Source organism: Corvus hawaiiensis, chromosome 14 (genome assembly GCF_020740725.1).
Source record: "Corvus hawaiiensis isolate bCorHaw1 chromosome 14, bCorHaw1.pri.cur, whole genome shotgun sequence".
In the NCBI taxonomy this organism is placed as follows: domain Eukaryota; kingdom Metazoa; phylum Chordata; class Aves; order Passeriformes; family Corvidae; genus Corvus; species Corvus hawaiiensis.
In genome coordinates this window covers 17,316,914-17,605,271 of record NC_063226.1, presented here as the reverse complement: position 1 = coordinate 17,605,271, position 288,358 = coordinate 17,316,914, and the positions used below count along the sequence as shown (strand labels likewise).

Genomic DNA, 288,358 nt, shown 5'->3' with positions numbered 1-288,358 from the left:
GAAAACACTGCACTGAAGTTTGTAAAGGACTCTAATTTACTGTACCCAGTGCAAATGGGGTAGAAAATTGACTGGGAAACAAAGTCAGGTTTGGTAACTCAGACCCGGGATAACTTACTTTTACATATTTGTTAAACACCAGCACAACCTGGAAAGCCTGATGGTCCACAGTTAAGGCCATGAAATTTAAACAAATTTACACCATACGGAAGTAGGCCTAGCTTTCACACAAGTCCATCATCATGGTCAGCACATCCACAACAATCCTGCTGAAGTTCACTGAGCAGCTTCTGAATCAGCCCTGGGACATTGTGCTCAATCTACTCCCTACTCCAAAACTGCTCCTTCCTCCCTCTATCCAGTTTATACCTTTAAATGTGTATGCCAGTTCCCATTATCTTAAGCAGAGGAATGCAACTGGCATTGATGCCTAACTTCTGTCCAATATGTTCAAAAAACTCCAAGACAAATTATTCTTAATCTCTTCAAAACCTAAGACAGGAACTACAAACTAAAGTAACTTGCAGGAGGTAAACTGAGGCAAAATTTCCCCATTTTTGAAGGTTTTCAAAATGTCTTTTTAAATAAATCAGAAGCAATTCAAAATGTAGATGATTATTGGTATAAGGACTACTTACAGAAAAACAAAATAATGTAGTTGCAAGCACGTCTGGTTTCTCATCCATCCTATTCTGTTGGAAATTTACTACATATCTGCAATACTGGTGGAGAATAGGGCCACTTCTTGTTTAAAAACACATCTTGCAGAAATTTACCAGTTCTGGCGAAATTTACCAGTTCCATTCACACTAATATTTCTACAGCAGAAAGCATACAAACAAATTAAATTTAATCAACACTCTCTACAGAATAATCCATTAATCCCCACAGTCTCCATTTACATGAGCTCAGTACAGTTATTTGTTCATATAAAACTTCAATTACAGAAATAAGACAATGAAATTATTTGGCCTAAGTTACATCTTTTAGCACTTCAGTCTATAAACCATCTATTTAACTACTTTTATTCACGATTTTCCAGCCTCTGCTTCCCACTTTGTTACTTTAACAAAAGTCTCTTAATGATGTAGATTTTTATGTGTTCCTGAGAATCTCGATACATTATCTTACAAACAAAATAACATCCAATTTAAATAGCCCAAGCACACGTTCTACAGAAATTAATTCCTGGAGTAATGTACAGTAAATATGTCAAGAAGGAAAAACATAATCCTCTGCCACTATGTATTAGATCAGAGGAAGCTACTGGATTAAGAATTTTAAGATTCCATGGCTACAAAACAGGAGGGATGCCTCTCTTATAAAGGTCTTTCAGTTACAATACATATAACATGCACAAAAAAAAAACCAAAACAAAAAAGCTAAATTATAATGAATTATATTTATTTCTTTCAAATTACTACTTAATTACTCCAAATCAAAATTCTATGGAAAAAGGATTAAAAGCAAGACTAAAGATCAGACCATACCGAATCCCTTTAGCAGGAATGGTAGCCAGGCATAAGAGTAGTTATAGCTTCAAAGGTAGAGGAAGCATGAGTCAAGTACTGAAGTTTAAAAAAAACCCTGACACGTTAATTTGCAACAGCAATGGCCTTGGAAAGTGTTTTGAAATCATCAACAAGTACTTTGCTAACACACACAGAAACTGCATATTACAAAAATGAACATTCATCACAGAGCTCTTTTCTGTTTTCACAGCTATATAATAAGTGTGTTTAAAATATCCAAGTTTGTTTTTGAAGTACTAAGGCTCAGTATTCAAGGAAAAAAATACAGATAAACCATGTATACCAGTCAGCAACAATTCACACTCATCTGCATGCATGCAGCACCTTCTCTACTTCTTCTGGACATTCCACTACTTCTTAAAACATCATCCCAGCATACTTAGGAATAAAGAATTCCTCCATGCAGGTCTCACTTATAGAATTCAAACCCCAAAGCATTTCTATAAAGTAATACTTTAATAGCAATGAACTATAATGTTTAATCTGGTATATGTTTCCTTAAAAGAGCTCTAGCAAAGCTAGTTTGTTTCAGGATTTTTGTTGGTATTGTCATTTTTTAAGTCATTCAAAGGCAGGCCCCAGCAGTTAAACACATAGACTGATACCCCTTCTCTTTGTAGTATAATATCAGGGAACTACCATAAAAATAAGCCTTAGAGATCATGTACTAACCTTAACTACTCAGGGAGCCTCTGGAAGGATGGAAAGAAAATGTCAGTGCACTTAACTCTGAAACCAGTAAAACTACCTTATATACCCTGGGAAAAGACATCAGCTGGGAAATGAAATGTTATCAGGTAAAGCAAATGATGCAATCAAGGATGTCCAGTGGTTCCAATTGCTCAGCCCTGTGCTTGCCTGCCACAGTCTGTGACAGAACAAACTCCACTCTTCCTGTAGTTCTGTGTCTATCTTGGTCATTCACAACACACCAGCTGGAGGAATTTGGCGTGTCGTCCCTGGGTTTGGTGGAGGACTGTGGGAATGTTCTTCCCTGTGCTGGGGAGTGCTGCCTAACACTTGCATCCCTGCCTAACTTCCTTCAACAAAGGAGCACAAAACCCATGAAAGGATATAAGTTTAATTGATAGAGTCTGGTAACCTTTCCCAGGAGAAGTGTCCACAGTAAACCTTCTAACTTCCAACCAGAGGAACCAGTCCATCGTATCAGACATACTAACTTCAGTATAGAACCTTGCTTGGTAGGAGGCAATGTGTCTACTTTTTAAAATGCACATAGTCATGCCAAGCATCTGAAAAGCAAACTCCATTTAGTGTTTCAAATTACATATTTTAAATAGGAGGAGGTGTTCATAAAACACCCCCACAGTTTTGCATTTGTACTACTGAGAAACAAAATCATTTTGCCTCACGAGACATTATGCGTTGAATATTTTATTACACAGCTGTATTAATAGTGATTTTGTAATTAAGCAAATCAAAGTTCAAGCTGTGGGAAACTGTTTTCCACACATTTTGCAGTGTACTATAAACAATGAGGACAAAGAAAAGCAAGGAAGACTTTATTTTAACTGAACATTTCACAAAGATGACAAAGGACAATTTTTCACCTCCTGTATGTGTTTCTCCAGGTTGTCATAGTCCAAACACAGAAATCTTTCATGCTCCAAAGTCTTGAACCCTGTCCACTAGTTTTCATCTTCATACAAAGTTTATCATGTCAAAGATTAAGTTACTGTCATGCTTCTATTTTCTTTTAAGGAAAAATATATCATGCACATCTCAGCGACTACCATGAGCTCTGTATTCAAAATGTGCATTGAAAAGGACAGAGACCAGGTATGTAAAATGTCAGCTCAAAATGGAATTTATGAGTACGGGGATGAGAGGAGATATAACAGGAAGTTTTACAACCCCAGCTGTAATGGTTATTGCCTTGGAGAGCTGTAACAAACCCAAGGCTAACAGGTGACATCCCAGATCTGTTTGATGGGGCTGCTCGCTTCTGGGGAGATGAAGTGACCCGGGAAAAAAAAGCTGGAAGACCTGTTAAAAAAAAATAACTGAACAAACACACTTTAAAAGGGGTCTTCACTCTGTCATTTTCATTTAGCTTGCCTGCAGCTGCTGATTCTGAAGCCTGCTTATTTCATGGAAAACTGTCCGTCAGTGACAGCTTCCAGAACAGCTGAGATTCACAGGTGTAAATACCTGTGATGTAAGATGAGCCTTATGGATCTTTAGGTTGTTTGATTAAAAATTTGCCAGGAAAAGTTCTGTCTCCTTGTTCCAGGAATCAAGTTGCTGATCATGCTAAACTGATTAGATTAGTGGTCAGATTGCACACTCTAATTAAGCACAAGCTGACAGTAAGAAAAAGCCATTTCTATTTAGATATCAGAGAGAAGTTCCTGACTAGTAAAACTTAGTCTGGGAACTGTTTTCACAGAGCTTATTATTGACTATTCCAGTCAATACTACAAAATTCTTCTTACCAGTTGCTTTAGCCACCTGATCTCCTCACAGAATCACAGACTACATCACTGTAATTTTCCACTAAGCTGCATGCTTTAAGCATACCAACTAAAACCTGCAAATATACAGGTGCAGAGATTTAATTTGTTCTGATTACTGCCTACATTTTTTTTCCTGAAAAACTAATCCTATGCCATTAAGCCTTAATCCATATTTCTGACAAGTTTTATTTCCTATATGCCTGCCCTTCCCAAGCCCTGGATGCCAGGTTTGATACAGCTCCTTCTGTCATGCATCACCTTTGCAAAATTACTAATTAAGTTTTTGCTCTCATTACTCCCCCTGATGACTCATATATTCCACAAAACCACAGGCAGGACATAAAGAGGAAAATGATAGCCAGCTTAAAATAAAAGAACACTCTTAAAAAATGCTTATTTATTCCTATACTTTACCAAAGAAATGCTATATAAGACTGTCTGGCTTAGATATTCAGTTGTAGTATCAGCCAGAAGTTAAGTGTTCCATGGGATAAAGACCATGCCTTCATTCATTAATGAAGTGCAGACCTTTAGTTCATTCAACCATTAAGAGAGTCAATGAAGTAATTTACTAATCAATTAGACATCAGTGAGCTCTAATGCTGGTCTGTACTCAACTACAGTACAGATGTACCTCAGACTTAGTTGTTAAACAATTACCTGAAAATTCCTCCTTCTCTGAGTGGGCATTAGGGCAAATGACTGACAAAGTATTAATTACGGCTTCTAAGCCATTATTTTATCCTTCACAAAAAAAAAATCACCATAAATCTAACCTATCAGGAGAGCAGAAGGAATGAAGTGTAGAAAGAATAGACAGGACACAAAGACAATAACACAGCTAAGCAAATGTAGAATAAAAAGCACTGTTATTCCACATATTTTTTTCAATTTATTGTTATACAGATTCACCTCAATCTGATATCAAATCACACACTATCTGGGATATGTTATTAACTGCTTTCTAAGAGCTTTTTCTGCTCCCTCTAATTTGAAGGGGGCTTTTAGTTTCACACAAACCCTTCAAAGTAGTCAAGAGTAAAATCCTTTGTCTCTGAGAAACGATTGGCATGTACAACTAGTTCAAAATGAGGCAAATAAGACACAAAAGAACAATTGTATATTGCCATTGAACGCTGTGCACTTAGCATTATAACCACTCAGATTTAGTATTAAAATTACATACCTGAAAATCCAGACCAATGTGATCAGTCATGTAAGCAGGAAGTGAAATATCATCACTGTTTACTAAGAAATTACCCCATCTTCCCTCATTTTAACACCTACAGCCCAATCTGAAGAGTATCTTCTACCACTGTTGAAGTCAACAGCGCATGCACAGTGTTTATGTCTGACTCCAAAACAGGGAGTGTGCAGAACAGACCATCTTCTTGACATGCTTTTATGATTTCAATTTCTCTAGATTACATAATTCATTTTTCTTTTCTGCTGCATTTCTCCTCTCCATTTTAAACGATTATTAATTTTCCTGTGGAGAGAGGGAAATTGAGAAGAGAAAAAAAAAAACCAAAACAAACAGCTAAACAAACCAAGACAGAAAAACATAATTCTGAGAAATTTTATCTGCACTTGTTAGAAAATAGAGGTATATCTGTATGGATGTTCCCCTTTACCTATCATCCAGAGGCCAAGAATCCAAAGCACCTCTGCAAGAACAGGTAATAAATGTGTTGTCTGGAACAGCACAGCTGGGACTGGGGCCCTGGATCCTCTCTAAGATGCAGTAGAGAACCTCCAGACTGACACATTTACATCCTGTTTGCTGTTATTGCTCCAAGTTTTACTTACAGGTTTCAGAGGTCAGGGAGGCAGCAGTGGCTGGCAACAGCAGAATTCTTTCGTATGTGACCAAAGTAAAAGATGAAAACAGGCAAGACATCTTCCATTGCATTTTGGGTCCTGCATGGTTCTGACAATTACAGAACAATTTAATTTAGAATCCCCAATATCCTCAAGAAAGACATAAAAATGCTTCTACAGTTTCCATCGGGAGATAATTGTGTTAAAGACAAGAAACAAAACAAATTTTTAGATCTTGCAAGAAAATGTCACATGTGAAGGAAGAATATTATGTTCTAAATCAGCTTATATCTTTATAGAAGGGAATTTATTAAGAAAACCAGACAATGCTGCTACTAGTGACTAAATCTTACCTCTCCTGGCTAAGTAATACATTTTAGGTAGAACAGATTCTAGTTACAGCCAAGCTTGATAGAGAGGTCTCACATATATTATATCAGTGGTGTCTTTATTTCACATTATCAGCCTAGAATGAAAGGAATTCTCAACATAAAGTAGAAGCTGGGACATGGTAAAGATGGCATGTTTTCCTGCACTCCTCTCAGAACCCTGTTGGGCAAGTCACATATTTTTAAGCATAGATTTGAAAAGAGTGTATATATGTTTAATTTTTCAGGTATTTCTCTCTCCAATATATGACCATCAGTGGCAGGGCCTAAATAGGAAAGACAGCCAAAATCATTGCAAAGTGTGTATGTCACACCTCTGAGGGACTGACAGGACCCTTGCTGGAATGAATGGAACATATGGCAAAGTCCTAAAAACATGTCAATTTGTTTAAATGTTATGAATTACACCTTGACAAAAGTGGTTCCTAATTCCTCCACGGCATCTGTCAACAGACCACACACATTTCAGCAGTCTCTTGACATTAAAATTCAACATTTCAAAACAGAACTGAATTCAAAATAGAACTGAATTGTTCTGTGGCCTATCTAACCCACGGAGCAACTCAAAACAGCTGTAAAAAATCACCGTGAAACATTCTGCAGTGAGGAAAGGAGCAGCTTTCCACTCTGTATTAGGTAAGGATTTGGAAGATTTTACACTTATTGGGGACTCTGTGGCTCCTGCAAGAGAAATGATACATGAACAGAGTTATTTTGCATAAGTACAGCTTTTTGTGCATGATGTCTGATGCATCCTGACACTGAGTATGATTTGCTGCCTGTGACTGCTGGGCATTGCACAGACACCTGACAGTCTAGACTTCCAAGCACCAGGAAAAGCCACCAAGAGCTATAAAAATGCAGCATAAATGACATCTTGCATGCTTTTTCTATGGGACACAGTATTTAGTAGTAAAATACGTGCAATCTCATTTTACAGCAGACTGTCTGGATGTATTAACCATCGCTGCTGGATCCAGCCGAGCTTGGAGGACCCTCTCCCCTCATGGCTGGGGACAGCAGTGTTTCCACCCACTGGCCAGGATGCTTCCAACCCTTCCAGTAGCTCACCATAAAGGCATGTTATTGGAGCAGTTTAAAAATGCTTTTATTGCTGAGTGACTTGTTCCTCAGAGACAGAGAGGATTTTAGCCAGTGTAGCATCTTTTACAAAATGTACTACACTGATTCCCTCTACAGCCTGCCCTTGACCAGTAGCTGCAGTTTGCTGGAAACTCTTCCTAGAATCCGTTAAAGGGGTAGCATTTGTCCTTGTTAAATTAACGTGAAATCAAATCAAGCCAAATTCCAACCAGCTCTGTCTGCCAAGAAATTTCAGAGGACTGGCATCTCCAGAAGAATCCAAACGGGCTGCAATGATGGCACAGCTCTGAGTGGAACCCGAGTGAATCCCAAGTAAGTTTTATAGCAATGAGGATGTGTGGATGAGAAAGTCAGAACTGAAGAGTAAATACAGAATGTCACTCTTCAGGTCACAGGCAGCAGTCCTGTGGAATTACACAAACTCAAATTGCATATTTTCCATAGGGAATCCTCACAGATGTCAGGAAATTGATTGCACAAAGATCAGTGGAGAAATGCAGCTCCTCCTAATTACCAGCCTTAAGATAAAAATTTACTTATCTGAAGCCTCACTTGTCCCTCCTTCGCTGCATCTATTCCTTTTGCTGTATTATTTATTCTTTATAATTGCATTTTTTTGTTTTATTTTGGTTTTCCATTGACTCCCTGAATTCTCAGCCCAACTGATTCACCTCATTAAAAATATCAACATATAAACAGCTAACATGGAGCCAGGTACACCATTACTGTAATTTCACTATTCTCTCATTGTCAGTGTGGGACATGATCATTCCCAGTGAGGTTATTCTTGATGTGATTGCATACTAAATAAAGGTGTAATGGTTTAATTTTATAGGATTTTCTCTCCATGTCTTTCCTATGTTTTTAATGATAAAGGAAAGTTTAAGTTATTCCTGATTAACTAAATATGCAAAACACATGTTCTTTCTAACGGTTCTGCATTTGACACTCCTAAAATATTACAAGTATTAAAATACAAATTTAGATTTTTATGGCTATGGGTTTCAGACCTGGCTACTACAATTATTTCTTTAATGTCACCCCAAGGTACCATACCGAAAGTAGTTTATAGCATTTAATTTCTCCAGTAGGTATCACATCAGCCATATAACTTATGAAAACAACACTCATAGAAACGTGATGAAGCAGAGCTTCTTCCAACTCCAGGAGCTTCCTCTGTCCCTGCAGAATGATAGATAGTGATTGCCTGCAACAAGCAGAAAGCAGGATTAACTCTTCAGCTTGCCCAACGTAAGCCACAACAACCAGCAGAAAACCACGCTGGCTACTGAGCACGTCCATTACATTTTACAGTTGGAACTGGTGATGGATGTTGGTGTCTTGAAAAATAACAGGGCCAGAAAACTGGATTCCCAGAGCTCCACCAGAGGTAGTTTATTGCCTGACTCTGACATAAAGAAAAGGAATTACAGACTAAACAAAACATATTTTAAAACCAGGTGTAGAATATATGCCTTTAATCCAGCCCCACATTAGCCTGGAATAGGGTCAGGATGTTCATTAGATTTCTTCCAGCTTCCCAGGGGGCAATAAAGGATACATTAATTGGGTTCCATCAAAGACACTTCTTGTGGATTCAGTAATATTCTCACTGTTTTTTCATTCTGCTCACAATCTCACACTGATTTTGTCATGGGCAGCTCAAAGGTAAAATAAAACAAAACTCCATGAAATGTATGGGTCTGACTGCTGCAAATACGCTGTTCTGCTTATTCTTCAGAATTCATTGTCACAATTTATCATAACATTTAATCTGATCCACAGGTTTTTTTTCTATTTAACTGCTGAGTTACTGGGAATTTGGTAAAATTGATATTTTGTATGAATTTTACTTTACAAGTATCAGATTTGCATAGTAACACATGCATTGAAAATACCTCAGAACATCACCCACTACGCTGATGGAAAACAAAAAATCTGTTGCTTCCATATGCAGTGCTCTTATGCAGCTGTATCATTTTGCATTCTGGCAGGGACAAGAAAATTCTCATGCATGATCTTGATTTTGACAGTGGGCAGCTTAAACTTTGGAATAAAAGTCTGAAATTCTGCATTTTAGAATGCCAGCATCACAAATTTACCCTTTCAAATTCTCCAACCCCAAAGTCCATTTGAAGGTGGGCAGCTGATTATGTGGATTTTTTTCTTACTTTCTTCCTAAAGAATAAAATATTCCTTTCAAAATTACTTGTGGCTGAATACTTATATTTAAAAATAAAACACTTATAGCAAATTATTAATTTTATTTCACAGGAAAGTGGCTGTTCTGTTGAGAGGTTTTGAGTCATCATATAAAGTTGTGTTCTTTCGTTAGTTTTCTTTAGTAATGCAACTGTCCATGTCCACTACAACTAATTAGAACTTATAACATTCCTTTAGCTGAGGTGTTTAAGATGATTCCTTCAAATTTTTTATTCTGTGTTTATATGGTCCCACATTCTATTTTATTTACTTTAAATTGCAAGTTTCCTTATTTCTTCTCTCAATCTCTGATGCTTCAGCTAAAAACAGAATACTTTTTAAGTATCTAAAAATCCTAACAGTAATTAAAGATTCTTCATCCTCCTAAATTACTCTGCCCGTGTATAGCTACTTAGCCTTACATTTTTAGGAGCAGCTCCAGTTTATGTTCTGTGTCTGTATGCACCTATACCATGTGGGCTACAGAGCAGGCAGTTATGTTTCTGTACTTCTCTGAAATGAACTACATCTCATAATAAACGCAAAGGCCTTGGATGGAACCCATGCCCTGATGTTCAGAGGATTCAAAGAGGTAAATCTTGCTGATTCACACAAACACTGCAGTGCCTTATTTATGCCATTTTATGATTAAGGCCTTGAACTAGCAAAGTTCTTAAGGACATGCCTAATTTTTAATTCAATGGAAGCATTCATCTGTTTGAAATGCTTAAATGCCTTGTTGAATTATGACCCAAACAAAGTGAAAAAGCAATGAAAAAAAAAAGCAGCAGTTAAATTTCCTTGTGCAGTAAATATTCCGAAGCCCGTTTCAAGAAGCTGCAACCACCACCGGCTGCAGGAGCACTCAGATTTGTTCATGCTGATAGCAAAGCTGGGCACACAAATGAGATTCCTCCTCCCCAAGGACATACATCTCTTGTCTCTCAAAGGGCACCCCTGTCTATTGTGAGACCCCCATGCCTCCTTCACCTGCTCCCCTCTGAAACTCCTGGGAGAACAGCGCCGAAGGATCCAAGATGACATCCTGGCCCCCTTACCACACTTCAGAGAAGAGAATCATAACACAGGAAAATGTTGCTGTAATGCTCTAATTAGGACATCTGGCCAGGTAAAGAAAAGTTCCCAGGTGGCTTTCTTAAACAAATAGCCACATACAAAACTATTGTCTAGACTCCCTGGATATTGTACCCTTCTCCCACAAAAAATCTCAATGAACTCCAACTTTATCTGTGATCCTCATTCTTTTCTTTGCTTTTCTACAGCCATTTGAAGATCTTCCATTTATCAAAATATTTTACTAGTGTTTAATATAAATACAGGTGGTCTTACCTCTTTAATCTTGATTTTGGCTTTCATTTTGAGTTACCTACTTTATTCTGATGTGTCACTTTAGATTAATTTGTTATTCTAAGTACTTGCCAAATAAATAATGAGCTTTCAAATGAGTCCATATGTAATAAGGTAAGGATTTAATTATTCCTAATGCTTTTAACATTTTACTACAGTATCAGGGTCATGGCTGAAAATATGATAGACACTTTTAGGATTGCCAAGAGCTCAGTGTCTCACTTGTGAACCATTATTACTGCTGAGACATTGGCATCTAATGGTTTGTAATAATGACAAAGAAGGGGCAATTCTTTGCTGCAATCCCTGGAACCAGACATTCTTTATTTCAGTACCAAGCTTAAATCATTCTGAAGTTCCTTCCTACTGCTCAAAACTACTACTTTGGAGAGGAGAAAGAGAATCGAGTGTAAGATTATATAAAGAGAGGTTTTTTTCCTTTCTTTTTTTATCAATAAATGTCTTTGAGTTAATTTTTTTCCCTGTCTGATTGTCCTTGAAACCAATAATTGCATGACAGCCACAGAGGCTGCGTTTGGGGCTCCACTGAGCTGAAGATTCCATGTAAATTAAAGGTGGTCTCCTGTACAATCTGCAGATTGACAGACCATGAGGGAAAGAGCAACAGATGTACAAGAGGATGAGGTGCCACCTGCTAGAGGTATGTAGGAAAGGGACCCATGCATCCTGTTCTCCAGCCCCTAAAGCTGCCTTTGCCACACTGTGAATACCAACATCTGGGCCAAGGCAGTTTCATGTATATCCTTACTCACTTTTCAGCCTGTCTCCTGTGATTGTGTCAGATCCTAAAATATACAATTGCTCACAAATTCCTTTGAGAATTCTTTCAATGGCACAGTTAAAAGGTAGAATATCATTTTCTTGAGCAAAAAATATGCAGTTCCAAGGATTTGATTTTTTCCCTCAGTTTTTCTATAGCCATTTTGCTGACAGAAATGAACTGGAGGTTTTGAGAGTACAAGATGGAAGAAAAATCTGTCACTTGCAGACATTTCAGAATTTACATCTATAATTACACAGTCAGCTCTCCTCCTTATTCTATCTACACCATTAGGAGTGCAGAGTTGGAAGCAGCCACTTGGAGACCAGTCCTTTTTTGATCCATGAAAGTAAACAACAATCTAGCAGGATCAATATCTACATGTCCTTGCATGATGCCAGGCAAAAAGTATTTTCAACACCTTGGAAGAAACTGAGAAATGAATGTCCAAAACACACAGGTGCCACAAGAGAGCAGGAAGCTTGAGGGAATCACCAGCATTCCAGGTCCTATCAGCAGGAAGGAATTTACTAATGATTTTGAGACCACACTGCCAAGATTACCCACTGTCAAGTGCCCATCTGCTTCTAGAAATTTGGAATCTGGAAAGTCAAAACACATGTCCTGCTGAGTGGCACAGCTCCAGTCCTAATGTGTGAGTGAATTCCTGCACCTGCAGCCACCCTGGGCCTACAGGAGGTGACAAATCTCTCACAGAAGCCTGTGTAGAAATGCTGGAGGTGAACATCAACATGTGGCCCAGGCAGCAGTGAGGCACAGCCCTGCTCCAGGGCATGTGCTCTATTCCCAGCTGGAATACAGGCATAAAGAGTATTTGCCACTACTCCAGTATCAGTGCTTACTCATGAAACATGGTGATAATGATTCTAGTAGGTAAAAGAATTCTCCTCAAATATTTCTGAGGGGCTGTGCTTGTCAGGTCTTTTATGAACTGTTTTTAACCATGCCAAATAAACCAACAAAAAGCCATATCAAAGTACAGGATTTTCACTATTTATCTGGGTTCTGTGGAATTGTGTTGCAAAACACACTGTTGACAAAACCTAGTGAGGGGGGTTGACCCTGGCTGGATGCCAGGTGCCCACCAAAGCCTCTCTCTCACTCCCCTCCTCAGCTGGGCAGGGAGGAGGAAATATAATGAAAGGAACACTGAGAAAAGGGCAGGGAGAGATCACTTATCAATTACAGTCACAGGCAAAACAGATTCAGTTTGGGGAAATTAGTATAATTGATTAGCAGTCAAATGAGGGTAGGGTAATGAGAAATAAAACCAAATCCTAAAAGACCTTACAGCCACCCCTCCCTTCTCCAGGGGCTTAAATTAATTCCCAGTTTCTCCACCTGCCTTCCCCCGTGAGGTGCAGGGGAACAGGAAATGGGGCTTGCAATCTGTTCAGTACAGGTTGTCTGTGCTGCTGCTTCCTCCTCAGGGGGAGGGCTCCTCACACTATTCCCTAGATGTTTTTCACTTCTTCTCTCTTTTCCAAGAGTTATGTTTGCTTAGATGGATTGTGTTCAGTGGTTTGAGTGGTGACAAAACAGAATTATACTTGCAAATTTCCCCTCACCGGTAGCTGCCTACATGCAGCCCTAGCCAGGATACAGCCCTTGGCAATAACAGCCTGACAGCAAGGGAATGATATTTCCATTTGCAGTAAAAGAGGTAATGGGAAAAATCCATGTTCAGGGCAGTCATTTGAGGTCAAAGACCATGAAATGATTTGGGGGCCAAAATCGATTTCTGTGTAGGAAAAAACATGCCATTTCTCACATAATTTCAGAAGATCGTGCTGGATATTTTACAGAAAACCCTGAGAAGGTGGCGTGTAAGTGAATCTCAATGCATTCATTAATCAGAAAACAACATCTTCAAGTTAGTTTGTTAAGCATAATTATGCTTCATTCAGTCATTTCTTTCTATTAGCCATTTTACGCTGCTCTAGTAATTACAGCCAAGTGCATTTCCATGTGGGTTGCAATGGCAGTTGTTTTTTGCAGAAGGTTTGTCACATCATAAGTGGACTTTAGAGAAATGGGCATGATGCAATTGTTACTGACTGCACTGGAAAAGTTGAAAGGAATAAACTAATTACTTCAATATTCAAAGATGTGTCCAAGCAAGAAATAGTTACACTGTGACATGGGTGAGCAAATAAAATATAAAATGTAGGAGAAGCCTTGGGAAATACAAAAAGGAGATTTTGATTACTCAGAACTAGACTGGAATACATTAAAGAAGATCTAATGTGGGTTTGGTATGAGACTGCTTTGGAGCTCCATAGGTTATGTGTGAGTGCCTAGCATTAAGACCAGAGTATTACTGTCGTGTCTGGGAAGCAGTACAGCAAAAAGGAACTATATAAAGGCAGTGAAAAAGCTAAAGAGCAGTTATTTCTATCTCAATAGGGGTCAATCTCTCAGGCTCTTGCCTAATTTTAGTCAGTCCTTACTCATGCAAATCTCCCACTTACTTCAAGAAATTCCACCTGAACTGGAGCAAAACCAGTAACAAGTTCTGGTCAAAGATTTTTTTATCCTATCTGGCAAAATGTGTGGTACATTGCTGTGTGGGAAGAAACCATAGAAGTGAAGGATTTAAAAATCCACAGTGCACAAACACCTTTCAATCAAATCAGCTATTCTCTCAGAGATAGTGTCTAAAATGGTGGGGTAATACAGAAAAAAAAGAAGCAAGAACTTCCTTTCCCCACTAAACTCTCAAGCAGGTATTACCAGTTGAAACATAAAAGGTCTAGAAGGCTCACACTTTATTATCATTAGCAATGCATCTATAATGTAAAAATGATCATTCTAAATGGAATTCTCAGAAAAAAACCCATGAATGTCGTGTCATCAGAGACACTTAGATGTAAGAGTCACATTAAGGAACACAATAGAATGAACTAAAAAAACCCCAACCAACCAAAAACAAAAACAAAAAACCAAAACCAAACAAAAACAAACAAAAAACCCCAAAACAAAACAAAACAAGAAAAAGAAATCATGCTTCATAGTCTTATTTTCACGTGATAAAACCAGCCCATAAGCCACCAGGAGTGAAGATCTCAGTGACAGCCCTCCTGGCTGTGGGACAGCAGCTTCCCTCAGACTCAGCACCTGAAAAACCAACAGCTCAACAGCACTGGAGAGGAGGGTGAGAAATTGGGAGGAAAGCCCAGGAAGAAGAGAGGGGTGGGAGTGAGGTGTTTTAAGATTTTTTTTATTATTATTTCTTATTATCATATGCTGATTAGGATGGTAATAAATTAAATTAATATCCCTCAGTCAACTCCATGGTTTTTCTGTGATGATAATTGAGGAGTGTTCTCCCTTGTCCTTGGCTCAACCCATGAGCCTCTCGTGCCATTTTTCTCCTCCTGTCCAGTTGAGGAAGGGGAGTGACACAGTGGCTCTGATGGGCACCTGACATCCTGCCAAGGTCAGCCCATCACACTGATTCAGGGATCCGTGACAGCACAAATCTAACCCTCAACACATAGGAAAAATAATTTTCTCCCTGTTTCAAGATTAAATTACTTTTGTTGTGATTGCTCCCTATTTTAATTTAAGGCAGAATTTACAATGGTATTTCTGCTGTTTTCATTGCTAGAAGGCAAAAGTTTGGATAGTTTTTCTGTCATAAGATAATCTATTTCTTTTTCATTTTAGAAAAATTAAATCACATGAGGTGTATGTCAAAGTTAGAAGGTGTTAGTCAAAGAGATATATTCTGACTTCAGGAAGCCAGAATGTTTTTCATCAGTCTGATGGCAAACAAACTGGTTAATAGTTGCAGCCAAATTTTATAGAAGTTGGGATGTTACTTTTAATTAACATACTTGATTTATTTGCCCAGATAAATATCCTGCATGATGTAATGCACTAGTTATTTATTTCTCAGAGTCTGGGAATCAAAACAAGTCTTAGAGGTCACTTACACTTGGAGGTTTTGTTCTGTCATTATACACTCATAAAAGTTAATAGTCCTTGCTGCTTGCCTGAGTTCAACATTAAATTCTAAGATGAGTTAAGAGAATGTGTTAATTACTGTTCATTACTGTAGGAGTTCATGTGAAGCTACTTGGAAATTACAGTCAACAGAGATGATGGAGAATATGCTGTGTTGGGTTTTTTTTTGTGAGGGGTGGCATTAAGAGAGAAGATCAGAGGGACAATAAAATCTGAGCTGTCAAAAGTGAAACTTTTTGGCAGTATCTGTCGTGTTTGATGAAAATTTAATGCAAAAAGATTTCTTAGTCTCAAATGGGGACTGATTTCTCTTATTTTGCCAGGACGATAAAGTCACTTCTTGAGGTAAGGTGACTCACTGCAGTATGAGAGTTTTTTGGTTGAATATCTCTGCTTGATTTGTGCTAGGTGTGGAATCTCTGCCAATTTTCCTCTGTGCTGAAAGCACATGCACGCAGCAGCAGGTTTAGGGCCATTTTGTCAAGTGTTACTTTCTCTCCGAAGTTTTCATTAAAATACTTCGTGAGGATCTGTGTTCCTACAAACAAAGATAAATCTTTAAGAGATTGCAAGGATTTAAGGGCTGGTTTTAAACCTGAGCAGGAGATGGATTTCCTACCTCCATTTTTTTCTAAAAACCCCAATATTAATATTCCATTTTACCACAATTCTAGTCACCATTTCTCTATCTTTTTCTCTGTGTATGAAAAAGATCTGACTTGGAGGTCTGGAAGTGTTTGTAACTAGATCTTTAGATATATCTCTGTGTGGTGAGAGAAAATATGGAACTGGGGCCTGAATGTTTTAAACAAAACATATTCCTGCAGATTATTCCCTCATTTTACATCAAATAGTTGCTGGCTGCCTTATGGAGTAATTTTTTGTACATGAAGAATTCTGTTGGTTTTCAGCTTCACAGGTCAACTGAAAATGATCTCTCAAAATGAGGATCAAATCTGATGGAGGCACCTAGGCTCCTTATTCAGGTCTTTTTTAGCATGGTTTTAGATTATTTATGCATAGTTTGTACCACAGAAAGGGAGGCAGGACCGCAGAATGTGTATGTCAACTCCATCTAACAGACTGTGGACAAAAATTGCCTGTTCTACCCTCACCCCAAGCAGCATCTCTGAAACTATCCCTGTGTTCCCCAGCCTTGAACTACTGAACAACCTTGAACAACCTCAACTACTGAACCAATGTTGTACTTTTTCTCTTTAATCCAGATTTTCTCTTTAATAGAGATCTTTCCACTAGCCCAGTTCGAAGTGTGAAAATAGGTCTGAATAAGCAGTGGTTCTGGTTTAATTTTCAAAGTAATTTGCCAGCAGGTTCATAGGTTAAAGGAGGCAGATTTTTTGGGCTGATTTGAGTTCTAGTAAAGAAACCTTAATTATCCCATCTGAAGGACATCAAGTTCTCTACATTCAATACTTTTTCAGTTTTTGTAATGTCTGTACCCAAGGTAACCAGGGATATTTTATTTGTACATAATACTGCTCTTCCTGAGCATAGGAACAGTGGTGAATGCTCCAGAGGAAGATATAATAGTTGAAGAAAGCAAAATTAAAATATCAGCCTGTTTGAATACATGATCACTGGGAGTGGTTATAGGAAACCCCAAACTCTTGAAATCTACAGCCTGTTGAAATCCTGATATCAACAGGGCTGGGAGTGAAACTTTCATTGGCTTTATGGCCTTTGAGACAGGCCTGCCAATATAGGAGCCTGATCTCAGCTGCACCTACTGGCTTCTAGAAATCAGACAGAGTAAGTCAGACTATATCAAGTTATTGTAATATCTGTTCTTGTTACTTTTCTTGAGTCATTTCAAATTAAATGAGATCATATAAAACCAGTTAGATAATACACATTGAAAGATACTTTAGTGGAGATGACAGTGTTTAGCAGGAGAAAGACTCTCCAGAAATACGTAATTTCCTTTTTTTTTTCTCCCCAAATTAATTTTCCCACATGAAAGTCCTCATAGACTACCTGGGGAATTAAAAGATCTGAAATAATGTTATCTTTTAACTAAGAATAAAAAGAAAACAAAGAAGAAGCATAATTATGAGCTAACCATTAGAAAGTTCTAAGTGCTAATATGCAGCAGAGGTCAGAATACTCGATTTATAATCGACATCAAGAGAATAGAAGGCTGCTAAGAAGGGCTCTTCTTCAGAGAAGTGAGAGAATGCTGCACAGATAATAGCATTTCCTTCATGCTGATGACTTTGTCAGTGAATACAATAAGCTGATTCATTAGACAGACCTATTCAATATAAATCCACTTAATATTAATACCTAAAAGGTTTAAAACATTTTAGTGATCATGTCACACAGAGCTATTGTTAAAAGAGAGAACTGTTTGCCCTGTCTCACATTCAGATAGAGCTCAGGAACATGAAAACTATGGACAGACGGCCTTTAACTCTTATGAAAGAGTATGATGGGACAATAGATGTGTCTGAGTATTCCTCATTGTCAAAAACCCTTCTGTACCACTCCAAGTGATCAGAGAGGCTGTCAAAAAAACCCTGCTCTGAAGGTTTGATGGCAGGGTAGAGTCAGCTGTCTCAACGTTGGCTTGTAATAGACTTCTGGGACAGCAAATCATCAGAGAGCCCTCTCTGTTTCTTGTATGTGATGTCAGGAGTTTGATGACAAAATTGGAGGGGAAATTCACAAGGCTGCTCTGCCATTGTATAGCATCCTTTAGAGATCCCCAGTCATGGCCTGTGCAGCTTGTGCATTGATGGGGAGCAGGAGCAGGGAGATAAAACCCTCTGCAGACAGAGTAACCTCCCCATGTTCAGTTGGTACAAGCCCTCGCAACTTTAGGAGTAAACGGTGTTAACCTTCTTACCAAACAGGGGACAAAGAGATACCACTTGCTAGAGTATATAGAGGTGATAAAGATGTAAAAATATGAAAGTATTTCAATACATTGTGTTGCAGTGTAATGGAGCAATTACCGTAGATAACCTTGCTGAATTAAGTTCTCTGTTAGTGCTAAAAGGCAAAGTCTGTTAGATCTTTAACAGAAAATAGGATTATTTTGAATTTGTGGTGGGTTGACCTTGGCTGGACACCAGGTACCCACCAAAGCTGTTCTTTTCCTCCCCTCTTTGACTGGACAAGGGAAAGAAAATACAATGAAAAGCTCATGGGTTGAGGTAAAGAGAGGGAGTGATCACTCAGTGGTCACTGTTGTGGGAAAAGTAGATTTGACTTGAGTAAATTAATTGAATTTTTTACCAATCAAATCAGAGGACAGTAACGAGAAATAAATTCAAATATTACAAACACCTTCCTCACACCCCTGCCTTCTTCCCAGCCTTGCGTTTACTTCTGATTTCTCTACCTCTTCCCCCCAGGGTGTGCAGGGGAAGAGGAAATGGGTCCTGTGGTTGGTCCACCACACATTTTTACATTGTTTCTTTTCTTTGCTAATGGTCAGGTTTCTGATTATCTACACACAAGATCTTCAGTGGTGAAAGGTGCAAGAGACTGTACAGTAATTATCTGTGAAATTGCTGGCTGTGAAATTTTTGTCTCTGAAATGCTGAAATTTTGTAGGCAACAGCAGAACACTTTCAATGAAATAGTACTAGGACAGGTAAAAATTGTATGCAAAGACTCCATTTGTATAATAACTTGATTGCTACCAAAATCCCTAATGAATGAGTAAATTGAGTTAGTCAAATGTCCAGGGTTCTATTGTTAAAGAACTACATGTACACAAAAAATTATGGATGATGGATTGTTTGTTAAAAAATAAAGTGGGTTTGGGAAATGGAGAAGAAATATAAATATTCTGAGCAGAAACCAGCCATGGCTGCAGTAGAAGAACATCTTTGTATCCAGCAGGTTTCATTCCTTGAAGTCTGGGTACTTTAGGGTTCAAAAGCCTGATTCACAGATGAACAAAATATTTATTAAATGCTTTTTTGACAGTGGAAAAGACAGCAATATTCCCCAAGTACCGAAGGATGGAAGTGAGAAAATATCTGACAGCATGCTTAGAAAACTTAGTGTGTCTCAACTTAGGTGTCAAAGAGAGGGTTCCCCTCAGTGGTACCCAGTGACAGGACAAGACACAGGAATCCACTTAAACATAAGAGAAAAACTATGTCTACCAGTAGATGTGCCCAAAGATAAGAGAACAAGTTTTGGCATGGCAAAACAGAAGTATGACCTTTGAACCTGGAACAGTGCCTTGACATTTTCATAGAATCACAGAATGAATGAGGCTTTTAGACATCTTAAGAATGACCTTTCGTCACATTAAAGTGTTCGAGCAAGAAATATTTGCAAGTTATAAAAGTCAAATAGTGCCGTTGGGAAGAGGAAGGAGAAAGGACAGGGTGTGGCTCTGGCAAGGGAAAAGAAACGTTTTTTTCTAGCCTGGCAAGATGACACACTTGTTTGATGAATGTCAAATTAATATTATTAAATATGTGACAAAAAAGCAACTAACATGCAATTGTAACTAGTCCTGGTTCAGTAAATGATCCCTTTAAAGGGTTTATGTTTTGGGAAGTTTGGACCCTGGTGGTCGCAGGGTCCAAACTGAAGTCAGTATTTTCCTCTGTTTAACATATATTTGTTTAATTGATTTGCAAGGATTCACTGTACAGAACTGGCATTCTTTCTTTTTGCATTGTAATTAACATTCTTGAAAGGCTAATTCCTTTTTTAAATATGTCATGACACGTTGAATCAATGCAAAATTTCATAAAAATGGCGTGCATTTAGCAAAATGTGGAGAAAAGAACTCAGAAAGTCACAGTCACTCTTACTGTACTTGTGCAGATTGAAGGAGGCTGCTAGACTTGATAGCCTGGCAAAGTCCCTTCAGGAGAAGACTTGTTGATCTTGTGAATTCTGTTAGCATTTAAATATATATATATATATTCATGTGAATAATATTTTAAAATATTTCTATAGGGGAAACACCTACATTTTACAAAATGACCAACTTTTTTTTTTTTTTTTTTTTAAATTTGTATGGATATTTTTAACTTAGATTTATAGCTTTTCTTTGGGAAAGCTTCTGAAGAAATATCTATAGTATTCTCTATGTTAAAATTAGAGAGTTTTTAAGAATCATACATTGATTCCTCAATAATACATTAGCAGTACCTTGCTGGTATAGCACACTATTAACATCTTCAGGATCACTGACATAAAGTGCAAGCTATAAGGAATAAAATCTCATTTTTTCCCCAAAGACTTCAGGATAAGTGCTGCAATGCAGTGGTCTCCTTGATTTTGTGGTATAAATTATGCTTAACTACTGTAATTTTTTCCTCAGTTTGAAACTGAGCAACTCTCAAATCCACTTAAGAATGTATTATATGGGGAAGAGACATGTAAAGCCGTGGCACTGAGATTCATACACTGCTTATCACCTTCTATTTTCTTCTCTTTCATGTATAGATATATTAAGGTCATTAGTTAATTGGAGGGCACAGAATTATTAAGTCATTAGCAGAAACATCAAAAACTCATGAATGTTGAAACCCTTTTGTGTCTCCAAACAGCATATTTTTTTTCCCCCTCTCAATTGAAAAAGAGGTGTCAGACTGTTTGTAGAAATAAATAACTAAATAGGTAGTAAGATGATTAGGATGCATACAGATTCCCTGCTAGAAGAAAACTTGTGCATACTTGCAAAATTGGTCTAAATCCTTGAGCAATAGCTAAATGCCAAAGAGAGGTGCAAGGCAGAAAATCATAGATTGTTCCATTAAAAAAATTATAACACAGGCCAAGAACACTCAAATCAAATCCTTTACTGCCAGCACCAGGTACTTCACAAATTCTTTAGGCTATATGGGAGACATGAGTGATGGGTCTGGGATAGTGTAATACCTGATGATTCTGAAGACTTCTCTGTTTTCTTCCCAGAGGAGATTTTACATCTCTCAACTCACAATTGCAAGGAACCCTCCAGAACTAGGAATTCACCACCACCTCTTTGATCCTTCTCATAAAATGTTTTTTTATTATCCGCAGAAAGGTTTCTACGGCTCACTGTCATGAGAAAGAAATGTAATGAGACCTGGCTCAAGGCTTGGCACTGTCTAGAAAGTAGCACAGGTCAGATGCTGACTCCCAGTTTTGCAGTGCACCAGAAGTAGATTACATACTTCATTTTTAAGGCTGCTCAAAAACCTGCTCTATTCTACCTCCCGAAGCTTCCAGCTGCACTGTTGTTCTGGCAGCAGAACCAACTGTCCTTCCCTGCTATTTTGTTTTTCTTTGGAGTATTTAGTTTTGTCTTCCATGCTTAGGGGCTCTCCATCAGACTCCAGAGGTCACCCAAAGCAGATTGTACACAACCAAGTATATACATGCTGTGCTGGACAAGTTCTTTGTTCAGTCAGTCATGCGCTACAGTTGCTGTAATGGAGTTAAATGTAAGGGACCCGATGACAAAAGGTGCTCCCCTGATGCTGAGCTCAGTTCTCATTGATGTTCCTTCCTGCAGTGATACCCTTCTCAGTTTAAGCATCTGAGCCTTAGAATTTCCTGCGATAAACTGATCATCTCCAAGTGGGTTTTAATACTTTCAACGGATAGATTTCATGAAGATTCTTTTCAGTCTAACTGAAAATATTTCAGATTTTATAAAACTGTAATTACACAGCATTTTTATTCTTTTTTTTTTTTTTTTTGCCTTAGGGCTACTATTTTTCTGCAGAAATTTTAAAAACCAGTTAGTTCAGGGCAGAATTCTTTAACTTCTCTTGACTTACAACTTGTGTTTGGGTCAGCAAATGCCAAGCATATACTTGGCTAAATCCAAAACAACTTGAGGCATGAAAAAGTTTAGCTAAATATATTCAGACAGTCTTTAGAAATGCTGTTTCAAACCAAGTTACTTGTTATCTGTGCAATATTGCAGAAATACTCTGTTATTACTGCTACCAAATTGGTTTTAACATCTTTCAATTGACTCAATGCATACACTCAAGCAGAAGGCCTGCCTTCTTTTCACCAAATGAAGTGCTAACTATTTTAATAGAATTTTTGAATCCACATTAAAAGCAGAAACTGGATGCAATTGCAGCATTAAAACATTGTAGACCCCGGTCAGGTTTTCCAAGAAAGACAATAATAATCTTCAGGGCAGGGAGGGACAAATGAGAAAGCTAATTTGATCCAAATGTGGTAGATTAAGGGCAAAGTAATTTTAAACATTCATCCCAAAGACACTTTTATTGGAGTATTCAAATGCTTAAGAGGCTTTTTTTATTATTATTTTATAATAAAAAGTGTTTGGACATTTTTTCTGCAGCTGCACTACTGTGAATCTTCATGGCTAGGAAAAATTATGAAGTTGCCCTTAGAACCTCATTTACTATCAGTATGTATAGATGTATAAAAAAGGTATTTGTTTATGCATTGAAAACTAGATTTCTCTGTAGTATTTCTGTGCTGCTCTGTTTTATGTTTTTATTAAATATAGTTAGTAGCACAGTAATAAGAATCACTATAAAACTGTAGAATTGATTCTGAAATCTGGTAGTATATAATGAAGTTTTCAGCTTCAGCTTTGAGACTGTATATATTACTTATTATTAATAAAGAATATGAAAATGTCTCAGTAAAGAGAGAAGATATGATTAGGGAAATGGCACTGGATATTGATTATCCCTCTAGTGCCTGTTATTGATGTATTTAGATGCCTTAACTTTTAGAAAGATATCTCTTGCAATTTCCCTGTGGATAAGTTTCTACTGCGAAGAAACTTTACCCCCAAAAGGTTGTTCCACAAAAGTGCTCCATAAATAACCGGATTTCTAAATTCTCTGAACAACCAGCTGAACATAATATGCATGAACCTGCTGGTTTCCTTCTGACCACTTAAAACGCTGTTGGAGAACATAAATTTCCCAGTGAGTCTCAAGAGTTGCCTGTGTGGAGCCAACAGAATGATAAGAAATCGCATCATCTCAAAAATGGATTGGCTTCTTCTAACTGCGGGTGAAAAGGTCAGTCTTACAGGAAACATTTTCAGACACCCATTTGTTCAATGAAGGTCACCTTCTGAGTTCTAGCTTAGCTGAACATAAAGCTGTGACTGTAAACTTAGCCCTGCTCAGAGTACCTCCAGGAGCAAGTGTTTTTCTGTGATTTTATATGTGTGTGTTATATTCAACTTCTCTTTTTCTTTTTTTTTAATTTTGTTTAATTATATTGGTTCCTGTGCAGTTTGGTAATTGTACATCTGTTTCCTGGTCAGATTTCTAACAAATGGCACATCTTTCTTCTGAAGACCCTTTTTGCAACACTAATTCAACAATTACTCTAATCAAGACTGCACCTATACAGGCTCTTTTGCATCTTCCCAGGTGCAGAAACAAGGTTCAGCCAACTAGTGAAGGATGAAATTGAATTACCTATTTCTGCCTTCATTTTTGTTTCTCAGAATTAATTTCTGGCAATGGCTAAAGCGTGAAGGAGTCAGTCTGTCCATCCTGGGTGCTCAAAAGACATTTGCTGATATATTGGCTGACAGGATTTTTTATTAAATTGGAGGCATGATGAGTCTAAATCCTTATGGCTTGAGTTAGGGAACCAGATTCTTTGACTCGGCTTTGTGACAGACTTGTGTACATTAATATCAGATTTAAAACCCCAAACATACAAACAGCTCAAACATAGTAATTGCATTCAATACATGAGCGATACCATTAATTCACATTACATTTGTTTGTCCTTAGGGGTTTGTGAGCTTGAATATCTTGTTTTAAATGCAATGGTTAATAGAGTTTATTTATTTTTGTTAAAGCATGAAAGAAGTTTACTTTTTCCCCATACTACCACATTTTAAATGGTCAAAAGAAATGCTTGTGTAGAAATGTAACTAGCTCAGAGGATTTATAAACCTGGAGCCAATACTGCTTTTAATGCATATTAACCAGAAATCTTCTTATACTCTCTGCACATCCTAGTAAAAGCTGACTGGTTTTTATTACCCCTCAGCAAAAATTTAAACAATAGCACAGAGTTTCACAAAATTCAACACCTTTGCAAGGATTAAATTTGCTATTTAAAATTTAAAGTAAATAGTCTAAAGCCCCTGATATATTGAAACATTTAAAAATAAATAATTCCATTTTTATAAAGTTTCAGTAGAAAGCTGCTCAGAGTAAAAATATATTTTTAATAGATTTGTCAGAAGACATGAATCTAAACCAAGTTCCTGTCCAAGGAATAGAAAGAGCAAGTTAATAATAAATCTGATTAGTTAGACTAAGTGATCAGGTAGAATAGAATTGGTTTAATTCCCAGGGGTGTTCAGGTGAAGGGGGAGACATTTAAGGTTACCTCTGTCAAAATAGAGAAGGCAGCTGTATAAATTCAGGGGATGACTACATTGTATTTTATGTAACAATATTTTTTTTCCCCAAATGAGTTGTCAGAAATTGGTTAATCTAAGTATTTTCAGAGTCATTGGAGATTCAATGTTAAAAGCAATTGTCTCTGCTACTCTGCCTGGGGTGTAGTAAAATACATTTATCAACATGAGCCTTAGTGGGACAACTAAGTTCCTTTCCTTTCATTTATGTCAGCAGTACTAGGAATATTAGTATTTGTCATTTTTCTCCTCATCAGTAAAACTCTGTTCAAACAACTTTTAGCAGGACACTTTTTGAAAACAATCTTTTAGTCTGTATCATCAGTCACAGTCATCATCAGTAATCTCATAATGTTCCAGCACACTAAAATATCAAAAGTCTTTCTTCTCCATGCTACTGCTAATTTACACTGCTTTGACAGATGGTATGATTTGGGCTGAGAAATAAATGGAAGAAAAGAAAATAGTTTCTTTTCTGTGTTGGTAGTTACAAAACCCAAAGGGTAAAACATAGGTAAAATCAGGGAAAGTTAAGGAGCAGATAAGAAGGGACAAAATGTCAAAAAGAAAGAAGTCTGCTTGGATAAAATATTCTCTGTAGACACCAAAAGAAACATAAAGGCAAATCAGATAAATTGCTCCCTCATTTGGAATACCTGTCTTGGATGGATGTAAATAAAGGTAAAATGCCCAATTCATGTCTCCCCACTGTGATGTATTCTCATGGCAGGAAATACTTGAAGATACAATAACAGATGAAGGTTCTTTTCTTTGTTTTGAGTTTTGAGGCTTATATTGCTGCCTGTTGGTGGGTTTTTTCAGTGTTTGTTTGATTTAGTTTGTTGGTTCTATTTTTTAATTATTAACATATGAATTACTGTCAGCACTGACTTTCAAGGTTGTTTTTATATAATTTAAAAATTCATTTCATTCACCATTCAAGTGATTTTTATATTTAACTAGTACTTAACTGAAATATAAATTTGTTATATTCTTTCTCACAGGCTAGTCAGAGCTTCAAATGTGTTTTTTGCAAAAAATTATTTTACTATACATTGAGTTTAAGCTGAATGAACTATTCCCTAAATATTAAAATTTATGAAATTGAGTTTATTCCTTCTTTACTAGATTTCTTTTCCCAATTCCTTCTTATTTGACTTCTCATTCATATCTTCCATTCTTGGAAGTCTGATCCAAACCCCATGAAATCTATTGGAGTATTAGTTGTGAGAAATATATGCAAGAAACTGTTTTTCTACTCTGTTCCAGCTGTGTATTTCTCATGCTTATTTCCTCTTCTGAGTATTTAATAGGATTTCTGTCTATTTGCTATGCTACTTTTCCTGGCATTTCTTATTTTCTTTCCTGGCTTCTGTTCAGACTCCAAACCCCCAGCCATTCAACATCTTCTCCCCAAATAATTGCAAGGGTCCAGAACCCTGCATGCTAAATTACATTTCACTCAGGCTGTCTTTCTGGAAGCAGGAGAGGAGGAAGAAAAAAAAGCTTTAGTGTCTCTCCTGAAATTCAATTTGAAAAATAAAACATGTGCTGCCAATAGCTGTTCTGCACCCTCAGAACTGTGTGCATAGTCAGGCAGCTATTTGATATGAACATCAGAGTCATTCTCCCCTGCATATATTATCATTCCACTGTTCCTAAAAATATGCTTACATTTTTCATTATTTCTTCTGGTGCTGTGAAAGGGGCTGGTTCAGGAACATTAATCAACTTCTCAGATACATGAAGTCATTATTTTTAGTCCTATGATGCTTTTCTCATTCCTCTTCCCCAATAATAATCTTACTCTAGCTACCCCTGATCAGTGAGTGAAACCCAAATCTGCTACTGTTTGTTCTGGCTCCATTCCCTGTTGCCCAAGGTAGCTCGTATCAGCACATGCTTTGGGCAGTGCTGGTGTTTATATTGTTCTGGGGGATTTCTTGACTTCCAAAGAAAAAACTGCTCTCCATAAAGCTTGGGGTCAATTCACTTTCATGGTTAAACATCACCTATTGGTCATAAATGACTGTTCTCTTTTTCTTGATCTTAGACATATAGGGAGGAATGGAGGTAAGAGCTGTAAAGAAATAAATAGTAACAGAGAGAAAGCAAAGAAAAATTTCATCGTCTTTTGTTATTGGAGAACTTAGAACCTATTGTTATTAGGTTTAGTCATATTTCTGACAGACTAGGGGGAAAAATGGCATCAGTACTTCTTCAAAGGTTCTCTTGCATGAAATCCTTTGTGCCTTGATGCCAGAATATAAGACTGGCATCCTTTTTATTGTAAACACCTGGTGCTTCCAGCTTAGGTTTGGGGAGTGGTAAAGAGGAATGTGTACTTGTATGCCTTCCCTTCATCTTCTCCACTTTGATTTTCAGGTTGAAAAGTGCAAAACTGGGCAGTTTGCTTTCAGTAGGATGGCTTCAAGTGATGAATTCTGTCTGCAGGCAAACATGTCCTGGATGCTGCACAAAATGCTGCTGCAGCTCTTCTGTTCAATGGTTCCTGGTCTCCAAGGACTGGATAAATTAAGGAGAGTCTTACTAGGAATGCCCATCCAGTTATAGAATTTATTTGGTCCCATACTATAAAAGAATTTCTTCTATTGAGGACTGCATTCAGTGCAGGTGGACCGGGGTGCAGATGCAGGTGAGCTCTGGGTGGGGGAACTGCTGACCCTTTGGACAACAAAGGGTACCTGTGGCTCAGCCAGGTGAGAGACATGGCAGGAACTGAGAACCTCAGATTTTCTTGTGCTTGGACTGTGAGGGGATAAAAGAGTAGGCTTTGTGCTCTTTGGTGTCCTTCTCAGAGGCACCAGCTCGGGCTGTTTCTGCCTTACTGCAGCAGGAATAAGATGCTTCATGGAAAAAGACATCTGAGACTCAGCTACGGGAAACCTGATGTCAAACCAGTAAGGAAACCTGGGTTGAGTGTGGGGGAGTCCAGTGGGGACCTATTGGGTCACTGGAGCTGCCGTGGTGATGGGACTTTGGTGCCAGCAGTGACAGTCTGGGGTGGTGCAAGGGTGGCTGCCAGAGTGGCTCCTGGTTGTTCAGGCTGGGAAGTTTCCTTAACCCTTCCTTAACAATATTGTCATACTGTGTAAGCCCATTTAACTGATTTGCCTTTTCCAGCAAAAGAAAAGTCTTTATTAGTTGCCTATTTTTGTGCCATACATGTATTACAAATGCAGCTGTTAGAATTCAGTGCTCAATAGGGTTTTTTGTTCATCTGCATTTGTTGTGGTTTGCTCTTTCTGTGTGAGTTCACATCTTGCATTTCATTCTCTTCTGCAAATTGGTAGAACATGCTGGCTTTAAAGGAGGAGAAGGGGAAAACTCTTTGCAAAACACTGAGCTCAAAATAACACCAATTAAACCAAAGTAATTGCTGGTTGCTCTTAATGAAAAAAATCACATTTTTATTAGAACTACTTACCTGTAGTTAACAGAACAACCAATTTTCAGTAAATATCCTTTAATGGGGAACACTCTTAGTGCCATCAGTAGCATGTAATTGCTGAACAGGATTTCTGTAACAGATTGTTATCTCCTAAAGTTGGTTGGTTGGTTTTTTTTTCTGATACATTTTCAAGTCTGTAAAATGACACTTGGCTACATCAGCCTGAAAGGGAAAATAAAATGTGATACAATTTAATGGAAGCACATATCTTCCAAGAAAGATGAAGGCCTTTAGCCCCTACATTGATGTGGTTATGCCAAAATCCTTGAATTAAAGGCTCAGAAGATTTTTGTCCAAAGATGCCCAAGAGGCCAATAGCAGCCTGAGGAAGGAAGTCTGGAGGCAAAGCCTTAACTTCTAATCTACCTTTTCGTTTGAGTTCTGTTGAGGTACCAACAGCTGAATTCATATCCACAAATTATAACTGGGAACATCATCAGCTTATTCTGCAGAATGTTTGCTTATAAATGTCTGCGATGCTTACTGGGTGCTAGGCCGTATTTTTGACATATTCTTTGTAAAAAGTAAACAAACACTTGCATCCTCAGTAAGATCATTCCACCAGGGGAAGAATGATGTGACATTTTGCTGTGCTTTATTGAGCATATGAAAAATGACTGTGATTTTGTCCTTTGCATAGGTTCACAGGAGAGGAAAGGCATAGCTCTGAGCCTCTTAAGTCTCTCAGTAACGCAGTGCTGCTAGATCAAAGGTTAATTCTTAGCCCTGCAACCTTTTTGCTACCATTACACAATGAAAGTATCTGAAGAGACCTGGCTGAAATGCCTAGATGGGTTTTTCCCTCTTATCATACATCTCCTTATACATTTAATTAAAATACTCTATCACTGTTCTGACATAAATGCTAGCTTGTGAGATAGCCTTTGCTTTGCAATACACAACATTTCATTTGTCAGTTGGTAATAACTAAAGGTATTCTCTGCAAATTTCATAGCAAAAAATACAATGAACTGCATAGCACCTCTATCTTCAGATTACCCTTTCAATCAACTGCTTTTGAGAGGCAAAGTCATAAGGACAGGTTGTCTGTTTCAAATCCCTAATTCTGATACAGGTTTCATATCTTTGACTTAAGTTCAGGGGAAGAGGGCAGGAGGGGTGGGAAACACAAAATGGGCAAAAACTATGTAGCAGTCCTCCAACAGATAAATAGGGAACAAATTCTTGGATATCAATGTTGGATATCAGCTGATCTAGCTTATGATAGTTAATAACAGTGAGAAGGAAAGGTACCTTCTTGCTGCCAAGACTTAGAGCTTGATTCTGACCCTGATTCTTTCCTTTGGCATAAGTAAAATCCCAGGATATCACAGGCTGAGCACAAGCATTTTTTGTAATATGGAATCTGTTTACCAAGGGAATCCTTAGTAGACTTTTGAGACCTGAACATTTTTAATGTTTACAGAAGGGGCTATCAGATTTGAAACTAAAGACTGGATTGCTTAGATTTCATTATGCCTGCCTAAATATTCTGGAATCAATAAAAAATATGGCATCTCAAGCTATGCTAAACTCTGTCAATATTTGATATAAATAAATTTAGGAAAAAACCCCAAAAAACAAACACCAGAAACAAACAAAAGAAATCTAAACATAACTGGAATAGAGTGTTTATTCAGCAGTATCTTGTGTATTACTTTTAAATGTTGAACCAGGGCCCAAAAATATAAAACTGTTTTTACTCTGTGTAGTACTGGTAATTAATGGAAACTGTGATGCACCTGTTACTAACCTGTCCTAAAAAGGTAGTGCAGCTGTTCCTCCTAATATGAACCTTTTGGGAAGGTTCATGGTAGAAATGATTGGCAAGACTTAAGATTATCCACTCATAAAATTATGTCACTGAAGAGACAATACCATGGAATAAACTTTCAGGGGAAAAAACAGATGCTGAAAATATATTGCATTTTATGCTGTGGCCAAGAAGATTTTTTAAAAAAATTCAAGTTCCTGTCTTAAATTCTAGACCTTCAGTGAATTTTTTTATTTGCACAGATGAAGTTCTTCAGTTTAGCTGATGTCAGGTTGCTTCTACCAAATGCCAAACTTGAAACACTTAAATAGATTTTATAGATTTTTAACAAGCCCTGCAGGCCTCCCATCTCAGTCAATAAGGATGGGATCTATGGTGATATATAGTGAGTTACAGAGCCTAGGCTAGGAGAATTACATTTTAAAATCAGATCTTCCCAGAAGATTTCTACAATTGATTATTTAAAACTTTGTTATCTTCCTATATATAAAAAAAGCTATCCTACTGGCTGCACTCAGGAGTTATTACCTTCAAAAGTACTCTTTTAAAGGCAGAATTTTTTTAAATTTTTTTGAAAGATCAACTGTTTTTCCCTTTTCAAAACCTTTCTGAAACATTCTGCATTAAAGACATTGGAAAATTTCTTCCAGTAGAATTCAGAGTGCCATTTAATGCTTTTTTGTGTTTCTGTAATCTGCATGGTAAAAGTGATAGAGTGAGAAAATGAGAGCCCTCAGGTGTGCACTGACCCATCTGTAAATGGAAACAGAACCAAGAGTGGGATGAGCACCAGGGCTCATCTCCTTGCAACAGCTGCAGAGGCCCCAAGCTGCTGTTGTACCTCTCTGTACGGCAAGCCCAGGTCTGGTAAGACAATTTCAATTTCTTAGTGGTTTTGTACTTCACTTGTAGAGCCCAGAGCAACCCCTCTCCACTCAGCTGTTGCAGTTTTTGTACTGTGTGTATCTATGGAATTGATCTCCCTTTCGACTGGCAAAACCTCTCTTGTTTGGTTATAGAATCATAGAATATCCTGAGTTGGAAGGGACCCACAAGGACCATCAAAGTCCAACTCCTGGCCCTGCACTGGACAACCCTCAGAATCCCACCCTGTGCCTGAGAGCATTGTCCAAAGGCTCCTTGAACTCTTGTCCTGTTCCAGTTCCCAACCACCCTCTGGGTACAAAACCTCTTCCCAATACCAAAGCTAAACCTCCCCCGATACAGCTTTGTGCTGTTTTTTTTAGTTCATACAAACTTCCTACTGAGAAGAAAAACATTCTGAAGCCCATTCCTAAAAATCAGATTTTTAAAGTATTCTTTTAAGAATATTCATTCTTACCAACACTGTTCTTCATGCAGAAGGGATTTTCTTCTCAGGTCTCTTTCCTGACCTGATACTGGGAAGATCTGAAGATTCAAATCTCTTTTCCAAGAAATATTGAAACTCCAAATGTGTTCTTAGCCTGAAGTGCTGAGAGAAAAGGGATAGTTTTGGTCATGCCAAAGTGCTCACTGAAGTCAGCAGAAATTTTTCTGCATTTTCAGATTCAAAGTTTTTTGTGCCTAACTGAATCCAAGAATAAATGCCATACTAGTATTTTCAGAAAATTTGAGTGACGGAGGTTGACCATGTGCCTGTATTAATCATGTTGTACGCTGGGCCTGTGTGAAAATAGTGCAAATGTAATATAATCTATAGTGTAGTATGAAGACAAAGTAAAAACTTGACCTAGGCAATGATCAAAACCAGTCTTTTCCTCTAACTAATTGTTTCCTCGTTATAATACTGAGTTCCCTCATTTCACAGTTTAGCTATAGGACATCTGGCAGTGACCTGCACAGTGAGGCTTTACTGTGAACCCAACACACCTTTCTGGGACATACTGTCTTTGATGTGGTGACTCTAATTCCACAGATGATTGAAAACATGGAATAATTAATATTTGGTCTTTGCTGGTAATGATAAAGCATGTACTGCTACAAATGATAGATATACAAGAATGTGAATAGATGATTTCTCACTATTCTTGCCAAACCCTTTATTAGGAGTCTTGAGGTTGAGGATATCTATAACTCAGCCAAAAAAGATGACTGCAATCCAGTTTTTGAGGATCTGGTCATCCCTGCAATAGCTTGATTAAGGGAATCATGATTTTATATGAAGGTGTTTGCAAGGGCAGTGAAATACTGAGAAAGAATGTTCAGGAGTCTGCTGTGCTTGGAACTATTGTTTACTTTGTCCTCCCTTCTGAGAGGGCTGGTAAAATAAATATGTGGGTTTGTTAATCCATTGCAGTAGTTCTTGTGCAGAGAGTACATCTCTCATCAGTGCTACCAAACTCATTTTCAAACCTTTGCACTATTGCTAAGTACATAATAGGTACTGCCCTTGCCCACAGCTTTCTACTGCCACTTTGGGATACCTGGAATATAAAGTCACTGAATGAAAACTGATACTTAATATTTAAGATCCTTTAAAGAAAGGAACTACATGAATATTAAACATCATTATTAAGCAATAACAACTGAGTTGCAGGCCATTAACCCCGTCAGTCATTAATCCCAAAGAAGTCTTCTAAGCTGAACTTCTTGTTAATGTTTTAAGCGCAGTACAAGGCAAAGAATGAACCTCACAGGTATATTGACTCCTTAGTGGGTGGTGCTGCTGCTGTTGTAGTGCTTGCTGTAATTAAAGTGAATATTATCTGGTCCGTTCTCACTGCGGCACTAGTGATAGCCAGTAAAGGAGGGAAAGAAATGCTTCCTAAGTGTTAAATCATAATATGAGAAATATCTGCAGTCTCCATGCTCTAAGGAAAGCTACATTAAATGAGTCTCTCTCCCCAAAGACGGGGACTTGGGCAAAGCACTGAAGAGGTTCTTTATCTGCATAGCAGTTCCCTGTTAGGAATGCTCTCCTGCCTCGCAATCCTCTCTTCCTGCAAGCACAAGGAATATACTCCCTACCCTGGTCTAAAGGCACAGGAGGAAAGTGTCCTTAGTAAGATGCTCTGGACCACAACCTTTCCAGCAGCAGGACTTCCCAGCCGAAGTGTCACATGTCCAGACATCTGGACAGAAACCTATACCTCTGGGTCTCAGTCATGACTAGAAAGTGACAAATGAGTTACAGCAGGCAAGCTCTCATTTCTTAATGAGATTGCAGGCACAGTTTTAATTGCTAAGGAAAAGGCTTATGTAGCAGAAAGAGAGGAAAGAGGAGGCAGCAGCACAATTACCTGCCAAGGATCTTCCTTGAACATCTCGGGCTCAGAGCACTATGTCTCCTCTGCGATTGTTTTCAGTGCTAGCTGCAATTGAACTTGTGCGTGCTGCAGTCTCACTGTGTAAGCACATTCCTGACTGTGCATTTCTTTAAACCATTCCTCCTTTGTTTGGGATATTCTTTCATTTCCCTCTCCCCACTAAACTCTCAGTTTCAGTTGTAATATGTTTATATCATCTCTAGTTCTTTGGGAAGAAATGCTCTCAAAAGGGATCTTAAAACAATTAGTGCAATCTTTAGAATTTTTTTTGTGTGTCAATATTTAAAAATGAGGCAGGTAAAACTCTTCCCATTTCTCATTTCCATGAAAAGAAGATCAATTTGTGCCATTCTTTGTGCTACACAGAGAGGAAGATTCTTTGTATTTCCTCAACCTTTCATTAAAGGGTCTGACAGGACCCGCTTTGGAGTCTCACACTGACAGGAGGGTGGACCTTTTCCCTGACAATTTGCTTGACCCAAGTATAGTTCTGCTGAGAAAAGGAGTGGGTTATTCAATGACAGTACCCTTATTTTCACATTTTTAAATTTCAGTGCTGACAGAGGGCCAGGGAGGTTTAGTGAGAAGCTGACAACGGCAGGTCAGTCACTGGCCAGGGGTCACTGATGCTCTCACAAGTCACTGGATGTGCTGCACACGTTTGGGGTCGCTCCCCATAAAGGACAGAAACTGGGAGCTATCCAAAAGGCACAACCATCCACAAACAATTAATCTGCACCTATTCACCTATCTGACTCCTATGATAAAATGTTTGTCTTTCATCAAAGAAGCCGAGGCTTATGTAGCAATTGGTACCATAATTACAAAGTTTTCAGTAAAGTAGTTTTAACTTCAGAAAAAAAATTGGTGAAATGTTTTGAAAAATTTCAATTATTATCTTTAGCGTAATTTTAAACGTAGTTATATAATGTTATTTTTCCTTTAAACCAACTTGTGACTAGTAATTTGGTTATAGAATGTTCTATTTTGTGAAAACTGAAGGCATAATTGTATCAGCTGTCATGTATTTTTATTTCCTTGATCACCAAAGTATCTTTATAGATTTTAAGTGAATAACTTGTGTTAGAAATCAAAGAATAGCCTCATTAATCCCAGTAAATGTTACTAATTTTTAATTTTAACTGACAAGTGAAGCATTAATTGTTTAAAGTCTATCCAAACTTCAATGGCATGATTATAGAATATGATGATGTATTATCAGCTTGTTGGCTATAATAATTGGTGCATTTTCTGATGATATTATTGATTTTTCAAGATTGTTCTCAGAAGCCTCATTGAAAATCTTTCAAGGCCAATGGTGTCAACAGTGATGGGTTACAATGAGTTTCAATTTAATGTATTCCTTTACTTAACTTTCTTGGTACTTTACATTTGAACAGATAGGACAGATCTTCTGGCAACATTTATGTGACTATAAGATATATTAAATAATACGTAATGTTTCAAACCTCCTTGGATCAGTTTCCATGGACACCAAAGGTATCCGCTGGAAATTAAAATATGGGGAATCTCAACCTATGGGATGGTAATATATGATACAAAGTTTTGAAAGCTTGTTTCAAGAGGCAGGAGTTCATATGCTTGGTAATGAAAGCAATATTAATTCTATATGCATGATCTTCTGAAACAATTAGGAAGCAAATTATCCACTTTTTAAAATTAATACAATATTTTTTGAGATTTGTGCGAAAAAGATTTAATTCATCCTGTTACTACTGATGAGCTAACAATCAGGCTTAATGCAGAGACTTCTGTACGAAAATGGAGGGAATGAGATCCAGTTTTCACTGGTAGCTTGGACAATATGGAAGAGAGGCACCATCCTGCACAAACTCCAGCTGAGATGTTCCCAGTGGCAGCTCCCTATGAGGGAGCACAGGCTGCCCAAGGGGTGTAGCTGTATAAACTCCCTCCTTTGGTCCTTCCTCCACTCTTTTCCCTTTATTCCTATTAAAAAGCAATGATTTCTGTTATGGCAGACAATTCTGCTCCAGTCATACACTGTTATCTAGCCAAATACTGTCCCAAATTACCTCATGCTGAAGTGATGCCCTGGAAATCCAGGCATGGACAAATTTGTCCTGAAATGAAGGCATCTTAAGGAGGAAAAAAAAAAAAAAAAAAAACCATCACTAAAAAACCCCATTGCCTGAAACACATGAAATTATGTTATTAACTAGTGACAGAAATGCACTTTAGGCTCTGGGTTTTTTGTTTAGAATTAATATATTATGCTTCGACTGCTGTGCAGACAATTGCCTTAAAGTGGGACATATCTCCCCGTGTGAGGAATGAGGCAACTCTTGGATCTTAATTAAAATAATTAAGAACAATTTACTGAAAGAACAATCAGCAAAGAAAAAATTCCAAGTACAAAAGAATTATAAAGCAAAAAAAACCCCGGGTCTGCAGTGATTAGAGACCTTGTTGGCCAAACCAGCTCAAAAGTCCCAAGGCAGAGACCTTACAACGCTGGGGTGACTTCAGCTAGCCCAAAGTCAGAATGGTTAAATTGCCTTTTGAAAAAGATAGAGGCCTGTGCTCACAGCGTTAGGCTCCTCCAGCAGCTCATCTGAGGCGAAAATGGCACCTCTGAGTCGGTGTCCAGCAATTTTATAAAGTCTGGGTCCCACCCATGACCGCCCACTGACCAGCCCCCATGGTCCTGGATGATTGGTGGTGTCTTGAGGTGAGGTAATCTCAGTCTGCCAATGGCTCCTTGTTATTTAGGGGAAAAATGTCATGGGCTCCAAAGGCAGGAGAAGTCCTCATTAAAATTCCAGGTTGCCACAGTGCTGAGTTGCAGGCCAACAGCCAGGTTCTAAAAATAGCTCCCTGTCAGTTTGAAGGTCTCCTTTTTGGCAAAGCTCAAAGCTCCCTCAAAACTTACAAAGGTTAAGAACACTTGGTAAAAGGTCTAAACCTGGGCTATAAGTATTTCAGAGAACTCTTAAAAACAGGGTAATTAACTTGGACACGTACAGGAATTAAGACATTGGGGGTTTTTACGCTTTTTAGGGACTAAAGAGGGGAACAAACTTGTGGAACTTTATTAACAAGGGATTTTTAATGAGGAATTATGTAAAACACTCTTTAATCAACTAATCAGGGGAATAACTTGGGAACTTAATAACTCTCAGCTGGGTTGATGGGTAATTTGAATAAGCAATAATTAAACAATTAACAATTAAAAGTTGAAACACTTAATATGCAAAGGCCAACACTCCATTTCATATATGACACCCAGGAGCAGATTTCTATTTTGTTAGTCAGCTGCTGAAGATTGAAATGCCCAATCTAATCTCTGAGATTAAGTCTGTGTTTGTATTACTTTAAATCGCATTCAGCTATCAGAAATGATGTGTCACCAGCAGTGGACATGATTAGAACAATATCTAAACACTTCCAAATTGTTTTGATTAACAAAAAGATGTGAGGAAAGTACCAAAAGAACAAGAAAAAGAGAAGAAATGACCATAAAATGTTTTTTTCTGCAATGGATGAAGAGTTTACTTGGGGAGAGGGGGAAATCTATCTTGTATTTTTTATAAAGATTAATAGACATAACAACTATGATGTCTAATGTCTGGTCCACAGTGGAAATACTGTGTAATCACCAGAATGTGATCCTGTGGTCAGGATCTCAAATAAGGGCAAACTGATAGTGATAATTATAGTCATTTATTTCATTCTTCAAGAGATTGCTGCAAGAAGGAAAAAAATGTTAATTAAATATAAAAACAGATGGCAAAGAGACCTTTGCAAAGGTCAACACTGGAAAAATCTTAGCTCTGAATTATCTAAGTGGATTAGACACATGTAATTTATCTGAGAGAATTAAAAAATAAAAATAAAACACACTTGATATTCAGAAGAAGATAATGAACAACATTGCTAAAAGGAAGCAAACCATACTAATAGCAGGAGATGAAAGATCACTCAGTTTGGCTTCTTATTACTGGCTCATTAAATTCTAGGCTGATTCAGAAAGTACATATGTGTGTAGAACCTGCTTTATGGCTATATAATTTTGATAGAATCTATATTTGATTAACTCGGAGAGAAAAGACACTTGGCCCTTTCACCTGTGAGTTGCCTTTTAGATTCCAAAAGCCCAAACTCAGTTATAGAGGTCTGGGTCAAAGCATCTCACCTCCTTCCAGTCTCCTTCAGCAAGATTACAGATTTTTTTGTCTTCTGCTGTCTACACAGATCATCATTCCTCTCAAGATATCTTTTTGAAAGATATGTCCTTCCTCCTGAATGAAATTATAAAATAACCCCAACCAAACAAATAAGGAATCTAAGTGGGTTATTTCAATGTCTTCCATCTCTAATTTTTTAATTATTGTAGTTAACTGCTACAAAAATACTTCCTGTTTAATGCCATTAATATTGCTATCACCATTTTATTTAGCTGCACAGCAGTAAATAGAAACATTTTAAGACTTAAAAAAAAATTCTTCTGAGTGATACACAGAAGGAAAAGAAATCTTGATTTGTCAGTGTATGCTGAGATATTAAGAAATTCACTGAGCCTTCATGTTACATTTGTACAGTATTTTCAAGCTTTTTTTCCAGTGTTATGAAGTCTGGAAATTCGTGCCTCTTCAATTTGATTTCATTTTAAAGAAATGTGTTATCTCATAATTTTTCTGCAAATGCCACTAAAGGCCATGAGGAAAAAGAAGATAAATATTGCAAAAGTTCCTGTAAGGATGTTGGTATTTGCCACACTAGCTTTGTATTTTTTATGGACCCAAAATGCATTAGTAGGAGCTCCAGCAGGCTGGTGCAAGTGCAGCTGGCTGCTGTTTTGTACTCTTAAGGCTCTCTTTTTCCTTTTGGATGGACTATTAAAACAGTTAAGTAACAATTATATGCAGGTACGTTTCATTGCAATCAGAAGAACAAGGAGAATCCTCGTTTCATAATCATGAGGGGCTCCTTTGAGTTGTTTTATGTCTTCATGAAGAAAGGTGCTTTGTTCTCCCCAAAACCTCTCTTGTCTGTGAAGCAATCCCTGAATTTTAAAGAAATGGCAGGTGGTGAAAGTGTTGGCCAGATATTGAAAAGAAACAAATATTCCAGATATTCTGATGTTAGAGATGTCTCATCAATTACAGGGCTGGGCAGCACCAGGAGAATCTCTTATGCTTTTTATGGATTCCATGGACTTTCTGTATAAAATATAATTCCAATTAGCAATTAATACTGGAAAAGGAGTTCTCATTTATCTTATTCAAAAGTACCCCAGAAAGAATTGATTTTGTATTTTTCACATGTTGCTAGTAGTCTGGCAGCACCATCTGACCTTAATTATGCCACTAAGAGTGTGGTTTTGAAAGTCAGATAATATCAAACATCAACATCTTTTATCTTTTATCTCAGCAGCGGCACTGGAAAAACAACTGTCTTGGTATCTAACTTCTGTGACTGAACTTGGTCAACCCTCATCAACAGCTGATGTAACTTGATTTGTTGTAAAAGTAATGGGTTTTTTGTATGTATGAAAAAATTAAATTATGATATGTGGAAATAAGAGGAAAGAACAAAACATTTTTGCTGATATATATTTGTGAGTAACATGTATTTGAGGTGAAGGATATATTGGTTTCTTTGTCACATCTAAATTATTAGAGGAAAAGGCAGTGGAAAAATGGAAGAAATCTGGGGAAGATTGGTTTGGTTTTGCTTTAAGACAAGCAATTATAGAGCTTGGATCTTTTTGTTTTTTTCAGAAAAATAAGAAAAGAGAAAGAGAGAAAGAAAAGGAAATCTGCATCTTATTTCATTTATTCAGTAAAAATAAGTCAAATCCTGCTGTGACCTCATATATATGGGCAGTCCCACAGAGCTTTACTGAGATCTTTGGACTCTTCTATACAGAATAATTTGTAGAATCAGTGTCTTAGATTTCTGCTTTTCTCTTGATGCTGAATAGAAGGGTTCAAGATGGACTTGAAGATTTACATGACAAAATACTATTTTTTGCATTCCTTTATTGTAATGCATAATATAACTACCTAGTGTCCACCTAGTATGTTATCTGGTTTTCAACAGAGATCTGTGTTTCTAAAATATGCCTGAAAAGCATTATGGCTTGCCTCTATTTAGCAAATGTGTGGGCAGCAAAGCAAGGATTATGCAAATATCAAAAAGAGAATTTGTTGCAGTCCAGGAAAACATTTATTAAATTCAACAGGAGCCTTGTCAGACTTATTCAGAACAACTGTTCTTATGCTGAAAAAGGAATGGTTGCACAGGAAAATATTTAAGAAGGCTTACATTTATAATGGAATAGTTTTCTGTCAAGAAATGTTGCTCTGTTGAAGGATGTTGCAGGAACGTTTGTTTCAGCATGATGCAGAAATAAAGTGTATTATCTGTGTTTCAAGTGTATTGAGCCCGAAATACCCAATAGTATTCAAGCCATGAGGTTGGGAAATTGTTGTAGCGTGGTAAAAAAGTAATATTCAAAGGGCCTCATTCTTTCCAATTTGATTAAAAAAGGTACACTTCTCTCTTGCTGCTTAAAGTAATTGCTCCCTTTCTCCTATTCTGCTTCATTTAGGAAGAGCAGCAACTTTCTTTGGCCTCATCAAAGTGACTTAAGGTGCAGCCTCCAGCTGTAAGCTCCTGAGAGTCCCTCCTGGTAGTCCCTAGCACTGATCCTTCCTCCACTTGCACACGAGATGATCTGAGTCATTTGGTTTCCTGACTTTGCTCTCATGTCCTAAGGGCAGGTAATTTCTTGGTTATTGCTCTAAAGCTGCATTTTCCTCTTCTCCTTGCAAACACTCTGGCAGTAACTTCCAAAGAACTTTGCTGTATTCTGATTTCAGGCTGTACTTTGAGGCCCTGCAGACCAACATCCCTTCTCTGCATATGGACACTTAGTCTAAATTACAGACTTTGAGCCACTTTCTGCTTTCTTACTTTCACCTATAGCACAACTTCTTTTCCTTTCTTCCTGCCTTTCTATTCCTGCCTCTCTCTTTCTTCTTCCCTTCTTCCCTCCTTTCCCTTTCTCTGTATATTCTGTGACTTGATTTTGAGTTAAGTCTTGGTTATCTTAAAAGCCTCTGAGTTTAGGAGCACTGTGTTTGGTGGGGCCAGAAATTTACCTCCAGGATGCAGAACTAACCCAAAGCCCTTCTTCTCCATTTTGTTTTTCTTTAATTGTACCTAGATGTCACTTTCTGACAGTCAAATCCCATATGGATATGAGATTATTTTGAAAGATGACTTAAATAAACTCCAACCCAATAGTTTCTGGCAAAAATGACTCAGGGGTGAGAGGGAAGGACCATGTTATTACGTGACTTCAAAAGTTCCTGCATGTTAACATTCATAGTTGCAGCAGGTAAATAGTTCCCCACTGAAATTATATTTTCTTACAAAACTTGGGCAGTGAACATGAAAGATTGGTTTCCGTAAATAAAATTCTGCACTGGATGAGTGCCATTCCTCAAGGACACAGCTCAGGTGGGTGTTTGCAAACTGATTTGATTTACATGGAAATCAGTACATGGTTGTTAGAGCTGGTGGTCTTTGGCTTTTTATAAACAGTACCAGGAATCAAATGCCTGCATTGTACCTATTCCTAGTCATAAATAGTTTTTAGAAATATTACTAAAACAGCAGAAAGCATAGAAAAAACCTCAAAATTGTACAGACATGAAAGTAAACGTGTTCAGATGTGATTTTATTCTGAAGAACTAAAAATGAAAACAATGGAAAGGAGATGGAATGAAATATTTTTTTATATTCTTGGTATTTAGTTATTTGACATCTCATTTTCTTTGTGAATTTGCTGTTTCCTTTTATTTTAGCTTTTTTTGTTGTTCTTTGTTTGTATTGTTTTATTTTGTTTGGGTTTTTTGTTGTTGTTTTTGTTGGTTTGTTTTTGTTTGGTTGGTTTTTTTGTAGTGTGACAGCAACAGGTATTCTCTTTGGTGATAACTTTAAAATTGCAGTAATTTGGAAAACTGAATGTTGGTAATAGATACCTAAAATCAACTTAAAGTAATATAGAAAACATATATATGAGCAATAGTTTTGGGAAACCCCAGATAACACATTATTATATTGCAAACAGCATGGGAATTTAGCTTCTCAGTAGATGTAAAAAACCCCTTGATTTGAGTCCTGATGAAAATAAACATTAGAATACTCTTCCAATCTAAAATTACCTTCCACAATCAAATCTCAGGCAGGACAGTACAAACAGTGTTTTAAATAGATTAGACAGAGAGATCTATATAAAATGCAGAAAAGGTATGAATGAAAAAAATGTTTCAACACAAGAAATGAGTGATGGAGCACGATGTTTGCAGTGCTCAGCCAACAACTGTGGGGCTGCTTATACAAAAATCTGTCATATGTAGATCCATTTATGGACCGTTCTCGGTCCCCTGCCTGAGGTAATACTGCATCTCTCTTGAAATGAGTACTTGTCCTTTAAAGTGACCATGGTATTTGGGTGCCTGGGCACAGGGGGAGTGAGATTTTCCCTTTGTAGTCCTCTCTAAACTGCAGTTTTTGGGATGAGCTTTGGGCTGTACATAGGAACGGTGCCTCTATGCATTTTTTTAAAGCTCTTCTTTAGCAAGTAAATTTACAGAAATGTCAAATAATGTCTGCTCAATGGGGACATTAGTTAATGCTCCATTTATCTCTTTGTGAGGTCTCAGATGTCTCCACTGAGGTGTTGAAATGAGACAGGAAAGTGGTAGTTACTACCAGTCCTTTTCTGAAGGACATGCAATAGCTGTCAGAATACATTCTCACTGAGCAGCTGGAATTTTTATTTTTCCTTGTCTGTCCATGTACTTTCCAAAGGGTTTTGGATTTATGTGTCTTGGCACGCTTCCTTGGACACAGACAGTGATGTTGAATCATAATGTTAATGTGGAAACGGAACTTGCACTTACGAAAGATCCTGGATAAATATCAGCATAAGGAATAAGCATCACAAAGGTGTATGAGGTAAAACATCCCTAAAATGGGCTGCTCAAGTAGTCAAAAGGGAAAGTCTGACAAATATCACTTCTTGGAGTGAAGGACATAGACACAATTTAGCCAGCTGTCATAAGTACTTCTAAAATTTACTGGGGAAAACTGCAATTACCTGAGAGAATGTCTTTACCCCTGTTTTCCTGGGGCACCCATATTGTCATCAATTAGAATTAAACTCATACGCCAAAATATTGCTAGCACGAGCTGTAGAAAAATGGTGACAGTGGCAGATTTTCTGTTGCAATTCTGGAACATTTCCCATTTTCTAATCAAAGAAGCTTACTGACCCAAAACTATGTTAAAAACAACAAGTTTCCTATATGGCGTTCCCACAGTGTGACAGCTAAGTTAATGTTTGAACAAAATCATCCCTAGTGTAAAAGCTTGGTTTATGTTTTCCTCACTAGACAAAAGAAAGAAATAGGACTCAAATCTGAAGGAGGAGACTATAACTTCTCTTAGAATGAATGCAGAACTCTTGGTGCATGCACTGATGCTATCACATTGTCATGTTGACACTATTCCTTTAATCTCATTTATATGGGATATTATGGGTAGTCTGTGTCATTGCTTTCGATTGCAATCCCTTTATGGCAGGGACTCTCTTACTCAGTAGCGTGTCTAAATAAAATATAATAAACCATATATAGCTTGGCTTTGGGGTATTATCACCATTAGCATGGATTAGTGGCACAGCTAGGTTGTGTGGTGAGTGAATTGCTTCCTAAGCCTTATCATATGCAAGATTAATCATTAACATGCATTCTTTAATCTGCTTTACCAACTCTAAATACCTCTCTTTCTCCTTGTACTGTTTTTTCTCACTGTTGTCTTAATTCTCTTGATTTTTCGTACTCTATAAACCCCAAGATTTTGAGTGGATCTTACTCCATTCTGCTGCTTAGTTTTACCTTTGAAACCTTACTGGGGCTTGGGTGACAGAGGACCCAGCTGGGCCTAAGAAGCTTGTTTGCAGCTCAGTGAAGGTCACTGCTTAATGGCTCAGTCTGCTGAAGTGAGAGCAAGAATTTTGCCATTTGTTGTGATAAGTTTATATCCTTCCTAATGAAATGTGCTCTAAAGGAACAGGGAGCTCTTTCCATAGAAATGCATATAGGGATCCTGAAATAACAAATGATAACAAATGTTGAATTACGGTGTAGTTGCAGTGTACATAACTCATCTTTGCTGATCAATTTTCATTCCCTCCATGAAATTAGAAACATGAATTCATCTGAAGGACTGAAGGAGCTTCAATATCTAACATCACATTGATATACTCTGCACCACATGGTGAGAGATTTCAACACTGTTTCTCTAGTGAACAACAAGTAAAATATTCCTTTAATGTACATGATTTTATAGTGCTTCCATGCCAACAGTAGCCTCCTTCCCGCCCACTCCCGTTGGCATCTGGATTAAAAATATTTCACTTGTGTCATTTTCAGTGGTTTGTATTTGTAGATCATCAGCTAAATCTGAAGATAAAAGCATCCTCATGTAATCTGTTACAACTACTCCTGGTACTGGTGTGTGAGAATATTTTCTGTAGTGACCAAGGACTAAAAGCGACATTAAAGAAGCTGCCAGTAGCTATTTTTGTACACATGCATTTGTGTACACTTGCAAAGTTTTCATAGGTCTTAGAATACTTCTGGGGCATAAGAAATAATATTCCAGTCCAGTTTTATGCCTAAAGAATCCAAAGCACAATCATGTTCCAGATCATTCTGCAGCTTAGTGACGGAAATGGGAATAGTTACCATGAAAGCAGATTGTTTGCTGTAAATGTGCTACCACAGACTTGGCTGTTGCAATAAGAAACTTCTTAAAACAAATCATGGGATAAGATCTTTGTAGGTTGAAGCCCTGTTATCCAAAAATGACTCATAAATCTGTGCTACAAGTCATGATACAAGTGTTTAAAATCACGGATTCATGTACTGATAGTAATGTAGTGACAAAAAGAGCAGAGTGGAATTTCACAGCAGCTCTTGGTACACTGCTGTAAGCTGCCCTTAGTGATTGTAACTACACAGGAATATGCATCTGAGTCTTACAGGTTTAAACCTGCATTTTTATCTGTCTCAAAATTGAAATGCCCTTTTAGGTGTACAGATTTCCCTTTAGGAACTCTGGACATGAAAGTTTATTAACTCTCTCAGTGGAATTAGATTCTTAAATCCCATCATATCTGCCTTTTGGCTTTTCATCTAATGGGCTTTCCAAATATCAAAATAGGTGCCCATGTATCTTGTACCACCTAAACTGAAAACATCAGTCTACCAACATCTAGTCAGCTCCCACCTAGAGTACCTAGAGTTCATGACATGTAAATTTGTTTTTCAGCCTTCTGAAATTCTGACCTGGATATCTCATCATGTAAAATACCAACTTGGATTCTCTTGCTAGTCTTGTCAGAATCAATAACCTAGATCTTTCATACTTATGCTGTGCAAGGATTTGAAATGAGGATATATGCCCTTAGTGAGAGTTATGGACAAGCTGGTGCAAAATGCAGGGGAAGAGAAACTATTATACTGCTTAAAACTTTGGGTATTTACAAACTTATTGGAAGATGTGTACTGCAGTTCCCCCTCAAATGACTGTTTTGGTAAAACTTGTATAAAGGTCAAAATTCAAGAAATCAAACTGTACCATAAATCTAAAAATTTTTAGTCAATAAAATAGAAATGATTGTGTGGTACTTAGAAAGTTAAAATAAATGTATTTACCAGAACTGATCGATCTAATCTTCTCAGAGACAGTCCAGGATAAGTCTGATTTGTTGCCTTGGAAGGGTGACATTTCTCTCTTTATAGAGAAGTCTTGATCCTACAGGGTCAATAGGACTTTGGCTCCTTTCTGTTTCTGCACTTAGTGCAGCCTAGCAGATCCTATTCAAATAGGATATTAAAAATGTTTGGAAAGAGGACATCTAAATCCAATTATCTTGTGGAATGATTACATTTCCCACACACTTGCTGTGTCTTCTGTTTTGTATCTTTCTTTATTTTATACTGGGCCACAAATAAACCAAGATAATGATGGTATCATACTTGAATTAAATAGAAAACCTATATATGTTTGGGCATAATTAATACATTTAGTTGAATAAATCAAAGCTGCATTTGCCAAACGGATGATAGCTTTTGTTTTAGGGAGGATTTCTGGTCTAATTCTATAAGGACCTTGTATTCACCAATAAAATATAACACTACAAACAGAAATTATCTGGCAAGCAGTGGACTACTCTTGCAACTACGTTATCTGCATGTAATACTGAAGAAATTGTTTCACTAAACAGTTCTTTTTAGTGCTTCAAAAAATCAAACCTACAGATGAACACATCTTGTAATGTTCTGAAGAAATTTCACAAAAATTCAAGTGTTCTAATTTTGAATGACATTTTTGGGGACCAGTGCAGCAATGGGAATATTTCTTGTTTAGGTCCACAGTTATTTTCTGGTTTTCAAATGTAATTCATACCACAAATTAAAGGAAATTAATGATGTGTTGCACTATTTTTAATGGTTTGTTTTTGGTGGATGTTAATTATATTATTTAATACACAACTGAGAAGGGCAATGAGGACTTGATCCAAAACTACTCAGTACAGTATGGTATTTGTAATTCAGCATGATGTCTTCATTATTAGCATTGATCCCTTGGATTTGATACCTAATTCATGATCATTCTTGTTTTCCATTCTTTTGATGATCAGCACTGGAAACTGCTCCGTGGAACTGGTGTCATTTTGGAAGACATATGGTATATCTGCATCACCTCTTTATTAGAGTTCTGACCTATCAGTTGTTCTCCAAGGCAGTATAAATAATCAACATTTTTTTCAGTTTGTAAAAAGACCTCTCCATATGCTCCTCTGTAGCTGTCTGTTGAATTTCAGCAGCACTGCAGTGCTTTGAGCTGGCAATCCAAACATCTTCATTTAGAAACAAAACACCATACGGTATAATCAACTCCCCATAGTAATTTTCTCCACTGCAGTATCATTAAAGAAGTATTGTAGCATAAAGAGTAAACTGAAATATTCTTGGCCAATGAGAAGGCCAACAGCCTTCTGCAGTTGAAGATATTTTTACTTATTTTGCTACTGTAATGTCTGAATTCTTCACAGTCTTAATATATTCTCCTAACACATTCCTGTCTCCCTTTGAGCAGGATCTGATTTACAGAAATTCATATCTGAGGAATCAAGCACTGCAGGCTCTCAGCACTGCCCCAAAGGGCTCTCTAACTCTCTAGAGAAGCTAGAAACTGAACCTGAAAACTGAAACTTCCAGCCAAGTGCAGATAGCCAGAGGATTGCAATCCCTGCTATGGAGTGAATTGCTACAACCTGGCACCATTCTTCTTCTACAAAACTTCTGTTGTGCTAAGGTTTAGACAGGAGCCAATGATTTGGATGATGCACAAGTAGGTAGAAGATATGGCAGATATTTTTCATTTTGGCTTAGAGCTTGAATAAATATAATTTGGTAATTAATGTCATTTTAATGCTTTAAATACCTCCTCTGTGCTTGGGACTTCTTGCCTTTCAAGAATTATCTGAAGGGTGGGAGCAGCTGAAACATTTGGGTTTTTTGTGTCTTTTTACTATTAAATATGTTCAGTAATTTGATGGTTAGGGAGTCCTTAAAGCTCATGCTCATAATATGGATCTTCTTTCAATTTGTCTTTTGTTAAATGTTACTGACTCCCCCCAAAAGAGGGTGAGGAGGGGCCCTCTTTAAAAATTGGTTGATGCAGGCCAGCACAACCAATGCTGAAAGTATTTGTCACCAGAGCCTTGTTTAAATAGCTGAGTCAAAAGGTTCTTTGGTTTTTGAGCAATACAGTAAACCTCAGTAGTCATGAGGGGTTCTCCTTCATAACACTGTAAGCCAACTTCGGAAAAATGCACCAAACTCACATAGAGTATTAACATGCCTTTTTAATGTGTCTCCCACTGCTGTGAAACAACACTAGCATTAGAAGCAAAGAAAACAGGATGGTGTTTCTACTTTGGGAAGCCCAGCTGAGATTTTGCTGAACAGAGGTGACAGAAAGTTTTTGCAAGAAAGGCATGTGTTGAAATAGTCTGAAAGCTAAATTATTAGGTCAGTTCTACCAGCCTTCCCAATGTAATTGCCATTTATATTGCCTGCCAGAAACTGTATAGACAAAGAGAAAATGATCAAAGTCATTCTTGCTGGTGCCAGACTGCTGTTACTGTCATTAATTGTTTCTCAACATTACACATGTCACTGGCGTAGCTAGGGTCAAATTAATAGAAAGAAGCACAATATCAGGATGGAAATCCCTTTTTATTTATTGATCATTTAGTTTTGACATCTGTAGAAGGATGAAAACTGTTTAAAAGAAAAAAAAACCTGCTTAAATGATAGCCTCTGAATGACTGCTGCAAGACAAACTGAAAATAGCTTTGATGCAATAATTTGCTTATTACTCAAGTACTGCAGCACTTGATAGTTTAAAAACACTTGGATATACAGCTCTTAACTCTACAGGAGAGAAGGAAACACCTCATGCTCTTTATAAATGAACCAGTAAAACAAAGAGGTGTAATCCTCAAAATGCTGAAGCTCCAGACTTCTGAAAGTCAAACTCCACACCACTGAAGTCTGCATACAACCAAAAATTCAAGCCTATTATATAAACAGGCACTGGGGAAGATATGAAAAGTAAGTGGGGTAGACATTGATTTTGAGTTTTTTGCTCTTGGTTTTGCATGACAAGTTGTCAGAGATTGTTCTGAATAGTTCAGTCACTGAATTTGTGTTTGAAGTTTGAATGGTGTCTGTAAATGATGGGAATCACTGATTCCTGTTGGGGTCTCTCCCCTGCCGTGTAGCCCTGGGAGAGGGGCCCTGAGGGCACAGACACGGGGTTTCCCTGCCCCTGCTCAGCCTCGTTCCCATTGGTTGGTTTGTGTTCCCTGCGCGGGCAGAAGGACCCTTGGTCCCGTGACTGGAACAGTTCCTCGGCAGAGCTCCGGCCATGCGGCTGGAGAAATAAACATCTCTGAAACAGCTATCAAGAATCTGTCTGTCCGTATATATATTTCCTTTCCACGGGACTCCTGGTTTGATATATGCGTGTTGCAGGATCCCCACTGCAACAAATGGTGGAGATTTGTGAGCAGAACGATCCCCGATCCCTAAGCGACTGATTTGTGTGAGTAAACCCTGGAAACTTTGGATTCCTCTTCTTGGTTTTGCTTTGCTATTCCATATCTAAACTATGGAGGAACCGTGGGAAGACTCTTGGCTCTCAGAGCCGCATATGGACATTTATCTTAAACTTAAAATGATTCTTGAACAACGATTTGTAAATTTTAGCTTGATTCAAGCTCAAAAAGAACTGAAACACTTCCTGGCATGGTTGTTTAAGAACTTTTTCTATGTTTCTTGGGATTTAATTCTTACCAAGGGCTTTTGGAAAACCGTTTGGACACAGTTAATACTGGAGTCAAAATATATGCCGATGGAAGAATATTTTCGTGAATATTATTTAGTTACCGAGACTGTTGAGCAATGTCAGCTGTGTCCTGGTGAAGGGAAGCGTGGCGCAGGGACCGTGCGGCCCAGGCCACGTGCACCGAGCGCTCTGAGAGCAGCAGCGAGGCAGTTCCCGCGCGCGGGCGGAGCCACGCGAGCCGCAGTGTCGGTGGCGGAGCGAGGCGCGGTGGGAGCGGCGGGACCCGGCAGGACCCGCACGGCCGCGTGCAGCGCGTGGTGGAGCGAGCCCCGGGAACGCCCGGCCGAGAGGGGCGGCACGCGGGCAGCGGCTGGCGGCGGTGGCGGTGGAACGGAGCCGCGCCCGGCCGAGACGCGCGCTGGAGCCGGGCGCGGGGGGGTCATCGCCCGGGGACCCGGCCGAGACGTGGGTGCAGCGCCCGGCAGCGGCAGCGAAGCTGCGACCAGAGGAGGCGACGCACGGAGAACTGAGCGGCGGGGCCCGGCCCGGCCCGCGCGGCCCCGAACGCGACCCCGGGAAGAGCGCGCAGGCACCAGCAGCCCCGACAATTCCAACACGGGAGCGACCGAAAGAGACAGCAAAGACGCAGCGAGACAGAAAACAGCAGCCACTCGGAAAAAGGAAAAGATCATAGCAACTAAGACCTTAGGGATAGTAAAATGGTATAATGTTAAGCAAAATTATGGTTTTATAACAAGGTGTGACAACCAGCAAGACATATTCGTGCATAGAACTGCTATTAAAAAGAATAACCCTGAAAAATGGATCCCAAGCTTGGGAGATGGAGAGGTGGTGGAATTTAATATTGTACTAGGGAGAAAAGGGTTACAAGCATCGCAGGTCACTGGGCCTGATGGTGTTCCTGTAAAAGGCAGTATATATGCAAAAAATCGTAGTCATGTTAGACAGTATCTCCATTGTAAGCCCCCCCTACAGTTTCCCTTTCCTAATCCCACCTTTCCCTTTTACCCTATGTCCTATTACCCCCAGTGTATTCCCAATCCGTTTTTTCATCCATGGTTTCCCTCACAAAACCATGCTTTTGCCAATTGTTTCCCCAAAAATCCCTTTCCAATGCCGAGTGGGGGATGAAAAGGGGGAGGGAAGAAGTTAAACCCTCTCCTGCCTCAGTTTCCCCACAAAGCATGCTCAGAGAATTCTGTCTCCCTTCTGTCAGCCCTAAGATGTTCCAGAGAATCTGTTTGGACATTTAAAGACTCAGGAGGGTGGCTTGTTTTGTTTTGAAACTGTTCTTGTTATGTTTATCCAGTTGTTTTCATTCTCCTTTTATTAAAATAAAACGGGTGAGGTGTTGGGGTCTCTCCCCTGCCGTGTAGCCCTGGGAGAGGGGCCCTGAGGGCACAGACACGGGGTTTCCCTGCCCCTGCTCAGCCTCGTTCCCATTGGTTGGTTTGTGTTCCCTGCGCGGGCAGAAGGACCCTTGGTCCCGTGACTGGAACAGTTCCTCGGCAGAGCTCCGGCCATGCGGCTGGAGAAATAAACATCTCTGAAACAGCTATCAAGAATCTGTCTGTCCGTATATATATTTCCTTTCCACGGGACTCCTGGTTTGATATATGCGTGTTGCAGGATCCCCACTGCAACAGATTCCCAGTTCAGTATTTAGCCCCAGAGCATGAACATGTAGTAAAGCACTCTGAAAGCATTGACTGGCTAGGAAAATATAAATCAAATAGATCCTGTATGTGATATGCACAATCCAGTGGATCTTTTGAAATGACAGAACAATGTGCTTTCAGTTAAAAAAAAAGGGAAGTTTCTTTTGCAGCCCAGAAACTGATGGAAAAAAAAAAGATACAGTGATGTAGTAGGGAAAATGTATTTTGCATCATGTATTTTCAAGCCTACAATGAGATTGCAGTTGTGAGATTTCACAGGCTTCTCATAGTTAATTTTAATGAGGAGAAGAGATGGATGATGTTGAACCACAGTTACTTTTGTGTGCATACAGACAGAAGATTTTTGTTTCTTGGTCTAGTCTCTGAGAACACACTGGCACCAGGCAAGAGTCAAAGACCAAAAACTTCAAGTTACCCTTTGGAATTTCAGCTACACCAAAAAGCTGGAGGTGTGTTACATTTATATTTATCTAAATCTCACCCAAATATTATCTGGATTTTGTAGTAATGGCTACCCATTCTAAAACCAATGGAAGGGCTTTGAAGCTCATTCATTCAGAAGAATTCTTGTAGCACATCATGGGACAAGGGAAGACAGGAAAACAAGTGGGGATAATTTTTCTGCCCTTCCTGGCAGTTTGGTGAATATATTCCACTTATCTAACTTGCAAAACATGTTGCTGTCCTTAAATGGTATTTTTTTTTTTCGTAACAAGAGCATAAAGCTTGTGCTCACTTTATTGATCTGTCTAAGGTTTCAGATATGGACATATAATGAGTTCATTATATCGAACTGATTCCAAGTAAGTATCACTAATGTGCTTCTGAGAATATTTTCCACGTGGTGTTTTCTTCTGACAAGATTCATTCCTTTTCATTTCATAGCAGGGGCTGAACAATAGATCCATAGTGGCATTGATATTTGTGAAAAATTAATTTCTCATTTACAAGCTTCAAATATGGCAAAGCACATCTGTGTAATTTGCCAACAAGGAAGCTGATACAACCATGTTGCTTGCCTGGAAAATCAGGGAAAAGAGAAATATGTATGTTTTAAATATCAACTGGTATCCACTTAGAAATAACTCCTTATTTGATTCATATAAAAAATTGTAGCACAAATTGAAGTAATCATGAATACATTTCAGAAAAAATGCCTGTTTATAGGAAAAGCTTTTTAATTATGTAAATGTTTCTTTGCAGTTATTCATAAAGATGTGCTCAGGATGTTAGCACTGAAACCAGATTGGCAAAGCTATACTTCCATTCCAGTCTTACTGAAATGAGAAACAGATCAAAGATTTTTATAGTGAATTATACCTTTTTAATATAATTATTCATCTACCTTTAATAAAGATATGAAAAGTCCATGAGTCTGTTTTTAATAATAGGAAAATCTCCCAGTAGATGGAGGGAGACTTGAAATTAGATCTAAAATTTATTTACAAAGAAATACTGTGCAAGGTACTAACCACAGGTCTCATTTATGGAAATCTGGAAAACTGACCTCAGTGAAAATATCTGGGCAAATATTCAAAAGTACAGAAAATCTATCCAATTAAAGATGCATGTCCTAATCCCACAAGCCTTCAGGCAGATATATTTGCTTATTCAAATAGACTCTATTATAAATTCCAGTAAATTAAAATACCTGTTAACCTATTTGTTCATTTGCCTCATTGCTTTCTCGTGTTCCAGCTCTAGATTATACATAATTGGCTATATTTGCAAAGGTTTATTGTCTCCCAGAACTGGAAAGTAGTGAAATGAAGTCATAAGGTGTTTTGCTTTGGTTTTGTTTGATTCTTTTGTTTACAGTGAGAAAAATAAGAAAGCCAGGTTATAATGAAGAGTCAATCCATGCACTGCAGGAGCAGGGTACTTGCCAACCCAATAGTTTTTAAAAGAAAAGAAGCGATATTTTTCTTCAGGCTAAGGAGAGGGGAGTTTTAACATAATACTTAGAACCAAATTGTCTTTTCAAAATAGGGAGGAAATATATTTCCTGTGTACCATTGATGACAAAACTCCTATTGCAAATTCTAAAACACTGGATGATGAAAGACTTGCAGAATCAGTATGCAGCATTGCTGAGGAGTAAAAAAAATGCATACTATCTTGAATACCTGTTCCCAGAAAACGTTTGATTTATTTACCTTCAAAAACCTCTCTCCCATGAAAGTTCCTAAATCAGTGGTGTGGCAGAGAAAAGAAAAAAAAAAAGAAAATAAACAAAACTGAATGAACAACCATTGCCAAGGAAGGACTTCAGATACCTCCTGATTTCATTCAGCGCTTGGAGACACTGAAACATATTTCCCATTTTTCCAGACTCAGGCAATGGTACTTGAACATGCTGTGTTTTGAAAGATAGTGTGATTAAGTGTTAGTCGTAAAAGTTTCCTTATTTATTGTTTAATCAGTACCTGAGTGGTTAAACAATAGGTGATTAACAGTTATGAATAACAGTGTAATGGGTATTCACAGAGTTATAATTTTAAAATAAAAACTTGCAGGGTAATTAGAAGTAGGTGGAATGGCCAATAACGGCCAATATGGTCTCTGTTTTTCCTTAACTCCATCCCCAAACCCTTTCTGAATATGGCCTTCCAAATGGTGTAAATAACAGAATGTAAATAATTCCTATACCATATAATGGGTAAATGTTCTTTCTCAATTGTATTTTTAACATGAATTAATGATAATTCATCCATGTATGGTAGTTTCAAATGAAAATATTTCCTGGCCCATTTTGTGCTTGCTAGGCGTTTTCTACAAATGGATTTTATATAAAATGGTTTCATTTCAACCAGATTAAATGCTGATATTCCCTTATGTGGATCAATACATGTAACTGTTAGAATAATTGAACTTTCTGGCACAAATTCTGCCCGTTACTCATTTTATTACCATTTTTCTGTGAATATATTCTAGATCTGCTTAAAATTCCTTTGGTGACCATGGCTGTGCACTTTAACAGTGCTGCAGGCTTTTGACAATAGGTGTAGTATGGTGGTATAAAACAAGAACTGGCTGAGGGTGGGGAAAGCTAAATGGGTCCTTCCTCTAACTGATGCTCTGACTTGCAGTTGTGCTTGGCAGTGCACTTCTTTCCCAGATGATCCCATTCTTTCCCTCATGAGCTAAATCTGCATCCCAGAATTGTGGAACCTCTCTAAATTTTGAGCTCCCAGTGGTGGGAGTTTGAGTGAGAAGGAGTTCGTGGAAGGATTTAGGATTTCCTCACCTCTCAAAAAAGTAAAGGCAAAATTGGCCTCTTGTTCATCTCTAGTTTTCTACCTGTAATTCAGCTGAAGTTGGAATAGTTCCCTTACTGCCTCTGTCTTTACCAGTACAATTGTGCATATGTGTTTATTTATTATTTTGCCATTGCCCATCTTCTTGCAACATTATCTTTCTTCCTCTCCTTCTGCTTGAAATTTATGTTTATCTCATTTTAAAAGTACATGCAGGGCTGTCCACAATTATCTGCTGTCCTCCTTTGCTGATGAAATTAGGCATTTTCAGACCTGGAAATAGAAACATAAAACTGAATTGGAAAAACAGTTCAGGTACACAGCTGTGCAGTATTTCTGACAGAATCTTTGCACAAGATAATGCTGTTCTAATGAAAGGGGTTAGAGCTGTGATTCTTGAATATCAAAAGTTCTCTGAAACACCTTTTAAAAATTTAATATTCCCACTGACTGAAAAATGCAACGTGTATTTGAGAGAGAGTGTGTGTTCTGAGCAGAACAATGTACACAACAACAAACAAATTTCAGGCAACTTCATGTAATTGATTATAATTGTTCAGTTATTTGATAACAACTGATATACTTACACATGATTGGATAAAAAATGTACAGAATTCAACATTGCCTTTTTAGCGAAGACTTCTTCTGTCCATCTGATACAGTAGTCTGCCATCAAAAGTGAAATTACAAATATTGCCTTAAATGCAGAAACTTAGGGATTGACTGACTGTTCTATTTCTTTCTGATTAAACAGAAACTTGATGTGTCTGTCATTTTACAAGCACATCCCTACGGGGACGTGTAGCTGCCATGCAGCACAAAATGCACTTGTGTCCTTACCTGAAAATTGGCAAGATCTCAGCAGTGCACATCCCAGTGAAGCTGAAGTTGCATTAAAGCTCAGTAAACCTCAGGAGGCAAAGCTCCTACCTTTGAGCAAGTTTGAGTCCATCACTATGTGTTTGGGTCCCTAAACCACTGACACCTTCCTCTGGGGTTTTTGATGTTTTTAATTTTTTGTGTGCCACAAATGGTTTGGGAAATTCCCACTAAGCAGCTGATGTTGTTGTGGGCCAGCTCCCACATTACTTTTAAAAACAAGAGGTGTCTGCCAAAATTTTCTAGTATTATCTAAATAGAAAAGACTGACTTTTTGTAATAAATAAGTGCACACTCCAACAGGTAGTATCTGTATTGAAACAGACAAAAGAAGTCCCTGGATGCACATTTACGTAAAGAACATTTCCTAAATTCCTATGTGTCAAAAATATTTCAGATTTGCATTTTCAATATAAATGTGATTTGAGAGAAACCATTTGCCTCATTAAGGCCTCCTTCATCAAGGAATGTAAATCAACGTGTCTTTACATGCAACAGTGTAAGAATGACACCAATGAGCTGTTCCAAATCACAAAATCAACCGCTTGCATTTCATGTTCTTTTGGAGAAAGGCATGATTTAAACAGAGTTTCATCTCCTGCATTATAATTATGACCAAATGGGAGAAAAGTTCCCATTCTCAAACTTTGGAAACAAATCCTGGTCTCAAATTCCACTGTGCATGTTGCTAAGGACAAAGTCCAACTCCTACTGAAATCAGCAGGAATCAGCTCAGACAGCCAGTGCGGTTGAGGGGGTTGTCTTTCCATATAATTCAGGGGGAGTTAAATTAATGACAACAGATGTGGCTGAACAGCATTACATTATTGTCTTACAGCCATATGATTCTAGAAGTTCACTGAATCACTCTATTAAATTACATACATGTTATGATTATGTCTTTATTATTTCTATAAAGGAACCAATCTAGGCTGCAATTAGGGCGTTTAAAAGGCTGTTATTTTTTGGCCTCTTTAATAAGCAATTTTTTCTTTCAGAAATAATGACCATATATTTTATACTAAGAAAACATGAAATACTCTTTATATAAAGAACTGATCTTTCTCAGGCACATAGGCACAATTTCCAGTTATGCAAATGAATGAGCAACTTCAAAACAAAAGTGAGTCACATTAGTCTAAAAAGGGATGTTGTGTATGTATAATGCACAGAGACACAAAGTATCTTGGAAAAGTGACTTTGATCTTTAAATGATGTAAGTAACTGATCTACTTTGTTTTTTATAGAGGAAACATGAGTGCTTAGCCATGTACTAATATGAAAATTACAGTTTATTTTCAAATATATGTACCTTTTGTGTGTGCATGTGTACACACATATTATGCACATGGTGTGAATCTGTATCTGTCATATACATGTCTGTATAACTTTTTTCTAACTGAAGCAATTACACTATGAAGAAAACTTGTTGTGAGTTGAAATGAACTACCAAGTGATATCCTGGCAAAATTCAACTGACTGATCAGCCTAGCAGCTAGGCAAAAATTATTACAGTGGAACAGTTTAGAGAATATAATTTGTTCAGCTCTGTATCTCATGATACAGAGTGCAGGGAAGGGCTGTGCTTGCGCTGGACATCTGTATGATGCCTAGCCAAAATAAAAATAAAAATAAAAGGTATCTAAAGTGCAAGAACTGGACAGGAGGGAAAATACCTGAAGAAACTGCTCTTCCTTTAGCTGTCTAACAAGCTTGTTATCTTGGATTAACCAGTCCCTGAAGTCTCCAGAGATTGTCTTAAATAAATAGATGCAATTTCTAGTCATTAATTACCTGCCTATTCTCAAACCAAGCTGAGCAGTGTTCTAATGCACTTTATAGGTTTCTGACTTTAATTGAAAACAAACGTGGGTAAACAATGAAACTGCATGTTTATCAAGTACCTATTTCCTGACAATCAAGAGATAGGTAATTGCAGCAGTACAAGGGCTATTTATCAAGATGCTTCATTGTTGAGTGTTTACGTACATCTCCTCCCAGTCCTTGTTCCCATAAAACACAAGCAGTGCTGGCAACAGTGGAAAAAATGTCCCTCCTGAGGCCAACAAGGTAGGGCAGCAGTGGTAAAAATGTTCCTCAAGAGGCCTGCAAGACAGTCTGTTCCACAAGGCCTTATTGAAAAAGATGTGATTGGAAAAATGCTCCAGACTGGTCTCAGGGAAGTGGTTTCAGAGGCTGGAAAAGGAAAACAGTAGTGGGAGTAAATTAGCATTTTTTATATGTTAATAAATGCGAATAAAATACCTTCTAATGAGCAAAAATCTGTGTAAAGCTCCCCGAAGGATGTATGGCCGTATTTTAGGACACAAACTCAGGTGCAAACCACAGAACTCAGAAGGCCCCTACAGCAGATGTTTCAGGAGAATATTTCATGTCAAAAGGGAAAGCTGGCCAAGATGCACTGGGTAGGGCTTTTACTGGTAGACAGCTATAGTTTAGGGGAAAGTGCTCTATTTTAAAGCTTGGATATTTTAATACAGAAGTTTGAGCTCTTTCCAAAATCTTTCCCTGCATCACTGCAGAGGCATTTGCTGAAAGTAGACAAATACATGATAAAGTAACAGGAAAACAAGCTGGATGACAAGCAATGCACTTTGATGAGTGAGTGTGTCAGAAGAAATCACTGTGCATAAAGCTATGGCAGGACTGTGTTAGGTCTTCACTAAGATCCTGTTTCTTTAAGAATTAGACTCTGTGATAATCAGAAGGTTGAAGCATTTTGGTGTCTCTCACACAGAAGCTATGCTAGGATAAATGTACCTGATGTTGGTGTGCTTATCTGTGTGCATGAAGCTGAAAATAATTATGTTGGTTTGAAATGTCCTTTCAGTGGCTTAATGACATTCAGAAATGATTGTTGATCTGACATTGCTTTAAAAAGTAAAAGAAAAATAAGTATTGTTGGCCCAGTAAATATAATTCTTTCAAGAAACATTCCCACTCTAGACTAGACATCACTGCATCATGCTTTTGTCCCCTTCCACCCCCCTCTCCCCATCCCATGCACTTAAAAATGTCACAATTCTGTTTCCTGAAGTTTTCCAATTAATTCCCTTACATTCTGGATGTGGAACATCTGTTCGTTTTATTTCTTCTCCCATCTCAAGAAATACATTTGGTTTACAACCAGAGAATTAATTCAGCTCTTACCTCTGCAAGCATCACTCACACAATCCTTTGATGTCAAAGCAGTGGCTCACATATTTGACGGCAAAGCTAGAAGATGGATTGACTTTTTAAAATTTCTTATCCAATCCTATCTTTTTTTTTCTTTTTATTTATTTATTTTTCATGTAATTATAAAGACCGGGTGTTCAACTGACATAAACCTATCACATCCCATTCTTCTTCCATGCTTCCTCATTGTTTTATAGCTAATGAAGATTTAGCCCTGCTGCTGTGGAAGAACAAAAGCTAATGTGATTCTGTTTGTTAACTTGCTTGAGCATGCAGCAGCAGTACTGATGATATTAGCAGAAATGAGCACACCTTGGGAATAGCAGTTTTTACTTAATTACTGCTATACAACCAGCTGGGAAAACTCAGTTTGTTTTTATTAAACTTCTAAAAGTTCTGTGCATGTAAGGAATGCTTAGGGGTCTGATAACACACAGTGCAAACAGTAGATCATATAGTGCAGGGGAGTAAATACACAAACAGCAAAGCACACAAAAAGGGTGAAAAGCAGTCTGCCAGAACAAGTGTTATGACACCAAGGCTATGGGGAACCCCATATTTTGTACCCAGCTAAGAAGAATGGGGGACTTCACAAAAAAAACATAGTGAGATAATCCTCTAGAATAAGTAACAGCCAGTTACCAGCTGGCCATTTTCTCTGCCTGAGAGTTGTTTTTGTTGGGATTTCTACAATTTCTGCAAACTGGCTTAGAAAATATTCTTCCTTACCACATATTTTTTGTGAATCCTTGTGCGCTGGGCAGATCAACTCTACATGGTGCTTGTTGAGTTCTTCCAGACATCTCTGGAATACTGTGGGCAGTGTCAATTTTTCAAGACATCTAAACATCCAGAAGCTTGCCAAAAGTAGTCTCCTCATCTAGCAGTAGGGCTTGCAAAGCAGGGGATGCACATCTGGGTGCCTGTGTGATCTACAGGTCCCACAGAAATAGAAGTCACTTGTAAAGAGAAGAAATCCTTTTCTTGTTGCTGTGTCCAACTCAGGTGATCTTTAATGTGCTCTTTAGACAAGGGAGTGATACCTTTCCATGGACAAATGGATGAATAGATTCTCTTTTAGGAGGAGCTGAGTTGCAGTGGCTGAAATGTGCATTATTTACTATTTGATGCCTCCCAAGCCTAACATGACAGAGATAACAGAGAAAAAAAATCTGTATTTCCAAATATCTACATTAATTTCTAAAGCTTCACACAACATACATTTTCTATAAATATCTATTACAATTGCTACCATCATTACTATCTTTATACTTTTTAACTTGTAGGAAAATAAATTTCTCAGAATGAAGCAAAGTCAGTATTGGTGACAGACCTATTTTTCTAATTTTAAAAACTCCATTGTCTTTCTTCTGCCATCTTTGTCAAAGCATTTATTTTTATTTTATTTTCATTTAAGTCCCTGTCTTAAAAAAGCTGAATTAGTAACTTGCTACAGCTATTAAGAAAAACAAGGCTATTATCCCCCCACTTAACATTCTCCACAAAATTTTTTGAAATATTTTCATGACCAGGGTTGATGAAATTCAAACACCATCTTTCTTGTGGTCTTTCATGTGGAGAACTGTGGTCTCTCTTTGATGATAAAGAAGTTAAACGAGCTGAATTTAAAGCAGGCTCAGCTCTGGCTATGACTTAGTGTAATTGTTTTCAAACACCTTGATTTAAGATAACTTGCCTGAGAGCAATGCAATATAAATGGCATTACTTTACTTTTTAATAGTAAGTTCGCTTTATCTTATGACTATCTGAAAAAGCTAGATATGGTTTTATATGATCACTGAAATATAAGTGCTTAGGTGAAAGACCATAAACATGAACAAATGTCTGGTGTCAGGAGCAGAGCTGTACTGAGACTGGGCAGTTTCCATTGTTCTGCCAGAGCTCTCATTCTCTGTGGCTTTTACTCTGTGCAAAGACTGTAATGTTGTTTATTTCTTAATTTTGCAGAATGTAGCCAGGATTTTTAAACGATTTCAAGAAACAAGAACTAAATTGATCATAATTTCTGGGGCAGAAGGTAAATACTGTGTAACAGAACTTATGGATTAGTGCAAAACCAGGGAAAATCACATATTCTAATGTTGCTAGTTCCCAAGTTTTGTTATAGCCTGGTAGCAGTTGCTTGTTAATACAAGAGTTTCTTTCATGATATTGGGAAGCTGAGAAATTCTTAGGTACCAGTTCTTCATTTTTCTTGGTGTAGGTGAGTTTAAGTGCAGAATCTCTTTTATTTGAAACCTTATGAAAGAAGAAATTGCAGGATTGGCACTAATGTTTGCCTTCTTTGTGCTCTTATGGCACAAACTCTGTGGTACTTTAAGAGATGAGCATTCAGAGGTTTTCAGAAGTCTCTCTCTCTTGTTAACAGTTTCACTGTTGGCATGTTTAAATTCATTTTAGGAATGCTATGACTTTGGCAAATCAGACATTTCAAGTGATGTTTTAGAGCACCATTGGAAAGAATTTTCATTAAACGAAAACCTAAACAATCAGCAACAGAGCTTCTGCCTTACTTTTACATTCTGAAGTTTGTGAACAATTATGGTATCTGAAAAGTTAAGTTTGTCTTCAATCCAAGACTGGTTTTGGGGTTTGCCAATCTGAATAGTGAGTAACACATCCCACATTCATTATTGCCACCAGAAAAATGTTGTCTTGCAGTATTTTACAACAGAAAATAAAGTCAGGGACAGTTTACAGTGCCAAGATTATTAGTTGACTATATGGAAAAAAAAGCTACCGCTATGTCAAAATTATTAATAGAGTTACACACACCTCCATGTATCTGGTTCAGGTGAAACAGTGGCAGGATGAATAATTGAGGTTTTGTCTACCATAAAAGTTCAATATGCTTAAAGTGCTGACTCTCCATTTTCCTGCAAACATCACATTTCCTCTTAGGTGATGCAATTTGTCATTAAATAAAAAAAGAGAAACACAAAGATTTTAGAATGATGCCATATATTTTTGTTATTCTAGGTCTGGTGCATACACAGAATTGAAAAAATTAGCATTTTTGTTTTGAGTAGAATGCCAACACTTTGTAAACAAATAAAGGCTAACAAAAAAATTTTAATATTTTGAACCACCCTTTGGATCTTTTTTTTGCTAGTGACAGTATGAAACAGTAGCAATCTTGGCTGTTCTTAGTGACTGAGGTTTATTTATGACATATACTTGGGTGCTGTTTATTTCCATCTGTACGCACTTTGTCCTTCTTCAGCACTGTATACATCTTAAAATTTGCAACCCTGTTTCCTCAAGGTGTAAATCAGAATAGGAGACTGTTTCTTGTGACTTTAACTAACCTGAAAGTTCACACACTGAATTACTTCTTGAGCTGGTATTCATAGAGTTTTTAAAAATACATTCTAAAGGGAACATTCTTTAATTTGTTGCAGAGTAACAAATGTGTCTATTTACTTATCACAATATGCCTTACTGACTCTGAAAGTCTTCTAAAGATTTACAAAACTTTATTTTTGTTGTTGCTGCAACCCTAATAATTATTTTCATAGATTCTTGAGAGGTTACAAGAACAAGATCTATTTAAGAGTCTCGGTCACTGTGCTCTTTTAAACTGTTTACTAAGTTAAACTTGGGATTGGTTATTTTTTTCATCTTATTTCCTTTACTCCTTTTTATTTCTAATTTTTTTTTTTTTAAACAACCATTTCTACTACATGCTAGCATTGCTGTCATAGATGGTTAAGCCTTCAAAGTGTGATTTTGCTCCTGGAAGAGCTTTCTGACACGTGCAGGTTGGAATGCTGAGCTGTTTTTGAGGCTGAGAATGTTCTGAAAAGCAATCACAAGAAAAGTATTTGCCAAATGGTGTGTTGGAACTACAAATCTTAAAGCACCTTGTGCCTGTGAGAACTTGCCAAAACCTTCCTGATTAATTTGCTGGAGCATTTTGTTCCTGCTATCTCAGCAAATATTTACCTTGCAGAAGTCCCTGGTGTTCTGGCACAGCTGTTGGGGATCTCTATGAAGTTTGAATGTGTTTCCCCTTTTGCTTCTGCAAATGCTGCCGAGTAAACAGGTACTTAGATAGTGTAAGACCACGTATTTTTGAAAGTTTTTCTTTGTTTCTCCAAGTTTTGTAAGGCTTGTTTAGGTCTTGCATAAACAAGTTTCAGGCTCAGTTTTGCAACAGCAGAGGAGCTGAATTCCTGATTCAGCATGGATCCATACCTGCTGAGTGGTGGTATCCTGGAAATTGCTGATAAAATAGCTATTTTCAACAGTCGTACCTAGTAATATGTTATCAGTTATTGGTTTGCCTTTTCTTCTGAGAAAGCTTGCTTATCTCTTGTTCTCACCTTCCAGAACAATAGCCTGTGTGGGGAAATCGAATTGCCTAACAGCTCTTCCATGGAATAAACTAGTTACCATTGTAATTGATTTCTTGAATTGTCTTAAACAGTTAGGTGTACTCAGGTACACATTGTGTGCAGGGCTTGGCACAGCTGTGTGATCAGCATTCTCACCATGGTGAGCTGGATTCAATTCCTTGGCATTGTATTTCCATTGGATTCTGTGCCCTCACTGCCCTGAGGGCTCAATTTCATAGTGATGCTCTTTTGAAACACTTGTCATGATGCAAAAACCACTGGTTATTGTGCCATGGGAATCACTGAGTGAGTAGCATGGCAGCATCTTTCTTCCCAAGGAACATTGGGAACTTGATTGTTATGAACCAGGAATGACATAACAGCCAGGCAAGTTCCCTCTAGGATTTCATTTTAAATTTTGGAAAACAAATTAAAAATCCATATTGTGATATAAAGGAAGTATCACAAATTGTCCTTAAAAACACCTGAGCAAAGGAAAAAAAACAACTTTTTTTTTTCTTACACGCCTTCAAAAATATTTTTAATAAGAGGGGAATAATTTTTAAAATCAGCATTTCTTACATTGGCCAGGCAACCTCAGAAGACCTTAACAATGCAATGCATTTCTTTTATTACAAAACCTGGACTCTTATTAAACTTGTAGTTTGAAAGGGAAAAAGAACTTCAGGATGCAATTCCACATGTACCTCTTACATAAATATCTGCCTTTGATTCCTCAAAACCACATTATATTTGAGGGTATTTTACTAAAGTGCAGAAGTAATAAATATTATATGTACAACTGAATAAATTAGTTTTCATTGATATTATTGCTTACTTTTGTTCTCCTTTCCTTGATAGTGAGAGGGGGTTTTTACATTGTTTTATCATTTTTATGTTGAGTAGCCTTTCTGGTGAGTTTAAGGGCAGCTGTCTGTTTGGTCTATGTGGCACAGTTTCAGGATGTATAAAGTAATAGGCGTAAGCATTGCCAGAATGTAAGTAAAACTAAACTCTGTGGATGTCATTTTCTCACTCATTGAAATCAAATTTTTTAGAACTGCATTTGTGTCTGTGTTTGTGTGAGCATAGATTCAAATTCACATGGCCTAATTACAACCCAGTTACAAGAGTGGAATTCTGAGGGATTAAGCTCCTTGGGACAGTAGCTTACATGTGAGATGTGGAGCACTCTGACCACATTAGGGATAAAACCAAACTCTGAAATGAGACCACAGACAGAAACATCTCAGTCCTTTGACATTTTTACTAGGTTGTTCAGTAGTATGCATCCCTAAAGTAATACAATTATCTTCTGAGTTTCTTCTTGCTAAGACATGGTTTTGTCCTAATTACAGGCTGAGATCTGGACCCTCAGCTGTGATTGAGACACAACTGTGAGATTAATTTTATATTATGACTTTGAATCTTTTTTCAATGTGGTCAACACACAAAAAGAAGAAAAAAGAAATCTTATTGCTGCCAACCAGCAAAATATCACAATGTGAGTACAGTTTCAATACTCAGGGGTCTTTCAAATTATGGTTAATAAGTATTGTGGAAAGACTCTTAGCAACCCTTTTTCTGAGTTTAGTTACTGTTCCATTTTCAAACAGACTGGAAAGAGTTCTGGTACTGTTGATTTTTTCATGATTTTCCAAATTCACACAAAATGGAAGAACTCAGTTTTGATAATCCCTACAGTTTTGCAGAGGTAAGACTTTTCTTGCCTGTATGCTGGATGCACAAGTGATCCATGATGTAAATTCATGCTTTTTCTCCATCCACACAGAAATGAAACACCAAGTGCTGTGTGTTAAGCACTCGAGAGAAAAGCCTGCTTGGACATTTCCCCAATAAAATGATAATTACCTTCAAACTGTAACAGCTCAGACAGGGTATCCTTTAGGCTTAAAATGGCTCATTTGGTAAGTTTTTTTTAAATTTTATGTCCTAAGGAATTTGAAGGGTTGACTGCTTTACAAAGTGCCGGAATGCAACTAATACCACAATTTGTTCAACTCATAGCAAGCCTGTGCTTGAATATGGCAGCAAGTCAAAGGGATAGAAAATTCTTGTAATGTTTATTATTTGTATTACAGGAGTGTCTAGAGGCTCTGATTTGGAATGGCATCCTTTATGCTGGCGGCTGTGCATATCTGCATGAAGTTAATCTTTGCTTGAAAGAGCATACAGTATGAGGTAACAAAATAAATAGAAACAAGGGTAAATAGCGATTTAAAGGATTAGGAACTGGGAAACAATAAGTACAGGTATCTGTACAGGATCTCTATACAGTTACTCTTATTTTTTTAAATCATATTTGTACCAAAGTAACATGCTGTGGGAAAAAAAATGTTTCTGAACCAACATGCATTTAAGAAATAATTTAACTCTTCATTCTGCTACAGTCCCATTGTTGTACTATCGAAGACAGAGAATTTGAATAGTAATGGGAAGAAAATATAGATAAATATCCCACAAGAAGTAAAAATGACTTTCAGAATGTCATATTCTTCAGAGTTGGCTTGTAAAGAATTATAGAAACTTTGATAAAATTGCTATGAGTAATAAGTTTATTTGACTTTAAATCAGTCTTCAGTGGATGAATTGAAAAGTATGGTGCATGATGGGATTAGCAAGACTGGATTTGAAAATGAAGTTCCGTTCAGTGTGAGAGAGAAGCTATAGGCAAAGAAAGAAATGAAAAATAGCAATGATTGGAAAACCCGTAATATAACATTAATTTAAAGTGTGGTGAGTGGAAATGAGATGTACTCAATATGAATTTTCTGAGTTTATGCAGTTCCCTTTTTACAAAAGGAGAGTTCTGTACCTCCAGTAATAATGATTTCTACAGATTGAAAGATACCAGAGCTCTTCTCAAAATGAAATATATATTGAGATCAGACAAAAGGGAAGGGATGCAGCAATTGACTCATAAGACTAAAGGAAAAAGTAATTGGTCATTTACAGAGAAGGGATAATATAATATATGATGAAAATATGCTAAAATCAATGGGATTTTTTAATTCGAAAGAATGTATATTTATAATTGCTTTCAATGGGGAAGTGAGTTTATTCATAGGTATGAATCTATCTGTTTGTCTGTCTATCCATCCATCTATCCATACAGGAAAGTTAAATTCAAGCATATCACCCCAGCTGATAAAAATAAGCATTGGGAATACCTGTCAAGCAGACAAATGTTTCTGCTGAAGAGGCCAGAAATATTTCCCCACAACATTCTTTACTGGTTGTAACTCTCTACTGGGAGGAGTAATGAGGTAATAAAATGTAGTACAAACCAGATAATCACAGCACTCTCTTAATAGAAATTTTACTCTCATTTCAGGGTTCAAGGAGTTCTAAAGAGAGATATAGCTTTGGAAACCCATGAAGAATGTTAGAAAAGAATTAAATAACTTTCTGTAGTGTAGGATTAAACACCGGATTCCTGACATAGTTATGTTGTGATAGATGTGGGAAATTTCTGCCACTGAGTTTATAATTTAGACCTTTGTGGAATAACCTAAGTGGTTTGTTCTGTATCTGAGGGAGAGACAGAGGCTCTAAATGATTAAAGTTTACCCTTCCTTAATAGCCAGAATAGATGTCTGGTTGCATTTATGGGCAAGTGCCTGAGTTTGAAAAACCAGATCTCTTCAAAAGGCAATTACATTCCTAAATCAACTAGTTGATATTACTGGAATGAAGGTCTGAATCAAAGTGTAAGTGTGTGATTTTTTAAAATCAGGTGTGGTGATTTGCAGTTCATATTTTGTTAACAGACCAGCACCAGGATTTTATCTTTACCTGTTACCCAAAGTCAGAATTAAGGTTATCCTTTATCTACTACTTAATTTAGGTAATGTGAGGTAAGAGTCATCGTGAAATTATAATCATGCCTTGAAGGTGTTTGGGATTCTCCTCCATTTAATAGTGAGGCAATACTCCTAGGTATTTATATGTATTTGTATATCTTTTCCCAATAGTTTTGATCAAGGGCTGCTACGGATATTTCACAAAACAAACAGCAGTACTGAAGAGGATATTTCATGGAGACTCCCTTCCTTCCCTCTTCTCTCCCTGAGTAGATAAGCAGCCATGTGGTTGCACTGAATGTCAGTGGGAGTTCTGTAATGTATTCCCTCTCAGTGTCCTTCGAAGAGTATTACCAGTTCCCAGGCTACTCCAAAATCACTACAATTTACAAACTCATTGCTGCATCTTTGGATGTTCAGTGTAGTTTTGAGCAGTAAAAATCCAATGAGTTCACCTAAAATCCTCTGTTGTCATCACAATGCAATGGGAAATGTGACCTGCTGGGAAGGATTGCCTACCTGTGCTCCTACTACACTGTAAAGATGGATCATTGCTGAAGCACTTTCTTACTTGAGGGATCAGGAAACACCTGTTAAATTCTGCTGCCTGGGGTTTGAGGGTTTGTGTATTGATGGAAATTAATACACAGTAAGGTCATACAAATTTGCACAAAGCTTTACTGTGTACTTTCTTTCTAAACTCCCGAACCTTTGGATGCTAACTTGGTCCTAACTCATGAGATTCAGAGATTCATTTCCTCCACCAATGCCCCATGTGACCACTTGGATCTCTCTTTGCTGAAGACAGCTGTTACACTCCTCTGTATTTTTGGCAAGCATATGTCCCAGATGATGGTATAGATGAGTTAATAACTTTAGCAAGGTGATTGCCCTTCAGACCAATCTAGTGCTTACTCTGATCCAAGTATGAGTTTCTATTTGTGAGTGCCCTCTGTGAGCTGAAACACCCTCTGGTCACTTCCCAAAACTTTTCTGCTATTGTGACAGAGAGTGACATTCACATCTTCCCATGACTTGGCTCTTTAGTGTGGAGATGGGTCACTTTTCTTCCTCTGGCTAGATTATGTTAATGAACTTTCTAAACATGGCCCTCTCTGTGACCATCTGCATCCTGGAGGCACTTGGAGTGGCTGCAGTGGCCTATTAACGAGAGGATGCAGAAAATCACATTGGAGTGCTTTGGCTGAAGCTGAAAACTCATGCCACTTTCCTGTTTTATTTATGCTCCTTCATTGCAGGGTGAGGATTAGTTTGCATTTGCCACTTCCTTCAGCTGCACATGAAAATAGCAAACAGTTTTTATCGCAGGCACAAGGCAACAACTTGGTGTGTGACTGATCCACAGCTTCAGAGAAGTCGCAGCTCTTTTTATGGAGTATCATCATTATCCTTCTGCCACAAATATATGCCAGCCAGAACCATCATGTTCTGATCTGTGCTTCTTAAATTTCAAAACAGAAAACAGTGGGTTTGTTAGGGGTATTTTTTTGGTAGTGATTCGTTCCTTATGGGAATACAGCAAATGGAAGAGAGGAGATTTCTGTCGTTGTCTCTTGTACTACCACGCTGTAATACACAGAAGAACAGAGCACAAACAGGTTTTTGAACTTCCTTTGCCCCTGGAAATTGGGCAATAAGTGCCTGGTCCTCTCACTTTATAAAAGGGCAAGGCATCATATTCAGTGATGGTCCTCTGAGTAACAAGAAGGGAAATGACTCATCAGAAGTGGACACAGAAATGCACTATGCCAGAGCCCAGGGAAATGAAAACACAGTGATATACTTTAGATACACATACAGTGCATAACAGACCATTATCTAAACCATATAATAAGGGTGATGAAATTTTGACCTTCAGCTCCCACTCTAGTCTTCTACATCTCCAGCTAAATGAATAGCAACTTCATTTGAAAACCATTGGATTAGCAATTCAGATTAAACTTTGTACTGAATGAAAATACTGGCATTTAGACACATCTAATAATGGGCAGCAGTACTACCTTAAGTTCTACAAATAAATTGCAGACATATATAATTAATATCATTTATATCTATAACATTTCCCTTTTAGAAGGATATTGCTTTGATTTACTGACTCTGTAACACTGTTCTGGACATCGGAAATAGGAATGACCCCTCAGGTCACCTAAGTCCTCCATTCTGCTGGGGCAGGTTTTATAGCAGGATCTGTTCACACATCACTGAACTGCAGCCACTTCTGCTGTCACTGGGGAATTAATCTGCCATAAACCCACCCATCATATCACTGTCCTAACAAAGGGCAAATTAAAGCATGGGAAAATCAGTATGTCCTTGGAAATTACCTCTAACCTTAACAGTTTGATAGGTAGATAACCTGCTGAGAGAAGCCACTTTATAATTGCTTTCATACACTCTACATGAGCTGAGAATCCAGGTAAGAGAATTTAGGGGGTTACAGGACAACCAGAGGTCATTTTTACTAGAAGACAAAAAAAAGGAAAGTGCCTTTTACAACATGAGTGTATTTTGGCTTGCTCCTTTTTAGACTAATACATTCACTTTTTAGTCCAAAAAGGAATTGCCAAGCCTGATACAAGCTGTTTAATAGCAAGTTATTAATTTCTGAATTATCTCCGTGCATTCATAACAGACAACAGCAAAATTAAGTTGATCATAATTATTTCAAAATACTATAGGAAATTATGAGATATTCTATAAATATTCATTACTACCAGTACCTCATAGCTAGTAGGAGGATTTTTCATTGAGATGGAATAAAAACGGACTGAACAGTCAAGCCCAGAGCATGGTGATCAGTGGTGCAAACTCTTTACGACTGCCACGTTCTTGTAAACCTTTTTCTATTTCACAGGTTGTATGTTGGATTATTATTTTTTTAACTATAAAATCATAATATTAAAAGACTGTGTATGCTGTAGCATAGTATAGAGCTGTCATGTGAATGTTTTTAATTTGTACAACATGTTTTTGGTCTTCCTGTGATCATTCACCATTTTTCTGGGATTTCTAGACATCTGCAGTCCCATCAGAACTAGCTACTGCTTTCAGTACACCCTTGATAATTCAGGAATCCTGGGCAAATGACCAAAGTCTTCCAATTCCATCTGGCACCATTTCTGGAGAGAAAAGTGGAGCATGTTAGAAGCCCAAATACATTGTAACCCTAATATTCCTAAATGAAGTGGAGCAAAAGTTAAAGAAAGAATGATTTTTAGGATTATTAGTCATTGTTCCTTAAAAATCTAGGCTTCCACATTTTTTAAAACTTGCCTAGTGGAGATAACAGATGAAAACAGAACACAGGTTACTGTCTATCTCATTTGCACTTGCACTTTATTAATACAATGGGAATCCCAATGGGAAATTAAGAGTGCATTTCATTAAAACATTATCACTTCAGAATTCTGAGATAAAGTATTCTCTAATATTCAGTGATATAAAATATAATTTTCTGATATATTTTCTTTGTTTTAGACCCAAGAGCACATCTTTTCCAATTTTGATGTTTACTGATAAATGTCAAGGACTGAAAATTATTCATGATGAAAGAAGGCTTTCTTGGGGAAATTGTGTAGAAGACGTGAAAGAAATAAGAAGGATATTACTAAATGTAGGAGGCTTTTTAAGTCCTGTTCAAGCAGTGTGTAGTGACATCTCAGCATTCCTCAGTATGGATCCAAGTCACAGCAGTGCTGTTCTTGCTGTGCTGCTGGGAATGGCAGTGAAGGTGCATCATTGGAGTTGCAATTAACCTTCATCCTCAATCAAAATAGAAAGAATGTTTCATGTCTGCTGCACGTGTGGAGAACAAAACAACAAAAACAAGGGGAAGACATTCTCATTTAATGTGAAAAAAGGCAGCTGAATAGGCACATTTGGGCAGGCTCTGGGCTACTTTGCTGATAATGCTTTATAAATTAGGAATGGAAATGAGTGGTTAAACCGGGCAACCACTGTTCTGACAGGAAAGATGAGATGGGAGATCAGGGTCTGGAGTCTCCTGAACTATCTTCAGGATAACATTTCAGTGCATGTTCCTGAAGCAGAACTTAAAATCAGTTCTTGAAGACAGAGGAGTGGAAGAGAGGATGTGAGCTTTCATCTCTTAGAGGTAGCTGTACAAAAGAGAGGGAAGCCAGTGGTAGCATTTCATTTCTATGAATGATAAGGTCTCTATTCCCCACTTGTCACCAAGTTTGCTGCAGGACCTGAGAGCCAGAAGGTGTAATCTGTCCTAAAGGCATGGTAACCGTGATGCATCTGGTCTGTGGTACTTTGGAGAGGAAAGTCACAATTATGGCTTTTACAGGCCTCCCTCTCACAGCACTTGCAGCGAGCAGTTCTTTGCCTGCTGCAGCTCTCTGGTGTGTCAGTGCTTTGTGCCTCTTCATGTTCTATTGCAATCACATTTCAAGATCTTATGTTGGTTCTTTAAAAAAAAGTGTTTTTAAAGATCACATCCCCTCTAGGATAAACCTCTAGCATTGTACTTCTCTCTGCTTCTGACAGCACATTCTTTTTGCTCTGAGAAGTGCAAGCTGACACAGTTGATCTAAACGCAATGTAATCCTTTGATTTCATTAAACTTGAGTGATATTAGAGGAAAGTGCCCACACGATTCCTCATGGGATTGCAGTCAAGAGGGGAAATTGCAAGGAACAATTGTGTGCAGCTCAGGCCTTTGACTGATCATGGCAGGCCACTGTGGAGTGTGCTGTTTGCCTTGACCTCACAGCATTCCTGCTCTTCCATCAGGGCTGAAAACTTGCCAGTTCCCAGGTACACCATAATTCTAAATTTAGCAAGTTGGCTCTGAACCTAAATGGGAGGTGGGAGCAGTTGTGCATGAACTGGGAGGCTTCATGATGGGGGAGCTTGTGGCAGGCTAATAGAGTCATGATGGAACAACTGCACTAAAACACAGGCTATACAGCAACAAAAAGGCATTATTTCATCTCTAAGAAATGTCATCCGCCAAAAAAAAGCACCAAAAGTGTGCTTTGATCTCTTCCCTGGGAAGCAGCTTTGGTGATTCCAGTATATACCTCTATCCCTCTTTATCTGTAATGAATCAATAATGCAGCAGGAATCCATTGGCCATTCTGCTGCTCTGAAAGCCATCTCTCAGGTGAGATACTTAAAGAATTGATGTCCCTTTTGTGAAAGAGGGAGAGCTGAATGTATATTTCTAGGCCATCACTGTCTTCCAAATTTTCATGCACTTCTCTTCTTGTTTAAACTTCACAGGGTATTAGTTGAGATTTTATGCTAAACTCTTCTGATTTTGTTACAGATATGGCAAAACAGCGGAGTGCTGCTTTCTGGAGGCAAGTGCATTTCATTAGTGATAGAGTGACCCAAATAGATCCAGTGGCTGTCAGACAGGAGATTAACAAGTTTCTTGTGTAGTGATTAAGAAACTGCCTGCTCTTTAATCTAAGGTTTACAATCTTTTTCTCTAAGGAGTTTAAAAATAATATATTCCTCAAAAACATGGGTTCATCAATAACAGGCTTAAAGAACTTGAAAAAATGTGAGATCTTTGAGCAGTCACCAAAACTTTTTTAAAATTACATGAATTATTTTACAAATTAAGTATATAGGAAAATCTCCTTCCACTTTTGCTGTTTAGGCAGTGCTGAAAATCAATTGCTCTTAATTTCTAATTTGCACTTAAAAGCACTTATACTTGAAAGTAATTTTAAGTGTGATCCAATCCTGGTGGTGAAACATAGATTTAGAAGAAACATAAAGATTTTAGTTATGGGCTAGCTGTGTTGAAATTAGTTAGAATAGGAAGGAATTTGGGCCCAGCTAGAGTTAAGAGAGCTGGACCTGAAATGGGTTTTAAGATGTTAGTAACTGATTACCAAATAACTGATGATCTGTCATTTGTATGTTTGCTTAGCTGTGCTTAGAACGAGGAATAGAAATATTGATGAGTTGGTGTAGGGAACAAGGACAATTACCAATTTCCTCCCTTGGTAGGAACCCATCCAAAAGTCATGCAAGAGGAAACTTAGAGGTCACCAAAGTAATTAGGATTGTTAAAGTTCAGAGAGGCAAAAAGGTCAAAGTGAGGAAGATGAGTTACTTCATCTTTTTAAGACCACTGACCCAATTCAAGACCACCAACTCCATTCAGGACACACACTACGCATGCTTAATGACATTTAAGCTTATTTCCATACGAAGCGGAGAATGGGAGGTGTTAATGTTATGAATATGCATTTGTATTTTGGATATTCATAATTTTTGTAAATAAAAAGCTTTGTGTTTGCTTGGATCGGGGCCCTGCGTCTTAGGGAGCTATCCCACGCGGTGCCTGGCGCCAAATATAACATTCACTTTCTAACTTTAAACTGTTAGAGAGTTTTTGTCCATCTCAGTTGCATATCAATATTAGATCGATATTCAGATTTTGGTAAATCGGCAGGGTGTTATAAATATGTTGTCTCTGCATACAGCCAGCCTGTTGTTCAAGTATACAAGTGTTAGATGCTTGTGTGGGCGTTACTGCTGAAGAATCCAAGTACAGCTGTCCATGAATTATCTGCTCCAGACAGAGCACAGGTCACGGATTTATCACACACTGGAAAGCCAAGGTGAACAAAGCTAAACAAGGCATCTGCAACACATCAAGGAATGTCCCAGAGCCCAGTGTCAGGCTTTAAGTAGTAGTTAGTCTTACTTTAAATAACAGTGTGCTTTTTTTGTTGCAAGGTGCAATTAAATTGTCTAAAGACTTCCAGGATTCTTCAAAGAGCCCCCACTCATTTTTAATTCAAAACATATTTGAGTAGTAGCTCAAAAAGTATCATAACTGTTTCTTAAGGAAGATAAGCATTTATGGAATATCTTCCTTTACTTCAAGAAATTAATAGTACATTGAATATGTTTGCCTTCTGCTGACTTAAAGTGATGTTGTTTATTCAGAATTTGATAATTTCAACACATCTCATTCAAACAGGAACATGATTTAAAAAACACGTAGGAGGCAACATATACGCAGAGACATGGATGGTGACAAAGAATCCCTGATAGAACAACTACTAAATACTGAACTTAAGGAAGATCAAGGAATTTTGTTAATAAACTGCTGAGGAGCATTCCAGAATCAGAAACCCTACAGAGAAATATTGCTTCCCCCCTAACACACTGGAATCTGATACTGTATGACACAAAAAGTAGCCTCTAAGGCATGCTGCATTCTAAATATATTCTTGACACCAATGCACAACTACTTCAATCTGTAAATTTAGTTACTTTTTTTCTTTTCTGTGCTAGAGGACATGATTGTGCTTGAATGGGAATTGAAGTCACTTCTGATGCTTCAATTCATGTATGCAGTTGATATCTTTTTTGCTACCACAATCTAGTAATAGATTTTATCTTTTATTGGTTATTGTTTGTAGTAGTTTCATATTTGCATTCTGTATTTTCACTTGAAACAATCAAAAGCAATAAGAGAAATCTTGCATCTGAATTTAATTTCCTTTTCTCGCCTATTAATATTCATGCTTCATGCCATGCATGAGCATTAAAGAGAAAATCCTCTTGGCTATGTGCAGTGAGACTTAAAGAAAGATCAAGGAAGATTCACTTCATGGGATTCTGCTTGGGTCATACAGAAGGGCAAAGCTAAGGATCCAGCAGCAAGGCTTTTTGGCAGGAAGTCTGTTCCAAATTGTGTCAAGTGCTATTCCAATAAAAAAATGCTTCCATACTGCTGTTGCTAATTAATAAAAAAAAAAAAAAAAAAAAAAAAAAAGGTTGGTTACTTGCAATCTTGCTGATCGAGGGGAAAACCAGACAGGACTGCAAGGTGCAAAAGAGCTATTTAGTGAGTTCTGTGCTTGGGAAAATAATGTTGGCACTTAGGTAATGCAGGAGGCAGTGCCTCAGCAAAGGCAGGAGGAAGGAGGAGAGAGCAGGCCAGGAGAGGATGGCAGGAATGGCCACAGGAACGAGCCAGTTTGCTGCAGCTCAGGGCTGCAGTCACTGTGCTGGCTGAAGCATCTGCATTGCACAGATGTGTAGGCAGAAAACCAGTTTTATATAACCATTTTTTAATTTATGTTCTGTCTTCCCCAGTAATCATCTGTTGTCTGATTAAAAAGTTAATTATTCGGTTTTATATTTGAATAAAAACTGTTGGTGTTTTCTTTTTAATGCAAAAGCTTCCTGTCCTCTGGGGAGTTCCTCTGCCTAGACTTAGAGGAGAAGGTCTGGGCAGATCCACTGCAAAGCTCTGCCTGCTTCAAAGCCTTATCAAAGAGATTTTACAGCTCTTTTACTGAGCGAGACAGTAGCAGTGAACTCTCTCGGGTGCATTATCATGGAGGTTTCTTCTTTATTTCTGGTCTAAATATGTTAATGATGCAGATGACAGTTATCTGTCAGAATACCTGTATTAGGAACACAGGTATTAAGTTTCTTAAGGTCTCTGATATTATATTTGAATAGCAGAATACTCAACAAAATCTTTGTGGAGAAAGTGAAAATTTCTCTGCTCTACCCTTCCTGAATATGTTTCCATTCTGCTCTTATTGAACATGATGCCTGCTACTATTACTTCATTTAAACTCTGTTCAGCAAATTCTATTAGTTTCACCAGCTCTGACAAAGCCAAGGTGAGGTGCAAGCATTTTTCTGACATCCTATTTCAAGCAATTTCCTCTTCATCATCTTTTTCGTCTCATTCACAAGGTTTCCTTTTCTGAAATGCACACACTGGTGAGGCAGTCCTTGCATAATACTTAGAACAGCCAACAATTACACATGAGCTGCCTAATCTTAGGGTCTGTTTCTTTTGAAAGAAGTGTGCTCGTTTTATACAGAGTTTTCTGACTGGGAAATGAAGTGACAAGTGATTTTTGGCACCTATTACCTGCTGCCTCCAGTGTGCCCCTAGCCTTCCTGCTTTCGGTGCTCTGTGGGTTTGTGTGTGTGCCTGCCCTGGTCTCTGTGTTAGGCAAGGCAGAAATTAGTGCAGTCCCCAAAAGTACAAAAGGAGGAGGTTCATATAGGGAGATCTGAATAGCTTGAAAAATCAGGACAATCATTTACTCAGATTTTTAGAGTAATAGCAGATAATTCTCAGCTAACACACATAAAAATACACAAAAAAGAGCTATAATTCACATCCTGGTCTTCTAGTTGATTTAGTTAAATCAGTCTTTTCCTTGCAGCTTTTCTGAAAGTAAAAAATGAGAGATCGGGGATTTCTTGTTACGTATTGCCCCCTACAGATAAACTGGATGATGACAACAACCCGCGTGTAGAAGGGGAGAACATGTGACTGCAGACCAGCACACGTTCAATTTTTACAGATTTAAAATTAACTTCCGAAAAATCATGTTGTCTATGTTAACGGGGTTTTAGCTTAATTTTTTATTTTTAAATTGAGCCCTGGTCATACAAAAAAGCAAAACTTGGAAACCAAGAAAAGCAAGCAAACTAACACATCAGACTGTACTGATTTTCGGTCTAGCAATGACAAGACATCTTGAATGCTGATAGATTTCTTAAAGCCTTTTCCTCCATTCCAAATAGAAAATATTAAATCAGCTCTTCAACTTCTCATGAAATCTATGCAAGCCAATATCCATCAACATTTTATTCTAACATAAAGGAGAGTTAAAAATAAATAAATAAAACTTGTTGACAGGGAAAATTATCATGCACGAAAATTTATCATTGAAACAACTTTTAAACCTGATGTTCTACATTTCTATTGTATGAATATAAAAGAGTAAATTAAACACAAGAATGTGGGCACTCACAGATGCTCATATATGCAGAAACCCACTTTTTATAAACCTGGATAAACCTGATGAAGACCCAAAGAATCTATTTTGTTTCCTATGAGCTAAAAGTTTGATGAAATAACATCAAAGATTTGCTTGCTTCTTTCTGTCTTGTTTTTTTTTTTTGGTTTTTTTTTTTTTTTTTTTTTTTTTTTTTTTAATGAATAGATTATACCATCATTTTATGGGACTTTCAGTGAGTGGGCTGTGAGTGCTTACACCAGCATCACTTTCAAAGAGGTGACATTGAATCACAGAAACTGTCCTGTAAGTGACAATAGTTGAGCGGGATAATCAGCCTCCCTTAAGACTCCCTTGGCAGTTTGGAGGGTAAGGATCCAGAAATCCTTGTGAAATGCCTACAGATAGTGTCTCTGCTGTAGTGTAAGAGCTATTCAGATAGGAAAAACACAGAGTTTCAAGCCCCAGATGAGGCTGGGAGGAGGAGAAGAGTTAATAACTGGTTTTGAAAATCCCAGCCTTGAAGCAATCTGCAATCATAAGAACTCTATTTGTCTAAATTAAAGACCTACTTAGGCAGTCTCCTGTTCATGGAAATTGCTATATGCACATGATTTTCTCTCTGGAAAGTGTTGAAAGGAGCCTGACATAGAGATTGCTGAAATGAAATAAGGAATTTTAGGGTTAATGAAAAAAAATTGGGAAAATATAACAAGTAAAGTAATTCTTCTACTTTATGCTCCTGACAACCTCTTAACTAATTACCAATTACCAATAAATACAAATCTGGTTTCTGGTTATTACAAGACAATTTGTAAGACACATACCTCCTCATTTGAAATTCATGGGAGGAATTTCATATCACATTAGAAATTATCTTTAATGTATTCATCATATACCATCATAAAATACATAATCACGGGAAAGATTACTGAGTGCTTTACTTGGTCTGTACTCTTTTAAAGAGGTAAAAGGATTATGCTTAATTCCATTGAGATCTTTTTCTCTCTGAAAGGATGCATTTGAAACTTCTATTAACATGAATAATGTTCTTTCTCATTATAGAGGGAAGATAAAGGGCATGGGTGGATATCTTGCAAGTGAGGAGGCAAGAAACATTGGTCCTTCTTCCCTTTAATGGAGGCATCAGTGCTCTGAGGCCCTTCCTCTTGGATTATCTGCAGTGACTCCAAAACAGCATCACTCTGGGCCTATTTACCTTTTTCTATAATTTCCAGGAGATTCCAGAGGCTGCAGATATCCTAAACAATCAGGTAGCATTCTGTATGCTACACATGAAACACAGAATATTATGCTGCAAAAGATCATTTTTTTCAGTCTTCTGATTTTTGGTGCCTGTGAAAAGAATTAGGCTCTCAGTGAATAAGACAGCTTGATTTTCTTTAGACTGAGTATTCTGTATGGCACATGTCAATAGTTCTACTAAGTGATCCAGAAAGGAAAATTCTATCTGGTATAATTAAAGTAAAATTTTGTTATAGAAGTGATCACCCTTTTTATTTCTGGGTTGAAAACGCTTGTGAGGATGAGTGAGGGAGGATATAACTCTGCTTGAGGGACAAATCTGCACCTACTCCATGATGGGGTTGGGGTAGGAAATAGTTGCACAAACTGTGAGACATGTAAAAAAGACTGCAGATCAAATCTGGTTTAGACCTTCTTTGCATCAATTTGTGTAGCTATTTATTTTGTATTGGAGAAGTGTAGTGACAGAGGAAATTTGGCTTCTATTCTCCTTATTTCTTCTGCAGGAACTCCACCCTTCCCACCCTTTTTTCTCATGCTATGTCTGTCTTATCCATGTAAGTGGTAAAAAGGTCCAAAAGTTTCTTTTCCAAATTCTCACAGAAACAAACACAGAGGGCAAGAGAGCCTCTAGGTGGTACTGTGCTATAAAAAATAATTAGGGACAGCAAGAAAAAAGCATGCTCAGTTCTTACTCACAGTTCAAGATTTCACTTAGATTGTAAAGATTATATTTACAGAAGAGAGTCCTTTTCCTATTAAGTGAAATTCACTCCAGCAAGCTGACATTCAAAAAAAATTCTGTGTTTTAGCGGTGTCAAACTTCATTGCTTTGCTATTCCCACGTATCTAACTGAGCTCTGCAGGATCCTATTTTATAGCCATTTTCATGGAGTTTAATGTTTAACACTACTAGATCATAATTTCATTGAAGATTGATTCTTTCCTAGGTATAGCAGAAACCCCTCTGCCAAATTTGATAAATGGCTTTCACGTTAGCTAGGATATAGCCAAACATCTTACAGGAGAAGCAGAACACTAGATTTCTTGTAGGGGTCTTTCCAGAACATATATATCAGAGCCAAAATGTGGTGCAAACCTTAGTATAGAACAAGGTAAATGTTTGAGGTGACATGCAATCTGCAGTCAACACCAAAGGAAAGAACAAATCGTTCTATAAGAACTGAGCTCTCTTTCAGGAAATAATTAGAAACTAAAATAGATAAAACTGAAACTGTTGTTTTTTGGGTTTTTTTTAAGAGGAAAAGAGGCCAAGGTTATGATACAAGAAACAGTATCCCTTAGCTGCCTGATGGGTGTGCACAGCTCAAATTTCACCCCAGGATAAGGATATTTTTGCTTCTCTCCTACAAGTGAAGAGAGTCACCCCATTCATGACACATGGCAAGAATCTGCTGCTCCTGACACATCTTTGTCTTTTTGTTCAGCTCCTTCCATTTGTTTTATTCCTTTCTCTTCCTCTGCACTGTGAGATCTCTTCTCCTCCCCTCCTTTGCACCCCTTCAACATGTTCTACCTCTCTTCTCCCTGATGCCACTCTGTCTTTTGTGCCAGAGGCTGCAATGGTAGCACTGAACACTGATTATGGATTGTATCTTCTATGTTCTTGTCAGAATTCCTGTCAGAAGCAGTGGATTAAGATAATGTCAGGGTGGATTAAGGTAATGGGAGATACAATACAGGTAGAGAGGTACCACAGAAATATTTTCTCATTTGGTCATGTCTGCTGTAGGATTAAATTTGAAACACCTACCAGCCTTATATTCTCCTACCCAGAAAGCCATTAACTCTTCTCATGCAAACAAAGTAAAATTAGGAGATGAGGAGCATGATCAGTGGGAATTCCAGCCTGTTCACACAGTCCCCAGGAGACAGATTGTAGTAAAGCCTTCTTTTGCCTTGTGAGCTGTGGTTTTACCAATAAAATCAAACAGAAGTAAAAAATGCTTTTCCATTCTGCATCCTTTTTGGCAGTATGATTATTTCTTATATAAAACTTTGCAGTCCTATGTTCTGTATCCCTCTGCATAGAATATTAGTTCTGTTAAATCATCTGATAAGACCTATTATTGTAATTATAGTTATTAATATAGGCACCTTAGACTAGATTGATTAGCATGTGATTCCAGATACAGAGTCTGTTTCACAGCAGTAATGTATTATGTGACCTATTTTTTTAATCACAGTTTTAGTGATCCCATCTATCGGGTAAAAAGTGGATTTGAAAGTTGTGAAATGGAATGCAAAAAAACCCACTATTTAGGTTATATAATTTGTTCTGGCAAGGCCAAAGAATCTGTGTACAAATGTCATTTCAAAGGAAGTAATTAGCTTAATCCAATCATCCTATTTCATTACTTAGTAACTTATCCTCAGAACAACAGGTCACTGCATTAACTAAATGGCAAAGGAACGATTTATGAAGAGCACTTTTACTGTGCCTTGGTGAATTGCTGATGAGTTTTTGTCCAAGTTTTTGGCCTCTACTTTATAAACACTGTAGATCAAAATTCACAAAGACAAGAGATATCCCTCACCTGGGGAGTGTATAGTCTATAACAGAGATTGTGTAAAGGAAAGTGGCATGTTTTCTCTTAAATGCTTTATTTTTGCAATTTTTATTCCTGTATGCCTGTAATTGAAGTAGATGTACACGTTTTGTCTGATGGATATTGGTTGCTGTAAAGTGACAGTTACTCAGTCAAGCATTATTAAGAGAATGCTTTTTAACTTGTACAAAGAACAGATAGAAAGACTGGCTGGCCCATCAGAAAGCAGTTATCAGAAAAAAGTTATCACCATTTCAAAAATAAATTTTACTTATGTGACCTTCTGACCTAATTTCTCAATTGGTTAAAAGTTTTCACAAGTGCTGGTAAACTGGCAGTGTCCAATTAGGGCACCTTCAGGCCACGAAGATGATTAAAGGGTTGGAGCAGCTCTGCTACAAGGAAAGACTGAGTGAATTTGAATTGGTCAGCTTGGAGAAGGCCTTTCAGTACCTAAAGGGAGCCTACAAGAAAGATGGAGAGAGACTTGTTACATGAGTATGTAGTGACAATACCTTCCACAGTGACAGGACAAGGGGGAATGGCCTCAAACTAACAGAGAGGAGTTTTAGACCAGATATTAGGAAGAAATTCTTCCCTGTGAGGGTAGTGAGGTCCTGGCATATGTTGCCCAGAGTAGCTGTGGCTGCCCCATTCTGGAAATGTTCCAGTTCTGGTTGGATGGGGACTTGAAGTGGTTCAGGATTATTTTTCCCCAAAACAGCATGGAAACATTCAGCAGCTTTGGAAACAGAAGATTATTTTAGGTTCCTCAAATTCATTACAGGCTTTATTTTTAAATACTTTTATTTTACAAAGCTAATCTCTAGTTTTCTTGAATTCTTACCTTTAATGAGAGCCAGCAACCAGTGATTAATCCAAAATTACCCAGAAATTACTCTTTTCATAAAAAGAAAGATGTAAGCCATTTAAAACAGACCCATATAATCAACACATAGTTTTGGCTTAAAAAAATCTGTTTACAAACCCACATAAATACAAATCAACCAGTTTCCATTTATTTCATTAAGTCCAAATTTGAAAGAAAATACTCAGGTAATATAACAGAAAAAAGAAGAGGGAAAAAGAAAAGAAAAAAACCGTTACCATGTTTTTTTTTTCATTTGTGAAAAATGTTGCACTTTTCTTCTAAATGTTTCAATTACAACATGACAGTAAACCTGTACCCAAATTGTCGTGCTTTTTAGCTTGTTCGTTCTTCTATTTGATATTCAGGATTGGGAGCAAGTTCGCAGCCCTGCAGTCCGTGTTTGCTGCGCTGCTGTTCTGATGCCATGAAGATTTTTGCCCTTTCTTTTATACCCCTGTTATACGTTTTTAAAGCTTCTGTATTCCCAGTGCTTTTTGCCTACATTCTTGGACTTGTTTGTCAAGCTAAGAGACTAAACATTTTAGAAGCTTCGTAGCTAGGGATCAGTGTGCCCCAGACCCCAAGGTCCTCTCCAGAACACATTCTGTAAACCAAGACAGAACCATCCAGGGGAAGGTTCCTTGGGGAGGGGGGCTCACTCGAGCCTCTCACTGGGGAATCTTTGATAGATCTGCTAATTAGTAAAGCCTATAATGTTATACCCAATGTTGAGGGGGACAGAGACGGACACAGAGGTACACTCTGGGGTGCATCTCGATGCATATGACCTGGACGTGTACACCTAAGGATCCTTAAAAATAAATACCAAGGTAAAATCCCTTTTCCCCTTCTAACCGTGTATGCCTCTTGATTTTAAGACCAGGAAAAGGCATCAGTTCCACCCCAGGAGCAGCTGCGGGCTGGCTCAGCACTGAGCTGGCTGTCCCAGGAGAGGGCAGAGCAGGAACACAGAAAAACACAGCGTGAGCCCATCACAGCCCGTTCCTGTACAGCGCTGCCGCCTTTGGGTAAGACTCTTTTGTAAAGAATAGAACCGTTCAGTTATTTTCGAGTTTTGGAGTCGATTCTAAGTGACTGGCGTGCAGAGAGCTTCCCTGTCTTTTAGCACTGAACTCCTGGAAAAGTTTGAGTTGCTAGTGATTTTCCGTGTTGGGTTGCTGCTAGTAAAACACTGGTTTGCTGTAGTTCCAAAGTGACTCGTTTGTGAGTTGTTGGGGAGGATGAAAGTTTGGTAAGAAAGTTTCACAGGTATGTAGGCTTGGCAGAAAGGTCTGTGAATGTAGAAACTGGGGATGAGATAGAAATGGAAGCAAGTTTTGATATAGAGTAAAAGATGTTTTGCTGAAACAGTGATCGCTGAGTAACTGAGAAGGCAAAGCTTGGAGATGAGTCGGAAGGAGATTTTTAGGAGTAGGACAAAGGTATGTGACTACAAACAAAGACATGTTTTTCACCAAGTAAATAAGTCTCAAGAAGAGCATAAGTAAATAGAAAACATGTCTTTACCAAAAAGAGATATTATGGCAGGCAAACAAGAAATGTCGAAGTAGGAAGAAAAAGAGAGATCTGAGACTTTTCCAGGGTAAGCTTAAATTGTAACTTACTTACTCTTGTGATTGGATAATAATGACTATAATATGGTGATGGTAGTAGTTATGATAGGCTATAGGCAAATGTAAAGGTATTGTGTATGGAGCTTACTGGTTGTTATGTATTAAGATACTCTGCAAAGAAAAGTACATAATGCTTTGTAACTTGAACAGAAAGGGGCTTCAGGTCTGCCTACAGCTGGAGCTGGCAGCTGTGGGGCTGGCTCTGGATACCCACTCCCTGAGCTGCTGTAACTTCACCTGTGCAATAAACAGCTTTCAAGAGAGCTGCCTGAAGTCCAGACATCCTTCGTGAAACTTTCTCCTATAAGTGAGTAACTCATGTTTTGGGGGCTTTTGCTAGGTTTCAGTATTTTTGTGAAATAGTGAATTCAATGAGCAAAAAAATAAAGGAATTGCTGAAACTGAAAGCCTGTGGTTTAAAGGTTTGCTCTTCCTCTTATGTCTAAAACTGTATCACATCACTGCTTCCTGTGCTGTTCTACATACACATATATATATATATATATATATATATATATATATATAATCTGGACAGCTCTATAGGCTTGTCTGGGAATAATGAAGCCTCTCACTTGCAAGATTTTCTGTTTTCCAGGGTGAAACACTATGTCTTCCCCACAGAGCAGTGGTGTTTAAGTTGGTCAGCATGGGCATAGATATAATGAAGGAAATTGGGACCGTGTATCCAAACCAATGCTCATTGTGCTTTGTGGGTGGCAGAAAATGATAAAGAGAAGATAAATCAGCAGATTTTGCAGAGCAAAAACAGAGTGTACAGAATTTCTTGTATATCTGAGACCCCCTTACCTGTATATAGCACTTGGTGCAAACACACACAGACCTAGAAAGGCACTTTGGCACTCATTCAGTCAAGATACTTTAGGTTAAATTTCTCTCTCTTAATTTTTTACAAGGAATAAAACCCTATGAACCCAATGCATTTATTCTATATTTACACCTGGTAGCAAAAGTAGATTCCTGTAGCCTTTGAAATTATGCTTTATAAAGCAGCCAAGCGTCAGAGATGTACAACTGAGGAGGTGGATGGGGTTAGTGCTACAATCTACCCCAAACCACGGACTTTGTTCATGTTCATTTGTCAAGGTCAATGTGCTGAGCTGGGAAAAGGTCCTTTAAAAGAAATACAGCCTTTACTGATGAAACCCACATAATCAATAATGGTTCTTGGCTTATTTGTTTTGATTACTCTCTCCCTTGACGATTATCTACTTTAAGCTTCACCAAGTCTGAGTTTCTGTGTTTAAATCTCAGACATATGTGCCCTACCCAGTGAAATACATCCCAGAATGTCCTGAGAGAGCACTGGAGGAGGAGTTCAAGTGAGAGAATGCATGAGATCATGGTAGAACTTGAGTGTTTCTGTGCTACTTCATTGAACCATTCTGACATTTTTGTCTATTTCCTGTATGAACTAATGCATTAATGTATGAATTTTGTCTCATTCCTGTATTTATTCACACTTCAGCACAAATTTTTAACTCCACTGTGCCTTTCCTAACATGCTTCTTATAAAATCTATCTGCTAGAACTGCTCTCTAATAACCTAAAGAATTTATGTATTAATTAATCAGTGTACAGTGAATAGCCCATTACTTGTTTGGCTGGTCTGAGCCCAGAGTGCTCAGTCACTTGCAGGATAAAACATTACTGATAAATGTCACCTTGTTATGTATCTTGGTCTAATTTACAGGTATTTGCAGGCCATTTTTCTTACCAAGAGAGCTATTTTTCTTCTGGATACCAAACAAATAGGTTTTAAAAGCAACATCACTAAACTCTTGGGATGTTTTTAAATGAAACCTGCAGGTGATAAATAACATTAAAATATGATCTCAGAAATTAAATGATCAGAAATAACAGTTGAGAATTTTGTCTTCAGGAAAAAAAAAGTTAACTGCTAAAAATCTTTAAAATGCATGATTTCAAATAGAAATTATTTAAAGATATAAAAATATTTTGGTTTTAGATGTTTTAAAAGCAAGACCCATGTTTTTTGATTTGAACTTATCTTTTATGTTGAACTGAGAAACAAGTATTGATAAGAGAAAATTGTTCATGTTATAATGAAAGATTTCAGCATTACAATATATGGCTCTTTCTAGTGTAACCTCTATATTAGGTTTCAGGGGTAGTTGTTTTTTTCATCTTTGAAAGTTTTGGAGCTTAAAATTCCATTGTAATTTTACATGTACTTTTACTGAAAAATAATCTCAAAAAGTTTGATCTCATAATAACACAGTTTTTTGTTAAGATACATTTAAGTTCTTTTTTCCAAGAAAAGCGCTGTAGAATATAACTATAACATTATAGATAATGATTATGATAATTTAAAAGAACCTTTAACATTATAAAGATGGGAATAATTATAGGATAAATTAAAAATAAATAGAAATATTTTGTAAATTGAAGTTCAAGGATTTTTAGAAAAACCTATTCCATTCATTTCATTATAATTTGCACTTTTTTCCACTAGGTTTTTCTTCAAGTTATGAATATGAAAATAATTTCAAACATATATCAACTCATCCCACAGAAGTATCAAAGTAACACTTTGATAAGTGTTGCTTCATAGCCACAGTAAGTCTTGCTTCATAGCCACAAAAATTGCCAGGGCCAAGGTTAACCCTTAAAATTGATCTTCTATAGCACAGCCCCACCATAAAGGCATCCATTAAGTAGTAAAAAGCACAATCAATAACCACGTAACAAGAAAGGTCCTTCTTACTTGTCAGTATTTCTAAGTTTTATGTGCCATTCAGTGAAGAAAGTCAATTTGGGATGTGCCTGTCCCTGATGCCTGAAGAGGCCTCCTAAAAACAGAGACTAGACAGGAGTAAGGGAATAAATGTTGGTATTTATTTGAAAGGCCCTCAAAGGTACCCCCTGGGGAGCCAGAGGCCACTGCCCAGATGGACCCCAAGATGGACAACAGGTCATGAGTCCTTCACCCTTTTATAGGTTTGGTTTATTTGCATATCAGGGTTAATTCTCCAATTAAAACTTCAGTTTAATGATGTAATTCCCCCTCATCTTACCCCCACCTTTAGACGCTTTTTGGTTTATACTTTTCTGGCCTAGGATGGTCTGGGTGTCCTTGAAGAGCAGGCCCAGAGAGGCTTTGTTATGTCTACTTAGCACAAGAGAGCAGAAATTAACATTCTACAAGAAACTTTCAGAGTTACAGACTAAGCAGTACAGAATTTGAAAAATATAAAAGTTAAAACCTAAGGCATCACCCCTATATTACATTTATTGCCCAGATTTCACAGCACAAGGTTGGATCCTGCTTTCCATAAGGTAGGATTGCAGAGTGCCTCCACACAAGGGCCTGAAAGATGTGGTATCTTTTCAATACACACATGGGCATCTTGTGTACTGTGTCTTGCTCAGCTGATGCAGCTGGGCAGCATCTTCTTCACGGGATTGTACTTTATGTTGTCAACCCATTCTAGATTTGTATAGCTTTAGGCAGAAATTTTCAATTCTTGTTAACATTAATGGGAAAGAGGTTGGGTATATCTATGAAATATATAAATATTTATTTTAAAATACACAAGAATAGTGGAAGGTATAGGAGAAAGGTTCATGAGGGATGTCTGGACTTCAGGCAGCTCTCTTGAAAGCTGTTTATTGCACAGGTGAAGTTACAGCAGCTCAGGGAGTGGGTATCCAGAGCCAGCCCTACAGCTGCCAGCTCCAGCTGTGGGCATACCTGAAGCCCCTTTCTGTTCAAGTTACAAAGCATTATGTACTTTTCTTTGCAGAGTATCTTAATACATAGCAACCAATAAGCTCCATACACAATACCTTTACATTCGCCTATAGCCTATCATAACTACTACCATCACCATATTACAGTCATTATTATCCAATCACAAGAGTAAGTTACAATTTAAGCTTACACTGGAAAAGTCTCAGATCTCTCTTTTTCTTCCTACCTCGACATTTCTTGTTTGCCTGCCATAATATCTCTTTTTGGTAAAGACATGTTTTCTATTTACTTATGCTCTTCTTGAGACTTATTTACTTGGTGAAAAACATGTCTTTGTTTGTAGTCACATACCTTTGTCCTACTCCTAAAAATCTCCTTCCAACTCATCTCCAAGCTTTGCCTTCTCAGTTACTCAGCGATCAATGTTTCAGCAAAACATCTTTTACTCTATATCAAAACTTGCTTCCATTTCTATCTCATCCCCAGTTTCTACATTCACAGACCTTTCTGCCAAGCCTACATACCTGTGACACTTTCTTACCAAACTTTCATCCTCCCCAACAGGAAGGCAGAAGGGTAGTTTCCAGTCAAAATTTAAAAATTACCTAATAATCCCTATGCAGTAATAGGTTAGTCAGATTACACACACAAAAAAACAACAAAAAAAATTGCACTCGCTCTATTTCAGGTTGAAATTTTACCTGTTTCCCAGGAGGACTAGCCAATTTCTGACTTGCAATCAATTTTTAAGAGTTCACTAGGAAGAAATAGAGTTTATAATGAGCTTATGAAGTCACTTAAGGATAGATTCCATAAAAAATGGGGATGGGAAGTTAGATGACAAACTGTTGAGGCCGAGCTCTAATCAATATGCACACAGTGAGCTTGAGGACATGACTTACATGGCTGAGTACCTGGAGACTGCAATATCATGGATGGTGATGTGCTGATCTCTGACCACTGTCTTCAGTAAACTTGGAACAAAGTCATGACAAATCCTCAGGGCTGATGCTCCCAAGGAGCCCATGCAAGAATCAATGCAGCTTCATGGGCAGAGTTCAATTTGCTGTAGCTGTGCTGCTGCTGCTCTATAAAAGCATCCACTGCATGGCCTTCAGCAGCTGCAAAGATCACCTTCCCTCTTCAAATTCCTCTTGACCTATAGATACATGGTATGAGGCAAAAATAATTATGGTCAGACTCTTCCCTTTCATTTGTGCATCTAATTGCTTCTCAGGATGCATGACTTCTCTGAAACTGCAGCCCTGGCTGCAAAACTAAGAATGAGTGACTGGTGACACAAATGAAACAGTAATTCTTATACAAGCAGTATTCTGGACAAAAAGTGAGTATTTGTATAGGCCAGTTTCAAGACAGTCTGTCAGCACTCTGGTTTTTGTGCATCTGCCAAAAAGTCTTTTCATGAAGTGCACATTTAAACCCTGTGCTGAGCTGGCATATCAACAACAAAATGTTTTTCTGAAATTGCAAACCAAGGGGGTCAAACTTTCCTTAGAACACAAGCAAAATTCCATCTACCTGCCTTGTACAAGCCAGTAGAGCTGCCTGGTTTAGGGGTTCTGGCTTCCAGTTATGTGAGACTGGATGTTGCGCTGTAGAAGTTGCACTGCCATTGGGACAAACAAACGGCCCAAACTCTGAGTACTTTGCACACCTCAGAGCACTGGACAGTGAGCTGACTGTGGCCATATCATCTCTGATGGACAGATGAGTCGGTATGGGGCTGCAGCAGCTGTAATTAGCAGGATTATCTGTAATTACTAGGACTATCTGGTGTCAGCAGCAATTACCAGTCACATCTTCAAGGATCTCCCCCTGGCTCCATTACTGTTCCCCTGGCTTCCTTTCAGATCTACTACATTAATTTCTTAGTCTGTCTCCTTTTATCTTTGGAGAAGTAAAACTTTGTCTTGCCTAGAGATCTGAGTTGCCTTGAGATGAATATGACCTGACAACTATTACTTGAATGTTGTAAAACCTAAATGAACAATGCCCAAGATGAGTGAGTATTATTAGCTGATAAGAAGTGTGTGTGCAAATGCTAATAATTGGGGTTGGTATTTTAAAATCATAACTGGGGATGAAATACTGGATTCAGGAGCATAATTTACTGCTGAGTGAAACATCTTCTGGATTCCATTCTAATTAGCTGGATTAGACAACTGCAATTTACCTGGCAAGGATGAAATACTGTTAATGACTCCTATGAAAACCTTCAGTACAATCAGCACTCATGAAAGTCAAACAAGTGGTCAATCACTTGTTGGATTTATTTTTATGGTTTTTTGTGTGGTATTTTTAGTTTGTTTTTGGTTTTTTGGTTTTTGTTTGTTTTTGGTTTTTTTTTTGTGAGAAGAGGTGTGGGAAGGACTGCAAGTTGTAACTGTATTTTTAGAATCTTTTTACACCTATTCAGTCTCAACTATTGACCCCTGCCCTGATACTTACATTCCTGTGTGCCTTGCAGACTGAACCACAGGGGCATACAAATGCACAGATATTTAAGAGGCCATTGCTCAAAATAAGTATAAATGGGTGATACAGTCCCTGCAATAGATGAACGAGACCCAGGAGCATTATTGCTAAGATCGTGCAATGAAACTAAAATCAGAATATCTGCTTAAATTCCCTGTTTATTCATGTTGGACATTTATGCAGTAAAATGCAGACACATTTCCACAGGTATAAGTAGCAGAAATAAGAAAGCACTCTGGTAGTCACTGCGTCATACAGCTAAAGCAACTATCTAAAAATAAGGTAAGTCATAAAACTCTAAAACTGTGTAAGGGCAATGAACTGTGAACTGTGCAAAGCCACTGGTACTGTCTTTATGGTAGGAAAACAACCATAACTATCAGCCTAAAATAAATTTGTATAAGACAAGGAAAGTTTCTGACTGATTTCCTGCTGCTTATCTGCACACTTTCTCTGGCTCTGTCAAATACACCTTTAGGTTTGTGCATGTTTGGATGTTTCTGTGCTTTCTTTTCCAGAATCTTCACTCCCAATTTATGCTCCTTGTTCAGTTTTTCTTCTTCCTAAAACCCTCATCTAGCTTTATTTATTTTTTTACTCTAAAGGTGTAAGTTTGATCTTTATCCCTTAAAGACTTGGATATCAAAGGAACTTCTATTCAGTTTGATATATATGAAAAAGACCAAGATGCCTTCCAGGCAAGTGGTCATATCAGAAAGCTATCAGAGCCCAGCTCTTGGTGGTGGGCAGGATATCTGAAAGAAAATCTTCCTCCATGGATTTCACTCAGCTTCTGTAAACCAAGCCAGTGCAAGTACAAAAAGAGAACAAGCTACATGCTCAAATATGTCATTTCTGCAAGTTTCCATTGCAGAATGCAAATAACTGCATCCTTTAATATGCTGGTCGATAAACTTGCGATTTATTGAATAATCATAACTTCTTTTCTAGATTTCCTAGATGTCTTAGTTTTTATTGCAATTTATTTTAGACACTGAACTTTGCATAAGATTGGTGGAAAATTCAGAAAGTTATTAGGTCCCTAACATCAAGCTACAGACACTTTTTCTTACCATATATATCATGTTGGGATCAACAAAAAAAGGGAAAAAATCCAAATATGATTAAAATTTTTTAGCATGGTAAAGGATTGGCATTTTCTCATGTATAATTTTATTGCTTAATGCCTAATAGAGTTTTTTAGTGACCATTCCAAGATAAAGGATTGACAAATCTGCAGTTTGTGTGATGAACTTGCTTTGGATGGGGAGCATTCTGCTTATCTCACAGTCACTGAATTTCTACAGGTCTCAGTGTGATCAGAACTGGATCCCAATTAATACTGCCATTTTATCAGAGGGATGGCGTAGGAAGGACCAGCTGAGTCCTGTTGACTGTGCTTTGTTAAAATGGACAGAGATTTTTGCTGAATGAATTTCACACTCTATACTGCACATCACTAATTAATGGCTCAGCATGTGCTAAGACTGAGTGTAACCTCTCTGCACTGGGTGCTCAGAAGACAAGATTTATTTTCAAGTACCTGAAGTAGCATTCAAACCACAGACCAAGAGAACAACAATTTCATCAGTACTCCACAAATAGGGTTTTTCCTGACAGCAGATTTAAACTATTAGGCATGTTCCATATAACCCTTTCCTGACCTATGGCCTCGTGTTCCAGTACAGAGCCCATGCACTTTGCTAAGGGATGACTGCCTTCCCTGTAAAAACCTGAACTCATATTCTTCAAAGATTCCCGTTTTTCCAGCCACTCCTTGTGCTACATGAAACATGTTCTGATTGTTTTTACTGTAGTAAATTCAGCAGTAACTGCAGCCTATTTAAAATCATTTTAGCTAAACATGTATTACTGCTTCTACAAGCAGAGCCTGAAATTTTCAGAAGTGCTCTCCTCTCTTTTCAGTGCCAGGGGGAACGGAAGGTAAAATATAGTGCTTTAAAAGTAAGCCTCTTCCATCTGGTTAGCTACCCTTAGACTTACTTCAGTCTGCCAGGAATATCCTAAAATTGTTTCTATTTTTCATCTGTAGTTAAAACACTAACAGGCATAATGAGAACAGGAGCTTTTATAAAATTACTGACTGCCAGGATGATGAATTTATCCTCTTCTGTTAAAATGAGGCTGTGTTTTAGGTTTGATATCATCCTATTCTGTTTGGCTATTACTCTGATTTTAAAGTAGATATATGAACTTTTTCTTAATACTCAAGAACACTACTCCTGCTGCTATATTTCTCAGGTTCTCACAGAATTTTCATTATAATACTTTATTTTCAAGAGTCTGTGACTTCACAGCAAAAAAATCCTCCAGGCAAAAAAAAAAAAATAGATCACAGAGTCTCAGCTTGGGAGTAAGTCAAGGATAGCTTATTTAAGTTGATTAAAAAACCCTAGTATGAATTTTCATGAATTTTTTCATGATATATACACATTAAAAAGTATGTCTTCCAGAATTATTCTTTGTGACTAGATCAACTCTAGTCTTTAAGCAAGCATGAAAGATTTGATTTGTGTTTAAAAGTACAATCAAGAGGTATTAAATCTGTTTATGTTAAACCTGGAATCTTCTGAACTCATGATCTTTTAATGCTGAGGGGTCTGGGGATTTGTGATTCTTAGAGTTTTTTTGGTTTGATTCAGTTTTTGTTTATTTATTTATTTATTTAAGGTCTATTTAAATGTGTCTGTGTGATTATATACTTCACCATCTTGTTTCATAAACTGTAAGTCTATTTATATTTTATCAAATAAGAGCACATCAAATCCATGATCTCACAGCTAAAATCCCCATTAAAACCAGGATACCTAAGCAGGTTGCTGAACATCACTCCAGAATCCCACTCAGATGCTGGGATCCTCCACCCTCCATCCCATTAGCAGTAGTTCCAGGGAGAGGCCCTACATCTCCTGTCCCCTCCTCCTCTTCCCAGGAATGGTGATGACAGGACATGTTAGGTACTCTGGTACTCATGGAGGAGGGATGATATTTTGCTTCAGAAAAAAAGGAGATTTCCGTGGTTACAGGTTACCCCAGTGACAGCCAGACAGGAACAGCTTTGATGCCTTTTCCTGCACGGGTTTGGTTCATGATCTCTCCTTGAAAACATAATTTTTTCCATGGTTTTCTTCCCATCTCTGTACTAGTATGTGCTATGGGGTGGTCTCTGGCTAAATATTTAATAAGTGCTGTTTTTGATTGGAGCTCTGAGGATGCAGTGGTCTGTAGCCATGCCAGCGCTGGAAAGATGCTGTGTGATCTTGTTGATCTGCAGCAGTTCACTGTCAGAGGACAGGATATAATTTGCTTGGGTTTCTCAGCCCTAGGGCCTTAAAGGGTCAGTGAAGATGAATGGAGTTGTCTTGCTAAACTGTCTGTTCCTTTTTCTTTCACTTAAGGGGTGAAACCGTGTTTTCTAATGGAATACAATTGTTCTTTCCTTGAACTGTGAATATTCTTTATGCTTACTTTTGTGTAGGACATGTTTGGTTTTACTGAGGTCCATGTGGGTAGTGTGGAATTTTGCTGGGTTAAATGCATTAGCACTCATATCATTCTTAGGTTAATTTGTTGGGCTTTTTAAAGGGTTGTGTCTGTTTACATGTGTGCCCTCATTTTAAAACCACACAGACAGCAATTGCACATGCAGGCTGTGCAGGTTTCTATCAATGGCTCTGTGAAGGTCAGTGATGCATAACCTAAGGAATAATCATTCAATGTAATGCCTTTATAATGAAGCTTCACCACTGTTCATCATCCTTACAGCCAATCTGTTTATAGGTATTGAAGGTTGAAGTGGAGATTTTCAGGATTAATTTAGGCAGTGAAAATAACTGCATTCATTTGGATTGCTAAACAATATTCCAGTTCCGAAAACTGACAATAGATTAAATTAAGAAATTCCTTGTTATGGGTCAAATTCTACTTTTCTGTGCAGATCTGCATTTAACAATCCGGTGATAAGTCAGCTAAAAACCATTTTATTTAATGTGCTTTTTGGAGTTACAGTGTAGATGAAAATATCCATGTAAACACTGCAGTTCAGTGCTTCATAAAATTGTTCTGCTGATACACATCAAAGGACACAAGGCTGTCCCCTATCTCTATAGCACCAGGCATGTTGGAGGTATTTCATTCTGTCACTATCCATCTTCACACTTTGGGGAAATTGGTTAATAAACAGAATATGTTCAAATATAATTCTTTCTTCCAGTCCACAGTGATATTTTGTTTTAAAGTTGTATCTGTAAGAATCAAACAGTTCAATGGTTGCAATTCATGTAACAATTTAATTCCACTAATATGAAAAGAAGCTCACCCTATTTGTAGTCTTAAATTATTGCATAGGAAAAAGTGTGACAAAAGCAGAGCTCCTTACCTCCTTCTTACTGCAAATTTCAAAGTACAGAAGCCTCAACAGTATTGGATGAAAATCTGGCTCTTGAATATCCTCAGCTTTTAATAAGACTGAGCACTTCTTACTATGGGCACAACAACCTTGTAATAATGACTTGCACTATGAATAATACTGGGCAAGTGAAAGGGACAAATGAAAGTGGAACTCCAGGATCACCAGTAGTGCCACATCTACAAAATCACATGGATGCAGCCCCCCAGCACCTCAGCATCTTCCTGTTGAACTGTGCATCATGATTAATATTCCACAACTGTTTCATCTAAACCGACTGAGAAAGAGCTTGATTAACTCTGCCCCATTTATCCATCGTGTTCTCTGAAGTTCTGGGTTTTTCTAGCTTCATACAGGCAGCATGACCAACATATAAAAATTTGGATATAATTTTATGTCTTCAATTAAAATTTTAGGAATGTCCTTTTATTTAATACAGAATAAATATTAATTTTAGCAAGGAGATTTTTACTTTATAAAATATCATATGCAGACTATGTAATCCCTGTTTTGCATATTTAAGTGTTAAGAAAAGTTTAGATTGAAAATATGTAGAAGCCTGGTTGAAGCTGGATAATACAGTCAAAGAGAATGGAAATGGCCCAAGATTCAATCAAATTCAGGTATTTTTCACTGGAAATATTTTCTTCCTATTGATAAGGGACAGAGAGTTAACTGGGAGCATTTTCAAATCATTGCACAATTCATGTTAGGAGAGAGTGATAAGCAAAGTGATATAATAAATAAGGATATCTTTTGTTGGCCAAGACAAGATTTGCAGGGACTGGTGTAGGACTCAGGGACTCAAATCATTAGCAGAGTAAATTAAATAAGAAGTAATGGGGATATGCTTCATGCAGTTGCAGCAGCAAGTTCAATTCAATTTAAAGTTTAAAATCAAAGTTTCAGTTTTCAATGGCTAGATCTAATGGAAATGTAGGCTTCCTGAGTGACAGTCTTCCTTTGCTAGTGAAGGGCATTGTGATATAAGAATATTAGCCTTTAATATTTTTTCTCATTATTGTTATTTTAAAGCTTACAAGATAACTAGTTGGTACCATGCTTGGGGTTATTTTCCCTATATATAACTTTTATCCAGATTGACAATATCTGAAGGAAATTAATTTCTGATGGTGTTGACATTGCTAGAGACTAGAAGGCAGATGAGAGGAAGGAGGGCGTTTGAAATGTAACTGAGAACATAATTGTAGAGGACAGACCTAGAAGGTGCTAATCTAAAGGGATCATTATCACTATTGTTTTCTTACTGTGCTTTATTTTTTATGCTTTGTTGTCTAAAGGATTTAGGATGCCTCAGTTCCAAAGAACTTATATTTGCCTCAGTTTTTAAAATCTTGAAGTTTACCCATGGAAATTTTTGACATGTGTTTGTTTAAGCATAATAGTAGATTTTGAATTTTCCATGAAATTGGAAAAATCAGTTTGAAAGAACTGAATAATTAAATATTATTTCCAATTTATTGGTTTTGAATATTTGTATTTGAACATTGTATTCAAGCATTCAGTTTTTAATATTGTATCCAAACATTGCATGATGAAAGGCTTTGCCCTGAAATATCATTTTACACAATTAATATAAGACAATATAGTTTTCTATTTGACAGTAATCTTACTGAAATAAAACCTGTGAACATTTAGATTTAATTTCTGCATGTCTGCTAAAACAGTCTTAAAGGAATATCTGATGGGCACCTGTGCAAGATCAGGTGCTAGCAATTATTGGCTGGGTTTTGTGAGCAAAGTAATTCACCTGGGTTTGTGTGGGAGAGGCCTCCAATTAAGTTCCTTAAAAGAGACCATTCCTTGCTATAATTTAAAGGTACAGCAGGTTCAGCAGGTTCCCTTCCCTCCTCCCCTCCTTTCCCTCGTCTTCATACCTGTGTATAGTGCATTTTGTCTCTGTTGGATGTAGTTCCCTTGGAATGAGTCAGTATTTCAAACACTAAACCTGTCTCCTGGAAAGAGGATATGTAGAAGAGATAAACTGTCTCAGGCCTATTTTATTGCAGGTTAAAGATAGAAATATGTGTGTATCCTCGGTCTTCAGTCTTCAAAGTACTCCCTCCTGGTGAGTAAAATATAAATGACTTGGAAGATATTATTTGATGTGTTTTGACACTGCCTGTTTAAGGCATCCTATGATGACTGATAAGTTAGGTAACACAAGACAACACTTTTAAAGTAAATTTCTAGCCTTAACATTTTAAAGCTGTATTACACTGCTGATGTTTTAGGCTCTTTAGCACAGTGCACAGGAGCTATTTCTTCCCTTAGGTTTAATGTGTGTACAAGAGGAAATACGCTAAAAAGATAAAAAAGTAACCTCTTGTGGATACCTGACTTACAGAGACTTAAATGCATGACACAAAAAAGTCCAAAATGGTGATTTTATTAGAGTTTAGGAATTTTTTTTTTCTCACTTTAAAGTGTCTGCTCTGAGATGAGTTAGCTGTGAAAAAGGCTGAGATATAATCAGTCCTGTACGTGGCTTATCTGCATAAAAAAGTGTCCTTAATGTTGCAATTTAGCATTATTTAAACTTCTCCTTATTGTCCTAATTTTGGTTCAGACTCTACAATTATCATCCAAATCCACTTTAGACAAAAAAGGACCAAAACACCGAAAAATACAGATTTTTAGATAAGGCAAGCTCATCACGCTTTATGACAATATTCAGCATTCATGTGTTCATTATGACCCTCAAAGATATTTTTACGTGATGGAATTTCATTTATCAAGTTCTGAAATGTCTTTTTTGTAGATAAGGGGCCAATTTTGCTGCTTCTTCTGTTGCCAGGTTTTGATTGCACCTACATCTTCCAGGGCTTTGCACCCAACTGGGTCTTTGGTTTCAACAAAGTAAACACTTCCAAAATCAAGTGGAAGGCAAAAGAATTATGCAAAAATATTTGTGTGATCTTTTGTGGAACTACTACTTACAAAGTATGTCTTGGACATTCTTTTAATTAGGAGAAAATAGAAAAGGAAATAGCTTAGGTTTTAAGTACATATTTATGCCATGTAACTGATAAACATTTCAAAACAAGACAGGGTCTCTAGGGAAACAAATGAGGATCTTTGAGGGGTAGGAATTTGTACCTTGGTGCACAGAGTTGGAGAATGCTATGAAGCAGACTAAATTACTGAAGCATATAAGAGGTAAATATTTTCTGATGGGAAACAATTGCTTGAAGTCTAAGAAGCAGATGGTACCACAAAAGAGTTATTTTTCCTAATATTTTTAAAATCAAATTAATCGTAATTGCTGCCATATAAAGAACGGTTCTTATTATAAGGTGTTCCTAATATTTCTTGATTATTAATCACACAGTATCATTGCTAGGTAGCCCAAAGAGTGTATTCTCCTTGAGAGTCTGCATTGAAATTTTCAAAGCATTTACATTATTTAGCTGCTGGAGGCCTATCTGGCTTCCCACTGAGGTAGATTCTCTGTCAGGGGATATTTTTCTGATTTATTCTTTTATTGGTGCTGGTGACTTAAGTGAGCCTTTGTGTCTGAAACTGGTATATTATGTGTTCAGAGAATTTTCATGTCAAAGGAAAAGCAAGTACCAAAGAAAAGATAATAGCTTCTATTTTTCTCTACAAGGTCCTTTACTACTGATTGGATGTTGGCATATTTTTGCACTCTGTGATCTAGTTTTGTGGTTGTCTATTCTTCCATGACTAGACAACTTTTCATCTATGAAGTCAATGTTAAGAAACATCATTAATAAGAAAAAGCAGCAGGATTTTTTTTTTTATTATTTCCTTTGGTAAGATGCTAGAACAAGTACTGAAAAAAGTCTTGTTCTCTTCCACAGAGAAGTGGAAGAACAGTTTCTCACTGCCTTGCAACTGAACATGAGCTAAGGTGGAACTGGTTAGGAGAAACTACATGAAATATTTGTAAGGAATATATTCCTTTAGCTGTGTAATAAAGGGAGATGTGAGAGTAGAAAAGGCCCTAAATACAGCAGTATATTAGATAATCAAACTTTGGGAAGCTAATCATTGTATTGGGAAGGGAAAGAAGCACCAGAGACAAACAAGTCGTTGCAAAACTTAAGTTGTCTTAACCTGAGTTGCTTTTGTTTACACTAAGATATAATTTCATGTTTATGTTGATGAAATTTCAATATCTAAGTCAAATCTTATTTCTGTCAAATGCAGATTGCATAATTGACTCAGAAAAGAGCCAGAAGGCAAGTATTATGTCAACGTAAAATCTTAATGGTAGGAAATTGATAATTTGGAATTGAATAAAAATGTTTTTTTGTTTCTATTCATTTTATTGTCTTGCAAATGATCACTACAAATGCCACTGGCTAAAATTGTAAATTAATTGTGCTCTGGAACATTTAATGTTCTAATTCTTCTAACTTTGTAAGTAAAAGTACGCTTATGACTCGTGGGGAACTAAAAGCCTCATTTCCATTCTTAAATGAAATTAACTGAATCTATTTGAATTGTAAACTATTTACTGTGCTTATTTTGAAATGGCCACATTTTAGCATATTAAAATGGTAATAACTCACATTAACCAAAAATAATTACGTTAACATTTGACAAATGTTAAAGGCTTGCCAATGGTTCATCTTGTAAGAATGTTTCTGACAGTATTTCAAAATATTGCTTAGCCAAATCATGGCAGTCAGTTTTTGATTTCACATGTTGAAATTTATTGTCAATATATTAAATTCTGAAATGTTTGCACATATAAGGAGAACAGAGCAGCTGCTCAGATAGTGTAGTCTGTCGCTTGCTTGAGGTGTGTGGAACAATGGTGGTTTATGGCAGCTTTGGAGGTGACAGTATTTTATCTAAATGCATTAGAACCTGACTCCCATGACCTTCTCTTACAATCAGCCTGAAGGACAAATGGATTTGTCTGGTTTATATGCTTGCAGAAAATTATCTAGTTAAAACATAAATATTAGGGAAGGATTTTTGTGGTAACGAGACTCCCATTTAGGTTGCAGCATGAGCTTCAGGTCAAGTTGAATTCTTCTACCTCTTAGAGGGATATTAACATCTCTGGAGCTTAAGTTATTTTTCCTTTCTGTCTTTTATTCTCCAGCCGAGGTCCCTCCTCCTGCAGTGCGTGGCAGTGGTATAAATGCACAGGTTTCTAAAGGGAAGGGGGGATGTGCTATCTTGTTTATGAAAGCAGGTATCTCAAAGATGAGATTTGTAGAGAAAGCTTGAATAAAGATTTTCATCCTTTTTTCTTTTTTTCCACCTTACAACAGATTTTATGGGGAGAGCTGTAAATTCTTGTGGTGATTAAGTCCTCTAGGATACTATTTTATAGTCTGCTCTTGAACAGTGTCAGCAGAGTTCTTCCTTTTTCTTAGAAGTAATGAGTGCAGAGAATGGCTTCAGAAATTATGAATCATCTCAGTGTCATAAAAAGTCTCAGACTAGTTTGATGGAAGACAATTACCTGATTGCCTGTCTTCTGGTGACCAAAGTCTGAAAAGTTTCTAAAGATCATACTTTCTAGATGGAAGTCAATAGAACTGAATGTAGTACTTTGATATATATATATATATATTTTTTTTTTTTTTTTTTTTTTTCTGTCTTAATAGAGGAAATGCTGCCTCAAATATCAGCTGCAAAAAGCTGAGTTAAGAATATTGGTCTAAAAATAATTTGAAACAAATAATTCTTTTCAAATGTCAAGGCATTTTATAGTGATTCTTATGCTCAATCCCACATTTTGCTCATGGTAGCATTTCATGTAGGAAAGAACTTGTCAAGCTTTGCTCATTCAAAGTAGTGCATTACCAGTGATTCCTCTACAGCTTCTGATGTTGGTTACAATGCACAAGGCTCATCAGGGAGGGCTAATGCAGCTTGCCTTGGCCAGGGTATTCTGAAATCTGAACTGGGGGAGTTGATTAATCATAATGGATCATTTTCTAGGGATGCTAGCAATGTGCACAGTCTCAAATACTGCCTCTGTGTTAATAAAACCAGTCATTTTGTGAAGACCCTGTGTTGAAAAGAGGTATAGAGATTTAAGTGAAAAATTGCTGGTTTCCTAGCAAATAGTTCTAGCTCTTAGCAGTTATTTATGGGAGGGAGGCCTCCTTTGTGCCCCTTTCCTCCAGCAGAAACTGGAGAATAACTTTAACATGAATTTTTTTGTGATGATTTATAATAGGACAATGTTAAGTGCTGTCATAAAATCTGCCTTCAGGCAGACTGTAAATACTCTTACTTTCTGTAGATTTTTGTGAATCCTAATAATGGTGATCTCAGCCATAAAACTACTACTTCTCCTCTAGTTTTTTTTTCAATGCCATTCCCTCTAATTTTTGTAATACACATTGGGTAAAGTGTAATTAAGCACAGACATTTTGAAGATGTTCTCTTTCTGCTACTTCTTACATCAAGTCTCTGATGCCTGGAATTTCACATAGGACCTGCAGACCCCAGTATTTACCACTTGGCCTTTCCAGATGCAAATTGGGATTGTGCTGGTGCTTTTAATCATTTGCTCAGTTCTTCTCATCTCCTACCAGAACTTGAATCTCTATTACCAAAGGTCATATAGAAGATAACTAAGTAGACAAAGCTGCAAGCACTTCTGAGAAGTACTTGTTCTGTTCTATTCTCTCAGATCATTCAGCATTAGGCAGGATCAAAAGAGATGGAAAAAAATATTTGAACTCATGAGCATACAAAAATCATTAGAGTTGAGCTTGAATTTCAAATTTAGTTGATATATTCTTACATTATTTTTTTCGTTCTGATAAAATGGCCACTTTTCCACATAGAATAAAGTAGTGGAAGGTAATGCATTTAATTTACCTTCGTAAGGCCTTCCTTTCAGGCCTTTCACTGAATACATCTTTTTTGAAAGGAATAAATTCTTCAGACTTGCACTCTTTATGGATGTTTTTCTTAGGCACATCTCTGTTAGTTCTGCCTTGTATTTCACTGAGTTCCAGAAGGAGAATTTGGTCTACAAGGAAATATGTAATTGTCCATATCAGCTGAGCAGCACAATTGCATTAAGTGGCTTTGGAAGCCTTTCCTTAGATGAGTGATGAAGTGTCAGGTGCTGGACAATAGTTCTCCCAGAGGTTTCAAATGGCATGCAATCAAGTATTTAATAATGCTTGGAACCGAGCACACAAAGACACACAAACCAGTAGGAGAATTGTTTAAAAATTATGCCAGTCACAGAATTATCTTTGTTGTACAGATGTTCAAGGCAGCTCCAGTGCGTACATTTTAATCATTTTTCTTCATTTAGCAAGCTGCAGATACTACAGGTGTAAACTAAGACAATGAAGTGTTCTGTGTCCTTGGAGGAGATACAAATTTATAAGGTCATAGGCAGAAGATGAATTCAAGGGGAGAACAGCTGCAGTGGGCCAAGAACAGGTAGCATGGGAGAGCTCCCTATAAGAATCTAATATATCCAATAAGTGCAGTGGTTTTGTGCTGGCTGACACAATGGTGAGAAAGTTGAGGATACCCGAAGACTTGAAAGCAAGCTTGTAATACATAAAACCTAATTAGTTCTAGTTTTGGGTGATAATCTGGCAAGATGATTTCAGTGCATATGTTTGCTTGAATACACTGTTCTCTTAAGGGTCAAATTATCTTTATGCAGTGTGGAATTACACAAAAAAATCAAAGGATAGAACTTTTGCTGCAGTTGCTTTGCTGGCATCACATTTTGATGTATTGTTCATCATAACACCATGCCTGATAAATGGTTTCATAGAAACCAAATAGGCTTTTTCTGTAGAGTGTCATGACTAATTTGTCTCTGACTAATTTGGCAGAACACATTATAAAATATTGATGTGAATAGCCTAGCTCCTTCCTCACAAATAGAGCAAGGTTTTACAGTGAATTATTTTGAATTAAAAAATGTTATTTTACCTATGAATTTTAAAGGTCAAAATATGTGTCAGGAAAGGTTGTGCTGATTGACAAAATGGAAGGCAGGGAAGTAAGAATGGAGATATATCCATCAAAGGAGGAGGAAGTGGGTAAGAAAAAGGACTGTGGTGGGTTGCCCATGCCCACCAAACCACACTGTCACTCCTCTTCCTCAGCTGAACAGGAGAGAGAAAATATGCTGAAAGGTATTTGCTTTGTCCTTGTATTGTGTTTATGTGGCAAGGTTTTGTACTGGACGGGCTGCAGTGTAGACATGAGCACAGCCTGGGGGAGGAACTCATTGGGAGCAGCCCTGAGGAGAAGGAGCTGGGGGTGCTGCTGGATGAGAGGCTGGACATGAGCCATCTGTGTGTGCTGGCAGCGCAGTGAACCAGCCTTTGCTGGGCTGCATCCAAGTCAGGGGACAGCAGGTCATGAGAGGGGATTCTTCCCTCTCCTCTCCTCTGCTCTGGTGAGGCCCCACCTGCAGTGCTGCCTCCAGCCCAGGAACCCCAAGCATAAGAAGGACATGAACCTGTTGTGGCCTCTGTTTCTGTTTTCCATTTGTGTTTCAGTGTAAACTAAGGCAGGAAAGGAAGCAGAAGAGATGTCTTTTTTTTTTTTTTTTTTCTTCAGTCAGAAGCTCTACCAGAAGAAGTAATGAAGTGTGAGCTCTTCATCTCAGCATGGTCTCAGATTCCTCCTTACTTTGAGCTGCATTTTTCCTTTATCTATAGCCCGGTGTCTTTCTTTTCCACCACTCCCATTCAGCTCTATTGTGTGCTTTAAACACCCACAATGTGTGCTCGTTCGCCTTTCCTCAGATGTAGCATCGGGTGAACAACAGAAAGCTCTACTCTACACCACAGGTACCAAAGCAATCAGGTAACACACACAAGTTTCCAGTTTTCCTGTAAGCAGTCTGGGTCATAATTTGAAAATTCCCTATTACTTCTCCTAACTTCCATGTGCTATTACAGATGTGGGTGATGACTGGGTGGATAACATGGAGAGTGCTTTCGGAAACCATACACCAAAACACTACTGCTCTAGATACCCTTCAGGTTTGGGATGATATCTGAAAATGCAAAATCTGCAGGAGGAAATCAGAACAATTACATTCTGTACTGTGCATCTCCAAAGGCCATACAATTCCTTTCTTTTCTTTTTTTCATTCCTTTAGCAGCTGGGGAAGGCTCATATAAATACAGGCTGCACTGTAACATTGGTATTTGCTTACCAAATGTGAAGCCTATTTTGAGTCCTGAGCACCATGAACCCAAATTTTCCAATCACCTTTCCAGCACTTTTAAAGTGAATAAAAATCGAGCAGCAGAGTTTGTGTCTTGTTGCAAAGCTGCAAGGGACTAAACAAGGAGTCAAACTGCAACCAGTTTGGGACCAATCTCTGAACTCCAAGTAATTCCATTTTATGACAAATAATCCATGTGGTTAATTTTCAATTATGTAGTTTATTTGCTTTTTATGTAATGCAATCATAAACATGCGGTGTATTTTTCAAATCTGAATAAATTATTTCAAATGAGACACTAAAATCCATGATTAATTACATTATAATGTTCAAATCAGATTCTGCTTTGTGGCTGGTCAAAAATACAGTTTCATTACAAGATTACAAACCTTTTAAAATTAAGTAGCAACAGGCATCCATAGATGCACAAGCTAACACTAATGCAGTTAAGGATGTATGATTACTAAGCTATATCTTCAGAGGATTATACCTAGACCACAAAACTCTATCTTGCTTTATATTCCATAGAACTGAATCTTAGCCACAAGATGAACTTAGTTGGTTTGGTTTTGGATTTTTGTAAAATAACAAATAGATTTTCCAGGATTTTATCCTTTAGTCTGAAGAGTTGAATCTGCAAACATTTGGCTCATGCTTTTTTTGTTGAACTTTCTTAATTTTTAGTGATTAATGAGGAGATCTAAAATGAGCAGCTAGGACATAATGAAATCCTGTGCTGGATTCTTAACTTTGCATCTGTCTATTATTGTTTCAGATTAAGACTTTAGTATCATTCTCTTTTAGGAATATTGAAAAAAGTCTTCCTGTTGTCAATAGGAAATCAATGACATTCATGCAGAGATGTCTCCTAATTTTCCTTTTGTCTTTCCATTCATATTTTAATATTAAGGTGATTAAATAATACTAGGCCAATTCTTGGGTTTTTTTTTTTTTTCTTCTCCATTAAATCATATGATACCTGAACTGAATAAAAAGCTTGTATTCTCTACAGGCAATGACTTTGAAATAACACTTACCATGAATCTCCCAAGATGGTGCAATGGAATCTGGATTTGTTGCTCACAGTTGGTACTATTCTAACTCATTTTTAAATCATTGAAAATGTGAGCGTGGCTATTACTATACTCCTTTATAAATGTTTAAGTTGTATATATCAAGAAATGTGGTGATGTAGAAAGCAACCAAAGAATGATTGAAAATAAGCAAAATGTCAGCAATAAAGGGTTAGAGTATTAAAAAAAGTAATAATCTTTCCTAGATGAAGTGGAGTTGGGTGACTGGGAAATGCGATTAGTTGAATGAAGACATAATTTGACTAAAGCAAGAGAGAAAAGACTCCTAGATTGAATTAAAAAGCTTTTCTTTTCTCTCAATAATCTTTTTAAGTTTTCAAGTGGTCTTGTGTGGTCTGCTGCATTCAGTTATCTCTGGCTTTGCTCACCCACAGTCTGTCATAGGTTATAAATGAGGTGCTGCTGGGTTATGGGAGGGTGATGCTGGGTTGTTCCCTCAATGAGATCCAGGGTCAGCAGAGCAAGATCACTGCTATGGGAAAACCACAGACGGTCAAAGGCTCTGCAGAGTTTGTCAGCATCCTGTGCTCTTCTCCTAAACACCCTGAGTCGTACAGGGGAGCCCAGTGGTACGCCTGCCTTTCTTGCCCATTTGCAGGTAGGTTGAGGTTGTTTAGGGGATTTCCTGTGCTCTGCTTATGTTACTGACTACTTTGTACTGCCCAGGATTGACAGAGGAAAAGCTACAAAACTCAATCTCATTCAAGTAAAATCATGCCTGCTCTTGAACGATTTAGGAAGGCAGTGCAAGGATCATTGGCTAACCTTCTTCCCATTTCCCTCTAATAAAAGTGCCTGAGCAGTGATCTCTGCACAGACACTATTGCTGTTGTGTCACTTGGACTGTGACAAGAATTTTATCACATACCAACACTTTATTTTGCCTATTAGTGATCAGATCCTCACAAAAATAATACTGACTCGATGAAGGGGATTAAACCAAAACAAAACAAACATTTAAGCAGTGTTTCTGTGCTGCACTAACCTTCAGCTTCCCCAAATGAAACAAAACGTCATCTGGTATGTCTGTGTTCCCTCCATGCTGCCAGTGGACTACTTTACTTTAACCCAAAGAGGAGATACATAACTCTGACTGCTTTAGAACCTGTTTGTTTCACCTCAGCCACAAGGAAGTCTTAGTCCTTTTATTGGTACTTAAATTTTCCTGACAATAAACACTGGGAGATTACTTTGTTCTATGGCACAAATGTTCTTTCTTCTCCACAAAGTTTCTTAAAGCAACAGCTTAGCTTAAAATTTTCACTGGTTTGCTAAATTTTATTTATTTCCTGTGAGATGAAGTCAGGAAAACAGAATTTTTGGAGCGACCTAAAGAACTACTCCCTTAGAAGTGCAGTTCTGACCAAGGTAGAATGTTTCTTTTAGATCTAATCATTGATTATTTCTCTCTACCCAACTGGAAAAAACAACCTGAAAGTTGAAAGACATGACATATTCTAGGAGCGAGAGGAAAAAACAAATACACAGTCTCAATTGATGTCAATCTAAAGAGCTCAGCTAGAGCAGTCTGTTGTCTATATCCTGGATAGCTTTAAATTTAATATAATATGATTTACAGGAATTGTCTTGCCTGCAATTTACTGAACATGTCACCCTTCCTAATGTATTTTTGATTGTTTTCTGATCTCTCCTTCTGATAGAGAAATCACATCTTGAACCTGTTTGATTTTGTTTTTTCTGAATTTCTCAACATTGAAAGAGCTGGTATAATCATATTATCTGTGGTTATGCTATTGTGGTTTTTTTTTAACATTTAATAGATAAAGGGGAGTGCATAGAAGTAACGTTCCTGTTTCTCTGACTATGGTTAATATTTTTATGCATGCATTAAAATTCAGACTTATAAATCAAGATGATTGCTGTTCAAAAAACAAACCAAAACCAACAGTCAAGTTAAAAAGAAGAAATGGCCTGGTGGTTGGGGCAAAGTGTCTGAATTCAGCGATATCTCCTGCTGCCTGAATCTATTTATTCTTGATGGTGTTTTAGATTTGCTTTTTTTTTTTTTTTTAATCAGTGAGATCATTTGAAGATAGTTTTCACTGAGCATGAGTAGGAGAATGTGGCCATATGAACTGATGATGGGAAGTGTTCTCTCAGGCTTTTTATTTGTTTTTTAGATCTTTGAGTGTTTTTTCTAAGGTAAAGATTTGGAGTGACTGGTTTTTTTCCTGCTTTGAATTTAAAGACTCTGGGATGCATTTAGAGGATATACAGCTGTTAAGTGAGTGTAACAAACTTTTGAAACACAAAGAAAGTAAAGGAGTAAGAGAAGGTAAGAGGAGGAAAATAAAAGACCTCACAGCAAAACTATCCAAGTTTGGGAAGACACTTCACTTTGAGAACTTCTTTAAAATCTTTCCTAGATCTTTGAAAAATTGAGCCTTCAATGACTGAGAAATATTGAATACAGTAGTCAAGGGGGGGAAAACTTGCCAGGAGCCACTTTCTCTATATATGGGCAAAAGGTGCTGATGGATATATCCTGCCTCAAGATATCTTATTGACTATATGGAGAACAGAGAAATATTTTGGCTTGCATGTGTTGCAGTGCTAGGTTTGGTTTAGCAAGCTGCAGCTTTCCCAGAGAGCTCAGCGGGGCTGCTTAGGGCAGGGCAGCCATTCTGTCCTCCTGTAGTCCTTTTTGGATGGCCCTGAGCTCTTACTCTGGCTAGCTATCAGCTCAGCAACACAGTGATGGCAAAGGAAGAGAGAAGGGTCCTTCCATGAGGGCTTCAGAGGACCTTTAATGGTTACACCGCGTCCCAGTGATCCCCCGAGGCACAGAGACCTCCTGATCTGGGAGCAGGGGGGTTTTGTCAGGGCTCAGGGGCGGTCCATGGGTGGGGTTGGGTACAGGAACCAATAGGGAGAGCCTGAGGGAGGGGCCAGGACTAGGGACAGGGGAAAGTCTGGGGGGAACAATGTGAAAGGCATTTAATAAGTGAATCTGTGGGAAATACACCACCACGTGGATGATCTTTGGTAATCCAGGTAGATCAAGACACTGAAGCAGTGGTCCTGATGGTCAGTGTAAGATCTGCTCCCAGGATGCTCCATCTTTGTGGCTCTGATTACCCCAGCTGGCACAAAAACTGCAAAATCATGTAGCAGGTTATGGTGTAGGCAGATACTTAAGTTAACTTTTCCCAGTTCTTAGTAGGGTTTTTGGACATTTTTCTGTGCCTTTGAAAAAGGTCTTTCTCATACACTCAAACTTCATTGTTTTGGGGGCTGAGGGTAGGGTGTTTGGGGTATGATTCTTGCCTTTGGCTTATCAAATCAATGTGCTGAAATCAGGATCCCTGAGGAAATTGCCAGCCCCTGGAGGCTGAGGTGTAAATCGGGACAACTGTGTGGAATGTACTGAAGTGATACTGAGCATGTTCTGCCCAGACCAGTAAAATACATCTCATCATGACGGATACACTGTTTTGAATCCAAGTTTATGTTCAAAGCTAGCTGGGGTACTTTTCAATGACCTTGTATTTCATCAGAGAGCAAGTTTCAGAGAGCCATGTGCACACTGGGAGAAGGATCATTGTGTCTAATTTGGCACAGATTCTTTTATCCTTTCTGTTGTATGCCTGCTGAGAGCACTGAAGAAACCAAAAAGCAATTTAATAGCTATTCATATTTTGATGTCAAGCAGGCCTCAGGGAAAGAAGTTTCTATTTTCCAGGCTAACCACCTTGCCATAGTGCCACTTTGCAGCACGTGTACAATGTGTCACATCACATTTCCAAACTCTTGGTGGCAGGTCTAGCTGTGCTCCTCCTACAGCGTAGTCAGCCCTCCTTGTCCAAACCCACGCTGCATTTGGTGATAGCTGGGACGAGCCATTTTACAAACAGTAATTTTCTTCCTGCTGAGATAACAAATTTGTAGGTGTGTGATAACCATCTACAGCACTTGAAATAACAATACCCCCCACCTGAACAAATTATCCAGCCTTCAAACCTTTACCTGTAACAAAAGACTTAGGTTGTGGCTTTTTTAGACCCGCTGTGTTGAGGGTAAGGGGATTCTACACAGTCCAACTCCTCTGAAAGCATCACAGAAAGAGCACTCTGTCAGCTGGCTTACAGTAAAGACCCTTCCACTAAGATTGAAGTGTACATACCTATGTCTGTGTGTGAAGAATAATGTGCTGCAAAAGGAGAATGGTCTGGAACAACTGGTGATCTGGTACCTGATCGAAAAGCCAGCAGACTGAACTGGGTGCTTCTTGCTGATCACTGCCCTGTTCCAATATATATTCATTCCATGATTGCATTTAGCCCAGAAATTGGAAAAGGTTTTGTAACAAACTGGTGATGGACTCGAAAATTTGAGTTCCATTGTATTTTTCTAGGTCATACAAGGAATGTGGCTAATGAACCTGTGACTCACTTGCATTTATTGGAAGGTCACAGCAAAATTGAGGCTCCTGAACTGATGAGGTGGTAACACATTATGTAAGACAAATTATTTTTCATTCCTTGTGTATGTATTAAACTACCATTAATCATGATAAAATCTTTATGTATTAATGGAGCTGTGCTGCATAATTTTAGAAGATTTTCAATTTATTCTAGCACCATTCAACATCCACCATGAAGAATCTAAACTAACTTTAGTGACTTCTGTATACAGAAGATGCAGTAATATTTCTGCTTTGATTCTAAAATAAGCTCTTTTTACAAAATAAAATACTGTGTATTATCTTAGAATAAAACTGTAGACAGTAGCATGAATAATATACCACTAAAAGATTGGGTTAACTCAGTACAGCCAAATGAACTTTACATGGACAGTAATTTTCCATTTTCTTTTAACTAGGAGGTTTTTCATTGTCAATGCCCTGGAATATATATTTTTTTTTTTTATTTTTTTGAGAACTTTAAAATGTTTTATAGATAAGTGCAAAGGTTGTAGATTAAATGTTCTTAATTAAAAGACAATTTAACCAGCCTTCTGAGGGAGGAAAAATCTACCATCTTAGGTTTGTTGCTATTAAAAGGTCAGAACGTATGCACATATCTTGCAGTAGATTATCAGGAGTGTTTCTGTTCTTTTGGATGCTAATTTCTTTTGAATACACAGTCAAATACTGTGTTATCATAGGATGCCACAGTGTGGTAGCTGCTGGTAAGTGCTGCGGGTTTAATAACTTTTTGAAATGTGTTTTAATATGTTTGTTTATCTTGAATTTTTAATTACTGTCCTTTTCCCAAAATAGACCTTTTTTTTTTTTTTTCCTGAGAGTGAGCTTTAAGACTTTTCATTATGCTTGTTCATTTCTTTTTTTCCCTAATATTGCTGGGCTGCCTTTCCACGGTCCTCATAATGTGTTATTCACAGATTCACAAGCTGAGCATAAAATCTTGCTCTTAGGCAGGAGTGCAGAGTTCATCTATATACTAAAGCAGACTCTTCCACACCAGGAGTCACACTGCAACAGATTATGGATTGCAATTCCTTGATTGTTTTTCAATCTGAATGATGTTTATGCCATCAATAAGGAGCCTGTCATAGTCTCAGTGGATATTACAGTGCTGGAGGAGCAGCTGAGGCACAGAAGGGACAGTACCAGGTACATCAGGCACTGGGCATCTGCTTTATAGGGAATAGGAGACAGCTATAAAGGCAATATCCCCATATTCGTCACTGTACTTGTGGAAACTAAAAATTGCAACAATTAGTGCTGGTAACTAGCAAGAAGCTTGCAAAAGTCTGGGATCTCCTTGTCTGTTTCCCCACAAAGATTTGCTGCTGTGGTTATGTTGATGCTGATATTTTTCTTCTATTGCAGAGAGATTTAAAAAAAAAATTAGGGCAAGAAAAACTAAAGTAAGAAGGGTTTTTATATCCTGTTTGATAGAGGTTTAGGATATAGAGTTATGTTATTTATTAGCCTGTCAATCTGTTTTCTGTGTTTAGAACTCCTTACTTTCTGGTTATGGTCCGTTACCCTGACTGATCACTTTCATCTCAGGACATGGGTAGTGGAGAGAAATGAAACAGTGCTTTGTCAAGAGAATAATCTCCTGCTTCTTCAGGAGATGGAAAGCATGTGATAGGCTGTGACTCAAGTGCTGCAGATGAGAATGGCACTATCCCCATCATAACTGATGACAATAAGTCAGATTTATCCTTTCTTTTATTTCTCCCCTGAAACTCAGTAGTAATACACTTGGAAAGAACCTTTTCCATTCCCTGAGGCTCTGGCGGGATAATAGAAACCAAATTCTGTCCTGCCTGTTAGGTATGAGTTTGGGGCAAAGATGAGTCCTGACTACTGCAGAGACATTATTTCTGGGACAGCACCTTAAAAAGTGAACTAGAAGTTGTATTAGGCTGCTCTTTGCAAGCAAAATTATTTCCCTTCCAGTGAAACAACAGTAGAGACTCTGCTTGAATTAAATCTTGATATGAAACTCTACTTAACTGCTTTGTTTGCTTGACTAAGATGTCACAGGGAATCTCACCAAGACAGACCTGTTCCATTGCCCCCAAGATTTTAAGTCTAGGCCAAAATGTTGTCTACCTTGGGGGGGAGTTGTGAGTTTGGCATTTTGTGGTGGGTTTTTGTTGTAGGCTTTTTTCCCCTCCTTGTCTTGCTGCTGCTTCCCACACAACTTGTCAGCATTTTGCAAGGAGTGAGACAAAAGAGTGGAAGAATAAACTGAATGTCTTCTCATCACAATAAAAGTAAGAGAGTGACAGCCACTGACTGAGAATTAGAACTAAAAAGACTCCTTTCTTTCCTGAAGGTGAATCTTTGAGATAACACTAATTTTGTTAACAAAAACCCCCTGATATCTCATTTCAATAGACTCAATGCAGTATATTCTGGCAGGAGTTCCCACTCCCATGTAGATTTGCTTTTGCTTAGAAAAACATCAAGCATGGTTGAGCATTTGTGAGCAAAATAGTTCTGGCAGTTCAGTCTTTCTTTGGTTACCATTGCTTCAGGTAAGTTGGTAACACATGATAGAGGCAAACAACTATTTTAACAGCCCCAAAATGTGTTGTTTGTCTCGCTTCACACTGAATAGTTTGTTCTACTGACTTACAGATGGGACAATTGACCCAACAGTAACCACAGGCAAAGATGAACGTCAGTGCCTCCTCTGAAATGTCAGCTCTGAAGTCAGGTATGCAGAGGGAACTGTACAACAAGGGAGACATGCACAGTTCTAGGGTCCAACTGTTAATTTTAATAAACTTAGCTGTGATCTGGAAGGAAGTTACTTGCTTATTTCTTATTCTCTTTTTATTTGGTACCCAAAAAAAGTCCTTCAGGATGCACTACAGTATTTTTTTTTTTTCTCCTGAGAAACTTTAATTTGAGGCAAGAGATAGAAAAGTTGAGAAGAAATAACTTTGGAAAACAAAATGGGAATAGTAATTAAGAGCAGATTTCCAAAAATATTTAAACAATTAGAGATGCAGTTACACTTACAAAAGAAAATGTGATAGCTGCTTGTGCTGGGATGTACACAGTTAGCTGAGAGAAGTATGATGTTTACTTTCAGGAGCTTGGTTTTTTTTTGGTTTTTTGTTCTATTCAGTGCATAAATACTTTTCTATGGGGGGAAGAAGAAATGTTGAGGGTTGGAGGGACTTCAGAACTTAATGCTGTTTATAGAGACCGTCTTTGACCTGAGACACAGCAAGTCTTAGATTAGACCCAATGTAGCCACAAGGTCTAAGGTCCTGATATAGAGCACAAATGAGAGTTCTTTGAAGTTCAAGCATGTTGGCTGGCATTTCTCAAACCAGGCAGAGTTCTGAATGCTTTAGAAGAGAGAATCAGCCCTGGCTCTAGAGTACACAAATTGTACCATGAATATTCTTTCACGTTCAATGAGCCTCATCCACTCCTATTCTGCTTCCACAGCTTTCTTTGAGAATCTGAGTACCCTTAGACCTTTGATTACGAAATCCCAGGTGAATATCAAGGCAAAAAGAAAATAAATCTTAAAATGCTGCACAAATGTAATGTGTCTAAGATGTGCTGCCAGCCACACTTCCACTGTTTGAGGCTGTCTATTGTTAGCAATTGTTTAATTACATAGTCAAGTTTTTAGTATATTGTTTTATTTATGATGAATGGGCAAATGATAAAGACACCAGCTGGAAACATAATAAATTTCCAAGCGAGCTGAAATATTATTTTTTAAAATACCATTAAAAACCTATTGTCTTTTATTATTTAGGAACATAAATGAGAGAGAAATCCTAGGAACATTTTTTCCTCGGAAACTTTCCATCAAGTAAAAGAACAAAATACTGTGACAGTCTTCCAAACTAATTACATTTCTATTTACCCCTTGGCCCCTAAAGACCCATATCTCTTGATTTTGCTTTTGTATAAATTTTCAGCAGTAACTCTTACCAGTGTGATTGTGATAAAATATAACAGGATGTGCTTACTGACTTCATGCAGGTACCTGGCTTTTCTAGCCTTAATAAGGTCTCAGGAGACTGATTTTTCAAAGTAAAGCATTCTCATGTATGACTTTTCAATTATTTTATTTTATTGCACCAAGTTTTACAGGACTTTGTCTCACATAATCTTCTAAATGGTTTCAGATTTATTGTAGCAACAGAATGCTCTCAGTGATAAATGAGGCAAACATTTTCCTGTCGTTTATTCTAATCGTCTTATGCTCAAAAGGCACATGGGAACACATTCTATAACTTGCCTTTGATTACATGGTTTGGATATTTTCACCTGGGTAACTAAGCTGCTGAAAAATGTCATACAATTATTAAATTACTCATGGTTAGAATTTTTTAGAAGGTCTTGGTTCTAGATTGATTTGGAGTGACTGATATTGAGTAATTTGCTTTTGAAATATTCCTAACAAAACAGGCTGTGCACTTGGTAATCTTCTACTGTTTTTTCTGATTGAGTGGAACACCACTGTCCAACACTTTTGGAGAATGGACTACTTAAAACCCAAACAAACCCAAAACTACTCTAATGTACTCTTCTCTCCAACATTATGATCATACTCACTGCTTTTAGAGTTTTTATCTACACAGAAGGTCCAATTGACTTCATAAGCAGCAGTTTAATGAAGTTCAGATTTCATCAAAATTGTATGCAGTTCAGTAATTTTCATTCTTTTAAAAGAAATATGGTGTACTCCTGTAATCCCAGGCCAACACTTGGGTGTAAAGACAATCCTATTCACCATTTTGAGACTTGGATATGTTCCTAAATACAGTGACCCTGACTGGGATGATCCAGAGTCTTTACCTCCCTATCATCCACCTTTTGAAATCCGAGGAGCATCCAGTGCAGATTTTTCATTTATCCACAGGCTGTCACTTGAAAAACTCTTAATTCTGATGTGTGAGACAATTTCATGTTAGAAAGTGAACCATGGCCTTTGAGAACCCCTGCTAAGGAACCAGAGCCTGAGAGCAGATGGATATATATACCTTGTCAGCAAAAATCAGGAATATGCAGAGCTCCCTAAAAATTCTATGGGGATCATATCCTATTTTAAAATCAGCATATATATGTAGTGGAGCTGTTCAGCACACAGGGCAAATTGTCTCTGTGTCTTCATTAGCTGTTCCATGCTGTGCTCAGCAAATGTGAGTATCACAACACTGAGCTACCTCAGACACCTGCAGCTATGATAAATTAAAAAAAAAAACTTCACCAATTTCATTCATCAATATGGAAAACAAGATTTGAATGCTGAATTATGAGTGAAAATGTTCTGCAAAATATACTGAGGTTCAAACAACTTTTATAACACTCAAATTTGCTTTAATACTTTGCTACTCCTTAACAAAGAATCACATTTTAAAAATGTTCTCAATTTATATTTGAGGAGCTCTGCTCACAGCAATAATGTCAGGAAGATGATATATGTAACTGAGAGTAGACCTCATATAGTTTTAAAAATTACTTCTACTAAAGCATCTGTTCTGAAGGAATTGTAATAGATTTTACTGTGGCTGAAGTTCTCTGTCTATCCAAGCTGACAGAAATCTGTGGCTGTTTTTAATGAGGACCAGAATATTACCTCAAGTACATTTAGAGGTAATTTTACAAAAATATCTTTTTCTTGGAATTAAGAGATGTTCCTTCACTTGAAAACTCTGGTAATCTTTTCCCCCTGTCCTGTTGGTGCATCTCTGCTCAGAAGAGTCTGACAAGAGGTGGAGAACACACTGAAATGGGTGAAGCTGCTGCCAGCCCTGTAGGGCACAGCAGTGGAGAGAGGTCCCTCCTTCTGGAGACTGTGCAACCTGGCAATCTCCAGCCTCAGAGATGAAGTCTGGGATAATTTGCCATCACATCAAATGTATTTATTCTGTGATCATCGTTTTCTGCACTTCCAAGTTCAGTTTGAAAATATTAATCCAACAATTGCCCTGGTTTGGGGGTTGTCAGTAGAACATTGAGGGATGTTTTGAGCAAGAAGAAAGGAGTAGATTTTCCTTCAGTTTTTAATGAACTCTTGCTAATGAAATGAGGATTCTTGTTGGGAAGGGAAGTGAGGAATCATTTATGTTTCCTTCATGGACAAGGTGTCAAGGAGCAGCAAAAGAGTCTATGCAAAGGGAGCCAAGCGTGGCAGCAGTGCCATCAGTGAACAGGGATGCAGCTGCCAGACCCAAAAATGCTGGTAATGTCTGTCTGAATTCAGGTCAAGAAGCTAAAGAGAGAGAGAGGTAGCTGCCTACACTTAAGCATATTTACGTCATGACAGAGGAGAAGGGCAGCTCCTGAGGTGTTAGAGAGAGGTTTGTGCTGTGGGGGGCCCCAGATGAGGCTTTTTATTGCTCTTTCTCAGAATTTCCCTCAGCTGGTCTGCTCTGAAGTTACACAACTGCTGTTCTGGAGCAGACTTTGAGCTGTTGAGCTTTTGGGGCCAGGACAGATGAGGATGCAGAGGCTTACACAGAAGGAGGGTTACAGGTTCTTTAGAATGGTCAGTCTGCTGGTGAACTGCTGACATGAGAAACATGTGTCACACCCTTGCCTTACTGGCTGCAGCTCCATTAGTGAAAATTAGTTAAATAAGCTGGGCTGTTAATGTATATTCATCTGTCAGTATGATTCTTACCTCTTGATGCAAGTCTGCTTCTTCAGAGCACTAGAACCCAAATAAAAATAAAAAGGCACCTGTCACAAATCACAAAAACTGTTTAACTGTATTTTGGTGGATAATGAAAAAAGGTTTTATGCTTTATTTGTTTAAACTTGAAAATCCTAAGAGTTTTCTGAGGAGGAAGTTTCTAAAAATGGTTTGTGAAGTTTGAGGTATAGGAATGCCAATCTTAAAAACAATCAAGGTGAAGATGTACATCTACAAGAGGATACAGTACAGGTTAGTACAATGAGATGGGTTAAATGCAATATAACTGAAAAGTCTCCCATTCATTAAACAGTGTCAGTTCCCCAGGGTGCAACAGTCCTCTTTGTAATCTCTATTTTCCTGAAGTACAGTACTGCCTTTAATAACTTGTCAAAAATGGGTGTACTTTTCAATCTTGACCAGAATTGGAAAAAAAATTGCCCTTTCTCAGATTAGAGTTTTTGGGATTTACTCTTTTGTTCAAGCTACTTTTAAATTTTTTTTTTATCAGTCTGTAGATTGAGCAAAGTGGGAGAATAGTTAAATGCTTCTAGTATGTGCACTCATTGGATTATAACTTTGTTCAGTCTCTATTTTTATATAAAAGTATTAAGTGTAACTATCTAAAGTTTCAAGTGGATGACAATAGAAATATTTCACAGGGGTCTTGCCAGAAATTTCTATTTTGGCATACAAATCTAAGTCAAACCTGATTTGCAAGCGACATCTGTGAGTGGCTCATTTTCAGCAGGTTGCTTTTAATCAGTCTCGGTATTTCCTTGACCACATCAGACTTCTGTAAGCACTGAAGGAGAACAGTTACTAGCAAGAGGTGCAGTATATAGCCTTGTAAAGTCCTGGTACCATTGAAGTAAAAAGCTGGGGGTTTTTTTGTTTGGTTGGGTTTTTTTTTAAGACTTATAAAACTGAAAATAAAAATAATTCTGACTTTAATACATCTTAAAATTACTGAGTTTATCACTGGATGTAGTGAGCTGTAGTATCTTCTTTTATTAGCAGAAGAGAAAAGATTCAAAAATTAAGTAGTCATAATGGAAAGTAATACTCTTTGGGTTTTGTTTTGTGATGTAGGTATTGCTATTTACCATTTAACTTTTTAAATTTTAGATTAGAAAAAAGAGAAATACGTCAAAGAACAATTTGTTTTATCTGTGTAATTAGTGGGCACTAACAATGATAGTGGGGGCTGCTTGAATCTGCTGAGTCCTGACTGTGCATTGTATATATTTCCTCTGTGATCTTGGGTCCTGTGGGACAATCATTCCAAAATTGAAATAATGTAGTACAATAGTAATTTGATAGGTTCAGTTCTGATATAGCCATAGGGTGTCATTGATGATTTTTCCCAAACTACAAGTTTCATCTGATATGTAATCAGATCATCAGAAAATAACATTCTGCGGACTTTGACTGTTCTTGAGAAATATTGCTTGGCTTTTTTCCTGCTTTTTTCCTTCCGAGACAAAGATGCAATTTTCAGACTACAACCCTTTCTTAATTTGATGGATCTTCCAGACAAGCATGATTCTCTTGAACTCCATGATGTTTATACTGGATTCAAATTGTTCTTGCCCATGCATGATGCCTATCTGCCTGCTGTCCTCATCCATCATTTGTTTGCTGTGTCCACAAAGCAGGCACAGACTGTCAGCTGCACAAGCCGTGCCATTGCCTGGGAATGGGGCAGCATCACTTTGTCCAAATGTGCTCAATCATTTGAGTGACTGCCACGGGGATCCTTACACTCCTCCTGGAGGTGAGGGGATGTGCTGCACAGCACGTTTGGCCTCTTGCTGAAGCACTCAGGGGAACTGTGACTATCTTGGATCACATGAGCGCACTTGAACAGCACCTAGACACTTTCTGTTCGAAAACAAGGCCAGCAGGATGACATGACATGCTGCTGTCCCTGTAAACATCAGCCTGTCCTCAGAAAAAGGACAGCAAAGCTGGCTCACCTGCTTGAATTAAGTGCTGTGAAGGGAAGGCTCACCCATTCTTTACAGAGCGTGAAGTTATTAGGGGGAATATCAGGCTCCTGGTATTACCAGGTAAAACAGAAAGGTCCAACCAGTTAGACTGTTTCCTTTTTTAAAATACCCAAAGGTGTTCCATATTATAGTCCAAATTTAGCCAATAAACACTCTGGCCAAAGACACCTTTATCTCACTTTATGATGGTAGAGGTCATAGCATGATATGATCCTGGTTCAGGCTCTGGCCATGGCTGTCACATCAATGATGAAGTTCTCTGCTGGAGCTATTCAGATTACTCCTTAATGTTCAGCAGAGGCTCACCTAAATGAACTAGGTCTTCAACCGACATTTTTTTCCCTGTTATTCTGCTTTAAAACAGAGGATAGGAAGTAAGAAAGGACATAAACTTTGTTACTGATGCTTCAAGTTCTCTCTAACAGTGTCTAATAGAACCTCATCAATGTAAGTATTGTTCAATCTTTCCAAACTAAAATTTACAGTGAAAGGTACAGAGAGGAACATGTAGGCTTCTTTCTCTATTTCTTCTGAAATAAAACCTTGTTGACTCTAAGAAGAAGCTGCAAAATGAAGTGATTGTGTTATTTCATTAACCTTTGGTTGTAGCCAATTTTGCATTAATGGAAATATGTAAATTTTCCTTCAATTTGGATGTCATTCTACTGGCATATGGAATATTGTTCATGGGATTCTTACTGGGTCAGGAGATGTTTCTTCTGTCAGTGGTATTTGCGAAAGCAGAATCTTACTGCCAATAAAAAGTGTGCTGTAACATCTTTAATATGCAAACATATGTTCATCTGAAAACTGCCCTTGTTGCTAATAGCTGCAAGCTGACATCTGCTTCTGTTAGTGATTCTTGTCTAGGTCTCCAATAGCTATTTGAAGAGAACAGCCTGTGCCGAGTTGCAGAGTTCAAACTATGAAGGAATTTCTGCTATATGATCTAGAAATCACTAAGAAAATATTTATTCAGAATATGAAATCTTTCTGGAAATAATTGAAGTAGTTTGAACCAGTCTAACAATGTGATAGACTAGGGAGCACTTTCCAAACTCATTGTGGAAGTGGTTCAGTTGAACATGATTAGTGAGTTTAATAACTGGATTGCCCAATAATTTGCTTTCCTAGCATCTCAGCATTGTGTACAGCTGTATCTCATTTGCTCCCCTCAAATAAATATTAGTTAACTTCTAAGGGCACCCAGAGTGAAGCCATCAATTCAAATATATCCTTGCTGGCAACCCTGTCAGTACAACTCCAGTGCCATTGGCTCCAAAGCCTTTCCCACACTGCTTTCTCAGTCGTGCATTGCCTCAAAAGCCTGAATTAAAGTACAGTATAGCATAATAGACCAGACAAAAGCTTTCTGTTCTGCCTTTAAGGAATACCATTTTACTCTTCAACCTGCCCAGTTGAGGAAGAGGCAGGGTACAGAAAGAAGGAGAAGTGACAAAGTAAGGGTGATATAAAGGGTGTCTGTCTGGTAACAGACACCAGTACTTCTCATTTCCTTCAACATCTGCTGCTGAAGAAGTTCAGGCTAGAAATGCTGGTATGGAGATATGTTTTGGATTTGTGCTGAAAATCACTTTAATAGTAAAGGGATGTTTCTGTTATATCTGAGCAGTGCTTACCCGGAGCCAAGGCCTTTTCTGCTCCTCTCCCCACACACTGGGGAGGAGGCTGGGGGTGTACAAGGAGTTGGGAAGGGATACAGCTAGGGCAGCTGACCCCAAGTGACCCAAGAGATATCCCAGACCATATGGTATCATATTTAACAATAAAAAAACCCTGGGCAGTAAGGTCTGAAAGAGGAGACACTTGGAGTGATGGTGTTTGGTGTTTCCTAAGTCACCATTATGCAGGATGGAGCCCAGATTTCCTGGGGATGGCTGAGCACCTGCACCCTCATGGGAAGTGGGGAATGAATGCCTTGGTTTTCTTTGCTTATGCACAAGGCTTTTGCTTTACTTGTTAAACTGACTTTATCTCAGCCCGTGATTTTTCTCACTTTACCCTTCTTGTTCTCTTCTCCATCCCACTGCAGGGAGTGAGGGAGTGGCTGTGTGGGGCTGAGCTGCCTACGGGGGTTAACCCATGACATTACCTTAGGGCTGGGAGGATTTCCCCTATTCATATTTCAGAGGCTTTTTTCAGCATCAGCATTTCAACTAATCTCCTGCTGTGACATCAGAGAAAAAAAATCCTGTCAACAGCTCAATTTAAAATTTTATTTTTCACACTTGTAAAGGAATACTGATAGTATTTTCCCTCTTTTCTATATTAAACTATTTAAAAGATGTCTCTGTGCGTTCCATCTGCAAGCTGATGCATCTGAAATTTGGAGCAGCAATGCTGGAAAGAGGCTGGCTGTTCCTTACACTGAGCTGCATGTTTTCTGTGTGCAGACCCAAAATTCCTCCAGTTCTATAATATTTATTCTTAAAGCACATCTACTGACATTGAGACCATCCACAGCCATTGAGGCTGCGTGTCCTGAAGAGGAGCATGGCTGAGGGGCAAGGTTTGCCATCCTGTGCTAGACAGAGCCTTTTGGAAGAAACAGATTATTTGGGGGAAGAACAGACAAAATAATAAATGGACCAAGTATTAATTAGCAATTAATGACTCCAGAGGGAGAACAGACAGCTTGAAAGCAATTTGTAGGCTTAGTCTGGGAAATGGTTTCCCCTCAGAAGTGCTCCAAAGGGGAGCTGTGGCCTTGGAGAGGAGGAGGTGGGCAAGCTGCTCAGCTGGGCATGACACCCTCTGAAGCTGAACTGCAGCTCATGAAATGTTTTCCCTGCGTTTGACTCCATTTGTTACATCAGATTAACGAGTGCTAAATCTATTCAGGGTTTTCCTGACTAATACTGAATTCCTAGAATTCACAGGAATCTGTTAGTTACTAATTGCATTTACTGCTCCATCTTGAAGTACACATTAGTACAAGTCAAGTTTGTGGTCCATAAAAGGACTTTACTGTAGGCTGAGTGAAGACAGCTGTATATATTCACACTACTTGTATTTGGAGAAATAACGATCTTTCAAGCATGTTCCTGGTGCTTTGGGTTTTTGTCACCCTGATGTGTGATTAGAGGCAGAGGATGGTGTGCATGTTTCATAAAAGGGGGCCATGAGAGAGTCCAAATACCAAATGTAATGCTGGATTTTGCTACTAATATATTTGTCTTTCTTGCTCTAGCAGGTATTTTAAAAAATATTCATAAACTGAAAAAGTCACAGTATTTCAGTGGCTAAATAAATTTAGAAGGACAGTTCTGACTATCAACAGTTTCTTCACACAGCAGTACAAAATTACCACTGTTAGGTGTGGTGCCCTGCTTCAATGCAGCAAAACCTCAACCTCTAGTGGGCTCACTTGTTCAGTACAGTGGAATATTATTTATATTCTATATTCCAATTTATTTCTTGCTTAAATCCTTTATTTTTATATTCTAGTTCCTCTTTAAAATACTACGTGAATGTTTGGGTTTGTTCCTCCCACCCTTGCACAGATCACTGTGCTCAGACCTTTAGCTGTTGTGGCTGGTTTGGGAATAAGACCAGTAATTTTGTTGGATTGCAGCCCCTATTGGCAGCACCAAATTTTGCTGATACCCTAAGAAGGAATTTTAAGGAAGGAATAGGTGTACCTTAAAATGAAATTGCTTATTAAACAAGATGAGATTTTCCTGGTTATTTTGTTTCCTCTGTAAAATAGACCTGCTGACGCTCTGAATCTCACCCATGGAGTACTCCATTGTAGGATTCAGGAATTATATAAGTAAGTTATGGAATATTTCTATCCTCCTTTTCAGCTGTGGATTACTTGATTAGACTGACCCTTCCACTAGGAGTTTGGGCTTGCAGGACAAAGCCAATGTATAATGGGTATCCCTGACTGGAAGAGGGAACACACCAGTTTCTGGAAGACAAAATAAAACTGGAACCACAGTAATGCCCAGTGACAGAAGTTCCAAAGCACCCCCAGACTTTTGTAATGCCTCTTTTATTGAAAATTTTTTTAAAACTCATTATTTTATCAGGAGTTTAGATGGAGAAAGAAAAACCCCTACAGCTTTGTGCATATGTCCAGTGGCAGAAATCAGGGAAAAATAAAGAAGAAAACTTCTATTTCAAGAAGGGACTGAACTGCACAAGGTCTACCTGACTGCTTTCATTACCAACTTCTGAAATGTATTATCACAGAGGGAAATTGCTGTTTGTATTCTTTTATTGTAGAACATAACTAAGCAGGGGCTCAAAAAATTAATTCTCAAAGAGGTAATTAAAATTAATGTCTATGATGGATGGAGGAGAGGGGGGAAAGTATAACAGCTTGTAGTTAAGTACATCATAATCTTGGGAAAAAAAACATGAGATTGTGTATGACCTGTCACTGGAGAATAGTTGAGGAGAGGGTTGCATTCTTCTGAAGAGACAGAAGCTCACCTTATGGCTGATGAGTGGCTTTAACTCTCTGCTCTGGAATCTAAATTAGATGGAAATATTCTGCTCTCAAGGTCTCCTGCCTTGGTTATTCCCTTGAGCACTGAAAGTACTATATATTCATCTACTGTACTGTAGTGACCCAATATGCTGCCCAGCTTCTTCTAGTTATCTTTTGAAGGACAAAAGTGTGTTTTACCTCTGTCTTGTGATTTAGGGAAGTTTCTTGTTTGTCTTAAATGAATAAGACTTCCAGAAAGTCTCTGTATTAACTAGTATAAAGCAAGTCTTCAAAGCCTGTGAGCAGAAGTAGGGAATTTAATTGCTTTACTGTAATTCAGCATGTCTTAATTTTATGTATGTATTTAATAGCATTTATTTTATATATACTCTATCTTCAGCATTATTTTAATGGGAAAACTAGCCTCTGTGAAGAAATTAACTTTTAGTCACAGGTACGCTTTAGTTCAGAAGCAGTAGTAAGGTACCCTAGGCCAGATTTCAAGGGGAGCCTTCCTTCTGCAGGTTTGTGTTTTGCCTGAGCAGCAGGGCATCCTTCTTGCTTGATGCATGAGATTCTGAAGGACTAAGATCTCCTTTTCCTGCTTTTCTCTTTGCTCCCTTCAGGCCTGGTTTCTGTGATATTGCCAGTCACAAGTACTGACTGATCCCTTAGTTTCTTCCAGTGCAGCAGACAAAACTCTTTTCATTTCCTAGAATCAGCAAGGTGAGCTTATTTATAAAACCCGAATCAGACAATTTAGGGGACAAGGCTTCGAAATAAAGAAGCCTGTTTGTTTTGGGATTTTATAATTAATCTGAACTTCATAATTAGCATGTGGACCTATAGTAATATGAATTTAATCTCTTCAAATCCAACAGCAATCTTTCTCAACAAAAGGCTGTTTGAAGGCTCCTTTTTACTTTAATTTAAACCTCTTTATGAAGCTGATTTGTGAAAATTCAGAATAATTCCCTTTTAGATTAAAATAATACTTTATTCTCTTAGCCAGCAATTAATGTGTTTGTGGTTTCCTTCCAATAGTCTGGGAAATGGAAGAGTGCAAAATCCTTGCCTTTTTATGTAGATGGCATCATTTTTCTAAGAAGAAGATGCCTGCAAAGCAACCTGTTGTTCCATAGAGGACATACACATGCTGGGTTTCAGTTAAAAAAGAGCTGCGATGAATGTCAAAACAAAACAATTAGGGAAAGATTAATTGCATTTTTCAGGTAACTAATCTTTGTTAAAAAAAAGAAAAACCCTGCAAGATTTTTGCTCTCTTAGTATTTTTTCTTGCTTAGTTTATGTATTGCTGTGAGGCCTTGGGTTTTAGGGTGGGTTTTTTTTCTTATTAACTTCTGCCATCTCACTGGCAGAAAGTAGAAGATAGATTGTGCATGGAGTAGGAATTGCAGAAGGAAAAAAAGACAGTCCTATGATTAAGATAATAAAATTATATCAAGATTTTTCTTTTTCTTTCCTCTGCAGGTTTCCTTTTTATGCTAGGATGGCCTTGTTATGAGCAGTCCCTTATGCAGGCTCTCTGTAACTCTCATTTTCAGAACATATTAACGCTGTGCTGTGCCTGCTGCAGCATCTCCCTTGAAGAAGGCACCTCTTAGCACAGGCACACTGCTGCACCAGGGCTGCTGACAGACACCAAAGCTTTTGCTCACCAGATGACCCTGGCCCTATCTGCATTTGCCTAAAAGACAGAATAAAAAGCCCATCTTTCTCATTTTTTTCTGGCAAAGATATCTTGTGCAGCTCAAGCTATTGATTATTTCAAAGCCAATAAACACTTAACACTCCTTGCCTCAGTCTTGCATCCTTAAAATGTGCAAGTAACATCACCCTTTATCTTTGCAATGTGTGAAATTAAAAAAGGGAAGGGAGATTTTCACCCTTGGGAAACTCAGAGGCTCTCCTTAACATTGAAATAAGTTCTGTGGCTACACCATGGGCAAAGAGGAGATCATGAAAAAAAAATTAAAAAATGACTTAATTATTTCCACTACGTGGACCTCATCCTATTCCTGTGGTGACCAGTGATAGGACACAAGAAAATGGAATGAGGTTTTGTCAGGAGAGGTTCAGATTCTGTATTAGGAAAAAGTTCTTCACCCAGAGAGTTGTTGATCACTGGAACATGTTCTCCAGTGAAGTGGGTTTGGTAGTTTAGCTCTTAGGTAGTCCTGCAGGGACCAGAGACTTGGAGTTGATGATCCTTGTGTGTCCCTTCCAACTTGAGATACACTATGATTCAAAGCTGCAATTCAAATGACAGATTTCAATATCTACACTATGTGGAAATTCTCTTGTGATCCTTGGACTCATAGCCCTTGGCAGGATGTAAGACTGAGTAACTTCACTCTGGGAAGGAACAGGCCCTCCCCCGGGCTTTCCAAGGTCATGATATCCAAAGTGTATGTTATATAGAGAGCAGGAAAAGTATAAAGGGCTGGCTGTGGGCTTGTTTTGCTTTTCTTCTAGAAAAGGACAATTTAATTTAGAAAGGCAAAAAATTAGTATGCAAAAGGTGAAAAAACCTTCTTACAGTAGAGCAGGGAATTAGGGTGCATCTTCATTTTTCCTCTTCATTAAAAATTTCCCAACACTTCTTTATGGCAGAAATTCAAAGACATCCTTTTTACTTGGCTTAAACTGGATACAAAATTTCACAAATTATAGTGATTCAAACGTGTCCTGTTCATCAGTTCTTCTGATGGAGGCAGACCCTCCACGCTATTCTGGTGTCCTGTGGCAGTCAATTGAAACTCTATTTCAAAGTAACAGGATTCTCCAGAGGCACAGTCCTCCAATATCCTCCATCTAATTGCAGTATCCAGGGCTTGAGGATTTCTGTCCATCTAATGAATTTCCCTGTGATCTCATTTTCCAAAGCAGCAACAGTTTATTTCTCCTTGGTTCTCGCCAATGAGAAGAGGGCTGCAGGAAAGTTACATGCAGGACTTTGAAGTATTGAGTCATTCGTTTATTCACAGAAATAATTAATGGATGTAGTTTTACATCAACTGTTTTTCTGTTGCACTAGATAGCAATTTAATCTAGGTTTTAAATCCTCTGCAATCATTAACAACAACAAAAAAAAGCCAACCAACCAAAAATAAAATAGTCTTTCTCCTTCACGTTGAAAGATAATTTCTCTTTTGTGTTAGATGACTAAGTACCTACCACTAGAAATAAAATGGAGTGTGAAAGAGCTAAGCATAATAATACAGAATATATAGTTAAATATGGAAATGACCAAAAAACTCCAAATAAAATCCCCCAAAACAAACAGGTAAACCCCCTAACAGGTGGGGTTACCATTGAGACACTAGCCCAGGTGTTAGGAGACTTCTGCAGCACCAGCCTGGTGCAGAGGTATTTGAAAGAATCCATAAATCTCTGTAATGTTCCTTTTAGCTTTGCCTTGATATAGGGGAAGGCAACAAACAGGAAATTCAATCATCTTTCTGTCCACAGCAGAAGGTTATTTTGCCTTAGAGTGGGTCTGCCCTGCTAGATTATCCTTTCTTTCCCCCTCTAATAGGGGCTGGGTGAAGATGGTGAGACCCTAAAACAAATATTCCAGAGCCTTCAGGCTCTTGAAGAACATATTGAAAACGAGTTTTAATTTCACTGGTTCAACTCTTGAGCTTTATGGTGTTCAAGTTTTAAAAAGCTTTGACGAGTGTTATAAAATTTTTATAATAATTAAAAGATTGTTTCATTTTTTCAGGATGTATTGTAAAGTAGGCACTCTAATGGAGAATTCTATCCTTAAATTGTAGCATTATTCTGGATATGTTACTATCTTGTACTCTCTATGTTAAACTACCCTCTCACTGATGGTTTCCTGGTGTTTTTTTGGGAAGGATTGGTGGTGGTTTGCGGGGGTTTTAGGGTTGGTGGTTTTTTGGGGAGGTGTTAGGGGGATTTTGTTGGGGTTTTTTTGGTTGGTTTAGGTTTGTTTTGGAAGTAGTGGGGTTTGATTAATTTCAGAATGCAATTTAAAAAAATGTTTTATATAGCAGGTGCATAGTCTGGCTTATGCAGAGCTTAATGCCCAGGTCTCACTAAATTTCATCTACACTGCACATGAATTAGCTTTCATACTGACATTAGAAAAAGTCCCACACTGGTGTATAAAAATATTTCGTCCTCAGTAATGAGTGTGAGAGAAACTTATTACTTGAGAGTTTTAGATCAACTCTGTCTCTAATTGTCATTACTGCCAGTGATGCTTTGAAACTCAACTCCGAGTTTCTCATATAACATTTGGTATCAGCTGTAAAATTCTCCAGTGTTTGATTGAATGGCAAATGTTATTATCCTCCCAAAAGGTTTTAATTAAGATGTTTGGAGGCCAAACAGCTGTGCATGGAAATGCTTACTTCAGCTGAAAAAAATCAAACTTTGGAACCGATAGTTTCAAATACTTAATTTATATGCCTTATCTTCTGCTTATTATAGAAATCCAAATTAATGGAACTTGTGGAAATTGCAGACACACTTCTGCTGGTACAAACTGGGGAGCTGGGAATGAAAATGAGCACAGGATTAATCACTTTGTATTTGCAGAAGATCTGATTGCTATACCTTGGCACAAGCGAGTCCCTACCAGAGAGGATTGAGCCTGGGGGGCATAAGGCTGAAAAAACAAGAAGACTTGAAGGAGTGCATGACTCTTGAGTGTTTCTCTAAATTAAAGATTGGAAATTCCTAGAAAATCAGTCTTATATCCATAGTATCCAAATGTAGGGCATCTAGTGATCTCCTATGCAAAAATTCTTGAAATTATTTGTGGAGAATTTTTTTTTAGGGTTGTGTCTGTCCCTCACTCAGTTTTTATTTATGACTGAAGTTGATGAGGGTATTGGTACCAAGCTTTAGGAACTCATTTGCTTGTGGAAGGGTAGGGAGGGAGGTTGTTTTTTGTGGTTTGTTGTGGTGTTTGTTTATTTGTTTTTTTAAAAACCCAGTCAACAAATTCTACTGCCTTCCTCAAAAATGCGCTGTACAATGTGCATGTTATAGGGCTATATTTTGTTTAGAATTCAGGTTTTCTGAGGGTTTTATGGTGGGTTTTTTGGTGAAAATTCCATAGTATAAAATCCTTGCAGGATAAAAATATAAATGAGATAAAAATTTTCAAAGCAAAACAATCTTCTGCCTGCACTATGAACCACAGCAGACTGGGGGGCTCCTAGAAAGCCCAGCAAATGTTGGACAAAATTGCTTTATTTTTTTCTACTTTACTGACAAAATGGATTTGAATATTGGGAGTAACCTTGAAGACTGAACAGAGAAATTTAGTATTCTGAGCCCGCTAAAGGAGATAGATGTGCCCAAGAGCCAAGGACTGAATTACCTTTTAGCTGATGCCTTGTTGCAAGGGCAGGTCCTTGTTGTAGATCCTGCTAGGGTGTGACAGTGAAAGCAGATACTGAAATAGTCATGAGCACCCCTTTTCCTGTGCCTTCGTCCTCTCTGTGCCTGTCTCGCCTCTTTCCAGGAACAAATTACCAGAATATATCTGAAGAACTGTGTATGCTACCTCTGTAAATTAAAAACATAATAGCTGGACTATTTTAGCAGCCTCTTTCAGGCACATCTCGTCTGTCATAGGAATCTAATTCAGAGGCACAGTAGGTTTCCAGCCATTAGCAGATGTTTAAGGTTACATTCCATTCACTACCCTTGAAAAAAGTACCTAGCACGTATTCTAACAAAGGACAACTGTGCCTCCTGGGAAGAGACAGTGCTATAGCACTCCTGCTTTAAAATGTTTTCCAAAAAAGAAACGATGCAAGAAACCTTTGTATACTGGAAGGGCAAGAAAGCAAACGTTCACACTATATTCACTTTCCAATATGCAAGAGCAGCTTCCCAAAGTAAAAGAAAAATGAAATCAGGACAGAACACCAGTGTCAATAAAATACAATCTTTGTTGTGCCAGTGTCTTTCAGTTGAATTTCAGGGTATGTTTGTTTCCTTCCCTGCTGTGCTCCCCTGCAACTCGTACAGCACTGGCTGTTATCTTGGAGATAGAATAGAAATCAAATTCATGGGGGTATTCTCTCCTCATCTTTCTCTCTCCTGTCTCCTGTAGTGCTGATGTGATCTCTAGAAGATGGAGAGGATTTCCCCTTCAGTTCCCTTGAATTCAGGAGGTAATGATGGCATTTAGCACTGTGTTCAGAAAACAGCTAAATGGTAAGACCCAGTCTGAAGGTGCACTGTCAGTCAAGAGAAGTGTCAGTCTTGCTCTTGTGCAGGGTGTAGCTGAGGGCAGCAGTGACCAGGGAGGGGACTGCACCGTGGCAGGAGACCAGCTCTGTTTGACAGTCCTCCCTAAGGGTGAGGAAGCCCCAAGCCACAGTAAAGCTGCCCTCACTTGCAGCATAGAGCTGAGGGTACACTTGCTGTTTAGTACCAAGGAAAGAAGGCTCGGGGGAGACATGTTCCTCTCTACAACTACCTGAAGGGTTGTGGCAAGGTGGGGGTTGGCCTTTTCTCTCAGGCAACGACTGACAAGAGGAAATGGCCTCAAGTTGTACCAGGGGAGGTTCAGCTTAGATATTAGGAAAAATTTCTTCCCTGAGAGAGTGGTTAAGCATTGGAATGGGCTTCCCAGGGAAGTGAATTCAGCATCCCTGGAAGAGCTCAAAAAAACAAGTAGAAGTGGCATTGACAATATGGTTTAGTGGGCATGGTGGTATTTGGTTGAAGGTTGATGATCTTGGAGGTCTTTTCCAACCTCAATGATTCTGTTTTTCTGTAGCTACCTTTAGTTGGAGTTGCCAGTTCCCCCTGCACCATTGCACTGATTTCAGGCACAGAGAGGAGAGGTGAGAATAAAACCCTGCACACTGTAGGATCCATAGCTCTGGGAAGCTGTTGGGAGTTGCTGGAGGGCATGCTGTACTGTTGGGAGTCCCGGAGGAGCCTCACTAAGGTATCAGAACCCATTATATGCAAGCTATATTTCCAAACACTTGCAGCAGAAATCTCAGTGTGGCAATAACTGCGAATTATGACCCTCGGGGTGGAAAGCAAAATGTTCTGTTGTTATGGGAGGAGGTAATGGATGTCACCTCAGCTGCTGCACTCTGTGATGCAGCCGTCCTGTGCCTGGATCTCCACAGTGCAGAGGAGCAGGGAGCCCTCCATGATGGTGCTCTCACTGAAAGGGACGAAGTGTTCTCTCCCTTGCATCCCTTGGTAGCCCAGGCATGGTGTTTGTGGAGCCCCTGGCAGAGAGCTGGGGGCAGTCTGATGTTCATTCTCTCACTGCCCTGTCGTAGCACGTGCTCTTGTTATAGTTTTGCAGATTTAACAGTCTGGGCTTGATCTTAGGACTTCACAGTGATGTGAGGAATGATTAGAAAATGATGTTTGTGTAAAATTACGTGACCTGCTTTGTTAGTGTTATAGTTACCAAGCAATATTGGGCATTATGCAATGAGGCACTTAACAGAACAGATTGAATGGTCAGATATCCAGGTTTCTAAAGGCTTATTGATCAGCCAAGATAATGCAGCTAAAGTACTTGAAATTTAAAATCAGCCTCATATTTTCTTATATAAGCAAAAGTTAAAGTGTAAATCAAAAATACACTTATAAAAAAGAAGGATTTTCAAACCCAGAGAAAGCCATGTCGATAAGAACCATTTTTATTTTGATTGTCTGGCAGGCTGAATAGGAGCTGCAAACTATTCTTTTCTGAAAGAGTTGGGACAAAAATATTGGAATAAACATGTCATTGTCCTCAAGTTTGTATGTGTGAGTGAACTACTCTTCCAACAGAAGATAAAGGCTGTTCATTTGTCCAAGTTCATCATTTGAATTAAAAAAAAGAGAAGAAAAAAAAAGAAATGGAAATATAGCCAAAACACCATAATTTACAATGAATGTGACTGTGTGGTGTCCAGTGAGCAGATCATGACAGAACAGTTTGAGCCACAGAAAGTAGGTTAAATATTATGTATGGTATTCAGCTTTCTGTGCAACTTCTCAAATTTGAAACTGATATGTGTAGATGAAAATCATGAGAGACCAAAATATCTTTTTTTCTCCCTGTTTTAATGAAAATTGATTTGCAATATCCAAAATCAGCTGCACATATTAGATAGAGATGATTTAAATTTTCCTACAGAATTAATGTGTTTTGTTTTATGAATATTTATTTTCTGAGGTTATTCAGAAGCAAAGACCTATTTTTGAGTGAGTAAAACCTTCTGCTAAACATAGGAAATATCTTTCCTGTTCTTCATTTTATCTACAGGAACGCTTACTATGGCAGTGGCCCAATTTAAGTAATAAGACATTTTGAGGTGGTCTGTATTTGGGATCATATAAAGTTTAAAATTAGAGCTTAGACAGTTTCCAAGTTTTTTTTCAGATACATTTTGAAGAAGAAATCTCAAATATAGAATACCTTAAGTGCTAATTTTATACAATAGTCTGTCATCTAGTTAGGCTTCTGTTCCCAATAAGAGGAAGTAGGCAAATATCCTCTGTATTACAGGATTGTGTCCCTTCTAGTTATACAGTTTCAGCCTCACCTCTAGTTATGCACTGCTTCCTGTGAGGCTTGTGCATTGATAGCCCTGCCCTCTGTAGCTTTGTCTGCAGTGCTCTTAGAAAGAAATCATGAATCCTCATAATGGGAAAGACACTTGAACTGGGGACAGACAGGAGGTAATGAAGGGAGGTGGGAGAGTGCTGGGGTACCTGTGCTCTCTGCAGAGCCTTGGGGCAGCAAGGGGTCAGGAATGCTGGGCACAGTCAGTAGGTCTCTTCTGAGTGATCCCATTTCATTTGTGCCTTTGTGAAAGGGCTCAAACACGTGCACTTGCAACATCTTCGTGCTTCAGTACCAGCATTGGGATGTCTTTGGGTATAACAGAGGGGGTACTTGCTGACTCCATGGTATTGCTCCTGTTAGGGCTCTTACAATAAGAGATTTAAAGTAATTTGGCATGGAAGCAGCAAGAACTGAGATTTAGCTTGGCCTGCCCAACCTATAATAATCATCATTCTGTGTCTGTTAAACAATGTTATACAAAATTCTATTTAAAAAGCAATAATGTCTGTTCCTGATAATGTCCATTTTATTGGAAACTGTGAAGACTGACATGCAACATGCTTGATTTGCTGAATAGCATTTTACTAATGTATTACAGTATAAGATAGAGCATATTTACATTTCAGAGGATATGCCTCTATTATTAGCTGCAATAAGAGGTATATTCTTGATGCAGTTAGTATAAGGATGACCATTTCTTGCTGTTGTGAGTACTTGCCTTCAGAATGCAATTGTTGCTCTTCCTCCTTGATGTGACATTTCTCTTGATGGGCAGAATGCTGCTGTGAATGCCAAAATAGCTCATAGCCAGACAAGACCCTACAGGTTTAATAATGAAAACATACTTTCAAAGCTGAAACACTGGGACAGTGCCAGCTGCAAGTGCTTCCATGCTCATGTATTCTTAAGGTTAAACAAGCCACATTCTCTGCTTTAGGCCCCTGATCATCTTGGCTGTGCTGCATTCACTGCATTGTGTCACTGTCTGACAAGCTCAGCTCTGGACAAAATATTCCAGCTGAAGTCTCAAGTGCCAATCAGGAGGTAATAATCCTCAAAATATCAGCCACTTCCCCCATTTCTTTACCATCTGCAAACTGGGTGTTCCCTTGCTCACCATCCAGGTTATTAATAAAACAACTTGATAAATATTGGGCCTGGTATTGAAGTGTCAATCCCTAAGAGGTCCTGCCACAACTGGACCCCAGCTAGACTTTGGCTTTTCACTGTCACTTTTCTTGTTTCTCTTCTTGTGATTAGAAGTGGCTTTAAGGAAGACTTGCTGCATAATTTCCCCACAGATTGATGTTTCCCCATAACTTCCTCCTTTGTCTTAAAAATGGGTTAAATATCTTTCTCCAGTCTTTTCTGAGCACCATGCCCTATGAAAGTCTGCTTCCTTGGGACCTGCAGTTGCACCCCATCTGTTTGCATGGATTTGTATATTGTTCAGTTCTGCCAATGACCTTCTTCATTATAGAAACACAGGATTTACAGTGTGATGGAAATGCAGTGATCCAAAACATTGTTAAAGCTTCTGATGCTGCAAACTGGAATTTTTAATTTTTTTTTTTTTTAAATCACTTGTGTTGCATCAGCGTGTGCTTTGACAGATGGTTAAGCATCCCATAAGACTGAAATAGAATATTGGGAATATGTCTTTATCAATACCAAAGTGTAGTAAACGACCTTCTGTTGCCTGTATCCTCTGGAAAATGTCAGGCTTAGTTTACTTATATCTTGTAGTGCTGTTGTTGACAGAAATGTGTGAATGACTGCTCCTGTTAATGGATAAGATAAATAAGAATTACTGTGTGGCTAACTGACAGACATGAGAAAACTATCTCTGCTGAATCCTTGATCAATGCTTTTTCATAGGAAATATTTTCTGTTTGTTTTGAATGGAAGTTTGGCTGGCCCACGGAGCTGGTAATGTTATTACACATTTTTTCCTTAAATCACTACTTACAGGCCAGACTGGCAAAGCAGTAACTGTGAGGTTTTGCTCTCTAAAGACTGATTGATGGCCTGTGTGAAATAAGTTTGTTCTCTCAGTATAGTTACTAGCGGAAGAGATTCATGTCATAAAAACCAGCACCACAGTGAATTGTCTCTGTGGAAATTTGACAAGAAAGCGAGGACTGATAGAGCTTGGAAATGAGTTACCTTTCTGCACCTAGAGGGTCTTCTGTCAAAACATAAAATGGTGAAAAGGCATCAGTGGCACCTTAGTGATCATCTTTGTATTTAAAACAGGATAACCATCAGAATATTTTTTACTATTTCTTCTGTTCTTTAAAACCATGCTAGTGATGATAAATTCATCCACATTTCAATATCAAAGGGAGGAGATTGTACCAGATGAAAAGGAAGTTAATGAACAAATGCCTCTATTCATTGCATGTGTTATTTTTAGAGCTGAGTAGAACGGGTGGTTGGGGGGTATTTGTTTGTTTCAGGGAATTTTTTTTTTCCTTTATTCCTATTGTCATCTGTAGACAGAAAATTAAATAAAGACAAGAGATGTATTATTCCTGTAACACTGCCTGATGTCCTTCCTCTATTCCCAACAGCTGCACCACTGCACACAAACTCCCAGCCCTTCCATGACTGTTGCAGCTGGTTTCAGATGAAAATGTCTGTATTCAAGTCCATTGTAGTGCACTGATGAAAGGTCCATGTTGCATTGCTGTTGAAAGAGAATTTGATTCATTGCTCTGCCTTCAGATATTACAAATGTGCTGCTGTATAAAGGAGAGATAGTTCTGAATTCTCCCTCTCTGCTGCAAGCCCTAGTGCACCATATGCTGAAGGATACTGCATTTTAAGTTGATAATGAGATACAGCATAATAGGGTCAAAGCAGTGACGATCAAACTGAACATATGCTGTGGCTTATTCATACTGAATGAAGACCTCCAACTATTGATGTTGTTGTTACCAAGGCAGAAATATTTTTTCCTAGGAGATATTCTTGATTTACTGTAAGAAAATCTGACATACAGACTCAGGAAAGCAGGTATCAAATGATCTGTAAATGCCTTCAGTATTACTTAATATTTTCATCAATAAACTGTAAAAGAGGTACAACAGCAGCCTAATGGAGTTCAATGACCTTTTGAGAGAGTCTTATAAATATATCTGGGAAAAATGCAACTTAGTGGGAGAATGGGTAACATGAAAAGAAATCCAGGAGAAAAAAAAAGAGAGAGAAATATGCCAAGAACTTATTGGTGGAGAGACCAGATTTTCCCCTCCTCTTTTAAATTGCATAGAATACAACATTGCCTCTTCGATCACTGGCATGCCATGTATTCAGGGGGTAAATGAAAGAAGCAGCAAAGCGGGAATTTTACCCAACAGTATAATGTCAGCTGTATTTAGTTGTTTGAGGGCCCACCATACTAGAATAATTTTGATTCAGCAAAGCCCTGCTCCTAAAATGTTGCCATGAATGTTGCAAAGCAGTTTGGCTCCATCAGTGCTATGTGATAGGGATACAGTGTGGATAGAACCCCTCTTCACAGAGCAGTTTCCTCAGGCAAGACTTCACTGCTTGCTGCCTGTGTTCAGTCAGGTGTCTTTTCACCAGATGTTTCTAATTTTATTCATGCTAGTGCATTAAACACAGAGCTTTCCCTGTAACCTCTTCAGTCAGAGCACAGACTATCACAGAAGACTACATAAAAGCAAGCAAAGATAAAAACCTCATACAAATTCAATGTTGACTTATAGCTAAATCAATTACATTTCTTATGTAAGTAAAACTTGTTTGTTGGCTGGGATTCTCTAGTTAAAGTTGAAGGACAGGGCAGTTACAGAGATTTGACTTAAAAATAAATAGGAATTACTTCTAAATTACTAGACTTTTTAGGGATCTGGTCAATTTTAAAATGATTGTGGGAAACTGCATGACTAAGACCAGCAATGAAAAACTATTTCTACAAGTCTGTTAGGTGCATAGAACATTCACTTTTAAATGTATTTTATTTTCAGAACTGATATTTACACATGTCAGTTGACACTAATTTCTTTTATGTACTTATTTCCTTTAAGTCAAAGGCAACATCTGCAATCAGGTTCCTTTTAGTTATCCAAATTTCTGCCTGGAAATACATTGCTTTACATCTGAGGTAGTTAGGCGCTCGGGGGCCCGACCGAGACGTGGGTACAGCGCCCGGCATCGGCAGCGAAGCTGCGACCAGAGGAGGCGACGCACGGAGAACTGAGCAGCCCGGCCCGCGCAGCCCCGAACGCGACCCCGGGAAGAGCGCGCAGGCACCAGCAGCTCCGACAATTCCAACACGGGAGCGACCGAAAGAGAGAGCAAAGACGCAGCGAGACAGAAAACAGCAGCCACTCGGAAAAAGGAAAAGATCATAGTAACTAAGACCTTAGGGATAGTAAAATGGTATAATGTTAAGCAAAATTATGGTTTTATAACAAGGTGTGACAACCAGCAAGACATATTCGTGCATAGAACTGCTATTAAAAAGAATAACCCTGAAAAATGCATCCCAAGCTTGGGAGATGGAGAGGTAGTGGAATTCAAAATTATACAAGGTAGAAAAGGGTTACAAGCATCGCAGGTCACTGGGCCTGATGGTGTTCCTGTAAAAGGCAGTATATATGCTAAAAATCGTAGTCATGTTAGACAATATCTCCCTTGTAAACCCCCCCTACAGTCTCCCTTTCCTAATCCCACCTTTCCCTTTTACCCTATGTCCTATTACCCCCAGTGTATTCCCAATCCGTTTTTTCACCCATGGTTTCCCTCACAAAACCATGCTTTTGCCAATTGTTTCCCCAAAAATCCCTTTCCAATGCCGAGTGGGGAATGAAAAGGGGGAAGGAAGAAGTTAAACCCTCTCCTGCCTCAGTTTCCCCACAAAGCATGCTCAGAGAGTTCTGTCTCCCTTCTGTCAGCCCTAAGCTGTTCCACAGAATCTGATTGGACATTTAAAGACTCAGGAGGGTGGCTTGTTTTGTCTTGAAACTGTTCTTGTTATGTTTATCCAGTTGTTTTCATTCTCCTTTTATTAAAATAAAACGGGTGAGGTGTTGGGGTCCCTCCCCTGCTGTGTAGCCCTGGGAGAGGGGCCCTGAGGGCACAGACACGGGGTTTCCTGTCCCTGCTCAGCCTCGTTCCCATTGGTTGGTTTGTGTTCCCTGCGCGGGCAGAAGGACCCTTGGTCCCGTGACTGGAACAGTTCCTGGGCAGAGCTCCGGCCATGCGGCTGGAGAAATAAACATCTCTGAAACAGCTATCAAGAATCTGTCTGTCCATATATATTTCCTTTCCACGGGACTCCTGGTTTGATATATGTGTGTTGCAGGATCCCCACTGCAACAGTTAGGTGGTGGTGGGTAGGTGTGAAAGATAAATTAACTACAAATTTTTGAAGTCCAGCACAGGGCCTGGAACTGGTTCTTCTCAGGTGATGCTACGTTCCTTTGTGTCAGGAAAGCAGGGCTGTGGGGCAGTAGAGCTGGTGAGTGATGAACAGCCCTGCTGTCCTGGGAGTGCCATTAGTACCTCCATGTGTGGTGAGTAATGAGCAGGTTAAGTACCTGCACAACAGTGGTTCCCATAAAGGGGTTCTCTTTGATTTCCTTGCTTTGTTTCTCTCCTGTATCTCATAGCCTGGGCTTTAAAAGATGCTTCCCATTCTGTCTGCATATACTGTTTTAGACATTGCCTTATTCAAGCATATTTTAGAACAGTGCATAGAGCAGTGCAACCAAAAGCACGAATGTGTGCATGGACAAGTGATTGTATTGGAATATTAATATTCATTAGCTTGAACCACAGCTGTTTCACTGTTTTCATCTCTTGCCAATTCCAAAATAAAACATCAAGAGGGAAAATATATGTTTCCACCAGTTTTAAAGGTCCAGATGCTTAAAAAGTACATTAAGACATGAGTACTCAATGGCTATTAGTTGTCCCTGTATCACACTCAATATATATCCACTGTTTTTCTCACATTCACTCAGGGCTGGGGAGAATTCATGCACATGCCTATTTACGCTGTTAAAAACAAGATGTTTCTAGGAAGTTTTCTAATGTTTGCTACGCTTAATTTTTCCTATGATATGGGGGACAAGCAACTTCTGCCTTATTTCTGTCTAATCTTGTTGCATCATGAATATCAGACATTTTGGATAATATGACCTAAAATCACTAACTGTACATTTCATTTTTAAATTCTGCCACACGTGTTTGAATGCAGCAGATGGTTAAAACTGTGGGACATACTATACAACAAGAACCTAATTGCATATCTGTTTTCATTTCAGTGCATTGATTGATATAATTTCATCAGGTTAATAGGGCAGCACAATACCCTTGTCCCTGCTTGATGTAAATAGCAATGTTGTGGGCAGATTTCCTAACTTTTCTGAAACCATAGGTAGAGCAAGAGCTTAAGTGATGGTATCTTTCATTTTGAACTATCTACGGGTTTTTTCTGCAAGTATAAGTAGAAATTTACTGCTTCCTTCTCTCTGGGAGAATGATCTCCAAAGCCAGCAGGTGCTGATGCTCTTTGTTGATGCACTTTCCATGCAATTAGGGCAGAAGCAGGAGGAGTTGCTGATTCAGCTTTCACAGCTCATCTCAAGGCACCTATCAGAGATCATTGCCCTTAAGACACCTCATGCTCCCATTTGTATTGATCAGTTGGCTCCATGAAGATAAGACTGAAATTTGTAATTTTTTCATATAGGCTTGCCTTTCAAAAACTGGAAAATAAAAAAAACCCCAAAAACAAACACCCAAAAAAAGTATTAGTGGGCAAATTAAAAAAAAAAAAAAAATCTAAGATTCAAGGCACTTATGTACAAAATAGAAAGAAAAGGGCTACAAAACTATAAATTCAATTCTAAACCATATTTAACTACTCCTAGATATTTTAATGAAGAATAACAATGAACTTAACCCATCACAACTGAGACTAAAACTTTAATGATGCACTGAAGGTGGACTGTACTCATCTTTTCAATTTTACCCTCCTACATGGATCTGAAACCAGATGTGGGAGCTGCTGACTCTGCTAATCCTGTTGAGGGCAGCCTTTTGTGAGTTCGATGAAAACCCTTCCCAAACATGTCTGAGCTGCCAGGACTTGCACCATAGAACAGGAGGGTATCTGAAATAAATTCTGATTTTACTTAAAGTCCTTAGCTATAAATTCTGCTGTTCAGCAGCTGCTCTACAGAGCTGAGCTCCAACAGAGAGGGTGGGGAGGGAACTTCCAAGAGAAGAAGAGTGCAAGAAGCACTTCAAGGCAGCAGCTGCCACAGATATCCAAAGGGATTTCCACTAAACAGAGCCTCTACTTTAGCTGTGCTCAAACTCTGCATTCAACAGCACTAGGAATTCCTCCCAGTTCCCTCCACCAGCCCGACTGAATGCTCTGTCTGACCTGCATCAACTACTGCTTGCCTTGGATTCTTTGAGAGCATTACACTTGACAACACCTCTGTCACATTTTCAGAATACATTGTGGTTCTTGAGGAATCCATTCGGTGCAGGTGGATGGGTCGCGGTGCAGCTGCAGGGTGAGCTCTGGGAGGGGGCTGAGACAAGAGGCCATGAATTGCCACCCTTTGGATAACAAAGGGCACCTGTGGCTCAGCTGGGTGAAGACACTCAGGGCAGGAGCTGAGAACGCCAGACTTTCCTGGAGCTAGGACAGCGAGGGGATAAAAGCCCAGGAGTTCTGAGTCCCTCCTCAGAGGCACCAGCTCGAGCTGGTATTTTTTTATTTGGTTATTGCACCAGAATTAAATTGGTTGATGGATCTGGACATCTGAGACTTTGCTACAGGAAACCTGGTCTGGCTGTGAGTGGGGTGTGCAGGGAGCCAGGTGTGGACTGTGCCACACTGTGACTTTTGTCCCAGCAGTGACAGCCTGGGGTGGTGCAAGGGTGGCTGCCAGAGTGGCTCCTGGCTTCCTGGTGGCACAGGAAAGTGTCCTTAACAGTGATATTGCCCTGTATCCAAGAGTCCATGAAATGTGAGGTAAGGAGGTGCTTCAGTATGATGTACTTTGCCATGACTGAGACAAATTATGAGCTGTTGTGGAAATTTAGAGAATGTTATCAGTCATTATCTGTGTCTGAACCCAAAATTAAAGCCACTGCCTTTTTTATACAAGTCAATCACATTTGAGACTTGCTTAGTGGTTTCAGGTGTTGAGGGTTTTTTTTGTTTCCTTCTCCCCTCCTTCCCCCTTTCATTAATGAAGAATAACTTCTGTAGCTTAACACCTTGTACATTATATTTCAAAGTAACAGCCTTGAATGATTTTTCTTTTTTTTTTTTTCCATGGTCAAGAAATAAGACTTTGAAAGCAAAGGTCAACAATGTAGAAGCAAATTCCTGCAACATAGCTTCAGCAGCAATTTGAGCCATAAGTGACCTTCAATTTAACTTCTATGGACATCAAATTCTTCTTCTAGAGAACAATGACAGTACATGGCCTTGTAAATATTAGTCTGAAATAAATTCACCTTTACTGCAAGTTTTGATATACTAACACTCAGAGTAAACAAGTGTTATTGCTTAGAGGAGTACAAGGTTTTAGGAAGGTGTGTTTGATAAAGTATGCAGTGAAAAAATAATACATTTCTTGGATTTTTTTCCTTTTTGATTTCTTGTTTTCTTGGTGACAAATTTTGAAAGAAGGATTACAGATTAATAATTGTATTTGATCTTGATATATTTACTTTATTCCAGAAAACAATTACCAGACTGGTGCCTCTCATTGTTCTACATACATGTGCAAAATAATTCCATGTGAATTGTTGCCTGCTTATATATTTAAATATAATTATGTTTTCTCTTTGCATCCTCAGTGGAAGTAATAAAATTCTAGTTTTTCTTTTTAGTCTGAGGATGCAAAATTGTTGTGTTCAGATATAGGAGAGATTTTGAAGTGGGAAGCTGTGTTGTTACTGAACACTGGTTTTGATAATTCAATGAAATGGAGTTCCGACAGACTCTTGAACATTTTAAGCCATATGTTTCTGAAGTTGGAGTGTTAGTCAGAGATGGGAGGGATGCAGTACTTCACCCACTGTAGGAAAACACATAGGGCTGTCTGAATCACCTGGTTGTTCCTTTACTAGGCTTATTACTTTGTATAGGACTAAAGCACAAATACAAAATAGAGCCCATCTTGATTTTAAAGCACCCAAGAAAGAATTTATAGCTTTTACTAAAAGACAGTTTCAAATTTGAAGACACAGAACATTTGAACTTTTATACTAATCCAATTTAAATTTATCAAGATTCAACTTCCAAGTCTCACTTCTTGATTTACTGTTTTCCAAATTCAGTCCACATTACATGGATTGCTTTCCCTTATTTTCCACTGTATACCATTCCCTCTAACGAAATTAAAATGGTCACAGCCTAACCACTGATCCAAACCAGTCTACGCAACAGTTTTGTTATTGCTCTTCACAATCCTGCTACCATCAAAGATATTAAATAGCACAAAAGAGACATGGGTCACTCCCAGAACCCCAATATACCCATCTTAAATTGCTTGTTTGGTAATTTATTCTGCTCCTTCTGTTCATCCAGTGTTAAGTGAATTTTAAAATCAATAGACACTATACACCAACACCAAACCAAAACAATTGTGTGAGTATTCAATCTATGGGAACAATAAGCACCTGGGATAAAATTTGCTGTTCCTTTTTTCTCAGAGGCAGAGTATTTAGCACTTTTCTTGCCAAGCGTTAGTTGCTTGAGATTCAAGAGGTTAAAACAACCTTGAATAAGCATCCAGGTTTGTTTTTTGGGAAGCTGTTAAGCAGACACCACTTGAGCCACATGGATTGTTGCATACAGGGTTTTGAGTCTTCTGTGTACAGTACCTTCAGTTCTTTATGTAGCTGTTCTGTGGGTGACTATTTTCCCTTGTGGTTTTCAGAGAACAAACTAGAACTGGAGAAGTTCTTGGCCCAGTTACAGCTCAGGTGTTTCCATCTTTTCACAACTCTACCAAACTACTTCTGCTTTGGTTAAGGAGTCAAGTGCATGCATTGCAGAGAGGAAAAGGCCTCAGGTTGTGGCAAGGGAGGTTTAGATTGCATATCAGGGAAAACATCTTCTCAAATACTGAATATACTGTCCAGGGAAGTGGTTGAGTCACCATCTCTGGAAATATTTAAAGAACATGTGGACGTGGCAACACATGGTTTAGCAGTGACTTGACAGTGCTTGGTTAATGGTTGAACTCAATGTTCTTAAAGGGCCTTTTCCAACAGAAGAAATTCTATTTCTAAATTTATTCTGATTTCTAAAGGAAACTGCCTGGTCTGGAAAAGTATTTGGTTTGAATATGCAGAAGGAGACATTCTTTTCTGGGGTATCAGCAGAGATTTCTGTGATTCTTAATTAACTTCAGCATTTAAGTGGTAGGTTTTAATTTAACTGAAGTGTTTCAATGCTTCCAAAACTTATTTTTATTACTAACCTTGCTTTTGAATGTAATTCATATAAACTTAGTAAAATCTTCATGAGGGACTGAAACTATTTCAGGGTTCACAGACAGGACAACATTTAGTAGAGTTTTCTTGCCTCAGCATTTGCTATATGAATACCAATGAGAAAAAGACAACATTTTGTTTTCTCCTTGAACTCTGACTGCTATCTATATGTGGATTATTTTGATACCAGGATATTCCTTTTTTAATACATACACAGGTATGGGGAGTGTATGAAAATAATAATAAAAAAATTAACTATGTTGTCCTGATCCATGGTCATGTCTCCTGGCATTTCATGATTCAGTACTTGTGGAATAAATTATCTGCAGTGAACTGACTTAGTGGATGAAGAATGTGACTTATTTGAAGAAGAATGTGTAGGAGGGGGGAGAAATTAGCATATATTGTTACGTTATACAGTGCTAAGCCTGAATTTCAAATAGATGATGGTGTATTCATTTTTTTTCCCCCTAAAGTGGTATTCATTCTAGACAGCAATGCCATTGTTTGTAAATGATGTCACCTAACAAATCATGTGGATGCTTCATTCAGTAAAAGAGCAGTCTAGGAGCCATGGACGTATTATTAGGATGGTTTTAAATGCTTAGCATATAGTTATTGCCAGGAGAACATGCAGATCTGATCATGGTGCTGAGGAGATGATTAGTCATGTTGTGCAGACCAGATATTTTTACAGCTAAATCACTGCCTGTTCAAAGGAGTTTTTTTTTTCTTTTTAATATGAGAAGCACCAACAGTAAAAGATGGTGTTTAGAATCAGTGTTGTCTTTCCCACATGAATTCATTTATCTGTCCTTCTTTATTTCTTTCCTCAGCCACTGTTTTACAGTTTAATTTGTCTTGTTCTGTTATTTGGACCCCAATGAGGCAGAGATGCAATGAAAACATGATTTATTGCCGAAGATAAACATGAGCTAAGAAAAGCTTTTAGGTCATCGTGGAAGGGAAAACTTAGAGATAAAAAGGGTGAGGTGCCCCTGCCATTATTCATGTTAGGGCAGTAGCTCAGCATAGATGGGCCTTTTGCAATTTTGGTTCATTTTGGTTTTTTTTTTTTTAAGCAAAGTAAGAGATGATGCTCTTTCTGAAGAACTTTTGCTCTAATTGAAATAAGAATGGGTAAGAAAATGGGATAGCCCCATCTCACACAAGGAACTGAGAACAAAGAGAAATCAGTGCTTGATTCAATGTCTACATGAGCATGTGTTTGCTTTCAGACTGACTAGCTGCATTTCAATTCACTACTGTATTCAGAGTGATTTTTTACCAGCTGAGGATCCAGCCCAAGAAGTTCTCCTTGTATCAGTTTGTCTAGTCCATGAAAAATAGCACCCCGCTTCAGCTGCTTTTTTGCTATGATAATGAAATACTGTAGATTTTAAACATAGAACTGGGTTTTTATCAGTCTGCCATATGTTTTCCATAGATAACTACATGGTCTAATTGGTTTGATTCAAACTACTGACATCAATATGCAAATCGAGTTGAATGGAATGTGTTTATATTGCAGCTTCCTTCTGAACCATTGATTGAAATATGAGTGCTTAAAATAGATCTGTGGGGAATATTTAAGTAGTTTGCAATTGTACACATTCTGTCTTGCCCGTGCTGAGTCCTGTGAAACAAATAAGGAAAAAGTACTGGTCAACTTCTCTTCCCTAACCTAACCCAATGTGTTTTAGAGCATCTTCATGCTTGCAAGATTTTTAAAATTGAGTTAGATCAGAAGTGGCATATTTAGAAAGGTGTATATATATGCTTATGTGAGGCTAAAGCTATATTGTGCTAGCTCTGCAGAGATATTACTGGAGCACAGACCTTTCTGTCACTTTGAAAGTATTAGTTACCTTTCCTTTTAATATTGCATGGTTATGGTGTTGTAATGGATGTCTCTGTCTGGTTTTGTCTCTGTACTCTTTGCCTCTGTCCTCTCTTTCAGTGTCCTTCCCCAGTCTGTTAAGGCCAGATACCAGGTGGGCCATGCCATCATACCAATTATTTCCACTGGAAGGGCTGCCAGGACAATCTTTTACTGTTCATTTTTCATTACCACAAAAAATCACATTTCTGTGCAGGAGTCAAAAAATGTTTATGCGTGCATCTCTGGATTGCTACAGAAATATCAGGCTCAGTATGTAATCATAAGTGACTACAAAATTTCCAGTCTTACTGGAAGGTGCCTGAATTTAAACAAAATCGTTTTGTAGGGAAGCAAAAATATGCACATGCTAAACAAAATTTTAAATACATTAACTCAATTTTTAGAAGTTTCCCTGGCAGGTTTGTGTGATTTGGTAACAAAACAGCTGCACTCTGATTTCTGACTTTATTCAAGCAACAGACATTATAAACAAGTAAAAGAATTTCTTGTATACAATAAAATATAGATTTTGTTTATCACCTTTAGTATTTCACATCATATAACCATGTTTTGTGATAGCAATTCAGTATCATTATATTAAATAGATTGCTACTTGTATGAATCATGTATTGATTTCTTGACTTGGTTCTTTTTATTAAGTGAAGAAGCCCATGCCTTCAAGAGCCACATTATTGCAATAATAAGTATCTTTCATTTCCTCACCAAATTAAAATTGACAATACACAAAGTAGTGAGCACACCTGTAGCTATTTCCAGCCCCTTAAAAGCTGCTGGTATTTTTAAGTATTGATTTTAAAGAATAAGCTTTTGGAGGAGAATCTCAGCTGCTCTTTCAAGAAAAGGAAGGGGACTTCAATAGTGAAAAAGACTTGCAAAACATAATTCCTAAAGACGAAGTAATCAAATCATGGACAAAGCCAGTCAAATAGGATTGTAGAACCCTGCCTAAATACCCTCTATAAAGGTGTCTTCTGCTTGGAGCCGGTTCAAGCACTCCTTTTCACAGCTGCCAGAGACAGGGGGATGGATCACCTTCCTAAATTGTGAAAAATCATGTGATATCGAGTTATGTCTTTTATTGCAGCTTTACAATGTTGGGGTTTTTATGCTAATCATGAAAATAGAAGGAAAAAATGGCCGTAGCTTCATGAAAGTCACTGAGAAGGCAACCAGTGATTTCCAATGGAGACAGGATTTTATTCCTGCTAATTTCATTCTTTCTTCATATTCCTATTTTTCAGATTGAGTCACTGGTGAAGAGTAGGTTCCATGAGAAGGGGCACTAAGGCTGCTGGGACTTAGTCTGAATGAACTGACCAGCACGGGTGTTCTGGAGGGCAGAAGTCTCTCTGATGCAAACAACAAACTTGTTCTTCTATCTGGCTTTCACTGCCAGCTCCAGGGTGAATTCCAGGAGCTGAATTGCTTTCACAGTGGGAATACTGAGCTATCTTCATTCAGCAAGGCATACGTGCCCTTAGCTCTTAAACTGCAACTAGCACTGTTCAGCTGGATTACTCCTTCACCTCCTGTAAATACTGCAATGGAAAAAGAAAATTAGATTGAAAATTCCATGCAACTATGCCAGAAGTTATGTTAAGAAGTGGAACAAAGGAAAAATGAATAGCAAATACCTTATTAGACCTTCCTGTGCTTCAGACAAGGTAAAACTACTTCCTGTGTTTGGTACAAAGTTTGGAACTATTTGCTTATGCAGCTGCTTCTCTGTGGGTGGATCCACTGGTGTGCAGTCACTTAATTGGGGACAACTCCTAAGATTACTGCTCAGAGAGAGCTCTCTGAAATCTGAGGGGAAATGAAAATGAATCTACAGGAAATAGCATAGCAGCAAATTGAATTTTAGAAAAGTTTTATAGACCTACTACAAAATGCTTTTTGGCTGAAAGACTTTATAATGAGATTAACATTTACAATTCTCCTCCAGACTGCTCCTGAATGAAAATGTGCAGCTGTGGTTCAAGATGTTTACAGAAATAAGCACCATTTTCAGGGGTACAAATGTGTAGTAAAATTATTCACACAGGGAAAAAAATTAGATTTAAACATACACATATACAGAAAGTTGTATCAATACCAAATTTCTAATGCATTTTTGTCCCCCTGGTGTAAAAGTGAGTAGGACTTAATCTAGTGAGCATGTATTCACTTGCTTACATTTGTTCCTTTGAGTCACTGCTCTGGATTTGAATGTGTTGCCTTAAACTGCAGCTTTCTCTGATTACAACATCCTGGCTTATAAAGTATAAAAACCCTATTGATCTCTTACAGCATCAAGTGGAAAAGAGCAATATTATGAGACTTAGGATAAGAGAGTGATTTCATCACCAAAGTAGCTGTTTGAAAATTTTTTTAAAAATTGAAATTGGGAGGAATAAATTGACCTGTGTGATAGGAAAAGGACAAAAATCTTCAAGATATTTACCAGTTCTTTGGAGTAAAGGACATACAGCTTTATGACTGTGCCTTCAACTTCCTAATTTGTAAGCTGCTGATTACCACCCTACTTCTGCAATTGATCTGTTTGCACTGGCAAATGGTTCATGGGCAGGCTTGTTGGAGGATCTCAATGTGGGTATAAGACAAAAGACAAACATCTATAAGAAGAATTGGCTTCCTCATGTTACTTTCCAAACACTTGATATCTTTCGGCAATGCAACTTCCTACTCCAGAGACAAGGCACAGCTCTCTAGAGCACCCAGCAATCTCCTTTAAATTTAGCTTTGTTTCTATGAAGTTTGGAATCTGATTGTCAGCAATAATTGTGCATTAATTAGTAACCTTATTGAGGAAATATGCTCCAACTCCTGCGGTGAGAAACTTCTTTAAATTGAAAAGCACAGCATATTTGCAGATAGATTATAAATCTGAGAATGGGTTTTAGATTCAGAATTAACATTTTAAGGTTGCATGCACAGTAATCCTTCAGATAACATCCAAAGCTGCTACATAACTAGCATATCAAAGCTAATATGTTTCTTCATTACTGTATGACCCTTGCCATGAATCTGTGTGTTAGGAATTCAGTTCTGAAGAGAAAAACTGGTTTGCTTTAATTTGCACTTGTAAAAATGTCTGTGTATGTATATGTGTGTGTCTATATACATATATCTATAACCATTTCCTGCACTGCCTCTTTGCTAACATCTATGTTCATGCTTCTACATAAAGAACAGTACTATGAGTTGGGTCACAAGGCTAATTAGCCAGTGAAAGTGGCTAAATTTTCAGAACTGTACTTACAAATCTAGATTTGCAGGCTGAGTTGCTACGTTTCAGTTGATTGTGACATGTCCTTATACATATTTGTATGAAATTCTGACAGTGTATATTTTCTGGATAAAAATAGTTGTTTGTGTTCTATAACTGATCCATGAGGGTCAGCAGTAAGATAGAAAGTTGGAAAAAAAAAGAGTATATGAGGGACTGAAAATGAAATTGGAATAATGTTGGTTTTGGTGAGGACACCCTTCTGGGAAGACTGTGCAGATGTCTGGAGTAGATTTTAAGGGCCTGCTTTAGGAAAACACTTGCAGTCAGTTTTGCTTCTGAGTGCATGTCTCTCATATACTGCACTCTGAATTACATGATTGGGAACAAGCATCTGGGTGAAATCTGGTTATTCATCTACCCCAGCATTTCTGAACACAACATTTATTAAAAAAGGCAAAACAAAATATATAAATTAGGGCCTTGAAAAGCAGTGTAAATAGAGATACAAAGAGACTTTTGAACACACTCAAATTCCTGGCATGACTCTGATAAGAAGCAAGCCATTAGGGACCAGAATTGTAATTTAACGAGTTTTTGTAGCGTGGCCAAGGAAAATGCTGCATAACCATCCTTACAGATTCTTTAACAAAGTCCAGATCAACGAGTTAATGGTGTTCTAATACTTAAAAGACAGTAAATTAATGAATATATTTTGCCCATCCAGTACAGGTGGACACATAGCAACAGTATAATGGTATTAACTGGGCCCAAAGATGGGAGGTTTTGTTAAAAGTTCTTGGTATGCATTGACCAGACTGACCACTGGAAGAAGCACTGAGCCAGTAAACCAAGTCTCACATGCTAAACCAAATAAAGACTTGTTTTTATAGTCAAAATATTTTTTCATCTGAGGAAAAATTTTATTTATTTTATTTCCACATAAAATAAATATTTATTTACTTATAAATAGATATTTATTTATTTTATATATTAAAAAAAGATTGTGGGGGAACTTATGCTGGTGTGGCATTTCACATAAAAATGTTTTGTTAATGTCATTTACTGAAGGTGCTGATATACTATCAAAATTTTCCTGTCAAACTATCAAATTGATTGAATTATTCTGTATGCACTTGAGAGATTTTTAACGCACTGTTGACCCAAAACATGGCTGAACCTGGCCTACATATTTTTTTAAATGTAAAATATATTTAGAGGGTTTGGGCTTCTTCAGTGGGCGTTTGTCTAACTTTGGCACTACAGCTTGCTTAAACTTTCATATTTTTTTTCAAAAGGCCTTTTTGTATTGTTCCATGCTTCTAGAGTACTGCTAAATACATGGGAAGAGGAATGGAAATTTTGTTGCAGCTGTTATTAGAGGCATTATTAGAGAAAACACTTGCCTGATGGGCAAGTGCAGTGTTTACCTTTGCTATTTGATGTAATAGGATTCCAAAAGGAAACAGGAGGCAGAACTGTTCACTTGAGTAGAAGGATGAGGAGCAAAGAGGGATTTGGTGGTTTTTGGGACTCAAAGCCTTGGCTCCATGCTTAACTGTAATGAATTCATCACACACTGTTGTGGAGATCAGATTCAGCTGCAGCTGTTACAGCTGACAAACACTTCACTTTAACTTTCATGGTGCTGCTTTTGAGTTTTTGTCTGCATCAGAACATTATAAACAAACAGTTCTTGGAGTGCCACATAACCATGCCTAGGAACAGAGTATCATTTTAAAACCAAAACTTGGTCTGAACATGAAAATGTGAAAGGTAATTAAGCCAGTTGTAAATGTAACTGGCTTCCAAACAGTTAATTAAAGTGATCAGACATTAATTACCAGACCACTTATAACTAAAGGTGAAAACACTGCCACCTGTTAGTCAGTAAAAATGCCTCTTCAAAGCAATGCTTTATGTGCTGTTATGTCCCTGACAAACATATTTTTATGAGCCTGATCATATTAACAAAAAAATTAATTGATTTCTGGTAAAATCTCTCTATTTGCCATTGCATGTTCAGTTCTTCATTTACAAGAATTAATAATTGTAAGAATTAATAGTTATAAGAATTAATTTCTCAAGCAAATCTATAATTATTACAATTCCTGACCTGAGAAGAAAGCTGCAAAGTATTAAGATCAGTTAGTCAGTAAACAGTAAGTGGTTTCAATTTATGATGATATTCTTAGCTCCAAGAAAGGAGAAAAAATGAATCCTTTGCATGAGGCTTCCTTCAGAGTTATCACTGTACCTCTTTATATAATGCTATCAGATCAAAATAATTCTTTGAAGTAAATTTGTTTCACACCTTTTGTCAAAGCAGAAAAGAAGGGGGAAAAAAAATACTGAGAGCTCTATGAAGCCATGATACATTTTCTCTCAGATATCCACAGCACTGTGAACTTTATAGGCAATATTACTCATAAAAATTTCTTTTTCCTAGTATAGTTGCATTGAATTTTGATTCTGTAATCCTGCACTGATTTGTCTGAGCTATTTTTCCTTGTAGTTTCCTTACTTTGTTTGAAATTTGTAATGCTGCACTCTTCTCCCTGCCAACAAATTATAATTTTCATGTGGAAAGGGAATTTTTCATTTCCGTAGCACCAACTTCCTGTACACACAGAGTTGTGGCTTTCTAGGAACTGGAAATGACTTCATATAATCTTCTTATCCTTTCCTGACCCTTCTTCCAAAACTGAAGCACTGAATCTCCTGCCTGGTCTGACTTCAAAATTAGTGTTCTTAAACTAGAATTTCACAAGGATCTATAAAAGTGAGATTAAATGGGAAAGGAACTAAAAGCTCTTTTGTTCCACTGATGGAGGGAGAATGGGGCTTTTTGTTAGTTTGTTCATTCCCATCACTGCTGCACAAACATGAATTGTGAGTCAAAAAGTTTCAGGGCTGTTAGAAAATGAAAGTTTCATAAAATTGTCTGCAGAAATGTTCTAGGGCTCTGTTTGGGAGAGACAGGATGGGATGGATTAGAAGTTCATCTCAGTTGCATGCACAGGAAGGAAACATCGGCCACCAAAGCACAAAACCAAAAACCCCAAACAGCTTTTATGATAATAGTAAATTTTCAATAAACTGCAAAACCTTTCATATTAATACATGGCATTATGCAAATCACCTGCCTCTTCTTTGAGCAACTATCATGGTCTGCTCTGCTGGGAAAGGCTGAAAAGACTCCCAAGGCAATGGTAAACATTACCAGAATGATATTACAGAAGATCTAGGACTTAAAATCGTGTCTTCTGTGCTCCTGTGAAGTGTTATCTCTGACTGTGCTTCAAGCCTGAGCTGCATTAAAGATGCAACAGGGAGATGCAGCAGACTTCAATGAATTCTGTAAGGAAAGTGAATAGGGAACAGAGTTGTCACATACAGTGATTTAATTGGTTGCCTCTAAAATTTTCAGACAGGAGATACTTCTTCACACAACACTTAACTTTCATATGGAAAGCATTGCCATGGGAAGCCTTAGAAGCCAAAATTATAATTACAAAGCAAGAAATGAGACAGATGAGTGGAGGCTAAATCATTTAGAAACTAAAAACTAAGATAGCCCAGCTACAACCTCCAGTTGCAGATGTCCCTAAAATTTAAGTTTGTCAGCTGAGACATCATCTGAAATTAAGGCCCACTTTACTCATGCATCTTTTGAGTTTCCCTGAACTGACATTGTGTTAGACACAAAGCTGAACTAAAATTTTCCTCTTCTAGCACAGTTGTGCTCTTAAATGTGTATGTATTTCCATGCTGTTTCTATACTATTCCTAGACTCATGGACTTGAAAAGGCTTAAGTTGAAAAAGACCTTTGAGTTCATCAAGTCCACCACTAGGCCGTGTCACCAAGCACCATTTTTGTAATGCTGAGAAAGCCAAATTATTGCAGTGCCCTAATAAAATGCATTCAAAAATATGTAGTTAGATTAAGGCAAGTAATTGAACATTTTCTTTGGATACCAAAGGGAAGCAGCACTTTAGAAGTTTAATTACACCGCAAATCAAAGTAGAAATCCATTTTTATTACAGTGCCTAGAAGTTTTTCCAGATATTGATATCTGTACTTCAGATGTAAGTTTGCAAGCCTGCCATGACCTGTTGTGTAGGTTAGTGGTGTAATGCAGTTCACTTTATTGTCTTAGAGCAAAGTCATTCTGTACTGGCTACAGTTGCCATTGGGAATGTAATCACCTTTTTCAGTTGTTTCATTGCTTTAACTCAGATACTCAGAGATTAAGGGGTTTCCTGTCTCCCCAGATGTTTTGAAGACTAATTAGTGTTTGCAAAGCTATTTAAAGACAAGAACTGCTGTTTCCATGGTAGTAAATATGGTCAATTAATGTTTGTGTTGCATTTACTTTGCAATTTTTGAATTAGAAATAAGGCATCAAGACATATCACTGGTCAGTGTTCCCATGTGGCTTTCAGCTTTGAGAACCTATCCTGCTTGTACTTTACTATGTCAGGATAAAAGCTTTTTAATTTTATTCATTATTTTAATGTCTAATACCTTTATATAAATTTTAATTTTGACCAACCAGAAAATTGTGATTTACTTGGAAAGGAAATATTAACTGAGTCAGAGCTGAAATTAGCATTTTTCTTTAGGGCCACTAACACTCTGAACACTGTCTAGTGATGCAACAAGTCAGAGAGAACACTGACTGCAATCACACATTGTTATCATCATAGGAGACACTAACAGATTCTCCCTGCTAATGGCAATAGAGATTGTGATTTTCTGTTGTAAAGCACAAATCCAGAATTTGAAACCACGGAGTGGAAAGGTGCAGAAGGAGAAGGAGGAAGAAGGAAAGGAAGACTTTTTCCTGGTTCTCCACATGTCCTAATAGGGAAGGCATGGTCTAGTTGCAATAAAGATGAATAGGTATGTTTTAATTTCAACACTTAGCTGCATGCTGCAGCTGTGATTGCATCAGTAATATGAAAAGAGCATAAATTGGCATGCACTTTTCCAAAATAATTTAAAGTACAGAGAACCTGGTCTGTCACCTGCCAGTCTCAGTGTGAATCTAATTTGTAATGATAGACCATATCCATCCCCACTGACTATGTCATTTTTTTAATTGCAGTCTTTGTTCAGTCTCAGCATTTGGCTGTCACATCTTTAAGAAAAATGGTCCAACTGTTTTGCCATTTGCTCTAAGAAATAAGTTACTCTCAGCATATGGAAGCTTTCACAAACAATATGCTTCCAGTTTACTGTGCTTTGGATTTCTCCACAGAAAATTGGTAAAGCTAGTGTGAGATTAACTAAAAATGCTGCTGTCCATATCAGCAAAGCCTGAAAAAACTTCTTCTGCACAGGAGTTCGCTAAGGAGAAGGATTTAATGTGCATCCTACTTCAACTGAACTTACTATAATGAAACAGCACAGAAATAAGAACGACTGTACTGAAAGGCAATACATGATAATGAAGAGATGGCACCTCCCAAACCTGTCCAGTGCCCCTGGATGGCATCCCTTCCCTCCAGTGGGACTGCATCACACAGCTGGGTGGTGTTGGCAAACGTGCTGAGGGTGCCCTCAATCCCACTGCTCATGGCACCAACAAAGGTGTTAAACAGTGCCAGTCCCAAATTCATGGTCACTGCTTCCAAGGCTGTATCTAAAATATTCTGAAGAGTTTCACAGTGTAAGGGTCTGTAAAGGAATATCTTCCTGTTACTCAAAGCTCAACACTGACTTCATCCAATGCACTTTAGTCCTGTGTTAGAATGAGTAAATTTTCTGTGTCTGTAAGTCTGCACTTGAACGTTTTTCAAGTCTGTTCCTCCTTAAGGGAAAAAGCATTGAAAAGGAGAAAACAGGAACAGTTTGTTTTAATAATTTTAGGCTCATTTTTCCACCTAGTCACTAATCTATTTCCATCAAACTCAAATTATTTAGTAGGAATTGCTTTGATTTTAAGTGCTTCTGGTCTTTCTTGACATGTGACATTCTTCAGTGTGACGTGCTGCTTTGCTTGAAGAACATCAGTAACAGTATTGGTTCTCCAGGCTGATAGGTTTTCTTCACAAATGTCAGATCAGTTGTTTTCATGTTATGTAATTTATCAGCTTTTAATTTCCTCTGGTATGGTAAATTTTTTTTGTAACTTTTTTGCTGCATATTTCTATTTATAATTTTATTTATGTTCAAATACTATTGTCTGAGAATAATGAAAGTAGAACATAAGTTTGTGTAAGCTTCACACAATCCAATTTTTTGATAACTTAAATTTGCTATTTTGCAATTCTGAGCAAACATTAATTTTTATATAGCAGGGTTTAGAAGTTTATTTTACACAGTCATATTAAGTTTCATTTTAATTTTAACAAGCCAGAAAAAGAATAGGCTGGAAAACAGATGTGTTTCTCAGAGCATTCCTCTTGGAGAGTGTTTTATCTTAGGTAATAAGTCTGACATTTCAAGGCATAGTGTGACATTTTTCATATATAGGAGCAAAGGGCCATGATTTGCTACCCTTCTGCTGCTTTTTCATTCAGTATTAATTTCAAAGGGGACATTTCTTGACTATGTTTCAACCAAAAAAATGTCTAATAAGGAAGGCTGAAAATGATGATAAAATGGCGATACAGGCAAATATATTATTTTAAGAAGGTACATTTCTTGTCAATTCAATGTTCAGTGAATATCTTCATGTTCCTCTAGAAATTCATAGACAGAAGCTGAATCAGAGAGAAACTGGATCTCATCTGAGAGGAACTCATCAGTGTTTAAAGTAAATTAGATAAAAAAATAAACAGAGTTCATACTAAAGCCTCATGTTTCTGTGTTTAAATCAGTCCATAGGTGGCAGGGAACTGAACTCTCTGAGAATGGATGAGTTTCCCATGTTTTCCTGAGGTGTGATTCTGGTGCCTGTTTCTGACATATTTATTTCCAATCCATATGAAAGAAAATATCTGATCTGAGATGTTATGTAAAGGTGAAAACTTGAGAGTGTTCTTTGACTAAGGTAAGCAGTCCTTAGGCATTAAATTCATCAGTTGTGGAACTGATTTTAACAAGAATGACCTGAGGAAAAAATCATTGTGGCAGGAAGTTAAGTGGAAACCAGTTAGTGGTAGAAGTGAAAGGAGTTTTTCTGATAGCAGGGTGTGACAGGATGACTGACAGTGTTATGAAATGCAGTGCCACCTTCAGGGTATCACTGGCTGGACAGTCTTTTCCATCAGCAGCTGTAAAGAACATAATCAATCGGGAGGAAGGGAAGTATTTTTGTGTTTGAACTGAATCACTGTGTAAAATGGCTGTAGGGAACAAAGAATGTAATGACATGTCTGGGTTATAGAAGAGCATCTAGTAAAGCAAGAGTACAACAGCCCTCGCCCAAAAGCTTTTAAAGCACAAAACCAATCAAGTTAAAAGAATAATGTTTCAGCCTTAGTACCCTGGGCCTGCTTTCATTCCTGTTCCAGAAGAGATTTACAACTGATTTCAGCCTCCTTGCTTAGTCATTCTCATGAAATATATTGTAAGCCTTGTCTCCCCCTCTATAAGTCAGAGAAAACTCTTTTAGTCAGCAGGGCTTAGGTAAGAAAAAAGTTGACTGCACCAGGATTTTCTAATTGAAACTTGATGTTGCTCTTCCTCCTCCATCTTTGACTGAGCAATAGTATTTGCTCCATGGTGCTGAAAAAGATTTAAAAGGAGGGCAGTGCTAATACTGGTCTTGCTTTAGCCTCAGACTCGTGAGAATTGAGAACAAAAGTGGGCAGACATCAATCAAGCTTAGAGAAGATGAGTTCTGCAGAGGCTCACACAATGGTAAGTAGGCATCCTGAGCATGCTTCTGAAGAGGCAAAATCCAGTTGGAGTGGAAGGCGAAAGGGTGAGTATGAAAAAAAAATCCAAACCTCTGAGGATGCATGCTCAATGTCTGTTTTAATGGGAAATTTGAGAGTCAGTCATTATTTCAACAACCAGTTCAGGTGAATGAGCTCCCTCATAGGTCTGATCAAGGGCAGAGTGGGATTCCTACTGTGCTGTGTAAAACATATCTTTATTTTGCTCGTAGACACACGATATTCTTAATTTCTTTGAATTTCCTTGTAGAATAGCTCTCTGATGGGAAACAGGCTCAATCCCTGTGCTCCTTGCATTGCATTTCTTCAGCTCATAGCCTGAGTTTTTCAGGCATAGAGGATGAATGGGGAGGATGTGTGGGGTATTTGGGGGGGGTTAATCATGGAAGGAATTCCCATCAGCTAGAGAAGAACCATTTGGTATTTTGGCCATGCCTGTTCCAAAATATGCATTATTTGAGTTTGTAATGCCACATATATGTTTTGACATAGGAAAAGGCCAAATCTGAAGACCTATTTCAGCTCTTGCTAGGAACTCAAGATGGTCTGACTGAATTTAACCTCACAGACAGTTTGATCAAAATTTGTCTCAATTCAAGCTTTATCACATTTCATTTCTTTGCCTTTGCTGATCAAAGCAGGACGTTTGGTCTGTGAGCTTAATGTTGCTGATTGCTGTGTTGTAAAGTGGTTTCATGTTCCTATGTTTTAGGAAGAATGACTTATAGAAGCTGTTAGAAAAGCTTCAGGAAAACAGGAAGCCATTTTAATAGAAATAGGCAGAATGATGCACTTTCCTTTTGAAGGAGAACTCTCACAGAAGCCATCGAGGTCATATAACTTACCAGTGGTATTTACAGTTAAATATAAAGCATTTATTTATTTAAATCTGGACACTACTAAAATGATAGTGAAATAAATCTATGGTACCAGAGCTGCTCAGTATTTCTGTGTAGGGTTTCATAGTTGCATGACATCCTTTATCAATCTGTCAGCATTGACAGTGATGTGTGTTTGTTTTTCCAAATATGCATGTGTGTATTATAACCCAAAAACTGCATAGCAGAACCCGATAATTTTATACACTGATCTGGTCTTCATAATCTGTGAGTAGCTCACTGCACAGATCTGGTGCTTCATCTAGGCCCAAAGTATCTTTTAAGTGGGAAAAGTTTTATAGAGCATTGGCAAATGCCTTAGTTCAGGCATTGGGCTGTGGTATCTCTTAAAATATAATGTTATTATATACCATTTATATGTTTTGTAACACATATTACTAGTGCTCCTCCCGGACTCACAAAATTATCTCTACCTTCTAAATCTGTCAATAACAGAACTGTAAATGGTAAATCATATTTGGTAATATAATTAGTAAGTTTTTAAGGGTTTGACATTTTCCATCTTCTGCTATTTAAATTGATTTTTATATAAAGCAATTAAGGACATCCTTTTTCCATTAAGGAAATTACATTTAACTTCTGTTGTGATAATGTATGTTATATATAGAAGAGAGAAGGTACTTGAATTTTACTTTTTTCCCCACAAGGTCATTTTCATTGCTGGTGGTGGTGGTGTAATTTTTCAGAATAAATATATTAATAGGTGGTGCTCTTAGCACAAAATAAATCAGGACTTCAAACATGAATATTTCTTTTGACATAATTACTGTCATGAATGAGAAATTATTTTCATTCACTAAACAACTTTAGGCTTTTGACAGATTAATAAGCAGTATGGAAAGTGTCACCTGAAACCTATAACATGAGCACTTTACTTTCTTGTCTGAGATTACTGCTTATTGCTGGAGTTTTCCATGACACTTCATTAGGATGGTGGCAGACATAAATAAATATACACAGATATGATGAAGAGCTTTTGAATGTATGTGCATTTGACATCGAACTGTTTGGAACAGAGCAGTGTGAGAGTAGCAAAGAGATACTCTGGGCAAAGAGAAGATGAAAATAGCCCTGCTTGAGATGACTTTGTTTCCTGCAAAAATGCTTGAGGAACAAGCATTTCTTATTTTTTTGTTGCTAATCTCAGTATTTCTTTTTACAAACCAGTGTTTATTTTGTTCTTCTGTGCACTTCACGCCAAGGCAAAGCACTGGCATTGATTCCATAATGATTGCAATTAATTGCATAAGTTACTGGCAGTGTAACCTCCAACTAGGTTCTGTACAAAAGTCCAAGGGAGATATTTTTGTCCTACAGCTTAGTCAGAAATTTAAGTGAGAACATAATTTCTTAAGATTTCTGCTCCGTGATTTGCTTCAGGAGAACAATGGTGAGGAACAGATTAAAATTATACTTTTATGAGTTTGCTAAATTTTAGATTAATCCACAGGCACTAATGGTGTCTGTAGCTGACTCTGTCTGACACATACACAGAATCGTTTTTTCCCTGTCTCATTCCAGATTAAAATATTCCAGAGTATTCCTTAACACACATGGAAGAAAGTCATAAACTATATCATCTGAATTTGGCATAAAGCAGGAGGGGCTGGCTAGGTGATCTCCAGAGATACATTTAAGTTTGAATTATTCCAATATTCTGTGATAGATGATTAGTTTTAAAGGAAAAATATCTATATTTCTGAGAGAGATTGCTCAATTCTTTCTCAATATGTTCTTATGGAGTAGTAAACAAAGATTTATTGAACATAACTATTGTAGAGCTGAGGTTAATGTGAATATTTTACCCCTTCACTTGACCTGAAGGAGATCTCTGTGCACGGCACTAGTGAGCACCCAAGAGCATTAAAATCTCTGTTAAGGGAGTAGGAGTGTGTTTTGGGGTTTTTTCCTGTCTTATAGTTTTTATTTATTTTCTTTCTTCTTTAATTTTCTATTTTGTTCTTGTTATCTCAGAATTCACAAAATAACAGTTTTTATCACGCTGAGGTAGCTTTGGAGACTTGCTCTCAATGAACATGTCTTTTTTTCCAGTAAAAATAGTTTGCAAGGGATCTCATCAGAGTTTATTCTTGATGTTATTATAATATTTTAATACATTCTGATACAGGGGGAAGTTTCATATTCTTGGAAGTAGCTTGGAAAACTTGTGACATGCTTGGTCCTGCCACACCAATTGTTATGATGCATATTTAATAAGAAATTCCATAGGAATACATGTTCATCAGTGGATGAAGCTGCATGCAGAGTTGTAGCTCTTTTTAAAAACAAGGTTATGCTGGTAATAGGTAAACAAAAGTTTCAGTGGTGTTCAGCTCATCAGACTTCTGTACTAGGTATGCCAATCTTCATTAAGGTACATTGCATAGCTGTCCTGAGGAAAAAATATTATGAGCATAATTTAAAATGCTCTGTGACTGCCATAGAATCCCAAATGGCTTATTCAGCATTCTTCTTTGAATGGTTTTGTGGTTTGATAATCCACTTAGTTATTTTAAAATATCTGTGGACAAGAGCATCCTCTTTGAAGACAGTCAGAAAGTAATATTGGATTATCTTCTTGATAATAGTGCCAGTGCCTCAATAATGCTGGTAGATTTTTTTTTCTTTATTCCTCTTAATTGATCCATTTTTTCATCCTTCTACTCAACCACAGAGACAGATGGAAGGCTGTTTTCTTTTTATGTGGTTATTCCACACTTTGGCCTCAATTTTTTTGGAGAGGGTTGGAATACCATTAACAATCTTTAGTTTTAGCAATGTTAGTAAGAGTGTGCCTACATCTATGCTTCTTGTATTTTATTTGAAGTAAAAAGAATATTTTGTTTAGGTCCCAGACCTCATCTCTTCTAATAATAGGATGGTGGCCTCAACTAGAAGGTAGGCATTAACTTGTTGCCATTGTGGTTTATTTTTTTTTTCTTTTAATAACAGGAATCAATTTAATGGAATTCTTTTTTTCTTTAAAGAAAAAAGGATTAGATGTTGCTTATTTATGGTTGACTTCTATGTTAGACTTTAAACTACAAAGCGTTTCATAGAAACACACATTTCAGTTTGGTGAATTCAGTGAAGTGAAACTGGGATTTTCAGTACATCGTGTCTGTGAATACCTACATGGGTAATTAATTACGAAAATATCTTTGTGAACTAGACAAGTCATTCTGATTCAGTATTGTAAATGCTGTTTTTTACAGGCTTGTGCTTCTATTTTCAAACTTGTCACCCTGGTGGTCAAGAAGGCAAGATACATTTAAAGTTCATATTGGGTAAAAGGAGATAAAAGGATAAAAAGGAAAAAGAAAACAGGAAAAAGATTTCTCTTTAACCACACAGTGTGTTATCAGTGTTGAACTCTGGAATTTGAAGCTGTTAAGGGCAAAAAAATAGAGGCAAAAATGTAAATGAGAAATGTGTGTAAACCTAGCACAAAGAAAAATACAGAAATATTGTGAAATGTAGAGCCAACAACCTTTAGAGACTTTTGAAAATGGATAGATGGAGGATGATTATAGTTTCAGGTCTGGTTGCTTCCTTAATTTTCTCTAGTGTTGGGTGCTGATGGAGATGATGTAGTAGGAAGGCCTTACTTAGTCTAGTGTGACAGTATTTCTGTTCTCAGCCAAAATCTTAAGCAAATAAATAGGTGACCTAGTTTCAGAGTACAGTAAAGATTGAGGATAGGCACAGACAAGGATGTAATGTTCTTACTCAGGACAGGACCTAAGCTTGCATCTGCACTGAAACATCTAAATAGGACTCTTCGGCTCTTTATATCCTTCCAGGCTGGCAAACAATCAAGTGCTTTGCAGAACTGGTCTGAAAATACCTCAGCCCTAGAGTTGTTGGACATGTGAAATTAGGTAGATAATTTAGTCAGGTAGGTTTGTTTATTTTTTTTACTGCTGCAGTTACATCAGAGTTAAAACCTGTCTTCCTTCTGTTTTCCATACTAAATCAGTAGGTTACATCCTTGCCTTGTGCATTCCCTGTACAATGTTTGATAACTGCATTAATGAACAAACATAATGTAGGAGCAAAACCTGTTGGGAAGAAGTGAAAACAAGATCTTGCATCTTGAAAAGTGCAAAATATTTCAACTTAGTGTCTCATCATTCTCCATGAAGTTTGTTGTCTATTTTGAATTCACAGAGCTCCTGTTCTGACTCTACAGATGGAGAATGAGAGTTATAGATGGAATTAATTTCATTGAGAGAGAAAGAGGTGCTGACTCCCTGCATTTTATTAGCACGTGGAACACTGGGGAAAACGTGTTTGTTAATTCACTTCAGGAGGGGAAACTTGAAAAATGTCATGTACTTTGGGCTTTCTTTCTCCTACTATTGCCACTTTTCTTGAGAAGTTACTACATATTTTTCCAGAGCTGTCTGTAGAAAAATAATGAAAACCAGAATTTATCTTCAATACAATGGAATTTCAAAATATGTGAACCAAACACCTTTGCAGTTGTGTCATTTGGCTTTAATATTTTCCATTCTCCAGAAAACTGTCCCTATTTTTCCCCCCATTCTTGAAAGAAAAAGGCTGCTGATAATTAAAACTAGTTTCAATATTAGTTTGTGTCTCCAAAACAAGTAGATGAAGTCTCGTTTCCTTGGATCATTCAGTAGATGAAGATGAATGTCATTGTTTTTCCATTTAATCTTCCTTTTAAAGTTTAATAATTCATTGATCTTTTAAATAAGTGTGTTTAATGCCATAAGCTTCCAATATAATAAGGTAAAATAAACAATTTATGACTATTGGACTATCCAATAAAAACAATTTTAAAGTCTGTGCAAGATACAGAATAAAGATTTTCATCCTATTGCAAAATCAAAGTAGTAATTTTGATCACCTAACTGGAAGAGGGGGTTTTTAGCTGTGTGAAGTTGCAGAGGTTTTTATTCATCTTGGTTCAGTGTCATGAAAATATGAAAACAATTAACATTCTGTTTATTCAACAAGGCAAGTGAAGGAATGTATCCACTACGGAGATCAGCTGAGATACTTCCCTTTCAATAAGAAAGAGAGTGAAACAGGAGATTTACTAAAGGATTAAAATGCTCCTCTCTTTTCCTTGTTGTTTCTGTATAAAATTCCTCTTTTCACTGGAACTGGACTTCTCTGTGGCATTCTCAATGACCATGAAGAGCCTCAAATACTTTAAGTAAAGGACAAAACACAGCATAAAAGGCCCCACATCCCAAGATCAAATTTAACTTTTGATTCTGAAGACTAGAGATAGGTGTAGGCCTTTCGTTTTCTGAGCTCTTGTTCTAAATATGATATAAATCAACTCTTTAGTGACCCAGATGGCCTGCAACTAATCACCATTTTCATTAGTGTATATTAGTAAATTAACAGGTTCATTAAGCCCTGCTGGTGCCAGCTGCTATTAGGACAGAAAGGTTTGGGGTTCATTTCTTTTTAAATTGCAGGATGAAATGAACTTTTCTGTAGCCCCATAAAGTTGTCCTATAACATTTATAAAAATATCATACCTGACTAAATGAGCTCAAGGTCTAAATACTGTTGGGAATTGCACAGCCTGCAGTGTCAGTGGGTATGGGAAATTACTGATGGAAATTGAAGTCTGCATAGATGTCAGTGCTTGTAAATTCCTCTGTTGGGTGTTAGAGCCATTGGGTTTTTGCTCCTAGATTTTAACAGTATTGAACTAATTAAACCAACATTTTTCTTCACTTCTATTTCTGAAGAACATGTAGAAATAATCCTAGTTTAGACACGAGAATCCTATTTTTGACAAGAACTAAGCTAAATCTCGATGCTGGAAAAACACTTCATCACTTTTTTGACATTTTCTTCCTTTACTCACCTCTCACAGTTTCAAAAGAAATTATTTAGTGGACACTGATAACATAGCCTAGTATGTCACTGATAAGAGAAGAAAGAAGATAACAGTTTCCAAGATGTATTATCAGGAATCCAGTAAGCTATTAACATATTGAACAAAGATAAGCAGATAAATAACTTGTGGCAACCTCACAGACTGCTGGAAAGATCTTCAAGTATTGATTTTGATGAAAGAGTCATTAATCCTTGCAAAATGCATCTTAAATTGTCTCATCCTTTAAGGAAGGAAAATCCTGGCCTTGTGATCAATACCATTCCTCCTGTTGATTTCTCTGGACCAGAATGTCATACCAAATGTTCATGAAATGCATAGTCTGAGAAGTCAAAAAATCCAGGCTTGTAGGAGAGATTGATGAAGAATGAACTTTGCAAGTAGCACCCATGGCTAGTTTATTATGGAAGGCAAAATTAAACTGCAAAGTGTTTTTACAATTTATTAAATAGTAGCATGCTTTAAGTAAGAATTTAATAATTTAATAATTTAATTAACCCTCACATACTCTTACCTAAGTTTATTCATGTAATGCTGGATGTTTGACATGATGATTTAATATTTCTCCCACAATAAAGAAAACACTGCAGTAATTAATACCTTGTCTTATTAGTCAAGACCTAACTCATTTGCATAAGATACTTCTCATGTAATTCGAGAAACGTAATCTGAGAAATTCAAATGTACTTCCTCCTCTTGAAAGAATGAATCTGTGGAAATTGGAGAGATGAGGATTTGACAGATGGACAACTCGGTGGATAAGGAGTTGGCTGGATGATCACACCCAAAGTTGCTGTTCATGGCTTGGTGTCCCTGTGGAGACCAGTGAGGTTCCTTGGGGTCGTTATTGGCACCGGCACTGTTTAACATCTTCATCTGTGTCATGGACAGTGGGATCCAGGGCACCCCTGAAAAATTTGCTGATGATGCCAAGCTGTGTAAGTCAGTCACACACTGGAGGGAAGGGATGCCATCCAGAGGGACCTTGACAGGCTGGAGAGCTGGGTCTCTGTGGACCTCATGAAGGTCGTCAAGGTCAGGTGAGTCGGGACAATCCTGAGCACAAACACACAGGCTGGGTGAATCAAGAGTGAATTGAGAGCAACTCTGAGGAGAAGGGCCTGGAGGTACTGGTGGAAAAGAAGCTCAGCTTGACCTGGCACTGAGCACTTGCAGCCCAGAAAGCCAAGCGTGCCTCTATCTCATCTTTGAAAAGCCATGTTTTACATGGCTTTTTAAGGCATAATTCTTAAATAAGAGCAACAATTCTGTTTCTCATTTAAAATGTATAATTAATACAGTAATAAGGAAATGAATCTTTAAATTCTGTCCCTAATTATATTAAAGTATTCCCAACTGTTTTCTGTGTGTAGAAGCAGCAGTTATCGAGCAACAGACGGCCTCAAATTAATTTAAGAATTTATTTATTCGTGTGCTTGTGTATACACATACCTGTGTGAAACTTTCACTGGTTTGCTTAGCCAAGGCAACCTCATTTTAGTTTCTTTTGCTTTGTGTTTTTGTTTTATTTTTCTGAATAGTTAGATGTAATTTCAGATTGTGTCAAAATCTATTATTAAAATTTTCCCTAATGTCTACTTTCTTCCTCTCTTACTGGAAGAACAATGACAGGCAGTGGTGGTTTAGGTTATTCACAGCTGTCTTTTTTGCTCATGGCTTATTAATTTACCTCACATCAGAATATAGAAAAATGTAACTGTCAGTGAGCAGTAATAGGGAAAGGGTAGTCAATTAAATCTTTGGAAAGCTTCCTAGTCCCATACTCCAGATAACGCTTAAGGTTAAGATGAAAGGTTGGGGCTAAAATCCTTTGTATTTTTAAGGATCCTTTACAGATACTGTTATCCAAGGTAGACATGTATGTGTTAGAAAGACCAAAGCTTTCCATAATGAAGTTTTAGCTTTTTGACAGTTCTTTCCTGAAATAAATGTATTCACAAGAATTCACCATCTTCAATTTAAAAATTACAAAACTAAATGACCAAGTATTCTGTTTAAGAAAGTTCTCTCTTTGTCAAAGAGATTTGCCTGCTGAATATTTGAATTCTCCATTCTTTGCTAGATGGCTAATCATCTTCGTCACCTGTTGGTTTGGACTAAAAGTACACAAAGCATTTTATAGGAGCAAGTTAGCCCTAATTTTCTAAGCACTTACCATTGTAGTCTCATGAAACTCAGGTATGATCATTTTTTGCAAGACTGGAGTCATGGGCAGGTAGAGTAGACTTTGCATCAAACCTTTAAGTAACCTTTCTATCTGAAGGCAGTACATTTCTAAATCTTTTATAAAAAGGGCTTGTGTGGGGAGACAGACAGTCTATTATGTATTTCCAATTTATTAAAGATACAAATTCACAAATCTGGTGACTCAGTACAGTTCAAATTATAGTGAGTACATGTGATATCCATGTTCTTGGCTGTCATGCAAAGAACTGAAATGTGAAACTTTTTACTGCCAAATTTCTCAAAGTTATCTGCTGGGGTTTCAGGAGTCAAGAGCAGTTGCCAACCTGAGGACTTCTTTGAGTGTATTTCTGGCCGATTTATGCTCTGATTCACAGTGTGGCAGCTTATTCCTGTGAGGAACAGGCAATGTTTGATTTGATCTAATGCAAATGAATTTGTGTATTTCGATTATAACAGGGCAGCACCTTCAGTGGACCGTGGGGACAAGCCATGCTCATGAGAAAAAAGGTGTTGAGCTCGTGTGTGAGAATCAGCCTCAGCAGTTTGTAAGTCCCCACCAAGTCCTAGACCAAGCAAGGTGACTCCCTCTGAAGAGAACAGGAAAGTGAACTCCATGGATCACCTCTGCTAAGCCACAGATAATTTATCAAGATCTGTGTTTGTCCTTCCCTTCTGACTCTGTGTGTGTGCATGCTCACACATTTGTAGAAAGGCTTGGGGTGGAGCCAGGGCTGTAATTACCATTCTGTTCACTGTTGTGCTGCTTGTTTTCCCGATGTATAGCAGTGGATGTGGGCCTGGTGATGTAATAAATGGGTACAAAAGGTTAAATCTTGTTCAGCATATGGGGAGAAATTTCAGATAAAAGGAGAGTGCAGCCCGTTTGCCAAAAATCTGATTCATGCAAGAAAATCGGGGAGGAGGGATAGAGTAGAGAAAGGCTGCTGTTATTTTTTTAACAAAAGACACTAGAAGCACAGTCAATAGATTCTGTATTGACTGAAATTGCATCATTTTAAGCATAAAATTTTTGGGAAAAAATTCTCTGGAAGCAGCTATACCTTGCTTTTGCTTTCCCAGAAAACAGCTAGTTTCATGCTAGCTACATGTATTTCATGCTAGCAATCTTAACCATTTAAAAATCCGATAAATTCACCCTATGATTATTAAATAGAATGATTTAAAACGGAGTCAGAATACACAAAAATTTGTCTTTTCCCAACAATTAACTTTTGGTGTAATTTACTTTTGATCAGACTGAGGCTTTGACAGGTTGTATTATGTGGCTTCCCCTGGGGTTTTAGCATGTTCAGTGATATTTGAGTTTAGCTCATAATTAAACCCCAGAACTTTTTATAGTCTTTACTGACTGATTTAGTTCCTTCAGTGCCAGGGATGGAAAGGCACAAGATCCCTGACAAACATCATCTCAGGTGTATTGCTTAAATTGAGAGAATGAAAGACAGAGGGTAAGACAAGTTTCAGGAAAATTTCCATTAAGGTTCTGAAATGGGTCCTTGGAAATGGTTCTTTGTCTTACAGGATTCTTCTTTTCACATGAAGATACAATATGGTAAAAAGAAAATCAGTATATTTACCCCTGATTGCAGTATGGATTCCGATATTAAACCAGAAAGGGAGCCAGGCTGCCCTCCCAGTAAAGAAGCAAGAAGGCAGAAGAGAAAGCTGCTGCTCCACAGCACTGCTCAGAAAGCACCATATTACAAAAAAAGAAACTGAGGTGTGAAATTCAACAATAAAAAAATAAATCTGGCAAATAGCATGAAGGTCAGAGATAAATATAATCATGAGGGAAAGGAGAAGGAAAGTGGGGAAGAAACAAGAGAGAACCTTAGCAGAAGTGCAGCTGCAGATTGAAATGACTAAGGAACATGAAAGAGGAGGTGGGGTAATTGGATCTCTCAGTGGTAGGTGACTTAGCAATTGCATGAGTGGATACAGCCAGCTCTGTAGGACGCAGCATTTGGTTGTCATTCAGGGGGAACTGCTATTAAATTCAAAGTGAGAAGAACGACAGAAAGAGACAGTTCAGGAAACTTACTCTGGGAAGATTAAAACAGGCATTTCAGTCCAAGTCACTGTGGTGCTGACTATGTTAGCTACCTAACAGGGCTCTTTCCGTTTTCATCTGGTTTTTAGGTTTGACAGGAAGAAAATGCTTTTCACTAAAGGTATAAAGGGCAATATTTTCAAAAGTGCCCATGTGCTTTTTCAGAAGTTCCTTAGACTTAGTTTCATAGAATCACAGAATGGTTTGGGTTGGTAAGGACCTTAAGGATCATCTAGATCTACTCCCCTGACATGGGCAGGGACAGCTTCCACTAGACCAGGTTGCTCAAAGCCCCACCCAACTTCACTTTGAACGCTTCCAGGGATGACGCAGCCACAAGCTCTCCAGGCAACCTGTGCCAGGGCCTCACCAACCTCACAGTAAAGAATTTCTTCCATATATCTTATCTAAACCTACCTCCTTTCAGTTTAAAGCCATTTCCCCTTGTCCTATCACCCCATGCCCTTGTACAATGTCCCTCGCCAGCTCTCTTGTAGCCCCTTTAGGTACTAGAAGGCTGCTCTAAGGTCTCCCCAGAGCCTTCTCTTCTCTTTCCCAGGCTGAACAATCCTAATTCTCTCAGCTTGTCCCTATAGAGGAGGTGCTCTAGCTCTCTGATCATCTTTGTGGTCCTCCTCAGGAATCTCTTGAGGAGCTCTGTCTTTTTTATGTTGGGAGTCCCAGGGCTGGATACAGCACTCTGGTTGGGGTCTCTCAACACTGGACTAAAGGGGCAGACTCACCTTCCTCAACCTACTGGTCACAGTCACACTACTTTTGATGCAGCTCAGGATGTGCCAAAAAATAACATATATTTTGTAGAGTGGTCCCAGAGCTGCTCTCTTATAGTGGGAAGGGAGAGAAGGAGAGAAGAAAAAGAGAAGAACGACCCAGAGGGATGGCACTGCCACTCCTCATTTCATTGACCATAGAGGGACTCTTGACAGTTCTACAGAGCAGGTACTTTAATGCTGACAATTTCAGGTGGAAAATGGTCCATGAAAATTATCCTCTGAGTACTTTGACAGGGCAAAAAAGGGATGCAGGATTACTATACACATCAGGAGAGCTAACATAACAAAATGCATTTGATACTGGTTTAATCTGACCAAAGTGAGGTGTTTAGATGCAGTTAGGTTGTCAAAACATCAGGGTCAAGTAGACTCCCAGTAAAACACTACATTTTATTAATTTCCAGTGGACACTTAGCATCTTCTCAGAGAAATCTTTTTCCTTCAGAAATGGAATTTTTTTGTCAGAAAATCATTATGATTTTCTCCCAACTGATGGTCCTTAGGTGCTGGTATGATCTGCCAACTGTTTCTAGAACTTCTCCATAACTGTCTTAAAATTTACAGCCTCCGTTCTTCCTTTGGAAGCAGAACATATTGAATGCTTCTCTTATTCTGGTAAGAACAGCATGGCCAAAAGAAAAGTATATTATCCATCCTATTACAAGTAAAAGATTTAATTAACCTCGTGTTTATTTTCACCTATTAGTCATCTGTCAGTTGTTCTATGATAATAATTCATTTTGGTTGGCTCAACACAAGTTAAATTTGCACAAAGTGAATTTGTCTGAGCCTCAGCTGTATATGCCAGATGACAGGTAAATGTATTTGTCTTTATTGCAGGGTAGATTCCATGGAATCTCTTTGCTGGACATTCAAGCATCCGTAATACTGGACAAGAGAGTGTTAGCTGAACTGCTGGGCATTATGGAGAAGAGATCTTCAGAAAACGTAGAAATCAGAAACCAGAGGTAGATGTGGTCTCAGAATAATGCTAGATGAATTGTCTCAGAAGAGAATAACATGCTTTCGAACCCATAAGAACATTTTTAAGGATGCTGTGAAGTGTTACCATAGTCTTTGACATTAATTGCTGTCCAAATATCTAAGTTTTATGAGTCAGTTGTCATGGACTGTACCTATTACACTGAGTAGACAAACCAGGTAGTGATAAGAACTATTGCCATGCAATCTGTGAACCCCAAAGCTCTTGCTGTTTGGATAGTCATAATTTATATTTTCCTGCCATTACTTATTTTGATTTGTGTGGGGTGTGAGACTAGGACAAGACAGGGGAGTTAAAAATTTCGTGTTGTTTTTATGAGATGTGACAATTTGAGGGATTAAAGCTTGGGAACTTGTTAGAAAATATCTGTTATTTTCTTCTGTGGTCTCTCATATTCCATGTTGGTGTCTTTGGGAGCAGTCAGGACTGTGGTGCTTTGCTGAAGAATTGTTCTGCTGAAGTTCCTCGCTCAGAGGAAAATAAGATGCAGAAAAGCACACTATAGCTTCTTTGAGGACCTAGAAATCCTTTTTTACTTTTCCCACTTCTGGTAAACATATTTTCAGTCTATCATTTCCCCAAAGCAATATATTAGGATTTTTTTTTTTCCAGAAACAGGTTTTGTTTTCAAAACCATTTATTTAAAAATAAACTGCCTTTTTTTCTAAATCACGTGTGTTCCTTCAAGCGAGCTGTGCTCCATGTACACTTAGGCTCCTCTGCTTTTTACAACTAAAGATCACATGTGAAAGACCTTTTCTCTTTGTGCAATGAAAGCAAAGAATTGCTATATCACACATTATTGAGGTTATGAAGAGGCATTTAATTTTTATTTATATCTCTCATTAAACACCATAAAAATCCACTCAAAGTTGTTCTCTTAGTTCTGAGTTTATGCTGCAGAATTTAGAAATAATTTTCAGTGCTTCTTGGTCCACTGAAGTGCCACCTGGACTTCCAAGTATGACGGAATAAACCTAGAAATAATCTTTTTCACAACACACCATCTTTTTGGTGTTCAGTAACTCTATCTTCCCTTTCTTTCTCCTTGCTAGCCCAGCCAATATTCACATTAGCTGAGATATATTTGCTTTGTAATTGAATTTCAGTTTAATGTATTACTGGAAATTACTTTTGAAAAAAATCGTAAGGGAAGAGGCCTCAATACCACTTTCCCAAACTGAAAAATAACTTCCTCTGCATATACACCATCCAGATTTGTTAGATCTGTCTTCCTAACACAAAACACAGGCTGCTGGCTTAAAAAGAATAACTGATAGTTAACCTCTTGGGCTAGAGAAAAGATTCAGCTTTCACTGTTTTTTGAGTTTGTTTTCTTTTCTGCTTGTGCCAAAACAGTTGAAAATGAGAAAATGTAAGGGATGTGCTTTCTTCACAGCTAGGTGCCCAGCAGTTGCTGCTAGCAGAGCATATGGCAGTAATAAATGGTGGCTGGGACATACCTGTGTTCAGTGGTCCCTGTTCCTTCTGTTCTGGGTAGGGGTGGCTGCAGAGTCCTTTTGTTCCTGAATGCTGTCACCTTCTAGCTGGCTCTGGAATAGCTTCTGATTTTCATCCTGGAGTCATTGCAGTATCATTTGTGAAAGAGGGTGTAAAATCTGCAGGCACAGTATGGATAGCAATACCAGTTAAGCACTGTCTTGTTTTTGCTTCTCATTTAATGGTACATGTATGCATTTAATATTTATATGTTGGTCTGAAAAGCTGGTTCTGTGTAGGCAAATTTACCTTTTTTCTTTCCTTTTTAATTGAAGCAAATCATATTCCTCTGATGTCTTGTTTCCATGCCAAGTTTTCTCCAATTAAGAAAAAAAAAAAACAATAATCCCCAGGCAACCCTGTTACCCTTATTCATAATTAAACCATCACACCTGAAACATCCAGCAGGCTGCTTGTGAGATTTCTGAAGTACAGGGAGAAGCCACAATAATATCTTTGGGCTGAGTGCCAGCACACAGAGATGTCTAACTAGGAAGTGAACCAATATTTTATAGGAAGTAGAAAGGTGTTTCCTGATTAAGCAATAATTGAACATGCAGCTCAAGGAAAAAGTGAATATGAGGACATATAGTTGCTTTCCCACTGTAAAACGATTCCATCATTTAGACACAAGTTCTACTTTGAGAAAAATATGGATTTTTAATTTTTTTCTCTTTTTTTTTTAATATGCAGCTTCTGCATGGTACATGACTATGTTGCATTTCAATGGAAAGGTCTGAGGGGAGCCATTGAAGCTTTCATATTCTTGTTATTTGCATTAAGGACAGTTCTGCTAAGACATACCTGATACAATTCAGAGCACAGGCAAATAAACTCCAACCTGTGGCACTCTGTAACTTCATAAATGTATTTCTCCAAAAAGTTGCTTCTCTTTTTTAGAGCTGTTACAGAGAGCTGTAGAATCTGGGAGAGTCAATCACCTGCCCTGGGGAACCATTGACGCTGCCTCAACAATAGTAGACAGGAAGAGAACTGACTGAAGTTAGGTTGTTTCTGGTTTTTTTCCCTCATAATATTCCTTTAAATAAAAATCTATTTCCAAGTAGAATATCTCACTGGAGAAGAATATGATTTAAACTCTTTTTTCTTCTTCCATGCGTTGCTAAGAACCCAGAGGCTTTATAATTACCTTGTAGCTGAAAAATCAATGGGTCAGTGGATGTAACTGGCTTCTCTTGGTTTGAAAATATATGCGATTTTCTCAGTACTACTGTTCTTTCAGCAAAGAAAACTTTTTTTTTTTTTAAATATTGATAGGAAAAGTTTTGAGAGGGAAATAGTCAACCAATAAAAAAGAGAAAATGGAGACATGAGAGGGGGGGAAAAGCCTCAACACTCCTACCAATGCTTGAAATTGGGAAGAACATTTGAAAGATATTTTTAGCTGTTTTGTTGAAGAATTATTTTTATTTCCTCCTTTTCTGTCTTCAGAAAAGGATTTTTGATAGTGAAGCCATCCTGCTCCTAGCAACAAATCCTCTTACAGGAGCCTCACCTATGTTTTTTGGGGTTTTTTTCCTGGTGCCTTGTATTATCAGCAACACTTTTTGTATTTCCCCTTGCTTGTTTCCTAAAGATAATTATAAAATATGGAAATCTTTCTGTGACCCTGTCTTGTTCCTATGAAATACATTATCCTTGTAGACTAAAGTAATTGGCTTTTGCAGGAAAACACCATTAACTTGGCATAGCATTGTCTCTTACAACCCATACTCAGGGTCATTAAATTGTGTCCTCGTTAACAGTGAAAATTCTAACCTCTGTTGCATGTGTCCCAGCACGACAGCTCCAAGTCCTCAAATTTTACATGAAATTAAGGAATAGAGTAAAAGCATGCTTGTTTATGAATGCACCATAGATCAGTGTAAATATAAGAGCTTTAAGAGATGCACCTGCAGCATGGGTAAAACTGGGTGTAAGCCAGTCTTAAACTGGAGTTTTCAGGGCATGGAGTGTTACACACAAATCTGGGGGTGCTGGTAAGACATTGTTAGTGCAAGAGCTGACATTTGTGCTGTTAAAAATGAAGCCTGAGTTTTGGAGATTAAAAGTTGGATGGTTCCCAGTTACATTGGAATACCTACCATAATTTTTGGATTTATTACCTGAATTCTCCCTTAAGAAGGTTTTTTAACTGTTGTTTGAAACTGGGACACCTGAAGTGCTCACCTGAGACTGTGTGTGGAGAGGAGGCAGCTGCAGAGGGTGATTTGTACCAGGCAGGATCTGGAATGCAATCTGGAGCATCACTCCCACCCAAAAAGCTGCAGAGGGAGCAGAGAATGATGAGGCCTTTGATTTAGGCAGGTCAGCGAGATGCCCAAAGCTGGAAGAACTGCAAGTAGACTGAAGTTCTTTCTTGGATTTTAGCATTAATTACCTTTGTCAGAACAATTCAGAAAAATGTTTGATCTCTTCTTTATGATTAATGTTCTTTATGATTAATGATACTTCCCCCAGCCCAGCACTGTGCAAATGGCTGTTGCTGCCTGCAAAGCAGGGATGTGTGCAGGGTTTAAATTCTCACAACCACTGCAACTAAGTAAATGTTTCTGTCCTATTTTATATGTGGGGAAATTGCAGTGCAGGAAAAAAATTAACTGACTTGCCTACAAGGTACCCTGTGGCTCAACAGATTAAACATTAATGCAGGATTTCATTGAGTATAATTCTGCTCTGGGATTTCTTTTTGTTCATTTCCTTTGTTTGGCAGAGGTTTGAAGTTTTGATGCTCTTTTCCTCAGTTTTCCTAAAAGCGGTTTTTATGTTACCTTTGATTCAGAACGCTTGAGGGTGGCTTTAAAATTCTGGTTGAATTGGAATAGGAAAACCTTCTGTATATTGGATCAGTTCATTTCAAAGCCAGAAAGGCTGCTTTAGTCAGTGAACGAGTGCTTATAGCACCTCTTCCATCATCCCCACCAGCCTGTCTGACTGAACTCATTCAGTGTCCCAAGTTATTGGGGAAGCCTAGAGAAAGATGCATCTCACTTGATGTGTCACTGCTTCACTGCCTCTGGCATGCTGGCCACAAGCATTGAAACACTTTATTCTTCTTAATCTAAACTACAATTTTAATCCCGCTATCAAAATTTGGTGGTTCTGTTGACACATTTTTCATTCAATTACTATATTTACTATACCTACATTAGGACAGTATAATCAAACCAAATAATGTGCTAATTTTGCCAGTTTCTGAACTTCTTATACATTTTTGCAAGAAATTTGGTTGGCATAGTAGGATTGAACCACTGAATTTCTGAGCCAAAATTATTAATTGTTCACAACAACCTGTTCCAGGTGGGTTTATAAGAGGAATTTTTTAGTTAGAGGATTTATTCAGTCAGGTAGGCATTCATACTCTTATTTTGGGTACACTTACTTGAGTAGTTGCATCTTTTTCTCATTAAAGTAATTTTCTTCTTAATTTTTTGTGAAATGAAGGTTTAAACCCCTGAGCCATTGTTATTTAATGGGGTCTTTTAAATTTTTTTTTAATATTTTGTAACTCTGAAAAGCCGTAATGAAATGTTCTGGATCTCCTCTATTCTGCATAATTTATTCTGAATTGAAAGAATTCAACATTCAATTGTTCTAGTTCTGTCCAGTAAAGAATAGCTCTTGAGACAGGTTTGGGTTTTTTTTAACTCTCATTATTGACTTATGTCTGCTTCTATCAACGCCAAGGAAGTTTTTACAGGTATTTAAAAAAACAAACCCCAGTAAAACTTTCACATTATTTGAATTAACAGTGACAGGGCATAATTCAATAAAAATAGCCAAAATAATGAATCTGAAATGAGAAACCATAGCCATTTTGATACAAATATAGGCAGGGAATCTATTTATCCTTTCTTATTTATATTACTTGCCTACATACAGAAAAAAAAAAAAAAGATGGTTCTTTACCTGCCCTCTGGGCAAAAACGGTGAACTATATAAGGCATTTTCTCCCCCTCTTTTCAGATTACTTTAATTGGGTAGTTTGATAAAAATCTCTGTTTAGATACAGGAACTGAAGATGTTGCAGCTGTGTGAGTGAATGGGCACAGGAGGAAATATCCTGAGGATATTGCAGCTGTTTACAGGGATAAAGAATATATAGATTTTTCCTCACAAAATTGCAGGGTTTTTTTCTTAACATTATCTTATTGTCTATTGTAATTTTAGTTCTTTCTTTTGTCTGGTTTCATAAGAGTCTGCTTGACTGAGGCTTTCCCCTTCATCTTAAGAAAAAAGTAAAACCTAACAATGGATGATATGCTCAGAGAGGACAAATTAAAGCTGAAAAATTAGAGTGGAAGAGAATCACACATGTACAGAGAAAATACAACAGAAATGCTCCCAGAGAATGTATTAAACTGAAGTTTTGAAGACATTTATATGCTGCCATCTTTGTAGGCCAAGCCATGGTACTTTAAGAGGAATTTTTCAGTTTCCTGTCAGAGACCAGGTTTGGGACCCATCACAGTGATGGAAGAGGATCATGGGCAAGGGGGAATCACCTAAAATCTGTGGTATTTGCTGCCTTATTCTAAGTTTAATTTGTTTGTATTTTCATGCCCAGCAGATACTAAATCTGGAAAGGGCAATACTTATAAGGAAAAGACCCTTCTATAGAAGGGAATTTTACAGGTCTGTAAATGCTGCTAGAGAGTTTGGAGTAGAAAATTTGACCTGTATTTTTGTGACTTTAGGCACTTAATGTTGCTGTTAGGTATCTAACGATTCTAAAAAGCCCTTTCAGCTGTCTGCATGTCTTCCTGCTGCACATTTGAAAACCCAGAGCAAGTCCTGTCTTATCAGAAATACCCGATCAAAGGGGAGATTTAACAAAGAAAAACTTGATTGAAAAAGTAGTAATAGAAAAGGCAGTGGTTAAAGACCAGTAATTTTTCAGTTCATCTTAGAATTATAAAAACAATTTAAAATAAAATACCATTCCTGTATTTTATCCAATGAAAAATTATGCCCTGAAGGATGCTTAAAATTAGTTTTCCCACTCAATTATAAAATGTCACCTCATAATTCTGCTTCCACGAGTGCACGTGCCCCTGTTGTTTAACAGAACACATAATTAAAAAATATTTTTTCAATATTCAGAAATAATTTTCCTTTTCATAGCTTTAATTCAGAACTGATGTTAACCTTTCAGTCTTCCAGTTAGCCATCAATTTGTTCTCCTTTGTTTCAGTCTGCATAGATCAAGAAATCTTATACATAGGCACAGGCTGACTTGCAGAAGTCAAGAATTCTCAGCCTTTCTTCATGTGAAGATGGATACAAATATTGTCACTGGAATTTTCTTTTGCAGGCCTGGAATATTATATTTCTTTCACTATTATGTCTAAGGAAAGAAACAGAATAACTAGACAGAAAATGCCAGCTGCAGTGTGAGAGTTGACTGGGCCTCCTCTGCCTGAGGATCTCACCTGGATGAAGCATGGAAACCTAATTTTTCTTATGTGTGGTGATTCATTTTCCTAAAGGCTTTATCTTCTTTGGTAACTGCAGTAAAATCTGATTCTAATCCTATGTCTGATTAGCATTAGAATATTTTTGTCTGGTATTTGTATTCATCACCTGTTTCATTAGGACAAATAGATTTACTCTGCAATGTGATGGTGTTTTAAATAGTTTACATGGATTCCTCTCCTCTCCATCATCCTTAGTTCACGTTCATATGGCAACTAAACTTTTTCTGAAAGGTATCAATAGTCAGACAAAACACTCATTATATTTTTAGATTGAAAGAGCAAGTGTCCAATAAACAGCAGCTGAAGTTTCAATTGGCTGATGAGACATTGTCTATTTAAGTACCAAACACCTGTCTGAAAAATCTGGTTTTATCTAGATAGGACTAATGCTCTTCAAATCCAACTTATTTGGGGTCTGCATGTTCTCTGATCACTCAAGTAAGGAACTATGATTCATTATCTTTTAGTATTCACCTGCTTCAGAAATTCTTCATTATATAAACATCTTCAAGAAACACAGAGAAGCTTAAAAACTATCAAGGTGGGTTTTTTATATTATGAGATTTTATATCTACCATTACAAAAAGAGCATTGTTTTATTTATTTTCCCAGAGGGAATATTTATATATCATTAGGAGTTCACAGTAGTTCTTTTCCCTGGTAGATCTATGTGATTTCCAAAACAAGCTGAGTACATTAGGGGTTCTTTTTGTTTGTTAGTTGTTTGTTTTTACCTGTTGCTCTAAATAGTGTGGTGTTCTCATGAATAGAAACTCTTGGTCTTGTACAGCTCAGAAAATTGTCAGAAGTTCCATATTTTTACTTTGATCCCCCTACTCAGGGAGAGAGCAGCTGGCATAGGATGGATAGAGCAGAGGAGGATGCCCTAGTGGTGGCATCATTAAAGGACCCCCAGCAGATGGGAGCTGCTCCCTAGGGAAGGGGGTCAAGTACTGGTAATGGTCAGAGTGCACTGGGACTGAACTGGGAGCCCAGCAGTGAGTCCAGCAAGGTGTGGGAGGCAGGTGTGAGGAGCTGAGGCAGAGCCAAAATCACTGAGAGAGAGGAGGAGGAAGGAAAATCAAAGTGGAGGTGGGGATGTGGAGTAGGAGTTGTAGAAAACATATCTGATCTTGGAGGCAAAAGCAGAGGTCTGGGATTAAGAAATGGGGGCACAGATTTGTAGAAGAGAATGAGTTGGCTCAGGAGTGGGAGAGAGAGAGCAGTAGCAAGGGTCCCAGGGCTGGGGAGCCCCAGGGGAAGCCCAGAGGGGCTGGAGAAGGCAGCAAATCAAGAAGGAGGCATATGCCAGGAAAGGAAGCCATGCATTAGAAAATTTGGAGAACATAAACCTCAGTGTTGGCATGTGTGTATGTATGATATAGGTACACCTCAGACGGGTAGATTGGTCAATGTCTAATATTTTTTAATCTTTGAAAACAGAGATGTGAATATAATAATTGGTATCAAAATAGTTACTTCAATTTCATTTTTTATTGTTTGAGAAACCAAAATGATTTCCTCACCTGTTCCTCTGTCTTCTCACTGTGTTGAGGTGAATGAGTATTTTAATGAACTCATTTCTCTTTTAAATCATTAAATATATTCATGCTTGATAATATGCATCAGTTCTTTCTGTGGGGGAGATTATTACTAGAAATAATGTGGTGCATTAGAATTGCATTAGGATGTAGACTTAGGCCATATTTAACTTCCTCCTGAGCTCCGTGTTGTGCAAACAGGGTACAAAATAGATGTAGTCCAAGGCAGAACCTGACAGGATGAGCTTGTGACTGCAGGGGTCAGCAAAGAAGCTGCTCAAGTTCTGCCCCTCTCAATCTGCTCCGATTTCCTTTGCTCTGTGGAGCACAGTACGCTCGGGTAGAACCAGCACACACACTCTGAATTAATCAGTCAGCTCAGCATTAATAATTCAGTGCAAATTACAAAGAGCTGATCTGCAAATATCCTTCCGAAAGTCAACGGTAGAGCTCTCTTTCACTTTCCAGCTGCAAAAATCTAAACCTCACTGGAAAAAGATTGGAAGACCCTGAAACCTATGGTGTTATACTGGGAGTCACACTGGAATTGTGACCTTTTGTGTGTTTTAATGAATCAGCAGGCTGATGGAGAGAGGATGGGCAACAGGATCTTTCTCCACGAAGGGATGTTTAGCAGTTTTGGGTTATCTGAGCTTCCTGTGGGATGCTCTGCATGCACAAGGATTTAAAGATAGACCTCTAGCTCTGGGAGATAAGTAACATTAGTCAGGATGGAAGAATAATATTTTTTTCTGACAAGGGTAAAAATCTGAGGATCTTTGGTTACATTTCAAATCCATTCTCACTGCTAAATGGGTTTTCCTTTAAGTCCAGCATTTCTGCAAAGGAGAAGTCTATGTCAGTGAAATTCTCTGTCAGGAAACCATTTTCTTCTGAGCAACCCAAGTTCTTGTGTGTTTGAGCCAACAATAAGGAAGGGGAACTGAAACCTGGCCAAGGAGGGCCATGGTTTTGTTGTTTGCACTGGGCAGCAAAGGGACTGAGGTTGGCCAACTCAGTTAATGGTCAGCTGAAATGAAACATTTCATTTCAGGTCAGCAAAATGGAATAAAACATTTCAGAATTTTTACATGCATTTTTTATGGGTTTTTTTTGTTTGTTGTTTTTTTTTTGTTTGTTTGTTTGTTTGTTTGTTTTTGTTTTTAATGCATAGATTGGATACAGCAGTACCAGTTATTTTATGTGCTATTAAAAACATGTCAAATTCCTGGCTGATGTGAAAGATTTCTTTTTTTGGTCACCTCTGTATTAAATGGGAAACAATAATTCAGAAGGTAAATTATTTCTTATATTCTCAAATACAGGCAGTAATGTTATTTTGTAGAAAAATGTGCACATTCTGGACTTCTTTTAAAAATGAAAATATCTCTTCTGAGAAATCAGAAAATGACACTGCGGACCATTATTCTCATCTTTGTTGAAGAGCAGTTCTCAATATGAACCACAGCTGATGCTCTGGTCTGTGAATTGAAGAGGCCATTGTCCTGTATCCAATAAAGAATAGGCCCACTTATGAATCCTCCCTTAACCTTTTCCTTTTTTTTCAGTACCTTGGGGTTGGAGAGCTATTCCAGTTCCTAGTTTGCTTTTAGCATCACCATTGCCTAGTGAATTGTTCCCTATCCAGTATTTTTGCAGTTTATTCTTCCTGCCCAAGTGTTAAACTTTACAGCTATCTTTATTGAATGGCATCTTATTTTTGGTCTGGAGTGTTTTCTGTCTGTCAAAATCATTTTGAATTGTAGACCTGTCCTCCAACATGCTTGAGACCCTTCTGTGCTTAGTGTCACTTGTGATTTTAACATCTGTATTTCCTATGCCACCACACACTTTGGTAATGCTTTCTATAATTAAGGTGTATGTCAAAGAAATTTATTGTAGTCATTAAAAAGAAAAAAAAATCCAAAAAGATAGACAGGGGAAATCATTTTTCTTTTGGCAATAACACATTCAGATAGTCAGCAACACCTATTCTAAACTGAAACATAATCTTTCATTCAAGACCCTCAAATCCCCCTAAGATTTTCAGTTGCAACATAGCCTGGAGCCACGGAGACTAGAGAGCTCCCAGGTTAATTTGCTGTGTTGTGCAGCATGTGCTGCATATACAAAGGCCCAGTCTTGGTTGTCCCACAGGAATATTTGATAATAAACTCAATTTGTGACACTAATAGCAAATAAACTGTCTAAAAGAAAATGAAATTTGATTGCCTTCAATTCCAGGAATATAGAGAGGTTTGTTTACCCAAGTCACAGAGTTTCTGGTTGCTAAGAATGAATCTAATAATTTAAAGCCTTTGGACCTGGACTCCGATGTACTGAATTTTACCAAAGGCTCTGTGCCTAGTGTGACTTATATTCAGCATCTTAGCCAAGGGGAATTAGAGGGACTTAATGTATCCAAACCCAATATACAATCAGTGCCAGAGGGCATTTCTTGCTCTCCGAGGAGAGACTCAGTGACTAAAGAGGGAGACAGGATAGCTGCTAAAAAAGAGTCACAGCAGGCTGGAATAAACCTCATCCCACCACACCTCTTTGCACAGTCACCTGTCATAATGTATTTCTATATCCATGGATACTTAGATGATTTTCAAGCCTCAGTTCTTTTGGTAATAATGGAGAAGTGGATTGAGAGCATAGCAAATAAATTAAATTACTTATGTAGGAGGCAGTGAAATATGACTAAATGCACTGGGATCTTGTTGTTCCTGATGATGCATCTGAATCATTCACCTCTTTTGAGCCATTCAGTTTCCTGGTGGACACACTCTTAGGAGAGAGGTTCACTTGAACACTACCTACAAGGATGTGTATGCTTGAGTAAATCTAATTTAGAAAACATTAGCAATTATATGGAAGCTTGTTTATATTTAGGTTGTTATCATTCACTGAATTTATAATGTGTTTGGACTGCATTTGTTTTGTGGGGTTTCTGGTACTGTAAATAATGTAATCAGAGTTGATAGCCTTTGTTTTTGTACCACATGTATGCAACAGCAATGAAAGGAAAATCTTCAGTGGGAAAACAGTAAAAGAAATATTCCCATCCTCAAAGTTGGTCTGTAAAAATAAAAAAAAAAAAAAACAACCAAACCCAAATGAAAAGTGAAGGTGAAAAGGATGTATGAATTTTAAGAATTTATCACTAAATATCACACATTAGAATTTAAATGTCTCACAAAATTTAAAAAAAGTCTGTTCAGTAGTTGCCCCTAATTTCATAACTTTCTGTGCTACCTGAGGGGGTTGTCACACTGTGTTTGGTCTGCAGGAGCAGTAAAGTCTCAAAGCGAATGAGGAGCTGTTCTCCCTCCTGCATAACCGTGCTGAGCAGGACAGCAAACACCTGATCCCAGTGTGAGCTCCACATTTCTATGTGAACAATAAGGTTTCCCTGTTCCTTTCTACAGTGCCACCTGTGTTTTCAGAGCTCTCCAGAGCCAGGTGGTGACCTGATGTAAATCGAGGCCGCTCTGCTCACTTCCCACCAGAAACACGTGGGTTTAGGGTTGTGCTTGGATTGACTCGATTGTATCCTCATCTCTAATATTGCAATGAAATGTGGAATGTAGGCTGAACACAGTTCAGTTCAGTGCAGTTTTTAGGGCCCAGACTACTCAACTTCTTTTGATGCCATGAAGATTTTTGCCCTTTCTTTTATACCCCTGTTATACCTTTTTACAACTTCTGTATTCCCAGTGCTTTTTGCCTACATTCTTGGACTTGTTTGTCAAGCTGAGAGACTCAACATTTTAGAAGCTTCGTAGCCAGGGATCAGTGTGCCCCAGACCCCAAGGTCCTCTCCAGAACACATTCTGTAAACCAAGATAGAACCATCCAGGGGAAGGTTCCTTGGAGAGGGGGGCTCACTCGAGCCTCTCATTGGGGAATCTTTGATAGATCTGCTAATTAGTAAAGCCTATAATGTTATACCCAGTGTTGGGGGAGGGGCAGACAGAGATACACTCTGGGGTGCATCTTGATGCACATGACCTGGACGTGTGCACCTAAGGATCCTTAAAATAAATACCAAGGTAAAATCCCTTTTCTCCTTCTAACCGTGTATGCCTCTTGATTTTAAGACCAGGAAAAGGCATCACTTTCATTTCAGACTTTTCCTGTATGATACTATTCCCTTCCTAGTGGCTTCTCCTTCACAGTTTTGGCATAGAGTTCTGAGCTGATACAGATTCCCTGGAGGACTTTCAGTCCCACAGGCTCCATACTTCCATGGGTGCTAACAATTTGTCTCTTATCTGGTAATTGAAATAACGTAGATGTGAGGTTAGAATGAAAAAAAAAAAGAAAAAGATAGAAAATGGACTGTTCTTTGTATTAATTAACTAAAGAGAAATAAGGAGATGATGAAACACTATAAACAGATTTGTATACAATTTTCGAAATGTGTTTCCTCATCATTAAAATGTACTTTGGACAGAATATTCCTGTCCTGGGTGTTACTGTTCTAGATTAGGGACATCCACCTATGTCTGTAGCCACATCTGCTCTTTTCTGAAACCCTTTTCATCTTCTGGGGTCATTCTCTGAGATCATATCAACCTTTCACCCTGCTTCTGCTTTAAAAGACTGGGTTTTACAGATTTTTTTTTAATATACTTCACCCTCAACCTCCCCTTTTTTGTCTTTTTCTGTGATTTAAGACAATCTGACATCTTCAAATTTCATCCATCTTGTCATAATAATGTGTTTTCAGTCAGATGGGCACTTAAGGGTTTTTTTCCTCCTCTACTGTTCCTACTGTGGTAAATAACCAACTTGACCCTGCTGACAGAGTTCTTTACATGTGCACATTGGTGTATTCAAAACACAGCCAATAATTCTTGAATTTTGCATAGATGTTTTCTGCAGTCACTTACTGCAAAGACCTGGGAAGCAGATGAAGGTACTGTGAACCTCTGACAGACTGGTAAAAAATAATTTAGTAATCTGCTTCTGCAAAACTGCTTTCAGGTAGTTTTTTCCAGAAAGAATTTTCTCAGTTGATAAGGCTATTTTTTGGTTGTCAAAGCATTGTATCAAGATTCAGGTACCATAAAGCTTCTAAACATTCTCTTGTTTCTAAAAACCATCATAATTATTTATAACGTGACAAATTATTATTTTCTTTAATATTTAAATGGTTGCTATTTTAGGCAGTATCTGAACAACAAAGTAATTTAAATTCTCTGATGTTATTTCTCACCCATTGATGTGCTTGCTCTAAATCCAAAGCAATTTATGGATCTCAGATAATTTTCCTGTAATGCTTTCCATTCATTGTTCAATTTTTGAACCTATAACATTTTCTGCTAGCTATGCACATTCATAGTCCTTTCTTAGCTGATATCCATCTAACTCTGAAGTGCAATTATATTGTATTTCCTGTTTGCAAGTATAAAAAGTCTATATTGACCCTAGTGGGATAGGAACCTATTGCTGGTACAGTAGTCTAATAAATCTTGGGGTTGGAATATGTCTGCTTTAATTTTCACTGTAATCAATTAAGCTTTGAGGTTAGCACTGCTAAGGTTTAATTCAGCTGGCTGTTTGCAGAAGTCTATGAGCTGTCTTTTCTGAGGGATTGCTTGTGATATTAGGATGCAGTAGCAGAGGAGTAAATCTATACACAAGATCTAAATTTGGGCACAAGCTATAAAATGAGGGTTGAACTACACAGATGGGTAATTTATTAATTTAGTGTCTGCTTTTTGATCAAAAGTCAGTTTATAAGGCTTAAGAACAGGTGATTTTTAGTTTGTATGGAAAACTTGTATACATATATTACTCAAATTTCACATGACTTGTTTGTTTTGTTTTGGGGTTATTTTTAGCAATTATTTTAAATATGAATAATGACTCATGCATTAGTCAGACTGTTGATTTGAAGATTCACTTCCAAATGCCATGTGGTAACACAGTTCCTGCTACTACTTCCACTTGTTTTATTCTTTTCCTTTTCTCCATCTAAGTCTCAGAAATTCAACTGTATGATCCCTCACTGTCTGGCACTCCTTCAGAAATGGCAGTCAGCCTGCAGATACTGTTTAGCTATCAAAATACTTAAGCTCAGAGCCTCAGGAAAACATGAAGCACTTCCCCCAGAACAGTAAATGTGATATCCCCGTTGATTTAGCCATCCAGGAAAAGCACTCCTAAGCTGGTTTGCACCACGGAGTTACAAGAACACCAGGGCCCCCAGAAGTTATCCTTCCCAAGGGCTTTATGAAGCACTGCTGGAGGGGGCATTAGCCAAAGTGGCTCCCAACATCATGGCAAAGGTCAGCAGTGGCCAGACCCAAATCCCCCAGGCTGACTGTGACCATAAGAGCCTCTGTCTGCAGGGAGCAGCCCCAGGTGTCACCCACCTGCCCCACACACTGAGCAGTTCCCCTTCAGTGCCTCCCTCCCTTTCCCAGCACTATCCCTGTGCTATTTTCCATCACACAGACTATGCTGTGCACTCACTGGGCTGACCTATGTGCAGCAGTGTGGGTGGAAATCTTTCTTTCTGATGAGCTGGTCCCTCACAAGTTTCCTGTATCTGTGACAGAACCAGAATAATAAGAGTTCTTTTCTTGTCTCTCTGCTCCATTTGCTTCCCCCCCTCACCCCCTCCCCCTTTTGTTCCAGCCTAAATGGAGTAGAGGATGCCACTGCTGTGGGAAATAAATTTCTCTTTCCCTGTGGAACATGGAAACAGTAAAATGCTCCAGGTGTTCATTTTTCCAGCCCCCATACAAGTCAATCATTGTAAAGCCTGAGCAATAGACAGCATCTCCTGTTTGTTAGAACAAGGTGGTATTTTTTTTTTTTTTTGCTCTGAGTGGCTTTTCATCTAAAAGCAAAGATCCATTTAAACTGAAGAGTTCTTGTGGCATTATATTAGTTTTATCAAAAGTTCCATAGCAAGGAATAGTGAAAAAGCAGAACCCATCCTTACCCCAGGCAGCCAGGACCATGGGGTCAGAGCTCTTAGCTGACATGGGAAGTGCAGCACAGCTTCCTGCTGTCCCTAATTTAGAGGAAAGTCTGGAAAGCCTTCCAGGATGCTGGATGCACAACCTTAGTGTCAGGCACCTCAGAACATTCCTTGGTTCAAGACTCTTTGAAATTCTTTACATGGTCCTAGTTCTAACTTCAACACTTCTTTGAAAGCAAGAACAGTTTATTTTGTTACAAGCTCTAGCATTGTGTCTCATCAGGAAGAGATTCAAAACAATAATATTATAAACCCTGTTTTTTCTCTTCTGTGGTTTTTTTTCTCCCCCAGAAAAACCACAGAAGACTGAGTTTGAACCTTTATATAGAATCTGCATTATTCTTCTGATTTTAAGAGGCAATGAATCAGACCAATGGTTAACATTGCACATTAGCAAGGTAGTTTTTTAGTCTCTAAAAGGGGGAAATGATGCCATAAAGATTTTTGCCTTTTCTTTCATACCCCTATTGTACCTTTTTACAACTTCTGCATTCTTAGTGCTTTTTGCCTGCATTCTTGGACTTGTTTGTCAAGCTGAGAGACTCAACATTTTAGAAGCTTCGTAGTTAGGGATCAGTGTGCCCCAGACCCCAAGGTCCTCTCCAGAACATATTCTGTAAACCAAGATAGAACCATCCAGGAGAAATTTCCTTGGGGAGGGGGGGGGCTCACTTGAGCCTCTCATTGGGGAATCTTTGATAGATCTGCTAATTAGTAAGACCTGTAATGTTATACCAGATCTTTTGGGGCATAGATTTGGCGGGGTGCATCTCGATGCACATGACCTGGACGCGTGCACCTAAGGATCCTTAAAATAAATACCAAGGTAAAATCCCTTTTCCCCTTCTAAGCGTGTATGCCTCTTGATTTTAAGACCAGGAAAAGGCATCACCATCATCTCTGATACTCAAGGGTGTGTGTCTCTATATCCCGTTTTCCATCAGCCACCAGTAGTTGGCTGATCTTATTTCAATGCATTATTATACTAACACAAAAGTAGCACATTTCTTAGCTGGATAGACATGTTGCTATTTATGGCTTTTTTGTCATGTATATTTATGAGTTTCTAAAATGGTGTGTCCAATTTCAGAACTTCTTTACTGTCCAAATCTCATGAATTATAAAGTATATGTTTTAACATACATGATTATTAATGGTACAGAAGAAGAATTACAAGTAATATTATGACTGATTTCCTGTGGGAACTGATAAATTGCCTTAATATTTATTTCTTGTGGAAAACCCTGACTTCATGGCTTGATAATTCCCAGGCAGAATATTTATACCCTTGACAAATAGGGCAAAACATATTTGACACTTTTAAAACCCATTTATTTGCCATTTTGAGAACTTGGTCTTCATTAACAGAAAAATGTCTTTTCTTTTCAGCAAACAAGGTAACCAACCCTGCATTTAAAAAAGATAAAAATCTCCTTGCTATTATTTCCACATCTGGGTTTTTTTAATATTTTTAGATTGATTTATATGCCTTGTTTTCATGCATCTTCACTCAAATACATCTTGAACTCAAGCTTTCAACAGTGTTATTTAATTAGAAGAAATAGATAAATATTTTTCCAACACCCCACTATTCTCTTTGTCTAAATTTTACTGGACTTATTTATCATGCACTCAAAAATATTTGTGATATTAATTAAGGACGTTCAATGTGTGCTGGCTATTCTGTTATTCTATAAGAGCAAAACTATGTCCTTTCTGGTTATCTAAATACCACTCAGGTGGTATTTCTCTCTGGGTAGAGTTTCTAGTGTTCTCATAAGGGATACACTCACACTTCAGCCATAGTAAATTCAGTTTAAAATTTATTCAGCCATGAGAGACAAACTCCTTGGAAATTGTGTGTTGTTAGTAACAGGACTATTTGTTTGAAAATTTTGCTGGTTATTAAAGGATGAAAGCGGGGGAAAAGATGTGGGATGGACTGAGAGAGGACCCACAGCACAGGACAGAAGGGCACAGGAACAATGGGAAGTGAGGAAGGGGCAGGAGGGAGAGCCACAGTGGGGAGAAAAGGGGTCTGGGAGGACATGATGTGGAGCTGTGCTTAGGGAATCCAACTGGGAATGAGAGGATGGAAAATGGATGGAAACTTTCATTGTCTGAAGAAAATAGGATATAATCAGGGGGAGAATTGTTACAGAGAGCATTAAAGTGGTAAGAGCCTTGGATGAGTGGCAGGTGAAGAAGCTTTGCTTTTTGTCTTCTAAAGATGTAGCTGGATGGTTTTAAAAAAAGAAAAAGCTTAAAAAGTCACTGCTGCTTATTTTGCACACTGAGTGTTAAAATTGTTTTAAGCAAGATGTTCTTGAGTACTTGTGGTATTTGTCATGGTCCAGTGGAGCCTCCAGCCCCACCTCTACATTACCAGCCAAAATACCTGAAGAACATTAATAATCCTAATATTCTTAAGCATTGTGGGTAAGAAGAAAGTTCTGGTAAACACAGATTTTGACAAACTGCTAAGATCAATTCTTGTTCCAATTTCAAAAGGAAATATCTACTTATTTTTCTGCTTAAATGGAGCAGTTAAGGCATTTTTACACATCATGATATATACACATAAGTTTCAGGCAATTTGACTTGGAAGACTTCCAGACAGGAGCAATCTGCAAAGAACTTCCTTGTCAAAACTTTGACTGGTTGTGGTATGGAAAGGAATACGGGTAAACACAGATTAGCTATCATTAAACTGGGCAGCAAAGAGTGGTTGAGTTTGTGTTTACCATTCACTGCTGCACTGACACATAAACTGTGGTCTTCTAATTAATAGCAGTGTAATGGTTAGGGACCCACACAGTAATAAAGCTGCTTATAGGATGGCTACTATTAAAAAAAAAAAAACCAAACAACAAAAACGAAGCCTGAAGTGAGTTGTAAAGTTATTTAATTGTCTCTAAATTAGATGTGGGGAAAATAAAATTAAAGCAGGCATTTTTTGTAGTATTGTGGATTGCCTGTCTGAGAAAGGTTTTAACAGCCTAGGCTTAAAAGTGAAGAAATGATTGTAAAAGCAGTGACATCTGTAAATGTGGATACTTAGGATACCTTTACTGAAAAGCAATAGTTTAAAGACATCTACAGCTGGCTGGAAACTTGAGTTGCAGCAAGCAATAACTCTTATTGAACCACTATATAGTAAAACATATGTTGAATAAATTATAGAAAAATAAACATAAACATGATAGTGGAAGTATAGTTTTCCAAGGTGAAAAATTTAACTGCACAATCAAATTAAGTGGTTTTATTTAGTTATATAGCAGATAATTTCTTGCTCAGTCTTGTTCTATGAACTAAGCTGTTTGCATACATAGAATCAAGAAAAAACCATAAAATATTAATCAACAATATTTCTTTGGCTCTGGTAGCATTTGCTGAGTTCAAGCCCTGTCATACCACCCCGTTGAACAGTGTAACTCTCCTGTCCTCCTTAGCAATGCTTCCCTGTGTAGATAGTAAATCTCTACTTTTTGGTTTCTATTTTCTTCTATAAGTGCAATCACTTTTTGAATGTCAGCTGGAAGAAAATAACTAGTTATTAAGGCATTCATGATTGAGTCTGACACAGGGGCAAAAAAGTGCAAGTAAAAGCCTTTAATTAGGCATATCCTTGATTTTGTGTGACTGATTCTCTGCAAGTTTATGATATAATTGGGTTGATTTTCAATCTTGTTTTGGAAACGGTTGTGATGTGGAAAAATCCCTTTCCTAAATCTAGTGCACAAGTCAAAATGTACAGAATCTTTCTCCACGATTCCCTGTCACAGATACTTGTTAAATACCATAAATACCAAGCAATATTCTGAGCTTGGGAAGTGTGAAGGACCTTATCACTATAAAATTCCCTTAAAGAAGGTTGTAGCTGGGTGTGGGGAAGTCTCTTCTCCTGAGTAACAACTGACAAGACCAGAGGAAACAGCCTCAAGTTGCATCAGGGAGGGTTTACATCGGATATTAAGGAAAATGTCTGCACTGAAAGTGTGATCAGGTATTGGACCAGGCTGCCCAGGGCAGTGGTGGGATCACCACTCCTGGAAGTGTTCAAAAGCTGTGTGGATGTGGCATTTGAAGTCAGGCTTAGTGGTGCACTTGGTGGTGCAGAGGTAATGGCTGGACTCGATGACATTAGAGATCTTATTGCACCTTAATGATTCTGTGAGAGTGAAATGGGCGTTTGGGATGGCTGCAGGCAGAGGATGAACCCACAGCCTGCCCAGAGATGGCTTCAGCTGCTCTGTCAGAATACAGGGATGAGAGTCTGACTGTGTGATTTTGGTCACTGTTAGGTTTAGGCAGGAACAATAATTTAATCCAGCCACTGCATTTGAATTTTGATGGAAAGGATATTTCTAAATGCTGTATCAACTGTGGAATTAAGGCTACCATAACAGAATAGCAGTAGCTTTATGATATTGAAATTACCAGAGAGTGAAATGCTTCTGTTGTCAAGAGTGCCCATAAAAAATAACAAGCCAGCATGCAATGGCATCATTTACTTTGGCCAGGGGAAAGCAGAAACATTTTATTAAAAAAAAAATTGAAACAAGCTGCTGGTTCACACCCTGTGGCAGACAGATGTCCTGGCAGAAGACACAAAATCAGCTGTGGTAGATGCTGAAATATTTTGGGAGGCAGCAGAGGTGATTACCATCCCTGAAGTGCAAGGAAAGGTCAGAGCTGCATTCCTTAAGAGGAGAGATTCAGTCTGGGGCCTGGAGGAGGAGCTGTGGACTGGGTTACTTCAGCTCTTGCTTCATCCCATATGTAAGAGACAGATACTCGGGGTGAGGGATAGGTTGAGTGGCCTGAAAAATCAAACTCCTCTACTGGAAGAGTATGATACCATTACCAGAGGAATAGAACTGTTCCTGTTCTGGTTCTTCTGGCCAAGCTGAAATCTGGGATGCCTCACTCCTTTGAAAATCTTTTTATTTGACCTTTTGCTTTTTTGCCTTCAGGGGCTTAAATCTGAAAACTATATTGCAGGATTATTTTAGGTACTAACTGAGCAGAATTTTGGAAAACCAGTGGCAAAGCCACATTCTGAGAAAAACCTTCCCCCCAGTCTGCAACCAGAGGGTGTTTTGGTTGTTACACCTAGAGAAACCTGGTGGTCCCATGGATGTCGCTGATAATCTTTGGTATTTTTACTCTAGAGCTCTCCAGATCTTGCCCCAGAGAACATGAACTGCTGCTGCTATGGTCACTGGAAGCTGTGTGAGGATCAGGTGCAGCCACTCTTCAAGGGAGAGCAGAAAGCACTCTGGATCTCACAAGTGATACATTACATTCAATTTTTATTTCTTTTTTCCAAACACATATTTGTCCAACCTCTGGCATTTACAAATCTCTTCAAAGGAGGAAACTCTTTTGCCTGATGTAGGTGCCTCAAAGAAAACACAAACTACTTTTTTCTTCTATTTGGATGCAAGTTATAATTTACAAAACAGTCACATGGCATACTGCCATGTCAATCAACCTTTTTTAAAAGGAGATTTGATTTAAACACTGCTTGCTTAAGTCATGTGTCTACACAGGCCTACACATCCATGCTTTCAATGAAATTAATAGCTGTCAAAAGAACAAAACACGTATAATTTGTTCCTTACACAGACTTGAGCAATAATGAATACTGTTACGAAGAAAGACTCCAGAAGATATGACAGACATGGAATCTTTTGGTTTGAGTTGGTTTTTTTTAATCACATCAGGAGCACTGAATATGAATTAAAACTTGTTATTGTGTGTGGAGAGCATCAAAAGTCTTGCAGAATTGAAATCACCTATTTTAATTTATATTTGTTTCCATAATTTTTGGAGAACAGAAGGGCATAGGGGAGGATTTTCTTGTCATGAAATGAAGTTTTATATGAAAACAAAATATATTTGAAATTGTCAGGAAGATCTAACCATGAAAGATGATTTTAAATGTGTGGTCAAAGAATTTTGTAGTTTTTGATACAATTCCTCCAGTATCTATTGCAGAAAATAATTTTTCCCAGGCTATAAGGGGGTAGTGTGCCACCACCTTTGCTGATCCTTTTGCCTGATCCACAGAGTCATGAACTCAGCTGGAACTTTCCTTTGTGATGTTCTCACTGGTGTTTCCAATTCCTACCTGACTTCTGTCTGTACTTATTGCTGAAGAATCCTGTCCTGGGTTATGGCACACTAAGCAGACTGTGTTGCAGATTAGATATTTTCTCTCAGCTTTCAGTTCGGCTTCAATAGTGCCATCTTTTTCCTGTTCTAATTTTCTTAAACTCCTCAGAGCTTTAATTCAGCTGCTACAGGTGTTTCCCATTGTTCCTCTTATCAGATCAGTTTCAAATATAAATGCTGATGCCATATTTGATGCTATCACAAATGTCTTTATGGATTTCTTTTTAGTGGTTCATCTTTTTTTGCTGAAATCTCTGGAGAGTTTGAAGCCAGTACAAAGATAAATTATTTGGGGCACCCAGGCTTGAGTTGCATTGGACAGATATAAAACTCAGTTCCATTTTGGGGGAAAAAAATTACATTTACAGCTAACCAGGATACTTGTTCATAATTTTGAAACTAGACAAGAGCACAATTAAGCCACTTATATCTCATAATCTGTCTCTCATCACTGTGTGCCATGGTTTATTTTTAAAGTGGTAATTCACTTTAACTGAGAGCTCCTATGCCTGAATGCCTAAAGCTCTGTACAAAAGAAGAGCCATGACAATATTTTTACCCGAAAGCTAATACTCTGCACTAAGTGAAGGGAACAAGTTCAGTCAAGGCCCCTTTTCTTCTTTTCCTTACAATGACTTTTGAACTAAGCGTTGTGCAGCTTCTGGATGGTGTCTTGAGACCATTCCCAGTGGATGTTCTTGAGTCCCTTAGAGCTGCGTGATCTAATCCACTCCAGCAGGTGAAGTTTGCATCTCCACACATTCCCAGTGGATGTTCTTGAGTCCCTTAGAGCTGCGTGATCTAATCCACTCCAGCAGGTGAAGTTTGCATCTCCACACATTCCCAGTGGATGTTCTTGAGTCCCTTAGAGCTGCGTGATCTAATCCACTCCAGCAGGTGAAGTTTGCATCTCCCCTGTAAAGATTGCCCTTGTAAACACGCTGACTGCACAGCCAGCTGGGGAGTGAATTCCTACTGAATGGGATCAAGGTAAACTTCTGTAATTTTCTCACTGCAGAAGAGTGAGTTTTAGGAATATGAGTCTTTTAAACCTCTCCAACAGACTCCAGATTACTACAATCTGTGCCATTTGAAACTACTGATAGATGTCATTGGGCTCAGAGGGGCTACCATTGACATTTGTGATCATAAGATGCCGTGTTCTGGCTTTGCACACATCTAAAGCTTGTTGGAGCCAATATGTTTTCCATGGCCTTCAGAGAGTTATACATAAAACAAAAAAAGCACAAAAAAACTTGACACTTGTTCTGTAAACAACTGCAGAGGAGTCTGTTCATACAGAGTGATGTCCTTCTTCTACCTACATCTGAATATTCAGCACTAATCTTCTTACTGCTTATACCTGCCTTAAAACTATGTTGGAATACGTGAATTTTGAATTATGAATGAATGAATATTATGCTAAAAATTAACTTTGGATAAGCTGTCTGTGAAGATGTGTCATGAATACGAGCTGATGACAAGATCAATTAGCATCACTGCAAGTTGTGAAAGATTCAAAAAAATAGGTCAGGAAAGAAAGTAAAATTAAAAATATAAATAAAGAGAGAAAAATCCCGTTGTACCATTTCACAGAAGGTTACCTTAGCTGAACCACTGGGTCTGTTAATCTTGAGTAGGTGAAAATTGTTGGTACCAGCTGGCAACTGAGCAGGGCTGCAGCTGGATTCTTGTCCTGCTTGGACATTCACAGTGCAATCCCTGCATGCCTTGAGCATGTAACATAAACATTTTTCTCCTCCTTTTCCTCCTCAAAGGCAGATGTAGACATCCTTCATTGCACTGCCCTTCAAATTCAGTTCAGAATTTGGCTGAGGTTGCTTTTGGCTTAGCCTGTCAGAAGGGGGATTTCGTTGGTCAGGACATTCAGTTTTGCTCTAACTTTTCTCTCTATCGTGATCCCCAATGAAAAGAGGTCACACAGTACCTGGATGTTTTCCATGTACTTTGGAAATCCTTTCTAATCCCTTCTATAAGGCAGAAAGGAAATAGTGAAATGAAATACAATTAAATATCTCCTTTGGAAGAAAAACCACACTAGTTTAAGCTAACAAGCTTAATTAATAAAATTGAAAATTTTGAAGGATGTAAGCAAAAGGTCCAGAAAGAAGATAACGATAAAGATAAATATAAATTAAATAAATAAAACCAGTTTGTTGGAGAATTTCACAGTATTTCACAAATGACTAGGAGGGAGAGCTAAAAATCTTCAATATTTTCTTTTTAGGAAAAATGTAAATGCTTCCATATTCAATCTATTGCACGTTCTTTTGGGGCAGTTTTGCTATCTATAGGGAAGTGGTAGATCTTTCTTTCAGAAAGTAGAGTCTAAGTTCTCTAATTTTTTTGCCATATTCTGTCCTTACAATATTCCTTGTCAGCTTACATGGTCCTTTCTTCTTCGTGTTATCCTGTAAGTCAATTTTAATAACACACTTTTGATTTATCCCCACTCCAGTCCTTGTACTGGATATGTATGGATATAAATACAGATATGAGATTCTGTATTTATAAAGAGTCTCTAGAGAATAAATGCAGACAGGAAGACCTATTTTCTGTAATTTTTCTATTATTAAAGAATTGTTAGTACTGGACATGTTCTCCATACATTTCACTCTATACAAAATGTCTTCACTGTTCCTTGCCCTATCAGTACAAAATGTAATATAATAAAGTAAACATAATGATAAAAAAATAGTAGGCCTGCAAATCTGGTTCAGCTGTAATTTGCCAAGTTAGAAAAATCTCTGTCTTACCACAGACCTCTGCATTCTGGAATATTATAATAAATCAAAATCTGTCAAGAAAAAACCTCACCCTACTTACTGCAGAACATTTCTTTGATGCTAATTCCTCTTTTACTTCCCATGAGAGGATTAGCTCAGGGTCTTGAAAGCAAAAAGGAATCCAGTCTGTCAACTTAGGGCTTTTTCAATGTCTAAATTAAAATAATTTTTCAATGTGTAAATAAATAGGTGGACTTCCTTATAAGTTTTTTTACAAATTTCCAGTGTGAGTGGTAGGTGTCTTTTCTGACATTTTGTTTCACAGCCAAAATTCAGCTGTGGGGTTTTTTTCGTTGGTTGGTTTGGTTTGGTTGGTTTTTTCTTTTTTTTTTTAGGAAGCCCATCATAAACTCTATACTTGAGTTATAAGGACCTGTAAGTGCTTTCTTTTCTATTCTGTAATGAATTGTGGAGGATTAACTGGCATGAAACCATATATTCAGACAGCTGAGAACAATGTAAAACACACAGCAGTATTGATGAAAATTATGCATGTGAGCTCCTTTAGACTGGTTGCTCCAAGGGCAGCTCTCCTTTCACCTCCATCCATTAAAAGTGACTTCATTCCATGAAGTGGAATTAGAACATTGTATTCTCTTTCCATATTTCTTCATGTATCACAATCTTTTTGTCTCTCCATCAATTACTGATAAATAAGATGAAGATACAACAAAAACATGAGGGAAAAGAAATAAAAAATGAAAACTTAGGAAGAGAATCTTGTAGTCAGAGCAGCTACATGAATAGGTATAAACCGAATTAAGGAAAGGCAGAAGATGATCAGGAACAGAGAACACTTAAAAATGAAGAATTGGATTGAGAAATTCTTTAGATAAGATTATGAGGCAGGAAGGTAGAGCAGAAAGAACCGAGGAAATTATTGGCAGGTATTGATTTGGAGCTGGCAAAAGTCACTGGGTTTGGGAACATTTCAAGTCACTACACACTGTGCTTCCAAGTAGGAAGTTCTGGTGGTTAGAGAAGGAATTCACAGACCTTTATACCAGTTCTGCCCTTCTCACTGGCTCCCAGTATGACCATAGGCAGAATGGGGTTTTTTGGATCAACAGCCATGTGTCACCTAAATGAGATTTTCTTTAATACTAGTAAAGATTCTTGGTGCAAAATGTCATTACGTATTTAGGACTCTGTCTGGAAAATGACAGCAAATCTCCTTGATTGTGTGTTGATTTTCTTATCCATTAACTCCTTTGTATCACTCACTTGCTTTTTTGATTTTTTTCAACGTTGTTTCAATACCCAACTAAGCCATAGAATCATGGAATTGTTTGGCTGGGGAAGATTTCTGAGATCATCTAGTCCAACCATTAGCCTCTGTACTATCACATGTCACAGGTACTACAGTATCACGTGCCATAAAATATGATTGCTCTTAATAACCTTCAGAACAGTTCTTCTTCTTTTTTTTCCCTTCCCTCCCTCTCCTCTGACAGTCATTGCTACCTCTATTTAAATTGCAGTCATACATTGTGCAACTATTCCATCTTTCTAAAATATCTGTTTTCAGGCTGGTAAAAGTTTCATTTTTCCATAATTCATCTCTGGGTATTAATAATTCCTTAAAAATTATTTTCATTCTTAATGCTGGGTGCAGACATTATGTTAATGTCTCCTTTACCTTTTTTGCAATTTGGGAGCATTTACAGTCATTAAATATTTCTAGAGGGAATGTTTGAAAAGAAGTTAATATCGCAAATTAAATAAATAAAATTTTCTAAAAATCTTGAAAACATAATTTTCCATTAACTTTTGTGTTATTCTACTTTAAGATCTTTTTTCTTTAGGATGTTATACCCTCTAAGCTATATGGAGGAACTTTGCCTGCTACTGAAAATATCCACAGGGCAAGCATTTGTTTCAGCTGATATCTGGAATTGTCTCATGTTTCCATCAGGCTGTGAGTGGACTACAAATCACTGCTGTGCAGAGAGCAGCACAAAAGGGGCTCGGGAAGGACACACCTGCCTTCCACTGAAAATGTTCTTCTGATTTATTCACAGATAGAGGAGAAATATTTTAAACATGTCTAAGTCCTAGAAAGACCTTGCCAGTTCTGTAATCTGTCAGTGTCCTCAGTACAATGATGAAGATTATCATGTGCACAACCCCTATATTTACATGCAAGAAGCCACCTAGAAGATGACAGATATAACTTTATTGCAGTAGGACAGTTGCCTTATGTGATGAATTGAGTTCCCTTTTTCTTCCAATTCTCATTTTTTGTCCTTTCTAAACTTCAATAGACCAAACTGGCAGTGGTTTCCCACAACATATTTCTCATATTGCTGTTTAAATTGTATTTTCTTTTTTTCTTTTTTTTTTTTTTTTTTGAGATGAACTGATATAACTGGATGCTGTTAACTTGCATTTCTACTGGGCTGTCTCTTATAATAATAGCATTGGCTAGGATTGGGCAGGCATAGTAAAACACAAGAGGGATGCAAGGAGGGGGGTTCATATTCCCTGGACACCCTGGGACAAACCACTGAATGTCTCTGAGTGTGGTAAATTAGGGGTTTATTTTTCTGCCAAACCTCAAATCACTGACTAAATGTCTGTGAGAAAGATATTTGTACAGCTATATGTGTGCTCCTGGAAGTGTAACGCTCTCTTTAAAATAGGATGAGCTTATCTGCCCTGTTCTAATTTTCTCAGCCTAATATTTTTATTTTTAATGCAAATCTCTTGTTGTTGTTGTCTTTTATTTTCCCCTACTGATAGCTTTTTCTCAAAACTAAGAAAAAAATTACCATAATTTCTTTGTCATTTTTTTTTTGTAACCGCTGTAGTATGTAATAGCAATTTTTTGAAGAAAGCTTATTTTATCTTCCTATTTTCTCCTTATTTGGTTTGTAATTTGCCTAGGTATATTGTCAAGTCAGTTCGGTATTCAGCAGCTAACCTAAATGAATGTAACAAGTGTGTTTTATGATAATTTGAGCAAAGTTTCAGTGTCACTGTATGCAATATTTCACATTTTATTTTAGCACAGTAGGGTTGAAATATTCTCCAGAGTGCCTTGGAGTTGTTTACTGTTTGCTTGTTTTTAGAAAGACTCGAACAACACCAAGAAATCAACAACAAGGAAAAAAATGAACTTGCCTTAGTTCAGAAGTCTGTGTATTTCGAACTGATCCTGTGTTTTTGAGACGCTTTATTTTATTTTTAATATCGCACTCAAGGAAAAGATGACACAGATTTTTAGATGCTCTTGGAATGTCCAAATTCACAGGAGGGTGTATTTTGCCCCTCACTGCTGCTCTATATACAGTGGTTAATGCAGATGTGAGTTATGCATGAGCATCAAGGGGAGAGTTTTACGGCAGCTGCTGAAGCACAGCGAGTCTGAGTGGGTGGTGAGGAGAGAATAAACAGAGCCTTTCCAGTGGGAGTTGGGAAAGGCTGATGAGGAATTTGTCTAGAGAAACACCTCATCTGCTCTGCTGTATTCAGAATCACAGAATAGGCAGCGAGTCTAACAACACTCATCATCAGAAGGCTGTTGAAGGGCCATTGCTGCCCTTATCTGCTCTAAGGCAGATATGCATTGATTTTTGTTGGTAGGTAGAAGAATTCTACAGAGTTTAAAATGCAAAGCAAGTATGCACTGTAGAAAAGTGAGTAAGATAACTGCAGCAGACACTGAAGGTGAGGAGAAACAAGAGAAACTACTTTGGTCAGAGAGGTGAGCAAACAGGAGTTGAAAATATACTGCAGAAACATTTGGAAGTGTGTGTTTTTACTAACTGTCAGGAAGAATTATTTGAATTCTTACTTACTTTTTTCTACTTGTATTTTTTCCACACTGTTTTGAACTTTCTGAGAACATAAAATTGTGCAAACTTTTCAGGAGTGACTGCAATAACTTCTTTCTGCAATAACCTAAATCACTCCTTTTTTCATTTAAAACTATTACCCCTTGTCCTATTGCAAGTCCTTCTCAGCAGGGCTGTTCCTAAATTGTTCATCCCCCAGCCTGTGTTGACCTCCCAGCCAAGGACTGGACTTCTTTGTCCACCTGGCACCTGAAGGCTGAGATCACCAGTGAACACAACATTCTCTGCTCCTCACCTTCTTCCAATGTCACAAAATCTGGCACAGGGGCGAAGAATCAGGATTGGTAAGGAAGGAGAAGTTTCAATCTAGAAGGATTTTACCATGCTTTAGGCTACAGCTGTGGGAGACCCTGGAGGCACCTAAAGAGATACAGAGGTGTCCCTGTACCCAGCTCTTCCCTGGAGGGAGTTTTGGGAACACCTGCAAGAAATAATGAAGTCACAATTCAGTACATAGATTTTAACCTGAGTAGTTAGCAGTACAATCAGACCCTTCCTAAAAAAAGCAACTGGCATATACATTTTACCACTGTTTGAAGGGTTTTAACATCCAATCCTGAGGTGATATTTTGATAAGAAAACAGGAAATAAAATGATTGTTCCTTTTACCATTAAACACCATTTTACACATCTCAATCCATTTAAGGAAAAGAGGGCAAAAATAAACATCTTCATTTGCAAGTGGGAGAGCCAAGGCACAAAAAAGTGAAATAGCTTGTCCTAGTTTGCACAGAAATCTGAGTGTTCCCTAGTGATCATTAAGAAGGATCCAGCCTATTCTTGGCTAATGAGGACAAAATATAAGTTGTTCTGGATGTGGCTGAGAAAAGATCAGACACACTTTGTAAAAATGAAAACCTCACTAGATATCATACCATGTTCCTGAGTCAGTGGTGTGACAGAACAAAGCCAAGTAAAGAAATCCTTGACTTGAGGATATTAGTTAAATTAAGAGTGTGCATTGCTTTCAATAACTAATGATTGGGATGTATTAGAAAAAGAAAATGCAGTGAGTTTATAATTGTCCTAATCTAACCTTTCAAACTTAAGGTTATGCACCAGTCTAGACAGATTTATCATAAGTTTGTTTAATTAATGTGGAGCTTTTTTTTTTTCAAGTATTTCAGTGTTCTCCATATCTTGGTGGAATTAGTGGAGGATTCTATTAAGCCATGACTTTGCTAATGTAATTTGATGGTTCAACATCTCAGTGTGCCTAGTTTTCACTATTTGTTCTGCTTCAAAATTTGACATGATCAGTCAGATCTTAGAATTCTAATTATGCAATGAAGAAAAAGACTTCAATATTTCAAGTCCCCACAGAAAAAGCCAGTGGGTATGTAATTAAGAACAAGAAAAAAGGTCGACCTACTTTTTCCATTTAGTCTAAACTTCTGTTTGATCTATCTTTATTTCTTTCTATTGATCTATTTATCTGCTTATCCAGTCTGTCACTAATAATCTTGACCTTATTTTGTGTTGATTGATCATTTAAACTAATTTCTAGCCTGAATGATGGTAATTTAATAATGTGAGTCAATTAGAAGTTAAATCGAATCAATAAACCATCCTGTGACATCAGCGGGAGAAACACTGAAGTACCACTGTCTCATGAGACCTTTCAGCATTTTATATGAATATTTTTGGGGCTGAAGTAAAATGAAGATATTACTGAAACTAGAAAATAATTCATAACGTGATGTTACTTTTTAGCTATCAACTTCTTCCAGATTCAGAAAATAAAAGCCAGAAATGGCTGTTATTTGTTCAACCTCAGCAGGCACTCTCCATCTAATCAACATCCAGTATGGGGAAAGATGTGTTTGCCTACTCACTCCTGCTTTCATCATCTCTCTAATGTTTGTTTTCCAGCTGTTTTGCCTTTCACATCTATTTTAAGTAGTAAAAAGAAGAGCCTGTTATCTTCTGAGCCAACCACGCCATAACACGGATCAGTGTAATCCATGGAGAAACCACCATTTGCTGAGTGATTGAAATATTTTTCCCAGGAAAAAAGTTGTGAAAAATCAGTGTTTCTGATGTTGAAAATATCAGAGGAAGAGTTGTTTGGAAGACAGTAAGAAGGCTGATTGCTGATCATTGAACATAAACAAATGTTTCCTCCATTGGAGGTAGCATCATGATTTCATCTCACAGGTACATACAAATATTGGATCCACCAAAAACCAAGGGGAGCTGATCCCATGCCTTCAGATTGTGCACTTGCCTTCATAAGATTTTGGCTTTCAAAGGGCCTGATAGTTACTCCATCTTTTCTACAACATCTTTCACCAATCTCTGGTTCCTCCAGTGAAACGAAAAGCAAATTAAATACTCAGAAAACAGTTTTGTATCATGAAAGAAACAAGATTGTGAGGCATGTTTGCAGATATTTTTAAGAATATTCTCCTAAGCCTGGCATGTATCGTGGGGAAAGGAATGCTGGCAGGTGCTTGCAAAGAGACCCATCCCTCTTCCTTACTGAACACCTTTGTGAAAATGCTATTTTCTTATCAATTGCATGTGTATCTAAATCAGCAAATAAGTACACAAAAATATATGTGAAAACCTAGCAGAATCTGAGTTCTCTTAAGTTATCTCTTACAATTTTACACCCTTTTAGTCCTAGATTAAAATTTTCTTTTGTTCTAACCATTGCTTGTGTCAGATGAATTCTAACTATGGTTTCCCACAGGCTTGAGTACAATTTGTTGTTCCTGCCTCTGGATGGTGACAGATAATTCCTGCTAGAGCTGGCCCAAATGTAAGTGTTAACAGTGGGCATTAGCAGTGTTCTAAGCTTTTTGTTTGCTTTCCTGCAAGCCCTGTCAGATGCTGCTCTTTTGTTTTGGAGTTTATATTGATTCATTTCATTTCCTTCCTGATAAATCTGTCCTAGGAACACAACATACTTTATTATGGTTTTAGACAACAAGCTTCTGTGAAGGTGCTAGATACTGTCCACGTGACACGGAGCAGACAAAATAATCCTTCCCCTAAAATCTTTGTAATTCTTTGTAATCCTCTTCCTAGATTCTACTTTTCCAGCTGGCTGGACAGGGTAGTGGTGCTGGCCTGCCCCTTACCAGGTTCTGATTTAAGGTTGTTGGCTCTATTCTGCACATAGCCAGAACAGATTGGCTCTACTGGCTCCCATGTAAATCCAGATGTTTGCCACATGAATAATTTTTAATCTGTCTGAAGGCCCATGACACAGAAGGGGATGGATTCAGCATGTCAAAACCCAGCCTGCTGGAATCCTGCTTGCAATTACCTCCTTTTAGGGGAGCAGGTGATGTGCAGCAGCTAGGCACACAGACATTTGCTCAGCAGTGCTCACATCAATGTCTGCACAACACAGCCACCTCCTGACTTCAGTTCCCTTATGTTGGACGTGTTTTGAGTTACAGCTGTCTGAATTGTGAATGGGATGAACAGAATAAGTGAGAGGCACAGCAGTAGCCCAGCCGTCTGAGCCAAAGTACCACATGCCTTTCCCTGCCTTCAAAAAACCCCAAACCACCAGTCCTTTCAACTGCAAGTAGTTGAGGCAACATTTTAATAGCCAGCTGTGGTCAAAAAGGCAAAGACAGGACTGGAATGCATGAAGGGATGAGAGAGAATAGAAGAATATTATATGGTACAGAACCAGATGATATGCCCTCACTTTAGACTATTGCACAAAGTATTTTTTGAAATCTGTTGTAAAAACAAAACTGAAAGTTGTATCAAGAGGCAATAAACAGTTCATTGATACTGTTAGTGGAAGTGTGGGAAGAATGTCCATAAAAGCAGTACATGATGACAAGGAGGGTTTGATCTGGTAATAAAAATTTGTGTGAGAATGTCTTTAACAACACAGCCTGTCCTTCTCCTTCTCTAGTCCAATGACAAAGAGAGCTTTTTAAACAAAAAAGGTAAATTTTAACCTTTCTCTCCCACCCCATCTGTGCAGTTTAGCAGCTGCAGAATATCTGAAAAAAAAGCCTAATTTTTTCATGATTTGTCATTCATGTGCCAGAACCTCATGTACTGTTGGTGCACTGTGACCAGCTAGAATCTTCAGTCCCTCAGGTTTGGTCTAAAAGAAATTAGACAGTACCCAGCAGCATTTGACACTCTTTTCTAAAGCTCCTAGACTGATAGTTGTACAATGTTTATCCATTGTGAAAATTGGTTTTCATGCTGTCCTAAGGTATTGCCACACAGACTTTGGAGGAAAAGAAAGTATTAACAAGCAACAAAAACAGCAATCCAGACTGATTAAAAAACTCAGCTGAGAAATGGTGACATCAAAGAGATTTGGTATTGAAGAGACAAATTTTCATGACCAAAATTTCCAAATTAGCTACATCCCTAACTTCTTTTAGGCACACTTTTGACTTTTTAAGCTCTATTGAACCACAGGACTGTCTGTATTTACCCTTTGAGGGAAGGACCCCAGTAAGATGCAGTTTTCTGAGACTCTTCCATAGCTGAGTTTACACAGGCACACAAAAATTGTTTCACAATTCTTGTAATATTGTCTAATAATCAACCATCCTGCAAAACTGTCCCAGATTCAAAGAAATAAAAGAGGTTAGAGAGCAGAAAGGAGGGATAGAAATGAAGGCTGAGGAGGGAATACAAATTCTAAAAAATTGGAAAGTTGGAAAAATTCAGAAAAAGGAGTAACAGTAAATAGATGGTAGTTCCCCTTGCACTGGAACGAGAGAAGGGAAAGAGGAACCTTTACCTCTGTTGCAAAGATCCACCACTTTTAACTGTGTTGTTTTGTTTGAGGTTTTTTTTGGGAGGGGTTGTTTGTTTTTTTGGTTTTATTCACAACCTATTCCACAAATTGAAAGTCAATGCAGCTCAAAATGAAACCTCCATTTGTGGATCTATAATCCATATATTTTCACTCTTTTTGCCAAGCTCTAAAAGCTAGATCAATGGAATAGATTTCCTTTAAGAGCAAATGAGGGTTGTCCATTTCCCTTCCTCCAAAATCAGTTATTATTTTATTTTTATTTTCATGTAGGCTTCTCTTTGTATTATTTCTGAACCTTGTTGCGAGTAGATTTGCAAAAAGTGAAATAAAGTGTCTGAAGATTCATTTAAAGGAGTCCATTCATGAATGACAAAAGGTGTTGGATGCAAGTCTCTTAATCAGTGGAGTTTACTAGTAATATTCAAGAGCTCTTCCAAACATTCTTTTTTTAAAATTTTTTTCTGTCCAGAATTTATGCCTATATTTAAAAAAAATGTTTGATTTAATTTCATGTTGTTGCTGTTCCATAATTCTCTTTTTGTCCTTCATTTTGAATTTTTAGTTTTCTCTTCCTTATGCTTAAAAGAAAACTGTACTTATTTAACTGGCAGCTCTTTAGAGCTTAGAGACTGAATTGCCTTGGAAATGAGAAGTTTGTGTAAGGATAATGGATTTCAGTTATTTGACAACTCAGCAATCTAAGGAAATAATGACGGATATAGTTTCTGATTACATCTAAATTTATGATTGGTTAAAATTTCATTTTACAAGACTAGATTAATGATTAAACATCAAATTATCTGTAGATTTTAATATTTTGATTTGTTCATCATTCCATAGATACAGATAATAAAATAAAAAATCATTGCAAGAACTTTGTTAAAAATTAAAAGAAAATTACATATTGAAATCCAATCCTGAATTTTGCATGGGACGTGTTTAAACTGGGTTATAAAATATTGCATATTTAATCTCTCAGAGAAGAAGCTCCCAGTGATTACATCCAGGTTGTTCAAGCTCAGTATTCAGAGATGATACAAAAGCATCTGGAGTCCCCCTGACAACTACAAGGGTAATATAACACCTCTGCACAGCATGGGCACGATCACTGGTACTGGGTTAGTGTGGAAATTCAGCTGCTGCTCTCCATCCTGGGAATCAGAGCTTTGTGGAGCATCTGCAGGGCTTCCCCAGCCCTCCCGTGCTGGGCTGCAGCACTGAGGGATAGCACTGAGGCATCAAAGAAATCCATTTTCTCTCCTGCAAAGTCCAAGCACTCCTCTTGGCAAGCGCTGTGAGGAGGAACACACTGGGCTGCTTTCATGCTGCAAGATGCAATTCCTTCATGGTAACCAGAGAAAGGAGCAAGAAGACTGAGAATTTAGCAGACTGAGCTGGGAATCTTTGGAGGAGGGGTCAGAGAAACAGCAAAAATAGTTCTTTCTAATAGTTCTCTCTAAACAAATAGGCAGTCCCTACACCAGTTTTTGTGTTATCAGTGTACCATTTGATCTTATTCCATTTAACCAAGCCATGAGTTTCTTTGAAAGGAATACCTGTGATGGAGCTGCCCAGGTGTGAGGGCAGCTTTGCATTTTTAATTTTTTCACCACACTTACACAATTTTAAAATTTATTGGCCCTGCCACAGCTCACTTCCTCCAAGATGGAACTACTATCAAAAATATTTGTGCAGTGATAATCTTTCTAGATTTATGCCTTCAACATGCACTTCATCACTTGAGGATGATACAGGGATTAAAACAAATTTCAGGTGAAAATATAATGTGATGTAAAAACTACAGTTTCTGATTTGGATATGCTTTCCTTGTTGCTGTCTATTCCTTGCAACTCTTTCCTCCACTACAAATTTAAGCCTATGTGGTATTTTTTTGTTGTTTTCTGTGTTACAATATGTTACTAATAATGTTGTAAGTTTTGGTAAAAGGTGAGTAGTGTGGGCAATAGAAAATGTCTTGAAAAGTACCACGTTAATTCACACAGCATACATACACACTACTGGACTCCCTTCCAATATCAATTCTATCTGTTTTTTCTCATATATATTCACAGAAATCACTCCTTCTTAGCCTTAAAACCTGACCTCAGGATCTGTCAGCCTTTATATCTCACTAATGCTGTTGGGCAGAGATTTTTATCTTTGTAATCATAAAGAGCACTATCATAGTGATGCTGATTTCTAAAATATAAGAGGCCCTCACTTGTTGAAATGGGCATCAGAATATGTGTTTTTTATATTCTTTCATAAATCAAAGACCTGCAGCTGTTTTTGTTCTAACTTTGCCAAAAATGTTGTCTTTCAACAGAAATGAACATTTGTAATTTAAAAAGAAAGGAGTTGATATTTAGAAAATCTCGAGCAGGGATTTATAAGTTTTGTTCACAAATGTCTGCATAAACATAAGAAATCAGGTTAGGAATGCTATATAACCAAATTCATCTTCAATGCAATGCCTAAATGAAATGCAACCTCTCAAACAAGGACTTTCATTGCAAACCTTCTGCAGGCTGTGTGGGACCTTTGGGAGCATCTGGGAAGCCCTGGCTCAAAGCACATGGAAATAAAGGTAAATTATATCATGCAGGTTTACTATACTGCCTGTCATTTTCAAGGAAGTCAAAGATGTGGCAATAGCACAGACAAGATAAATAAAAGTTCTTAACAAATTCCCTTGTCAGTACACTTTTCATGGTTAAAATTCAGAGTGGTAAATGATGTGCAAGACCATAGCTCAGATGCCCTGTCAGATAAAGCCAACCTGGGCTGTCTGCACACTGGCTGGAATGGAAATTAAACATTTTTTTTTTTATCACTGTCTGCAAAGGAAACCTCTGGTTTTCCATTACTCAGGTTATTTCTTGTTTGGGTTTTTCCGTGCACTTATCACTTGGGGGTTACATACAGAGCAGTAATGAAGAAATACATCAGCTCTCAAGGTAGTATGCCAAAAATAAAAGTTGGAACTCAGATCAATCTTCTGTCTGTCCTGCTTGTTGGACCCCTGCAAGCATGAAACTCTCTGGGAGGTGGGGTTAAATCAGAAATGCAGTAGTGATAAAATAAACTGGGTACAGACTCTGTAATACCACTGTTCATGGTTCATACCTGACTCTGCAGCTGATGGATTCTTTAAGGCCAGGACTGCCAAATGAACCTTGATTTCCATGTGAAAAAAATGCAGTGTAATAAAGATTATTACTCTATTATTATAAGCCAGTAAACTCCCTCCCTTCCACTCAGGTCAGACTGATTTTAAGGAGAGAGCTCCCTGTGTGTTTTTCCACTGCTGCTGTAGAAACCCCAACCATTCAGAGGAAGATTATATTAAAGAACAAACATCATCATTAGGCAAAATTAAAGGGCTATTAAAAATCACGAAGGCAAACTGGACTTCCTTTTTGTCCTTGACTTAGCCAGTTGTGTTAGGCTTCACATTTGTTGCTGAAAACTGCGTCATCTCCCCTACTTCAGCAGAGAGGCTTAGTTGGGTGAATGTACTGAATGCAAATGGCTCTGGGCTTTTGGGTTTAAATCAGCCATTAGCACTGCCTTTTATTTTATCCGATTAACATTTAGACACTCAGGAAGGGAATACTTTCTTAGCCTAGCAATAGGGGTTTGTATTTTCTTTTTTACATCCTCAAGTACAGACAATAACCCCCTAATGAGAGTTGAGGGATTTTTTTCATTTGACGCATTCTGAGGGAAGAGATTTCAGTGGGAAAAAGTGATTGGTGATGGGCGGGTGATTGTTGCTTCTTTCTTGAAATTTTGCTGGAAGACTGGAAAGGCAATAACTGCTAAGGGCTGCCACATTCCTCAAACAGTTATCTCCTGTGCTAAGGAGAGAACTGCTACCCCACACAAATGAAGAACACAATGCTGTTTTAAATATAAATTTACACAAGCTATGTCCTTTAGCTTCAACTGTGTGCTGGAATGAGTCAGCTAGTACAGAACAAGGTTTGAAGGAAGTTAAAGCACCAGAGCATGTGGCAGGACCTAATTCAGCTTGATGAACTAGCATGCTACATTCATTGTGAAATACAGATTATCTTGGAAACACAGCTGGATACCTTATGGACCACAGGCTTCAACCAGAGCCTGGGAGATTAAAACAGCCTTGCTAATAGCAGTCCTCTTCTTCTAGAAATAGCCACTGGAAGTGCTTTACACTGTCCCAGGTGTTTGCCTGGGCCTGGTTATACCCCCATGTGAATTTTAGAAGGAAGTAGAACAGGCAAACCCCACTCCTTGCCACTGTCCTTTTAGCTCTCAACAGATCAAGCCTTCTGGGCAGTTGCTATGAGACACAGGCAATTCCCACTGTGTCTCAGTGGCACTTTTGCCAGAGAGGGTTAAAACCATCTCTTTCACAGGAACATACTCAGAGATGATGTGAGGAACATATTGCAGACCAGACAAACAAGGAAGAAATATCAGATCAGCAAAGATTTAAAAAACCCCGAAGCCCTACACCCAACTATATCACTGAGAAAGAAGCATAAGATTGCAGTTTTCATAAACTTCCTAATTCTCTTAGGAAGATTACTGGAAGTTTCTCCTCTGGAGTTGCTTATGTGGTGACATCTGTAACAAAACAAAAATAAAGCTTTGGTTCTCCCTGATGTAGGTTAAAGCTATAGCTCTCCCTCCCCATATCTGATGAATAGAGAATGCAGCAGTATTCTCAAATTTCTTAGGTTTTATAGACACAATGATTCACCCTTAGAGCTGCTGGTAGTTGTGTGATAATTGAAGATAAATCTGAGATTCTGTGGAATACTGAAGAAGCAAATACTCTTGAGCATCTTTAGAAACAGATTTTTTTTCCCCCAGAGTATTTTGTTCTCATCAAATGCAGATTTAGATGTTTGTGTCAGAGATCACAATCTGTATACTGTTTATTTTAGGGAGAAGTCTTATAACAGTCTCTTCTTTGTAAAAATTCAGAGGCGGTAGATGAGAAAGTGAATGATTTTTATCCCTGTTTGTACAGAACCACATTTTGCAAACTGAGACTTCTCATTTTACTATAGGTCATATAACTTTCCCCTGTGTTTTGCAGCTCCATAAAGTGGTGACACCTCTAGCAGTGCACCTCATGATTCACAGCACTGACAGATGCAGCCTCAGTGAAAGGTGGGGAGGGTTGGTCATTGCATGAGTGTGAAAATGAATGTGTGTCACATGAATGTGGCTTCTGTGGTGACAGTCCTTATCTCATCCCTCCCCACTCCCAATTTTACTCTTCTGGAGTAGTCAGCACAGTGCTAATTATCTTGAGCCCAACCCATATAAATACTGAGGTACCTAAAAATTAGAATACTTGTATTTACAAAATTGAAAGTAATTAGGCAAATCCTCTAAAGGTTTTGACTCAAACTTCCTAATTATTTCTGCTGATGTCTCTTTTATAAGGTTTTCTTGCAGGCTTTTGTGAATATTAGACTTCTAAATATCTAACTGTAGCCTTCCTGCATGTTAGGTGTAGGGTGAACTGCTGTTATGGATGTGCTGTGTGAGAATATGGTATATATGTTGGTGTATGCTCTGCCATAGATTCCCCATCAATAATGATTCAATGCCCACGCTTGAGTAATCCATTCTCCTATTTGTCCTGTTACATGGCTGGGTCTCCAGGCAGGCTTTGTGCAGTCTCCATTGGCAGCATAGATCTGACACTTGCAGAATAAAACAGCTTGAACTTTTCACAATTCCAAATCAGTTTTGTCTATCAAAGGTGTGATTTTTAAAAGGGACTATATTCCTTTTTGCCTAATCCTATTGCTGTCTGTGTAAAGGATAGAAGCAGTGTAAATATCCTGGGTTTATCCTTGGATTTTCAGCTGAGGAGGAAACAAACACCCAAGAACTGTTAAGTGACAATGGTTCCCTGGAGAAATAGAGTCACACATACTTTTTTTTCCCTGTTCTGCGAAAAATTGCCAAGTAATTTGTCCAGGTCATTTTCTACAGTCAGCACAGCTCCTGACACGTGTTCCTTTCCCCCTAGGCAGGGGACACAATAACTCATTACTGCTGCAGGACTCTTCCTCAGTGATTTAGTCAAGTTGCTGTCTGCCTCCCTGATTAATTCACACAGCTTCCTCACAAACTCTTCCTTAATAAAGTGACAGAGTTCTGGCTCATCGGGTTTCCTCTCTCTAGCAGAATAATCCTGTGTTCTTCTGCAGCATGCAGGCTGCTGGAAAAGCTTCTGGGTCTGGACAAGCTGTTTGAAAAGTGACTTGGCTGCACGACAAAGCCCTGCTGGCTGAACCCCCGAGCTCTCTCCCAAGGAGATTGCCATGGTAGTGCAGATAGCCTCTTTCAAACCCTCCTTCTTTGCTTCTGTCTCACTGAGGTGCAAAAATACCTTTTCAAAGGCAAACATAAAGTCTGTCAAATAGAAAGGGAAAACAGACCACCGAGATGTGAGAGAGCACATCCCAAATCATGGATCAGTGGACAAGTGCACATGTGCAAATCAACACGGGTTTAAGAGCTATTTGTACAAAAATGCCACCTTCTAGAAGCAGCCACTGGTCCTGGTCTGCCTACTCTGCAGCTTGGTTTCATCAGCCCAGGAGTCCTCACGGCATTGCATCACTTCATGCACGGCCACCAGCCCAGGCTGCTCTGTGCCCTTCCCTGCATTCTTCTCCATTCTGAGTTTTCACCTTTTTCCTGGTTGTCAGTTGGTATCTCAGCACATATCTTTGAATTCTCTGCTCTTTATCAGCAGCCTTCTCCCTCATGGCCAATTTCTATTTCATGGTAATATGCAGAAAGTGGATATATAGGTAAAAGAGATAATTAGGAACTTTGAATTGAGTCTCTGAAGACCCAGGTTCTGTGCTTAGGTTTAAAAGGTTTCCTTGTCTCCTGAATATAAATCTGACAATATATGAACTTTCATGGCATCTTAAATCAGAGCACAGAAAGAATCTTTTTCCTTTAAAAACAACAGAATTATTTTTACCTATTATAAGTAGGGGATTGGACAAGCTGACTCTAATTTCCAACCCCAATCACACTGTAATATTTATACATCTGAGAAAGAAAATTCCCTTCTGAGGATCTCTTATCTTGTTACTGTAATAATCCTGACAAATTCATCTCTTGTGCTTCATGCATGTTGTAACTCTGTCTGAGAGAAGAAAAATAAAAAAGTTCCCATGTTTCACAAAACAAAAAAACTGTGAGGTGGGACTGGGAATGCTGTAACACCAACAGAGTGCAGAGAGTGGGTCTTGCACATATTAATTATTTCATTTGGAAGGAGTAATATTGACAGGTGCTAACAGACATGAACATGCTGTGGTGGAGACTCTCAGTATTATTTTTTAACTCCTCTTTCATATAAAATGTGCAAGAGGGAGTGGTTTGTTGTTTGGAAATGGCCATTTTAGCAAGTAAATGTTTCCTGCTACAGTTTAACAGTATGTCTCAGAGAATCTTTTGAAAACCATTTGAACAGCAGCTAGGAACTCAAGACTTTTATTCTTATTAAATTAATTATTTCTGTAATGTAATCATTCTAGGTATGGGCAGGGATCAGGTATCCAGTCTTCTGAAAACACACAAGTGAAAATCATTGTCTGAAATGAATGCTAGTTACATAAGGCATGAGAAATAGACTTAGCAACAGCTTCAATGTTACAACACAGTGCTTATAGTTAAAGAACAATATTGTGTTATTTATGGATTTTTCAGTTCAGTATCTGATCCAAAAAACTATGGGAACAATCCTTTGGAAGGGTTCCCTCCATAAATATTTTTCTCAAAGACGAATTGAAGTTTCCATTTATTGTTTTTGAGATTTTTTTTTACCCAGTTTGTAATTGAAATATTTTCATATTCTAATTTAAATTATTCTAAAATTGAAGGTTGAAACGCTCTATTTATAACATGCTAGCAAAAATGATTGCAATTATCTGATGGCACCTCTCCATGGCTATAATTTCTTTCACCATAATTGTCAACAAATATTTTGTAGGCAGCATGGAGCAGGATATTTAACACTTTCTAAATTGTGCCCTCTCTTCCATGTATCTATTGCAGGAAGAATATCAGATTATACTTGCTAACATGAGCCAGCCAAAAGATTGGGTTTTTGCTCCTCCATACATTTACCGTGTCGTGTCACTTCCCACATTTCAACATCTCTGATGATAAACGAGAAAACAATGTCTCTGCAATTTCAGAATAAAAACAGAAGTAAATGTAAAACAATAGAGGCTTTTGTGAAAGATTTAATTTTGTGATTTATACTTTAATTGTAATAAAAGTAGATTAGAGAGGGTGGGGGTGGCGCTGGGATTCCTTTCTCTGCAAGCTTCTGCTATCTGGAGCCTACAGAGAGTCACTTTTAAAATACTGTGGAAAAAAAAGAAAAATACAGCTGACTATAAAAGATTATTCATATATTCTCTTTATAGTTATCCTCAGCATTTTCCTGAGCTCTGATTCTGAAAAGAAGTCCATTGGTGATGAGCAATTGCACTGCGCATCACTTGTTGGGTTTTATTTCTCTCCCTTTCAAAAATTTTTCTATTTAATTACAATTTTTATTTTTATTAACAAATATTATTAGTTATTACTATATTTTATTTCAATTATTAAAGCTTTCTCATCTCAACCCACAAGTTTTCTCACTTTTACCCTTCTGATTCTCTCCCTCACCCCACAGGGAGGAGAATCAGTGAGCAGCTGTGTGGTGCTTATTTGAGGTTAAACCACCATAGCAGTATTTTCTAGAGCTGAAGTAGGGTGGCCAGGTTTGTTCCACGATGGTCCAGTGCAGTGGCTGAGTGGATAGCAGGTGATACAAGATATTGTTCTGTGTCATATCTAGCCTCGGGTCCCAGAATTGTTGTGCTTTCTTGCAGTATAATAGCTGCTGTAAATGGGACGTTTCCAATTAATGCTTGCACTAATGCAACAAAAACTAAAGAATTTTTGTTTCTTTGCAACACTATTGAACTTCTGTGAGCAGGGCTCCAGTCTATTATCATAACTCTGTTTTCCTCTCTCTTCTTCCCACTCTCATAATCCCTGCAGCACCTGTACTTTTTATTCCTGGCAGCAGCTCTGCTCATCTGGGGCAGAGGGAGGAGAATTAGTTAAAATTACTGAGGCCAGTGTTGGAGGACAGAGCTGTTCCCAGTGAGTCTAAGGCAGTGTGATTTTGTGACTTGTTTATGACCACTAAATATCTGTAAAACACAGTCTGAGAAATACTGTCCAGGAACTCGTCTCTGATGACTTACTCTAGAAGCTAAGGTAAGATATACTTGGCCAAATCCAGTACAAACAGTCTCAAACTCAGGCCCAATTCTGCAAAATCTTTGTTCAACATATTCTTAAGCTAAAATATTCATAAACGTCACTAAAATGTTAGCCTAAAATGTCAGCCTGAAATGTCACCTGTTCTTTCATTACCACCAACATTTTGTATCAGGTTGTGTTGACTTTCGTGGATGTTATTCTCATTTGTCTCCAAGGCAAGAGGAAAAAAAAGAGCTAGAAGCAAGACAGACAAAAACATGTGCCCTTGCATAGAACACAGCAAAGAGACAATCAGAAAACAAACATTTTTAAAATTAATGTTTATATTTGATTGGAAAAGGTTGACCTTTATTACATGGGCGTGTATTTTTTCCTAATCTGCAAGAAAGCAGAACAGTGACTGGTGAGAGAAAGATCTAATGTATCATCAGAGAATTTACATCTAATTTGCATATAGTGGTTTTTCTATTTTTTTTTTTTTTTATTTTTATCACTTCTGTTTTGCAACCTGCAGTTCAATACGTTTCATCTTTCTGTATTATGTCTGATGAGTTATATGAGTTACTGAGTAATTTCAGTGTAATCTACTGCTGTGGCATAACAGATATTTCAGAGAAGAAACTCTCTGGGCTTGACCTTCCAAGACAGCTTTTTACCCATTCAATAGTGCAGCCAGTTTCTTCAGGAGAAAGCTGTGGAAACATCTTTACTAAAGTCCACACAGACATATCCATAGCCTTTCCCTCTTCCACTAATTGGATCCCCTTGTCACAGAAGGAGATCAGGCTGGTCAAGCAAGCCCTGCCTTTTATAAACCTGTGTTGGCTGGGCCTGACCCCTGGTTGTCCTGATCTGCTCCATGATCTTCCCTGGCACCGAGGTCAGGCTGACAGACCTGTAGTTCTCTCCTTTTTGTTTGCCAGCTTCCATCATATGAAGTCACAGATGACTCCTGTGCTCAGTCTGTATCTGTATTTTCTTTCTGGTATCAGAAACTCTGCTGGGGCAGACATGGCACAGGGCTTTTTCTCTGGTTGAGCTACATTCCCCACACTGGATTTCTAATCTGTGACTAGAACTGCTCTTGTGATAGGACACTGGCCACAGTAAAATGCTTTGTTAAAATAGAAGGCAAAAACATTTATCTAACACTGCCCAGTCACCAGGGGTCTACTGCTCAAATCTAGGGAACAAAGGCATTTCTGGCCATCCTGTGGTTTCTCTGCTTGTGTGAAGATCAAAGGGCAGATAAAGACAGATAAACAGCAATAATACTCCTGAGGGAGAGACCAAAAGGTGCACCCAGCTGAATGAATAGATCTCAAAACTTAAGGTAATCACTTAGAAGGAAAGACATCCTCCCTCAAGCTATCCATATGTAAAAGTATAAGTAAAGAAACTTCCCAGGGGATTGTGTAATTTTCAGGGTATCAGAACTCCTGCAAACCCAGGAGAAAACAATTGAATTTCAATGATAAGATTAAATATAAAGACATTAAAGAACAGACATGACCAGCTCATCAAAGTATTTATTCTGAAAGAAGTCTACAGGCCCATATGGGCATTAAATCTCAAGAGACTTATTAATGAATTCTTTCCCTTCAATATTTTTTGCCTAATTGGTTGCATAGTTTTCAGTCCACCATTATGCTCAACAGGATTCATGTTTTAAGACTATCTACTTAGAAAAGTAAAAGACAACATCTTCATGTGATCAAACATACCATGAGCAATCACTCTAAGATAGTAGCTCAGTCACATTTAATAGCCCCAAAATATTACAAAGGAGCAGTCTAAAACTGATTGCTGTTAAAGGGAGGAAAACGTCCTTTCTCCATTTTTTTTTAGGCAGTGACAATAGGGACAGCCTTTATTCACTCTTGGGAATAAATGAACTTTAAAAACCTGATAAACATGGTGGAGAAAATGGATTGATTTTAAATTTAACAGTAGATATCACAGAGTATAAAAGAGTCTTTAAGATGATTGAGGAATTGGAGAAGCTGTCATAGAAGAGGCTGAGAGTGCTGGGACTGTTCAGCCTGCAGAAAAGGACAGTCACAGAGATCTTCTCCTTGTGTAAGAATAACTGATGGAGGGAGAAAAGAAGGTGAAACCAGACTGTTACTGCTGGCCTGGGCCCTAGGGTATATCACCGTGTCCCGCAGCCATAGGGAGGAGGAGGAGAGAAGATCCAGCAGGCAGGAATTGTGCAGCAAAATTGATTTATTTAATTATTTTACAAACTCTTTTATAGACTTTTTTCTTCATAGTCTAATTGGACAAAGGATCAGCCTCCCCTTGGGCGTGATTGGCTAAAATCCTAAAACATCCATTGTCAAAATATTTTTCTACTGTACCATAAACAAGACTTTCCAAGGTTTCAGGTGGTTTGGTTGTTTACATACTCTGCTACCTCTTCTGTGAGAGAGAAAAGTCTCTCATGGACTTAGAAAATAGCAAGAAAATCCTTGCTAGCAGCATTTTTGTATCTACACCAGACTTTCAGTGTTGCACAGTGAGAGGACAAGAGGCAATGGGCACAAACTGAAATACAGGAAATTTCATCTAAACATAAGAAAACACTTCCTCACTGTGAGGATGCTCACACACTGGAACAAGGTGCCCAGAGAGGCTGTGCAGTCTCCATTCTTGGAGACATTAAAAATTTAAACTGGTCATGTTCCCAAGAAGCCTGTTCTAGCTGCTCCTGGCTCTGAGCTGGGGTGGGACTAGATGGTGTCCAGAAGGGCCTTCACACAGCAGCCATCCTGTGCTTCTCTGAGCTGACTCATTTGTTTAAAATCAATTTGTTCACAGCATTGTTTTATCAATGATCTAAGTTGTTCAATTTTCTCACAGCTATATTTGCACAAATTGACCCATAAATGACTCCTAAAACCTTATTAGTCCCACACAAGTTTTTTCTGATCCATCTCCTAGAAATATTCCTATGACAAAGTTATCAAAAGATTGACAAAAGGATGGTAGGTTTTGTTCACTTTCAGATAAGTTGGAGCTAAGACTGCTTCTTGCCCCTTTTTATTTTAGAGCTATTTCAAATGCAATTGTTTTCTAATAAAAAAATATACTGCTCATTTAAAAAAATAGTTTTTCAAAAACTTACATTTACTCTGAGAATATTTCTGGCTGATAATTTTTAGCCTGCCCTTGGCACGTTTTTCTGCTTTCTGCACTGTATTTATCTATTTTCTCTCAGGAAATATTATCTCTTACAGGATAAAGTCTGAAACTAACTTTCTTTGGTATATGTTCATCCAGCTTCTAGCAGGAAGAACCCAATACCCTTACCTGCCTTCAGAGAGAGAATTAATAGTGGTAACAGTGATAGAGTTGATGCTTAAAAGGTAAATTTTCCAAAATACTGACATTTATTTGCCAGAGTTTTCAGAAGTAAGTAGTTTTACCTGTCCTATCTGCTGTCATGTTGTATATTCTTGTGTTTAATGCAGATTCTACTGAATATAAACCTAAGAAATTAATTCTAAAGTCTTATTAAGTTAAGCTATAAATTTTTATTTGTGGAGAACCTTAGAAATGGGAGCAAGTGCTCATTTTTCTAATTCATGGGAGAGAGGAAATAGCTCCTATTGTTCCTACAGTTCCCAATCTGGGAGGAGGCTCTGGCCTTCTCAGAAGTTTTCCTTTGCTCTTTTCTTTCCTAGGCTGTCCTCCACATGCTTGTTTTTTTCTGCAGCATTTCTTTGCCTGCCTCTGTATTATATGAATATAATCTGTCCTCAGGACAATGGGAGGTCACCTTGCTCCTACTCCCTTAGAAAAATCCTTATGAACTGGCTGAAGACAAAATTAGTCCTTGCAAGTGTGGGTCATTTGTTCTTGCTCAGACATACAGACTCAACAGGAAAGTGGGACATTTTGAAGCAGACTGAGCTTGGATTGCTGTAAGATTGCAGTATGATCAGCTATATGCACTACTGCCACATGTAATCTGGAGTAAAAAGTGTAGCTTATCTTTATTGCTCCTTGAGGGGATGGGTGAGTAGGGAAAAGGAAACTAAGAGGAAGGAGTAGGAAAAGTACAGTTAAAATAGAGTTATGATATGAAGCAGATTATATAGAAAGGTTGGAGACACAAAAAGATATATTTAACAATGGCAATACATAAGTTTTGCTCAACAAACTGTCCTTGTGCAGGGCTTTTTTTCTGGACTCAGCATCATTTACCTTCAATAACCTATTCAGACATCCACAGCAGATGTTAAAGTATACACTAAAAACTAGCAATTTGACATTTGTATGGCTTATTTGACTTCTACAGGTGTACATGAAATCACAGCAACCTGGGGTGAAATGCAACCTTATTGATCAGCCCTCTGTAAGTCCTTTTTTAACTTGACTGGCTGACAAATTTCTTTTAGGTTCCCTGGAAATGGATTAATTCTGCTTCTAGTGATTAAAAATCAGGTAGGCTATCAAATTTCCATGTGTACTTTGCCAACGCAAGGCAAGCATTACAGTGAAATTCTCTTTGGGATTTTCAATCGTGTTGGCAGAATTTAATAGGGATACTTGATCAATTGTACTCTACTACATACCAATGAAAGCAGCAACATTCTCATCAATTTGATAGAGAACTAAATTATGCCACCTACTATCTGAGATGTCCTGGGCAGCACCAAAATTTAAATACTATCTGTGTGCAGGAATCGATGCTTAAAACATCACTGTCACTGGCATTAAGTGCTAACTAATGTGAATTAGAAAACTGATGGCCCAGGGTAGCTGAGCACTTGAGGCTGGGACACGTGTGCTGTTCTGTCTCTGAAATGTTCAGCAGACTTAAATAAGACTCACAGTTCCCCCGAGGGACAGCAGCACTGAGCTCATTAGCATGAACTGCCCATTTCCAGTGGGCTTCCTGCAGCAACCATCCATGGCTGGCAGTGTCAGCTTCAGCCAAACGTGCTTGAAGTGCAAACACCCAGGCAGGTGCCAGAGTGAGCTCTGCAGAGCCCCATGAATCACTCCTGATGGCACAGGTTGTTGGTGAGAAGGGCACAAATGGATAAGCAGGAGTCCAGGTGCTTTCTACTGTGTTCACTGTTGTGGTGGAGTCCAGGGGCACTTGTTATTTATATTTATTGAAAAAAAATATTGTACTCTGAGATTTTAAAATGCCAAGAAGGAAGCAAACTGAGCAACTAGGAGAGCAGAATTAGTGTCTGGGCACTACTATTTCATCCTCTAAAAGATGTATGCTTGGCTGATGTCTACAGGATTTAAACAGGGCAGGTTTCAGTCTTGGATAAAAAGTTAAAATGGATGGATTTGTGCCCTGGCACAAGCAAATATGTTCTCCCTTTGATCTGTTGTCCTCCACCAAGAGTATGATGGATATGAATCCTAATGACACCCAGGAAATAAGATTGATGCTACTAAGTGACTGCAAGCTGGTTTTGGGCAGAATGTATAGTTTGCACTTCTAGGTAACAACAAAATTGATGCTAAAGCTAAGTTAGCAAAAACTAGGAAAGGTGCTTGAACCTTGTAGGCATGAGGACACTATTTTCTTTTTATTTGCAAAATAATGAGTAGCTTTTGGCTCTCAATGCTTATTATACTTTTCCTACTCCTTATATGTGTCACAAACAGATGAACTGAGGTCCCCTTCCAACCTCGTAGTCTGTGATTCTACGAATTGTGGCTCTCAAGCTTTGCCTATGAATTTTCCAGTTCGTTCATCCTGCTGGTGTGTGATATATACACAGTGGGGTTTAGCTACATCAAGCATGCAGGATTAGATTATTTGTCAAGATTATTTGACAAGATTAATTGACATCTTTGCATTTACTAATTACTTTGGCTGTGTAATTTTTTTTTGTGATACAGTCTCCCATGTAGTCGCCATGTAACCTGAGTCCAAAGAAATTATAAAATATGTCATCCTCCCTAAGGATTATGTTCAATGCACAACTCTCTCGCTGATAACAGGTTTTACATCTGTTTGTGATAGTTTCCAATGGTCTGGAATTTCTAGGTGATAAGGCCAGTTTACACATAATTTCCACTTGAATACACTTGAAATGAGAGAAGGGCTTTTTTTGTCATGATGAAACTTTAAGACCAAAATCTCAAACTACTTGTAAATGATTTATCCAATTTTCATTGGATAAATGTTATTTTGCTTTGATTCTTAGTCTCTTTGTAGGAAACAGAGGCTAATCTCTGAAATCAGAGCAGTAAACAGAGGTGAGCTGAACCTTGAAGCTGATTGTTACGTTTCTTGCTTTTAATAACTTTTGTTTTCTAGTAAAACATATTTGATAGAAAAGGATTGGACAAGCCCCCCACTGGTTGCCTAGAGTGGCTTATAGTAACATAAGGTTTAGCATGAAGATGCTTTTTCTTTGAGAGCCAATCTGCCAGTGGGTCTCAGTGTGACAGATGATGTGTGCATGGGCAAGACTGGATCAGTACCGAGCTTTTGACTGTATTACCATGTTTAGTTCACACAATGAATGAATTTTTATTAGGAACAGGAGCTATGGATTATGCCTAGTGCTGGTGTTCATCATGGAGATGTGTCTTGTGCTGCATTCCAATGTGGGCATAGATATGTCCCTCGTGACTTCAGAGACTCTGAAAGCCACTCTTTATTTTTATCAATTATAACCTGGTTGGGGTTTTTTCTTGCTATTTTTTTACTGAAAACCCTGAGCTGAAAAATCTGAATTCTTCTACCTTATAAAGCTATATAAAATATTTGCATTTTACACATAGATATTTTTACTAGCTTCTGCTCTACCTTTCTTGTTAAAAGGTGATTTTAAAAAAAAAGAATGATTTGGAGATTTAGGAAGAAGGAAATAAAGTTTTGCTTTAATTTATGGTTGCCTGCTCCCTGATTACCCTGAGGAATACCCTTGTGAAAGAGCTTTGGTTTTGTATCTGATTCAGCTGCCTTTGTGCAACTGCCAGTTTAATGATGAGAATAACATTTTGCTCATTTGGACAAGATGTTAAAACCTTGTTATGGGTGTAATAGAATTTCAGACAGAATAAGAGAAAGGCTCTGTTTATATTTATACCCTTTTCCATGATCTCAGTTCAAGAAAGCACTTCTACAAGATAGGGTATAAGCATGTGCTCAACATTAACCTTGTTCTTGAAATCATGCTAACACCAAAGCCTTCCAACAGAAGAGGATAATTGTTTCGTTTTTAGAAGTTACAGAGAGTGGAAGTGTCTGCACTTTCACCTATTTTTTAAAATTTTTAATTCAAACTAGCATTAGGCCTATGAGTTCAAATATTTGGCTTTCATCCTCTAAGACTGAAAAATGTCCATTATGCCTAAAAAACCTGAAATGGCTCCTTAGCACTTGTGCACCCCAATGTGATGTCAAGGGTCTGTTGTACCAGAGCAAGTAACCTCATCATTGATGCAGGACAATTATATTTTGTTTAATTTACAAAAAAAAAAAAAGTAAAAAGTAAAATTATGTTTGATAATGACTACACCTGGAAGGTCTTGTAGAAGGTGGCGTAATTCCATCTATCATTACAGCAGCTAAGCCATAATGAAACACTGCAGAAATTGAATTTGCCAATTTTAGTTACGTGCAACTTAATTATAATTGATTTAGTGCTAATGCTGTATATCTCATGCAGAAGGCTGACTCGGTAAAGAATTTCTTATAATTCACCAAAGCTCTTTTTCTCCTCCAGTTTTATTCTGCATGTAGTATCTTTTTAAACACAGATACTTTGATTGTTATAGCTGCACCATGAGTATCGTCCAAGTACCACATGAAATGTTGTCTTATGCTTACAGATCTCTCTTCATCAGATCTGGCTGTCAAAACTGGCCGAGTAATTGGGACAATTAAGGTGCCCCTGAGATCTAATTATCCTTTGTAATTTCTCTATATGTTTAAGAAAAATGATGATTAGCTCACAAAAACAGGTTCCCCATGGTACAATGAGAAAGAGGATACTGGAAAAGAACAGATCAGCTTTAATCTCCCTCACTTAAATAGTCCCTAAAATAATTTTAGCCCAAACTCTTCCTTCTGTGCCAGTAACTTAGACCACAAAGCAACATTTTAAGTATGTGTAGACACATAAATGAGGATGATCTCTGTTCAAAGCATCCTTTGGTGTATTAGATCCTGGTAATGACTCTCAGTTGCTAGCGTGAGGAAGATAAATGTGACAGCTGTTTTCCCATGCCCCACTGACTCACTATTCATCTAGTTAAGTACATAGACAGTCCTCTGAGATCCTCTGCTGCCTCACAGCTCCTCTGTGGCTGAGCAGCCTTATTCCCACTGCCACAGAGCAAGAACCGATTTAGACAAACAGAACATCTTACCCTCATTATCTGGGCAGTTTATGGGGGAGAGGCTGGATGCTTCCCCCACTGGCTGGCTGCTAGACCAGGACCACTCACGAGGCCACAGGGGCAGGACTGTGGCTGCCATGAAATCACCAGCATCTGGAACAATGCACAGAAATGGCCCTTGGCCACAAATGTCCAGGGCTCCTCAGACATTTCATTGTCCAGCCCAGAAATTTTAATCTTCCTCCCCTGCATCTCCATCTGGTTATAAATTATAAAATTAAAACTAAAAAGTTTTACTTGATTTTTTTATATTTATTGTGTAGGTTGAATGACAAGCTGGTTGTAAAACATCTTTTAAATACCAGTGTACTAACACAGCACTCCCTTCTCTCCAGACTTCAAAATACAAATAGAATACTAAGGAGTTAATCTTTCCCTCAGACAAGTGAAGGGTAGCACTTACTGCAGTTTCTAAAGAATGCATACATTTAAAAAGATGAATATGACAGGGATAGGTGTATTCACAAGGAAAGTGTTTATACCACATTTATTCCCCTAGGCAAGAACATTGTCTTTCCCACCTCCACACCTCAATTGTATGTTTCTACAAATCCACATTTATGCAATTACATTACTGAGGAAAAAGGTGCAGTGGTTGTTTTAAATCTATGTCCTTTCAGCCCAAAACTGTTGCAGTGGGGATCCTGCAACACGCATATATCAAACCAGGAGTCCCGTGGAAAGGAAATATATATGGACAGACAGATTCTTGATAGCTGTTTCAGAGATGTTTATTTCTCCAGCCGCATGGCCGGAGCTCTGCCCAGGAACTGTTCCAGTCACGGGACCAAGGGTCCTTCTCCCCGCGCAGGGAACACAAACCAACCAACGGGAACGAGGCTGAGCAGGGGCAGGGAAGCCCCGTGTCTGTGCCCTCAGGGCCCCTCTCCCAGGGCTACACAGCAGGGGAGGGACCCCAACACCTCACCCGTTTTATTTTAATAAAAGGAGAATGAAAACAACTGGATAAACATAACAAGAACAGTTTCAAGACAAAACAAGCCACCCTCCTGAGTCTTTAAATGTCCAATCAGATTCTGTGGAACAGCTTAGGGCTGACAGAAGGGAGACAGAACTCTGAGCATGCTTTGTGGGGAAACTGAGGCAGGAGAGGGTTTAACTTCTTCCCTCCCCCTTTTCATCCCCCACTCGGCATTGGAAAGGGATTTTTGGGGAAACAATTGGCAAAAGCATGGTTTTGTGAGGGAAACCATGGATGAAAAAATGGATTAGGAATACACTGGGGGTAATAGGACATAGGGTAAAAGGGAAAGGTGGGATTAAGAAAGGGAGACTATAGGGGGGGCTTACAATGGAGATATTGTCTAACATGACTACGATTTTTTGCATATATACTGCCTTTTACAGAAACACCATCAGGCCCAGTGACCTGCGATGCTTGTAACCCTTTTCTCCCTAGTACAATATTAAATTCCACCACCTCTCCATCTCCCAAGCTTGGGATCCATTTTTCAGGGTTATTCTTTTTAATAGCAGTTCTATGCACGAATACGTCTTGCTGGTTGTCACACCTTGTTATAAAACCATAATTTTGCTTAACATTATACCATTTAACTATCCCTAAGGTCTTAGTTACTATGATCTTTTCCTTTTTCCGAGTGGCTGCTGTTTTCTGTCTCGCTGCGTCTTTGCTCTCTCCTTCGGTCGCTCCCGTGTTGGAATTGTCGGGGCTGCTGGTGCCTGCGCGCTCTTCCCGGGGTCGCGTTCGGGGCTGCACGGGCCGGGCGGGGCCGCGCCGCTCAGTTCTCCGTGCGTCGCCTCCTCTGGTCGCAGCTTCGCTGCCGATGCCTGGCGCTGCACCCATGTCTCGGCCGGGCCCCCGAGCGATGACCCCCCCGCGCTCCGCTCCAGCGCGCGTCTCGGCTGGGCCCGGCTCCGCTCCACCGCCATCGCCGCCAGCCACCGCCCACGCGCCGCCCCTCTCGGCCGGGCGTTCCCGGGGCTCGCTCCACCACGCACTGCGCGGGACCGGGCAGGCACTGCCGGGTCCCGCCGCTCCCGCCGCTCCCCGCTCCACCGCCGACACTGCGGCTCGCGTGGCTCCGCCCGCGCGCGGGAACTGCCTCGCTGCTGCTCGCAGAGCGCTCGGCGCACGTGGCCTGGGCCGCACGGTCCCTGCGCCACGCTTCCCTTCGCCAGGACACAGCTGACATTGCTCAACAGTCTCGGTAACTAAATAATATTCACGAAAATATTCTTCCATCGGCATATATTTTGACTCCAGTATTAACTGTGTCCAAACGGTTTTCCAAAAGCCCTTGGTAATAATTAAATCCCAAGAAACATAGAAAAAGTTCTTAAACAACCATGTCAGGAAGTGTTTCAGTTCTTTTTGAGCTTGAATCAAGCTAAAATTTACAAATCGTTGTTCAAGAATCATTTTAAGATAAATGTCCATATGCGGCTCTGAGAGCCAAGAGTCTTCCCACGGTTCCTCCATAGTTTAGATACGGAATAGCAAAGCAAAACCAAAAAGAGGAATCCAAAGTTTCCAGGGTTTACTCACACAAATCAGTCGCTTAGGGATCGGGGATCGTTCTGCTCACAAATCTCCACCATTTGTTGCAGTGGGGATCCTGCAACACGCATATATCAAACCAGGAGTCCCGTGGAAAGGAAATATATATAGACAGACAGATTCTTGATAGCTGTTTCAGAGATGTTTATTTCTCCAGCCGCATGGCCGGAGCTCTGCCCAGGAACTGTTCCAGTCACGGGACCAAGGGTCCTTCTGCCCGCGCAGGGAACACAAACCAACCAATGGGAACGAGGCTGAGCAGGGACAGGGAAGCCCCGTGTCTGTGCCCTCAGGGCCCCTCTGCCAGGGCTACACGGCAGGGGAGGGACCCCAACACAAAACCCAGTTTTTTACACTTTCTTTGCTGTGGCTGTCAAATCATGGAATTCCCTGACATGAAATAAATTCTCATTTAAAACACAAAATCCTACTGAAAAAGTCAGGCTTTAAAGTCATAACAAGGCACTATCCTCTTGTAGGGGGTAGATTAGAAAAAACCAGTCAAAGAGAAATCACAGTTTGGGGAGAGGGTTAATTTCAGTCTCCACTCAGATCTAATTTGCCTTTTATATACCCTAAATACTATAAGTGTACAGATTAAAGATTTCAGGAAGAATTTACTGTTGCTTAGCACCTTGCATATTCACATACCTTCAGCAAAGTGTGTGAATGTACAGTTTACACTGTCCCAGTTGAAGGAGATGGCATTTTACATCTGCTTTGCCTGACTGCAGCATGTATCATGAGGCAGTTGATGATCCAGCTCCCCAGCACATTTGTTTTGTTCTAATAAGAAAGCAGAGCAAGTAGCAGCTACTTCTTTCACCCTTGTCTCACCTGGAAAGTGTGCAGGCTTGAGTGTGCTGAGTGAGGTTGAAGGCCAATTTACTCTATCAGCTGCAGAGACAAAAGCTCTCTCTTGACAGCAGAAGAAAAAAATGTATTTTAGGTACTACAGAAGAGCTATGTCCACATTCAGCCACCCTGAGTTATACCAAGTCTTGTTCCTCTTGGTTACACGGGTCTAGAATCTCCACATTAAACCCACGAGGCCCAAGGGGGATCTGAGCCTTTCTCATAACTCCCAGTCATTAAGCACCCAAAGGGCCAAGAGATCACCCCCATTCTCCATGGCAGTGATGACCTTGAAACTCCTTGTCAGCACCTACGTACCCCTACTCACTCCAGAAAGCCTCAGGGGTTTCTAAGGTTTGGTTCTGGAAGGCAGAAAATAATATGTGCTTGTCCTTTGTATTTTCACTATCCTCTGTGTGCTTTCTTGGTGTCTTCTCACTCACTTGCTTCCCCTGGATTGAACTGGATGCAAATATAAAAGGTAAAGTAATACAGCTTGGCAGGCATGGACCACAGTGGGAAGGAAGGTTACTTGTGTAGTCAGGCAGGCTCAGATTCTGTAAATTTTTCTTGTCATTGTCCCCACATTAAATGTGTGTCATACAATTCATATCTGACTTCACCAGTTGCTTACCTCAATTACACATTAAGATGTTAAAGGAGGCTCTGAGCTGTGTTTAGCTCCTCTGGAGAAGCCATTCCCAAGGTAAATATGTTCAGCATATTTACCTTGTTCTGAGCCTGTCGTAGCTTTCCTATCACTTTGTCAACATAAATACCCTTGGGCAAATGTGACCCGTTGTGCTGGTAATGCAATGACATTTAAATTGTAAAAAATACATTAAGCTGCTTCAGAGGACTGTGCTCATCTTCATATAAAATATTAACTTTCCATTTGCCTGTGGGAAAGGAAACACCTCAGAGCAAGTTCTTGGGTCTTACAGCAAAAAAACAGGTAAAAAGCTAGAATGATATTTCCCCTGAGAAATGCTCCAAATTGCTGAAAGAACTGTCCCCCAATGGTCAACTCCAGAGGATTTCTACAGCCACATGAAAAAAATACACTGGTAGTGTGTGCCCTGTTTACCTGAACCCTGTTTCGGTTTATTTTGCACCATCTTACTGAGGTTTTGTGAGGATTACTATTCAGAGGCGTTTCTAAAGCCTTTCTTCCTAACTGGCTTTTGTCAGATGTGATGTCAGTCAGTACAAGGTGTGAGAATATGTTGACAGAGCAAGGTTTGTGGTATGTTAGCAGTTCAGTTTTCGTTATATATATGAAGAATTTTATATTAGAATGGAAAGGATTTGTTCTATTACTGTTTCTCCTTGGCACAGGCTGAAGGTGAGCTGAAACAGAAATTGCAGTCAGTTCTCCTGGCTTAAAAACAAGTTAATGGCAGCCTGAAGAGTCCTCAGGACTCATAGAGATGTGGATAGAGAAAAGGCAAAGGCAGGAGCAGGTGCTGCCCCCAGCAGCAGGACTCATGGAAACCCAAAGCACCTCTTCCTCTATAATTTCTCAGTTCTTCCCCACTTAAAACTACAAAAAAAATATTAGAACCTACCATTAAAAAGTTTATTCCTTTCTTACATTTTCATATGAACTCCATTTCTTAGCCTTTATTAGTGGTTTGCAAAACATACAAGTAATTTTGGTGAAGAGAAAATAGAAATTTATGGTTTATATTTATTTTAAGTTATATCCTCTTTCCCCATATATATAATCTTTTCAGAATTCAGGACCAAATACAATGTCCAACAGATGTATGAAAATAGCAGTATTAATTCAACAGAAACTGTTAGAAACCCTCACTATTTGGTCTTAGCCCGTTTGAGCTGAGGATGATTCCAAAGAACACTCTTAAGACCAGATTTTTCACGCTTTCCTGTTTGATGGTCCATGTAACATGGCTGGGCCACTCCAGCCCATTTTCTGAGGTATGTAAAAGGTAGCAGCTGTATCTCCACTTGACTGCACGAGTTGTTTTGAAAAATAATAATGGAAGTGTCTGTGAGGCAGAAGTGCCTTTCAGGAGAGTGGGAGCTCTTCAGCAGATTACTGGGAATAATGGGCTGCTATCATAGTCACTGAAAAGGCCTACATGGCCTTTAAATGTCCTATATAGAATCCTGATTTCCTTGGAAGATTACTTTAGATAAACAAAGTTCCCTTCTTCTCTCACTTGTTCAGTAAGTGAGCAAACCTTTGAAAAGCCTGTACATGATAAAAGTATTCCTTGAAATCATCTAAAACAGAATGTAGCCACAAGGTAAAATTCTTACAAGAGCAAAAATTGGTCATGCACGATTACTTTCTGACACACAAAATAGCTAGCTTGGAGTTTATATCATCATTAAATAAATGGGAACTAACAAAAAGTCCTTTTTTCTTTCTCTGTCCTTATTACTGCAGAATATGTTTTGACAATGTTTTCCTAGTTAATTTGGACCCAACTCAACCTTGCTTTTATTCTGTATAATGATTTCCAGTAATGTAAAGAGGTTACATAGTGCTGCATTTTGGGCTTCCTAGTTTTTTACTCCCACTTTGGCAAGCATGTCCAGGGAAAGGGAAGGGCATGGGAGATAAGTCTGTGGGTTAGCAAGAGCAGATCCTCTGCAGTAACATGGAAGGAAAGCTGTACAGAAGCTTGGCTTACCCCCCTCTATACCTGTCATGGATGGAGACAAACTGGACACAAACTCTAGATATGTCTTTACTCATTATTATTAATAAGGAAAGACTGCCTTCTGATTTACTCTGGGCAACATTCTGCTAACATTAACCCTAGAATAAAACCTTCCTCTGGCGTAAGGTCAGTGAAGCTTATTGCAGAAGGTTATCTGATATGACTGAGAATTTCTGAGTTGCCTCCTATTCAGGAAGCCATTCCTGATGGCAGGCAGCTCGCTCTGTTGCTTACCAGGATATACACAAAGCCTCTGGAAACAATCCAGCTAAAGAAAGCCTGTAGGGCTACTGCTTTTTCTTTCAGTCCTGGCACTTCTGCTCCATTTTACTGGTGTGTGAATAAGACCAAATTAGGTGCATGGTAAAAAAAGAAAAGTGTTGATAAAGACATTGTTACATCTTACTCAGGCCATCAGCACAGTACTTAGTGATTTAGTGAGCATCCGTTCCTCCCTCCTGTTATCAGCAGTCAGTTCATTTCTCCTGTCTACTCCAGAGTCCTATGGCCCCACTGTTCTCCCTGTTCCCATAGGAGCTCCATCCTCCCCTGCCTGAACAGTCAGCCGCTGCCTTCCACAGTCATTCCCTTTGCAGCTAATTACCCCACTCCTGGTGGGAGAAAGAAAAGAAAGAATATTCTACTGAAAATGAAAGAAAAAATACAAAGTTCAAAAAATATAATCTGTATGACTCAGTGGTCAAAGGGAATGGAGATAATGCTGATCTGTAAATGTTAAACGACTGGGGCATTAATCAAAACATGTAAGATTATAATTCTTCTTTAAGATTGATCATAGAGCAATGAATACACAGAACAGTGCACAGAACATCTTCTACTCTTAAAATTACAACATAAGTCTGAAATCTGGGTTCTGATTTGACTCTGACCCTTTTGATCTGAGATTAGTAGTTCAACACTTCACTAAAATCTCTGAAAATGCCAGATGAGATCTAAAATGGAAGTAGAATGCTTTAGGACTGACACAGCTATCAATCCTGCCCTTCTCTGAATTCAGTATTTGAAAAGAGTGTCTTCACCCTCAAATTAGAACAGAGAAAGATTCAAGTAATGATTATTTCAGCCATTTGACATTCATTTTGTGTTGTTATTACCTGTTTGGCTGGACAAAGAGGTATTTATGGGAGATAAATTGTTTTTCCTTAAGCTACTTCTCAGGCCTGGTGTTGTTACAGTGCAGATACTGCAACACGTGTATCAGACAATGAGGCCCATGGAAAAGAAATATATATAGACGGATTCTTGATAGATGTTTCAGAGAGATGTTTATTTCTCCAGCCGCATGGCCGGGATCTGCCGAGGAACTGCTGCAATCACGGGACCCGAGGGTCCTTGCCCACACAGGGAAACACAAACCAACCAATGGGGAACGAGGCTGACCAGGGCCAGGGAAACCCCGTGCCTCCCCTCAGGGCCCCTCTCCCAGGGCTACATGGCAGGGGGGAGGGACCCCGACATTTCACACGTTTATTTTTAACAAAAGGAGATTTAAAACTTAACATTGAAAACAACTGGATAAACGTGAGATAACAAAAACAGTTTCAAAACAAAACAAGCCACCCTCCTCAGTCTTTAAATGTCCAGACAGATTCGCTGGAACATCTTAAGGCTGACAGAAGGGAGACAGAACTCTCCAGGCATGCTTTGTGGGGAAACTGAGGCAGGAGAGGGTTTAATTTCTTCCCTCCCTCTTTCCATCCCCCCCTCGGCATCGGAGAGGAGATGTAGGGAAAGGGAATTGTATAGGGAAGCCATGGGGTGAAAAACGGATTAGGAATAAACTGGGGATGGGGTAGACTTAGGAAGGGGTTGATATTGGGTATAGGGTAAAAGGGGAAAGTAGGCTGTGGGTAGGGAAGTTGCTGGGATGGATATTGTTTATAATTTTGTGCATAACGGCTGCCTTTGACGGGAATACCTCCAGGCCCAGTAACATTCGCTGCTTGTAAACCCTTCTTTCCTTGCACTATATCAAATTGTACAACTTCCCCATCTCCTACACTTTGCAGGTAATTTTTAGGGTTATTCCTTTTAATGGCAGTTCTATGGATGAATAGATCTTCCCCTGTATCATCTCGTGTTATAAATCCATAGTTGTTTTTTACATTGTACCATTTCACAGTTCCTGTGACTTTCGTGGCTACAACTTCTCCTATCACATGCTTGCGTGTTTGTTGTGGGTGCCGGTCCTGCTTGGCTGCTGCCTCGCCAACTCCGACGTCTCGGCCGGGCCCCCGCCTTGTGGCTGCTCCTCGCTCTCCGAGCGGCGCTGCTCCGGCGCGTGTCTGGGCTCTGCGCGGCCCCGCGTTGCCATTGCCGCTGGCTCCGTGCCCTGTGAGCGGTTCCGCTCCACAAACTCCACGCTGCTTTGAGAGCGGCCCCGTTCCGGCTCGGCGCTGCGCTGCGCGGCTTCTCGTGTCGCTGTGGAAACCGCCGCTTCTCCCTCCACAGAGCTCTCCGAGCCATGTGCTCAGAGCGGCCTGCCACGCCAATGCCCGGTTCCTGGCTGCTTGTGGCCCACGGCACCCGCGGCGCCTGCGGCATCGCTCCCTCACTCGCGGCCGCGTGGCCGGGGACCCCGAGACAGGGATGGGGTCCGCGATAAGGTGCGCGCTCCCGAGGGGGCCAGGCGCATCCAGCACAGGCACCTCCGCCGGCACAGCTGCAGTCGTGTGCTCCCAGGATGGCAGCCGCGCGGTCTCGGCCACGGGATTACAGCCATCCTCTGGTCTAGGGGTAATGGGACCATACAAATGCTCCTGAAGAGCTTCAGTGATTACAATGGATCCACGGAGAGCTTCTATCACTAGTGCATGTTTTGTTTGATTCATTATTTCCTCCAAGATCTCATATCAGAAGTTCCTGTTACCAGTTCCAGGAGGATCAATATCAAAAAGTAAGTCTCGAGAAATATAAAAGAAATTTTTGAAAAGCCAGTTAAAAAAATGTTCTAGATCTCCCGAACAAATACTTTCTTGTTTTGTTGTTCAAGGATTCTTTTAACTTCTAGATACATTTCTTGTGGCTCAGAGAGCCACATTTCCCACGATTCTTCCATAGTCCAGAGAAAATACCCAAACCAAGGCGAGAAGAGAGAGCTCTAGAGTGGTTTTTACTCACAAATTTTCTGTCCTTAGGGATTGGTGTCTTGCCAGCATTTCACCACCATTTGTTACAGTGCGGATACTGCAACTCACGTATCAGACAACAAGGCCCATGGAAAAGAAATATATATGGACTGATTCTCGATAGATGTTTCAGAGATGTTTATTTCTCCAGCTGCATGGCCGGGGCTCTGCCAAGGAACTGCCGCAGTCACAGGACCCGAGGGTCCTTGCCCGTACAGGGGAACACAAAACAACCAATGGCTGACCAGGGGCAGGGAAACCCCGTGTCTGTCCCCTCAGGGCCCCTCTCCCAGGACCCCATGGCAGGGGGAAGGGACCCTGACATGGTGTCACTGAGCCCATCAGACACACGGGTTCAGAGAGGAGGCAAGTTGAGGAAGCAAAGAGTTGGATAATTCGTTCTTTGCACCCATGACACGGAGGGAGCTATTTAACAAGCAGGTCTGAATTACTCCTTATGCAAGCAAGGAGCAGGAGAAAACACTGACCGAGTCACAATTTGTCCCTCAGTCTGGCTGCATCACCGATTTCACCCCTCACTCTGGCCCAAAGCAGCCGGGTGTGAGCCAGCAGCTTTAACTGCACAGGCAGGGAAGCGCTGAAGCGCATCGCATCCACCTCTCCTTCCAACTGCAAGACGAACTCTTAATCTTGAGAGTGAGACTAGCTATGAAGCTCTGGTTCAAAGTCAAGTTACAAAACCCAGAAACAGACTCCATTGCCAGCATGACACTAATGGAATATCTCAGTGGTGAGTGGTTGTTTGAGGGCTGGTGTATGAAAGACCAGAGATATAAATGATGCTTATGCACTGCAAGCTCCAAGAAAAACAGCAAAGGCACTGTAGTTCCTGTTATGATGATTAGCTATGAGTGGAACACACAGGTCAGTGTGGATGCTTTTTGCTTGATAAAAACAAGCCCTTGGGGGGCGGGGGGTAAGGAGAGTGCCCAATATTTCCTTCTTTTTCTTTTCATTTAAAGATGAAAACGCTACAATGTGAGAAGTCATCTGAGCAAGTCTGTTTGGGTCAGACCCCATTGCTGGCTTGATGGGACAGAACATTGCAGGGCTCTTGGTACTGGTCACTGGGATGTGAAGAACAAGTCAGCTCTTTCCAGGGGGCTGCAAGGCTTGGGGTTGTCTTACCCTTGTTCAAAGAATTCTGTTTATGGCAACTACCTCTAGCCAAGACAATGCCCCTAGTGGCTCACTAACTTTTTTAAAATGGAAGTCACTCTGGTGCCAAGCCTTTTGTCTCACTCTTGACTTACTTTCAGTCTCCTGTCAGTGATTATATTTTGTTCTCTTGCTTTATAGGCACAGCATTCCCTGTTCAGGATGCAGTGTTCCAATATACTTTTTTCATAAGGCCATTGACAGTCTTTGAATGAAGACTGTAAAAAAATGTACTAGTAGAGTTTACCAGGTTTCAAGGTGATCTAAGGTATTCCAGGCTATAAAATTAGAGTGTCTGTGCGTTAGTTTTGGTAAGTAAATTGTCAATGAGACAAAGACAGTATTCTTTTCTATAGTGAATTACTGTAAATGTGATTTTTCACTTCTTAGAAGATCACCATAGCAGATCAAATAATATATGATCTAGTAAACCTAATTTATTCTCTCTCTCTCTTTCTCTCTTCCTCTCCTTCCCCGCCTCCCTTCATCACTAGGAGTTAAAATTTCATGAGATTATATATACAATTGCATTCTGCCATGGTTTGCTATATTTTGCTTCACCTTTGGGTAAAGATAGATTTTTCACTCCCCAAGGAGGAACCCAGTCACTTCATAGCCATAACTTCTATTATCTTCTTGCCTGGAGAGCTTAGATCTATTCAACTGTGAAATAGCTTGTCCCTGTATTATGCAACCCTGGTAATTCTCTGTTTGGCATTACTCATACATGCCCAGGATGGAAGCATCACTCCAGGAAAAGAGGGTAGGAAGTTGAATGTAGCACCAGAACTTTACAATAGGATGGAGGAGGAAAAAACCAAAGATATTCATGTATCTTAGAAAAGTGCAAAATAAGAAAACTGAAAAATTATCTATGAAAATTAATTAAGTGTCTTTGAATAGAGTAGGGGATATTTCTGAAGAGTAAATCCCAGCTCTTTGTGGAATTTTCCGTTATGCAACTGAGAATTTCATAGGAGCAGATAACTTTTATCCACTGTCTAGACTCAATAAGAAACCTAGTTTTTATATACATTTATGCACACGCTCACATATTGTGGAGATGCCAGAAGAGATGCCACAGTTAAAGACAGTTGGTTGAAATATACAGATAAAACAGTACTAAAATCCCTTTTCTTCACACTTCAGTGAATCCAGACTGAATTTCATATCCAACTGACAATCTAACTTTTTAGAAGAAAATTTAATTTTGGCTTTGTTTTTTTGACAAATAACTTAGTGGCTTCCACAGGAAATTTCCTCCTCCTGCTCTTGCTTGTTTTACGTCTACAGGTTGAATTGAAGCTTTCAAAATGTTTTGGGTTTAATTTTCATTTAAGGTCTTTTCCACAGCCAAAGACAACTGTAGGTTATCACAAAAAGTCCAATATTCTGTGTTTCAGGATTTTTTGTGGGTATTGCAGTGTTTTGAGGCAGGTTATGCACAAATGAGTCTGTGTGGATGACAGGCTGATCACACGGCAGAGTGAGGCAGCAGATGTTTTGTACAGCCTGAGCAACACCTGGGTTTGACCTTGACAACAGATTAAAGAAGTAGGTTTTTGAGTTAATGTGGCAGCTGCATAAAGTTTGGAGCTGTAAACAGAAAAATCAGCCTCTCTGGATTCTCCGCTCAAAAGGATGGAATTTTGTTTATTTTTAATAAATAAGCAGAAATGCAACAGTTCTACTATTTTTTTCCCCTGCTGAATCAGAATATCCCAAACCCATTAAATATTGATTCTGCTACTTGGGTCAAAAGAGATACTACAGTCCATATCCTCCCAGGCATTCTCCAGCTAAAACAGTATATTCTCCTCCTGCTCTGGTGTTGATATAATACCCCCAGTATAATACTATCTTGAATGTAGTCCAATTTTGACATTTTAAATGTGAAGAGATTTACATTTTCGTTTTCAGAACAATTTATAGTGAACCACACAAAGATTAATCACTAAGTCTGCTCCAATTTCTAGCTACTTTTATTTTACCTTATTCCAAGCCAACTTTTTAGGTCAGGACAGAGGACAAACAGAAAAGAGAATGTATGTTTGTGTTTGGAGTCATTGGAAGATGAAAAATGGGCATGGTTTTGTATTAATTGATGAAAATTTCAGAAGAAATGTAAATAGCAGAGACTTTAAGAGGTGTGTGAAGCAAAGGCAGATTGGTATGTGTGTGGAGCCTGCACCTAAGGCAGATTCCACTTTTTTAAGGGGAAATACCTCTGTGATTCCTTCCCCATTTCCTTCCTGGACATAACTGGGCATTCACAAGTGCAAAAATTCTGGTGAACCTATCCAGAACTTCAAGTCCTTCCTGATTTTTATCCGGTTCTTTTCCAAGAGCAATAATATATTCTTTAAAATTGTTTGAATGTCAGATGGTGTTGTCTCAGGTGGCTCTGTAGAAAATTTTATTTTATTATCTACAATATTTTTCCATTCCCACAATAATTCAGTTACAGATTGTTTTGACTGTCTTTTTGCTAAAATACGGAGAGCACTGTGGCAGGTAAAATACAAATTTGACAGGTAAAAACAGTTTAAAAGCATATGGTTTGCCTATGCTGCATCACACGTCATTCTCAATTATAGACACCAACTCCAACACTTTGAAAGATTTTGAAGGTATTTGACAGTTTAGAAACATTCATCCACATAAAAGTAACATCATATTTTAAAATTACTGATAAAAGCTGATGTGCAAATACCTGGTCCTGACTATTTTTGTCCGTGAACTTTGGGAATGTGATGGATGAACTTGACTCCGTAGCCACAGTAGAGTAGTTTGGTAGAGGCTCCAAAGGAGGCAAATGCCTCCTTTGTACCTGGACCAAGAAATTTGCTCTAGGAAAGAATGCACCACAAATGCATGTGCTAAGTATCAGTAGGGATATCATTATTGATTCGGTTGGTGAATATTTAAGTGAGAGTGAAAAGAAGCAGTTGCCTCCTGGGAGAAGACTTCCACTTCACATGACAAATAAATATTTCTACATCAATCTTCCCTATCATCAGGAAGAAGGTTGTGCCACAGCACCTCAACACAGACATTCTCCTCTCAATTATATTTTAGACCTGAAATACTGGGAGACAAAAAAACTGGTGTCGTAGGAATGGTGCATGTTCTGTGACATCTCCCCTCATTACAAGCTGGGTAGTGAGGTGCTTCAAGAAGGAAATTGACTTTGTGCCATCTGCAAAGTCATAATCTTACTCTTAATGCTTTGGTAGTCCAATTAATGTAAATACACAAGTCTGAATAATTGCTTTGGGGTCATCTTAATTAGAACTTCCATCTTTTAATTGGCAAAGAGATTAATTAAGATATACACACAACTGCCCATTAAACCCCATCCCTTACATTTTATAAAGAATTATTCCATCTCTACACAAGTGCAGGTCAAGAATACTAATCCTACCTCACTCTTCCACTCTGCTAGCTACAAAGAGAAATCTTCTTCTCACATGCATACTAAATCACATGGAAACACTGGTATCTGCCTCCCTGCATTTCCTGGGTATGGATGAGCTACGGAAGAAACAGCTGTCACCACTAAAACTCCACCTCTGGAAGTCCAGGGGGAAAAGAAGGGCAGAGCAGAGGGAGCACAGCCCCAAGCTGGAAGGACCCAAACAGACACCAGCCCACTCAGAGGAGCACTGGACATGTCCAAGCCTTGGCAGCTGCTTGGCAGCCTGAGGAAGAGGAGCCATGGTAGGAAATTCCTGGGAAGAAAAAAGGTAGAGAAAGACCTTAAAACCTCACTAGTGTGAGAGTTTTTAAGGCACAACTTTCTTGCATCCAGAATGCATGATTTCTCATTAATTTCACAATCTCAACACTACAGATGAGTTAAAGTACAACTGCACTGAGTTTTCAAGGGAAATTAAGAGAGAACTGGAAAAAAAATTGGAAAGTGACATTTCCAGCCAAGTGCCTCTGGCAGGTGTAAAGATTTCTGAGCTGTTTACAGCCAACCCCTGGTTCTGCTGTTCAGTTTCATCAGATGGGGCTTAGTTCAAAGTAAATTTCATCAGCTTTTGAGTTTGCTCAGAACTTGTCCAGTCTGGAAAGAGGCAACCCTCTGCAAAAATTGAACTTTCTTGATGAAAAAAACAAATTTAACTACCAATCTATGCCAAATCAATTCCTTCTACACTACCAGCCATGCAAAGACTGTTCAGGATAGTCTGGGGTCAGAGTGATTAATAGTTGAAGTGCTCATGAAGCAAAAAGAATAGTTAGCAGATTTATTGCCAAATCAGGTACTTCTTACCTAAACACTTGAACAAAAAGTCAACATTTCCCCTTCAAATTGGGATTCTGTCTTGTCCATTCAATGTTAGATGTCTGGGGGTGCTGAGTTGTATTGTAACAAATGGTGCCTGTCCAAACCCCAGAAACACAGGAGGTGGACATGCAGCTGTAATCCCACCAGAACTCCACTGCCTTGGAGAAAGCTAGGAAAGCAAGTGAGCTGAGATTACCACGGCAAGTTATAGCTTCTTTAAGTATTTTCCTCTGAGGAAAACATATAAATATCTGTCCCATAGAATGGTACAACCTGTTGGGAGGGCAGCAGTGATATAAAGATGTTCATCTTCTTTCTCTTTCACCAAAAAGAACAGAATTCTACCACAGCTGCATGTAAAACTAGGTAAGTTAAGAAATGGGGTTGAGGGGATTTTGGCAACACAGATACAAACTTATGTATAACAGCTCAGAAGCTGCAAAAGTAAAGAGTCTTTTTTTCTAACAAAACCGTCTATGCCCTGCCATGAACTGTGGCACCTCTTTACAGTGTTTCCTTCAAACACAAATTTAGAAATAAAAAACATACTACTCCACCACCACCGTGGAAAATATGCTGCTTCAACCTGTGAAGTTGGGCACAGAGTATTAATAACACTATATAGCACAGAAATACTGCACAAACCAATACTGGTATAATAATAAAAATATATTTGCCTCCAAAATCATTTCAGTGATCCAGGAAAGCCTCAGGTAGCCATGTTTTTCACTATACCACAGTCAGATCGGAATGTGAATAACCTTGGTTTTTCATGAAAAAAAACCCAAAACATGCACTTTCTCACACTCTGAAAATCAAGAGAAAAGGGGGTTCAATGTGAGGGATATGACCCAGCTGGCTTTTCCATTTTTATTCATAATGAAATGTTGGTAAATATCTAGGTGTCAACAAATGAAAACAACTGTGTCAAGAAACTGAATGTCTTTGAAGAAAATCCTGCCAGTTGAAGGAAATGTTCAGTCTGCAAAAGAGGCATGGTCAGAATACTGGACCTCCTCAATTCCATGGTTTGGGAATTTATTTTCAACAGATTTGTAACTGGTGGTCCAGGGCAGTTCTTGTAATAACTCTTACAACAGCTTTGAGTTAAAACTGGAGGGCATAACCACCACCAGTGATGAAAGGTGATGGAATAACTCCTCAGCACATTTCCTGCCAAAACAAAGCCACGAGGGTCACACTTGACCTTTGTTAACAGAGGCAGAGGATAATGTTATTGTGTAGGCAATGTGTTTTTAAACCTATAGGCAAATGAGAGAGGGAACCCACAGCTTTACCTCTCTGTGATGCAGACTTGAGAAAAGCTGGAGAGAGAGAGAGAAAACACATGAGAGCACTTTACAGCCTGGCAGGCCAGCATAAAAAGGCAGAAGCTGAGAGCAAAGACAATAGTTTTTGTTTGATTCCTTCAGCATTCAGGGAAATAGGACTGTGTTCTCTGAAAATAATAACAGGTCTTCTTCAAAGAGCTATTGGCCTTGCACACATATTTCTTCTAAGCAGAAAACCCTGCAACATCCTGAATGTGTGGCTGAACGCCAGGTCAAAGGAGCAATTGTTACTTTCAAGTTGCCTTGTCATCTAAGTGACATTACTGAGACCAGGGCCTCTGAAGGATCTTGGCATCAGGGATCTCCCACAGGTCCTCTGAAGAAATCAAAGCACTTGTCCAAGGAGGAGTTTAATCATATTTCCCTTTCTGAAGTGAAGACCTCCCTCCTGACCTTCCAGCTACTCAGATTAATTCCAGCATTGTTATAACACAATTTTGCATTTGCCCTCAGGGGAAAGAAGGTGCCTTCACTGGAACATTTCCACACAAGTACTCTAAATACAAGTGGATTGGGGTTGGGAGTGAAAGCCAAGAATTAGAAACCTGCTCATCTACAACCCTTCCTCTCCTCTGGGCATAAATACCCCTTCTCTGACAGGGTCCTTGAAGCCCTAAATCATGTGAGGCTGTGTCAGAATGTCAGAGCTGTGAGCTACAGCCAAGTGTGTGCCACACACCAGCCTGATCCAGCACGGTGCTGAGGAATTGTGCTGCTGCAACCCAGCTGTCCTGGAGTGATGTAGAACATAATAAAACCAAGACAGGTATTGAAGAAAAATGACTCTTAGGAAATATGTCAGGACTTCTTTTGGAACTTCTTTAGTTCCTTACCAAATGGAAAATATGTCAGAACTAGAAGAGATATAAGCAGCAATTTTTAAAAATTACCATTTTTCTGTTAAATGAAAGTTATTGACTATCTCTACTTTTATATGGATCTGCACTTTTATGTAGGCTCTTTTCTATCTTACAGGTCCTGATATGTCACAGACAGATATGTGACTATTTAATATAAAATTGACATCTTCATATAGATTACTTTCCTTGATATCACATAATTCATAGTCTTTACTGTAGATCATCTCCTGCCTAATCTTCATTAAAAATAATCCTGAATATTATTCTACTATCTTGCCTATAAAAGAAGCAGAGAAAGGCTGAAACCAATTTGGGACCCAGAGTCTAAGACATGCCTTTAGTATCAGGCAGGAGTTAATAGAATTGGCACTTCTGTGCTGCTAGGGATGACTTCTGAGCTACTTGCCAAGGAATGTGGGAAAACAGAGCGAAAATATATCTCATTCTATGCCAGTCAGGACAGGAGAGGAGGTCGGAATGGCTGCTTCCCTGTCCCCAGGGGCTCCAGCATCGAGGCTCCCCTATACAGGCTCATGCAGGAGCTACCCAGCACCTCTCAGGAGGCACAGCAGGGCTCTGGGCATCCTGTTTAGACCTTCTGCTCTGAAGAAGAAACTGCAGTGACTCAAAAATGCCAAAAAAAATGCACCATTTGAGGAGCTCTCAAGATCTGACTCCATCCACCTCTTTTGGGTTTTTTTAAGTTTTTGTTAAGTATATAATAGTGTTTGGAAGCAGAAATTCAGATTCTGCTTCTGCCAGGACTACTTTTCTTTATTTTGGTCAGAACTGAAAGCTAATTATTTCCTGCTTCAAGAGCAATAGAGTGTTTATTGGAATGATCCCTACAATCCTATCAGAAGTGTTATAGCTCAGTAATAAATGAGCTTCCAATTAATTAAATTCAGCTCTCCATATAGATGGATCACTCCAGAAACTGTTTCTTTTTTTCCTCCTTCTGTATCAACATGAGTTTCTACAAAGCAGGAAGGAGATATTCACTGGAGTTAAATATAAAATATTGTAATTGCAGAATGTTGTACTCATGGTGAAATCCATCCTTAGTGAATTAATGTTTAAAACTAAATAGATATATTATTAGTTTCACTCTTAAAATGTAATTTCTTTGGGTATAGACTTTGCACTCACTTTTTTTTTAAGTATTCTAAAATAGGCAGTGTAAAATTGGAGCTTCCATCATTTTTAATAGGATTTTTGAGAGCATTTATCTCTAATTGCCTTTAAATTACATTTTAGAGAATTAACTTTCATTCTTGATCAAGACAATGTGAAATACAACAGCAATTATTTGTATGTCAGAAGGAGAAAAGGATGATTTTGTTTTTTGCAAGTGTTAGTAGTGGGAAGAAAGGGCTGGTTTTGCACCATCCAGCTATTTCAAGAGTTTTTACTACAGGAGAGTTGCTGTGAAAAAAATTGAAGTGAACACTCTTCTGCTTTACTTGGCTAAGTATTCCATGCATTGGCAAGGAATAAAAATTAATCTGCAAGACACTCAAAAGAACACTGGTCTAAGTGCACTCATTCTACCACAGAGCTAAGGAATAAGCTTAAAACTTACCAAGTACTCCACAAAATACCCCTTTGGTGTCTCTGTGGTACCAGCTCCCTGGGGAAGGTGTGAAGGAGAAGGGAACTCTTCGGGTTTGCTCCAGGGCATGAGCTTCAGCTTGGTAAATGTGCTGTGTGCCCATCCAGCACTGCCCCATATACTGGGAAAGGCACTTAATTATAATACTCGTGTGTGGGTGCTCAAAGGCAAAAAGAGTGGGCTCAGGCAGACATTCCTGAACCACCCATGCTCCAGGGCTCTTGGTTCCTAGGAAACTGGTGGCCTAAGTTTTAATGTACAGTGGAAGAATCTTGTGTAAGAGCTAAGCATCTACTGAGTTCCCCATGAACAGAGGTTCAAACACCTTACAAATGGTGAAGGAAAGAAAAAAAAGTTCCCTTTCTGCAAAAGAACATGTGTGGTACAAAATAAAGACAAAAGGGAGGACAGTTTTAAGGGTGTGAGTGTGGATTGTGGGGGAGTGTTATCCTGAGATTCAGGATACTGGCAATGCTGATTGGTGCAACATCCCTGCCTCAGGCCACAGCGATAACTTTGGGGCATCATTTTGGATTCATAAACTAGGGAAAAGTTCAAATGATCATTGAAGGAGATCAGATGGAAATAAGGAATAAAATTTATGTATGAGAAAAGCTTAGAGGGACTTACAAACTAAGTAAGGGGGGGAAAAAAACATGCCTACCACTCAAACTAAAAGTGTGTCTCCTCACAGAGTCACTCCAGTGAAACAGTTGTCACAACTGATTCCTGAAGTCCCACCAGTGCACATCCAGATAGCAAAGGTGCCTTTTATGATAACACCATTTCCAAGTTCATCAAGGAATTATCACAGAATGAGCAGGGAAACAAAACTCCATTCCTCTTGTCTTGGTGCTTTCCCAAGTGAAGCACTGACAGAATTGCAGCCTGTGATCTTCAAGTGAGGAACAGGGAGGAGGCTGGACAGAAAGGCTGACCTGTGGCAGGAGAAGCCAACATTCCCTCAGGAGGGAATACCAGCAGGTACTTGCCATGCTTCCCCATGAGAACTGTGATGCTGAACACACCCAGCATCCTGCACAGAACAGCCAAACCCACAGTCTGAGGCACCACCATCTGCATTTTACCCTCACAGTTTGTGTGACTTTTAAGCTGAAGTTCCTGAATGGAAAGTCATTGTTAAAGCATTTTCATCCTGGGCCTGTGTCAGCACCTGCTTTGACGTGGAAAGTTACAAAGGCTGAAAGCGTCTGCTTAAAAATTTGGTGTCTACCTTTATCTTCATTCTTAGCAAACCCACCTCGAGCTCGAGCCGCAGCAGCTGGTCGATTTTTGTTCTTTCCAAAAAGCATTGGTTTCTCCACCTGAAAGAGTGTGCACAGCCCTTGCTTTGAAGCTTATCCCTGGCAAGAAATCACTTTTATTGAAATCTCTCACTAGGGTACCGACTTGCCTCATCAAATGTTCTTTAGTAGTATTCTTTATGATTTTCATCCCCTATAATTTATACTGGAGAACATAATTCCAAGCAAAAATTATTAACAGCAGCCCCTGAAGATAGTGTGGTCAAAGTGATCCAGATTTTCGTTAATGGCCCTCTCATCTGGCTTACCATTGTGCCTGATTGCCTTCCTGTCATTCTTGTGTGTAGCCTCTGCTGCCTGTCCAGCTGGGAAATTTCATATCTGTTCAGAGTCGCAGAGTTGGAAGGACAATTTACCTGCTCAAATACAGTAAGAACAAAACAGCAGCAAAACTAAGAACTAGATGTGAAATTTAATCCAGGGGTTTAAGCATGTGTTCTGTCTACAGTGTGGTAAAAGTAACAGTTGTTGATTACTTGAACTTTTATTTTTTTCCTTTTGGAGGAATGTGGGAAAAAAAATACTGGATTGCTTTCTGAGATGGAACCTGAGTCATTTTTGGGCATGTTCATATACTTACTGTACTTGCTTTCCATGATCATGCCAGGTAAAAATAGCAATGCATACATATTTATGCAGAATATTGCTTAGGGAAGCACAGACAGAGCATTACACAAGCATTTGTATCTACTCGAGTTCAGGGCATACTCAGCCCATAAAGGGCTGCTGCTTGTGAGCCACAAGAGGAGATTTAGTCTCAGCACTTCATCAGGTCTCTGTTATCCAGGTGTTTCTTCAGCTCAAAACCCACAGTTATCAGGAGTGATTATACTGTTGTCACAGAATTTATTAGGCATACAGAGATATTAGTCACACACATGAGATATAGAGCCCTTTATTAAAGCTGTTAGTGGGCAACTACATTTTGTGAGGTTTCTTTTTTTTTTAAGTAAAGGCGAAATTGAAATGTACTTTTAGAAGTTATGGCTTAGTTGTGATGCAGTCACACCAGCCAGGCCATAATGCAGAACGACATTTGGGTTAGAGAAGAGCTGGTACTGCACTAATTGTCCATATAGATTTTTATTGAAGCTCCATTTCAGTGTCCATATATATCGACACCAACTACTTCAACTTTAAATGTTCTGTCCAGAAGATTGCAAATGCTGATGATATTTAATATGACATTTTAAAGACAAAAGGCAGCCATGCTGGGGAGAAGTGATAAATTAGGGGAATGACACCAGAGTGACACATTTAGTTGGAGGTTAAAAATAAGAGTTACTTTGTAATGCACATGTGCAGAATAACAAAGATCACATGTGCAGAATAACAAAGATGCTTGTTACCTTCTGAGTTACTGGGTTCCTGGATTCTACAGATTATAAAACCTAATCCAAGACATAAAACAGATGGTTTTGCTGAATTGATTTTTGTTTGAATTACAACATGCCTCTAAGAAAAAAAAAAAACAAAACTTTATTCTTTGTTCTGAAGCGCTTAAGAAATTCAGAAAAGGCTGTCAATAATATGAAATGTGAAAGAAAATACCTCTTTCCCTCTGACTCTCTATGTCTCTCTTCCCCTCCCCACCTTAGATATATGGAAGACACAAGAGTCTTCAATTCTCTCACAGGTATCAAAGGAGAGCTTCCCCATATGAGATGGGGAGTGGTGAGCATGATTCAGCTGGGAAGGAAACATCCTCTGTACCATCATCAAATGATAAAAGCTGTGGCTCTGGATTTTACCAGCCTTTGAATCTCCTTCTTTCCATCCTTTTGAGGGAAAGGCTTCGTATATTTGTGAACCCACAGGCATGTCCTTTTGAGCTGTAAGGGCTATGGATGACTTTCATGCTGCACGAGTTTTGCGTGACTTACATTCACTACCATGAATGTCTGGGACTAGAAATAAAACTGATACAAAAAGTCCAGCCAGATAATAACTGTGTAGGGCTTCAAACCTCTAGAGTGTAGTTAGAAGCCTCTTACAATGGACGACAATTTTTTTTAATCACTTTCACTTTGTCCCTTGTGCAGCCCTACAATTAAAAAGTAGGTTATTATCTCTCTCAAAAACATATCAGGGGTAACAGAAGGAGATACTCTTATTTAGTAGACTGAATGGATAGAGTAGGAAAAAACCAGACACTCATCTCAATGCTGCTCCTCAGGTCTTAATGAATGTGAATAGAAATTTTGGGGACTTGTCAGCATTGAGTCCTGAAGGTCATCATGCAAGCTACTAGGAGATCTTTCTGTTTAATTCATTTGGATATTTTGCAGATCTAATGTAGTACTGAGGCTAGAAGAAGCTGAAATATGTAAAATCAAACGGCATGTAATCTAAAGCCATGCAGCAAGTGGCTGTTTTCAAGGTCCACTCAGTTGTGTTAGCTCTAGACTGCCTTCCTTGCTCCTAAACCATTTCAATGCCACTGCGAAGACCAGCAGAAGGTTCTGACTTGCACTGCAATTGTGGTGATCTGTTTACCCATTGCGTTTCTTATCCCACATTGTTCCCCCCCTGTTCCTTGCCCCTAGCCCTGGCCACTCCCTCAGGTTCTTCTTATTGGTTCCTGTACCCCAACTCTGCCCATGGACCGCCCCGAGCCCCTGACAAAACCCCCCTGCTCCCAGATCACGAGGTCTCTCTGCCTCTGAGGATCACTGGGACAAGGTGTAACCATTAAAGGTCCTCTGAAGCCCTCATGGAAGGACCCTTCTCTCTTCCTTTGCCATCACTGTGTTGCTGAGCTGATAGCTAGCCAGAGTAAGAGCTCAGGGCCATCCAAAAAGGACTACAGGAGGACAGAATGGCTGCCCTGCCCTAAGCAGCCCCGCTGAGCTCTCCAGGAAAGCTGCAGCTTGCTAAACCAAACCTAGCACTGCAACACATGCAATAAGACTGAGGCAATCAAAGTTGTGTTTTATTAAACTAAACCTGGGGATGACCAAAAATAACTATAGCATTTCATTTTGTGGTGTGGAATTCATTGCAGGTATTTGAGAAAACTGGTCTTGATGACAAATATTAAAGACAGATTACTAAGAAAGCAGATGTATATATGCTACTTCCCAATGCTACTTCATTGCTTTCCTAAGCCTTGGTAGTGAAAAGTCAGCAATGAATGCAGATAAGTGCAATTAAAAGCATGGGTCTCATATTCATCAAAAGAGTGAAGCCTCCAGAACTGGCATCAAAGCAGTCCCTGCCCAGTGTCAATGATTCCACCCTTTGAACATAAAACATGGAGTGAATGGGACTGTAAACCACTGGCACACAAAGAACACCACAGGCAAAGGCCAGGGTGTCCCTGACCCAGATGAAGATGTACGTCCACAGCAATGTGGCCCATAGCATTCCCAGCACGGTTCTATATGTTTCATTGATTAGAATAAAAAGACAAAAAAACCTAAGGCTTGTGATCATGAGTTTTAAAATGTTGCAGACTAGAAACACTCTTATTTGAAGGGGCACACTGCTGGAACACTTCCATTTTTTATGATACTTCACCTAGTGTTACTTGGACATCATAAAATCATTTTGTTTTCTCAAAACATTTCTCAGAGATCCAGCTTGAAACTGCAAGTGGATTTTCAGATATTTTTTTCCTCTAGAATGTGGCAGTTATGATGAATCAGAGTTTATTCTGTGTTCTGTTGATCACCATAGTAACCTGCGCTCTCCATATTTAATAGGGAACAAAAAGTTATTTATTTGACAGGGATGGAGTTCTGGGAAGCAATGGTTTGTGAACACTGGCAAAATATTTTAATGGGACTATTTGCTTCTCAAGTTGTTAATGTGTACCAGTAATTTGCTCTTTATCTGTCATGAAGACCTCACAAGATGAAATTGATTGTAGTTAAAAGGTGTTCATTAGAATTACAGCTATTTTCAACTCTTTGCAGTTGTTATATAAAGCTGGACAGTGCCCTATTCAGTCCAGATTGTTTACTGGTATGTAAAGCACAGTGAAGGTACCTTGCTGGCTACTGGACTTCTTTTGTATTCTCAGGAGCCAAAGGGATTCCTAAATTGCTATTTATTGAAGTCATGCTGTTTCATATCAGAACAGGTCTATTTTTTTCAAGCCCAAATGGTGAGATCGCCCACCAGTTTTTAATTCCTCCTTTGGTGGTGCAAATTGATTTATTTTATGAAATTTTATTCAGTGTGTTAATTGATCTTTTTGCCTGCTTGCTCTTAACAGGGATCAATCCATTGATCTGCCTCATAGAAGTGGCCCCACAAAATGCAGAGGTGGCACAGATGTGGCAATAACTGGTATCCAGTGTGGGGTAGAGGAAGCTGAAATGCTCTTTTTACTCAGCCCTTTCTTATGTGGGACTCAGACACCAAACCTGCCTTCTTTTTTGAAACTTTCCTTGAACAAATTTTGTCTCAGGGGCAAGTTGTAGGAAACAAGGGTGGCTGCCCATGAAGGTTTTCCTTTATGAAGAGAGTTTCTGCACTTTCAGTACCTTGTGGAAACACACCACGATGTGAGGTTTACAAAGGAATCCATCAGGAAAAGGTGTGCTCATTACATTTCTCATCTCTACCTGCAGTGAACGCTTCATTATAGAACATCATTATTATATAGCTATAAACAACTTAATTTTTTCCTACCTTTACAATTTACCTAAACCAGAATTACAAACACATATTTTTAGGCCATCTCCAGTCCTTCAAGCATTCCTATATTTTACCTGTCTTTTCTTAAGCATTTTATCATTCTTACAATGCATACAATTTTAAAGCTTGAGTTTCACCAGCCCTATAGGGATTGTTTTACCCAGAAGACTGAATTTATTTCTTCTAACTCTGGAAGAATTTTGATGTTAACTCTGAGATATTGAATGTATTTTAAAAAAAAAAAAAAATGGAAAATACAGCTATTAATCCAGAATTTTCCTTTTATTGGAAGCACAGGTCTAGTACCTAATATACTTATTTTATACAGTTAAATATACATTATATCCTGCAGAAGCAGATGCAATCAATACCAAGCAGCAAGCAGAATGCAAATATCAATTGTACAAAAACCCCTTTCACACTCACGTTATCAAGGAGCTTTTCAAACTTCTATTCTTAGGAAGGCCATTTGGAGGATTGTGCATATGCATGTGTAAAATGAACTGCTATTATGACTTCATCTGTGTGTGTGTTGGCACTGCAGACAGTTTTGCTGAAGTAGTAATTTGGTTGTACCAAGAGGTGGAAAATCGGATCACAGAAGCACTATTCAGATGGAATTGCTGAGTAAGAGCATTGTGGTTTTTTCTCTCTTGTAAAGAGATTAAATACCATACCTGGATAATATTTCATAAATACCACACACAGAGTACTTTCAGGACAGATAAGGCAAGGCTGGTAGCACAAGCAAAAAATCAGAGGAAATGTTACCTGTGATAGATGCATTTTTCTACCATAAGGAATGCAGAGGTTTTGCCCTAAAAAACAGTTAAGTAAAATTTTAGCAGTGCTTCTTAATTCCAAAACCTGCAGAATGCAGGGGGCCTGGGCATGGTGTGCTTGATGGTTTAAATTTGGAGGCCAGGTTCAGATTTTTCAGTGGCTTTATAGCAAACTAATACTGCATCAACTCCACTCTAAATGTTCAAAGACAAGTCTCATTTTCAGATTTATTTAGGGCAACTCTGTATATGCAGGTGAACAAAGATACAGGCTGTCACTGGGTACACTCTGAGGTGGCCAACACAAACTAGTTCTGAACAATAGTTCAGAACAATCATTCAAGATTACAAATAGTTCAAGAACAATAAAATTCTTCTTAAAATATTAAGCCCAGCTGAGCTTACCTAACAGTCAGGACCCATCCAAACACTTTAGCCAAGTGCACAAGCACAAGATTCTTACCTAACTTAAAGCATAGACAGGTAAAATTTGAATTGTCCTTGCAGCTTTAACTGCAAAACAGGACTACAAAACCTACAGAATCATAGAGTCACAGAATGAACAAGGTTGGAAAAGAGCTTTGAGATCATCAAGTCCAACCTATGACCTAACACTTCCTCATCAACTAAACCACGGCACTGAGTGCCACATCCAGTCATTTTTTAAATATCCAGGGACGGTGACTCCACCACCTCCCTGGGCAGACACCTTTCACAAAGCTGGGATGCATTTAAATAATGTATATATTGGACACATTAGAACAATAAGAAGATCTTGGATGGGAAGCTGCATAAATGCAAAGCATTAGATCATTAAAGCCCACTGTTTATGCTCTGGGATTCTGATGATCAGTGTATGCTTGTGTCCCTTTTCCAGAAAATAAACCAGTTATTTCTGAGGTAATGGTGAACAGCATGTAGAGAACTCACATATAGGAGTTGTACATAAATTATGCATCAAAGAAATTACAGAGATATTTCATTTCCTTTGCAAATGTCATCAGTAGAGAACACTGGTGACAGATACCACACACAATCCACCTTTTGTTAATTTACACAGAGCCACAGTACATGGGCCACACATACCAAATAGAAGACTTTAGCTCTAGAAAAGAAATACAACTGTAAAATGGATTTGCTTGCACAAAGGCATAGAAGTGATCAAATAAAGCAGGAAGGCAATATTGATTTTGATATAGGCACCCCTAAAAATACAGGCTTTGCAGAGTCAATACAGTCTTGATTTAGGTTCTAACCCAACCCAAAAGTCTCAGACTCGGCTCCATCCACTTATTGATTTGTCTGGCATGCCGGGTTGTTGGGTTTTTTTTCCAGAAATGCTTTTCTGCTCTCAAATTTTAGCTAGCTCTCCCAAAAGAATGTCTGATACAGTCACAAAGAGCAATTCTGTTCCTTACAACCGAGCTATTGACTATCTTAATAAAAGGAAAGACAGAAGTCATGTCAGCTTAGCTTCTCACAGGACCTCACAGTGCTCCTTCATTTAAAAACACTTATGTAATCAACAAGCAATGGGTAATGAGTTGCAAAATAGGAGCAGCCCTTAATTTTTTATCAGGTGTGGTAAAACCCTTATAAAGTTGTGCAATTCTTGAGAAATAAAACACCTTATAACTACCACCAATGCATCAGTTCTTTGGTATTTTGCTACAATGCTTCTTCTATTTTATTTTTCCCTCTTCTGCTACCTGACATCTAAATGCCTATAATTTTATACATAAAGACCACACGTAGGGGAAAAAAATCCACAGAAAGAGAGCTGCAAGATATTTTTTTTGCCATTTGTAGATAGTAGTTCCACCTGATGTGCATCTTCAACACCTTTTCTTTATATGGGGAGGAAGGGGCTTAGATGAAGGAGCACAAAAAGACAACACAACTCCTTTAACAAGCCTTAACAATTTTGTTTTTATTAAATTTCTACAGTAAAATTGAAAACGTTTAGGTGGAGACAAAAAAGCCCTGATGATGAATCATCAAGGAAACCAATAGAGGAAATAAAGCCATGCTTAGAAGAGATTAAACAAGTCATAAAGTTTGTAATAAAAGTAGGATGCAGGAAATAGAAGGAGACACAAGTGATTGATTGAGGTGCAAATGTATGTGTGGGTAGGAGGAAAGGAAAGGGTAAATTTGTCTGGGGAGTAAATCCATTTAAGTCATTATAGTTCAATATGGCCACGATCCAGAAAAACGCTTGAGCATATGCTTGGTTTCAACGTGACTCACTCTCTCAAAAGCTGAGCTCTTCTGACTTGTTCAGACTCAGGTTTGAATGATTTCATCAGTATCTTCTCTTAAATTATGCCACCCCACTTTAAAGCCTATAAGACAACAAACTGAAAGATAGAATGGCTTTGGATTGGTTATCTACTTGAAGAATCCATTCTGGACACAGAAGACTGCACACTCTGCTTTTCTTTATGGAATGAGCTTAGAAATGGAAACCTATTTTTTGCAAACACAGAAGCTGAAGAAGAGGGATGTCAGTGGCAGCCAGAGGGGATGGGACATCGGGACGTTGCAAGCTTTTATTTGCTGGAAAATCATGCTGAAATTTTGTGAGAGATGGCACATGATAACCAGATTTAATTGGACCAAAATTACTATGCCTTTAGTACTTATTTGTGTGGTTCCATCAGTGTACTTGTGCTTGCAGGCTGCAGGGTCCCAGCATAGAAGGACCAGCTCAGGACCACCAGCTGTGCCACAGGAGTGCCTGAGGATAGGGCAGAGCAGCTCCTCCTCTCCCCCTGGGATGGGGCTCTCCAAAGTCCCTCTCTGGAGACACTTTGTTTTGCAGTCATTAACTGCTGATAACAAGAAATGGACTCTTCGATTGTTCTTTCTACCCCAAGTTTTGGTGGGATTTCTGGCCAGGGCAGAGGAATGATTTTGGAGGAAGTCTGACTAAATCCGTGGTTCTGAACCATTAATTTGAGCTGATTATCTTGTGAAAAGACCCCACTTTTAAATCTCATGTATTTTTAATCCATCTTCTCGTTCATAAGAGTCCATTCTTCCTCTCTAAGCTCCAATTTTACACTTTCTAGGGCAGAAAGAAATACCATTCTGGCTTTTCAGAAATGAACAAAGTAGAAAATATTAGATACACAATACAAGTCAGCATCACCAGGTACCATATTTATTTTTCTTAACTCTCTTTCCTCAGAAATGGGAATAGAAGGATCACAGCTCTCATTGAAAAATAAAGTTAATTTCTAGTTCTCAAGGTTTCACAGAAAAGCATTAAAACATAATCCTTGCAATGTCACCACAAATATCACTTTGACTTCTTGAATTTTCCTCATTTTTGAGCAGTGTCTCTGAGGATGCAACAATTCACTTATATAGGCAATTTGCAGAATAGAGGGACCTGTTCATCTAATGTCACAGAGTTCTTTTTCCTCTAGGAAGCTGTGCTGATGCACAGGAGCAAACATCTATATATTAATACAACCAGTATGTTCACAAGATATTTTTTCAATTACTGCATTTTACTAATAAGCAACTAGTTAAAAGGTTTCTTTGAAACAATTCAGAAGTTGAAATTAAAAACTGTGTGTCTTTTTCAGCATTTTTATGTTTCATTTATTGTCAAACTCTCAGTCAGCAAGATGAGGTGGCTGATAATTATTCAGGGTTGCCAATTAACCTACTTAGCAGGTCACACAGGTAACTGGCATAGATTGTGTCAAACCTCATTACTGGGATAATAATTTAATCACCCAGTGCATTGACTGAAGGCCAGAGAATCTGGGGAATAAATTAAACAGGAAAATAAAATTAGTAGCTAGACAGACATTGTATTTAAATACACAAAACCAGTAAGATTATAAAGCATACTACTCACTAGTAGAAATCCAGTAAAGTCTGGGATGGGGGCTGGGGGTATTGAGAGTGGGGGTTTTCAATCACAATATCCAGCCTGAGTATAAAAAAGTGTCACCTTGCTTCTATGAATGAAAGTTTAACCCATGAAGAGTCTGTGAGCATGTGTGTTATTGTTTAGCATTTAAATAGACACACAATGCAATTGTCTTAAATGCAGTGTTACAGCCCAGACCTGCCCAGGCACATCTGCTTTGGGAGGTCTGGCTAACAATCCTGGCCTCTCCCTTCCTACCATCACAGCCTTCTTCTGTTCTTTGTGCCTGGCTTCAGAGTGATGACAAAGGAATGTCAAGTAAGAAGTAAGAAGGTCAAGTGAGAATGTCAAGTAAGAATAATGGATAAAATAATACTGCAGCATCTGTCAAGAAGGACAGGAGAGATGAAAAAATTACAATAAGTGCAATTGTCAAAGTCATGGGGTCTGTGAAAAAGCTTCTTCTGTACAATAATGCTCTGCATTTACAAGGTGACTAAGTGTCTAAGAGGTAGAAATAGAAGAGTCTGCCTGGAAGTGCAAAAACATTTTCTGTGCAGATGGAGAAAGAACTACTGGAAGGAACAATAACATCTTTAAAAGTGGGTTCGATACATATAGTTTACATATGACTTTGAAGCTTGTGTCTGCTTCAAAGAGAGGCACAAACTTTTCTAGAAATTATCAGAGTTTTAATATTCAAAATACAGACTGAAACCCAACACTGTTAATGCCAAGACTTAGTACTGAATATGTGAGGTGTAAGGTGTCCCACAGCACAGACAAAAGTACATGCAAGACTCCAGAAAAGATGAGAATATGGTGAACTTGCCCTTGTCTTCACGGTCTATTTCAATGGTTTACTGTCTGCAAGAACATGAGGGCTGTAAAAGAAGCCATCACTCCTCTGAGCAGTGGATCATTCAGTTTAACCATATCTCATAGATATTACAGCCAAGAATTGCAGCTCACTGAGCACTGCTCCAGGACTTGTAATTTATTCACTCAGTAGGGAAAAAAGTGACTTCCATAGCAGCACTTGATAGGCCTGTAAAATAAAAAACAACCAGCACGAAAAAATAGCCAGTGGGCCAGGAGTGAGTGTTGGTTTGGCCAGGAATGAAAATTTGGTTTGGCTTGGTTTTTATAACAACGAGAAAAACCACATGCTTAAGTTCCTGGATGTGGCCAGACCTCTCATTTATGCTGTCAAATGTATTATTTTGAATCATAAATTGTCTTGTTACTGAAAGAAAGGCTGAGCATATCTATTCCAGTTCTGGAATTACAGAAACAACATGCAGCTCTTAAATGTCTGTTTTACTTCTTCCCACGGAATGTAAATGCTATAGTAGTCAATAACTTCTTAGACCTTCTTTTTTTGTTTTTTGAAATGACTAAAGCAGGGTAGCACTACTTGTGAATGCTACCCACTAGTTCAGGAGTGCCAGATAACAGAAACTGCATGCAGAGGAAAAATCACTTTCATCTAATTAATAGAAAACTTAACATTGATGAGTTAAACTTTCTCATTAAAATTTTCCCTGGTAAAAAACCAACAAGCTTAAAGATAATATGTTTATTTATTTATTTATTTATTTATTTTAACATAAAACAAGAGCTTGAAAGTCCTGGATCAATTCAGTGTAAGGGCCTCTCAGGAGGTGTCAGCAGTTACAGAAGACCCACAGCTACCAGTCTGCTTTTCTGGTTCTTGTGAATATTTCCAATGTTTTCAGCTCATAGCTATTTTTTATATATTAGGTACGAAAGTAATAAATGACTCATCAAATTACACAGGCTACAGTCACAGCAGAGTGACAACAGGTTAAGAAACTCCATTAGAATACTGAATATTTCACTACCTAGCTATCTAGCAAAATCAGTTTTTATAAATGCTTTGATAAGGCAAAAACATTATTGACTCATTTCCATGATGGCCTAGAGAGCCTTCATTTCAGCTAAGGTCACTCATATAGCCTCGGCAGCATGACTCCCATTTTGGGAAGGCAGGATATATCCTAGAGCAGGGTTTGAAGCCCAAGAGAGAGCACCAATGTAGGTCTAGAGGTGCCTGCTCTGCTGTAGCTGTGAGGGACCACTGCAGAGGCTGAACATAAGCTAACTCACTGCATCTTCTTCAAAGATGGATTGTTCTGCAGGAGAGCCACTCTGAGTGATCTCTGGGGAAAGGATCAATTAGAGACTTTTGGCTTCCCCTTCATTTATTACATTTCCCATTAAAATAATGTTTCCCATTGTTCTCTCATTTATAATTCACAGTCTGTAATTGTAATGGACAGTAACCCCCTTAGACTGTTGTCCTAACACCATGTCACACCACTTCATTTTAAAACAGTGCTTTGCAGGGACACCATTATTCTTCAGTTGCAACAACCACCTGTGTATTTATTGACTACAAATATAATGAGAAGTACTAGCACATATTAAAGTACCGTAATACAGTGTGAGAGCATTTTGGACTGTTCTGGACTGGTTAAAATGTTCCTCAGCAGTTCCTCCCAGTAGTGTGCAGGCTTGAATATTCCTGCTCAGTGCTACTCTCCTTCATTCCTCTCCTTATTCAGACTAACCCTGCCTTTCATTCACCTCTAGAGGTGACACTAATTTCTGGATGCCTGCAGAAATTGAACTATATACTCCCCTGGACACTTTGGGGCAGAGAACGGCTGCTTCTCCCTCTGGCGAAAATGGTGCCTGCTCACAGTCGTTAATTTCCACTGCAAGGAAAAAGGCAGAGGGAGAGACAAGGGAAGAAGGCAGTTTCTAGCCTCCCCAGGGTTAGAGCAACACCTTCCCAAGGAAGGTAATGCAATGCTTCCCCCACCACACCCCAAAGCAGAGCTAAACATGCTGCAGGGCACTTTGCTCCGCTCTCCCTCCCAGGTTTCAGCCTCACCCCTCCTTGGGGAGTGATATTTCACTGGGAACATCAGCTACAACCTTGGGGGACCCTTAGAAGAGTATTCACCCAAATGCCAGTGCTGAGAGAGCAGGACATACCGCTTTTTTCTCCCCCATCATGATTGTCTGTTTCTCTGGACAGCAAAAATGGGTTTAAATCACTGCAAGCTGTGAAGAGCCTGGGCCACTCTATCCCACTCCCTAGACAAGCATTTTATCACCAGGTTGTATTTTCTACAAATAGATACTATACATTATACTCAAGGCAGAGCACAGACATCCCCCTTCAAGCCCTGGTGAGAAGAGCAGTGCTGGAAACTTGGATCTAGGACACAAATTAGTCCCATATAACTTTCCATGCTGAAGGTGTCACTGGCTGCCTGTGTCTGTGCTGGGCAATTCTGGCTCAGGAAACGACACGTCTTTTGGTTCAGGGCTGCAGAACATGGCTGGCTTTTTGTTTGCCTTTGTGGCTTTCCCACTGCTCACAGAAGAAAGCCTTTATCCCTCAGTAAATGCACAGCTGAACTAATACATTGTCAAGGATTCATTGCAAAAGGACAGTTTACTTCGCAAGATAATGCTAAAGATTCCCAAGTGCAAGAGCCTGCAACAAAATGTAAAATATTTTAAATATAATGCAATGAATATGGACTTTCCATAATAATCATCATTTAGTGAATGTATAAATAGAATAAAAGCAATATTGAAGCAAATAAATGACCTCTGACACAAAGAACGGATTGCATTTCATATTACTTTACTTAACTGCCCCCTCCTTCCCCCACCAAACAGAAGCTTCATTGACAAAATGTGCTCTGGTGATTTAGTCTGTAGACTTAAAGAATGTGCAACTCTGGGAAAAACTGAATTATGGATTCTATTTGTCGGATGAGGAATGGCATGTAATAACTTAATGAACTAGAAGCTTATTAGTTGCAAAAGAGAGAAGGCGTTGTCTATCAGTCTTTTTTTTTTTTTAACTCAAAAATGTTCAGGTGGGTAAGCATCAAATCCATTTCACATTTATTATCTTATGAATACCAATATGTGCTAGAATCTCAACAAGCTACAAAAATACATCTCAGCCTCTAGCTTAATGTGCATTTTATTAGTCAGTTTTGGAGGCTCTATTTGAAACCCAAGTCATTAGAATATCTGCTCACAAATTTGGCCAGCAAAATATTCACTTGAGCACAAGAGCTACCCTGAATTAATCAAAACCATGGAGTGAAAAAAATTCAAACACAGTGACAATGACAGCTGTGTTTCAATAGCTATTTATTGCTCTATGGACATGTAAATACAAAAGGACAGTAAAACACCAAATTTAACAAGAAACTTGTAGAGAAACCAGCCTAATATAAAAGGGAGGAATCAAATCCTTGGCTGTGAAAGATGTTTTCTCCACTTTGTAAATACAGGAATTTACCTCACCTACACTTTCCTGTGGATCGATTTATTTTGCACAATTGAGTGTATTTGGATCATGATATGTATGTGGGAATATGCACAAAAATGACAGAAATAAGGTAGCTTAAAATCCATTAGATGCTTTTCCCAGGCTTAGCTGATACTATCTCTTAAAAAAACACTTTAATAAATAGGAATTAGCCCTAAACAAATACATAAAACACATGTGCAAGTAAAAAAAAAATGGTAGAAAGCAGGAAATTCAAAGTTCAAGCCAATGCACACGGAGGTATATGTAGAACAAAGCAGTCAGGTTCTAATCTATCAGCCCCAAAATTTCATGTGCTACATAGATCCCTGGGTAATTGCAATTTTAACCCTGCAAAGGATCGATTTTTTGCTTTGATTTTCTTTTCCAGAAATAAAAATAAGCAAGGAAAGAAAATCTGCATTAATTTATGCCTCTGGTAGGCTCCTGTGGGTGGGCTTTTTTGGGTTATTGTTTTGTTGTGGTTTTTTTTGTGTGGCCAGTCTAGCAGCAGATGTCTTACATACATTAGGCTGTTTAGAGGAACAGTCACAGCCATTCCACTTAATCAGGTAATAGCACACTATTGACACATTAGACCAATTTAATACATTTGTTTTCTTTATCCATTTACATTTCATCTCAAAGGTCTCCAGTACAATGGGATTTTGAACTATTTGTGCTGAGCACAATCGAAGGGCCAGTAATCCAATAATTTGATTTTCTTGCTGAAGAGAACAGGAGAGAGGGAAAGCCATCTCTCTCTTGCTCCAGCAAGGGAGCTGCAGGCCTGCATTAGGCTTTAAGCTTCCTGTGTAAAACATACCCCAAGGGCAACAGAAGGCCACTTAAACACAGCTTGGAGGGCATAACTGGATCATGGCTGTGGCACGTTGGCTTTCTGCCCAGGAGTAAATTCCAACCATTAGCATCAAACACTCCTCCTGAAGCTCTCAAACTGAAATTAAATGCCATCTATCAAACGAATAAACAATAATAAAGTAGCACAAGTAAATTCAAAAAAATAAATTGCAGTAATTTATACTGTGGATCATCTGTTCAGGGTTGCTGCTCCAGAATGCTCACCTCAGATTATCTTCCAGCCTGCTTTTTCACTATTGGATTTTTGCACATGTAAAACAGCCCTTGATACACAAATTGAATTTATTCATGGCCTATGTTGCTCGTTATTAAAAAAATAGTTTTAAATAATGCTTGCTTTTCCTATGCAAATAATTTTGTTTACTTCTGCTAGTCATAGGTTAAGTCTACATGAGTTGTGTCTAAACAAGAATAAAAACAACAATAATTAAACATGCAAAAATGTACCTTTACATATCTCAGGTGGAACTGCACATTATGGTTTAGGCAGTCAAGGAAAAATTCAGCAGGCTTCAGAATCTGGAGAGCTGTGAATTTAAAGTGCATTCACCCCTTAAAAGTGCTTAAAGGAAAAGCAACCAGTAGTTTGGGATAGATTTTAAAAGAGGAATTTTCAATAAGTAGAATTTAATTACCTAACTGAAATTTTTGCTATGGTGTCCTGGCTAAACTGAAGAAGAAGAAAAAAAAAAAAAAAAACCTCAGGGAAACGATTATGCTTTTATCTGAATCACAGTTATTACAGCAATAAATTCAGCCTTGTGCTGAGATGGGACAGTATGGTGAAGGAGAGCAAAGGGAAATATTTCACTTACAGAATATTAGTCTCATTTCCCAAAACAAGTTGATTCTTCCCAGGAACTTCTTTCCCAAAACTTCCTTAGGGTATGAAATAATTGGCTATTAACCAGTGTGTTCTTGACGCAAAGAATGGAGCAGAAAACATGCAAGACTTGTCTGGATTTCTGGAAGAAGGAAAAGAGAAATTAGAGTAGATGTGTACTACCTGAGCCCGTGGCTCTCTTCATTTTTCTCGTTGGGACTGGAGGCTTTTACCTGCATTTATAGCAGGGCAAAAGACCCGAGGAAAAGAGCAGCCAGAAAAGAGGGGAAGGGAAACTGAAATGGCACAACCTTCTCCCTTTTCAGATTTATTTTCCCCTCCCTGCTTGCCCTGCATTTAGTGTGGGGCTGCGAAAAAGGAAGGCTGCCAGCTCCATAGCATCATATTGCCAGCATAAAGGGCATCCTGTCTCAACCCGAGGCAACAGAGAACTTATGAAAAAGTGCCTGCACACTAAGAGAAAAAAAAAAAAAGCAAAATCTTACTTATCATAAATCCTGTGCACAGTCTTCTGAAAAGTGATAGTTTCCTTTTTTTCCCCTTGTGCATGGGATCACCTGTAACCCAAGAAAACCTCAGAGGTCCCCTGGCTGCTGCCCGAGCACCCCGAGAACCCCACGGGAGGACACAGCGTGTGGGGACAGTTCCCATGGCCTGGAAGGATGAAAACAAGTTGTTAGTATGCACCAGGCAGTGCCGAGGGCTGAGCCTGCTGCTAATGAGTGCTGCACTGAGGGCTCAGGTCATGGTTTTGCTGAATTCTGTGCTCTTGGTACACCTGAAAACACCACACCGAGTGCAGGACAGAATAACCAAAGTGCTGGGGCAGGTGTCTGAGCCACTGAGGAAGTGTCTGCCCCTCGATGTCAGCTGGTTCAGTGGGGCTGTACAAGTAAACAAGTCCTTCTGGGGCTGGTTGGCCTCTGTTGCCCTTGCCCTGCTGCTGGGACAGGTGTCTCTGGGCAGGGTGCAAAGCCTTAAGTGCTGGTTCATCATCACAATGATCCCCAGGAAGTGCCTGTACACTACAGGGGACAAACAGGAGCCCATAAAGGTTCTGGGATGGGCTGTGATCTTGATGGCATCACAGCAATGTGGCGCACTAGGCCGTAGGAAAGGGAGGGGAGTGGCCAGCTGCCATGGAGGGCTGCCATGGAGGGATCCAGCTCTTCAGGAAGGACAGGTCAGGGCATCAAGGGTGCAGAGCTGCCCTTGATGTGAGAGAGCAACTGGGGCACACGGAGCTGTCAGTGCCTTGGGACAGGTGATGAGCCAGCTGACAGCAGGTCAGGACCAGAGGGCAGCCCATGGTGGGTGACATTGTGGTGAGTGTCTGCTACAGGCCACCTGACCAGGAAGAAGCAGATGAGGCAAAAAACAGAAAGCATCCTCATGCTCACAGGACATCAAGGGTCAGAGCACTGCAGGCACACCGAGTGTTGTTAATGAAGTAGCAGAACACACACACCACATTATGCTCCTGGTGGACCCTAGCTTGGCTCTATCCACCTTAAACAGTGGCTCTCATCCTCTGCATAACCATTCTTCTGCCATCCAGAGGATGGTGAGCACTCCCTGTACAGACCTCCTCAGCAGTCTCCATGGCTCCTCGTTGTCTTACACCCCACCAGAATGTTCTGCAGCAGAAAGAAAGTTTCAGTCCTCTCTAGCCTTATCCTGCTGATCACTGTTTGATGCCCTGAAAGTGTAACACATGCAAACAGGGTGTATTGGCTGCAAATTTAGAGAAAACTTTTCTTTTCATGTAGGCAAAAAGGAGGTTGTTGGTGTCGGAAGTGTGTGTGTGTACTTACATCTGCTTTAAATTAAGCTCCCCCATGATTCCAGGTTAGATTTCACTCTATCTCAAAAGCCTTCACCTGCCATATATCCCAAAGTGTCTGAATAGAAAGAAAGGGGATTGGAAAGACTTTGCTGACTACAGTAAAAGGAAGAATAGTATCCCCAGCACTGTGCTTCCCCATTCCTACACCTGTGTGGTGTGGCAGGAGTTCCTCTGATTTTGTTGCAGAGTTCCCTGTATCACAGAATGTGACCTGCAGAACCAGTTTTGCCTCAGTTTATAAACAGTTTTACATACTCTTATGGCGGTGGAAAGATTCCACAGCAATCAGAAATTCCTATAGTATGTTCTGGGGATATGGGACCATTTCTAGAGAATTTGAGGGAGGAATTTTAATATAGTGGGAAGAGCTTATAACTTCAAACACAAATTAGGACACTTTCTTTAAACCCTATGTCCATCTGTCCAGATTCAATGACTACCTCAGGATCTTGCCTCACAACACTCTTATACACACCTCCATAATACCAGTGCTCTGCTTATTCTGTACTTCAGTAACTTAAATACACGACAAATTCTCTCATACTGCAAATTTATCTTCATTGAGCTATCTTTTGATCTTGGGCATTAACTCTGATCAGCACTAAGGCAGAGACAGTCTATCCAATTAGCAGGTGACAGCCTCAGAAACTCAGGACGCAGCACCTCTGTTACACTGCCTTCCAGGAGATTTGACCTCAACAAACACATTAGATGAACCTGGCCACAGTATTTGTCTGCCTACCTCAGCTGATCTGCTTGGATGGTATTTTTTCAGTTAGCAAGGTAAAATACTGCTTGCAGGAGGTGCCAGAAAAGGAGGTGCTTTAGGTCTGTAACTTGCTAAGGTCTGTTATACAGCTTTCTTCTGACTCTAAGCAATCATATAAAGCATCTTGACTTTCTCTGCATAAAAGGAACTCATTATCAGACACTCCCTTGTATGGAATCCAAACAACAAACAACCAACTTGTTTTCCAACATCTGCAAAAACAAGTCTGTCTTTCAAAGGAGATTGGCTTTGTGCTGTTGGTAGGTTGTTCTGCTACTGATGCCATCAAGGAATCTGTTTCACTCAATAGTTACACTTGGAGCAATGACCATCTTATTCTGTGTTTTCCCCTGCTCAGAGCAAGGGGCTTCTGATCCATTGTAAAGGTTCCTGTGCACAGATACCAAATGTAGTTCTGCACTGAATGCCAAATAAGCCCAGCACTTTGTTTTGTCGGCGATTTCAAAGCCACAGGGGGAATCCATGACTCAGCTTCCATTAAAATTCACTAGTTAATTGTGAACACTCGTACCTCACTGCTTTGCACCTCCAGTTAATCTGTTTGTGTCAACTGGTGCCTGCTTGCTTTGACACTGCAGAACCCCAAAGCTATGAGAGCAGGAATGCCAAGATTTGAGAATGTACTGCAAGCTGGCTGAAATCAGTGACTCTCCAGATGTTCCTGGATGCTTGAAGATGTATCAAATGAGGCTGTGTTGAAGAACTCTTAGGCAACAGCAGGTGTGAAATGTCTCAGTGTATTTCATAAGAGTGAAACACAGCTAGAATGGACAAGTGAAACTCCAAGATCTAGTAGTGGTTCCAATAATTTCTGAAGCTTGACTGGCTGTATGACTTCATTCATTCAGCACCTCCAGTGGGTCATTAGTGCTGAACCTGGTGGGTGGTCATGTAAATAGAGCACTAGAACATCAAGAAAAAAGCAAGAACCTGTGTTCTTACAGTAGCTTCTGCTTGCTTGCCTTTGCCCCGTTGGGAATCACCACACGGTGGCTTTGAGGGTCTGTAACAGGAGAGTGTGTGGGTATCAGTCATGACAGAAGAGTGGGATCTCCAAAGCATGCTCTAAAACTGGAGTTTACCTTACTTCAGCATTCCCACAGCAGTCCCTCCTCTGTGCCTCTTCCAGTAGTTTGACTACTATTTTTTATTATTTTTTGGTGTAACAAGATTGATCAGAAGTCTACCTTGTCAGTCTCTGTTCATTCTTGCTCTTTCCAAGAATTTTACATTCAGTACAACAGATACAAAACCTAGAGCCAGAGCTAAAATGAGAAGAAAGAGATCATAAGAACAGAAGAAAAGAATCAAGAAGAAAATCCTGCGATCCATGGAGAACACTGCCATTTCATGACTGAAATGTGATGTACAGCAAGAGGAAAAAAGTCACAGAGAACTTCTTTAATCTAACAAGGAGCAAGGAACATCATCAGAATGAGAAGAGCCATGTTATTATGCTGAAATTACAGGGCCTTTCTTGCACTTGCTCAAACCCCCTCCTGCCTGGATTATTGCTAAGGGTTAAGAGAACTGAATACCCAGTTATTTTCTGAAGGAATGTGGGAGAAAGGGCTGGAAGTGAATGCAACACAAGGAAACCTGGAGTGGGGAGGAGGACTACAAATACAAATTTACTCCTCTGCAAAATCAATTCAACTAAAATTGAGTAAAAGAACAAGATGATATCTCCCTCCTCCCTCCTACAACACATTCCATTCTTCATGTATATTGACATTGAAGGGTAAGCATGATAAATAGCTCTATTTTCAGTAACAAAAAGAAGAAACTTATGAGACTGACTCCAGCAAACAGTTATCTCCTGCCTCAAACCTTGCATGGTCTTCTACAAGGAGACTGTCTCTGTTGGCAGAGTTAGGCAGGCTTTGGGAACCCTCTTTAGGGGCATAGAGGGGATTTTTTTGCTGGTCCACAGGCAGGTCATTTAACTGTTGTTACTATATCAATATAGAAGCGTGTTTTCATGCAGCCAAAGGCAACCTTCCACAGGGAGTTGAAAAGGAGAGTATTTACCTTTCTGAATCAACAGTAGGGTCCACAGCAGATACATAATGGGAACCTGAAAATAAAAAAAAAATTGGTTTCTGAAACTTCTGTCTCCACCAAAGAATTTTTGAATGGTCATGCCCTAAATTATTTGTTCCTTTATTTTCCAAACACGGTGTATCCAACTGAAAACCAAATTCACATTTATTGCTTGCACAGTGAATAATGTTAGCAGTCAGTTAAACAAAAATAAAGATTAACTGTACAACTCACATTAATATATAGTAATATCTGATGCCTAAATTTTGACGCAATGTCAAGCACTATGCTCATTTTTGTTTAAAATGAGAATTGCAATCTGTCTATCAAAATGGCTTTTAATAAACTCAAAATATATAAACTTTCAGATACACTTTTTCCTACAAAGGAAAAAGTGTATCTGAATATACCAACAAAGATGAAGGTAATTAAAAAGTTTCTTAAAAATGGGGGGGGTGGGGGGAGGGGGAAGTGGTGAAAACAAATTCAGTTAGTTCTTTTCAGGACCTAATTAACCTTAAAAACTGAGTCTCCAGCCTTTCCCATGCATTTCAATGCAAGGGAGAATGTCCCTCACTACAAACTATAGGTCTGATTTAATGGAGTTTTGATTGAGGATAAAGACAGAAGAGTCAGTCTGTGGCACCCTCTCTTTGCACTGAAAAGTGTCCAATTCCAAAGGCGAATGCACTGAGCTCAGCCATCCCAATTAAAGTGTCAGCTGCTATTCAGCATAAGCAAAGATAGCACAAAGAATGCAAAAGAATCAGCCATTACAGCATATTTACAAAGGCAGCTCAGGAATTGATGTTGGTTAGGGGACAGCAAAGCAAAACACGTTTTTTAAACAAACAGATGTACATTCTTATATGTATATATTTGCACATACAGAGCTCACACACACACATATATCACAAAACATATAAAAAAACGTATAAAAAATGAGTAAAAACTCTTTTCTCTCTCTCAAAGTCATTCTCTTGAATCTTTGTATGAAAGTAAGTGGAACTCCAGCTGAAGCTGCAATATCTGGATGTTGAAACAGTGTCTTGCTGCAAGTAAAAAGTGTTAAAAAGAAAAAAATTCCAAAGACCAATTTTTTTCATGGGCATCTCCAGCTCATCAGGTATTCATAGCACACGTAAACCCTGATCTTATGTTGTTGCCAGCCTGCCAAAACCCCTCATGGCTCTGGAGGAATTTCTGTGCTGAGATCAGGATCTGACCGGGTCATTCCCTGCAGTGGTGCCTGGCACAGATCTCCCACTGCCATCTCCGGAGGTTCTGCCTCAGTGCTAGTGGCACTCTGCTACATTCAGGTTAAATCACCTGAAATGCTGCAGCTTCCTTGTTTCCCAAATGCCTACCAGTTACAATATTTTTATCAGAAAGGATGAGAATGACAGAGAGAGTTCCCTGCCAAAGGTTATCTCTGAGTTCATAGTGTGTGTCCTTCTGCCGCCACATCCAATAAATCGTTAACACCATCTGTTCCAGGCAGGCTTCCCTGGGACTGCTCCTGTGGGGCCAGCATGAATATCTGCTGGAATAGCTTCCCCAAAGCTGGGCTGGCACCACAGCTCAGTGTGGACATGGTCAGCCTTCAAATGCTTGTGAAATGATCTTCCAAAGTTCAGCTTTCCACTGCTACTGTTGTTTCCAAGAACAAAAAAGACACAGCCCATCGGGCTCTGTTCAGCAGGAACAAAGCTCACTCAGAGCCCTGGGTATCTCCCCAAAGTCCTCTTTGCTGGTTTGAAATATCCCATAGAAAGGCCAGGATGCTCTGCTCCTCTCAGCCTCCCTGAAGATCACCAGTACTGGTGCTGGGGCCCACTGAAGGAGCCACCCTGGGGGTCTGCTACTACTGTGCTCACATAGAAGGAGCTGCAGCCACTTCTGTGACCCACCAAGATCCCCTTCTGTGGATCAAAATTACAGGCGAGGCTGCAGTGTAACGTGGGGGTCATTTCTGCCTCCTCTTACCTGACAGGAAATGCATTCCCAAGAGCTAACACAAGATATTCATAAAGTCCTTCTTAAGCTCTTGAATATCCACCTCAATTTCCTGTGCAACAGCTGGTGTGGTTTTACAATAAATGGGAATAAACTGGTACACAGCCCATGCTCTTGTAATCGGCACAGTGATGGATTTTGAGCCCTTTTCAACATTTGTGAAGCCAGATGAGCCAGGCTAGCAGCAACAGGATGCCACCATGAAGCATAATTATTTTATAGCTCCTATTTAATTTTTGGAATATCAAAATTTATGACAATCGCTAAAGCGGTTTGATTAAACCCTAAGCGTAAACACACCGTGATACAGAAGTTGTTTTGCTGTCATCCCAAGGAAGCATCTATTTGCAAAGTACATGGCAATATCAAAGAGCTCTCTATTGATTAAACTTTGAAAATAAAATTGCACCACTTATCATATGCTGTTTGCAAAAATGCCAATCATTATAATACTCACACAAGCATACTGCATCTTCCCCCCGAACTCATTAAATTTATTACTGAGGCTCTATCCTGAGCTGCCTACATGTGGAAAAAATATCATTCAGATAACGCATTAACATTCATAACCAGTATTTAAAGCTGTGCATGATGCCATCTCAAATGATAAGGGTCTTGTCAGCATTTCCAGTATAAGCCTCACTTCAGGGAATGGAAGAAGGGAGGGAGTGGCAACACTGTATTTCAGCAATTTTAAATGACACCAACAAGAAGCCTGACATACAAGTTGTCAATCTAATTGTACCTATCTTTCAGAGTTAGGTGCATCTTTTATGTCCACATTCAGTTTGAAAAATAGTGAAATTCTCAATACATCATTGTAAGCTACCTGACAAATGCTGTCATTCTGCTTGTGCATACAGCATCCCACACGACTATAATTCTAGATCTAAGCCTTCATATTATAAAAGCTCTTAAGGTATAGAACAAAAATGATATGACCCCCCTCCTCACAGCTATATTTGCACTCTGGAGGAGAATGAAAGAGGTAAGCAAAACAGCTAACAATACAACAATGAGGGCTGGTTCATGACTCATGTGATCAGATGTTCCTGCAGTATCAAAATAATAATACTGAATACAAATTTTAACAGCAGAAAGGATAAAAAATAACAACTAAAAATCTTTTTTGAGGGGAGAAATTTGTAGGTGCAATGCATCTGCCATGAGCCCAATTCTGCTGCAGGTACAGGGTAAGCTGTGATTTGCCAAATGACACCTGTTAGCTGTAGATGTTTAAGTATTCTGCCAAAAGAAAAGATACTTAAGATATTTGTATTAGTGAAAAAAAAAGAACAAAACTATCAAAAGACAAAAGTAGTTGTCATAGGGCAAGAGAGGCTTCTGAAAGACATCTTTAAAAAGGAAGGCATTGAAGTGCTTACACTTGGGATGATCTGGGCCACTGGACAGTTAATAAGTAAATCTATGCAAAGGAGGGACCTCTGCTCTATAGAATTCTAAATGTATCAGTAATATCAGCTAGAAACAATAAAGCCAAACACTTCTGTCTGCAAAAGCAACAGTATTTCTAATCAGAAAGCTCAAATGCTAACCAGTGTAGTGGTTGTAAAGCAAAAAAACACTGAGCAAATATGTGTGCAAACGTATTTTCCAGATTCCAAGACACAGCTGATCACCAAGGCTGACTGAGCTATCCTCTTCTCCTCCCGCTTTACTTGCAGCTCAGGCACAAAGTGGACATAAAAATCTCCTGCTGTGCAAAGGATTTTATTGCTTTACAGGAAAAAGACTAATAGATGATAAAAAAGAGGCCATATAAAGGATGGGCAGTTGTTCAAAAATTATATGCTTTGGAATGGGAAGAAATGCCACAAGAGCTATGGAATGCATAGGCACACTTTATATTGAGGCCAAAGCTGTTCCACTTCACGTGGAATCTCACAGGCTAGAAAGGCACCACACAAAGAACAAGGTCCCTGCAGTGCAGCAGTTAGGCACACATTCATCCACTGCCTGTTCCACAGTCAGGTGTCCCCTACCATCCCCTGGCATTTAGGCTGGAAAGCAGACGACTAAATATCTTCAGCCTCCAGACCATGACTGCAATATAAAGCAGAGGTATTACCCTAACTAATTCCTTCCCTTCCCATTGCCCTTTCAGTTAATGTGCATGTTTGGCACGTTTCTGATTTGCTTTGGAATGAGTCTATCAAGCCAAAGATGGTTCTGAGGACAGCCAGAAAAGCAACTTCAAGGCCAGGTAAACTGTACTGTTAAAAATTGAGGTATCAAACAGTTTTAAGCACCATCAGAGTTTGACCACTGCCAATAGCAGAGGAGATTTGAGTATGCCTATTTTCTACCCAAGCACCTACATCTCAGCATAAAATGTCATACTAGATACTCAAAATTTATGTGTTTGTGTGTAACTCCCCAGGGCAGAAGTCAGCTGGAATCCTGGCCCCATGAAGCCAAAGGGAGATTTGTCTGTGGCTGAAGTCTAGGTCAGGATTTTATGTATGTTTATATTGTGCTTGGTGCAATAACAACTCAGGGAGCTACTTCAGATGCCAAATAAATTCTAAGGTTTCTGTGGAGTTTGAAATACTTTATAAGTGATTCTCCCCAACATATTAATGCAGCCACCATTCTCACAAGTTCTAATTGTCTCATCAATTTCTTTTCATGCCACTTGCAGTTATACATCATGCTTCAAAGTCAGCATCTGTACAACCAGCCTCCACAAGACAAATATTATAGGGTATTTTTCAGGTAAATGATTACTGCTCAGAGACAGCAAAGGTTCTGGCTAGAGTGATGTGGAAAAGACTGCAGGAAAGCAGGGAATGTTTTTCTTTAGTCAAAAATTGAAGCATTTAATTCTCAGAGAATTAACTTTTTTATCCTTGGTAAAACTTGTGGGTCAAGATAATGGCAGTTTAATAAAGCAAAGCGACAGGCTGCATGTGGAAGCAAAGGAAAAAAAGATTTATTCTTAGCAGGTGTTGTCCAGCCACTTCCTGGGAGATAGGTCTTCATTAGCAGTTGCTCCCGAAAACAAACAGCCTTGTAGTAACAAATGTCATCTCCTCCTTCTCTTAGCTTTTAGTGCTGAGCAAACATCATGAGGTCTGCAATATTCCTTTGGCCAGCCGGGGTCAGCTGCCCTGGCTGTGTGCTCTCCCAAGACCTTCCTCCTCTCCAGCCCACCGGTGAGGGGAGAATGGTGGGGAGGCAGCCCTGAAGCTGTGGGAACACTGCTCAGCAGCAGCCAAACCACTGGTGAATTATCCACCCCCCTCTGGCTGCCAGTGCCCAGCGCAGCACTGCGGGGGCTGCAGTGGGGAAATGAGCTCCATCTCAGCCAGAGCCCAAGCAGCGAGGCCAGGCTGAAACCTTCCACCTTCTCGGGGCAATTCTCTGTCACTTATCCACTGACGAAGTGGGAAATTAAATCGCTAATAGCACCGCCCTTCATCAGATCAGGTTCAACACTTTTGTGAAGGGGGGACCTTGACTGACAGCCAGACATGCACACACCCTGTGCACATGCACCATTACATTCCTCTTAGAAACCAGGTGAAAAACATAAAAGCCAATGATTACCCAATTTTCTCTTCAGTCGGTAACTATTCACAAACCTCTCACGGAATGAACTGCAAGGAAGGAATTTTTAGGAACACATGGAGTCTGAAAAAATGCTGTTTCTTTTCTACTCCTCCCAATTTTTTTCTGAAGCAAAACCAGAACTATGTGACCTCTGTCCATAATGACAACTCAATGACACGGCTCTCATTCTGAATGTGGAATATGAAATGCTCACCGTGAACTGCTCAAAAATAATCCTCAGGCCATGATTATTCATAGAAATTATTTGGTGAGTAATTTCAATTAAATAAATTCAAGGAATCAAGAAAAATAGGCTAAACTAATAGAATGCATTATTTATTATGAATAATTCATTTGGAGGAACTTTCTCCCACTATTGCAGAAAGCCAGCTCAAGGCGTAGGGCACTGAAGTCTCACTTAAGCCCTGTTTTGAGGTCTTAATTGGGGGCTTTCATGATGAATCACTCTAGGCTGGCCCTCTGCCCAGGACTGAATTTCACCCATTGCTCCTGCTCCTCACATATTTCTAGATATGCCATTAACACAGTGGAATTTGTATTCTTTCAACTTCACTGCCATAAAAATAATGATATGGAGAGATTTCATTATGTTTCTTTTACTACTAAAATCTAAAGGGAAGAAACTTCTCACATCAGCTCACCAGACTTTCAACAGTGAACGTTCATCATGCCCATACATCAACTGCATTATGCAAATAAGAGCCCCTTGTCCACTGAAGTAAGGCAAGAAGACACAATAATTTAAACAAGACTCTCCAAATGACTAAAAACACTTGTGTGCACTTGTTCTTGCATGATGGAACATTTCCAGTTAAAAACATTCACAGTATGTAACACATAGATTATGACTGAGGAAATCTGAAAAATTGTACTTATAAGTGGTAGTGGTAGAAATTGCTGTAGACATTCACACATTTGAAACACAGTAAATAATAGATCCATTGTTGTTTTAAGGATGGAAAAAAACCCCACACACTTCTCTTTTTTTTTGTTCTTGTTGCTCAGCAATGCCAGCACAGAATATCTATCATCAGGAAGATTCATCTCATTGTTCCTATCAGAGAAAAAGACCCAATGACATGATGAAACAAAGCACTTCCAAAAATATTTAAACCACTCAATAAAACCTAAGTGTAGACTTTGAAGCTAAGCATTTGTTCAAAGATCTGATCCAAATCCCACTGAAATCAGTCGGAGTCCTTCCACTGACACCAAAGGGCTTTGCAACAGACATACTACTTTCCTGAATAGGATAAAGACAGCCATAAATATTAATTTTCTCACTGTACTTTGCTGGCTCCTATTATAAAATGTGTGAGTATAGTAGGGGAGTGGATATTTGTTTTTCTAGGCAAGAAAGAAAAAAAAAATGGGCTATGCCTAAACTAATGATCAGTTCTTAATTACACAGTGGTGAGTCTGTCAGTATCCCCAAAGCACAGGCTACCTGGGATGCTTTCTGACAGACAGCTTCTCTATCACATTTCCTGCTGAAACCAATATTACTGCCATTGTAACACACTAAATTCTCTTCTTAAGACAGCCAGGATTAATGATATAAAACATCAGAAACTGGTAGCTCTACTGCTGCAGTTTGTACCACCAGGGTAGAATCACACTGTGCTGTTATAAAACAGATTACCCCAGATATACTGAAACAAATCATGATGAAGTCTCCTTGCAAAAAAGTCATGTTGCAGTTAGATAACGGGTCTCAAAAATGCGTAACCTTGGCCAGGGTCTGAGTCCTTGCAGGAAGCAAAAACTGAGCTAAGAGGTAGAACACATATTGATTTTAAGTCATAGTTCGTTAAATTCTTTCATTCATACAATAGGTAGTCATGAAGTGTCAGTGAACAGTAGTCTGAAGTAGGCCAGCTCTCCATATGTTTGAATAGTTGGGAGAAATGGAGCTAAAAAGCGCATCTGGAAACCAGAAAAATTCTTTACAGTTGATGGCACAGCCAATTACTGATTGCCAGCAAAAGGCAGCTCAGTAGACACCACCCTGCACTCTGGAGTGCCCCTTTGCCCTCAAATTGGCTCATCCAGCAGCTCTCCTTCCACTGAGGCTTCATCCCAAAGGTCTCCCTCCTCTGCCTCTCTCTGCACGTGTCGCTCCCGTTGGCTGTTGCTGGGCAGCCTGCGGGAGCAGGGATGGGCACAGGGCCACAGAGGGCACAGTCTGCCAGCTCCTTCCTCCCTGCCTTTCATGCTCATCCTCCTTCACCATCCCCTGCTCATTTCTTGCCCAAAATAAGTGAAAACCAGAGACTCCTCTTTCATCCTGTCCTTTATAGCAATCCCAGTGCTGCTGGATGAGACAAAACTGTGGATTACAAGTAACAATTATTTTGCATACTGTTCACTGCTAAATCTGGAAACTGTTTATTTCCTTAAGAATTCCTTTTAAGTGAGACTCAAGAATCCACCTTACAGTGTAGCAAAGACCCCCAAAATGTGCATAGTTATGGAAGTAGAATATCTCAGCTACAAAGAGACACATATTCACTGAGAAAGCAAGAATACAGGGTACTTGTTGAATGATGATTATCTCACAACCCTACAAGTTTACATGGAGTAGGCATCTCATATGCAGTTCAGGATTACAGGATGAGGAACATATGAGATCAGTAAATACCTAAATTTACATATTCCCATTTTTTTACTACATTAGCCATCATGCTATGTTCACAGAAATCAATATTGGCATCTACTTATACTATATGAATAAACCCTTCTTTACTTGCTAGCAGTATCCAGGCTACCTTAATAGATTCTAATGATCAGTAAAACTTATATCCTGCCCTCTATCCAATTCACAGAGTTTTTGCTTTGTTTATCACTGCCTTCATTCCTTTATTCCATAAGACTTGGTGGATATGTTTGTTCCTTCATTTATATACAGAGAAGCAAACCCAGAAAAACTGATAGGTAAAGATGTATAAGTAGTGTTTAGCATCCACCTGCAGATACAATGTGAAGAAAGAAAATTATCTCCACATTTTTCCAGACTTTTTCTGCTCCTTGATATTTACTCTCCCAGAAGGACAACAGCATGATGTGCACTAGGCAGGAAGGGTAATGATCTGTGCCAAATTTTATGCGCTTATGCTTCATGCTGTGGTCTGGCTTTTTTTCCCCTGCCAGCAGACAGATAAAGTGGTGGCTTCAGGACCACGCAGGAGCCAAGAGCTGCTCTGGTGTACGGAGCAGCATAGGACTAACAGACTATTTGAAGTGGGTTAAGGCTGGCACCAGGCAAGTATTCAGTTCATACCTGCTCTGCAGCAGTCTGGGAGTGTCCCCATGGGAAACAGGTATGGGATAATTAAGGGCTCTTAAGCCAGCAGACAAGGATATTACAAGGATAAACATTTCACACTGAAGACAGTTAGATGCAGACTGGTAGAGAAAGCCCAATTTTTTACCTGTGGGGGATGAAACCTATTGGAACAATTTACCAAACATGATGGCAGATTTTCACCATAGGCAATTGCTAAAATATGCCTGGATATTTTATTGGGTTTCATTTTTTTTTTTCTTTTTCCTATGAAGTATGATCTACTTTGAACAGGAATTAATTCCAATTTAGCTGATGGCTTGGGTTATGCAAGATCCAAAAGCCACAGTGGTTCTATTAAGCCTCATAATCTTTGAATCTGTACTCTGTCTTCATAACTTTGCACAAAAAGGAGGATAAGGGAACACAGCTAAATATTTGGGACCTTTACAATGCTTACAAATCAGGCATAACCCTGAGTTTCCCCAAGCCCTCATGGGCTGCTGTACCAACCTGCCTCCTGGCCTTCCATTCCTGGAGGCTCCCAGATAGTCACAGACTGGAAATGTTCCTGTACTCAACACGCAAAATAAAAAGGCAGTAAAACAGGTGGAGGAAAAAAGCTGTTCTTTTATACTCTGTTTTTAATTGAAGGTATTATAAAACACTTCAGGCATGCTGAGAAATCAGGACTTTGTTCCTAAATAAAAAGCTGAAGCTATTATTTTTTTTTAATCCTTGTTCCTCCTCCTACAACCACGGTTATTATATGCATGCATTTACAGTGTAATAGAATCAGTATCATCTCTGTGTCTTTTTACTGCTGCAATCCCCTAACATGCTGTTCCTTCCATCCCACATGAATCTGGTAATTACTGCTGAGGCATGCCATGCGTACGCTTTCCCTTCCAAGGCAGCAGCAGCAGTGCCACAAACACATTTCCTACCTATTAGTAAACACAAGCAAGTGGGACAGTGTATGTTGCCTCATAAGCCAATTCCAGGACATGGTCCTTGCTCACCAGAAAGCTGCACCTGACTGAAACTCACGCACATAAAACAAATGTACACTGTGAGACAAGGGAAAAATGCACTGGACTTACTTGTGCCTTCATTTTTGCTGTGTGTTGGAGCAAGCTGTCAGAGCTGGCAGTGCTGGGCTGCTCGGGTGAAATGTGATGAAGGGAGGTTACAGGAACCTCTATGTGCCTCTGTGCAGTGCCAGTGTGGGCAGGTGTGTGTGAATATGCTCCCCTCTGAAAAAAATAAAACCAAAAAAATCAACCTGGGTTTCTTTTTACCTTCTCTTTTTTAGGCTTGTGCCCCCAGACTGTGTTAGAAAGAGCTGAAAACAGGATTTGCTACAGTCTGTAACTAGTCCAATTTTGCTCCCCAAACATCATATCCTCATGTTTGAAGCAGAAAACAAGCAAAAAAATCTAACAGAATAATAATCTGGCTGCTGGTGTATTAGTGTTGTAAAACGGCAGATCTGCCACACACATCTTTCTTGATCTTAGCAATTTTTGCTCTTGAATTCAGCTGGAAGAGAGTTAGGATGGAGCAGTTCTGAGTGCATTTCAGAATCACAATCTTGTTTAAATTCACACAGCATCACACCAAAAGCGTGCTCCAGTGTGGGATGCTCCTGCTCTTTCCAAAACCTCTCCAAATTTTAGAGAGGGAAGCTGCAACTGCTTCAATCCCAAATGAAAACTCCAGCACTATTCCTGTCCTGGAGCGCTGCAAAGGCATCTGTGCTGGCTGCTGCAGGATGTTACCTTTTCCAGCCTCAAGAAGAGAGATTAGAATAGACAGTACATTTCTGCTGCTCCTAAAATGTGGGCTCTGATACATAATGGCTAAAGAATACCATGAGATGACAGTACCACTTTTGCCAAGCCCAGAACTCTTTTGGCAGCAAACCTTTACATTCTGGAGACTAAGTAAAGTGTGTATAGTTCCCTGTAAGAATCTGGCAAAAATGCACCCTGCCCTTCGAGCACTTTAAAAATTCCCTGTGGAGTGCCTTTTTTTTCCCCTCCCCCCAGTGTGAACCCAAAGTTTTACCTTTCAGGTAGAGATCAAGAGCAGCCATCCTTTCCCATCACACAGATCTGTGCCCAGGGCATGGAGCTTAAGCAAAGTTACAATAACCCACGTTCAGTATCTTGTTCTTTTTAAAGGCAGCCAAATGCTACACCACAACATTGCAATGGGGCAGAGGGACTAATCCAGCCAGTGGGAATGATGGTGTTAGATGTGGTTAGATCTGGCTGCTCAGCACTCGGGGGAGCATTCCAGAGAGTGTAGGGATTCAGGCTTGGGACTGCCGCTGCCTGACAGCCCGGTTGGGTGGAAGGTGTTGAACTTCCCTGAACGTGTAGAACACCAGTGTGCTGGGCAGAGCTCGGCACGGCAATTTGGGAAGGGGGCTGCTCCAGCGGGAGCGGGGGATCGATGCTGATGCCAGATCCGGGATTTGCAGCACCGCTGTTCCGAGAGCCAGACTGTGCATGTGTGTGATGTGTGATGTGTTATGCGTGCGTCTGTGTGGCGTGTGCGGAGGATGTGTGCGGGCTGTGCATGTCTCTGTGCGGTGTGCGTGTGTGCGGTGCGCGTGTGTGTGCGGTGCGTGCGCGCTTGCCGGCTGGCTTGTGCCGAAGAAGCTGCTTGACTTGCTCTCGATTTTGAGGGCACGGATTTAGGGACTCGGGGCCAAAAATTCTCCGGACCCAGGTAAATCCGCTCGTTACCTTATTCCCCTTCCCGGCTCCGAGTGCCCGCGCTGTCCTGCAGGTGCTGTCAGAGCGCTCCCGCGATGAGCAGCCGAGCCAGGAGCGGAGCCGGCTGCGAGAGCCACGCAGGGAGGGGGAGACGGGGACTGGGACAGGGGGGCTGGGAAAAACGTGTCCCCCCCGCCCCCGGCTGACGTCAGCGCGGCTCCGCGCGGGGCACCCGGCAAAAGCGCCGCGCCGCGCCGCGCCCCGCGCACAGCCCGCGCAGAGCCCCGCGCTCCCGCAGCGCCGCCGCTCTCGGCCCCGCCCGGCCCAACTTCCCGCAGAGCCGCGGCCGGGACGGGCCCGGCCGGGACGGGACGGGACGGCGGCGCCCCGCTGGGCTCCTCCTGAGGCGTGAGCGGGCGATGCCGCTCGCCGCCGGGCGCCTGGCTCCCGGGGCGCGGCGGCTCTCGGCGGCGGCCACTGCCCCCGCTGCCCCCTCGGGCGCCCCGAGAGCAGGTACGAGCGCGGGGGGCGGCGCGGGGAGCGCGGTCCGGAGGCGCCCCTGCAGCAGGGAGGGTTTGCTGTCAGGCGTTGTGTCCCCCGGTTTAAAATGCTGGCAAGGCACCGGGAGCCCGGCAGCCGGTGGAGCGGGGTGGCCCCGGGACGGGCAGCGGGAATGGGATCGTGCTGCCGGCGGCCGCCGGGGCGGAGGCGGCGGCTGCGACGGGCGGGGGATCGGGCGGAGAGCCCAGCGCTGGGGACCCCGGTTCCGGGGAGCTCCCCGACGGGGCTTCCCCCGCAGCAGGTCCGCAGGCGCTTTCCGAGAGGAAAAGAAGGGAGGAGGAGGGGGGGGGGGGGGGGGGGGGATTCCAGAGGAGTTTGGAAGTCGCTGCCTTGCAGCTCCCCTTCCCCCGCAGCCTTCCGACCTGCTTTAGCTCTCCCCGTGCAGCCTCTGCTCCCGGCCGTTTTCACTGGGGATTTCTTCTTTCTCTCCTTACCTGTCTCAAAAGGTTTGACTGTAGGTACCAAAGCGGGGATCGACGGCGCATAAAGATGCTGAAGGGTGTTTGGTTGCTCAGTTTGTTAACAGTGGCTGGGATCTCGTGGACAGAGAGTCGCAAACCTGCCAAAGACATTTGCAGCAAGAGCCGCTGCCCTTGTGAGGAGAAGGAGAACGTGCTGAACATTAATTGTGAAAACAAGGGATTTACAACCGTCAGCCTCCTCTTGCCGCCCCCGTCCAAGATCTACCAGCTGTTTCTCAATGGGAACGCACTGACCCGCCTGTTCCCCAATGAGTTTGTCAACTATTCCAACGCCGTGACCCTGCACCTGGGCAACAACGACATGCAGGAGATCCGCACAGGGGCCTTCAGCGGCCTCCGCACCCTCAAGAGGCTGCACCTCAACAACAACAAGCTGGAAGTGCTGAAGGAAGACACCTTCCTGGGCTTGGAGAGTCTGGAGTACCTGCAGGCTGATTACAATTACATCAGTGCCATTGAAGCGGGGGCATTCAGCAAGCTGAACAAGCTCAAGGTGCTGATTCTCAATGACAACCTCCTGCTGTCCCTGCCCAGCAATGTCTTCCGCTTTGTGCTCCTCACTCACCTGGACCTGCGGGGGAACCGTCTGAAGATGATGCCTTTTGCTGGTGTGCTGGAGCACATTGGAGGCATCATGGAAATCCAGCTGGAGGAAAACCCTTGGAACTGCACCTGCGACTTGCTGCCACTCAAGGCCTGGCTAGACACCATCACCGTGTTTGTGGGTGAGATAGTCTGTGAAACCCCCTTCAGGCTTCATGGAAAAGATGTGACCCAGCTCACCAGGCAAGATCTCTGCCCTAGGAAAAGCTCCAGTGATTCAAACCAGAGGGAAAAACACCCTGTCCACTCAGACCCACACATCTCAAGGCTATCGCCCACAGCCAACTCTGCCATCAATCCCACCAGGGCCCCAAAAGCCAGCCGGCCACCCAAAACTAGGAACCGCCCCACCCCCCGTGTTTCTGTGTCAAAAGACAGACAAATATTCGGACCTATCATGGTTTACCAGACAAAGTCTCCTGTGCCCATCACCTGCCCAGCTGGCTGCATCTGTACGTCCCAGAGCTCAGACAACGGCCTAAATGTTAACTGCCAAGAGAAAAAGATAAGTAACATCTCCGATCTCCACCCCAGGCCAACCAGTCCAAAGAAACTTTACCTTACCAGTAACTATCTGCAAGTCATTTATAGAACCGATCTCACAGAGTACAGCTCTCTGGATTTGCTACATCTAGGAAATAACAGAATTGCAGTGATACAAGAAGGTGCCTTTACAAACCTCACAAGTTTACGCAGACTTTATCTTAATGGCAACTACCTTGAGGTTCTGTACCGATCCATGTTCGAAGGGCTGCACAGCCTGCAATATCTCTACCTAGAGTACAATGTCATTAAGGAGATCCTGCCACGCACATTTGATGCTCTGAGTAATCTTCATCTGTTGTTTCTCAATAACAACCTGCTCAGATCCCTGCCTGACAGTGTCTTTGGCGGCACTTCCCTCACCAGGCTCAACCTTAGAAACAACCATTTCTCCCACCTGCCTGTGAGAGGAGTCTTGGACCAGCTCTCAGCTCTAATTCAGATAGACCTCCAAGAGAACCCTTGGGACTGCACATGTGACATCCTGGGACTGAGGAACTGGATAGAGAAAGTCACTGACCAGAGCAACCAGCAGTCAAATCCCCCTGTAGTTATCAATGAAGTAATATGTGAGTCTCCCGCCAAGCACTCTGGAGAGCATCTGAAATTCCTCAGCAAAGAAGCCATCTGCCCAGAGAACCCCAACTTGTCAGATTCTTCTCTCCTCTCCATGAACCAGAACACAGATACCCCCCATCTCGGTGTCACACCCAGCTCCTACCCAGAATTACACACTGAAGTTCCACTGTCTGTCCTAATTTTAGGCTTGCTCGTTGTGTTTATTTTGTCTGTCTGTTTTGGGGCAGGTCTGTTTGTCTTCGTCCTTAAGCGCCGGAAGGGGGTGCAGAGCATGCCCAGCAGCGCCAACAACGTAGATATAAGTTCATTTCAGCTCCAGTATGGGTCTTACAACTCTGAGACCCATGATAAAACTGAAGGACATGTTTATAACTACATTCCCCCTCCTGTTGGACAGATGTGCCAAAACCCAATCTACATGCAAAAGGAGGGGGACCCAGTTGCCTATTACAGGAATCTCCATGAGTTTAGCTACAGCAGTCTCGACCACAAAAAAGAAGATCCCACTAGTCTTGCATTTACCATCAGTGCAGCTGAATTACTGGAAAAACAGTCCTCGCCAAGGGAACCAGAGCTGCTGTATCAAAATATTGCAGAAAGGGTCAAGGAACTCCCCACTGGAGGATTAGTTCATTATAACTTTTGTACCTTACCCAAAAGGCAGTTTGCCCCTTCATATGAATCCAGACGCCAAAATCAGGACAGGATAAATAAAACTGTTTTATATGGAACTCCCAGGAAATATTTTGCAGAACAGTCTAAACCTGAGCATCCTTTACTCCAAGGAAAGCTACAAACAGAACCAGACTACCTCGAAGTTCTGGAAAAACAAACTGCAATCAGTCAGCTGTGAGGGGGGAGGTGGGAGACAAAGGAAATTTTTTAAATGAGCTCAGCATCACATTTCTTTGAGTCTGAACTCAGTACTGATGTCATCTGTCGCATTCCCAACATTTCCACTTTTTTAAATCAGAGAGGGAGTGAGAGAGAAAAGGAACCCTTGCAGCATAGCAGGGATGTGGTGTTGCTTTTGCAAAGTTCCCTTTAAGTTATTTCTGTATCTCTCTCCTTTTGACCCTTCTCTAGGAACTGTCATTGCAAATGTATCTTTCTGTAATAGATCTTGCATAATTCTTTTTCGATTTCAAAGGAAATGAGGAAGGGGGTCTTTGGCTTTTCTGTTGTTTTTTTTCTTTTCATTTCAAAGTGGAAACTTAATGTATTATGTAGAAGATCTCCAAAGATCTTTTTTCCTGGACTATGACTTTCTTTTGTAAATAATAATATACAGTACTGCTATTTCAATTACCAACTATAGCCACTGGGCGTCACTTTTTTGTGTTAAAGTGCCTTTGCACTTTAAGTACATTATTACTTAATTGTTGCTCTTAGCTTTGATAAATTGAACCTATTTTAATGTGTTGTATTTTTGAAATTAAAAAAAAAATTGTAAAATAGATCTATATGTCAGCTGCATTAAATCAGAAGGTTTGATTTATAGGAAAGCTGCCCTTCTTTAAATGACTCTAGTGCTAGGACCTTACAGACTCAAATGTAAATTATTGGGGTATTTTTTCCCTCTAGGTTTGTTTAGAGTGATTCACTGAAATCAACTGAGAGGATTTAGCAATGGACTAGAGGTTATCAAATGCCTCAGCCGGGAATAACAGCTCATTAATAAAAGATGTTTAACACAATGTCATAGTGAACTGAACAATTAATGTCCTTCTTAATACATTGCGTTGCAGCTCTAACACAGTAATGTTCAATGGCTTAAGATTATTTTCATACTTAACAGAACATTACTCATAATATTTTATGCATTGGATTAGGTATTTTTATACATTTTGTGAGAGAGTTTATATTTGTAACTTTTTGGACTGAAATTAACATGTCCTCTTCCTGCCAGATACTTTTTTTTTTCATAAGCAGGGACACCAGCAGGGGTCATCCCACACCTCATTAAATTTATTAACATACAGGCAAATGAACCAATGCCTAAGGTAAAATTTGAACCCAGGACTGTGGAGTCCTCCAAACCAAGGTAGCTGAAATCAGTATGTGCATCACACTAACTTTTGGTAGTCTGAATTATGTCTATGTCTGTGCTTTCTGTCTCTAAAGCAGAAGTAATACTGCAATAATTCTAATCTATTAGAGAAAACTACCATTAAGTTCACTGTCTTAAATTTTAGAAAATATTTTGAGTTAAGTTGAATTCCATTCTCAACACTGGTTTTCTTAAGCCCATCAGTGAACAAATGCAGTGAGTCTTCTCCTTTCCCATTAACTCGGGCCTGTTTTGCTTCAAGCTTTATGTTATCACCTTCAATTTACTTTTCCTTCATGGAGAATATTGAAACCGTTTTTATTAACAAGTATACAGTCAAACTTTATTAAGCCTTATTAGCTTCTAAATAATTTTTAGATGCAAACATTATTGTGCAATTTAAACAAACAGCCCTTATTTACAACAAAAACAGTTTTGTTTTGTCTATTCTAAATCCTTATGCAACTGGGATGGTGATCTGCATATAAAGTAGGCCAGGCTTTTCAATTCCTTATTAAAGCAATTGATGGGGTCTGAAAGAAGCACACTGTTTCCTTTTCATAAATAGGTTACTGCACATAATAATCCTTTATTATCATGCAGAGATTGAAGTGGCCTCTGCTGACTGATTTTTAGAGCTTTGCTATAGTTAATAACACAGTATCTACAACTTAGAGAAATTTTCAGCAATAGCATTTAAGCTATAAATAACTACAATCAATGTTGTTCTAATCAGGACTTTGCCAAGAGGAAGTTGCTTTTTATTTAAGAGCTAAAGAGGCTTTGCATGTGTATTGCCAGATATCTGAGTCACTCAGTAAAACGTCTTCTAATGATTTATGTGACATCTGAGTGCATTAATATGCTAACATGTCAATTCTTTATGTTTGGAGCCCGTAGCATCTATGGCTGTTCATTAGATCAGGTTTAAAATTGAAGTGCTACAATGAACTACGGAAGAATCAGTCTTCAAAATGGTCTCACGTCAAGAAGGAGGTGAAATGGTATCACTTTAGTTGAACTTGGAACATCTGACTGGAATAGCATCCATCTTTGAGCAAGGTACTTGCTTGAAAGCTTCCAGTACTGATTGTCTTATTACATCTCCTTCCCCTGGGTAATTAAAAGCATTTATTACTGAAACACCGAGAAAAGTATAAGTATTATTTTAAAGTAAAGTTATTAACTCTTTCCAGGTATGATTTTAGTATTGCCTGCAGAACAAGTACCATGTTATATCTGGCAGCAACTAGGGTATTAGGATTTATTATTCTCCAGTGAACCAGAACCAGTTACAAAGGGTTTTTTTCCTCAGAAAAAAAGCTAATTTTTCCAACAGAAGTGTTTTCAGTGTTCTAGTGTTTGCAAACAACAGAGATAGGGAATTGATTCTTTCAGTAACTTTATATTGTTTGGTTTTACTGCTTCAGTCTCAGTACTTTGATGTTTGCTTTGGTAGCACAGCCATACTTTACAGAGGTTGCTGTTGCTTTACATTTCCTTAGCTTTCCTAGTGGAATTTATTTAATGATGAGATTTTATTTTGCATCACCAGTACCAGCTTAAAAATTATTATTGCTGTAGATCTTTTAGGTTTGTTTTTATACCCTTCAGCTGACATCTATTAAGCAATTCTTTTCATAGAGTGTCTAGGTGAAAGAGAAGATTTTTTTCAGTTACACTTAAAGAGATTTGTTTAACAGGGAAAGTGTGTCGGCAGCTGCTGTATAGAAGGTCTCCACATTTCTTCAGCTGGCTGAAGAAGCTGCCCTGGAAGTTGCTGCTTATTAGGGGAGAGCTGCTTGCCTGAGTAGTGGCTTGATAATGAGTCTGAAAAAAATTTCTTTCACAGTTTGAAAAGTTGAACTGTGAAAATTATGTAACCAGGTTAGCAAAGTTGTTTTTTTTTTTTTCCCTCAGGATAACAGGGGAAAAATAGTTTTTTTTCTTCATAAGTTTTCTTTTGTGAAAGTGGACTTAATGACCTTTACAGTGCAGACTGAAGCACTGTTGAAACTATGCAGTTATTTCTAGTGAAAATGAGGAGCTCTACGCTTCCAAAGCATGAATACATTTTTTTTTTTTTTTTAAGATACCATTCTGGGTAAGCATTAGATAAAGTTTATCAACATACTTCCCTTTTTCTCCCCACAGAAAAAAATGTCACTTTTTGGAAAAAGTGTTCTTTGTGTTCTCAAGCCTGCTGCAAAGCCACTCCATATGCCCAGGGGTGGTTCTCCTCTCTGCAGTCTCTCTCTTCCATCAGATTTTACCCTTTTGGGCTCCAGCATTTGCTCAGCCCCTACCTCACCTCTATTATCTGCTTCCAAAGCCTTCACCATGTAATGCCCAAATCTTTCTGCTTGCATCTGTCCCTATAGGCTCTCCTTTCCTTCCCTAGCAAGCTCTGGAGGACCTATTTCAGCTTTGAAGGGAGCTGATGTTCCTGCTCCACCGGGAGCTCAGTCCTTACCTCCTGCCCTGACGCTGCTGAGTAGCCCTGTGTGAAATGAGACACCTGATCCCAGTGGTTTTCCTGGGGCCTCTGCTGGAGGAAGGTCTACATAGCTGCTCCCTCTTCCACTTATTGTGCAGAGAAAAGAAGGCTAAAATCACAGAGCATTTCAGCTTCCATGCAGGATGCCCCATGTGCCAACCTGGGGCAGGTGGCATAAGCTGTTTATGCAAGCAGCATTTCTGAGCAAGAGCAAATGGATGAGCTTACTGAAACCACTGGCATCACACCACTCTTAGCTGTAATTTTGATGAGTTGTCTTCAGCATGAGTTAATCTTGCCAAAATTAGCTACTATAATTTTAAACTCAGACTGGTTGTGTAGCATCTCTAACAGGCCATTCAAAGGTGATTTATTCCTCCTCATAACACAAGGCATGGATTGGGCTACAGATAGTCTGCTTTCTTCCAGGAAGTGCAGAGAGGATAGAGAAGGAGTACTGATAAAAGCTAATTCCCACACAGCTGCAGTCAGCACAGCCTGACCGTTTTCTAGCACCCTCACATGCAACATCCATGCTCTGCTGAGTATCTGCCAGTCTCTACTCCAAGATGTTTTCCTTCTCTGCATGAGAGAGGCATTTCCTGTGGAGTTTAAACCCTGCATTGGTCAAATGCACTGACTTATTATAACACCACCTTGTGCTGATAGACAACTATACGGTAGGGTTTAGTTTGGTTTTCTTTCTCTTCCCACCAACACTTGAGTTTGTAAAATAAAAGTTGCACTTTTAAAAAGTTTGAAGCTGTAATTAGTAGTGTCAAAATAAGGATACCAACAAGTTAAATTGCCTAAGTAAAAGTCTTACAGAACACTGAGCTCGTATAGGAATACGATAATTTTAAACTGCTCATGAGTGAAATGAGATACTGGAAATGTTAATGAGACTTCTTAGGTTCTTACAGGCTAATCACTGATACAGTTTGTGATTTTTCATATTACTGTTTTTGCAGACAATAAATGTCATTTAACAGAGAAGAAGAAAAAAAAATCCTATTTCCCAAAGACCTCCTTCAACTGTGCAACTTCAAAATAACAGATAAATTAACTTATGCAGATGATGTGACACTTCTTGTGTATTTCCCATCACGTTTTCAAAGAGTTCCATAGGAGAAGTACAAAAGTTATTCTTCTCTAAGAGGATCATTAAGTCTGTTTGGATTATTGATCTCATAGCTTTTCTGGGCACAAGGCCAATCATTTTGACTAAGGTTTTTAATCCTAGCTAATGAGGGAAGTGGATTAAGGAGAAGGATTTTGTTGTTGTTTTTTTGTTCTTGAAGGGTTGGTTGGATTTTTTGAACCAGTAGATTGACATGTTTATGAATACAGATGAATAGATCGTTTTGAATGAAAGAAATGTTGGAGTGGCAGTCGGAGATGCAGTCATTCTCAAGACCAAATAGGCTCAAGAGTATGAGGGAAGTTTGAAAAACAGGACATCATAAAAGTGGCTTTCTTCCTGAGATCATAAACACAGAGGACACCCCTGTGAATACAGCAGCAGATTTTGTGACATGCTGTTAACCCTTTGGAGGGATGAAATTAGAGGCCATTATCCTTAAGGGCAGACTGTAGTGTTCAGGATTGGTCCTCATCTCTGGTTGTCACCCTGTGTGCACACACCTACATTACCACTGGTTATGCACTCAGTTTGGGAAAGTAAACAAGGTGAAGTTTGGAGGAGCAGAGCTATTTGCAGTATTTCTGAATGGTTCTTATTTCTATTCTTTAAAATGCAATGAATTAACCACTGGTGCATTTAATGCAATAGACTTTTCTAAGGTCCTTTGTACAAACTTAACTTCTCAGCAAACTCTTCTGATCAGTGCATGTAGCTATTTACAAAACAAGAGAAACACAAAACATTGTGATTGATCTTAAGAAGGAAGTCAAGGTAATGCAAATACATATTTGCAATATAACAAATGACATCAGCATTACAAAGTTACTGCAATATAACGACATCAGCACTCTTTGTGGTGACAGAGCAAGTGTAGATTTGTGTCTTGAAAACACGGGTTCCTTGTGTCTTTTCTTGCCCTGCATGTGCATTGCTCTCCAGAGCCAGGACTGTTGGACACCAATTATCTTCTGAGTAGGAGGCAGAGCAGCCTTTTTAAAAATGCTCTCTGCACTGGAAAAAGCACAGCTGTATGTATATAGACCTGTTGCAGTTATCTCCTCTTGAGATAAGACATATTTCCCTACAAAAGCTTGGGGAAAAAAAACTTGAGATCACTGATAATGTGACAGAATCTATTTTAAAACATCTTGATTTTAGTTCTGAAAGCCTCTCATCTGAGAGGCAAAGGAGTTGAAGTTAAGGCTTTTTTTTTCCCATGCTATAAAGTTTTGTTCTTCTCCCTAGGGATTTCCTACAGATTTGATACATGCCAGCATCTTAGCCAGACAGCTGGAAAGAACACAAAGTTTTTTGAAAACTGCGAATATATAATGACTTCATAAATTTTCTTCTAATCACAAAAGAACGTACAACATGATGTGGAAGCAAAGCTGTCAGAGACACTTTTAAAGATTCCAGGGTACAGTCGAATCTGAGCAATTCAGGTGTAGGTGCAGGGTACCTTTGTTAGTTTTACACCTGAGTGGCTCCTGTGGGATGCACTGGGATTGGCACGAGTGACAGGAATCTCACCAAGTAAGAGCAGTCCTATTGAACTCCCCAGCTGGGAGTGATAGAGGGGAGAGGAAAATGCTTATGTCCTCTTACCGTCACTTAAAATGCCATTTGAGACTTTTCCAGACTCAGCACTCATTCCCATAAATCTGAAGTCAGCATACTCCAAATTTATACTTAAGTATCAGATTTTCAGTAATATTTGATTGATGTGACATTTTGGCTATCACAGCTCTTGCTCCTGGGAGGGTGAGGTTTTGTTTGGAATTTTAGCTTTATTCTATCTCTTCTAAATTTTAATTCTTGATTGTTCCTGACTGTATTCTTGCTATGGAGGGCAAATGGGATATGCTCAGCTAAATCTTTGTTTTTTTCTTTATCTTATTTCACAAATAGCCAAGTTCCTCAAGTATCAGGCAACTGAGACTTGAACAAGTCAGAAGTTTCAGAAACTCAGTGATCCACTCAAGTGAGCAAAGCTTTACCAAAGCTTTACTGCTCCCATCACATCTGCTGTGCTCTGCTAAGCTGCTGATTTTATTCAGATGTATTCCAACTTGAAACACATACTCACTAATAAGTATCTGTGTAAAACCTTATAATATTCAGCTTACTTGTAATAGAAAAAACAGAGGGAGTTAAGAGATTGGGAAAAGCCTTTCAAATTTTCTGGGGTTTTTTTTCTGAAGGTTTCAGAGGGATTTATTATGATTACTAGGGAATCAAAAGGAATTCTAACAACAGTGTTGTGTAGGGGTGGGGTTTTTTTTGTGGTTTTGTGCAAGATAGTGGAGGTAGGGGAAAAGGGGACAAAAAGGTAGATTATAGTTGTCTTAACTGTCAAGATGTTAAAAGGAGACTACCAGAAATCTAAGGAATTATGACTCAAAGAGCTTACAAAAATGCCTGTTTTTCTGTGGAACATCTAAAAGGAAATGGTACACAGGCTGCTTTCCTAAAGACTGAGGGAACTGGGCAAGCACCCTTGGAGAGCTGACAAAGCCCAGCCCTAAAGTTAGAGCAGATTTAGTGTAATTCAGATATAAGCATGGCTCATGTGAAAAGATAATGGTAGTGGGGAAAATGCTTCATTCTGCAATTCACACCTTAATTAGGGGTATAGTTTGTAGCCTGCATTTACTGTAATCATATTTACCATCATATCCAACTCATAAGCTACTTACCAGAACTGAGTAGATAATTCTTATTTATTGATGTGGCCTTCTTTTCCATAATGCAATGTTTACAAATTCATTTGATGGTGGCTTAAGTTTGCCATGGCTTCTTTTTGTTCTCCAAATAATGCATGGGGATAATTCCTAGCAGTACAGTGCTAATGGATATTTCATAGTGAACACTAAAATTGAACTATCAAGGACTTTGTTTATATTATCCTTTTGTTTTGTTTTGTTTTGCTTAGCTGGTGAAGCAGTGGGCCTAGTTAAAAGCTCATTTGCTGGGAACTGAAAAATAATGTTCTCTTTTTAGTTCTGCCAGTGACCTTGCACAAGGCATACCCGTATCCCCATGCTTTAATTTCTGCATCATTTAATAAGAAGGATAATACTTTCTGCCTTAGTCTGGTGAGATTTACTGATGAGAAACGTTAAGTATAATTGTTTTTCAAAGCCTTTATAGCTTCATCCAAATGCAGTGACAGGGTACAGCTTCTTTTCCCTGGCATGTGTTTTTCTGATCTAAGAATGTGGTGTCTACGTGTCAGATTTAGTTTTGTTTTCTGTTTTTACAGTTGAAAACAGACCATGAAGATTACCTTGTACAGGGAAAAGATACTGTCTCCTTGTAAAAAGAGATGAGATAAATGGAATAAAATGGGGAGGAAAAAGCTACAGTTTGTTTTTAAACTGTTGAAAATACACAGTATCCCATCTCCTCCGTTTTCCATCTCTGGCTGAGTTGAATCACCTTGTCTGTTTCTGTGCTATAGAACCAATTCAAAAATAGTTCTTAGCATACCAGTCATTTTTTTGTTCACCTTTTTCTGCATGAAGTCAATTGGGCTATTGCTGACAGTTTTTGTGCTGGCAAGCGAGCCAAGAGAGGCTCTGAGTGGCAGACAGCTGCTGAAGTAAGAGCCTGGCACTCTGGGGAGAGAAAGAAATTCATTCAACTTTCCTTCTCAGCCTCTTCCCAATACACTGTAACTTTCTTTTTTCTACTCTATAGTTACCATAATAATTCTCTTGTCCATTGAATGCAGATTGTGGGCATATTTTTCCATTTATAGCCCAACCACATACTGTAAAATCCAACTCTATGTTGGAAAGCCCACCATTTTCCACAGTCTTCCATGGCATGCCTAGAAACCTGATGCTTCCATGCAAGAGAACTGATTCCTAAATGTAGGACTACAAGAATACGTGGTACCATATCCATTCAACACAACAGAGATATAATTTCATCTCCACTTTTCAATTTGCTTTTGATTAACCCACTAAAATTCATTCACTGGCTAGGCCTTTTGTTTTGCTTTATATTTGGATATTGTGCCCATCTAAATTCTGAGAATGCTAAAGCTGCTCTCATTTTCTTGCTGATTCATAAAATGGGACATGTGAACAAGTATTCCTGGTTTCTAGACTATAAGTGACATGGGGGTTTTTTTGGCTGGATGGGGTAAGTTCTCTGATCCCATGCACAATTTCATACTTCTAGATAATTGGCAATTGTTTAGAGGCTGTTTATATAGAACCTAGGATGCATGGTGCACCACAAATTATTTCTGGCTGTGCAGTGTAAACCATCTGTCCTGGACCAGCAGGAGCACATCAAAAGTAGCTCAAAGTAGTCCTTAAAAAGACTTGTTCTTAAGTTCTGGGAGAAATTTGAATCGAGGAGAATAAATATTCAGTGATCCTTTTAACATGTCCATCTTCAAGATTTTAGGGGATAATTTTTTCTGTCCTAAGAAAACAGGGTTTACTATTTAAGGAACAATATCCAGACCTTCCTCTGCTGTAAACAGTGTTTAGTTCCATAAACATCACTGATCTGATTTACAGTAGCTGAGGATGCAGCTGCTTTGTTCTGTAAACCCCTTAACTTAAGCAATCAATATTTATACCAATAATGGATCAGTGCTGTCAGTGCAGGATGTTGTCCACTTTAATTCCACTGCTGTAGAACCAATACAATTTGCCACTGCCTTGGAAATTTTAGTCACATTTGAAAAAATAGAGATCTTTGAAAGTTCACCAACTAGTTCATTTTGGGGTGTAAATGAATAATTTCTGTAATAAAACTCTTTGGTTGATACATTTATACAGTTGGGGCTTCATAAACCGTTTTAATTTTCAAGTCTTAGGAGTCGGTAATACAACACAGTGAGGCAGACAAGCATATTTTGTGTTCTCCTTTTCGGACTCCTAACTTATTCTTAAAGATCAAAGCTTTTTAAAATGTCTTGCATCCCTGTTCTGCCACTCTCAGAGTCTGGATGTGAGTCTGTAGTCAATGGTAACTGCACTGTAACAGTAAATGTACTTTCAAAGAAAAGTAGCAGTAGAGTCCTGAGACATGCACAAAGTCACATCCAGAAAGTCACATTTTCCCAAGGATGGCCACAGCTGTTTCTTTTTCTTTGTGAGCAATACATTGACTTAATCTAAAATACATTACCTTATTATCATGCAAATATTTATTCCACATTAGAATCAGACTTGCTTTCTTCACAATAGATAAGCTTCCTGTGTTATTGCAGATAATGAAAATCCAATTTCTGAAAATGTTCTCTTATTGTTTCTTTTTTCCTCTGCTTTTTATTAGTGAAGAACTTGCAATTATTTGCTCTTATTCAGATGTTCCAAAGGAAGAATTGAAGTCATATTTCCCACACATTGGGATCCTGATAATTGAAATTCACTGCTTTCTCTTCTTTCTATTGCCCTTAAATAAAGGAATGTACTAAGGAAAAAGACTCAGCTCAGTCTGGAATGATACAAGTGCAAGTCAGAAATAACTGAAAACAGTTTTGATCACCCTTTGAAATCCTCGATTAAGCAATTTTGCTAACACTCAAATTCACTGGAACCTTTTGATTTATTGCACAATAGGTAGAAAGCTGCTTTTCTTCTTCTTCAGGCTCTTACCCTGCCAATGGATATTTGTTCTGTAAGTAGCACTGACATGAAAAGTCTGAAATTGTCCACTTTTGACCAAAGTTCCCTTGGTAAACAGAGTACCATGAGGAGAGCAGCGTTAATCCTCTAAGTTTACCTTTGTGAAAAAGCCACACTGAAAGCTGTGAAAGCTTTGAGGGAAATTAACAAAACTTTGCAAGCCTTGCCAGCATCTTTCCAGAACACTTCCCATTATATGAGATCCCAATTTAATAGTACTCTTAACAGTTTCTTCCATATTAATAAAATATGAGCATGGAAATAACAATGGCATTTCCCCTTTGCTGAAGGACCACTTAGCAACATGGATTGTAATGTTGATTGCAATGCCAGTTCTCTGATCTGTTGAATTTTGCTTATTAATTGAATTAATTGAACTGATAAATTGAATTTTGCTGCCTCTGGGCTGAGTAGTCAGGCTGAGTAACTGCCAGGCTGCTTCTGCAAAGGGGAAGGAAGGGACAGAAGAGGAACTGCGAGGACACAGAAGGAACAGAGGACAGAGACACAGAAGCACAGCCTTGAGGAGGTGGTTGAGGCCACAAGAAATGAGAGCACTGCCTTCCTAGAAGTGATCCCCCACACTCACACATAGAGACAGGCTCCTCCAGCATGACATTCCATCTCACGTTCCTCAGTCGGGTTTTGATGGGCTTCAGCATACCCAAACCAGGCAGTGGGCACCTGGCCTGTCTGCTTCCCCAGGAGCTGCTTGCAGGGCAGACACGTTCAGACAGTTGCACTGGGTTGATGTCTGTTCATCCAAAGCTGTCTGCACTCTCTTGGCTAATTTGGTGAGAAGCCTAATGGTCTGGTAGAAATCCCATTCTAAGGGCTTGAGAATTGGGTCTGGAGAGCTCTGTGTTTCAGCTGACTGGAAAAGTGGGAACGGCACAGTCGACTTTCTTCGAGAGAGTCCTGGGAGCCTGCCCTGAAATTTCTCATCTCATTGCACTCAATAAGATGTCACTATCATTAAAGAAAAGATAAGTAAGATGTCTCAACAAGGGCACAGAGGAAGATAAATATTAAAGTGATAATATAAGAGGAAGTACTTGGTATTGGAGGTCAGAGAGGACTCCAGTGGCGGAGCTGCTGGAATAGGGACTGGCATCCCCAAGTACAGCTGTACCGGTTTGGCCAAATTTAGAAATATATCCTCTGAGAGAAGGCAGGTTACCACCCCTCCCCCACCAGGTTCGGGGAAGATTTTCCTCAAAGGAAAGTGAAAGAGATAAAAACTATTTATTTAACAAACACACGAGAAAAGGAAAATAATGCTAAATAATGAAATCTCTCGCTGTGGAGAAAAACCCTGGGGAAGTATCAGAGTCCTCCCTTTGGTCTCCTCGGAGCTGGGGCTTGGGCCAGGGCCAGGCCCTCTGTGCTCGGTGGAAAGTCCTCCCAATGTGCTCTGATATTGAAGCAGTCCAGCAGAAAAGGGAGAAAATCTGAAATTCCAGGGAAGAAAAAAAAAAAAATTCAACTCTCAGTCTCTCTGTGGAGAAAAAGCAGCTGAACAACTGGCCAAAAAACTGACCTGGGAGCAGCAAGCCAGGTGCCTCCTCCCTCCCCTGCTGCAGCTGGGAGAAAAAAAAGTTGCTATCTCTATGTGACCTTGAACAAGCTGCAAACTGCTTTGAAAAAGTTTTGCTCAGTTTTTTCTTTCCTCCTCTCAGGCTCAGTTTAGAGGCATAGAAAGGCACAAAGTTAATTTCTGGGCATAGGGCAGCGATATGGGATACACATCCTAAAGTCACCCCAAGACAACAGCCCTTGTATGTATGTGCTGCTGCCCTGTCCGTGACACCAACACTGCTGCTGCCAGAAAGGCACAGAGCAGAGGTCTCTCTCCCACAGTTTCCAAAGGGTTGTGTTTCTTACATTCCTACTCATGCTGAAGTTTTCCCGAATTTACAGAAATGGTGAAGTTCTAGTGAATGAACAAATATTACTCTGACTGTAGTCCCCAACCCCTTGTGGAAGCACACACATTCCTAATTCTGTGTTATTAGCTAAGTATTGTTTCCCATGGGATGGAAAACATGGGGGACAATTACTTTAAATAATTTAGCTTTTCTCTGTTAATATTCCAGCACATGGTACTGTATTCCAATACATTTTGCCTCCTCTATAATGTGCAATGTTCAGAAATCAATCTGTTCTTAATGGGGGTTAGGTGTGAGTTTGGGGGATTTAGTAAAGATGGGGAATGGTACAGAACCAACCTTACATTTCTAGACTGAAATAAATAGTAAACTCTCCCAAATATATGAACAGGACCATACTGAAAAGGAGAAAAGGAGATGAGACTCCCTGATGACCTCAAAAGGGAAAGAACAAATGAGCCCTATCTTCCTTATTAACTGACCCTGTCTCCAAGTGCTTTTTGATAGCACAGATGGCAGAAAAAGCACTGGACTCTCTATGCCCTGAGAATAAAGTGGGTCACATAGCACCACCATCAATTTTTAAACAAAGTTACTCCCTTGGAATCAGTGCTTGTTCTTAAAAATTGTGCACTGATCTACCCTTTTAATGCAGTGGAATAATTATCATTTTACCAAACATGGCAATACTGTGCTCTCTAGTCCAGTGTAGGAAGAGATTTAAATTCCAGTGCCAATAGGAGAGGGGCCTTTGAGAGATGAACTGTAAGCACTGATGCCTCCACAGATGATCCTCTATAAAAAAATGTTGCTTTTTTTGCTGCTTGACTTTGTCATTCATGTGGGATTCATGTCATTTAACAGTAGCTACCTAAGCATGAGGTATCTTTCCTAGTTTAATCATCAGTGTACTTTTTACAGTTAGCAGAAGAAATCAGTCACACCATGAGTTGATTCATCTCACCCACCTCAGCAAATTGCCATTGTCTGCACACTGTGTATGCCTTTGTGATTTAGACTAGTCCCCAAGTCAAATTAATAGCTCAAAGTCCTACTGAACAGGAAATGGATGAAAATTCTAAAGCAGTTTTTATTTTTGAGTCACATCCATATGGATCTTCAAGCTTCTTGAAGAAACACATGAATTTCCTATGCTTTAATGGCAAAGTGAAACTCTCGTCAAGAGAAAAAAATCAAGGAAAGAAGGAAAAAATATTCAGATTTTTTTCATGAGGAGGACATATTTTTAGTTGCATGCAGCCCTCTACACCTCCTTCCTTTATGTCTACCACCACAAATTCTCAGTGTTTCCTGAGCCTTAAATCTCCTCCACCCACCTCTATTTTTGATGATACTCAGCTCAGATAATGCTGTACCAAATTTTCTGTCTATGCCCAGCTTCCTCCTTTGAAAACTATCATTTTAGCAAGATTTAGCTAATCCTGGGATCCCACATAGATTCCTAAGATATTGGTCTTCATGTCCTTTCTTATCTCCTTACAGGCAACTGGGCTTTTTCAGACTTGTCTTGAGATTTGTAGTCACAGTTAAAACACAGGTGCCCTTGCCACAAATGAGATTGTGTAGCAGAAAAATTGTCAGTGGCACCACACCACACCAGCAGGAAAATCACATCCTCCGCAGCCATTAAAGGCCACATTTGGATATATTTACACAGAGAGAAAGATCCTGCAGTCTTTAGAGGAGCAAAGATGCTTGTGCATCTCACGTATTCAACTTAAGAAAAGTACAGGAGAGAGAAAGTCTTTTGGAAGATGCCAAGAAGTGACTTCTATAAGGGGACTCAGGGTGGTTTTTTTACTGAATAGTGAGCAAGAAGGAGATTCCACCCAGTGCTCTGAGTCTCCATGTTGATCACTCTGAGGCAGCGCCAGCCATGTACAGTTGTTGTGAATATCCACCAAAGTATTTAAAATTATTCTGCTTAGCCAACCATGGCTTTATGATGTGCTGTTTATCATAACAGTTGCTGCTTACAGAGAGTGACCTCCCTTTGCTCTTACTCACCGAGACAAATCACTCCATCTTTTTTACACGTCCTTTTGTAAATAAAAAATTCCCGCGAGCGAAAGGTGGTATTTTCAAAAGCTTACTGGTGTATAAGTGTTGAATTACACCATAAATTATCTTTTAAACATCTGATCATAAAAGAAATAAGTGTATTTTTAAGTAGCTAATGCTCATTTATTTTTAAAGCTCTTAGCAGTTCTAGAAGGTGTCTAAATGGTCACTTTAGCAGCAGACAGGAAGGGCTATTCTTACCTAGACAAGTCATGTGAGTTTACAAAATTTGGTGATTTATCTCTTTTGTCAGTATTTTGACACCAATCCCATTTGTCCAGACAAACAGTGCCTCAGGAAGTTAAGGAATACTCAGTTCCAGGAGGAAGCACAATCCTCCTGATCCCCAGGGGCCTCTGTCCCAGCTCCCAACATGAACCCCAAGTGTGAGTAGCAGACTCAGTAGCAGCAGAATTTCCAGGTGCTCACATTAGAAGAAAGGTGCCTCTGCAGTCATCCCACTTTGTACAGTGGGATGTACACTTCTCCTCATCCCTGTTGCAGAAGTCAAGTAAAGATAAATGAGCAATCAGCTGGAGATCCCCTCCCCACACAGACTTTCTTCTATCCACATCTTGTGTGATCAGTGCTGACAAAATGTGTAATACAATGCATAAAACAAAGGCTTTCCTGGATGGGCTTTTTAACATCTTAAATACAGAATCAACACCATTCATCTTCATTTGGAAAGCAGTGAATATTATTTTCTATAGCAAGTAAATAATCATTCTTTTTTATTACTTGCTCTCTGCAATCATAAAGATGCATATTTTACTCTTCTGTTTTGTGCTAAGCAGACAGAAAAACAATGCAGCCTGTATTCTTGCTTTAGGTAAGCCCTGGTCTCCTGCTTCATACACATCCACACTTCTTTATAAAATAAACAAACCAACAATAACTATCTCTCTTCTTTGTTTACATTGGCTCCACTAACAGAAAATTTTCAGATATCAACTGATCAAATGGGGCAATTCATCCATGCAATAATTGTATAATTGTGACCTTATCCACAAGAACTGTAAGGAAGACAAGGATTTCCCCATGGGAAAGTTATACACAAGTAGAATGTAAACATGGCAAACGCACAGAAATGCATGCCATTCTGTTTCTTCCATAGCAAGGATCAAAAACTGACAAACCAAGTAGCTTAAAACAGTTCTTTGACATTCATACAGATGAGTCACATCAATTACACAATTGTTTCTCTCTTTGCTAAAAGGGGGTAAAACTCATTAGGTTCTATCTGCTAGTATTTAGAGTTCTAAGAGTCCCAGGTAGAAAGAGCTATTGAAGTGTAAAATATGTGTTCTTATTGTTGCTCATTGCTATTTGATAGCCTTCACTTTCCACTCTGAAGGAAAATACAGAGTGTAGGGACAACTCTTCTAAAAAATCAGCCCATCATCTATTTTTTTTCTTTCTTATTGCAAAAGGGATGAAATGCACCCATCAAAGTTAGTATAAGCCAGTTGAACCCTTTTGTTGCAATCCTGTATCACTAAAGTCCATTTAAATTCAGAAGGAGCAGGAATAAAGACTTTATTTGAACAACAGTGGTTTATTATAGGAAGTTTTCATATAACTGAAAATCCTCCCAGCAACAAAGCAATTTGCAAGGAGACACTGAGTTTGTTGCTGAAAAGAGAATTTTAAACATGCAGCATGTTCCAAGCCACTAGTTGTGCTCTTGAATAATTTCCTCATGAAATGGAAGCCATAACCATCCCATTTTATGCCATGGCTAGTCAAGAATCTGCCTTTTGGTGTTTATGGAAGCAACTTAAGATATTAAGTTTGTATTCCTGGAAAATATACAAACCCTTTTTGGCACTGACTGGCTTTATTGTGGCAAAATAGGAATATGAAGTTTTGTATTTAGCAAGTCTGTTCAGGTATTTCCCATTTACTTAGACTTCTTTTAAAGTCCTTACTCTTCTTACAAGATTTCCATTAGACTAGGTTTAAAAACTACTGCTGAGCCAATACAACCAAAATTGTATTAAACAAAATGATA

The 288,358-nt window shown here is 38.9% G+C and overlaps 1 protein-coding gene and 2 long non-coding RNA genes across 17 annotated transcripts; 1 reads left to right on the top strand and 2 right to left on the bottom strand.

Moving 5' to 3' along the window:
• Nucleotides 1-50,711: 50,711 nt before the first annotated feature.
• Nucleotides 50,712-62,916, bottom strand: LOC125333470. The gene is made up of 4 exons (XR_007206873.1): nt 60,866-62,916; nt 58,799-59,209; nt 56,861-57,067; nt 50,712-54,265 (listed from the first exon to the last, which is right to left on the bottom strand). It is a non-coding gene; the product is annotated as an uncharacterized LOC125333470 (long non-coding RNA).
• Nucleotides 62,917-86,748: 23,832 nt separating this feature from the next.
• LOC125333040 lies at nt 86,749-268,403 on the bottom strand. 14 transcript variants are annotated; one of them, XR_007206732.1, is made up of 8 exons: nt 268,291-268,403; nt 266,638-266,790; nt 256,630-256,675; nt 252,448-252,616; nt 251,566-252,083; nt 167,316-167,471; nt 148,362-148,496; nt 129,223-131,281 (listed from the first exon to the last, which is right to left on the bottom strand). It is a non-coding gene; the product is annotated as an uncharacterized LOC125333040 (long non-coding RNA). The 14 variants fall into 14 exon arrangements; XR_007206731.1 differs by lacking the exon at nt 129,223-131,281 and adding an exon at nt 136,368-143,438; XR_007206729.1 differs by lacking the exon at nt 129,223-131,281 and adding an exon at nt 169,543-169,699 and having other exon boundaries at nt 146,154-148,496; nt 251,934-252,083.
• SLITRK2 (SLIT and NTRK like family member 2) lies at nt 268,187-272,725 on the top strand. 2 transcript variants are annotated; one of them, XM_048318549.1, is made up of 2 exons: nt 268,187-268,273; nt 269,268-272,725. In XM_048318549.1, exon 2 carries the CDS (start codon nt 269,311-269,313, stop codon nt 271,879-271,881), a length of 2,571 nt encoding a protein of 856 aa, XP_048174506.1. In that variant the 5' UTR covers nt 268,187-268,273; nt 269,268-269,310; the 3' UTR covers nt 271,882-272,725. The 2 variants fall into 2 exon arrangements, with proteins under 2 accessions (XP_048174506.1, XP_048174505.1); XM_048318548.1 differs by lacking the exon at nt 268,187-268,273 and adding an exon at nt 268,558-268,773.
• Nucleotides 272,726-288,358: the final 15,633 nt, after the last annotated feature.

Bases quoted from the DNA above. Each gene is read 5' to 3' on its own strand.
- SLITRK2 (XM_048318549.1), top strand. From the start codon at position 269,311: ATGCTGAAGGGTGTTTGGTTGCTCAGTTTGTTAACAGTGGCTGGGATC.